This window comes from Narcine bancroftii, chromosome 1 (assembly GCF_036971445.1).
Source record: "Narcine bancroftii isolate sNarBan1 chromosome 1, sNarBan1.hap1, whole genome shotgun sequence".
NCBI classification, from domain to species: Eukaryota; Metazoa; Chordata; class Chondrichthyes; order Torpediniformes; family Narcinidae; genus Narcine; species Narcine bancroftii.
This window is the reverse complement of record NC_091469.1, coordinates 207,508,748-207,797,105: the sequence shown is the minus strand read 5'-3', so window position 1 is coordinate 207,797,105 and position 288,358 is coordinate 207,508,748. Positions and strand designations below refer to the sequence as shown.

The window sequence follows — 288,358 nt, the reverse complement described above, 5'->3', positions numbered from 1 at the left end:
GCTGTCGCTGGTAACGTGGCTCATGGCTTCATCTGCCGCTGCCCCCCGGTAAGTGCTCCAAGGCCACAGACTCCCTTTCTCTCCCCCACACACACGAGTGTCCCTGTGAATTCTCTCCCATGCTCCTCGCGGTGTGTTTCTATGGCCAGTCCAATGAGCTCATGTGGCAAATGCTGCCAATATAAAACGTGCGACTAAGTCAAGCAGCACAGAGGTAGGTGCTCCAGTCCACCTAGTCCTCACTCATTTACCATTCATCCACATTAAGGCGATTTTAGTCAGTTTAAGTTAAAAGACACCTGTACTGAGGTATAGTGAGAAAGTTTGTTTTGTTAATAGTCCAATAGTAAAATCACAGGAGTAAAACAAAAAGGTCTGCAGACACTGTGACTGAAGTAAAAACACAAATGCTGGAGAAATTCAGCTGGTCAAACAGTGTCCTTTATATAGCAAAGGTAAAGATACATCATCGATGTTTTGGGCTTGAATCCTTCATCAAGGTGTGAGCGAAATGTAGGCAGGTGCCTGAACAAAATTTAAAAAAAACAAAAGAAAAAAAACACAGTCTCGAGTACATGTGCTGCAAAGTTTGAACACAGCACAAGCAACATTGTTTAACTAGCGTGAGGTGTGTTCAGGAGTCTGATAACATCAGGAAAGAAATTGCCCTTGAATCTGGTGGTGCAAGATCTCACCTTCAGGAATCCCCTCAGAAGGAGGGTAAAGCAAGTGCAGCCAGGGTAGGAGGAGCCCTTTCATAGGTTCACCCACTTTTTTGAGGAAGAGGGAAATGGAGGGGAGCGGGATTTGTGCAGTGAACTGAGCTCGATCACAACTCTGCAGTTCCTTGCGGTCTTGGGTGGAGCAGTTCCCATCCCACACAGTGAGGCACAGATTACTATTCTCCCCACGTCCCCATCTTAGGTCCCCCCAGGATTCCACCAGTCACCCACACGAGTGACCTGTTAACATGCAAACCCACCCATCTTTAAAATGTGGGAGGACACTGGAACACCCAGATGACAGAGAGCACTTGCAAACTCCACACAGACAGCAGAAGGTATGAGAGAGCAGCTGCATGAGTTGCTCTGCATGTTTGCTAATGCTTAGTATCACCTGAGCCTCACAATGGAGCTGCCTGCCTCCTCCCTGCTCCTCCAAGTCCAGCTCTGACTGAATGCCAGCTCTCTTCTCTCTTGCTCTTTGACAGGGCTACGAGGGAGCCTCTTGTGAGAACCAGATGAGCGTTTGCAAGAATCTGCACTGCCGTAATGGTGGGACGTGTGTGCCAAGCCCAGGGCGAGGGAGCCCAATTTGCCGGCAGCCTGCTGCCAGCCCCTGTGAGTCTAACCCCTGCTACAATGGTGGGACATGTGAGCGGGCCCCCGCTGAGCCTTTCTACCGTTGCCGCTGCCCACCACTCTTCAACGGGCTTCAGTGCTTCATCCTGGACTACGAGTTCAGCGGTGGGCGAGGCCAGGACATTACCCTGCCCCCCAAGGTGGTGGTGGGCTGCGAGAACCCTCAGTGCTCCCTGCTAGCCGCCAACCGGGTGTGCGAAGCTCACTGCAACACACACGCCTGCAACTGGGATGGTGGCGACTGCTCGCTCAACTTCAACGACCCCTGGAAGAATTGCTCGCAAGCCCTGCAGTGCTGGCGCTACTTTGGAGATGGGAAATGTGATGAGCATTGCAACAATGCAGGCTGCCTCTACGATGGGTTCGACTGCCAGAGTGTGGAGTCACAATGCAAGTGAGTCCTGGAGCAGGGTGGCTGAATAGAGGGCTGTAGTTCAGGGTGGGGGGGGGGAGGGGGTGGGGGAGAGAGAAGGGGGAAAGGGGGGAGGGAAAAGGGGAGGGAGGAGAAGGGGAGGGGAGGGAAAGGGGAAAGGGGAAGGGGAAATGGGGAGAGAGGTGGAGGATGAAAGAGAAGGGGAGGGAAAATAGGAAGGGGAAGGAGGGGGAGATGGGGAGGGAGTGGGAGATGGGGAAAGAGAAGAGGGAGGGAGGGAGAGGGGAGGGGGATGGGAGGGAGGGGGAGATGGGGAGGGGGAAGGAGAAGAGGGAGGGAGGGAGGGAGGGAGAGGGAAGGGATAAGGGGAGGGGAGGGAGGGGATGGGGAGGGGAAGGAGAAGAGGGAGAAAGGGAAGGGGCTTGGGGCTTTTCAGGGCTTGGATGTCTCAGTTCTATGAGAAAATGAAGTGAAGGGGGTAGGGATTGTGGGGAAAAGTGACAGGACAAAAGGAACAGGAGAGAAAGAGACAGGGGATGCTGCAAATGCTGGGGGTGGAAAATGGCCAGGAACAGGAACATGAAGATGGAATTGGGGGTGGGGGTGTGGGTGAGTGAAGGGGTGTGAGGTGAGTGAAGGGGTGTGGGTGAGTGGGGGAGGGGTGTGAGAAGATATGAGGGGGGTGTGGGTGAGTAAGGTTTACATTTTGCGACCGGGGACGCATATTTTGACCTGTTGCTTAGATCCATTCACCACATAACACATTATTCCTTCTTTGTACCCTTCTACCTGCCACAGTCCCCTCTACGACCAGTACTGTAAGGATCACTATGGCGACGGACACTGTGACCAGGGGTGCAACAACGTTGAGTGCGAGTGGGATGGTCTGGACTGTGCCAACGACAAGCCGGAGAAGCTGGCAGATGGGACTCTGGTGCTGATCGTTTTGGTGCCCCCAGAGCAGCTGCGGAATGACTCGGTGAGCTTCCTCCGAGAGCTCAGTCGTGTCCTGCACACCAATGTCAAATTTAAGAGGCATCCGGAGGGCGACGAGATGGTCTATCCCTATTTTGGTAATGAGAAGGAACTACACAAGCACCACGTGAAGAGATCGGTGGAAGACATCCGCCGTCATGTCACCGGCATCTTTACCAATGTCAGGCGGTCTCTGTACACCGTGGTGAACCCCAGGGCTCGCAGGGAGTTGGATGAGCAAGAGGTCAAAGGGTAGGTATCAATGCTGGCATTCTCAACGGTTGTTCATCACTCCCTCCCCTCCCCCTTGAACACCCCCTGCCTTCCTTGGCTAAGTGGTCAGCATTCTTCCTCACCTGAATCAGAGGTCATGGGTTCTGAAGTTTCAGGTGGAAAGCTGAGAGTGGGTTGCACTGTTGAAAGATCAGTACCAGGGGTTTATTGACAGCATCTCTTAGCCCAATCTGTCTTTGGGGTGGACTTAAAGGATATAACTTCATTATTTCAATCTTGATTGGGTGATAAGGTTTACTCTAAGGACCACCATTGATGATTTACCTGTTACATTCAGTCCACAGTGCAGAAAAAGCTACTCGGGCCTTCAGGTGTGTGGCTGTGTTTATGCTCCACACAAACCCCTTTGCAACCCTCCCCGTCCTCAACACAATGATCTACTCCTTTCTCAGTGGGTCTTTCCCCTCACTTCTTCCTTAATACAAGACTGCCATTTGTCTTAACTGTGACAGAAACTTCCATGTTCACATTATTCTCAGTGTTAAGTCCAGTAAGACCTTCGTTATCAAGCAACCGGCAAAATAATTGCAGGAAATAAACAGGTAAAAAAATACAGAAGTATAAGATTGCCATGCCTAACCGTTAGTTCGCCAATCCTTAGAGCACACAATTTCAAGCAACCAGAAAATTCATTTATCTGGCATCTACTAATCCCCATAGGTGGCAGATACCAGGGGTTTTACTGTACTTAATCTCGAAGTCCCTGTCATATTTATTAATGACTGTTTATATTTATGGCCTTGAGTTTTGGCACCCCCAGCAAACAAACAAGACCTTTCCTGCATTTACAGGGAGGCCTTGACTTCCAACCTTTGCAAGTTACGTCCACCCGCACATATGACCAAAATTTTATAAAGATCTTTATAAAACTACTGTACAAATATATATTAAAAGTACTGTGTACAGTGGTCCCTGCCCTCGGCAGCAGCCTGTAGTCCGCATTTAAGCTTCGGACATGCAAGGTGGAGCAAATCTGACTTACGACCAATCCTTTAGTCCCCATTACGGTCGTAAGTCGGGGACTACCTGTACACACCTTCCAGAATATTGAAGACACTGTTTGAAATTTTCTTCCAGCATCAAACCCCCTCCAAAAGAACGTATGACACATTTAGTTGTTTCTGAAACATGATGGTGTGTCCCTGGATAACTGAAGGGACAGGTGTGCCAGGAATCCTGTTCTTGGTCCTATGGTGATACCTACTGTGGTGATTGCTTGCCCCAATTCTATTAGCTGCACCTCAACAATTTGAGGTTCAAGGCCCACGCAGAGTGTAGAGGTCAGCAGTGCCTGCTCTCCAAAGGAAAACTGCTTCATTGACTGTAGAATCCTTGAGTTGCTTGAAATGGTGAAAGGCAGTGGATAAATTTGAGATCTTTGTTTTTCTCTTTCCAGATCAATCGTGTACTTGGAGATTGACAACCGGCAATGTTATCAGACTTTCTCAGACTGCTTCACCAGTGCTACAGACGTGGCTGCATTCCTGGGCGCCATGGCCTCCCGTGGCAGTCTGCAGCTCCCCTACAACATAGAGGTCGTGCAGAGTAAGTGGGAGTTCCCCTTCTTCTTTGATGATCACCTCCTCCATCCCAACCTGAAAAGAGTAGTAAGGGAGAGGGACAAGAAAAGTGGTACATTTATCCAACAGTGTAATTAACGACATCTCGAAGGGCATCTCATAACCCGTTATCAGCTGCCAAATCATTAAGGCAAAAGAAAGAATTGATCGGCATGCTTGAGAAGTTGATGTCTTTGTAGTTGGGATCCATCGGTAATTCCTAGGCTTTTCACAGATTAATACCACTGCACTAATTTGATGATCGCTAAATCCTTTCCTTTCACGAGAGGGAGAAGAGTTCGACTTTCTTCAAGTCTAAAGGAAAGAAAACAAACGCTGGGAGCGTTTTGGGATGTTTCTCGCTCTCAATTTTTCTTTGCATTCTGATTATCCGCCGTTTAACTGACCTTGTTTTATAACACAGACTGAATCGTAATTTTTTTGTTTCTTTTGCATATGTATAAAATGTAACGCTCAACAATTTCGATTGTGCTGCTGCTCAAAGGCATGTTTTCTCTCTCTCTCTCTCTCTCTCTCTCTCTCCCACTCCCTTCCCCTCTTCATTCCTCCTGTTCATTGCCTCTGGACCTCTGTCTGTCTGTATCTGTCTCTATCTCTCCACACCTCATCACCTCTTTTATCCTCTCTTTCTTTGCTCCCTGGATCGCACAGTTTGCTAAATTCTATCTTCTACCCTTTCTGCAGGTAAAGATGATCAGAGGCAGCGTGACATTAAACTTTACCCCATGTATGTGGTGGTGACTGTTCTCATCTTCCTTGCATTCATTGGGATGGGAGTGCTGGTATCTCGCAAGAGACATCGGGAGCACGGACAGCTCTGGTTCCCTGAAGGATTCAAGGTCACCGAGTCCAGCAAGAAGAAAAGACGTGAACCAGTGGGCGAGGATTCTGTCGGGTTGAAGTAAGTTGGATCTTTTACCTGTTTGCTGCTGCATCGGTTTTTCTGGTTCCCAGATGTGAAGCCTGATTAAGGAGACTGCCAACTTTCTGTGCATTGGGGATTTTAACATTCAGCAGTAACCTGTTCGTTCTGAACCCATGTAAGTTTTCAGATTTAAAGAGACTCGGTGGGAAGAGGCTGGTCCCATTGATTAGTTAGGGGTCCTTACAAACCATTGTGCACCATTGAATTGACAGATTCTCTTTGTAGCCTCTGCCTCTCCCTAACCTCTAGAGCTCCACTGAATCCCTGATCACAGGCACAGATCAGTTAAATTCTTGGCCCCTTCCTGTGTTTTAGATTGTTTGTAATTCCTATTTACAATGTCCCTTGTCCAAGCATCTTGATGGTTAAAACTACCTGTCTCCCTTTGTATGTGTGTTTGAATGTATCTACCTGCCTCTGTGTCTATGCTTGTCTTGCACTGTCTCCATGCATTATCTGTTTCTGTGTCAATTCCTCTCTCCACATGTCTATCTACCTCCCAGGCAGCCTGCCTGTCTGTCAGTCAGTCTGCCTTCTTGTTGACCAGCTGTGTTAGATTGTCTCTGTGTTTGTCTATCAGTGTATATGTACCAGCCCAACTGCCTCCCTTCTGTCTGCCTGCCTGAGCTTTCTTCTCCTCAGACTATTGCCTTCACTTTTTCTCTTACCCACCCTTTAATTTCTGTACATGTTAATTTTCTCAGTCCTCCATTTCCTTATAACACATACATGCTGGGTATGTGCCACTTGTCCTAGCTCAGTGTCTCTCAGTATCTCTGTTCAGATTTATGTCCAATCCATACTAGTAGCGTACTGTCCCCTTGACCACCTGTCCAACCTGCTGTAAAGCATTAATTAATCTGCTTCCAGGGATTTGTGGTTGCACCATCCATATTGTAGCAACAGGATTTTGCTGCTTTCTCTACGAAACATTTAAATCTTTTTTTTAAATCAAGTTCTACCACTTTCTCAATCCTGGTAACATTCTTTCTATCTAATCTGCCTCCTTCCTTCATAACTTTAATTTTCTCCATTGAACCAACCTCTTAATCTTCTATGGTTTAATGAAGTCAACCACCTCCAATTTATTTCTCAATTTGATACCTGAACTGTACCTCCCACTCTCTCTTTCCATTCGTTCCCCTCTCTCTCCCTTCCCTTCCCTGCCCCTCTCCCCATCCCTCTCTCTTTCTCCCTCTCTCTCTGCATCTCTCCCTTTCTCTCCATCTCTCTCTTTCCCTCCCTCTCTTTACATCCTTTTTCTCTCTTTCTCTTCCTCTTGCTCTAACTTTCTTTTTCTCTCTTTCTTTTTTATTTCTCTCTCCCTTTCTCTCTAAACCTCTCTCCATTTTGCTCTTTTTCCTTCTAACTCTCTCACTCTGTCTGTCTGTCTCTCCTCTTTCTCCCATCTCCTTTTCCCCCTCCAGCCTTTACCATCTGGGAACTACTTTTCGTATTGGGGTGGGGGTGTTTTTACGAAATGGACTGATACATTTCATCCAGTGAGCAAATTGTTTAGGCAGACAGACATCACATCAGGTGACTCTTCTCTGGGATCCCTTCACAGGCCACTGAAGAATGTTTCTGATGGGGCTCTCATGGACGACAATCAGAATGAGCACTGGGGCGACGACAGTGGAATAGACACGAAGAGATTTAAGGTATGGGAGTCCACGTATCAAATATCAAAGAGATCCACGCACATCCTTACTCACTCCTCAGGCCTCAGCCTCCTATCGGGTTTTTATACCTATCCTTGCCATGTACACGAGGATCAAAGAACCATCTTCAAGCTTTGTAAACAGGTGTTTCCAGCTAGATTGTCACTGGTTGCAGAAGGGACATGTGATCCTGAATATTATTCAGGATGCACCTGTTGGGTGGGAGAGGGATGAACCCCTCCCCTCAGGCTCAAACATGGTTCACTCCATCCAGCTGAACCAATTCCTTTGTCGAACTCCCTCTCTCTCTCTTACTCTTGCACACTCACCTCTCCCTGTCACTCTCACTCTCCACCCATCGCGCACCCCCCTCCCCACCCCCCTCACCTTAGGAAGCAGGACTGAGACACTGTGTAACTGAAATAAAGGTAAAAATACAAAGTTGGAGAAATTCAGCTGGTCAAACAGTTTACTTTATGTAGCAAGGATAAAGATACATCACCAATGTTTTGGGCTTGATCCCTTGATCATGGTATGAGCACATTCCTTGATGAAGGGCTCAAACCTGAAATGTTAGTGATCTTTGCCATGAAATGGACACTGTTTGACCTGCTGATTTTCTCCAGCATTGTGTTTTTACTTCATTCATGTTTGCAGCCTTCCGTGTTTTACTGCTTTGTGACTGTGTTGTTCTCCAGCAGTTTGAAGAACAGGCGATCCTGGCCAACCGTGACGACCACACTGACCACAGACAGTGGACCCAGCAGCACCTGGATGCAGCAGATCTCCGACTCCCCAGCATGGCACCAACCCCTCCCCAGGGCGAAATTGAGTCTGATTGCATCGATGTTAATGTCAGAGGCCCAGGTTTGTTACTGGCTCATTTTGTCTGCAATATTTTAAAACACTGAGTCTTAATGAATATTTTAAAAACTGAGCATTATTCGATATTACTCATTTCCAGTAAAACCTCGAGTATCCAGAATTTCAAGCGAACTGCAGCCTCAAGCAACCAGCAAAATAAAATCAAGGAAAATTAAAATAATTAAGAATAAAATAATAGGTAAAAAATACATCTGTTTAAAATAGATGCACTGAGCCGTTAGTTCACCAATCCATCACTTGTGCCCAGGTAGATTTGACGTGGTATGTGTACACTAGATTTGTCTGGTGAGCAGAATTCCGCAGATAATGATGCAGAGGATACATTTTAATTAGGTAAGAGTATGTTTCAAGCAACCAGAAAATACACTTATCTGGCATCTACCAATCCCCAGAGGTGTCGGATACCAGAGATTTTACTGTATATACAGGTTATCGGTATTGCATAAAGGAACCTTGTGCGTTACTAGGTACAATGGTCTGTTCATGGGTGGGGAGTGAGAATGTTTAGCTTAGGGTAGAGTTTGGGTTGGAGCTAGGTGTGAGGAAGGGGGGTTGGAGTGAGGTGGGGAGGGGAGTGAGGGAATGAGATAGGGAGGGGGAAAGGGAGTGAGATGGGCTTGGGGAGGGCGTTAGCTGAGTTGGAGAGGATCTGTTTCTATGGTGGGCTTATTATTGCAAGGTTCTCACCCTCTGCTTTGTGTCCACAGATGGGTTTACTCCCCTCATGATCGCTTCATGCAGTGGGGGTGGCCTGGAGACCGGGAACAGCGAGGAGGAAGTGGACGATGCCTCGGGCAATCTCATCTCTGATTTCATCTACCAGGGTGCCAGCCTCCACAACCAGACGGACCGGACGGGTGAGACTGCCCTTCATCTGGCTGCCCGCTATGCCCGGTCCGACGCTGCCAAGCGTCTCCTCGAATCCAGCGCAGATGCCAACATTCAGGACAACATGGGCAGGACCCCATTGCACGCGGCTGTGGCTGCAGATGCCCAGGGAGTTTTCCAGGTAGGTACCAGGTTTCGGTCAACAGGTTTCCCACAATAAGTGTGAGTTGTAGGCCAGCTATCATCTGACCAATTGTGGAACTGCTCGTCCCTTTACTGTGAGTCAGCTCAAAGGGAAGAATGGCCTCCTCTTGTTGTAATGTGACAGGCTCAGGGGAGTGATCCAGTTCTCCAGTTCCTATGCTAGAGAATTCAGAATCAGAATCAAATCAGAATTTATTGTCATGAATATGTCATGGAATTTGGTGTTTTGCAAACAATCTTATTCTAACCACCTTACAACATTACTATAAAAAAATAAAATTTAGAGTGCACGAAATGTAAAGCAGTGTCATTGATCATTCAGGAATCTGATGGCACCGGGGAAGAAGCTGTCCTTCTGCCGCTGAGTGCTCATCTTTAGGCACCTGTACCTTTTTCCCGATGGAAACAGAATGAAGAGGACCTGGCCTGGGTGGTGGGGTCTTTGAGGATAGAGTCTACATTTTTAGGAGGCCGCCTCATGTCGATGTCCTCAATGGAGTGAAGTCTGGTGCCTGTGATGTTGTAGGCTGAGTTAACAACCCTCTGGAATTATTCATCGTGTCTCCATGCAACCAGTCAGATTGCTCTCCATGGTTCACCTGTAGAAGTTTATGAGAGTCTTTGGTGACATACTGAATCTCCCCAGATACCTCACAGAATATAGCCACTGACACGCCTTCTTTGTGATTGCATCAACGTGGAGGTTCCAGGGCAGGTTCTTGGAGATGTTGACACCCAAGAATTTGAAGTTCTTGACCCTCTCCACCGAGCCCTCGATGAGGACTCAGTCTTGCTCCCCTGACTTGAGGGACATGCTTCGTGGTCTTCTACTATTCTTCTGCCAATGGCTCGAGTCCTAAGTAACTAGAGAGGAACTTGGAGATTGGTGGCCTGCTACAAGGTTCTGAATGTCAACCCCATGTTCCATGACCCATTCCTTCATGTCTCTGGGTGTCTTTCCATCCCTACGAGGAAAAGCTTATGGATGAAAAGCTGAGTTGTACTGCCTGCTCATGGGATTTTGTGACTCCCTTGCTAATATCCCTCTGGTAGGTTGAACGGCCTTCCTCCCTCACTCACCTTGTCAACATCAACATTCCTGATATGTGTTTCCTTGCTCCCCCCCTCTAGATCCTGATTCGGAATCGAGCGACAGATTTGGACGCACGAATGCATGATGGCACTACACCTCTGATCCTGGCAGCCCGCTTGGCTGTGGAGGGAATGGTGGAAGAACTGGTCAATTGCCATGCTGATGTCAATGCAGTAGATGATTTTGGTAAGAGGCTTGTGATGGAGATGAAGGAGAAACCAATGGGTGGAGAAGCAGAGCATTGGAGGAAATGGAAAGGTCTAGAGATGCTTTCTCAACATGTAGTAAAAACATAAAAATGCAGGTGGAACTCAGCAGATAATATAGTGTCCATAGGAGGTAAAGATATATAACCAACATGTAAAGCCTGAGCTCTTCTTCAAGATATGAGCAAAAAGCAGACAGGCCCCTGAATAAAAAGGCTGAGGAAGAATGGACAGGGGGAGGAGCACAGGCCAACAGGCAAAAGGTCATAATTGGACATGGATAAGACAGGTGGGGATTGATAGGGGGAGCATGTGGCTCTGTGAATGCAGAGTTTGAGGAAAGAAGGAAAGTGAAAGAGAGAGATATAGAGGAAAGGAAATAGGGATAGAGGAAGGGGAGAGAAAGGGGTTGGGGGGTGTTAATGGAAACCAGAGAAATCAATATTAATGCAATCCGGTTGGAGGGAGGCTAGATGAAAGATGAGGTGTTGTTCCACCAATTTATGGGTGGTCTCAGTCTGGCAGTGCATGAGACCATGAACAGACATGTCAGCAAGGGAATGAGATGGGAAATTGAAATGAGTGGCCATTGGGAGATCACGCTACTGCAGCTGACAGAGTTGAGGCTCTCAACAAAGTGATCTCCCAGTCAGCGCCCAGTCTCCCTGATGCAAAGGAGACCACAACAGGAGCACCAGATGCAGTAGATGACCCCTGTGGATTCTTAAATGAAGTGTTGCTTCACTTGGAAGAACTGTTCACATTAATGGTGAAGTGAACACAAGTGTAGCATTTGACTCAACATGACCTGATCAAGGCTCACTAGTTGAGGTGAGAGGATGTAGAAGTGGAGGATCAGATGTGGAGGAGGATATTACGACCGGGGTGAGAAGACTGTGCTGGGGTTGAGGACGGAAGCCTGGTTCTCTGGTACTGATGGGTTTTGTGTCTATCTGCAGGAAAGTCTGCCCTACACTGGGCAGCCGCCGTCAACAATGTGGAGGCCACAATGGTTCTGCTAAAAAATGGAGCCAACAAAGATATGCAGGATAACAAGGTGAGGAGATTGGACTGTCTATCCGTGTGGGGATTGGGGAGGCATTGGCCACACAAAGGATGTGGTGACCTCAAGATTCACAACTCAGTCAGTGGCCAAAAGTCCCCATTCAATATTATTAAGGGAATAATGATTCTAGAGGAGATGAAGAGATGTATTTTCACAGAGTGAGCCTTCATCAACTGAAATTTTCTCCCTGAAGGATGGCGAAATTAGACCATAAGAGGAACAGTTTGGCCATTTGGCCTGTCGAGTCTGCTCCACCATTCACTCATGGCTGTTACATTTTTCTCTTTCAACACCATCCTCCTGCCTTTGCCCCATTCCTTTAGTTGGATAAATAATGGAAGTGGGAAACATGGAAGGGTAATGGGGAGGGGAGAGCAGGAGTATTGCATGGTTCTTTGAAAAAGCTACTTTGGGCACGGTGGGTTAAATATGCAGATTGCTTGTGGAAACAAGAATGCATCCTCTTGAGAAAAATCCTAATGCACAATGTGGGCCAAATGTGTTTATCAAATAAAGATAGACACAATTTGATTTAAGGAAGCAGCTAAAACATGGCCAAAAAGAATAGTTAAGCCAGAGGATTGGGAGAATTTTAGAATGCAAAGGATGACCAGAAAATTGGCAAAAAAAATAGAAGTTAAGCAAGCAAGAGATTAAATTACGGAAAATCATTTATAGGAACGTAAAAAGGAAAAAAAGATTGCCAAAGAAAACACAGCTTCCATTTTGGGAAAAAATTGAGATGTTATAATGGGGATAAGGAAATGACAGAGAAACACGGAAGTCTGCAGACACTGTGATTGTAGTAAAAACACACACAGTAAACACTGGAGGAACTCAGCTGGTCTTGCAACGTCACTGGATCAGCTGAGATCCCCCAGCATTTTACTGTGTGTTTTTAAGGAAATGACAGGGATATTTTACCAATTGTTACACCATTGTTTCAGAAGACCAGAAACCAAGGGCCCAATGAGAATGAAAAAAGGCTGTTCAGGAAGAAATAATTCTGGAAAAATTAAGAACCATCTTGATTCACGGACCTAATCATTTAGTTCCTAGAATTTAGAAAGTGGCTGCAGAAATAGTGGATGCATTTGTTTGGATCTTTCAGAATTTCCAAGATTTTAGAAAGGATTATTCTTTCTGAAAGGGAGAAAACGTAACCTTGCTATTTAGGGAGAAGGAAGTGTAAATGGGGAACCATTGTCCGTTGTCTGGGAGAAGGCAAATTTTAAAATTTATTATTAGCAATATGGAAATTCAAAAATATAATATGAATGCGCAGAGTTGAAAGGGAAATAATTTTTGACAGATCTGTTAAGAGGTTTGAGATATGAGGAGTGCAGAAAAAGTAATTTGAAAAGATTTAATATAGTGTCATCAAATAGGTTATTGCACAAAATTAGGGGGTGTGGAATTAGGATAGGTTCAGATAGTGGGAAGAAATGGGACCCTGTCAGTCAGCAGCAAAAGTCATTTATTTACAGTCGAAGTCAATAATTTGGGTTAGGCTCTATCTAATGTTTTTGTTTGTGAAGGACACAAAATTAGAGTGGGACGGTTAGTGTAGTAATTAGTGCAACACTGTTCTGGTGCCAGCGGCTGACGTTCGAATCCAGCACTGTCTGTAAGCAGTTTGTATGTTCTCCCCATCTCTGCATGGGTTTCCTCTGGGTGCTCTGGTTTCCTCCCACCATTCAAAACATACCAGGGATCAAGATTCAAGATTCAATACAATCAGTGTCCAATTACATGAAATTTCCTTGTGCCTGCTGCAAGGCAAACTGATTCACCACCAGGAGGAATTGTCTAAGCGCATCTTACAGCCTGTCTTACTGTCAGAGAGAGAGAGAGAGAGAGAGAGAGAGAGAGAGAGAAGCAAAAGAGAGTCCACCCAGAGTCCCCGAGTGTCCGTCGTTTCGCCTCCAGTTCTTCCGCAGCCCCCACAACCACACAGTAGGTCAATTGGCTGTAATTGGGCGGCACGGGCTCGTGAACTGAAAGGGCCTGTGACGTGCTGGATGTCTAAATTTTAATAATTAAAAATAAGAGAGGAAAGAAAACTGTAACGGGGGTGCAGAGGGACTGCGAGATGATAGGCATCTTAAATTAAGGGATGATTCATGGAGATGAAATAGGAAATGAGGATTAAGTTATTTGTTTAAAAAAAGAAAAGCAGAATCATATTTCAAATGGAGCCAATACTCAGAGGGACCTAATTATCTTTGTAAATGAACCAATGAAAGCTAGAACACTGGTGCAGCAGACAATTAAGATAATAGTGGCAGACCACATCATGAGTATTGTGTAGTTTTGGTTTCCAAATTTAACAAAGGAAATACTTTAGAGCAGTGGTTTTCAAACTGCCCTCCTAAACTCACATATTATATTAAGTATTCCCTATCCCATAAGTGCTCTATGATTAGCAAGGGATTGCTTAAGGTGGTATGTGAATGGAAAGAAAAAGGTTTGAAAACCACTGTTTTCATCGTACCTAGTTGACTTGTTATGTGCACTATTTCATAACTCCAAAGGAAATGGGCCAATTACCATTTTTCTCAAGCAAAATATTTCAGTGACAATTGGGTCTAGGGCAGTGATTCTCAGCCTTCCCTTCCCACTCACATCCCATCTTAAGCATAGGGATTATGGCATAGGGATTGCATAGGGATTGTGAGTTTAGGGGGCAGTTTGAAAACCACTGCTCAAGAGCATTACAATATCGGTTCATTAATTGTAGGAAGGGGAGATTATTCTGGGAGTAGTGAGTAAACCAGACATGAGATTATTAGAGTGAAATACTTGAGGAGGTGGATATGAGAAAGTCATTCCCTGGCTGGAAGGAATTCAGCCTCAACCTAGGTTTGGGGACAATGGATGATGAGGACAGCTTTGGTATGAGGGATCTTCTAGTAAGGTCCAATGAGAAAATCCTTAGAACTAGAACACGGCAGCTCAGTACAGGCCCTTTGGCCTGTTGTGTTGATCAATTTTTTCATAGCAAAAAAAACACATTTCTACTCCATAGGCCTCTATTTTTCATTCAAACATGTGCCTATCTTTTAAATCTCTCTAAATGTTTGACCCACCAACACCATCCCTGGCAAGGCAGATCAGGCACCCACAGCTCTCTGTGTCAAAAACATAATTTTGATATCTCCTCTAAACTTTCCTTCCTTCACTTTGTACAGATGTCCTCTGGTGTTTGCTACTTCTGCCCTGGGAAAAAGGCTCTAGCTGTCTACCTTATCTATGCCTCTCAGAATCTTGTAGACCTCTATTAGTATCCTCTCATCCTCCTTTGCTCCAAAGAGAAATGTGCCATCTCTGCTAACCTTGCCTCATAAGACTTATTTTCCAATCCAGCCAACATCCTAGTAAATCTCCTCTGCACCCTCTCCATAGCTTCCACATCCTTCCTATAATGAGATGACCAGAACTGAACACTATACTCTAAATGAGGTCTCACCAGAGATTTGTGGAGTCACAACATGACCTTTCGACTCTCGATGCAGTTTTAATCTAATTGGAGGCTCAAAGGGTAGAGACCAATCCTTTACTTTCTGATGAAAGATTTAGTTCCTGATATTGGTTCTCTTTATTTTTAGTATTCCCAGATTCTTCTTTGTTCCTCTGTCTTATCCACCACTCTTTCTATCTCTCTTTCAGGAGGAAACACCACTTTTCCTGGCAGCTCGTGAAGGGAGCTATGAGACGGGCAAGCTCCTGCTTGACCACTTTGCGAACCGTGAGATCACTGACCACATGGACCGCCTGCCCCGTGACATTGCTCAGGACCGCATGCATCATGACATTGTGAGGTTGCTAGATGAATACAACCTGGTCAGAAGCCCCCAAGTGCAACTAGGCGGAAATGCCACCAGTCTCTCCCCACCCATCTGCTCACCCAATGGTTATATGGGCAACACCAAGCCATCTGGCCACAGCAAGAAGTTTCGGAAGGGCAACACCAAGGGTGCCAATGGCAAAGAGTCCAAAGAAGCCAAAGTGAAGAGGAAGAAGTCCCAGGATGGGAAGGGCAGCCTGTTGGACAGCTCCTCAGTCTTGTCACCTGTCGATTCCATGGAGTCCTCCCATACCTACCTGTCAGATGTGGCCTCTCCTCCTCTGTTGACGCCACCCTTCCAACCATCACCCTCCATTCAGCTCAACCATTTGCAAGGGTTGGCAGTAGATGGGCACCTCAACCTGGGCCACCTGGGCATGGGCAGGAAGCAAGAAACTCTGGGAGGGACCAACAGGATGGTCTTTGAGTCGGTGGCTCCTCGCCTCTCTCATCTGCCCACTTCCACTGGGCAGACCATCAGCAACACTTCCATGACCATGAACCTAGGAGGGGCTGGTGCTATGAATGGTCAGTGTGATTGGCTGGCACAGATGCAGACAGGAATGGTCCAGAATCCTTACAACCCCATGAGGAACCCAGTTCAGGCCCATGCCAGGGGATTGCAGCAGAGTCAGCATGGAATGATCACCTCTTTGCATAATGGGCTGCCCAACACCTCCTTGTCACAGATTGTAAGTTACCAAGGTCTGACCAACACCACCGCCCTGTCGCAGACTCATCTGATGCAGCAACCGCCTCAGGGCATATCAGCACTCAACACAATGCCCAATGGCAACACTCACTCCATGGGCCAAAGCTACTGTGGGAGTGATTCAAGGCAGGCTGACTTGCCCCAATTGGCAAGCAATGGTCTCTCAGTGCACACTATTTCAGCTCAGGAGACCCAGCTCCTCCAGACCTCGCTGCCATCCTCCCTGAGCCAGTCAATGGCCACCACCCAGTTCTTGACTCCCCCTTCCCAGCATGGCTACTCCTCCCCCATGGACAACACACCCAACCACCAAATGCACCTGGCTGACCACCCTTTCCTGACCCCATCACCTGAGTCCCCTGACCAATGGTCCAGCTCCTCACCCCATTCAAACATGTCTGACTGGTCAGAGGGCATCTCCAGTCCCCCAACAAGCATGCACTCCCAGAAGGGGCTTCTCTCTGATCAGGTCTTCAAGTGAAAAGTCAACACCTCTACCCCACAAACTCATGCTCACCTCCCACCCCTCGGTTCAGGCAGCTCAGCGCCGCAGTGGAAGGCGGCGGAGGTGAGATGCGACAGCGGGGACCTGTCTATGGGACGTCTAATGAACTATCAGTGGAGCTTGTGTGGAGTTAAGCAAGGGATGGAATTTTGTTCTGTGTTCTCCTTTAATTTATTTATGTACCTTCCATTTTTACTGTTTTTTAAAATTTTATTTAATTTTTTTTCAAGAAATTGGCAGTTTATTTCTTTGAAGCTAATTCTTCATCTCAGACACTGACTGATGGTTCAATTGCATTGTTTTTATAGAAACCTGACACCTTTTTTAAAACAGAAAGAATAGCTGTTTTTTATGTTGATTGATAAATATATAAAAAAAAAATAGCATGACATATTTATATATGAGTTCTGAATCTTTGAAGAGTGAAAATAAATCTGTGCACACTCTGGAAGTACTTGCTCACCCCTACAAACATTGACCAGTGCTGGTTCCAAGGGCATGTACATCCTTCACTCACTCTGGGAAAACTTGATCCATTTTTCTCGTGGGTACACAGTGTCTCTTTCACACTTTCTCACAGCTGCTGATTCCTGCATCTGTGCCCACACAGGCTGCCTCCTTCACAGCAATGGCCCTGTGGCTTAAGCACACACTTGGTTCAACATTGCGATGCACTCACACCTACATCCAGGTGTGTTCAGGGAGGGTTAAGTCTGCCCTCTTAGGCATTTGATGGTGTCAATTCCAGGAGCTATCACGTGCGGTGGTAGGGAGCACACTGAGAAGAAATTGCACCATCTTTTGTGCATTTAGCTTTCAGTATTACAGTATTAAGGGGCTGTCATGTCAATGTTTTCTGAGGGCTCCCAACTAATGCTTGTCTCTCATTCCCAAAACTGATTGCAAGAGATTGAACTCTTGCGGTCATTATTTTACCCGAAGAGTTGAGTTCAGTTTTTGTTCTTTGTAACCATATTGTGTAGGTTTATAAATCCTGATTTATTTTAATAATGACACTATGTTTAAAACTAAATGGTGTTTAAATTATTTTGGACAGGCAGGGGTTTCAAGGAAAGGCTCAGAAAGTTAATGGTTTAATGTGCTCTGAGCTAGCGGGCGAGTTCTGCACCCACTTTTAATCTTTCCCCACTTTCACCCCTGCTGGGATCTCCCATCCCCAACTTTCTCTCTATGTGGTTGATGTTTGACCTCGTGCTGAGATGCGCTGATTGTGTGGGCAGTATTTAACATTTCAGGATGGGGGGGGAGGGCACGCGAGGAGGGAATTGAGGGGCGGCTGCCAGGAGTACATGGGAACCCGGTTCTGGAGAGTAGGGGCCCATAATCCATATGTGCTCCTTTCCATAATCGGTAAAAATGTCCTAGTAAAGAGGGATGCTGAGAGGCACCACTCTCCATATTGGACATGTGGGGATTACCTTTAAAAGGAGAATGTGTAATAGGATTATTCCACTGTTCAAGTGAAAGCACCATTTCTGTAAACATTGTAAATAAACAGTGTTTAATAAAAAGATTTTGTTTCAGAAATCTGTATCATGTGAGACATTCAACGTGTCCTTGCCATGTGATGCAGTGTTTTATAGCATTCAAGCTACCCATGTAAAACCCTTTGGTGATTATAACATAACAGCAAGAGGGGCCTAGTTTGAAAATATGTTGTATTTTCTGTTAACTGCTTTTTGTAAACTGTATTTGTAACAATAAAACTATGCCAAGGGCATCTAGAACTGATTAACAACTTGCTCAATTCCATTTCCTGGGTCTTGTCTGAGCTTGATAGTTTCTTGTCTTCGACTTTCATTGAAGAGAAGCAGCCACTTTTTCTATTAAGTGTTTTGTGCAATAGAACATTACGAGGTGATTCACAGACAGATCTATCAATCAGGCAGGATTTGACCACGAGCCAAATCAGGTCAATGAGAAATGGCCAAAAGCTTAAAACAAAAATAACTTGCATTTCTAGACCATTTCATGGCCTCAGTGATACTTTTGAAATATGATTACTTTTCAATGAAAGAAATGAAGACCTCTTAAACAATGATAAGCTAATAACCTAATGGCTATCAGTGTTGGCTGAATAACATTTATAGTCTAGAACAGGGGAAAGATCTTTCCTGCAATAAATCAGAAAAAGGAAACACTCAGCAGGTCAGGCAGCATCTGTGAAGAGAGAAATAGAGTTAACATTTCAGCCCAATGGTCTTTCATCTCATTAGTTCCTGAGGATCTATTGGCCAGATGTGGAGCAATGAAAAATTGGTGATTATGGGGACATGAAGAAGCTAAAAATGAAACAACAAATATCTCTGTGTATTATAGAGCTGGACAATGATAGATTTAAAGCTGAGGGTTGGAATTTTAACAGAGAGCTAATTTAGGTCAACAAGCCCCAAAGTGATGGGTGAACAGGATTTGCTGACCTCATAATGATCCAAAATTTAAAAAAAGTCAAAAGCTCAAAAGTTCAGATTTATTATCAGAGTACATAACTAAACATGACATCACATACAACCCTGAGATTCTTTATCCTGCCGGCGAGGCAGAATTACCACTAATTGGTAGCGCAGAAAATAAACTGTTCTCAAGGTAGAAATGTAAACAAATAAAGATATAAACAAATTGACTGCAATACCGAGAGAAAAATATCAATAAAGTGAAAAGAGTCCTGATTGAGTTTGTCATTGAGGAGTCTGATGGTGGAGGGGTAGCAGCTATTCCTGAACCTGGTGGTGCAAGTCACGGTAGCAGCGAGAACAGCCACGCATCCCCTGGGAGGTGCGGAATCCTTGATGATTGCTGCTGTTCTCTGACAGCAGCGTTCCCTGTAGGTGTTCTTGATGGTGGGAGGATTTTGCCTGTGTTGTTCTGGGCTGTATCCATTACTTTTTGCAGGGCTTTATGCTGAGGGGTATTGGTGTCTCCATGCCAGGCCATGATGCAGTCGGTCAGCACTCTTTCCACCACACTTAAGTAGAAATTTGCTAGGGTTTCTGGTGTCATACCAAACTTCTGCAAACTCCAGAGGAAGTAGAGGTGCTGACATGCTTTCTTGATGATGGCATTAGTGTGTTGGGTCCAGGAAAGGTCCTCCGAGATAGTGACTCCCAAGAATCTTTTTGGGTGACGCGAAGGTTGGAGGAGTTGTTGATGGAGCTGAAGGTTGTACAAGGTTACAAGAGGATATAAACAGGATGCAGAGTTGGGCAGAAAAGATTTCAATCCGGATAAGTGTGAGGTGATGTATTTTGGAAGGACAAACCAGAAGGCTGAGTACAGAGTTAATGGTTGGTTACTTAAGAGTGTGGATGAACAGAGGGACCTTGGAGTTCAAATCCATACATCCCTCAAGGTCACCACACAGGTTAATAGGATAGTTAAGAAGGCCCATGAGATGCTTGGCTTCATTAATAGGAAGATTGAATTCAGTAGAGAGATCATGTTGCAACTTTACAAATCTCTGGTGAGACCACACAGAGAATTGTGTTCATTTCTGGTCACCTCATTATAGGAAGAATGTGGAAGCTATGGAGAGGGTGCAGAGGAGATTTACCAGGATGTTTCCTGGATTGGGAAACAAGTATTATGAGGCAAGGTTAGCAGAGCTGGGACTTTTCACTTTATATAACCAAATAACCATATAACAATTACAGCACGGAAACAGGCCAATTTGGCCCTTCTAGTCCGCACTGATCCAAGTACCCTCCTCTTATCCCACTTACCAGCACTCTGCCCATCTCCCTCCATCCCCCTCCCATCCATATACTTATCCAACTCTTTCTTAAATGACAAAATTGACCCTCCCTCCACCACTTTTCCTGGAAGCCCATTCCACAGTAACCACTCTCTGAGTAAAGAAGTTCCCCCTCATGTTACTCCTAAACCTTTGGCCGTCAACTCTCACCCCTTGACCTCTTGTATCCATCTCTCCTACTCTCAATGGGAAAAGCCTTTCCACATCAACTCTATCTATCCTTCTCATTATCTTAAACACCTCTATCAAATCCCATTTCAGCCTTCTACGTTCCAAGGAATAAAGACCTAATTTGCTCAATCTTTCTTTGTATTCCAGATGCTGAAACCCAGGCAACATTTTTGTAAATTTGCCTCTCTCTATCTTGTTAATATCCTTCCTATAAATCGGTGACCAGAACTGCACACAGTACTCTAAATTTGGTCTCACCAATGCCTTGTACAGTTTCATCATTACTTCCCAACTCCTATATTCTATGCACTGATTTATATAGGAAAGCATACTAAAGGCCTTCTTCACCACCCTATCCACAAGCGCTCCTACCTTCAGGGAACAATGCACCATTATTCCTAGATCTTTCTGCTCCACTGCATTCTTCAATGCCCTCCCATTTACCACACATGTCTTGTTTTGAATATAGAAGAATGAGAGGAGACTTGATAGAGGACAAGATTACGAGAGACATAGATAGGATGGATCAGCAAATACCAGAGGACATATGTACAAAGTGAAGGGAGGGAAGATTAGGGGAGACATCAGAAGTAGATTTTTTACACAGAGAGTTGTGGTGCCTGGAATGCCTTGCTGGGGATGGTGGTGGAGGCTGAAACATTGGGGGCATTTAAGAGATTCTTAGACAGACATATGGATGAAGGAAAAATAGAGGGTTATGGGATAAAGAGGGTTTAGTACTTTTTTTAGGAAGGAATATATGGGTTGGCACAACATTAAGGGCCAAAGGGCCTGTACTGTGCCGTATTGTTTTACGTTCTAACCTAAATCTGCTCACCCTCTCCATTTCTGATCCCCCAGTGATCACTGGATTGTAAACCCCTGGCCTTTCTTTCCTGAAGTAAACAATCAACTCCTTAGTTTTGGCGACATTGAGAGTAAGGTTGTTGTTGGTGCACCATTCAGCCAAGATTTCAATCTTCATCCTATGTGCTGACTCGTCGCCCCTTTTTATACAACCCACTACTGCGGTACCATCAGCAAATTTGTAGAGGGTATTATTGTCGTACTGAGCTACACAGTTGTAGGTGTAAAGTAAGTTGATTGGGGGGGCTAAGAACACAGCCTGGTGGTGCTCCGGTACTGAATGCAGAAGATACAGTGCCCTCCATAATTTTGGGGAAAAACACTTTTTTTCCTTTATTTGCCCCTGTGCACCACAGTTTTACATTTGTAATCAAATAATTCAACATGTAATTAAAGTACACATTCCAGATTTTATTTAAGTTTATATATTTTGGTTTGATGATGTAGAAATTACAGTACTTTTTATACATAGAACCCCAATTTCAGTGCACCATCATGTTTGGGAAATTTGGGTTCACAGGTGTGTGTGAGTACTCAGGTATGTTTAGTTGCTTCATTGGTGCAGGTTGAAGAGAGCTAGGGTTGCTTCTAAGCTTTTGATCACTTTTGGAATCTGTACTTGCCATTTTTCAACATGAGGACCAGAGTTGTGCCAATGAAAGTCAAAGAAGTCGTTACGAGGCCAAAAGACAAGAATAACTTTAGGATGATCAAAATCAACAGTTTGCAATATCATTAAGAAGAATGAGCATGCTGGTGACCTCAGTAATCACAAAGGGACTGGAAGGCCGAGGAAGACGTCCATTACTGATGACAGAAGAATTGTCATCACAATTAGGAAAGATCCTCAAACATCTGTCCAACAGATCGGAAACACTCTTCAAGAGTCAGGTATGGATGTATCAATGACTGCTAGCTGCAGGAGGCTTGACGAGCAGAAATGTAGAGACCACATTGTAAGATGCAAACCACTAGTTAACCACAGAAATAGGATGCCAAGATTACAGTTTGCCAAGAAAATTTGAAAGAGCCTGCAGAATTCTGGAAAAAGGTCAAGTAAGCAGATGAGACCAAGATTAACCTGTATCAGAGTGATGGCAAGAGCAAAATATGGATCCGTAAAGGAACTGTTCGAGATCCAAAGCATACCACCTCATCTGTTGGAGTGTTATTGTCTGAGCATGAGTGGCTGCCACAGGTACCAGTGAACTTATCTTTGTTGTGTATGCACTCACACAATTAAGACTCAGAAACGTAATGGTTTCTCATCCTTTACTTCTATTAGACTAATATGGCTACTGACACATGGGGTTATATATATGGAAGGGTGACATCATGATGTAGGCATCATTATGTCCAGCAGACCGCGGGCTTATACCCAACATTCTTCTCCCCTCCCACCACGCCCCCCCACCCCCACCCTGTGCAGTAAATGCTGACTGGGCTCCTTCGAACTAATAAGATTACATTGGGCCCAAGACTACAAGTGAGAATTAAAATACATCTCATGAGTAATTATGATTATAAAAGGGAAAGTATTTAATAATAATCAGGGCACGAGGTCCTTAAAGCATTCAGGAGGTTTCTTTTTCTTCTGGACCATCTCGGCGTGGTTTGCTGTGCTGGTCTTTGCTCGGGACCTTGTAGATATTTGGGTCGGCAGTCGAGTCGGCGGCCACTACCCGTCTTCATTTCCCTCCTGGCTCTGTTACTGGACTACTCGGCTCCACGACCGTCTCTGACCCCCCCCCCCCCCTCACTCAGTCTGAGGGACAGGCCATGGCAGGTCTGATTTTACCTCCTCCAATTCATGAGGCAGTTCATGGACCTTAGTGTCAGTCAATGCTTGTAATTGGTCAATGTGTCGCTTAAACAATCTGTTCCCCTACCGGAACAGAGTATGAGCAGGGGCTCAATTTTTGTAAGGTTACTCCTGCCACCCATGGGTCTTTATATTGTCTATAATCTTGTACCAGAACTATCCCACCCACTTCCAGTGTTCTAGGTGAGGTCTGTGGCAATGCTATTTTTTGTAATTGGAGACCCAGATCTGGATGAACTGTGGACAGCCTGGTCCACAGTTTGCGGCCAAACATTAGTTCTGCTGGGGTGCGTTTTGTGATAGAAGGCGGCGTGTTTCTGTATTCCATTAGGAAATCTGCGATTTTGTGTGTCCAGGAGGCATTTAGAAGTTTCATGGTTTTCATTGCTTTTTTGAATGTTTGTACAAAATGTTCTGCCTCCTCATTAGTACTTGGGTGATAGGGTGCGGACAAAATATATCTGATATTGTTGTCGCACATAAATTTTTTAATATGCTCTTATGTAAAATGAGGCCCATTTTCCATAACTAATTCATGAGGCAATCCGTAAGTGGCAAAGGTAGCTCATAGACAGTCATTCATGGGATCAACTTTGGAATTTTTCAGCTGTGAAATTACTGTCCATTTGGTGTGTGTGTCCATGGCTATTAGGAAAGTCTCACCCATGAATGGTCCAGTGAGGTCTACATGAATCCCATGCCAGGGTTTGGATGGCCATTTCCATGGGTTAGCTTTGGCTTGTGGCATTTTTGGCTGCATTGACTGACGTACTTTGCATTCTCTTACTGTTGTTTTAATGCCTCTGTCTACGGAGGGGCATCAGACATGCATCCGGGCCAATGCCTTCATTTGTACCATTCCTGGATGGATGTGGTGCAGTTCTGATAACATGGTAGTTTTCCATTTGGCTGGAAAATTTGTACAGGTACCCCATAGTACATATCCTTCTTTGACTGATACTCCATGGCAGCATGTGTGGTAAGGTTTTAGATCTTCTGGGATGACTTCAGATTCGGGCTACCCATTAAAGGTGAAGTATAGGATCTTGCTTAATGTTGCCTCTTTTCAGGTTTCCTTTGTGATCATCTGGGCTGTAATGGGCAGTTGTTGAAATTGTTCTGGGTTGATGTCTGCTGCCTCTACTGTCCATTTAATAATTTCTTCTAATTTTTCTGTCTCAGGTAGTGGGATGCGTGATAAGGCATCTGCATGGCTGTTGATTTTTCCTGGTTTATAGTTATACACCGCTAGTAGCATGGCCCATCTTTGAATTCTGGCCACAGCTAATACTGGTCTACCTTTGTGTGACCCCAGGATTAAACAAAGAGGTTTGTTGTCTGTGATCAGTGTGAATTTTTTCCGTAAATATATTGGTGGAATTCTTTTGCACCAAAAATTCTTGCCATGTTGGGTGCTACCAGTTGCCCCAATAATACAGACAAAGACTGAGGGGAACGATAGGCTTTATTACACTGGAGATTGCTGGCCTGGGTTAAGGCTAGGGAAAATGAGGAGAGGAAGAGGGGACTCGACCTTTATGGCCTGGGTCACATGGGAGGAGCGTAGGAGAGGATGTCATCAGGAAGGCAGGCCAGCCTGTACATACAACCATATCATTACATGCCAATCCTTCATTTTCTAGTTGGGCATTATTGCATTCACTTCTGGTTAATGTTTGAGAAGCATACGCTACTGGTTGCTCACCTTTTTCTGTGATTTGGGATATTACCGCTCCTAGTCCCACTGGTGAAGCATCCACAGCTAGTGTAACTTCTTTACTAGGGTTGTAGTGGATCAGCACCTTATTTGTTGACATATTTCCTTTAATTGATCAACTATGTTTTTCGTTTCTGTGTTCCAATACCATGTTTGATATTTCTTGAGTAATTGGTTCAGTGAGCTGTGTAGTGTAGATATATTAGGGGTATGTTTTTGGTTGTGATTAACAAGTCCTAGGAAGGACTTTAATTCCAATTTGTTGATTGGGTATGGGGCCTTGTAAACAGCTTCTGCTCCTGCTAGATTCATTCACATCCCCTTGTTGTCGATTGTAACCCTAAGATATGTTACTGAAGAGTACATGAAGACACATTTGTCTTTTCATAATCTTATATTAGCCTGTTGTCATCTAGTTTAAATCTTTTCAAGGTTTTTTAAGTGCTCACTGTCCTTTGGCTTGTGGCATTTTTGGCTGCATTGACTGACGTACTTTGCATTCTCTTACTGTTGTTTCAATGCCTCTGTCTATGGAGGGGCATCAGACATGCATCCGGGCCAGTGCCTTCATTTGTACCATTCCTGGATGGATGTGGTGCAGTTCTGATAACATGGTAGTTTTCCATTTGGCTGGAAAATTTGGCTTGTGATGATGATATGTAGTAATTTGTCCATCGTTGTTTGAAGAATCGCAGGAGCTGCTGAAACTCCGTAAGGCCCTTGTGTAGGTAAATAGTCCCAGATGGGGATTGATTGTCACATATTCCCTTGTTTTTTGTCCAATTATTTCTGTTGATATGCTTGTGACTAATCTAGTTTTGTGAATTTAGTGTTTGGAACAATTCTTCTGCCTTGGGCATGGTGTGTTTGGATATTTTGACTGATGGATTAATGGTGATTTTGTAATCGAAGCAAAAGCGAATTTCACCGTTTGCTTTTGTACGGGTTCAATGGGTGCTGCCCAATCGCTGTATTGTATTGGTTCTAATATGCCTTCATGTTTTAGTCTGTTTAATTCAGCCTCAATTTTTCCTTTCATAGCAAATGGGACTGTTCTAGCTTTGAAGAATTTTGGTTCTGCATTATCTTTTAATTGCAGTTTGGCTTGAATATCTTTGATTTTCCACAATTCTTGTTGGAAAACTATTGCGTGGTAGTTGAGGATTTGGTCGAGTTCCAGCTGGGACGTGTCCGTGTGGTTTACATTTAGTATTGAACTGATTTCCAGCCAGTCTAAGGGAATGTGTTGTAGCCGGTTTCTTCCGAAAAGTGCTGGTCCCTGGGTATCTATGATGTAGAGAGGGAGTGTTTTTGGTTGCTGTTGTTTGTATTGTACTTGGATCATACTTTTTCCAAACACTTTGATTCTGTCTCCTGTAACAGATCTTAGAGTTATTGGGAGGTGGGGGGGGGGGTGGCAAGATGGCATAGAAGAAAGACGTGTATTCCACCTCTCCCCAGCTGGATCATTAAATACCCGGTTTTTAAAAAGCATAAAAGTGGTTACAAATAAGATTTACAGTTATTTAAGTAACATTGATTTATGATGGCATCCAATGTGAAAAAATTTAAACCTCAGCTTCAGAAAAAAGCTACCATATAAAAGTGCGGAAGAATTGAGGTCTACCTGCATGGCTGAATCCACGGAGTCGTCGCTGGGAGTCTCCAAGCCTCAGAGGACTCCAGCCCATTCGAGCCTGACTCCGGCGCCGATCCTGCCTCCACAAGATGGTGCTGGCACATTGGCGAGTTCAGCCGTTGTCGACCCGCGTTCACGCGAAGTCGTGCACACAGGCGGCACAGCCAATAAGGGGACCTGTGAACCCGCGACCTCGCTGGGCGGCCCAGTGGTGCGCAGTGTAGTGTCGGAGGACGCTCCTGCGTGTCTAACGGCTTTGCCTGGCCTGCATGGGGCATCGCGGGTCCGAGAACTGCTGGAGAAATTGTGGGCTGTGGGGGAAGCTCGAATGCCGGCGTCCCGAAGAGGTTGGGGTGCCAGCGTTGGGTGTTCAGACCCGCAGCCGTTCAGCCAAGGGACCTACAATGACTGAGGAAGAAGAGGAACTTACCTTATTGGAATTTATCCAGGAGAAGGAGCTTGCAGTCAAAGGAGGTGAATCTCAAAAAGTGGAAGTGGAATCTGGACTGGATTCAGTGTTTACTGTTTTGGGAGGGATTGCTTGTCAAATGCATAATATGTCAAAACAAATATCAACTCAGGTGAATCAAGGATTTATGGAGATGAAAATAAAAATGAATACCTTGTGTGATGAAATGTCAACTGTGAAACAGGAAATGAATGTAGTTAAAAGTGATATTAATAGATGTATAAAATCAGTTGATACTGTGTAAGATAATTTTAAGAAAATTGAAACAGCCTTCTCTGAGTGTCAAATTCAGGTAGAATGTAATAGAGAAAAAAAATAGAAAAAGTGGAAGGTTCTTTTGTAAATTGGGGGATTCAAAAAAGAGATTTAATGAAGAAGATTGATTTGTTGGAAAATCAAAGTCGAAGGAATAATGTGAAAATAGTTCGTCTCCCAGAGGACATTGAAGGTGCTGACCCTATAAAAAATTTTAAGCACTGGATCCCAGAGGTGCTGGGTAAAGAGCTTTTCCCTGAAGGTTTGGAATTGGATAGGGCTCACAGAGCTCTGAGAAGAAAACCACTTCCAGGACAAACACCGAGAGCAGTTTTGATTTGTTGTTTAAAATATCAAGATAGAGAAATGATTTTACATATGGCAGTCCAGAACGCACAGCAGAATCGATCTCCATTAATGGTTCAAAATAACAGAGTGTTTTTTTTATGCTGATTTGAGCCAAGAGGTTATCAGAAGACGATGGGAATTTTATATGGCCAAAGAAGTTTTGTGGCGAAAAGGCTACATGTTTGCTTTTCATTATCCTGCAATTTTGAAGGTTTTCTATGGAAATTTTCAATCTGAGTTTTTTGAGAATGATCATCATGCTTGGGTTTTTGCTAATTCTTTGCCAGAATTGTGAAGAAATGGGTGTTCTCCTCCATTATCTCCTAAGAGGAGGGTAAATGGACATGGGAATGGAAAGAATGGAAAGAAAGAAGAGTTGACACAAAGTCTTCTTGATGTTGAAGATCCGGAGCAGTTGTTGAGCTTGGAATCATTGGGCTGAATATATGGATTATATTCGATTGCATTTGATTAAATAATAAATATGTATCTGGCTGGGGCGGGGGGGGGGGGGGGGTGGATGACACTGAAATCTTTGATTGTCACCTGCTGCTAGTGGGTTTACCACACCCAGATTTTTAGGGTGTTACTACGTTTGGATGTTTTTTTTTGTATTTTTCTGGTTTTTGTAGGGTTTTTTTTTCTTGGAAGAATTATAGAGGGGAGCATTATTTTATAGTGTGTAAATATATTAGTAGTTAAAAAAGATGTCTAAATTGAATTTTGCAACTTTTAATGTTCAGAGGGTAAATAATCCAATTAAGAGAAAGAGAATATTGGCTTATATAAAAAAAATGAAAATTGATATTGCTATTTTACAAGAAACGCATTTGACTGAGAAAGAACATTTGAAATTGAAAAGAGATTGGGTTAGTCACGTTTTTTCTTCTTTTAATTCTAAGGCAAGAGGAGTAGCGATTTTGATTCATAAAAATTTACCATTTGAATTGGAATCTTCAGAGAGGTATGCTGGCAGGGTATTAAGAGTGAATTGTAAAATTTTGGCTGAATCTTGGACTAATATAGATGATGAGTGGTTTATTTCAGAAGCTTTTTTATTGTTAACTCAAACTAATGAAAATGTTTTAGGCTTCTCCCACACAGCCAATGTTTTTGAATATTTTAATATGAGATTTCATATCCAAAGTACAGAGGACCTATGGATAGATGTTAAAATTCTCAAAGATACACTACATTTAAAATCACCATTGCCTGAAGAGAGCGCACATAATCAGTGAACCGGTGCAGACTCAAAAGGCCAACATGGCCTGTTTCTGCTCCGTAAATGGTTATATGGTTATATGGTTATATGGTGGTGATTTTAACTGTGTTCTCAACCCTTTATTGGACATAAATCCAAAAAGTATAAGGAAATCAAAGATGGCAACACAAATTAATGCATTAATGAAAGATTTAAATTTGGTGGATATTTGGAGAAAAGTTAATCCTATAGAGAAAGATTTCTCTTTTTGTTCTTCAAGACATGATTCATTTTCTAGAATTGATTTATTTTTTGTATCAGCACATTTACAAGGTAGAGTATTATGAGATAAATATAACAGTAGAGTTATATCTGATCATTCATTATTACTTTTTTCCTGTGAAAGTTCGGAGGTAGTACATCCGTCGTTTAGATAAAGGTTTAATGCAATGTTATTGAAAAAAAAACAGTTTGTTACTTTTGTTAAAGAGCAGATTTCTTTATTTTTGACTGAAAATGTTAATTCTGTGGATAGTCATATTGTAATATGGGATGCTTTAAAAGCTTATTTGAGAGGGCAGATTATTAGTTATTCTATGAAAGTTAAGAAACAATATATGGCAGAAAGTTTAGAGTTAGAAAATAAGATTGCTGAGTAAGAGAAAGATTTTCAGAAAGGTGTAATCGAAGATTTTTTAAAAATTGCATTAGCGATGTTGAAATTACGTTATAATACTTTACAAACTTACCAGTTTGAGTGCTTAATTAATCGATCTAAACAACATTATTATGAGTTGAGGGAAAGAGCTCATAAGGTACTTGCTTGGCAATTGAAAGCTGAACAAACATCTCAGACTTTTAATCCTGTTAAGAAGAATTCAAAAGTTACTTACAAACCTCAGGAAATCAATGACCAGTTTTATTCATTTTATTTGAAATTATATACTTCTGAGGGGAAACAGGATAATGGTTCTATTAATTCTTACTTATCTAAATTAAAGTTACCAATATTAGATAGAAATGATGTTTAGGAATTGGAATCTCCATTTCCAGATTTTGAACTTAAGGAAGCTATTTAGGAAATGCCTAATGGAAAGTCCGCAGGGGATGATGGATTTCCTGTGGAATTTTATAAACCCTTTTATGATGATTTTTCTAATGAATTTGGAGAAGTGTTGAATCAAGTTACTGAAGATCAGAAGTTGCCAGATTCATGTTCAAGTGCTTTAATAACTGCCATTCCAAAAAACTAGAGATCCATTAAAAATGTCTTCATATAGACCTATCCCTTTATTAAATGTAGATTATAAAATGATAGCAAAAGTATTAGCTAATAGACTTGCTAAATATTTATCCAAATTGGTACATATTGATCAAACAGGTTTTATTAAGAATAGAAATGCATTAGACAATATATTTCGATTAATTACTTTGGTTAATGCGTATCGAAAGCAACCTAATGTCTTCATCCCTGGATCCTCTGGGGTCAGTCAGCAAGGTTTTAAGGAGGTCAAATGTTTTGCTGCCCATTATACTGAGGAAGAGAACACGTTTGCAGTTTACTGGATCTTCCACCATATTGTGGGCTATGCAGTAGTGGTTAAATCATTCTACGTAGTTATCCCAACTTTCTTCTACATCGTTGAATCTCCCAAACTTTCCCTCTGCCATCTTTTTTAAAAATTTTTTATTTTTCACACTATAAATACATACAGGCATTTATCTCTGAATATATAGTCATTTTCTCCCCTTTTCCCCCCTCCCCTCCCTCCCTCCCTCACCCCACCTTCCCATTTATTCAAAGTTCAATCTATAAGATACATTAAACCCGTTAAACAATGTTGTCACTTAATAAAATTAAACAAGAAATTTTTGTCTTTTACTTTTATATACTGAGTCAGTTCATTTCGTTGTCTTCTCCTTCTGTCATTTTAGGTGGTGGAGGTCCGTGGTAGGATTTCTCTATTGTGTTTCATGTATGGTTCCCATATTTGTTCGAATATTGTGATGTTATTTCTTAAATTATATATTATTTTTTCCAATGGAATACATTTATTTATTTCTATGTACTATTGGTATATTCTCAGGTTGTCTTCTAATTTCCAGGTTGACATAATACATTTTTTTGCTACAGCTAGGGCTATCATAATAAATCTTTTTTGTGCTCCATCCAAATCGAGTCCAAATTCTTTATTTTTTATATTCCTTAGAAGGAAGATCTCTGGGTTTTTTGGTATGTTGCTTTTTGTGATTTTATTTAATACCTGGTTCAGATCTTCCCAAAACTTTTCCACTTTCTCACATGCGCAAATTGCATGGACTGTTGTTCCCGTTTCCTTCTTACAACAAAAACATCTGTCTGATACTGTTGGGTCCCATTTATTTAACTTTTGGGGTGTGATGTATAGCCTGTGTAACCAATTATATTGTATCATGCGTAACCTCGTGTTTATTGTATTTCTCATAGTTCCGGAGCATAGCTTTTCCCATGTTTCATTCTTCATCTTTATGTTTAGATCTTGTTCCCATTTTTGTTTAGGTTTACAGTTTGTTTCCTCGTTCTCCTTTTCTTGCAGTTTGATGTACATGTTTGTTATAAATTTTTAAATTATCATTGTGTCTGTAATCACATATTCAAAATTGCTTCCTTCTGGTAACCTCAGACTCTTTCCCAATTTGTCCTTCAAGTAGGTTTTCAGTTGGTGCTTCATTTGTTCAAAATATAATAATTTATTTCCCAAAAAACAATTTTCTATTCTTTTGATCCCTTTTCTCTCCCATTCTCTGAAGGAAAGGTTATCTATTGTGAAGGGGATTAGTTGATTTTGTGTCAATATTAATTTTGGTAGTTGATAATTTATTTTATTCCATTCTACGTGAATCTTCCAAATGTTGAGCAGATGGTGCAATACTGGTGAATTCCTACATTGCAATAATTTTTCATCCCACTTATATAGTATATGTTCAGGTATCTTCTCCCTTATTTTATTTAGCTCTAATCTGGTCCAATCTGGTTTTTCCCTTGTTTGATAAAAATCTGATAGGTATCTTAATTGTGCTGCTCTATAATAATTCTTGAAGTTTGGTAGCCGTAAGCCTCCTTGTTTGTACCATTCTGTTAATTTATCTAGTGCTATCCGTGGTTTCCCCCCTTTCCATAAGAATTTCCTTATTATTTTCTTTAGCTCCTTGAAGAATTTCTCTGTTAGGTGAATTGGTAATGATTGAAATAGGTATTGTATCCTTGGGAAGATGTTCATTTTAATACAGTTTATCCTTCCTATCAGTGTTAGTGGTAAGTCTTTCCAGTGCTCTAAGTCGTCTTGTAATTTTTTCATTAATGGCTGATAATTTAGTTTATATAGATGGCCGAGGTTTTTATTTAGTTGTATACCTAAGTATCGAATTGCTTGTGTTTGCCATCTAAATGGTGATTCTTTCTTAAACTTTGTGAAATCCGCATTATTCATTGGCATTGCTTCACTTTTATTTGCGTTGATCTTGTACCCCGACACTTCTCCATATTCCTTCAATTTCTTATGTAATTCTTTTATTGGTATTTCTGGTTCTGTTAAGTATATTATAAGCCCCACTTAGTTTGAGGCTCACTCAACCAGAGCGGCAGCTACGTCTACTGCTGGTATAGCAGAAGTCCCCATTTGGGATATCATCCGTCAGGCGGGATGGTCAAATGAAAGAACTTTTAACAGGTTTTATAATAAATCTCTGGGAAGAGAGGGGAAAAATTTCATGGCAGGAATCTTGCATCTTGATGCGCTTTTACCTTGATCTTTTGATGGAAATTTGTTGGGGTTGTTAGGTAGTTGTTTTCTACCTTTCTTCTGTTGTTTTCCTTCTCACGGTTGGTGCATGGAGTATGTGTAGGGTTCATTTCGTTCCTCATCACCACTGTTGTGCATGCACTCTCACAATTAAGACTCGAAGATGTAATGCTTTCTCATCCTTTACTTCTGTTAGACTAATGGCGACTGACACACAGGGAAGGGTGACATCATGTCATGGGTCTCATGATGTCCAGCAGAGGGCGGGCTTATACCTAACAATCTTCATTGATGACGTAACTCCTGATAGCAGTAGCAAAATGAATTCTGAAGTGTATAGAAAGATCTTATCTGCTAAAATACGAACAACTACCTCCAAATTCCATGGACGGCGCTTCATCCTACAGCAATGATCCCAAACATACTGCAGCCCCTTTTCCACTGGCACCTTGTCCCAGAATTAAAAAGGAATTAACCAGGGCAAGGTCCAGTGGAAAAGCAAACAATCAGATGGCCAGTGTCAAATTAGATAAAATTATGCTGGGGGTTGACAGGCTCTACTCCTACTCAATATCCCCAGCATCACCTGATGCTGGTGTGCTGATTATACCAGTGGAAAAAGGACAACTTCCATCCATTCCATTCCATTTAAAGGTAGACTATCTGATCCCCAGGGATGAGTTGTGTTCAGTGGAAAAGCAGTCAATGTCCCAGTTAATGGTGGCCCAGTGCGAACAGCACAAACACCTTCCTATCCCAGGGCACTGCACAGCCAATTAACTGGGATGCCAGTTGAAAAAGGGCTCGCTAAACCAACAAAGGAGCCTTTCAAAGCTAAAAACTGGAAAATTCTTGAATTACCAAGTCAGTCACCCGATCTAAATCCAATGGAGTATGCCTTCCATATACTGAAGAGAAAGCTTGAGAGAACAAGCGCCTGAAACAAGCAGGAGCTGAAGATGGCTGCAGGAGAGGCCTGGCAGAGCCTCACCAGAGAAGCACCTGGTGATGTCCATGAATCACAGACTTCAAGCAGTCATTGCATGCAAGGGATATGCCACAAAGTACTGAACATGACCACTTTAATATACATACCATTATTATGTCCTGAATATTATGGTGCCCTGAAAAGTTGGAACTATGTATAAAAAGTACTATGATTTCTACATGCTCAAACCAAAATGTGTACCAATACTGCAACCTTGAATAAATTCTGGAATGTGGACTTTAATCACATGAATGTTTTGATTACAAATGTAAAACTATGAAGCACAGTGGCAAGTAAAGGAAAATGTGTTTTTGTCCAAAACATTATGGAGTGTACTGTATAATGACAATATACAGTACAGTCAAATCCCTATTATCTGGAATTCAAGCAACTGCCAACTTTAAGGAACTGAAAAAGCAGCAGAAAATATCACAGAAAATAAATGAGTAAAAAATATGCAAGTTTAAAATTGGAACATCTTACTATTACTTCTCCATTCACACAACGTACAGTCTCAAGCATCCTGAAAATTCACTTATCTGGTGTGGTAAACCACAGTAATGCTGTGATTGGCTACTGCTGGCTGGACACGTCTCCCAAGATCAATCCTACCCACAACCCCTTGCATGCTCCCCATTCATTCTGCTCAGATCAATCGAGGTGGCAGGTTGCTGCTCTAGTCTATAGTCAATAAAAGCCTATCGGTTTCACAAATCTATCTTTTGTGGTAATTGATGGTGCATCAATTTTATTGACTATAATTTTTCAAGAAAGATGGAGCAATACCTGAAACCCGAGAGACTCAACACAGACCCTCAATTGTCTGACACCCCAAACATGTTCAAACTCTGGCTACACTGCTTTGAGGTCTTCCTAACAGTGACTGCAAATGTTATTAACATAGACAAGGACACACTGAAACTCCTCTTCTCACACGTTGGACCCTTGGCCTTCTCAATGATCCACGACATAGAATCACATACGGAGGGCATGAGTACACTGAAGGGCCAGTACCTCAGAAGGGTGAACGAAGTTTATTCAAGACATCTCCTGGCCACCCAGAGGCAGCGACTCAGTGAGTCAAGTGCCGAGTATGAACAGGCCCTCCAGGTCCTTTGCAGAGCGTGTGATTGCAAAGCCGTGTCGGCCACCCAGAACGAAGAGGACCTCATCTGGGATACCTACATGGCTGGCACCCACTCCGGATACATAAGGCAGAGACGCTTGGAGCAGAAGGTGCTTGACCTGCAAGGGGCAGTTGAATTAACAGAGATACTGGAGGTCGCCCTCCAAAACTCAGACAACTACTTGGCCACCTCGTGGCTGCCGTAGGCGCTGCCATCTTGGGACAGGAGAATCATCCTGTGCCACGAGCGACTGGTTGGAGGCAGATGATCGCCCCAAATGCTGCTTCTGCGGGCAGGGCAAACACTCAAAGAAACACTGCTCTGCCAAGGAGGCAGTATACTCTAGGAGTGAGAAAAGAGGACGTTACACAAAAGTCTGCCAGTCTAAACCTTGGAGTGCTGCATGTGGACAGTTGCCACCCCAGACAGCGTGAATGGTGCCATCTTCTCTGCAGACCAGTGACGCCATGTGCGAGCCACAGGGGCCCCATTTTCGACCATGCGGTCGGCGCCATCCTCTCAGGCCTGGAGCTCCATGGGGCAGTCATCTTAGGACCAAGTACACGAGCAACTTGGGCCCTACTTGGATTCAGACAGCGTCTATACTGGCCTCCATCACCCTCGATCAAGACAGACCACACGAACTTGCCAGATCCATGATGGACATCCAGGTAAATGGGCACGTAACAAACTGTTTATTTGATAGCGGGAGTACTGAAAGCTTCATTCACCCTGATACCACTAAGCACCTATCCCTCGAAGTGCGGCCAGTCAGCCATTAGATCTCACTTGCGTCCAAATCTACAATCTACAAACACTTCAGGCTCCTCGCCATGCCGCAGCTCTGCACCCACTTGCTGCTGGGGCTGGACTTCCAGTGACAACTTAAGAGCGTAACATTACTATAGCCCTTGAAGGGCCCAAGTGGTCCTAGTGAAAAATAGGGAAAAGAACAGAATGGTTATAGACCGATACACATAGCTCAATGCATACCCCCTCCCCCGCATATCCAATATGGTTAACCAGATTGTGCAACATTGGTTATTTTCCACAATCGACCTGAATTGGCCTATCACAAGCTTCCGATCTACCTGGAGGACCGTCAGAATACTGCATTCGAGGCAGATGGTCACCTCTACCACTTCCTCCGAGTACCCTTCAGCATCACAAATGGGGTCTCCATTTTTCAGCAGGAGATGGACTGCATGGTGAACCACTATAAACTGCAGGCCACCTTCCCATACCTCTATAACGTGACTATCTGTGGCCACAACTTGCAGGATCATGATGCCAACGTTCGAAAATTCCTCCGGGTCACGAAGCTCCTGAATTGTACAAGGAGAAATGTGTGTTCCGGACAACTTGAGTACCCATTCTTGACTGCGTGGTCAAAAATGGTGTCAATGACTCCGACCCTAACCACATGCACCTTCTACTGGAGTTACCCTTTCCCCACACCTTCAGATCCTTATAAAGATATCTGGGTTTTTTCTCATACTGCGCTCAGTGGGTCCCCAACTATGCGGACAAGGCTCGACTAATGGTCAAAGCCACATCCTTCCCACTGTCAGCAGAGGCCTATGCAGCTTTCGGTCATACCAAGACAACATTGCCAAGGCGGCAATGCATGCTATAGGTGAATCCATGCCATTCCAGGTGGAGAGCAATGCATCCGACTTCACTCTGGCTGCCACATTCAACCAAGTGGGCAGACCCGTCGCCTTCTTCTCACGCACCTCCAAGGCCAGTCGAAAATGAGGCCCAGGTCAGTGTGGAGGAGGTATGACACTGGAGGCACTACCTTGCTGGCAAACGATTCACTTTCCTCACGGACCAGTGGATGGTTGCCTTCATGTTCAACAACAAGCAGAGGGCAAAATCAAAAATGATAAAATCCTTAGGTGGAGAATTGAATTGTCCACTTATAATTACAATATCCTATACTGTCCCCGCATACTTAAGGAGCCCTCGGACGCTATCTCCCATGGGACGTGCCAGTGTCCAAATGGACAGATTGCAGACCCTCCACAACAACCTCTGCCACCCCAGAGTGACTGGATTCTTCCACTTCATCAAACCCCAAAACCTACCATACTCCATTGAGGAACAGAACAATGAGTCAATGAGATCTGCACCGAGTGCAAGCTGCACTTCAACTGCCATGACAAGGTAGACCTGATCAAAGCTTTTCACCCCTTCCAGCACCTGAGCATCGACTTCAAGGAGCTATTCCCTTCCTCGAATTGGAATGTCTACTTACTCCCATTGACAATGAATACTCACACTTCCCTTTTGTCATCCCCTGCCCGGACATGACCAAATCTACAGTCATCAAGGGCCTCCACAATATCTTCACACTTTTTGGATACCCCTGCTTCATCCACAGCAACCAGGGGACCTCATTCAGGAGCGATGTGCTGCGGTATACCTCCTGGCCAGGGACATCGCCACAAGCAGAACCACCAGCTACAACCCCAGAGGGAATGGACAGGTAGAAAGGGAGAATCCCAAGGTCTGGAAAACCATCCTCCTGGCACTGAGGTTACAGGCTTCCCTGTCTCCCACTGGCAAGAGGTCCTCCCAGACACACTCCACTCCATACAGTCACTCTTATGTACAGCCACTAACAATGCCTCATGAATGCGTTTCCCTTCCCTACGAAGTCTACGTCAGGGACTACACTGCCTGCCTGGCTGATCTTCCCAGGACTGGTCCTGCTTTGGAAGCACACCAGGCAATCTAAGACTGACCCACTGGTCGAGAGGGTCCACCTCCTTCATTAAAACCCCCAGTACACCTTGGTGGCCTTCCCTGATGGGTGGGAGGACCCGTCTCGCTCCGGGATTTGGCACCATCAAGCATTCCACTGACTGTGATCAACCACCAACAGACACTCTCCCCCACTGTTACCTCAGGGGTCCCTGAACATGCTGCTGACCACATTCCATCCCCGGCAACTGTTGTCACCCACAATGCACCAGCACCACACTCCCTCATCCCTTCACCTGTGCCTCCCCCCCCCGGTGAACTGTGACTGGTGACGACAGACCAACCCCCCCCCCCCCCCGCCCCACAGGCTGCTCAGGGTGCCATGGCTGTACCCCAGCCATTACCACATCATTTGACAAACTTAACCTGAAAATATGTGTATATTTGCTTTGTCTTTTTCACCCTGTAGGACTCTTTTTAAAAAGGAGGGGTGAATATGGTAAACTACAATAATGCTGTGATTGGCTCCTGCCGGCTGGACACACCTCCAGAGATCAATCCTACCCACAACCCCTTCCCATTCAATCTGCCAGGCTCAGTCGATGACACTGGCTGCTGCTCCAGTCTATAGTCAATAAAAGTTGAGGTTTCACAACCTCAGTATTTTGTGGTAATTGATGGTACATCATCTGGCATCTACCCTCAACTCTAGGTGCTGGCCACCAAAGGTTTTACTGTATAACCAAATATTTATAACCAAAAGTATGAGCACAAAGGGCTCAGGCCTGAAATGTTGGTTTGTACATCTTTGCCTCCTATGGATGCTAAAGTCGAGTTTATCGTCATCTGATTGTACAAGTACAATTCAACTCTCTGGTCCTCAGTGCAAAACATGCAGACACACAGCCAGACATAACACACATACAGACAAACAATACACATGCAGGTCAAGGGGTTTATCTATAAAAATAAATAAATATTGTTTTGAATGAATGTGAGTCTCAGTTGGTTAGTGTGAGCAGTTCCTTTGGTGGTTCAGCATCTCACTGCCCGTGGGAAGAAGCTGTTCTTCAGCCTGGTGGTGCTGGCTCTGATGCTTTGGTATCTCTTCCCTGATGGGAGCAGCTGAAAGATGCTGTGTGTGGAGTTGAAGAGGTCCTCAATGATTTTGAGTGCCCTCTTCAGACATTGATCCTGGTAGAGCATGTCGATGGGGAGGGGGATGTTCCAATGATCCTTTCTGTCCTTATGGTCTTGTGGATTAACTTCCGATCCATTTCTATGCAGTAACCGTACCACTCTGTGATGCAGCTGGCTAGGACACTCTCATTAAAGCACCTGCAGAAGGTTGACATGATGGTGGCCGATAGCCTTGCCCACTTCAGTCTTCTCAGGAAGTGCAGTCACTGTTGTGCCTTCCTGACAAGTGAGGAGATGATGAGTGCCCACTAGTTAAGTGAACTCCAAGGAACTTTCCGCTCTCCACTCTCTCTTCTACAGAGGCTAGTTGTTCCTGGTCCTCTTGTAGTCCACGATCATCTACTTTATCTTGTCCACATTGAGACTCACATTGTTACTCTCGCATCATTTTATGAGATTTTCCACCTCTTCTCTGTGGTGGAGGAAAATCTCTACAGAACCCTGATTCAAATCTCTACCTGCTGAGTTTCTTCAGAAATGTTGTGTATTTACTACAATCACAGCATCTGCAGCCTTTCTTGTATTACTTCAGGAATGTTTTGCCTGGTATTCCAATACATATGAGTGACTTTGAACCTCAACTTGATCATCTGATCACTGGGCCTTGGCTACTGGTACTCTGGCGCCCTCAGATGGAATTAAGAAGCACTGCGGAACCCAAGTACACACATCTCCTGTAAAAACACAATGCTGGAGAAACTCAGCATACTTTAAAAAGCAAAGATAAAGATAAATAACCAACAATTCGGGCTTGAGCCCTTCATACACATCTCAACCCTGTGTGACACTCCCTCAAAACTCAAGGTGGAGGACTGCATTTACATCAGTGAGAACTATTGCACCAATGTCTCTGTTGTGAAGACCTTCTGCTTAACAGAGACAGAGCACCTCTTGGTGAAATGCAGACCTTTTCATCTTCCTAGGGAAATCTCAGCCACACTGATTGCTGTAATCTATGTTCTGCATTTGGCTAATAAAGGAGCTTTATGATGTCATCTGCAAAATCCAATTTTCCAATCCTGATGGAAGAATGGCTACATCAGCAAATGCATTAAGGGTGTCACCGAGATCAAATGCTTCACAACCAGGACTAACCAGAAACCATAGTTGGCTGCAGAGGTCTGGTCCCTTCTCAGAGTTTGTGATTCGGCCTTCAGGACAGGGAATAGGATGGCACTAAGAATCAGCCAGGGCTAGACACTCTTGTGCAATCCCGAAGGCAAAGCAAGGATATGTTTAGAAGATCCACAGACAGCTGTGTGACATTGGTGACATGATTCACATGTGGCAAGGAATCAAGACTGTTATGGATCACAAGTCAGCCTTGCAAATTAAGGACAATGACACCTTCTATGCACAGTTGGATGAGAACAGGATGATGTGAATGAAAACTCCGTGTCCCACTACTGCAATGGCTGAGCTGAGGACATCCTATCCAAGGTGGCAGGACCAGATCGGGTACTGAAGGACTGTGCAGACCAATTGACAGAAGTCTTCATGCATATCTTCAACACCTCACGGCAGCAGTTCATTGCTCCATAGGGTTCAAGACAACACGATCATCCTGGTACCCAAGAGGGCAACAATAACAGGCCTCAATGACTACTGCCCAGTGGCACTGACCTCCACCATTATGAAATGGTTCAGGTGTCTGGTGATGTTACACACTAAAGCACACCTCCCTGGATCCATTTCAATTTGCCTATAGAAGAAACTTTTCCACAGACAATGCTATAGTCTTTCACTTCACTCCGCCTTGGCTCACCTGGGAAATGAAACCTCATATGCCAGGCTGCTGTTCATTGACCAGCTCAGCATTTAAAACAATCATTCCTCAGAGACTGGTGGACAAGTTGTCCTCGCTAGGACTAGATTCTGGATTTCCTAATAGAAAGACTAGCCGGTCCAGTTCAGTAGCAGAACATTGAGCACTATCACGCTGGGCACTGGCGCACCTCAGGGCTAAGTGCTCAGTCCGTTCATGTTCACACTACTGACCCATGACTACATTGCTAGATCCAGCTCCAACAGTGTCAAGTTTGCAGATTACACCACAGAAGTTGGCTTCATCAGCAACAATGATGAGTCGCACTACAGAGAAAAGGTGGAAAATCTCATGATATGGTGCAAGAGTAACAACCTGAGTTTCAATGTGGGCAAGATGAAAGAGATGATCATGAACTTCAGGAGGACCAGGAGAGAACACCCTCCACTCCACTGTACCTCTGTAGTACAGACAGTGAAGAGCACCAAGTTCCTTGGGGTTCCCTTAACTAGTTACCTATCGTGGGCACTCAATATCTCCTCACTTATCAGGGACAACAGCAACTGCACTTAATGAGAAGACTGAAGTGGGCGAGGCTATCGCCCACTATTATGTCGACCTTCTATAGGAGCTCTATCGAGAGTGTCCTGGCTGGCTGCATCACAGTCTGGTATGGTTGCTGCAGAGAAATGCATCAGAGGTCAATCCACAGGACCATAAGAAGGGCAGAGAGGATCACTGGAGGCTCCCTCCCCCTCATTTACATGATCTACTGAGATTGTTGTGTGAAGAGGGCGTTCAAAATCATTGAGACCCCTTCCACCCTGCACACAGCCTCTTTCAGCTGCTCTTGTCGTGGAAGAGATACAGGAGTATCAGAGCCAGCACCACCAGGCTGAGGAACAGCTTCTTCCCATGGGCAATGAGAATGCTGAATGACCAAAGGAACTGCTCACACTAACCATCCGAGACTCTCATTTATTGTACAAAACAATATTTTGTTATTTTTATAGATATAATACTTGTCTTGCATGTGTATTATTTGTCTGTATGTCTGGTTGTGTGTCTGCATGTTTTTGCACCGAGGGCCAGAGAATACTGTTTCATCAGGTTGTACTTGTACAATCAGATGACAATAAATTTGGCTTGATTTGACTTGTTCATATTTCATTTTACTCTGCCTCTAGTTGGCTGCCTCAATATTTTATTATTTCTGTCTTGAAGTTTGTTTGGGTTCCTTGCTGTTTAGAAACGTTTTAGACAAATGGAGGATCTAACCAACAGAGCAATCAAATCTCTTACAAATTTGATGCAGAAGAAATTGGAGTACACAGAGAAGTCAGGATAATGAAATATTTAATGTCTGCCTTTGAGGATGGAAAAGCAAAAAAGTTATGGACATAACTAAAGGCCCTTTCAGGTGGCCTGAACACCCCAGTGTAAAGCCGCATAATCTCCTCCCTTGCAGCTAAAGACATACTCACCTGAATGTGGCAGAAGCGCCTCCGAGGCGCCAATGCCAACTTTCCCCTGGGAGGGGTAATCGACAGAGCACCGTGCTCCGCTGACGCACCTGAATGTGCCTGGGGGCAGACTGATGACTCCATCAGCCAGCAACCCAACTCCCTGCTGCCTGACAGCCCCCTACCCGCCTTGCTGCCTGACAGCTCCCTGCTCACCCCGCTACCTGACAGCACCCCCACCGCGCTACCTGACAGCCCCCACCCCACTGGGGAGGGTAAGTCAGTGGAGGCCGTCGGGGCAGGGGCAGCCAGTGAGGAAGGCAGGGGCAGGGGCAGCCAGTGGGGAACACAGGGGCAGGGGTGGCCAGCAGGGGATGTTGGGGCAGGGGCAGCTGGCAGGGGATGTCGGGGGTGGTTGGTGCAGGCTGTCACAGCCCGGCTGGCCACTTCTGTACCAGGGCCGCTCTCTGCGGCTCAATATGCGGCATAGCAATTGTGGTCTTCCCTACCCATGATCCCCCACACAGCTAGAACTATTGTGGGAAACACAGTGCAGCTCCACCTGCATGGGGGAATTATGGGTAGGGAAGATGGCCATTGCTATGCCACATATTTATGATGGGTTGTGCTGCAGCACCAGTCACCTCATCTCCATCAGATCTAGAGGCGCTTCTAGGCGCCTCTGGATATGAATAGGTCCTTTCAGGTGGATTAGGCAATGCTGTAAACAGCCTTTTAGGTGAGTCCACAAGTTAAGATCCCCTCCTGTCACTGCCCTCAAGGCAGAGAGTCCACCTGAAAGGGCCTAAAGAGTTACAGACCTAGAGTGAATGAGGAGCAGGTGGAAATTAGCTTAGTGCAGAAACACAAGTTTGAACTTGAACTTGAAACACTATTGAATCAGTTAATGGGACTTAAAGCCAATACATCCCAAGACCTACATCCCACAATTATGGAAGATGTGCCAATGGTGACAGTGGATGTACAGGTAATCATCCAAAATGTCATAGATTGCAGAATGACTCCCATAGATTGGAAGTAAGCAAGTGTAATTCTGCTATTTTAGAAAGGACAGAGAGAGTAAATGGAGAACAACAAACCAGTTTCCCTGATGTCAGTAGAATCTATTATGAAGGCAGAAGTAACGGAGTATAAGAAAATAATAATAATATTGGCAGACTGAACATGGATTTAGATTTCAGATTTATTGTCAGAGTATGTACATGATGTCACAAACAACCGAGGTTCTTTTTCCTGCAAGGAAGACAGAATTACCACTTATTGGTAGTGGAAAAAAAACTGTACTCAATGTTCATGTAAACAAATATAGAAATGTAAACAAACTGTGCAATACAGAGAGGAAAAAAAATCAATAAACTGCAAAAGTAAGATTTCAGATTTATTGTCAGAATACATACATGAAACTATCATCAACCCTGATGATCTTACTAATCCTCATGGATTGTGGTCTGTTGGTGAGGAATCCTTGATTATTGCTGCTTTTCTCCAATGGCAGTGTTCCCTGGAAATGTTCTTGATGGTGAGGAGAGTTTTGCCTGTGATGTTCAGAGCTGTGTCCACTACCTTTTGCAGGGCCTTTTATAAAAGGGAAATAATTTTTTTGAAAATCTATCGATTGCGGCTTTATCAGACAGTATAGCTAGGAAATAACCAATGGCCAATGTCAAATTTGCAGGCATGTGCCAAGATGTAGTTGGAGTGTTTGTTTAGTGAGCAGTCCAGTTAGTCATCCCCCACAGAGCACAGCAAGAAAAACACTGTATAGAAGTTAAGTTATAGAAAGATCAGTTAGTAGAGAGCAACGACAACACAGTAAAAGTAAATTCTGGCCATTTAACCTGTGCTCCCAAATTAACCTACAAACCCTTTACATTTTGAAGGGTGGGAGGAAACCGGTGCACATGAAGGAAACCCATGCAGACACAAGGAGAACATACAGACACCACGGGATTCAAACCTGGGTCGCTGCCACTGGAATATCAATGCAATAACCATTATGCTCGCCATGCCGCCCCCTACGCTAACCGTGCTGCCCTTACTAGTTGTACTAGTGTGGTGTTCATTCAGTAGTCTTTGAATCTGATGGTATAAGATCTCATACTCTTGGATCTTCTTCGCAATGGGAAGAAGGAAGTATGATGAGGGGGAGATGAGTCCTTAAATGTGCCGTCTGTTTTTCCAAGGCAGTGGCAAGATGATGGAGGGGAGGGGGTGAGTGATTTGTGTTATGGTCTAAGCTAAGATCACAACTCTGGGTGTGGTGTATTTGGACTTTCAGTGAAGTTGCAAGAATTTATTTTAAAAACACTGAGCATGTGGGTTTGAGGGCCATATCATTCATGACCTTTCTCATATCTGAAGAGGTGGGTATACTAGGGAACCACAGATACCTGTGGACACAGTGCAATCATGTCGCACCGGTGATGGAGGTTTAATATTTAGATGCAGCTGGAATATTTTGTCCTGGATGATGTTGTGACTATTGAGCTACCCAAGTGGAGGGAATTCCATTCACTCCTGCTTTGTTTTTGAGAGATGCCAGAAAGTCATTGAGGAGACAGGAAGTGATCTTATCTTGTGGTGCTTAGAATTCTAACTGAGAATCTTTTTTTGGCTGCTGTTTGAGATTTTCTGAGAGATTCAAGGCCTGCTGCTTAAGTTCACATTCAACTTTATTTTTATCATACAATTGTATAAGTACAACTGGACAAACGATGTTTTTCAATCCATGATATAAACATAGCACATATATTTACAAGTGAATTATATGATGTAGCGGCCGTGTACCAGGCTGAGCAGAACCATAATACAGACAGCTGAATACCACTTAATGGACCACACGCGACAGATACTGAGTGCTGAGGAATGGCATGTTGATCTGCCGAGTCTCCTGCCAGAAAGCAAGGGACACTCACAAGGCTTCATTTAAACCTGCCGGTCCTGTGGATCGGCAGCCAGCTTGTAGCGACATCCCACCTTGTCCTGTGGAGCCTGTGACATGCAGTATATAAAAGAAGCTTGTAAAGTCTGAATAAATGTCTGGCGTGTGTGTTTGTATTACTTTAGTAGCTCTACCATAGTAGCCACTACAGTTGGTGACCCTGACTACAAGATTCAGCCGAAGCTTGAGTCTACAGTTATAATGGACGCAGCTATGGCAGCAACGACAGCTGCCACCATTGCGGCAGTTAACGCAGTGGGACTTCACCTGCCTTCTTTTTGGACTCCTCAACCTCGGTTATGGCTTATTCAGACTGAAACCCAGTTTCGTCTTCAGGGCATAACGGTGGAGGACACAAAGTTCTGGCATGTCATAGGTGCATTGGATGCTGCTACCACATCTCAAGTAAGTGAATTTATTGTCAATCCCCCGGCAGAAAACCAGTACACCAGGTTCCGCCAATTTCTCCTGGATACGCTGGAATTGACAATACATGAGTGTGGCATGCAGCTTTTGAATATGGAAGACCTGAATGACAGGAATCCATCTGACCTAATGAATGAGATTCTCGCATTAGCATATGGTCATTCTCATTGCCTGCTCTTTGAAACTCTAAGCTCCCAGGTTGTGTCGCCATACTCATCGGTAACATGGATTTCCACCGTTCCCATGACATAGGCTGACAGGCTCTATCGTACTTCAACACAAGAGTCTGCTCAACTACAGCAGATACATTTTGGCAGCAGATACATCTCCCGTGTCCTACAAGCCTCCTGTATCTGCAGTTCAATCAAAGAAGGAGGAATGTGCTGACGGGCGTCAAGATGGTGTTTTTACCATCGCCGTTGGGGAAAAAGTGCCCATAAATGTGTCCAGCCATGTACCTATTACAGGAAAAAGGCGGGGAAACGAAAGAGCTGGCTGCCAGTAGTGGCCTCGGCAGCTGGCCCAAATACCGGCCTATTGTATCTTCAAGATGAGGCTGGTAAGCACAAGTTTCTTGTAGACTCGGGTGCTGAGGTCAGTTTACTCCCGCTGACCTATTTTGAAAGAACGCATAAACAACACACCTGACTCTTCAAGCAGCAAATGGGATTACCATTCCCAGCTTTGGCAGAGGTTGTGTTTACGACTACCAAAGCAGCTTTGGTCAAAGCAGCAATGCTCGCCCATCCTAACCCCGAGGCTACCTTGGGGCTTAGCACTGATGCCTCAAGTACGGCCGTGGGTGCAGTATTTGAGCAGAACCTCAATGGTTCCTTATCTACATGTGTTAGCCCATTTTGTGTACTGACAGGTGATGGGTCATGGCCATGGGTTGAAACTTGTGGTCATAGACCCATGCAGTTCCTTCTCAGAGGTGTCCCTCCCTCTGTCTGGATCTGGTAAGAATATGAATCTATTTCCTCTTGCACATATCCTTGCATGGACCATGTGCCAGAAATGTGATCTCAGATTCCCACTGCAACTCCAGGCTTCAGGACTGGTCGGGTTTTCTCACTCTTTTCATGATACTGTTTCTGTTTTACTTTCCCTTCTACTTAAGCCCATTTGACCTTGTGCGCTCCTTTGGGCCTCAACAGATTTTCATGCATTGGAAGGTCGGTCCATATATGTCGACCCATCAGCATTTGGGCAGGAGAAAGGCCATTCTGTGGTGGCGCACTTCTGTGAATTATTAGACTTGTGTGGAAATCCTCTCTCCATCATGCTCTTTCTTCATGTGGCACTTCACCACCTTGATAGAACTCTCTGCTTGGCCATTAAACTTTGGGTGATGTGACTTCATGTTGAAATCCCCAAGTATTGGCAAAGGACTCAAATTCACTCTTGAAAATTGTGAACCATTGTCTGATATGACTTCACAAGGAACTCCATGCCTCGCAAGCACACTTTTCATGTAAGTGATAACTGCTTTGCTGGATGTTGACTGCAGTGTTGTTACCTCTGGGTAATTGGAAAAATAGTCTGTTCCTACTATATGACTCTTCCCATCACAGTCAAACAAATCTACTCCAACTTTGAAGTACAGCCTTTCTGGGACAGGGTGTGGAGTAAGCAGGACTGACACTACCATAAGGTAGTGCCTCAGGCACAGACCACAGAGGGGTGTAGTCAGAGTGGCCAGATGTCCAGTTTCAGGCCAGACAGTCCGGCTTTGGCATTGAGGCGACCTGGGGTCTGTATGTTTTCCCATGGGCACAAGTGTAGTGGTTCATAGAAACAAAGAAAATAGGTGTAGAAGTAGGCCATTTGGCCCTTCAAGTCTATACTGCCATTCATTATGATCATGGCTGATCAGTATCTGGTTCCTGCCTTCTCCCCATACCCCCTAATCCCCTTGGCCACAAGGGCCAAATCTAACCTACACTTAAATATTGATAGGGAACTGGCCTCAACTACTTCCTGTGGCAAAGAATTCCACACATTTACCACTCTCTGAGAGAATAAATTTTTCCTTATCTCAGTCCTAAAAAACTTCCCCCTTATCCTTAAACTATGGCCCCTGGTTCTGGTTTTTCCCAGCATTGGAAACAACTTTCCTGGGTCTAGTCTGTCTAAACCCTTAAGAATTTTATATAAGATCCCCCCTCAATCTTCTAAATTCCAGAGAATACAAGCCTACTCTATCCAACCTTTCTTCATATGCGAGTCCCTCCATTCCCAGTATCAGCCTCTGCACCCCCTCCAAGGCAAGGATATTCTTCCTCAGATAAGGTGACCAAAACTGCATGCAGTACTCCAGGTGTGGACTCACCAAGGTCCTGTACAGCCGCAGCAGGAAGGCACAACTCCCTACTCCTGTACTCAAATCCTCTCGTTATGAACGCCAACATAACATTCGCCCTCCTCACCGCCTGCTGCACCTGCACGCCCACTTTCAACAAACACCCAAGTCTCGCTGCCTCTCCCCTTTTCCTAAACAGATACCATTTAAATAATAATCCTCTTTCCTGTTCTTACCTCCAAAGTGGATAACCTCGCATTTATCCACATTATACTGCATCTGCCACATTATGGCCCATTTGCCTAACTTGTCCAAATCACCCTGCACTCTCCTAGCATTCTTCACACAGCTAACCCTGCCACCCAACTTCGTATTGTCTGCAAATTTCGAGATACTGTTATCTATTCCCACATCTAAGCCATTGATATATATTGTAAACAACTGCGGCCCCAGCACTGAGCCCTGCAGTACCCCACTAGTCACTGGCTGCCATTCTGAAAAGAACCCATTTATTCCTACTCTTTGCTTCCTGTCCCTCAACCAATTCTCTATCCACCTTAATACCATACCTCCTATACCGTGCTCTTTAAGTTTATACGCTAGTCTTCTGTGCGGAACCTTATTCACTGGTTCTTCCCTATCCTTTCTACTGGTTACATCCTCAAAAAACTCTATTAGATTCATCAGACATGATTTACCCTTCACAAAACCATGCTGACTCTGTGCGATAATACCACTACTTTCCAAATGTACTGCAACTGTTGATGGGGCCAGGTGACTCCCTCCTTCTCCGTGCCCTATACTCCTGCTACATTTTCACTGCTGGAGACTGGCTCTGGTTTGAAATTGCCCCTTGGACAGGAACGCAAACTTGCTCCTCTCCTCAGCCCAGGCAGCTGTTTTGGATCCAACATGGCGGGCTTTCAAGCGCACTGGTTTGAAAACATGGAATGTTTTGAAAATCTTGGCACTCTTTATTTAAGCTGAGCTATCGGACAAGCTCAGCTCAAGTGCGGCTCCGCGTTTACAGAGTGCCCTGACTAATGCGCAGTGATCAAGTAAGACTTTAAATTATTTCTGACTCACTGTTTGAAGAGTCTCCAATTATCGGTTAGATTGCTGGTACACTGCATCAGTGTGGGAGGGCTTAACTTAACCATGACGGAAACTATTGTCTTTTCTTACTTACTCACTCACTTCTGACACCATGTTAAGTTTGTTCCTTGAAGAAGAACAACTTTGCATGGGTTTTAACATTTAAATAACTTTATTTCTTGAGCTGCTTGAATCGACAATGCAACCGACTTCTTTCGTAGTCTACTTTTTTTCTCCGGATCAACCATGTAAATTGCATTCTAGTTCTTTATTATATATGCATAATAACACAAACAGTAGAGTTTTGAAGCAATTTTATGAACAGTTCATCAGTTCTTCAGCAAGCAGTCTCACTTCCCATGGACAGAAGCTGTTCCTCAGCCTGGTAGTACTGGCTCTGATACTTCCTTTATCTCTTTCCCAATGGGAGCTGCCAAAAGATGCTGTATGCAGGGTGGAAAGGGTCCTTAATGGTTTTGCACATCCTCTTCAGAAAATGATCCTGGTAGATCATGTTGATGGGGGAAGGGAGACTCCAGTGATCCTCTCTGCCCCACTTGCGGTCCTGTGGATTGACCTCCGATTCATTTCTCTGCAGCCATATCACACTGTGATGCAGTCACCTAGGACTCTCTCGATCAAGCTCCTATAGAAGGTTGACATAACGGTGGTCATTCACATTGCCCATTTCAGTCTTCTCAGAAAGTACAGTTGCTGTTGTGCCTTCCTGACAAGTGAGGAGATGTTGATGTCCATGATAGACCATTTGTCAGATTATTTCTGTGATGAGAAGAATTGGGAATCAAAGGTGGGAGAACTGACCATCAATTCACAAGTAAGATGAATCAAGCCAATTCATTGAAATTCCATCAGATTTACTCAAATAAAAGAACAGTAGGCCTCAAAGCATTAGTAAAGAGAGAATCAGGGAAAAGTTCTATTTTCTGAGTTTTGAACTTTCCCCTGCTCTGATACAAGACTGACCTGAAAGGCTAACTGTCTCTCTCTCCACAGATGCTGCCTGGACTTCAGAATTTCAGCATCTGCAGGTTTTTATTTTTTCATTCAACTTCCTTCATAACCAGGGAATTATAATCACCTGTAGTGTATGGGTGCAGCTCAAATATCCTTCCTGTAATGAGCTAATATTTATCCTGAAACTACAAACAAAATCCACGTCCACTGTAAAAGGTCTGGCCAGGCTCCATAATCGATATCAATTGATTTTTTTTTTCTTTTGATTTCTTTGGACTTTAGTTTGGATTCTAGTTCTTTGCAACAGAGAACTCTGAGCCTTGCTCAAATCCGGCTTGTAATTAGATTTTACATGTGAAAATCTGATCCAACTGATCTAAACGAAGCAAGAATGTTGGTTACACAAAGGACCAGGTTCTGTGCTTGGGGGAATTTCTTATAGAACAAATGGTCCAAAAGTCAGGACAATCATTTTTAAACTGCACTCTGTCCACAAGCATAATGAAGCAAAATTATATGTGTATATCAACTGCATTAGACGGAGAGTTGTAAGTAATAGGCTTTAATCACCTTAAGACATCAACACATCTCAGATGTTGTTGGCCCGGTTCTAAGGCAGGTACTGAGGGAGGAGCTTGGGCGTAACAGCCTTTATAGGGATTTCCAGGAGGGAGGAATCACAGGTTCAGGGGGTGGACCAGCTCATACAATACATACATACATACAGCGATTGCACCACATTCACCCCTTCTTTTGAAATAAAGTCTGGTGGGGTGATGTGACTCAATGTTCAATACTGGCTCAGCTTGTCTGGGGGTTTCGTCTGTCGCTCCAAATGTCATAAGGTTTGTTGTGGCACGGCTGCTAGTTTCTGGGTGGTGTCTTGCACGACAGTCTATGCCTTCGGTGGCAGAGGGGTGTTAGTAGGACCGTGGGGTTGCACAGTCTGAGGTTGGGGGCGCTGTGTCGGGCACAATTTATGGGGCCAGATGGCCAAGGTTACTGTGAGGGGATGTTGATTGATTGGTTGGGGATCCCCTGCATGTGCCAGGTCTCAGTCCTGTCGCTCATCCTGGCATTCCACATAAGCGTATTGGGAGTTAGTGTGGAGGAGGTGGACCTTCTCGACCAGGGGATCAGTCTTGTGGCATCTGATATGCCACCGGAGCACGATGGGCCCAGGAATCATCAGCCAGGATGGCAGTGTGGTTCCTGATGCTGATTTCCTGGGGAAGGAAAAGAGCTTTTATGCGGTGTCATATTAGTAGTGGTATAGAGGAGCTACCTGGTGACATGGAGCGCTCAGAGAGGACGTCTTACCACCGGGAGATGGGCAGGCCTTTCCACCTGTGGGCTAGGAGGACTGCCTTCCAGATGGTAGTGTTCTCCTTTCTATCTGGCCATTCCCCCGGGGATTATAACCCATGGTCCTGCTTGTGGCTATGCCCTTGGCCAGCAGGTACTGCCACAGCTTCTCACTCATAAACGAGGATCCCCAGTCATTATGGATATAGCAGGGTTATCCAAACAGAGCAAATATGATATGCAGTGCCTTTCCAACTGTGGCTGTGGTCATGTCCATGCAGGGAATGGTAAAGAGAAAGCGGGAGTATTCGTCAACAATATTCAGGAAATAAAGGTTCCTGTTGGTGGATGGAAGGGGGCCCTTGAAATGTATGCTCAGCCACTCGAAGAAACGAGTGGCTTTGATGAGGTGGGTTTTGTCTGGTCGATAAAATTGATTGTCGGGAGACCGGGCAGCTCCATGTCAACTCCCAGATATCCTCAACCGAGTAGGGGAGGTTACGGGATCTAACAAAGAGGTAGAGCCTGGTGACCCTGGGATGGCAGGGGTTGTCGTGGAGGACTTGGAGGCGGTCTAACTGTGCGTTGCCGTATGTCCGCTGGATAGGGCATCATGAGGCTCGTTGAGCTTTCTTGGCCGGTACAAGATCTCGTAGTTGTAGGTGGATAGCTCAATTCTTCACCTCAGGATCTTGTCATTCTTAATTTTTCCACACTGCTTGTTACTGAATATAAATGCGACTGCACATTGGTCAGTCAGCAGGGTGAATGGTTTTCCAGCCAGGTAGTGCCTCTAGTGGCGCAGTTTCCATTATAGCCTGGGCCTCCTTTTTGATGGCTGAGAGCCGAAGTTCTAGGCCTTGGAGGGTTTGCGAAAAGAAAGCTACTGGTCTGGTTCAATGTTGTAGCTAGGGCAAAGTCGGATGCATCATTATCCATCTGGAAGGGGATAGATTCATCCACAGCATGAATCACCACCTTTGCGATATCACCCTTGATGCATGTGAATGCCACTTGGGGTTCCACTGACAGGGAAAAGGTGATAGATTTCACCAGGAGTTGGGCTTTGTGCACGTAATTTGGGAACCACTGAGCGTAATACTGGGTGCCTAAGCACCTTTTCCAAGCATTTAGGGTATGGGTCAATGACAGTTTCAACAAGGGGCACATGTGGTCAGGGTCGGGCCCAATAATGCCATTCTCCACCACACAACCCAGGATGGTCAGCCGTGAAGAAAGAACATGCACTTCTTTTGGTTCTAAGTTAGGTTGAGGTTTCTGGCATCTGGAAAAATTTCTGCAGGTTAGTGTCATGATCTCCTGGTCATGGCCACAGATGGTCACAATGTCCAGGTAAGGAAATAAGGCCTTGAGTCCATAGTCATCCACTATTCGGTCCATCTCCCTCTGGAAGACAGAGACCCCATTGGTGACTCAGAAAGGGACTCAGAGGAAGTGGTAGAGGCAGCCTTCTGCCTCAAAGGCAGTATACAGGCTGTCCTCCAGATGGATCAGTAGTTGGTGGTAGGCCGATTTGAGGTCGGTGGTTGAGAAGACCCAGAAATGGGCAATCTCATTTACCATGTTGGTGATGCGGGAATGTGGGTAGGCATCCAGATGGGTGAAATGGTTATGGTCTGGCTGTGGCCGATGATCATGCAGTGTTGCACTCCGCTCTTAACAATTACCACCTGTGCCCTCCAAGGGCTGGTGCTGGGTTCTATGATCCCCTCTGCCAGAAGCTGTTTAACTTCTGGCTTAATGAAGGCTCTGTCCACGGGGTTGTATGGCCTGCTATTGGTGGTGACCAGCTTGCAGTTTGGGGTGAGGTTCTCGAACTGGGGCAGTGGTGGGGGGTTGGGTGCTTTAAGAATTTGCTGTTGTGGACCTTGAGGGGTGGGTATGGGCCATCAAAATGCATTTGGACATTCTTTAGCTGGCACTGGAAGTACTGTCCCAGTATGACTGGTGTGCAGAGCAGTGGCATGATGGGGAATTAAAAAATTCTTATACTCCGTGCCCCACACAGTCAGTGTCATGGTTCAGCTGCCGTGGATCTCAGCTGAGTGGAATTTGGAGGCCAGGGACACTTTACATTGTGCCAGGGTTAACGCGAGGGAGTTGCGCTGCACTGTGCCTGGATGAATGAAGCTCTTCATGTTCCCTGTGTCAAATAAGCAGTTTATGATGTGACCATTTACCTCAATGTTCATCATGGCCCTGGCCAGTTGATGTGGGCTGTCCTGATCCAGAGTAATTGAGGCCAACGTCTGGTTGCTGTCTAAGTTGCTGCTATTGAGTTGTTTTGGGGGCACGCACCAAGTTGGCTGTTCCTCGGTGCCATAAGTGAAGCTGGAAATGGTGCCGTCCTGGTTTGCTGCCCCCATGGCCCCGCTGAGCCATTTCCTGTGACCAGAGGTGAAGCTGGATGTGGCATGATCAAAGGTGGTGGCGGCTGCCAGACGCACATGGCACTGCTGGAGAAAGGTTGGGACCTACATACCTTCCCATAGTGCCCCTTCTTCCTGCAGATGGAGCATGTAGCCTTTCGGACTGGGCAGTTCTTCTGCAGAAGTAGCACTTCGTGTGCTCAATGGCAGTGGTAGGGACCTGGGATCTCATGTTCCAAGATGGCAGTGCCCGAGCTCCCCACGTGGCAGCCGCATTCCCTGAGGGGAAGACCTCTGCAATCAGCTGCGCTGTCTCAAATGCTTTAGCCAGGTTGATTACATCTTGCAGGCTTCAATCGCCCTTTTCCAGGAGTCTCTGTCTGATGTGATCAGACTTGAACCCAGCCACACATGCATCATGCATCAGACCTTCTAGATGGACAGCAGCAGTGACTTTTTGGCAGTCACAGGCTTGCCCCGGCTACCACAGGACCACATGTACTTATTGAGTGACTCACCAGGTGCTTGTCTACGACTACCCACGAGGAATTCGGCATAGATGATGGTCGTTGTGGTCCGATACGGTTTCTGCAGGAACTCCACTGCGGCTGAGTAAGTAGTGCAGTCCCTTATCATCTGGAAGACTTGGTGGCCGACCCGAGTGAAGAGTAGATCTCATTTGTCTTCCTCATTCTGCATGTAATTGTGTCTCATGAAAGCGATGAGACAGTGCAATCAATGATCGAATTTGACTTTGTCCTCTGGATCATTAGGGTCAGTGCCCAGTTTCTCTACCTGCATTATCTTGTCCATGGCCCAAAAATTTAAGGAGATTAAATTGTAGTGCTATCGATCAACCGCATTTGACAGAGAGTTGTGATTAATAGGCATTAATCACCCTAAGACATCAACACATCTCACATGTTGCTGACCTGGTTCCAAGGCAGGTACTGAGGGAAGAGTTTGGGTGTAACAGCCTTTATAGGGATTTCCAGGAAGGAGGAGTCATAGGTTCAGGGGCAGGCCAGCCCATACAATACATACAGTACAAACAATATAGTGGTTGCACCACAATGTGGCCATTTGGTTTCTGGCATTGATGCTGTTTCTCATAACACTTCTTCCTGCTCACATCCTTTGTGATTATTTATCCTCTACCCCAATATTTGTGGTAAGGCATCAGATGGTCATTAGGTCACAAAGCGAAGCTTATGAACAAGGCAATGTCAATTCTCTCTTTCCCCAATCTATCCCCATTGCCCGGTTAGGTTACTACATACATTTCTTTGATGATCCATAATTTCTCCGTTCTTGTCAGCCACCGGCTCTGGCTCATTACCACTGCTGTGGGGAGATGCTTTTTCACAGTTCTCCTGCATCTCTTGCAGAAAAGCTTACCTTTATGTCCTCTAAACCAGCTGTTTTCAACTGGGGCCCTTTAGCCTCCCGGGGTGGGGGTGGTGGGGGGGGGGGGGCATAAGCACAGACTGTAAAAGCCTTGTTATCTTTTCACCTCATGTCACATAAATATTTTTTTATGCAGTCAGTAGGAGAAAAATATGGAAGAAACCAAAACTTGACAGCTTAACAGGGAAGGAGGGGCATAAATGTTAAGCAGAGTCCTAACTGTGGTTGGCGGTCGCAGGGTGGGGGGGTGGTGGTGGGGTTGTGTATAGCTGAAAAAAGGCTGAGAGTGGCTGCTCCAAACCATTACTGCCAGTGAACAGGAGCAGTTTGTTTTTGGAGTAAAACATGGAAGTCTGCAGAGGCTGATTGTAGTAAAAATACAGAAATGCTGGAGGAACTCTACTGTCAGGGAGACCTCAGCAATCTGGATCAGTAACAGCACTGCCAAGACCATCTCACTAAGCATGAGGTCCCCCAGGGTTGAGTGCTTAGTCCACTGCTGTTTATTCTGCTGAGGCTAAACACAGCTCGAACCACATCAAGTTCACTGACGACATGACTGTGATGGGCCTTATTAGAAAGAATGATGAGTCAGTGTACAGAGATGAGATGCAGTCACTAATGAACTAGTGCAGAGCCAACAACCTGTATCTGAACATTAAAAAACAAAAGAGATGGTTGTCAACTTCAGGAGGGCCCAGGGAGACCAGGTTCCACTGACCATTGATGTCTCCACCATTGAGGTTGTCAGGAATATCACATTCCTTGGAGTTCACCTGGAGGAGAATCTCTGTACCTGCAGGAAGCTGGCCTGGTTCACCTGGCCAGCTTCAATCAGCGACCTGAATAGACCATCTAAGGGGTTTCCTCCATCTGGCCAGCTGTCATTCAGCCGACCTGAATATAAACTTGACTCAGCCCCTCCTGAGCCAGTCACAAGGGGAGCCACCAAGGCATGAAGTGGTATTCAGACTGTTGTACAATTTTTTCTGAGTTTGCGCTTGCTTACTGCCACCTCAGCGCACCGCAGTCCCGTAACACCAGCTCCATAGCCAAGGAAGTCCAGCAGCACCTCTACCTCCTGGAAGGCTGAGGAAAGTCCATCTCCCACCTTCCATCCTCACCACATTCGACAGAGGATGTATCGAGATCATCCTGTGCAACTGCCTGGTTTGGAAGCTGGACCACCTTGGCCCGTAAGACCCTGCAGAGAATAGTGAAGTTCAGGGAAAAGATCACTGGGGGTTCCCTTCCTCCCATGAACAACACTCGATGCAGGTGAAAGGCAATAATTGTGAAGGACTCCACACACCCCTCATGCAAACTGTTTGCCCTCCTGCCATCTGGTAGGATCTACCGCAGCACTCGTGCCCTTACGTCCAGAGTGGGCACCAGTTTTCCCCCCCAAGCCATCAGGCTCCTGAATTCCCAGAACATGCGTGGATAGGGTACTGTTTTATATATATATATATGTGTGTGTGTGTATGTATATATTATATATATATATCTTTTCTTTGGCTTGGCTTCGCAGACGAAGATTTATGGAGGGGGTAAAAAGTTCACGTCAGCTGCAGGCTCGTTTGTGGCTGACAAGTCCGATGCGGGACAGGCAGACACGGTTGCAGCGGTTGCAGGGGAAAATTGGTTGGTTGGGGTTGGGTGTTGGGTTTTTCCTCCTTTGCCTTTTGTCAGTGAGGTGGGCTCTGCGGTCTTCTTCAAAGGAGGTTGCTGCCCGCCAAACTGTGAGGCGCCAAGATGCACGGCTTGAGGCGTTATCAGCCCACTGGCGGTGGTCAATGTGGCAGGCACCAAGAGATTTCTTTAGGCAGTCCTTTATATTATATATATATATAAATGGAAGTTAAAACATTAAAATATACATATTTTAATGTGTTTAACTTCCATTTATGTAAATATGGTCTGTGTGGTCCAATAGAAACGCTCCCTTCTCTTTACTTGTGAGTCTGGCATGAGGCGGTCCCTTTAAGTCTTCGGGCTTCACATCGGCTAATTCCGTCATAGAGATACGAAGCCTACAAGCGCCGGCTTTAACTTTAAACATGGAATGCGTATAAAGCAATGATGGGACAAAGATTAATACTTACACTTATTTACGTGTAGGTTAAAATAAAAATTCTAGAAAGACTGAAGGCCGCCCTCCCCCCCCTCCCCGTACCGGGAAGCGTGACGTCACGGCGCAACGAGCGTGTGACGCAAGGATGTACACGTAGCCGATCGGCGAGCGAAGATGGCGCTGGGCGTCTGGTAACGGAGTGGAGTTGTTCGATCTTCGAATTAGGTGAGGTCATTTCCCTGCTTTGGCTGCACTGGTCTGGGCAAGCGGCGGAGGCGGCAGCGATGAGCCCTGTGATGGGCGTGATGGGGGAGGCCGGCCGGGGGTCCGTTCGCCCCCCCCCCCCCCCCCCCCCGGGCCGTTGTGTGGATGTGGAAGGTGAAAGGCTGGCTTGTTGGAAGTGGTCAACGGGCAGACAGACACAGACTAAGTTGCAAAGCTTTGGGCTCTTTTGCGGCGGTGTGAGTTGGGGGTAAAATACTGGAAATGTTCAAGAGATCGGTTGGCATTTGTGGGGGTAGAAGTCGGGACTTCGAACTGAAACGTTTACTCTATTTCTTTCCCCTTTATTTCAGATCTCTAGTATTTGTAGGCTTTTGTGTTTAGAGTTAAGTTTATTGTTTGAATGCACAAGTTCAACCCTCTCCGGTCCTCGGTGCAAAACACGCAGACACAGACCTATCACGCCTACAGACAAACAATACATGCAGATGAAGTATTCATATGTGCAAATAAATATTGTTTAATGAATATGAGAGTCTCAGTTGGTTAGTGTGGGCAGTTCCTTTGGTGGTTCAGCAGTCTCACTGCCTGCGGGAAGAAGCTGTTCCTCAGCCTGATGGCGCTGGCTCTGATTCTCCTGTATCTCTATCCGTATGGGAACAGCTGAAATACGCTGTTTGGCGTGGAAGGGGTCCTCACTGATTTTATGCACCTTCTTCAGACAACAAACCCGGTAGATCATGTCGATTGATGTGTGGGGATCGTGGAGGGAGACTCCATTGATCCTCTCTGCCACTCTTGTGGTCCTGTGGATTGACCTCCGATCCATTTCTCTGCAGCAACCATACCACATTGTGATGCAGCTGGCCGGGATGCTCTTGATAGAGGTCTTATAGAAGGTTGACATAACGGTGACTGGTAGCTCTGTCCGCTAGTCTTGTCAAGGAGTGTAGTTGCAGTTGTGTCTTCCTGACAAGTGTGGGGATGTTGAGTGTCCACAATAGGTCCCTCATTAAGTAAACTCCAAGGTACTCTCCATTCTCTTTACTATAAGAGTTGTTGATGAGTAGTGGAGGTGGTGGGGGTCATTCCTGGTCCTGAAGTCCACGATCATCTCCTTCGTCTTGTCCACGTTGAGATTCAGGTTGTTACTCTCGCACCCATATCATGAGATATTCCACCTCTTATCTGTCATGTGACTTGTGGCTGATGATGCCAACTAATGTTGCGTCATCTGCAAACTTGATGACGCTATTGTAGCTGGATCTGTTGATGCATTCATGGGTCAGTAGCGTGAACAGGAGTAGGCTGAGCACTGAGCCCTGAGGTGTGCCTGCAATCAGCGTGAAGGTGCTCAACTTTCTACTACTGACCTGGCAGACTGGCCTTTCCATTAGGAAGTCCAGAGTCCAGTTACAGAGAGGGGTGTTGAGTCCCAGCAAGGATAGCTTCTCCATCAGCCTCTGGGAAATGATCATATTAAAGTTCAGCTGAAGTCAATGAACAGCAGCGTAACATATGAGATGTCATTTTCTGGGTGGGTCAGGGCAGAGTGAAGGGACAATGCTATATTGTCTGAAACGTTTCTCTTTGTAGGTTAATTGAAATAGGTCCAGAGGTGCTTGAAGCATTTCTTTATGGTGGAGGTCAGTGCCATGGGGCGATAATCATGGAGGTCTGTTTTTGTCGCCCTTTTGGGTGCAAGGATGATGGTTTTCTGTAGTGTTCAGGAGCTAGAAGCTGGGGCTTGGATTGCTGACTTTAGGCTTGGTTTTGGGGGGATTCAATCCTTTCATTCTTGTTAATTCACTTGATTATTTCTCCCACCGCCCCGGTGCCAATGGCCTGTTCCTTGGGCTCCATTAGAACTCTCTGTACAAAGTTCAAGCTTTTGAACATCGCAGGTATCTAATAACATGAAGGTCAATACATCTTGATTGTCAACTGCAGCATAGCTATTACAGATATTTATGGGTATGGAGTTTGAGGGCTCAAATGCTATTTTGAGTTTCTCGTACAGATACAGAAAGGTAATACTACGTGAAATTGCCTTTAGTCTGTCATAATTCAAGCTAATATGTCGTGTATTTATAGCGGCAGCTAAACGAAGTCGGGAAGAACGAGACCAGTAGTTGGTGGGCTCGTTTGCACTACAGCTGTTTATTGAAATTTACCGTGCTGCACCTTGTAAGGTAAGGTCCCTTGCACTATGTAAATCCCGCCCTTGCGCTGGAAATGACATCATGACCCGGCTGGCGGGAAAGACGGCCCCAGCGCCGTCATCTTGACGTGGCTGCCCCACTGCAATAGTGTATTGTGCCACTGAGTCCTGTGTTGTTTTTGCCTTACGGGGCCTGCCCCTACACATGGCTGGTTGTAGGGCAATCGGCTGGCTGAGGTCGAGATGCACAGGCTTCAGGCAGTCAGCTGTGAACAGTTGTTCCCTACACCCAATGTCTAATATGAACGTGTTGCTGCTCCTGTGGACCATCTTGTAGGGGCCTTCGTAGGGTCGCTGGAGGAGGGGTGGGGGGAGGAGCAGGCACCTTGGCGAACGAACACATACTCAGTTGTCTTTAAGTTTGCAATCACGGAGGTTGGGTGATGTGATGGTGGCCGTGGTGCAAGGGAGCCCAACCTGTCCCTTAGTTTTTGCAGTGCTGCCTCTTCTGTGTCTGCGCCCTTGGTGGTGGGAAGGAATTCTCCGGGGTGGGTCAAAGGGGCTCCGTAAACCAACTCGGCCGAGGAGGCCTGGAGGCCCTCCTTGGGTGCTGTCCAGATGCTAAGGAGCATCCAGGGAAGCTCTTCTACCCAGTTGGGCCCAGTCAGGCAGACCATGAGTGCTGACTTTAGGTAGTGGTGGAAACATTCTACCAGGTCATTGGACTGTGGGTAGTAGGCGGTGGTGTAGTAGAGTTTCGTGCCAAGCTGTGTCCACAAGGCGGAGGTGAATTGTGCCTCCCGTCCGTAGTGAATGGCCCGGTGTCCCGAACTGGGATATCCAGTGTTTGAGCACTGCCATGGCGCAGGAGTCTGCGGACATGTCTTTGAGGGGGTTGGCTTCTGGCCATCTCATGGCTTGGTTGACCACTGTGAGGAGATACCAGGCTTCCCTTGAAACGGGCAGGGGACCGACTATATTGTCATGGCTGTGGTCAAACATTGGCTGGGTGGTTCGAACTGCTGAACGGGAACTTTTGTATGTCTGAGTGCAAGTGCGGGCCCAGTCAGTGACCTGTTTTTGTAAGCCATGTCATACAAACCATGCGGTGACCATGTATGCTGTGGTCTTGATGGATGGGTCATGGAGGGAGTGGAAAACCCGTCGTCTCCATTGATCTGGAATGACTGGTTGGGGCTGGTTGGTGGACACATCGCAGAGCAGGGTGCGGCTGCTGTCTGGCAGAAGGACATCTTCGAAACAAAGGCCGGTAATGGGTGTGTGAAAACCCTAAGTCTCTGCGTCATTTTCTTGCATCCGTGCAAGCTCGGAATAGTGTAGGCCTGGTGCCAATGACTGAATAGCCGGTCTTGAGAGGGCATCAGCAATGACATTTTCACTTTGCCGGAGAGGAGTTGAATGTTGGTGAATTCCGAGACTTATGCCAAGTGGCATTGCTGGCGTGCTGACTAGCGGTCGGAAACCTTTGAAAAGGCGTTGGTGAGGGGTTTGTGATCGATAAAGACGGTGAAAGGCCTATCCTCGAGGAAGTTGCGGAAGTGCCTGACCGCGAAGTAGAGGGCTAGGAGTTCCTGGTCAAAAGCACTGTATTTTTAACGGGGTGGAGGGGGTGCAAATGGCGGCTGAAGAAGGCCAGTGGCCTCTAATGTCCATCGGCCAGCTGTTCAAGTGCACCCCCATCGCTGTGGCTGATGCGTCAACTGTCAGGGAGGTGGGAATGTCCATTCTGGGATGGACCAGTGACATGATGTGGGCTAGGGCCTGCTTGGTCCTTTTGAAAGCTGTGGCTGCCTCTTCTCTGCAGGCCAAGTCCTTCATTTTGGAAGTCATTATGGCAAAGAGGGAGTGCATGATTCGTGCTTCAGCAGGTATAAAGCGGGTGTAAAAATAGACCATGCCGATGAATTCCTGAAGGCCCTTGAGCGTGTTGGGTCTGGCGAATGGCCGAATGGCTTCCACCTTCTCTGGCAATGGTGTTGCTCCGTCCCTGGTGATCCTGTGGCCTAGGAAATCACTCACCTCCTGGCCGAACTGGCACTTTGCTGGATTGTCAGTGAGGCCAAAATCAGCCAGGCAGGAGTAGAATTTGCATTAGTGGGCAATGTGTTCCTGCTGGCGATGAGGATGTTGTCCAGGAAGATCAAAACAAAGTCCAGATCTCTGCCCACCATGTCCATGTGGCGCTGGAAGGTCTGTGCTGCATTTTTAAGTCCGAAAGACTTGCACAGGAACTTAGAGTCTGAAAGGCGTGATGATGGCTGTCTTTCCAATGTCGTCTGAGTGGACAGGGATTTGGTGGTAGCCTCAGACCAAGTCAATTTTGGAGAAAATGGTTGCACTATGTAGGTTGGTCATAAAGTCCTGTATATGGGGGTCTGTGTAGCGGTCTGGGGTAGTTGAATCATTGAGGCACCAGTAGTCCCCCAAGGTCACCAGCCCCCTGTGGCCTTGGGTACAATGTGCAGAGGGGAGGCTCACAGACTGTCAGACCTGTGGACGATCCCCAGCTCCTTGGCCAGCTGCCGCTTGTCTGGGGGAAGGCGTCTGGCTTTTGTGTGGAGGTGGTGCAGATGTGGTGCTGCATACCGTGTCTTGGCATTATGGATGTGAACTGGGGCTTGAGGATGGAGGGAAATTTGGTCAAAATGTGGCTGTACTTGTTGGTGGGGGTGGTGACTGGCCTTTTGCTGGTTCTGTGCGCTAGTGGCAGTGAGCTGGATCATCTTGAATATCTGGGTATGCACCAGGTGTTTAGCATTGAGGTCCACGAGGAGGCTGTGAGCTTGGAGGAAGTATGCGCTGAGGAGAGGCTTCTCCACTGTGGCCAGTGTGAAGACCCAGCAAAAGGTCTCTCCACCGAGGCATACCGGCACTCACTGTGTGCCAAAAGTTTTTATGGCAGTGTTGTTGGCTGCCCACAGAGTGGGCCTGTGTGGTTATGTTTGGGTCTCTCATGGCATCGGTGGAATGACGCTGAGCTCGACGCCCATATTGAAGAGGAACTGGCGGCCCATGGTCTTGTCTTTTACATGTAGTAGGCTGTTTGCGTGGCCAGCCATCAAATCCATTAGTGGCAGCTTACCTGGGTGTTTCCTGGAAAGCGCAAAGCTGCTTGCATTTGTGGGCTTCTGCTCCCCAGCGCTGGTGGTAGAAACACCACTGCGGCTGTGCTGGCTTACGAAGGTGTGGCTGATCCCTGCTTGTTTGGGTCTTGGGCTGCTGCTCTGGGGCCCGCTCAGCTAATTCATGGCAGATTCATTCTCCCTTTTGGTGTGCTAGAGGATGTTTGCCTTTGCTGCGACCCTGCAGGGGTCGCTGAAATCAGCATCTGCTAGCAGCGGCTGGATGTCATCGGGCATCTATTCTAAGAATGCCTGTTCAAACATGAGGCAGGGCTTGTGGCCCTCGGCTAGCGTGAGCATTTTGTCCATGAGGGCAGATGATGTTCTGTCCCTTAGCCCATCCAGGTGCATGAGCCTGGCTACTCTCTCGTATCTGGAGTGCTCATAGGTGCTGATGAGCAGCGTTTTCAATGCAGAGTATTTGCCTTTCTCTGGTGGGTTCTGTCTGAGGTCATCCACTCTGGCTTCAGTTTCTTGGTCCAGGGAGCTGACAACATGGTAGTACTTGGTGGAGTCTGAGGTCATTTGTTTTATTTGGAACTGTGCTTCTGCCTGTCCAAACCAAGTGCGTGGGCAAAGTGTCCAGAAAGTCGTGAGTTTGAGGGTGACTGCATTGACTGCCTCAGCGTCCATACTGTTGAGTCCAGAGACATCTGGACTCGTCGAGGTCACCAATGTTGCGGCAGCTAAACTAAGCCAGGAAGAATGAGACCAGTAGTCAGTGGGCTCGTTTGCACTCCAGCTGTTTATTAAAACTTTCCGCGCTGCACCTTATTCAAGACTGAGAGAAGTTTATTTGGGATGTGGAGCCAAGGAAAGAAAAAGTAGTTGATATCCAATCAACTGATTTAATAGGTCGAGGGGACTGAATGGCTGGTCAATGATTATAATCTGATTACTATGAACCCTGTGTATGTGAAGCAGGGGAAAATATTATTTTAGGTGAAATTTTGATCAGTCATCAGGTGGAATTGGAAGGGAGTGCAATCTCTCAATGCTTTGGTTATGTTAATATGCTTTGCTGACTCCTATTGGATTTAAAAGGGTTTGAGGAACAAAAGAGTTCTGAATTGTAACCCTGGGAATGGCTTTTGGTTAGAGATGGTGCAAGTACACAAAGAAAAGAAGGAGAAAGCCATAAAGCACCATGATCCTGAACTGATGTTCATTAAAGGCTTACCTCAGAGCAGTGCAGCATACTTGTTTAAATGTTTTAATGTATTTTTCACACTCGTGTCATTTCTAAAGAGCCGCCAACTCGGCTCTAACTGTGGACCTTACAGTGGGCACAGCACTTTAAAGGGAGATAATCTCGGCTGCACCATTTCATCGGATGCAAGGATCGACAACGAGATAGACAACAGACTCGCCAAGGCAAATAGCGCCTTTGGAAGACTACACAAAAGAGTCTGGAAAAACAACCAACTGAAAAACCTCACAAAGATTAGCGTATACAGAGCCGGTGTCATACCCACACTCCTGTTCGGCTCCGAATCATGGGTCTTCTACCGGCATCACCTACGGCTCTGAGAACGCTTCCACCAGCGTTGTCTCCGCTCCATCCTCAACATTCATTGGAGCGACTTCATCACCAACATCGAAGTACTCGAGATGGCAGAGGCCGACAGCATCGAATCCACGCTGCTGAAGATCCAACTGCACTGGGTAGGTCACGTCTCCAGAATGGAGGACCATCGCCTTCCCAAGGTCGTGTTATATGGCGAGCTCTCCACTGGCCACTGAGACAAAGGTGCACCAAAGAAGAGGTACAAGGACTGCCTAAAGAAATCTCTTGGTGCCTGCCACATTGACCACCGCCAGTGGGCTGATATCGCCTCAAACTGTGCATCTTGACGCCTCACAGTTCGGCGGGCAGCAACCTCCTTTAAAGAAGACTGCAGAGCCCACCTCACTGACAAAAGACAAAGGAGGAAAAACCCAACACTCAACCCCAACCAACCAATTTTCGCTTGCAACCGCTGCATCCGTGTCTGCCTGTCCCGCATCGGACTTGTCAGCCACAAACGAGCCTGCAGCTGACGTGGACATTACCCCTCCATAAATCTTCGTCTGCGAAGCCAAGCCAAAGAAAAGAGTTATGCATTTAATTCTAAGCATATTAAGTTTGTTTTTGGTCAACTTTGACTATTTTCTTAATCTAGAATTTGGTTTGATATATTCTGAGGCTATAAGCATTGCTGGTAAAGCCAGTTTTGTTTTAAATCATGCTGAAATTGATTTGAAAAAGTTATAGTGATGAGCTGCCTTTTAAAAAGCAGGAGTAGGTTGGCTGGCCAGTCAAGCCTGTATTCAACAAGATCATGGCTGATCTGGTTGTGAATTCAGCTCCACTTGCCCTCTTTTTCTCATAATCCTTTTTACCCTACAATGCAAAAAAATTGTCTATCCTATCTTAAATATATTTAATGAAGTCCCTGCTGCTTCCTTGGGTACAAAATTCTACAGATTTACCAATTCCTGGAAGACGCACTTCCTCCTCGTACTTACCTAAATCTTTTTTTAAATAATTTTTTATTTTTCGCACTGAACCATGTGTACAAATGTTTCTCATTAAATTTACACAGTGGCATTTTCTCTCTTTTTTCCCCCTTTCCCTCCCTCCCCTCTTCCCACCCCCCCCCCTCCAAAACCCATAAATATTCAACATTTACAATACAGTAAAACCATAAAACAATATCTTCACACAAAGGAAAATAAACAAGAAAAATTCATCATCTATTTGTTACACACTGAATCTAGTCGTTTTGTCTTCTTATCATTTTAGGTGATGGAGGTCCAAGGTGAGATCTCTCTTTTATGTTCCATGTATGCTTTCCAAATTTGTTCAAACAATGTGACTTTATTTTTTCCAATGGAATACATTTATTCATTTCCATGCACCATTGCTGTATTCTCATGCTCTCTTCCATTTTCCAAGTTGACATACATTTTTTTTGCTACTGCTAAGGCTATCATAATGAATTTTTTTTGCGCTTTATCCAATTTGAGGCCTAATTCTTTACTACTTAAAAGAAGTACTGTTACTTAAAAGAAAGATCTCTGGATTTTTTGGTATGTTATTTTTTGTAATTTTATTTAATATCTGATTTAGTTCTTCCCAAAACTTATCACTTTCTTACATGCCCAAATTGCATGTATTGTTCCCATTTCCTTCTTACAGTGAAAACATCTATCCGATAATGTTGAATCCCATTCTTTTAATTTTTGAGGAGTGATATATACCCTGTGTAACCAATTATACGGTATCATGCGTAACCTTGTGTTTATTATATTCTTCATAGTTCCAGAACATCACTTTTCCCATTTTTCATTTTTTATCTTTTGTTTAAATCCTTTTTCCACTTCTGTTTAGGTTTATAGTTTATTTAATCATTTTCCTTATCTTGCAGCTTAATGTACATATTCGTTATAAATCTTTTAATTATCATTGTGTCTGCAATCACATATTCAAAGCTGCTTCCTTCTGGTAATCTCTATCGGTTTCCCAATTTATCCTTTAAATAAGCTTTCAGTTGATGATATGGAAACATTGTACCATGAGTTATTCCATATTTGTACTTCAGTTGTTCAAATGTTAATAAATTATTTCCCAAAAAACAATTTTCTATTCTTTTGATTCCTTTTCTCTCCCATCCTCTAAAGCAGGGGTGTCAAACTCAAATTCACGGAGGGCCAAAATTAAAAACTTGGACTAAGTCGTAGGCCAAACTAAATATTTATTGAAAATTTTCAACAACATCTGCATGTTTTCTCTTCTTTCAACATATGTAATGTTAAACTTTTTCTTATTAAAATAAATGTTTAATAATAGTTTTGGTTAAACTCTTTCCAGAAGAAGCATTAACAAATGAGAAATAAAATATTCAATAAGTAATATTTCTCTATAGCCTTTAAGCTCCTTTTAAATGTATTTTTTTTCACAAGCCAACAAGTCAAAAAAATAACAACTTGCTTCAATGAAAATACAATCTTTCAAATATGAACAGTCCAAAGTTAACCAAAGAAAATATTAATCCAAGCTTAGCTTGCTACACTGTGATTTACTCTGATGCACCTGGGTCTAAACCAGATACTTGGCATCTCTTCTTAGATGCAAGTTCATCAAACTCTGGAGTCAGAGTTTGCCTCCCACCTGTCTTGAAAGGTCCTGTTTTCTGTCTTTCGTTTGGCCATTTTCCATAAGGGGTTTATTACACGTGAGTTCGGCGACAGGTCGCAGATGCTAATGAAAGTAAAGAGAGGAGGTGGGGGCGATTAGCGGGCTGACGGGCCGGCGCCAACGCATTTGCAAAGCATTCTGGGATTTGTAGTATTAGCTGTGCATGCGCTATACTGGCGCAGCGGCCAGCGGGCCAGCTCTAATACATATTTGATATGATCTTGCGGGCCAAATATAATTATATCACGGGTCAAATTTGGCCCGCAGGCCTGAGTTTGACATGTGTGCTCTAAAGGAAAGGTTATCTATTGTAAAAGGGATTAGTGGATTTTGCATCAATAATAATTTTGGTAATTCGATTTTTTCCTTTCTAAGTGGATCTTCTTCCATGTATTAAGTAAATGGTGCAATATTGGTGAGCTTTTATATTGCACCAACTTTTCATTGCACTTATAAAATATATGTTCTGGTACCTTCTCCCCTATTTTATCTAGTTCTATCTTAATCCAGTCTGGTTTTTCTCTTGTCTGGTAAAAATCAGATAAGTACCTTAATTGTGCGGCTCTATAATAATTTCTAAAGTTTGGTAACTGCAAACCACCTTGGTTATACCTTTCTGTTAATTTATCTAACGCTACCCTCGGTTTCCTCCCTTTCCACACGAATTTCCTTATTATTCTCTTTAGTTCATTAAAAAAAAATTCTGTTAAGGGAATTGGTAACGTTTGAAATAAGTATTGTATCCTTGGGAAGACATTCATTTTAATGCAATTTACCCTCCCTATCAACGTTAGCGGTAATTCTTTCCAATGTTCTAAGTCTTCCTGCAATTTCTTTATTAGCGGCTGATAATTTAGTTTGTACTAGTGGCTTAAGTTATTATCTAACCTGATCCCTAGGTATCAGATTGCTTATGCTTGCCATTTAAATGGTGATTCTTTTTTAAAATTCTGTATAATCCACATTACTCATTGGCATCACTTCACTTTTATTTGCGTTGATCTTGTACCCCGATATTTCTCCATATTCCTTCAATTTCTTATGTAAAATTCTTTTATTGATATCTCTGGTTCTGTTTGGTATACTATGATATCATCTGCAAATAAGCTGATTTTATACTCCTTCTCCTTTATTTTTATCTCTTTTATTTTATTTTCTATTTTTATCAGTCTGCCAAAGGTTCTATTGCTAAGGGGAACAATGAGGGGGATAATGGACATCCCTGTCTAGTTGACCTACTTAATTTAAATTGATTCGATACATATCCATTTACTGCTACCTTCGCCAACAGTCCATTATACAATGCTTTAATCTAATTTGTATATTTTTCTGGTAGATTGAACTTCTGTAATACTTCAAATAAGTAGTTCCACTTTATTCTGTCAAAGGCTTTTTCTGCGTCTAAAGCAACAGCCACTGTTGGATTCTTATTTCCTTGAACTGCATGAATTAGATTAATAAGTTTACAGACATTATCCACTGTTCGTCTTTTCTTAATAAATCCAGTTTGATCTTGTTTTACTATTTTTGGTACACAATCAGCCAATCTGTTTGTTAATAATTTCGTTATTATCTTATAATCTGAGTCAAGTAGAGATATTGGTCTATATGATGCTGGTGTTAATGGATCCTTCCCTCTCTTTGGTATTACTGTAATTATTGCTGTCTTACATGAATCTGGCAAGTTTTGTGTTTCTTCTACCTGGTTCATTACTTCCAGTAGAGAGGGAATTAATAACTCTTTAAATGTTTTATAAAATTCTATTGGAAATCCATCCTCTCCTGGTGTTTTATTGTTAGGCAGCTTTTTTAATATATCCTGTACTACCTCTATTTCAAATGGTTTTATTAGTTTGTTTTGTTCCTCTTCTTGCAATTTCGGCCATTCAATTTTAGCTAAAAATTCCTCTTTTATCATCTTTCCCCTTGTTCTCAGTTTGGTATAATTGTTCACAAAATTCCTTAAAGTTTTAATTAATTTCTGTTGGGTTATATATAATTTGTTTGTCCTTGATGCCAATACAATTCTTTTAGCTTGTTCTTTTTTAAGTTGCTAGGCTAATATGTGTTTTTTCTCCCAATTCGTAATACTTTTGCTTTGTTTTCATTATGTTCTTCTCCACCTTGTACGTTTGTAATGTTTCGTATTTTATTTTTTTGTCCACCAATTCTCTCCTTTTCGTGATATCATCCCTTTTTACTAGTTCCTTTTCTGTACTCTCTCCCTTTCCAATTGCTCTATTTGCTGATTGTAATCCTTTTCCATCTTAGTTACATAACTTATTATCTGCCCTCATAACTTATTGCGTCCCATAATATAAATTTGTCTTTCACTGATTCTGTGTTTATTTCAAAATATGTTTTAATTTGACATTCAATAAATTCTCTAAATTACTCCTTTTTAAGTAACATGGAGTTTAACCTCCATTGATATGTTCTTGGTGGGATTTCATCCAGGTCTTTTGCTAATAATGGGTGAATGATCTGATAGTAGTCTAGCTTTACACTCAGTTTTCCTAACTCTCCCTTGAATATGGGCCGACAACAAAAACATATTAATCCTTGAGTATGTTTTGTGGCTACTTGAATAATATGAATATTCCTTCTCTCTTGGGTGTTGTCTCTTCCATATATCTATAAGTTTCATTTCCTGCATTGATTTAACCTTAAATTTAGCTACTTTATTCTTTTTGCTTGTCTTGGTTCAGTTTTATCCAACATTGGATCCAAATTAAGATTGAAATCCACTCCTATCAATATATTTTCTTGTGTGTCTGCAATCTTCAAAAAAATATCCTGCGTAAACTTTTGATCCTCCTCGTTAGGCGCATATATATTGAGGAAATTCCAAAATTCTGTGTATATCTGACACTTTATCATTACATACCTCCCTGCTGGATCTATTATTTCCTCCTCTATTTTGATTGGTACATTTTTGTTAACTAATATGGCTACACCTCTAGCTTTTGAATTATAGGATGCTGTCACTACATGTCCTACCCAGTCTGTCTTTAATTTATGTTCCACTTCAATTAGATGCATTTTCTGCACAAATGCTATATCTATTTTTTTCTTCTTCAATAAATTTAATAGCCTCCTCCTTTTAATTTGGGTATGTATTCCATTAACGTTTATAGTCATATAGTTCATCGTGGCCATTTTATATCTTGCTTACACCTCTTTGCCACCTCCATCCCCCTTTTTCCCATTTTCATCTTAGTTTTCCTTTATTAAATTCAATGTACGACCACACATTTAAAACATAAAATACCCCAACAGTTCCCACACCCAATAATACCATAACCCCAAATGCTCCCCCCCTCTCTGAGTTGCCCCTTATCCTTTGCCGGGCAACCACAACTCCCTTTTCCATTTGGGTTGCGATCTTGCTCACAAGCGTCAACTGATTTTGCAGTGACGGTTATTCCCACTCCCCCCAGCCCTCCCCAGAAAATGCTTTTATTTTTAAAACATAACGAAGCTCTCTCTTTTTCCCCCTTACTTCCTTCCTTCCCTTCTCTTTTCCTTCTTTAGTTCTTTACATATACATCTTTTTTACATCTTTATATATACTTTATCGCCGTTCTTCATTCTTGTTATATCTCTTCATCTCTTCTTCTGTCCTGCAAATGTTCTGCGAATTCTTGTGGTTCCTCCGGATCTGAGAACAGTCTGTTTTGCTCTCCGGGTATAAATGTTTTAAGCTCGGCTGGATGTCTTACATGAATTTGTAACCTTTTTTCCATAAAATCTTTTTCGCTGTATTAAACTCATTCCTCCTCTTTAAGAGTTAAAAACTTATGTCTGGGTAAAAAAATATTTTTTGACCTTTGTATTCCAGTGGCTTATTATCTTCTCTAACTTTATTCCTTGCACATTCGAGTATATTTGCTCTTGTCGTATATCTCAAAAATTTTAATAAGATGGATCTTGGTTTTTGATGTGTTTGTGGTTTCGAGCTAATGCTCTGTGTGCCCTTACTATTTCCATTTCTTCCTCCATTTCTGTCATTCCCAGGACCTTCGGAATCCATCCTTTTATAAATTCCTTCATGTCTGTGCCTTCTTCACCCTCCTTCAGGCCCACTATTTTTGTTGTTTCGCCTACTATAATTTTCCAACATATCAATTTTCTGAGATAACTCTTGTGTCTCTTTAATTTTTTTGTCACTTTCTTCCTATTTTTCTCTTTAAGTCATTTACTTCCATTTCTACGGCCATTTCCCGCTCTTCCACATTCTCTACCCTTTTCCCTATTTCTGTCAAGACCAGCTCTAAACTTTGCATTTTATCTTCTGCTCTTTTCATTTTCCTTTTAATTGCACTAAGTTCTAATGATAACCATTCTTTTAGTGATCTCATTTGTTCTTTAAAAAAAGCTTTATCTATATTCTGTCCATCAACTTTACCTTCTATTTTTTTGTGAAGATCTTCATCTTCTTCTTCTTCTGTGTCTGTACCTGTGTTTGTGTCTTCTTCTCTTTGTGTCTGTGTCTTTTTTGTTTTTCCTGATAAGCTGCTTGTATCTCTTTGTCGGGCCTCCTCTTGCTGAGCCTCTAGCTGTTGGTCCTCCCCTCCTGGGCTGCTCGTCTGTTGGGCTTCCTGTTGTTGATCCTCTTGTCGGTCACCCCTCCGTCTTTCTCCCTCGTCTGTTTCCTCGCTCCCTCCTCTGATGCCTTTCACATCCTCCAGCTGAACTCCCTGGTGTCGGGCGTCCCTCAGCTGTTTGTGCTGTGGCTGCCCGCTCCTCTGCTGAGCCCCCCCTCCCGTCGGTGTCCTCTTTTTCCTTCGATTGCGCACTTTTTGGATCAGAGAGCCATTTTTGAAATCCACCGATCGGGAGGTTGCGACTCTGCAGGGCAGGCACTAACCTCGGGGATCAGGTGCTCCTCGCCACCACAGCTCCCTGTTCCTTCGTGCAGGTAAGGCCTTTTTTTCTCCGGCGACTTTTCTACTTTTTTTTTCGGTTGTTTTTACTTTCTCCTTCTTGGGTGCCATCTTCTTTCTCTTCTCTGTAACTTTATCTTCTATTTCTTATATTTTATTTTTGTTGTGCTTTGTCTTTTCCTAACTTTTTTCCTATTTTTCTGGAGAGGGCTGGTTTTCCCAACTGGCCACCACTCCATCACGTGACTCCTCCGTAATTACCTAAATCTTGAGGTTATGTCCCCCAATTCTGATATCACCAACTCGTGGCAATAAGTTTGTGTCTGTGTCTTTTCTGTTTTTCCTGATAAGCTGCTTGTATCTCTTTGTCGGGCCTCCTCTTCCTGGCCCTGTGCTTCTCTCTACTCAGAATCAGAATTTCTTGTTATGAACATGCATCATGAATTTTGTTGTTTTGCAGCATTACAGGTGCAAAATTGTTATAAATCACATTAAAAATAAAATAAATAAATTAGTGCAAATTAAGAAGTAGTGTTTGTGTTCATTGCCCATTCATAAATCTAATGGTAGAGAGGAAGAAGCTGTTTTTGTGCCAATAGGTGTTCGTCTTCAGGCTCCAGTGCCTCTTGCCTGATAGTAGCAATGTGAAGTGGGCATGGCCTGGGTTGTGATCCTTGAGGATAGAGGCTGCTTCTTGGGACACTACCTTTTGTAGATGTCCTTGATGGCGTGAAGACTGATGCTCATGATGGTGTGGCCAAGTTCACAACTCTCTATCTATATGTCTCACTATTTCTTCCTTAATGGTAGCTTTAAGCACTTGCTTAACTGTGGAAGTTAAGCTAACTAGCCTATAATTGCTTGCCTTTTGTTTACATCCTTTTTAAACAGTGGCATAACATTTGCTGTTTTCCAATCTGACGGGACCTGCTCAGAGTCACAAATGCATCTACTATAACCTTTGCCTTTTATTTTAATACCTTGGATGACATTCCATCAAAATCAGAGATTTGTTTACCTAATAATAGTGATTTCACTGAGCTCCTCACCTCCATCAGCATATTAACCATGTCTCACTGTGAAGACTGACAAAAAGACCTCTTCTACCAGCATTACCCATTATCAATTTAACCTTCTCATTTTCCAAGCAACCCATGTTCACATCAGCCACGCTTTCCTGCTTTCTACCTTAATAAAAACTTTAATTATCTGTTTTTATTTTTGATGGGATTTGATGCACAATCTCATAAACGACCTCAAAATCAACCATGTATTCTGATTATGTCATTGACCCCCATCCCCTCCCCCATCACCTTAATTCTTTCTTGCAATTTGAGCTAGCAATCTCTGGAATGCTAACACTAATAGGCTGACCACCAGATGGTTGTTCTTTTAACTGCTTAGTTTTTGATTGGACCAAATTCTTGCAAGGGCAGAAAGGACTTCTGATTTCCATTAGTTCCTCTGTCTCCTTTCCTCCAGCTCTCCACCCCATTCAGAAAGGTATCCCATCTCCCTATCAGCTCAGCTTTTTTCTCTTCTGCCCTCCCACCCATATCCACATGACCTCTTGCCTGTGCCCCGCCACCATTTTATTCAAGCACCTGCTTGCTTTTTGCTCTTTTCTTGATGGAGGGCTCAGGCTTGAAAATGAAGGTTACGTATCTTTATCTTTGCTTCATAAACACCACTGCGTGATTTTCTGAATTTCTCCAGTATTTTTGTGTACACGAGAGGAGTCAAATGTTTGTCTTGAAACATAGAATATTCAAATTTTTTTGGCATTTTGAGAAACTCTTTCCATCAGCAGGAGGTTTATTAACCAGTGGACATAGATTTAGAATAAGTTGCAGAAGGTTTACAGCAGAAATGGCGTTTTCTGTATATTATCTGTGGCCCTCTACTTGAAAGAATGGGAACAGATTTAAAATGGACTCACGGAAGGGTTTTTTTTAGAAATACTTGCAGAGCAACGGCAGAGCATGGGAGTAGGACAAACAGACTATCTCCATGAAAATTGGAAGAATCATGTGAGGCCAAATGAACTCCCATTCTGCATGACTATGCTGCATTGGAAATGAAGAAAAGGCGATCATGTATGCATATTTCAAGAAGGGAATGTTTATTAGTGGATTCAGCCAAGACTTATTTGAATCGAATTGAGAAATGTCAATCAGTTCTAAATGCATCTTTTCTTTTTAATAGTTTATTTAAAAATTCTGACCATAAATTGCAGTCAATTACCAAGTTAGAGTACAACTACAAATGTAAATCCAGTATTTACTCCATGGTGGTTATACCTCAACCCCTACCTCCCCAAGAAAAAGCCCCAAAGATAGATATAGAAAGAAAAGTAAGGAAAAGATAAAGAAAAGAAGGCAGAATGAATTACAGAAAAGTGCCTAACACGCCACGGATCATAAATTCATATTCTATTTAATTTTCTTTGGAGGAGATCAACGCAGGTCTCGAGGGTTAGGAAGAACACAGCTAAAAATGTACTCCTGAGAATTGTAAATATGGATGCCAAACTTGTAAAAATGTGTCATACTTATTTCTTAAGTTATAGGTAATTTTATCAAGGGGAATACAACAATGTATTTCTGCATTCCAATATGCCATACCTAGATATGAATCAGACTGTTCTACATTTTGTAGCCACTGGCAACAGAATTTTAACAAATTCTGTTATATATTTAACATATATTTTATGTTTAGATTGTTTCAATTTAGATCTTATCCCTGTAATATTACTCAGTAAAAATAATTCTGGATTTTGTGGACATTTAATTCCTGTAATCTGTTCTAAGAAATTTCTTGGGCCGACCCAAAGAAGTCTCACTTTAGAACATATCCACATTGAATGTAAAAAAAAAAGTTCCTACTCCTCCGCCACATCCAGAACATCAGTGTGATAAGTCTGAATTTGATTTCTGTGGTGTGAGATATAATTGATGCAAAAAATTATATTGAACTAGTCTGTCTTGTATTTATCATATTATCTCGACATAATTCAGACCAGGTGTGCTCATTGATTCTTACATTTAAGTCTGATTCCCATCTCTGCCGAGACTTATGAACCCCATGTTTGGGGGTTCCCATTTGAAGTAGGAGATACATTGCTGAATTACATTTCTTTGTATTTCCCTTTCGAATCAGAGTCTCCACATCACAACAATAAAAAACATTGTTGGTCCAAATTGATCCCTTAGATACGCTTTTATTTGAAAATAGCAGAAGATTGTGTTGTTAAAAATTCCATACTTATTTTAATTGTCCAAATGACATCAATTGTCCCCACTCATAACCATCTTCAATATATCTAATTCCTTTACAAAAATTTGATTGTCCATTATATGAGGTGCAAGCCTATTAAGAGTCTGGGGAGTTTTGGGAGATAAGCCTCCCCTTGTTCCAATATCACTATTTATTTTATACCAAATATTGATTGTGTTTTTACACAGAGATTTCTCCCTCACCAGTTGGTAATTTCACAACCCATTTAAATATAAAATCCTTTGCCATTCTCTCTTCTGTTTATTTCCAGTTCTATTTTCATCCAGGCAGGTTTATCTCCTTCCTCAAAAAATAAAGTAAGAATTCTCATTTGAGCCATTTGATAATTTTTAAAATTAGGGAGTTCTAAGCCTCCCAATTCATATTTCCATATTAATTTTTCTATGGAGACCCTCAACATCTTAACCTTCCAAAGAAATTTTGACATTTATTTAACTCCTGAAAGAACCTCTGAGATAATGGTATGGGCAGTGATTGAAAGAGATATTTTACTCTTGGAAATATTCATTTTAATACAATTGACTCTTCCCAAAAGGGTCCATCTATTTAAAACTTATTCAATCCTTTTGATTAAAGGTAAATAATTCAATTTGTATAGATTTTTAAAGTTAATATTTGTATATATTCCTATGTATTTTATCCAATTTGCTGGCCATTTAAATGGGGTATCTCTTTGACACTAAATATAGCCTCCTCCTGTAAGAGGCATAATTTCACTCTTATCCCAATTTATTTTATAACTCAAAACTTTCCCATAATCTTCTAATTTTGAGTATAATTTCTGTAATGAGTTTACTGGTTCTGTCAAATATATCAATACGTCATCAGCAAATAGATTAATTTTATATTTCTCTTGGTTAACCCTAAATGCCTTAATGTCTGTCCGGATCTCGACAAATTACTTCTGCAAGAGGTTCTATAGCTAAAATGAATAGAACTGGAGATAGCAGTCATCCTTGACTACTAGATCTTGATAACTGAAAAGATGTAGAAATTTGTCCATTAGTCACCTCCTTAGCTTTTGGTTAATTGAATAATGCCTTGATCCAATTGGTAAAAATTTGATCTAGTCCAAATCTTTCCAGCACTTTAAAGAGAAAATCCCACTCCATTCTATCAAATGCTTTTTCTGCATCTAATGCCACAGTTATACTAATCAGCCTGCTTACATTATCAGCAGATTCTCTTTTTTCACAAAGCTTGTTTGGTCCATGTTTATTAATTTTGGCAAGAATTTTTTCAATCTAGCTTTGGCAATGATCCTATAATCTGAATTTAATAATAAAATGGGTCTATAAGATGATGGTTTCAATGGGTCCCTGTATTTTTTTGGTATCACAGTGATAATTGCCGTCGAAAGTGTTTCTGGGAGGGAAACCATCTTCTCCTGCCTTGCAATGAACTCAATGCTTCCCTAATCTCCTCCTGAGTAAAGGGAGCATTTAGTTCTACCTATTCTTCCAAATCTAACCTTGGAAGTCTTATTTGTGAGAAAAATTCTTCTATTTTATTGGCATCTCCTTGAGATTCTGATTGACATAATTTAGAGTAAAATTGTCTAAAAGCCTCATGGATTTCTTGAGGTTTATAACTGATCACATTCGTATGTGTTTTTATTGGATTAATCATTCTTGCGACCTGTTCTGCTTTCAACTGCCAAGAAAGTGGTTTATGGGCTCTTACACTCAGTTCATAACACTTCTGTTTAGTTCTGGTTATCACTTTTTCCATTCTCTATGTTTGTAATATATTATATTCAAGTTTTTTTATTAATAAGTTGCCTTGTAGTATTTGCACTATGCGAACGTGGAGAAGAACGACACACACACACTCACACACACCAAAGCCTTGGAAAATGAGATTGGTTTATTACTCTGGCCATTGCGCTTATATGGGTACCAGGCACTAACGTCAGGGCCCCGCATCATCAGAGTGCTGGCCTGGGATTGGCCAGCGTTCCTGTCAGAATTCTCCAACTTTTTACCACACAGAGAACACTTGGGACGACGACTGGCATCACCCCAGGTCCATGCGGTCGCCACGTCCGTGTCTTCCTGCACAGGCCGTGCTTTTCTTCAGGCCTTCTCATTTGCAGGTCTTCTTCTAAGTTAATTATTTATTTTTCCAATTTTTGACCTCTTGTATATTCCTTTTCAATCTTAGAAGCATAAATTATAATTTGTCCTCTTAAATATGCTTTCAAAAGCCGCTTTCAGGTGGAATCACGTGGAGAATGCGACTCAGGAGCAGCTGTGGGAGTCTGCGAAGGGACGTTCATGTGGCAGCGCTGAAGGTGGTGTTCTGCCACCTGAAAGGTCTAAAGTGAGGAGAGGGGCAGCAGAGGAAACGCCGGCTCTTGAGTCCGGGCAGGGGCAGCCGGGGGACTGTCAGGCAGCGGGGAGTTGGGTCACCAGCTGACTGTCATCAGCCTGCCCCCTGCTAGGCACCTGAAAGCTGCTAGCAGCTTTGCCTGGTGCTGCTTTCAGGTACAATGGGGGATTCTCGGAGCAGGATATTATACTTACAGGAGAATGGTTAGGTAGATAAACCTCCTGGCCGGGTGCTCCACTTTCAGTTGGGTGGCTTCACAGCTGGGTATTGTGGCCACCTGAAAGTAGCTAAAGCATCCCATATAATAAATTTATCGGTAGTTGGTCTCACAAAATATCTGAATTTGTCTTCTAATAAAATCACAAAAATCTGACCTTCTCAACAGTGACAAGTTAAAATGCCATCTATTGACTGATTTTTTTCCCCCCTTTATTTGGCATCATAAACATCAGTATCAAGAGTGAATGATAAAAATTTTGCTTTATATTTAACTTCTATAATCCTACCTTGTAATTAAGCTGATATTAAAAATGGATCTATCCTGGATTGGGAATCATGTCTATTTGAATAAAAGGAATAATCTTTCTCTTGGATAAATTCTTCTCCAGGCGTCCACTAAATTCAGTTCTCTCATGAATGTGGCTTTTGTCGCTTTTGTCCTCAGTACTGCTCTTATTGATCTAAAACTGGATCCAGACAAAAATTAAATTCTTCTAGTAAAATTTTGTCATAAGCATTTGCTAGATTAAGAAATATTTCTTGAATAAATTTTTCATCATCAATATTTGGTGCATATCCATTAACAAGGGTCCGGGATTCTGAGTATATTTGACAGTGCAGCATAACATACCTACCTGCAGGATCTATTACCACATCTTTTACTCTACATCTTTTGCATGAAAATTGACACTCCTTTTGCTTTTGAAATAAATGAAGAACCAAAGACCTGCTCCACCCAATCTTTTATAAATTTTTGATCTTTTTTTGATGAGCTTCCTGAAGGAAGGTCAAGTCCTCTCCTATTTTTTTTAATATATGACAATGCTCTCTTTCTCTCCCTGTTCCATTAATATTAAAACTTATGTATTTCACTGTGTTAATCATCCCTACAGAGGTATTTCATAACATCTGCATGTTCCCCTTTGCTTCTCTGCACACCTCCTCCAATAAATTGCTCAATCGTTATCTTCCATGATGAGGCACACTTTCCAGCAGGAAGAAAAAAGAGTATTGTTAAAGCAGATATCATTTAGCATACATAATGTACATCAAAATTAACATCCCTCTCTTCTCCCCCCCCCCCCCCAGTGTTGTTATTATAATATAAAACTGGCCCCCTCCATTTTATGGTTTGCAGCAGCTGCCACAAAAATACACGTGGTAAGATAGAAATCTGTCCATCATTATCCCCAATCCCTATGGAATATTCTCCATATAGTAAATGTATCTTGCCTCCTGTTTCTTGACAATTCCTAGGAAATGTAGGATTTGACTAGAGACTGTGATAAGTTTTCTATGAGATATTTAGGATTTAAGATGCTCTGTTGGTTAATTTGTTATCAAGAGGAACTTAGTATTTGGGTGCATTAGCTTTGCGGGGGCAGGAGGAGGAGGGGCAACTGTCCTCCCAAATTCAGACAAATCAGTGGGTAAAATTTGGGCAAAGCAAGAAGAAAAATAAACAAATTAACAATAACGGTGGCCCCACACTCCACCATGACCTGGCCCTGGGCGCTGTGCATCTCCCCTCCAACCTGGAGTCCGAACATAGTTGCTGGAGCAACAGTGCTTATCGTCAATGTTCAGGCTCTGTGATGACAGAGCGCATACGCCAGGGCTGGCTGTCACATGACTGTCATGCGCGTGCATATGTGTGCGGGTGTGGGTGTATGTGGGTGTATATATGGATGTGCTCAATATGCATTTATAACTTGTTGAGCAATGTAATCTATCATTTTCATTGTGCATGCCGTAAATGTACGGTGTATTCATGTTTGTGTATGAAATCATTAAAAATATAAAAATGTTTTCAAAGAATGTGACTCAAATTAAATAAAATGTTTTAAGGTTTATATTCATGTTAGTGAAGTTTGTTCAGTAAGTACAGTATCATGTTTTGTCTTTTAAACTGTTCTTAATGCAGGTGTATTAGTTAGGCATTGTAAATCGCAAGTAAGGAAAATGCACTTGTGGGACAACTACCAATCCCCATAGGTGTCGGAGACCAGGAGTTTTACTGTAGAAGGGTCAATTCCCCAGCAAATTGGATGAGTAAAGATCTTGTACTGTTGTGTTGAAATGTAGTACAAAAATAGTGGAGTTTGTGCTGATCTTTGTGTCTACATCATATCTAGGCATAATGAGAAAAGTACCCTGGTGTGTTTGACAGCCAGTTAACCGGTCATGTATTGTTGTGCAAGTGACACTTGCCACGTCAAGTCTTAAAGCTATTCATCAAATGTTAAAATAATTTTGAGTCTGATGACTCAATTTATTTTAGTGGGAGGCCCCTGATTGCACTTTAATCTGATTCTTCATGGTGTTCTTCTGTATTAATCTGCATTGCATTATCTTTCTTTGTTTTCTTGTACTCGCGCTCCATCTGTGCTGGGGTGAAATCCTGGCTGAGCTCATGATGCAGGATATCCGGGCAAATGATTGTTAAACGGGCCAGGATGGGTGTCGCTCAGTGATAGTGTTTGATGATGTGAATAATTAGCAATTTGTTACAGAGCTGTAATGATGCTTTGACCTTGTGAGAAAAACAGGCCAGAACACAAGACTCTTTTCTTTTTTCTCTCTTACTCGACCTACCTGCATTCCTGAGCCTAGCTCCTTGTATAAAAATGAAATAACATTTGTGAATTTATTTCCAAAGATACAGAAGTTTATAGCCTGTGATAATTTCTTTGCTTGGCTTCGCGGACGAAGATTTATGGAGGGGGTAAAAGTCCACGTCAGCTGCAGGCTCGTTTGTGGCTGACAAGTCCGATGCGGGACAGGCAGACACGGTTGCAGCGGCTGCAGGGGAAAATTGGTGGGTTGGGGTTGGGTGTTGGGTTTTTCCTCCTTTGCCTTTTGTCAGTGAGGTGGGCTCTGCGGTCTTCTTCAAAGGAGGTTGCTGCCCGCCGAACTGTGAGGCGCCAAGATGCACGGTTTGAGGCGATATCAGCCCACTGGCGGTGGTCAATGTGGCAGGCACCAAGAGATTTCTTTAGGCAGTCCTTGTACCTTTTCTTTGGTGCACCTCTGTCACGGTGGCCAGTGGAGAGCTTGCCATATAACACGATCTTAGGTAAACTGTGATAATTTAAACTAGTATTAAATGCCATGCACTGGCAGTACAATTTGGCCTTGATACTAAAGCAATGAAGAGAATGCATAAAAGGTGTTAGAGAATGGTATCTTGACTGGGAGTTTAAAAAAACCAAATATCCATCTGTTCTCTATTTCTATTGCCCTTCCTGGGACTTTGGAGCATATCATTTGGAGTTGGATGTCAGTTGGGGATATCCTCTGACTGGACATAAATATGGAACACCAGGTTCATGATGCTGAATGCATTCAGCACAAAATAATTGTTCACTTTACAAGAACACAAGAATACTTTGGGCTGGAAAAGAATATACTGTGCAGATACTGGAAGGAGAAGCCAGATTTGCAATAAAAAAAAGATCTGCTTAAAGTCATTACATTGGGTATCAGAATTGTTTGTTCATTCTTGAGCGCTGCAGCAGGATGATAGCCGGGATATAAGGGGGAAATGGGATTGCTCTGAGTTGGCATGGGTCAATGACAATCTCTTATTGCCGTGACAGGTGGAGGAGAAACCAGAAGACCTAGATTTATGAGAAGTCATTGGGAGGGGTGAAGAATTTTTAAACACTATCCTATGTAGGAAAGCAGGCTTGTTTATCGTTGATGTCATGGTCTGGAATGCACTGCTAGAAGTAAAAGAACAGACTGATCTTGTTGAATACGATGGATAGCTTGATGAAATGAATGGGATGCTTCTTATCCCATTTTTGATGTTGCTATACGTTTCTCTTGGCTCCAATTTGTGTTGGTGGACGTGAAAGAACAATTGGGCTGTTTTGCTCAATTTTTTAAAGGTTGCAATACAAAATCCAGAGTAGTTTATGGAAGTCATTCTTTAAGTGTCTTTTTATTTCTTATTCTGGATCCTTGGACGGGGGCGAGGATAATGTGGGACAGTGATGGACGTGAATAGATAAATTGGGAGGTTTCCATTGGTAAAATGTTGGATTCCTCTGTGAAGAGTGGAATGTGGTGGGTTACTGTACACGTTACTTTGTAAGTGGTCTGTGCTGAAATCACTTCAAATTATGCAGTCCCAATTTTATTTTGACTATGTGCACTTGTACTACTTTGGAGTAGGTGAAGCTGAGTCTATGGCCAGATCAGCCATGATCTTATTGAATGGTAGAGGCAGAGGCCCTATTCCTATTTATGTTTTTGTGGATTAATTTCTAAACCTGACTTGAATATGCTCATGACTGCTAATGCAATAAAGATGACCTTTTAGACAGCGAAGATCTGCAGCTTGCAGAATAAAACAGTTTATATTGTCATTGCCATATCGTTAATTGGGGAATTGGCAATATTGGCAAAGACATAGCTAGCTCTCTCTTGCGCTTCAAAATAAAGGCAATGGAAATGTGGTTTGCCTTTTCTAAAAGGTAGCAGTTCATACAGGAGTGTATTCCTTTTTTGGCAATACATTGATAATTGTAATGGGAATGTCAGCCTTGCTATGAATTCAAGATGGTTTTTGTACTTGGAGGAAAAGTAGGTGGGTGATGATTGCACAAATGACTGATTGGATCTAACTGATGCATCACCACATATTGTGTTAACTGTCTTGAATGAAGAAAAAGCCTCATAGCCAAGATTCTGATTCTTCATAGATAGTTGACGTGTTATTGACCAAATTGGGGGTGGGAGGAGAGGTTGGGGTGAGGGGGGTGTGATATAATTTTAAGGGAATAGGGAAATTGGCAAAAAAAAAATCAAACTGGAAACAATTAGATTGTCTAGCCTGGAATTCAAATGACTGAGCTGGGTTCTTCATAAACGAGAAGTGGAAGCAATAATTGTTCAAGGAGGACTGTCAGTAAAAGGCCCTTTCATGGAGGCCGGCTATAAGCACGGAGGGAAAACATAAACTTACCTTTTATGGAGCAGCCCTAAAAGGCTGCTTCAGCTTATCATTCATGTTGAGCGCCACCTCGTAGTGCCCTCCGAAACCGATGGAGTTGGGCGACTCGTAGCGCCACCGTCATAAATATGAGGCAGAGCGATGGCTGTTGTCCCTACTGATAATCCCCCACGCAGCTGGAACTGCCCTGTGTTTCCAAGGTCACAGCTGAATGAGGGATTATGGATAGGGAAGATGGCCATTGCTCTGTTGCATTTTGAACCTCAGAACAGTCTGGTGAGGTGCTGGAGCAGTCAGCAGGGCTGTCACGGCCCCCACCCTGACGGGGTCATGGAGGGAGAGGAGGGATGGGTCGCTGGCTGATGGTGTCATCGCCACGACATCAGCCCGCCCCTAACCACCTGATGGCAGTGGCTGTACATTCATGAGAGGTGGCGGAGTCCAGCGCTCTGCTGATAATCCTTCCCTAAAAGGGATTGCAGTCGGCGCCTTGGAGCTGGCCATGGCACGTTCATGGAGGTAATTCTCCCAACATAAGGGCTGAGAATCTCCGCCTTTATGGTCGGGCTTTTTCTCTGCATGAAATGGCCTAAATTTAGAAAAATAAGAAAGGTGCCTTTCATTTATTCTGAGCTGGGTTACCTGTGGGTGGAGGTCATGATGCAGTAAAAGAGGCTTGGTTGTCGATGGTTGGAATACACTCTAGTTCTGGACACTAATCCTGATTACGAAGGAAATGTTAGAACCATAGAACACTATAGCATAGAGATCCTTCTAGTCTCCACTGAATCATTTTTCAGCCTTTCCACTGGCCTGCACCTGGACCATATTCTTCCATACCCCTCCCCCCATGTTCCTGCCCATATTTTTCTTAAAATAGGTGAATTTATTTCTCCAAATGTGATATTATTAAAACCCGAGGTAAAACACGAGAGTCGGCAGATGCTGTGGTCAAAGTAATAATGCTGGAGAAACTCAGCTGGCCAAACAGTATTTTATGTAACAAAGAAAAAGAGAGATAACTAACATTTTGGGTTTGAGCCCTTGATCAAGGTTTGGAAAAATGTCGGCATGTGTCTGAACAAAATTTGGGGGGGATGGTGGCAGGGGAGGAGCACAGTCCCAAAGGCAAGAGGTAATGGGTGGATTGCAGAGGGCACACCAGGAAGCAGAGAGAGGAGGAATGGCTCTGTGAATAGAGAGGGAAGCAGATAGGAGCTGGAGGAAAAACAAAGGGAAGGGAGGGAGAAATGATAGTAGGCTAGCAGAAACCAGAGAAGTCTACGTTAATGCCATCTGGTTGGAGAGTGCCCACTCAGATGCGGCAGAGACAGAAATTGTGAGGAAGGAATAGAATTCTTGCAAGGGATTGGGTGTGAAGAGGTGTAGTCGAGATAGTTGTTTTGTAAAATATGTTGATGACGCTGATGAGCAGAGTTCGGGTGGGGAGGGGGGGTCATGGCCAAATTAGGTTGAGAATGCTGGTACCCAATGACACGAGGAGTAAGGGATGAAGTTGTGCACAATGAGTACAAGCACTTAGGTAAGAGGTTGAGAAGTGGGACCTCAAAGGGAGTAGTATCTGGATTACTCCTGCTGGCACTTGATAGTGAGCTCTGAAATAGGAAGATAGACCAGATGAATTCACGGCTGAAGAGATGGTGCAGGGGTTCAGGTTTTTGGATCATTGAAATCACTTCTAGGGCAGAAGCAACCTGTTCAACGAGGATGGGCTGCTCTTAAATCAGTGAGACCAACATTCTGGCAGGCAGGTTCACTGGTGCTGAACAGTAGGGTTTAACCTAGATTGGCAGGGGATGGGATAGTATGTAGGACAGAGGTAGATGAGACCTTCAAAGTTGGTATGGAGGATGATGAGAGAAAGTTTCGTGAGCAGGAGAAAGGCAGGATAGGCAAAGTTCTCAACGAGTACTTCTCTGTGGAGAAAGATATAAGGACTGGGGAACTTAGAGCAGACAATGAGAGGGCCTTAAGATCAGTCAGTATTACATTTGAGGAGGTGCTGAGGGTCTTGATGTGTATGAAGGTAGACATAGAGAATAAATCTATGGACACCATCGGAAGCTGGAGAGGAAATTGCAGGTGGCTGAGATTTGAGTTGGCATTACGTACAGATGAGGTGCTAAAAGACTGGAAGGTGAGACGTGTTCTTCTGTTCAAGAAGGGCTTCAGGAAAAAAGCCCGAGAACTACAAGCCAGTGAGCCCAACTTTTGTGGATGAGTATTCTGAGAGAGAGAAGCTATACATGCACTTGGATGGACAAAGGTTGGTTAAGGACAGTTAGCGTGATTCTGTCACTGGGAGGTCATGTGACTAAGGAGGGCAGATCTGTAGATGTATTGATGGATTTCAACAAGGCATTCAATCAGGTTATGCGTGGTCGGGTGCTCTGGAAGGTCAGATCACACAGGATCCAAGGTGACAAAGCAAAATGGATAGAAAATTGGCCTTATGGTAGAAAGCAGAGGTGATGGGGGAAGATTGTTTTTCATACTGGAGGCCTGTGGCTAGTGGAGTGTCACAGAGTTCAGTGCTGGACCCATTGCTGTTTGTCATCTATCTCAATGATTCAAATGAAAACATACATTGTGATTAGCAAGTTTACATACGACGCTAAAGTAGACGATACTAAGATAGGTGGAATAGTGGATAATGAAGAAGGTTTTCAAGGATTGCAGAGGGATTTGGGCTGCTTAGAAAAGTGGGCTGAAAATGGCAGATGGAATTTAATGCTGATAAGAGTGAGGTGCTTCATTTTGGTAAGAAGAATCAGAATAGGACATACGTGGTAAATGGGAGAGCATTGATGAATACAGAAGAGCAGAAAGTTCTAGGAGTAACGGTACATCGTTCCCTGAAGGTAGAAACTCACGTGAATAGGGTGGTGAAGAAGGCTTTTAGTATGTATGCTGGCCTTTATCAATCATTGCATGGAATATAGGAGTTGGGAGGTGATGTTGAGATTGTATAAGACGTTGGTGCGGCCTAATTTGGAGTTCTGTGTGCAGTTCTGGTCGCCTAATTATAGGAAGGATATAAACAGAGTGGAGAGAGTGCAGAGAAGATTTACCAGAATGTTACCTGGGTTTAAGCATCTAGAGTATAGGGAGAGATTGGACAGATGAGGTCTTTATTCTTTGGAGCGTAGAAGGTTGAGAGGGGATTTGATAGAAGTATTTAAGATTATGAAAGGGATAGACAGAGTGGATGTGGATAGACTATTTCCGTTAAGAGGAGGAAAGATTAAAACAAGAGGACATGAGTTAAGAATTAAGGGGCAGAGGTTTAGAGGTAACATGAGGGGGAACTTCTTTACTCAGAGTGTGGTAGCTGTGTGGAATGATCTTCCGGGAGAAATAGTGGCGGCGGAGTCAATTGTATTATTTAAGAAAAGGTTGGACAGGTATATGGATGAGAAGAAGATGGAGGGTTATGGGCATTGTGCAGGGAGGTGGGACTAGAAAGGGGTGTTTGGTTCGGTGCGGACTAGAAGGGCCTAATGGCCTGTTTCCGTGCTGTAATTGTTATGTTATATGTTATGTTATGTGTAGACGATTGCCAAAGAAAGCAGCAGGATAGAGTTCAACAGCTTAAGACTATTTGGGCAATCGAGTTCAACAGTTGAAGGCGTTGTAAAAGGACACAACAGACAGCAGTTGATTGGGCAATCGAGATCAACGATTGAAGACCGGGGAGCAGTCCTGTCAGATTGGGCTGAATCAGAGTGATAAAGCTTTGGCTCAACAGGGTTCGGTGAGAACAGGTGAAGAAAGGAGGAATAGTCAGACAAAGTCAGAAAGGGCCACCCTACTTGAGGAACAAAAAGATTCAACAGGTAGGCACAGGTAAGGGCACGTTATTTTATAACAAAATTTTGTTCATCTAGTCATAGACAGTAGGAATGGGAGCCAAGGCAGGTGAATGCTCCTCTTGCAGAATGTAGGTCATCAGGGAAGTCAGCAGTATCCCTAATGACTTCATCTCTGAGAAGTGCATCCAGCTGCAGCTCCTGACAAACCGAGTTAAGGAATTGGAGCTGGAGTTAGGTTACCTCCTGGGAGGCAGAGAGTGCGATAGCCAGGAGTGATAGGGATACTATCACGCAGAGGAGGCAGGAGGAGGGTAGATGGTGACAGGAGATTGAAAGAACAGGGAGTTCACGGCAACCCTGTGGCTGTCCCCCTCAATAATAATATCATTTTGCAAACTGTTGGGGAGAACCTATCAAGGACAAGCTATGGAGATCAGGTCTCTGGCATGGAGTCTGGTCCTTTGGCTAAGAAGAGAAGGGAGGAGAAGAGGTGAGCTGTAATGATTAGGGATTCCACAGTTAAGGTGACAGATAAGAGGTTCTGTGGAAGAGATTGAGTATTCCAGATGCCATGTTGTCTCCCCGGTGCGGTGCCAGTGTCTGAGATACCTCAGAACAAGTTTATGGCCTTTTCAGAAGGGAGGGTGAGCAGCAAGATGTTGTTGTCCATGTAGGGACCAATGATGTGGGTAGCAAGGGTGAGGATGTCCTGCAAGGAGAGTTCAGAGAGTTAGGCACTTGGTTGAAGGACAGGACTTCCAGGGAAGTGATCTCAGGATTGCTACCCATGCCACGTGCTAGTGAGGTTAGAAATAGGAGGTTAATGCAGCTTAACATGTGGCAAAAGACATGGTGTAGGAGGGAGGGCTTTAGGTTTCAGGATCTTTGGGCTTTCACCCAGGGAATGTGGGACCTGTCCAATGGATGGTTTGCATTTGAACTGGAAGGGGACTAATAACCTTGCGGGAAAGTTTGCAAGTGCTGCTCTGGTGGGTTTAAACTAGATTTGCAGGGGGAGGGGAAACCTCCCAGAACTGATGGAGGAATGAAAAATGTTAAAATTGCATGCACTGTTAGAAGTCAACGGGTTGAATGTGGTGGAAATGTTCTCAGGTGCCTCTTTTTCAATGCAAGGAGTATTGTAGGAAAGGCAGATGAGCTTAGAGTGTGGATTGGCTCGTGGAATTATCACATAAGCAAAATTTGGTTGCAAGAGAGGCAGAACTGACAGCTCAATGTTCTGTGCTTCTGTTGCTTGAGACACGATAGAATGAGGGCGATGAAAAGGGGAATCCATTCCTTCCCCTTTCCTCGTCAGGGAAAATATCACAGCCGTGCTCAGGCAGGGCAGACCAGAGGGTTCGTCTACTCGAGCTGAGGAATGGGAAAGGTTGTATTATAGACCACCCAATAGTCAATGAGAGACAGAACAGACAGCTGCAGGAATCAGAAAGTTGTGATGGGTGATTTTAACTTTCCACACATTGACTGAAACTCTCATAATGTAAAAGGGCTGGATGGCTTGGAGTTTGTCACGTGTTCAGAGAGAGTGCAATACTAGATCTCCTATTAGAGACTGAGACAGGGCAGGTGACAGAAGTGTGTGTTGGGGAACACTTTGATCATAATGCCATTAGCTTCGTTAATTATGGAGAAAGATGGGTCTGGGCCTCGGGTTGAGATTCTTAATAGGTGAAAGGCTTATTTTGAGGAAATGAGAGGATCAAGAATGTGTTAATTGGGATTCATTGTTTTTGGGCAAGGATATGTGAGGTAAGTGGAGAACCTTCAAAGGTGAAATTTTGAGTTTGGCAGACGATGTGAAGGAAAATCCTATGGGTTTCTACAGGTCTATAGAGGGCAAAAAGGATAGTAAGGGACAAAATTGGTCCCCTTGAAGATCAGAGTGGTCAGCTTTATATGGAGCTAAAAGAGATAAGAGATCTTACATTTTTAAAAAATCAGTATTCACTCTGGAAAAGGACAGTTGTGGGACGTCAGAAAAACAAACAGTGAGGTCATGGAACCTATACAGATTAGAGGAGGAAGTGTTTGCTGTCTTAAGACAAATAAGGGTGGCTAAATCTCCAGGGCCTATACCTGTTCAACAGGTTGTGGCCTTCTCTACACTGTTGGCTAGAAGAGCTATCCTATTCAAATGGAAAGGCTCTGGACCTCCAACAGTGTTTCAATGATTTTGTCATATTATGTCTTAAGTTTAGAAAATAATAATCATGTATTTGATTCATCAGTGAATTGTGAAGATACATGATGACCTTTTGTCTTATTTTCATATGATGTACATGTTTCTAATATGATTAAATTAATTTACTCTTCCACTTGAGAAATAGTTTTACCTTTATTCTTTTGATTTACGGTAGGAACCAATAACTACAAAATAGATGTAACCTTCAGGATAAGATGCTCAGCTGTTTTTTGTTATTATTAGAGTAGGTTATGTGGGGTTTTTATATAATACTTTTTTTCCCATTTTCACCCATTGCAGTGGAGGGGGATTACATTTATACTGTTTGAAGTTGTATATTATATATAGATAGTGATACTTTATTTTCAGTTTCATTCCTTTTAATTGTTTTTTCTATATAAACCATTAAAAAAGATTGGAAAAAAAATCCCCCAGGGCTTGACAAGATACTCCATCGGACCTTGAGGGAGACTAACGTAGAAATTGCAAGGGCTCTGGGAGAAAGACTTAAAATGTCCATAGCCGCGGGTGTTGTGCTGCTCGAGGATTGGAGGATAAATCGCGTGGTTCCATTGTTTAAAAAAGGCTCCAAAAGTAACCCAACGGTAACCAAGATGTGTATGATCCATGTCATTGATTAAAAAAGGAAAAGGGGAAAAAATCTATAACTAAAACTAATTTCTAACCCCAATCTATGATATGAGCAATGAAAATCAAAGCCAGGAGTCAGCAACTAATTTCAATACTAATAGTTCAAGAAATAGAAAAAAAAATTTTTAACAGAAAAAGCAAAAATAATTGATCTATAAATTTTGAAAATCATTGAAAAAGGAATCCCAGAGAAAAAAAATTCAATACTCATTTTAGTTGAGCACCTAATTTTCTCAAAGGATGCCATCAAATCCGGTACCCATGTACGGGAGGGACAACATCTTTCCATCGCAGCAAAATGAGCCTCTCGCAATCAGGGAAGCAAAAGCAACCACATGGGATTGAGATGGAGTCAAAATTAAGTTCATTAGTCCACTTACTCCAAAAATACCAATAAAAGGGCTCGGAGAAAGGTTTGTATCAAGAATTAAAGATAGTGTACTAAATACCTCTTTCTGATAGCTACAAAAGAGGGACATAACCAGAACATATAAAAGTACCTTGTACCTTCCTGAGTTGTACATTTATCACATATAGTGGATATATTGGGGTAAAATTTAGCTAATTGAACTTTGGAATAGTGACCCCTATGAACTACTTTAAATTTTAATAAGAAATGTCTAGCACAGAGAGAGGATGAATGTACACATTTTTCAAAATAGATTCCCATGTATTTTCAGCAAACAGTTGTTGAAAGTCATGGTCCCAAACTTTCTTAATGCTAGATAAAGAACTATCATTAAATTTTAAAAGTAGTTCATATACTTCCCAAATAAGATTAGAATCTAAATTTTGGGAAAGCCTCAACATTAAAAAGTTTAAGAAGCTCCTAATCTGTAAATAGCAAAAAAATGTCGATGAGCAATTATCTGCCAAATTTAAATTGGCTAAAAAGAAGCAAAGTTTCAGCCTATATACGTTCAAGAAAAAATTAATACCTAACTTAAGCCATTCTCTTGAACCGAGGGTTTAAAAAAAGAATTATGTAAAATTGGACTAATTAATAAAAATCTATAACTAAATGCTTTCTAAATTAGAACCAAATAGGCGAAGTATGTCTAATTACCAAATTATCAGTTAGTTTGGAGAGTGACAAAGGCAAATGTGGTCCCAGTATTGAAATAAGAGTGTCTTTTAATGGATTTCATCTCTATGTCAATCCATCCTAGGCACCTGTGTTAAAGTTGAGCTCGTGTCAAAATGCAAAAAGTACAACCAAGCCACACTGTACAATTCAAACAGACTTTATTCAAATAACGCTAGCAGGAATGAGCAATCTCTAGTGTTGGGTCCCCGATCCAAACACTGGCACCTCCTGGACTACGTCCTGGTGCGAGAAAGAGACAAACGAGATGTGCTCCACACCAGGGTCATGCCCAGCGCGGAATGCCACACTGACCACCGGCTGGTTCGCTGCAAGCTCAACTTCACTTCAAGCCAAAGTCCAGGAACAGTAAAGCCCCCAGAAAGAGGTTCAATGTTGGAAACTTGCAGTCAGACGAAGTGAGAGGAAACTTCCAGGCAAACCTCAAAGCAAAGCTCGAGGATGCAATTCGCCTCATGGACTCGTCCCCTGAAACCCTCTGGGATCAGCTGAAGACTGTGTACTGCAATCCACTGAAGAGATACTGGGCTTTTCCTCCAGGAAAAACAAGGACTGGTTCGACAAAAACAACCAGGAAATCCAGGAGCTGCTGGCAAAGAAGCGAGCTGCCCACCAGGCTCACCTTGCAAAGCCGTCCTGGCCAGAGAAGAAACGAGTCTTCCGTCGCACATGCAGTCATCTTCAGCGCAAACTCCGGGAGATCCAAAATGAGTGGTGGACTAGCCTCGCCAAACGAACCCAGCTCAGCGTGGACATTGGCGACTTCAGGGGTTTTTACGAGGCTCTAAAGGCTGTGTACAGCCCCTCACCCCAAGTCCAAAGCCCGCTGCGCAGCTCAGACGGCAAAATCCTTCTCAGCGACAAGATCTCCATCCTCAACCGATGGTCAGAACACTTCCAATCTCTTTTCAGTGCCAACCGCTCAGTCCAAGAATCCGCCCTGCTCCAGCTCCCTCAACAGCCCTTAAGGCTAGAGCTGGATGAGGTCCTCATCTGGGAAGAGACATATAAGGCAATTGAACAACTGAAAAGTGGCAAAGCAGCAGGTATGGATGGAATCCCCCCAGAGGTCTGGCATGCAAAACTCTGCATGCCAAATTGCATGAGTTTTTCAAGCTCTGCTGGGACCAAGGAAAGCTGCCTCAGGACCTTTGTGATGCCATTATCATCACCCTGTACAAAAACAAAGGCAAGAAATCAGACTGCTCAAACTACAGGGGAATCACGCTGCTCCCCATTGCAGGCAAAATCTTCGCTAGGATTCTCCTAAATAGACTAATACCTAGTGTCACCGAAAATGTTCTCCCAGAATCACAGTGCGGCTTTCGCGCAAACAGAGGAACTACTGACATGGTCTTTGCCCTCAGACAGCTCCAAGAAAAGTGCAGAGAACAAAATAAAGGACTCTACATCACCTTTGTTGACCTCACCAAAGCCTTCGACACCGTGAGTATGAAAGGGCTTTGGCAAATACTAGAGCGCCTCGGATGCCCCCCAAAGTTCCTCAACATGGTTATCCAACTGCACGAAAACCAACAAGGTCGGGTCAGATACAGCAATGAGCTCTCTGAACCCTTCTCCATTAACAATGGCGTGAAGCAAGGCTGCGTTCTCGCACCAACCCTCTTTTCAATCTTCTTCAGCATGATGCTGAACCAAGCCATGAAAGACCTCAACAATGAAGATGCTGTTTACATCCGGTACTGCACGGATGGCAGTCTCTTCAATCTGAGGCGCCTGCAAGCTCACACCAAGACACAAGAGCAACTTGTCTGTGAACTACTCTTTGCAGACGATGCCGCTTTACTTGCCCATTGAGAACCAGCTCTTCAGCGCTTGACGTCCTGTTTTGCGGAAACTGCCAAAATGCTTGGCCTGGAAGTCAGCCTGAAGAAAACTGAGGTCCTCCATCAGCCAGCTCCCCACCATGACTACCAGCCCCCCCACATCTCCATCGGGCACACAAAACTCAAAACGGTCAACCAGTTTACCTATCTCGGCTGCACCATTTCATCGGATGCAAGGATCGACAACGAGATAGACAACAGACTCGCCAAGGCAAATAGCGCCTTTGAAAGACTACAGAAAAGAGTCTGGAAAAACAACCAACTGAAAATCTTCACAAAGATGAGCATATACAGAGCCGTTGTCATTCCCATACTCCTGTTCGGCTCCGAATCATGGGTCCTCTACCGACATCACCTACGGCTCCTAGAACGCTTCCACCAGCGTTGTCTCCGCTCCATCCTCAACATTTATTGGAGCGACTTCATCACCAACATCGAAGTACTCGAGATGGCAGAGGCCGACAGCATCGAATCCACGCTGCTGAAGATCCAGCTGCGTTGGGTGGGTCACGTCTCCAGAATGGAGGACCATCGCCTTCCCAAGATCGTGTTATATGGCGAGCTCTCCACTGGCCACCGAAACAGAGGTGCACCAAAGAAGAGGTACAAGGATTGCCTAAAGAAATCTCTTGGTGCCTGCCACATTGACCACCGGCAGTGGGCTGATATCGCCTCAAACCGTGCATCTTGGCGCCTCACAGTTCGGCAGGCAGCAATCTCCTTTGAAGAAGACCGCAGAGCCCACCTCACTGACAAAAGACAAAGGAGGAAAAACCCAACACCCAACCCCAACCAACCAATTTTCCCCTGCAACCGTGTCTGCCTGTCCTGCCTCGGACTTGTCAGCCACAAACGAGCCTGCAGCTGACGTGGACTTTTACCCCCTCTATAAATCTTCGTCCGCGAAGCCAAGCCAAGAGAGAGAGAACAGGTAATAGTCAGTTAGCACTACTGTGTTAAAGAGATCAGGGAGGCATTAGGATATGGCTCAGTGGAAGAGGTGAGAATTGATTCCTGTCTGGAATGTCCTTGGTGTGTCTCTCCCTCTACCCCCACCCCCCAACCCAAGCTTACTGGCAACGTGTGATGGTTTCTTCATTATAATTCCCATAACTAGATATTCTAGAGCTAATATTCTACACCTGAATATTTATTATGATGTATCCAAATACTGATATATCTAATGTTCGCTGCACATTTCTTTTAATATTTTGAAAGAAATTTTTTTTGAAACGGGCACACCTATTTTTCCATATAAGAGGAAATAATTGAATCTAAGGAATCAAAAAATAATTTAGGAGCAAAAACCTACAAGAATTTAGGCAGGATATTCTTCTTAATATTAACTCTCCCTGTTAATGTCCTCAAACGAGGAGACTATTGAGATAAAGATTTAGTAACATGATTCAATAAAGGAAGAGAAATTTCCTTAAACAAGTTCGTGATCTTTCTGGTAATAGTTATACCTAGAGAATTAAATTGTTTTTATTTTAACAATTTTAAATGGGATAGAGGAATCAAAAAAGTGGGGAAAATCCAAAGGGAATATTTCACTTTTCTGCAAATTCAATTTGAAATGCGAGAATTGACCAAATTGATTGAAAAGTGATAAGATCTTTGGAATTGAATGGATACTTTAGGATTCCTGAGATATTAGCTGATTGCTGGAAAGCCAATAGCCCGTGGCTCCAAAGCCATATTAAATAAAAGTAGACTTGAAGGGCAACCCTGTCTGGTTCCCCAAAGTAGTTTGAGGTTTAGATTTAATTGAATTAGAAATAATTGATGCTGTAGGGGATGAATAGATTAATTTAATCCAATTTTTCTTTGGCTTGGCTTCGCGGACGAAGATTTATGGAGGGGTATGTCCACATCTGCTGCAGGCTCATTGGAGACTGACAAGTCCAATGTGGGACAGGCAGGCACGATTGCAGCGGTTGCAAGTGAAAATTGGTTGGGTGTTGGGTTTTTCCTCCTTTGTCTTTTGTCAGTGAGGTGGGCTCTGTGGTGTTCTTCAAATTAATCCAATTAATACATTGGGAACCTAGGTTGAATTTCTCCAAAACACAAAAAAGTTATCTCCACTCGATCCTATCAAATGCTTTTTCAGCTTCAAGAGAAAGAGGATATACAGAGAACAACATAGTAAGGGAATAAATAATGCCTAAAAGTCGACGAACATTGAATTGTGAATAGCGTCCTTTGATAAATCAAATCTAATCCTCAAAAATAATGAGGCATTATATTTTGTACCCTAAAAGCCAAGATCTTGGATAAAATTTTAGCATCAAAATTTAAAAGAGAAATTAATCTAAGAGGAACAATCTAATGGATCCTTATTCTTTTTAAGAACAAAATAAATAGTAGCTTCATTAAAGGTTTGCTGAAATTGTCCACAATTTAAAGATCTAATAAAAACTGAATCCAAATAAGGTGTCAATAAATAAGAAGAGAACTTCAAAAACTTGGCTGGGACTTTTACCAGACTGTAAAGACTGTAAATAGTGACTGCTATCTCCTGCTGTGAGATCGGCTGCTCCAATTTAACTTTATTATATGAGGAGACTAAAGATATTGTCTGTTTGTCTAAAAAATCTCTATTGAAGTTTGATCTTGAGCAAGAACAGAACTGTATAATTTAGAATAAAACTTTTTTTAAGTATAATTTCAGCATGATTGCTAGTGACTTTTACCATCAACCATGCAGATCTCACCAATAAGCTGTTTAGAAATCTGGCTTTTAATTTGGCTCACTAAAAGTTTGTCAACTGTATCCCCTGGACATAATATTTAAATTGAGATTTTAATAACTGATCTTGTACAGGGTAAGTAATAAATCATGTCTAGTTTTAAGTTCAACCTTCTTGAGCATAAGTTTTAATTTAGCAGCCAAATCATCTTCCTTCTAAAATTAGCCATATAGGAAATAATTTGACTTCTAACAAAAGGCATCCCAGAATATTCAGTCAGAAACTTCTGAAGAGGTATTTTCATTAAAAAAAAACTATTTGATCTTACATAAATTCCAAAAAATCAGAATCAGATAATAAAAGAGGATTAAATCTCCATTGTCTAGTAGTCTTGGGTAAGTCTGGGATATTAAAAGATAAAACCACTGGGGAGTGGTCAGAAAATATTATACTTTCAAAATTACAAGAATCAACAGTTAGGGATTAATTGTTTATCTAAGAGAAAATAATCAATAGGCTTCTTCGGGTGCATTCTCCGCCAAGAATGCGCCTGCAGAAGCAGAAGCGGCCCTTTGAATTGCCGTTCAGGTGACAGCACTAAAGCGCAGCGCTGGCCACCTGAAGGGACAGCTGCACTGGATGCGCCTCTGAGCACATTCCGGCTCTTGTCCCTTCGGGCTGTTAGGTTTGGGATGGCTGGCTGTCAGAGCTGGGACAGCCGACGCAGGCTATCAGCATGGGGGCCTCCCCACACTGACACCGCCCGCTCCCCCAACAGCCCGACACAAGCCCCCACACCCGCACCCCCAACAGCCCGACACGATCCCCCATACCAGCACGGATACCCCATGCACGGGACATCCCCACACTGACAGCCTGTGCCGGCCACTCCACAGCGCAGGGTCCCACATCTGGTTGCTGGGAGAGCTGGGCAACGGTATGGGGAGGTCCCCACACTGACAGCCCGCGCCGGCCACCCCACAGTGCAGGGACCCACATCTGGCTGCTGGGAGAACTGGGCAGCGGTATAGAGAGGTCCCCACATCGACAGCTTGCATTGGCCACCCCACAGCGTGGGGTCCCACATCTGGCTGCTGGGAGAGCTGGGTAGCGGTATGGGGAGGTCCCCACACTGACAGCCCGCGTCGGCCACCCCACAGCGCGAGGACCCACGTCTGGCTGCTGGGAGAGCTGGGCAGCGGTATGGGGAGGTCCCCACACCGACAGCTCGCGTCAGCCACCCCACAGCGTGGGGTCCCACATCTGGCTGCTGGGAGAGCTGGGCAGCGGTATGGGGAGGTCCCCACACTGACAGCCCGCGCCGGCCACCCCACAGCGTGGGGTCCCACATCTGGCTGCTGGGAGAGCAGGGCAGCGGTATGGGGAGGTCCCCACACTGACAGCCCGCACCGGCCACGTCTGGCAGCTGGGAGAGCAGGGCAGTGGTTTGGGGATGTCCCCACACTGACCGCCCGCGCCGGCCGCCCCACAGTGTGGGGACCCACGTTGGGCAGTTGGGAGAGCTGGGTAACGGCATCAGTGTGGGGACATCCTGCGGGGCAGGAACAGGGGCAGCTGGGAGGGGAGCTATCAGGCGCTCGCCAGCTGACTGTCATCCCCTTAGCAGCTGCTTTCTGGCGGCTGCATTCATGTGCAGGGGGTGACCTCACAGCTCTGGCGATTATCCCTCCCGGCGGAGGGTTACGGACTTTGCCTCACAGGTGCCTCCTGTGCTTTCAAGTGGCCTCCCAACAGCTGCTTATTGGCATGATATGTGGTTTTACAAGCGGGGAATTTGGCTACCTGAAAGTGCCTACAATGTGTATATGTATGGTGAACCCTAGAAAAGAAGGAAAACTCTTTATCATCAGGGTTGAAAAATCTCCATGCATTGATAATACCAGATTGTAATATAAAGGAATTAATAAGAACAGTTGATTTATTTAAACTGATGGTTTTGTGAGATGAACGGTTGAGAATTGATTCAAGCCAATAATTTAAGTCGCCACCTATAACCAAAGCATGCATTTAAATCTGGTAGTAAAGAAAAAAGGAAGGTGTTCTAAGAGATCAAATATACAATTATTTGGATAGTGTTACGAGCTCAGGGGACCCCAAAACCCAGCAGCAATAGATATTCACCAAGACAAATGGTTACTTAAACAAAAGTTGCTTTTAATTATCTTTAAACATGAAAACAGCATCACACTTTAACTTATCACTATTGACACCCAATCTCAACCAACCAATTTTCCCCTGCAACCGCTGCAACCATGTCTGGCTGTCCCGCATTGGACTTGTCAGCCACAAACGAGCCTGCAGCTGACGTGGACATTACCCCTCCATAAATCTTCGTCCGCGAAGCCAAGCCAAAGAAGATTGACTTAACCTAACTTCACCCCCTTCTAATTCTAAACGCACGTGTATGCAATGTATGTGCAAGTTCGGAAAAGTTCTTTGATTCACAGTCCAATCTCACTTCTCATTCCTCCAAGTTCACTGGTTGCAGGCAATTCTTTTACTGTGTACAGAATTTAACATTTATAAAGTTCACCAGGCTATGGTGTTTGAAAGGTAAATGGTTACCACTTAAGAAGGTTCTTGTCAGTTTTCAGGGAGAGGAGATTTGTTGTTTGCTGGTCACCCACAACTGTTTCCTTTTTAATCAGCCACGTCAAGAAACTTGCCCCCTCAGGGTTCTCCAGATGATAACCTTTCTTTCAGGTCACCACAGAGTTCCTTTTTGTTTCCCTTATTTCAAATGAAACATTAGACAGCCGCCAGTCCTCTCCTCTTGCATGAACCACAAGGGCTTTGGCCAGGCTGAACTAAGCACTCACAACCTGTCTTCCAAAGGGGGTTTTCCACAAGCTGGAAATGGTAGGGCACTGAAGCATGCAATAGGTCAGAGGGATCTGGGACTATAGATACATAATTCCCTGAAAGTAGCATCACAGGTAGATAGGGTTGCAAAGAGAGCTTTTGGCATATTGGCCTTCATAAAGTACAGGAGTTGGGATGTAATGTTAAAGTTGTATAAGATCTTGGTGAGGCCAAATTTGGAGTATTGTGTGCAGTTCTGGTCACCTAACTACATGAAAGATATCAATAAGATAGAAAGAGTACAGAGAAGATTTACCAGGATGTTGCCCAGACTTCAGGAACTGAGTTACATGGAAAGACTGGGGTGGGGGCGTCTCCCCTCTGAAAATTTATTATTTGGAAATTATCGTTACTTATGTGTAATGACGTATACCAAAAAAGTGCCAGTTTTTGGAGGTTACCTGTGTTCGGAATCCAGGATAAAAGGATAGGCACCTGTATAGGCAATAAACAATAATGGTCCCAGCACTGATCCTGAGGCACACCACTATTCATGGGCCTCCTGTCTGAGAATCAATTTTTTACTACCATTCTGTCTTCTCTCATTCAGCCAATTTTAAATCCAGTTTATGACCTCTCCATGGATACTTAGTGCCTGAACCTTCTGAACTAACCTCCCATGTGGGACCTCGTCAAAAGCCGTACTAAAGTCCATGTAGACCAGTGGTTCTCAACCTTTTTTTTCCCATTCACATACCCTTTTAAGTATTCCCTATGCCATCAGTGCTCTGTAATTAGTAAGGGATTGCTTAAGGTGGTATGTGAGTGGAAAGAAAAAGTTTGAGAACCACTTCTCTATATGTTCCAAGCCACTTCTTGTTTGTTTCCCTTCCTTAGACATTATGCCAGTTTCCGGAGTAAATACTCATGCAAATAAACTGTTTAAGATCTAACCCATCTCAAGAAGTTCCACACAGACTACCACTCTGATATTCTCAGGGACCAATTTTGTCCCTTAGTATGCTTTTACTCATAACATACTTGTAGAAGTTCTTCGTGTTTACCTTCACATTATCTGCCAAACCAACCTCATGTCGTTTTGGCTTCCTGATTTTCCTTTTGAGTATTTTCTTAGATTTTCTATACTCTTTTATGTATCTTTCTCCTTGCTATATAAAATAGCACTGTTTGACTAGCTGGGTTTCTCCACCATTGTGTTTTTTCTTCTTAAAACCTGAATTGTTTTCCCAGGAATTTGGGTGCTAATGGCTGACCCAAGCAAGAGATGTTGAATTTATTGAAAACATTTTCTTCCTTTTGAGGAATCTAAAACTGTGAAAAAATGTTAAAACAGGATTTCGAAGTGTATTTGGCAAAGGGTGATTAGTTGGCCTCACCTTCACAGTTGTGGCCCTAGAGAAATAGGGTGCACATGTTAAGTCACAGATTGACCTTGTGGTGGAAATGACCACCTGTGAAACAAGTCTGCTTTTCCTCTCTTGGTGTTCACATAGGCTGTTGGGTGGATCTTGATCTGTCCAAGTTGGCTATTGCATTTTTCTACATTTCAATTTAAAAATACTTCTGGCTGCAAAACATTTTGAAAGCCTTGAGGTTGTGATTTTTCTTTGTTTCCTTTCACTTTAAATATACAGTAAAACATTCGGAATCCGGCAACTATGGGGATTGGTAGATACCGCATAAGTGAATTTGCTGGTTGCTCGGCATTGCACCTTTTGTGATTGGTGAGCTAACTGGTAGGAGTGGCAATTTAAAATTTTTAGTATTTTTTTTACCTATTTATTTGTTAGTTTCTTGAGGCTGCTGGTTGCTTGAATTTCAGGTAATGGGGATTTTACTGTATCCATTGAAATTTATGCCTAGTTTGAAATTTGTTTTCCACGGTTGCCATTTTTCAAATGAAATTCTTTGTGCCCATTTGGGATAACTGAACATATGAAACTAACTGTCTGTGTTTCTCCCCAAGGCACTGAGGTCAACTGGGAGTCCCACCATCCTCCTGGATATTGAGATTTGACTGGTACTAGCCTTGATGCAATGCAGCCACCACCTTCCAGATCGTCTCCAGGTGTTGCAAATGTTACAGGAGCCCCACCGAGTGTGGGCACTCCCAATGCCTTCCGTCGCAACGCCCCTTTCAGGCGACCAAACACACCACTTACAGGTGCCCCGCTGCCACCAGTCATCGATCCATTTGGGCTCATTCGGCCCACTCGCCCTGGTGATTCAGAGTCACGGAATGGTGCAAACAATGGAAACCCGATGCTCCCTCCACCTCTGCTAGACCAACAGGATGTGAGCTATGTCCCAGCCCGGTGGCCTGCAGGCACTTTGCACAGCCCACAAAGGATATTTCCTGGCCCATCCACCACACCTGGTGAGCGGTCTGAACCGTGTGGTGCCCCAGCACCTACTGCCCCGACATCACGCTTTGGCGATGGCCAGATTTCCCCTGCGTCCCCTTCTGCCGGCACTGACCCCAGGCACAGCCTCCCCCCTGAGCCATCGTACTTTCACACAGGATTAGAGGGCAGTGAGTTGGGACCTCGTCATGGCTCAGCCCCTTCCCAAATAAGGAACTCCCATGGGCAAGAACCACTTCCCTTTGCTTCCAGTGCCCCTGCTTTTCCACCTCAGCTCCAACCAAGCTCTTCCTCCCAGTGGGCGGGGAGCCACGGCAGTCGGCCCCCCTCTGTCCAAAACTACTTTCAGCCCAGTGACCCCCAGACACAGGGTTTTGGCAATTACTGTTCTCCTCAGGCCCAACTTTCTCCTTTTCCATCTCATCAAAACCAGGCAGCAGGCAACTTCTCCCAGCAGCTTGCTGGAGTGGAACACCATGACATTAGTCAGCCAGCTACCTTCCAGCACCCATCCCAGCACCAACAGAATTTCTCAGGCCCTGGCTTTGTCCACCCAGAGGACTGGGCAGCTGGCTTCCCTCGAGAACCATGTCCTCAGCAGACTGTCAGACCTGCCTGCCGTCCTCCTCAATCAGGCCATCCCCCAAGCTCTGACCCAGGTACCGTTTCTATGTTTTTCAAAGGGGGTGAGGTTGAGAATGAAGAAACCCTGGCAAGCGACCTGCAGCATGGAGCTGCTGTTGCACCTGGAGATGCCTTTCAGTTGAGCCACGGGCTTTTCTTCAGTGGCTTGCCTCCACCTGAGCCACGTGCAGGACAGCTAGCAGTGGGTCGGGCATCTAGTGTTGAATCTCAGGACTTTATCCCACAACCACCAACCTCGTATGGTGTTTATAGCCTGATGTCTGGAGACCCTGGTGGGATCAAAAATCCTCTTGTGCCACAGCATGGCAGCGAAGGGGTGACACTGGAAAATGATGAGAATTCTGAATTTGCACAGAACCAGGAAGTCCTGCCCAGTGATCCTGAGAGGATTCCAGTGGGTATTCAGCCCACCCCTGGATTGGCAAACCAGGGTCAGCATGCCACCAAAAGTATTGGTGGACCATCTGCGAATCAGGAGACGCCAGATATGACACCTTACCCTCTTCGATCGGACAGCATCTCTTCAAATCACAGCAGCGCCAGTCACAGCAGTGGATCCAGTCTGCGTCGATCCCAAGCTCCACCAAACACTTTTATCCAGCAAGAGAGGGGGAAGCCACCTACTGATGCCACCTCCAACTTCTTTGAGCAGATAGACACTTCCCCTCTTGGTCGGGACACATCCTATCCTGGCAGGGAGACTGAGAATGCAGGGCGAACTATGTATTATAGCCAGTTGCCGCAGCCCACCAACCCAACACCTCCAAAGCCCATGGTCACATTCCAAGCCAGTGCCAACAGTTCGTTTGAGCCAGTGAGGTCACATGGGCAGTTACCAGTCAAACCTGTTGAAATAGAACAAGCAAATATGGTGATGGAGCTCAACCAGAACACACTCAACGTTGTAGGTCAGCGGCAAGGGGTTGTGGTGTCAGCTATCTCTCCTGGTAACCTAGAAGAACCACCTGACAATTTGGAAAACATCAACATCCCGCAGACTCACTCAAATCTCTATGCGGGCCCGGGAATTCCTGAGAATATGTTGCGATCCATGCCGGAGACATCCGAGAAGAGAACATCTTTGAGAATGCATGCCAGCCGTGCAAAAACAGAGAGCCCAGCTGCCACCCTGTGGGCACAAAACGAGCTGCCGAACTTCAGTGCAGGGATTGTGCTGGCACCAGCTGCTCCAACTGTACCTGCAGCGGCCAAGGAACCTTGTGCTGAGGTTCTCCAACCCCCAGAAGATGGGAGCAAGGAATCAAGTTACCCTGTGCTCACAGGAAACCTGGAGAATCCTCCCCAGGCACCTGATGATGCTGCTCCAAAAGGCCAGGCAAGTTCCAGCTATGCCTCACTGCTGATGCCATCTCTGGCTGCGCCAAATCCACCCATGTTACTTGCTCGGCCTCTTCAAACCAGCTCCTCTACTCCAATGTCCAGCGCTGACTGGCCTCTCCGAGATCGAGGCGATGGCCAAAGTGTTTCCTTTGCAAGCCCTGCACCACCAAACCCTGGCATTGCCACCGCGCTCGGATCACCTTCTGCCCAGACTCCACTCAATCTGGCTGCAGATGGTCACCTTGACCCGAGGTTTGGCAGTGGAGGACCAACAAGGGATACTGCCACCCCTACAAACCCCTCCTCTAGCAGAGTACCTGGCGCTACCATAATTGTCCCGACTTCTGCTCTTCAGCCCCGCAGTGACATCAGTAAGAACGACGCAAGGAATCAAGTTTTTCATCAACCTGACTCATCTGCCAACTGTGAGCTGCGTGATTTCACATTGCGCCACTCTCCATCTAATCAGTCCATCACCAATGCTAATCAATCTGCTTCCCTGCCACTTAATGATACCACACAGCACCTTCCTCCTTGCCAGACGTATGCCCCAGGGCTCTGCATTAATGATAAACCAAGTTTCTATCTGCAGGTCACCAAAGAGGTCCAACAGCAACAACATCCGATGGTCACAATGACAGGACAGCAGGCCGCACCTCCGCCACTCCCGTCCACTACTCCTGACTCCGGTCAGCAACAGCCAGGGTCTTTGCCCACCAATCGTTACCCACATGTCGGCTATGTGACCCAAGGGTCAGTTTCTGTCCAGCCTGCAGCACGGCAGCAATCAGTGGCTGAAGTTCCCGCAACAGCAGCAGGAGCTCCCCAGCTGCCCTCGCATCAAGAGGTGCCACCTCAGCATTCATTCCCCCCAGTCCTTCCACATGTCGCGTATGGTTATTCCTATCCGTATGCATACCAGGATTACAATGTCGATGCTCAGCAGACCTATGCAGTGCCTTACCCATCTTACCCTCCTCTGGATCCCAGAATTGGTCAGCAGATGCCTTTTCCACCAATGACTTCCAGAGGCAACCATCCATACTATCAGGTAACTGAACTCTTGCCTTTTTTTTTCATTGCAGCTCACCACTTTATTCTGCAGCTCAGTAAATTGCTCATAATCAAAAGTTAATGGGAGGCATGGGGCATGTTTGATATTTTTTCTCTGATTCCATCAATCTTCTGCCAAACCCAGTGTACCAAGATTCTTTTTAGAGTTACTGTCTTTCATACCAAGTTTGACAGCTGTTATGAAGCCATATTAGGTTTGCTTCCCTGACCCTTTCCTTCAGTCCTTGCAGCTTAATGAAACTGGAACATTTGACGGTACCTTTGGAAGAATTGAGAGGGCATTTGGAAGGCTCAAGGAAGCAGTTCCAGTGCTTTTGGCCTGGAGCAGAGAAAACATGACTATAAGAAGCTGAACAAAGTATCATCCATGATACACATGGGGTTGTACTCCGAGGCTGTAGTTTGGGCCAGAGGTTATAGAGGGGAGCAAAAGATGGAAAAGGTGAAAATTTTTAATTGGAAAAATCGAGGATTAGTGTGTTTGTCTATGTGTGGACCCATGTAAAAATGGTCTTGAATGAAGATATCTCATCCCTATTTACCATGGAGAAGGTTGTGGAATCTACCGAGTTCAGGGTAGGGAACAGTGATGTCCTGAGGCATATTGACATTCAGAAATGCTTGCTGTTCAAGCACATAAAGTTGGTTGTGTGAAAAGCAAGGGAAGAAAGTGGTGACACTGTATGGTGAAGGTTGATGTTATGCTTGCCTTCATTGGTTAAGGCATTGAGTGCAGGAGTTCTGATGTGGTAATGCAGCTGTACTAGATATTGGTGAGACTGCACCTGAGATATTACAATGCTCTCCATAATGTTTAGGACAAAGACACATTTTTCCTTTATTTGACCCTGTACTCCACAGGGACAGTTACCCCATTTCAGGGCACCATAATATTTGGGACATTTGTCTTCACAGATGTTTTTGATTTCTCGGGTAAGTTTAATTGCTTCATTGGTGCAGGTATAAGAGAGCTAGGCTTGCTTCTAGGCTATTGATCACCTATGGAACCTATAGTTACCATTTTTCAACAAAAGGACCAAAGTTGTGCCAATCAAAGTCAAAGAAACCATAATGAGGATGAAAAACAAGAATAAAACAGCAAGAGACTTTGCCAAAACCATAGGATTACCAAATACAACTGTTGTTGAACATCATTAAGAAAAGAGCATACCGGTGAGCTCAGTAATCGGAAAGGAGCTGTAGGCCATGGAAGGCCTCCACTGCTGATGACAGAAGAATTCTCATCATAATGAAGAAAAAAAAATCTCCAAATGCATGTCCAGCAGTTCAGAAACTCTTTTCAAGGCCAGGTGTGGATTTTTCAATGACTACAGTCTGCAGAAGACTTCAAGAACAGAAATACAGATGCTACATGCAAGATGCAAATCTTTAGTTAGCTGCATAAACAGGATGCCCAGATTATAGTTTGCCAAGAAGTATTTGAAAGAGCTTGCAGAATCTTGTATAAAGGTCTTGTGGACAGATAAGACCCAGATTAAACTGTATCAGAGTGATGGCAAGAACCAAGTGTGGAGATGTAAAAGGATGCCCAAGATCCAAAGGATACTAGCTCATCTGTGAAACATGCTGGTTGGAGTGTTATGCCCTGGGCATGTGTGACTGTCACTGGTACCTGTGAATTTATCTTCATTGATGTTGTAACAGCTGATAGCAGTGGCAAAACAAAAAAAGCAGGTATATAGAAACATATCTGCTTAAGTTTAAGTTAATGCCTTCAAACTCGTTGGATGACGCTTCATCCTACAGCAAGACAGTGATCTCAAACGTACTGCTAAAGCAACAAAGGAGCTTTTCAAAGTTTAAAAACTGGAAAATTTTTGAATGGCCAAGTCACTCACCCGATCTATATCCAATTGAATAAGCCTTCCCATATACTGAAGAGAAAAAGCAAGGGAACAATCCCCCTGAAACAAGCAGGAGCTGAAGATGGCTGCAGTGGAGGCCTGGCCCTATGAATCATCGACCTCAAGCAGTCATTGCAAAGGATATACAACAAAGTACAAAACCTGACCACTTTAATATACATACCATTGCTATGACCCAAATATTATGGTGCCCTGAAATGAGGGGGTTATGTATAAAAAATGCTGTGATTTCTTCATGTTCAAAGCAAAAATGTAGACAGGTGCTCCCCTACTTACGTTGGTCTGACTTACGATTCTTTGAAGTTACGGTGGTTCAAATTCATACTTTCAATTTCTGATACCAATCTGATCCTGTGCTTGCGATATGCTTTAGCATCCCCACCTTTCTCACCATCCAGCAATTGATTTTAGTTCAATGCTACAAACATTCCTCACACCCAGTGAGCTTTCAGCTGTGTACGTTAATGGTTTATTCTGTGTGGAATAAATTTAATTTTTAAAAAAGTAGATGCGGTATTCTTATTTGACTTGCGTTTTTTTTAACTTACGATGGGGTTGCATTCGAGCAACCCCATCGTACATTAAGAAGCACCTGTACAAATAACCTCCAATAAAATCTGGAATGTGCACTTCAATCACATATAAATTGCTTGATTACAAATTTAGAACTGTGGAGCACAGGACAAATGTAAAAATGTTTGTTTGACCCAAACATTATGCAGGGCACTCTATGTACAGTGGTCACAGTGCCTTGGGAAGGTTATCATTTGTACTCAAGAGGTTGCAGAAAAGATTCATAAGGATGCTGAAAATGGATATAATTTTGAGTTGCAAGGAGAGACTGGATAGGCTGGGAGCGTTCTTTGAGTGAACAAGGCTGAGATGTGACCTTGTATAGGTTTATAAAATAGTGACAGGGATAGGGTAGATAATCAGTTTCCCCTGGGTAGGGGAGTGTAAAACCTTGGAGCACAAGTTAAAAGTGAGAGAGAAGAAGAGTATAAAGGGATCTGAGGGGCATGTTTTTCAAAGGGTGTGGCAAGGGCTGCATAGCAGGTGAATTACTGTCAGTGCAAAAGTGGCATAGGAAGGCATAGTGCAAATGTGGTTTGAAGTTCATCTTTGGGTCAAATATGAAAAAGAGTGGAAAAAAGTCTTGCTTGATTTCAAATATTTCAAAGGGAGAAAGACGGTTTGCTATTGAAAGAGTTTGAAGAGCAATGGTTACAGATTTATTTCATTGAAGAAAATTTCTTTGTCGGATAAGCTTACAAATAATTTGGAGACTGGAATATTCTTGAGGTAAAACTTCATGCAAATGGAAGCAGAAAAGATTCATAAGGATGCAGAGGGCATGTATGTAGATCAGCAAAAGACAGAAACAGCAGGAGTATGGTGAGAAGGACTGAGTGGGGACTATAAGAAAAACCATCAGAGCTTATGACTGGGGGGGGGGGGGGGGGTGCGGAATGATCCCATTTGGTTAAATTGTTCATTCGTCAATTCAGTCTGGAGGAGGCCAGAAAACCAAACCTCCTGAAATAATCATATCTATCCAGCATCAACGTTATACAGTAAAATCCGCATTCTCCAGAATTCAAGCAGTTGGCAACCTCCAGCATCTGGCAAAAAAAAAGCACAAAATAAATTGGTAAAAATTGTTAGCCGAAACACCTTTACAGCGCCAGCGATCGGGGTTTGTGTCCCATGCTGTCTGTAAGGAGTTTCTATTTTTTAGTGAGTGGTTAGTTTGTGAGTGTATTGCACCCTGTTCCACCCCCAGAGTTCACAATATTTCCAGACAACTTGGCACCCTTATAGTCCCAACTATAAACAAAGTTAATGCTTTGGAAGAACAAAAGGAACAATGATTGTTCATTCAAGAAAAAGACCCGATGGGACATTTGTAGATTATATGATTATCTCATGTTTTGGGAAATTGAAACTGAAAATCAGTATTAATCCACAAGTCATTTGATTGAGACACTTAAAGAGGCAAGATTAATTAATAAATAACCAGAGATCTGCAAGAGACAGAAATGAATCAACTTTGTGTGAAATGGACACTTCTGCTGGGTCTCCTTGTCAGGGGAAAATAGTGATCTACTGCAATGATCATTATTTATTGACCTGTATAAGGGTAAAGAAACCAAGATCATTCTTGTATTTGGATCATGACCATTCTAAAGGTTATTTTGTCTGACCCCTTGCCTTTGTCTTTAAAATGATTTCAAACATGTTTCGTTTCCCCTTGCAAGCAAGAGGGGAGTTGTGACCATCATTCGTATGAAACAACATTTCTTGGGAAGAAACTCAATAAGGATTTGTGAGTTTTGAGCTGTTTGATCAGGCAGTATCTCACCTACTTTGTAATTACTTCTGAACAACAGTTTAAAAGTTTTGAGTTCGAACACAAGATTTCTGAGACTGAGCTTTGGGAATTGACTTACTTGAATTGTGCCTAAACTGTAATGGTGTGGGTATTTTACTTGCGTGCAGACACACACATGCATTTCTGACCACATTGTACACCCATTCATCGGAAGTCACCACTTTCAGGAAAGAAGAAAGGTAATAGATGGGAAATTAACCTTTTAAAAGTTTGAATCCAGTTAATGATGAGAAATACAGAAAATTTTCATGTGTATACCGCCCATATTTTAAAATATTGATGTGTTATGGAAAAAAGATGTTAGCAAGTTGCACATAAAAGTTCTAGCAGAGAACTAAGAAAAGCCTTAGCTGTTTTGTTGAAGTTGGTTGAAAGATCAGTCTTTGCAGAATGACACAACTGATAGAAAATAGTTTGGTTTCATTACCTTTGATAGATTGGCACGACCCAGGTGTTGATTTGTGCTTGTTTCTTCAGGATGATCCATACAGGCGTTACAATGTCCGATATGACAGATATGATGCCAATAGTGCAGGATACAAGGATCCAGAGAGAGAGAGGAGCAGTCGACCCAGCTCCAGAGCGAGTCAGTCTTCTGACAGGCCACCATCTAGGTATGCTATTGTTGCTTCGTAAAGAGGAACCTTTATTATTCCTGCTTGGAGTTGTTTTTGCATCAGATGATGCATCATTTCGAGATGAATATAAAATTATTTTGTGTGTTTTTAAACTTTGCTTCTCCCCTGAAAATTGGAATGGCCCTTTCCTCACCAGAAAGGAAATTAATATTGACAGACTAATAGTATATGACCCTTGTGGACCATTGTAACTGAGTACACAGCAGGTTTTGTATGACATCCACATTGGTTATTTTTGGTACCTTGCATGATTTCTACTGCCGAGAAGGATAAGGGCAGTAGATAGAGATCACCTCTAAATCACCAAATACTGTCATTCTTTATTGCTTTCTCTAACCCTGGCATTCTCCCCTTAACTGCTTTGTGATTGAATCCTCAGCATAAATTGCAATGATTAGGTGAGGCAACTGAACAATAAAAACAAGATGAATATTTTGTTAGTTTCCTAAACAATAATTGGGTTTTCTGGCGGGGTGGGGGGGGGGGGAATAAATATGGTAGTCCTAGCTATGAAGCCCACAAGCTCAGTTGAAATAACTGTCTGAAGTACTTTTGATTCTGGTTACTATAGCAATGTCCCTTTCTGGTACTTTTCTGCGCATGCTTGCTAATATTTTTGGGACTAGAATCCACCCAACAATGTTGTTATAGCTCAGATAAGGAATGCAGCATGAAGCCATAGTTGAAGTTGCATTTTCTCTTTCCCCTCATTTACACTGCCATACTTTTGGGATGGTTCACAAAATATTTGCTTAACTCCACTGTAGTGACTATTTTCCTTTATAATCGCTTGCTGGAATTAGAATGTTGTTGTTGTCTATGACTCAATCATCCAAATCCCTTCTAAAGTTGAGTTGAGTTTTCCATGGTTTATTAAATATCATTATCAGTTGCTATACATTTTTACAAGCCATTAAAGTTTGTTAGATGATTAAATAATGGATAAACAATTAATAAAAGTTGTTGGAACATTCTAAATTTCTTACCATTTTGGAGATCAAAGAAAACTAACTAACTGGCCTGGTTACCTCTCTTGAAGGCAAGCTATAACCTTTAAAATGGCTGTTGCCAGGAGATGTTATGAAATATATTAAACAATCGCTTGACAGCCACAAGATAGAATTTGCTTGCAAGAAATACATTTTAACTCTAATTATCAGCCCCTAATTATTATGTCTAAAAAATAATAAATTACCATCATAAATAAAAATAATCAAATTAGTATACATTTCGGCTAAATTTCAAAAGAAAGTGAAAATAAATTATCAAAGTTTTCTGCTTCTTGTAAAAGACAGATTTTAGTAATTGGACTGTTCAAAAAGCCAGTTTTAGTCTTGATCCAAACTTGATGTACAAGTCCTTTTTTTTTGTCCTGAATGGTATCAACAATCTTCCCCATCAACCAGGAATTTCAAGAGACATTCATTCCCTTTTTCAGACTTGAAATTTCATCTACAAATCTCTTTCTCTGACAAAAGCAGATTATCTTCATTTTAGCATTAATCATTTCTTTAAATGTGAGACCTCCCTCTTCTTGAGTCTCAAGATCACCTGTTTCTTTTTGTGGAAGATCCTTTTGATGGATGTTATCTGATTGAAATTGAGCAGGAACATTGTTTGTTTGTTCTTTCCGCTATGATTCAGAAGCCATCTTTTAAATCTAAGTATCCATGCTGTTGCCCTTTTCAAACGATTCCAGGATGAGAAGTAATGGTTTAAGTAGGTAACTGAATCTATTTGTTCAGACATTATCTAAACAGCATTTGCAATCTTACTCCTGATTTCAGTGTCTTCTGGTAACATTTCTTATAATTTATCTCGAATTTGAGGCCACTACTTTTAAACAGAGGCCTGTTTGCCCACATTCCTTTCTTTAGGAAAAAAATTACTTTCAAACCTTGGGAAGCCAAATTGGCAGAATTGTTAACTGGGTTATAAACATGTCTCCACTGTATTGAATGTCAGACTTTATCAATTTCAGTGATTCTGTTAGCCATGAAAGTTCAAAACCTTGTGGCTTTATTGTTGATGTATTTGAGCACAGAGGTGCTACCAGTCAAAAATGGAGTCTTTTAATTCCATCTGCAACTAATTTTTTCAACCTTGTGTCCATTCTGTTTACTCCTTTCAATGGAGCAACTCTGGCCTTTCTTATTGCAAATCCACAATATATCTGATCCTTGTTATCATGCAGTAATAGGTAACTAACATTTCCATAAACGTCTTCAACGTGCATCAGCAAAATTACGCAATTGAGCAAATGTCAGATTTCCAAAGTTTGTGGATTTGAAGCATCTGTCAATCTTGAAGTCTTCCAGCTTACGAAGATCTTGAATCTAACATGTCCAGTCTTGTACAATGGATTCTGGTATCTCATCATTCTAAATAATCTTTTTCCTACACAAATCTTGTAGGATTTTCTTGGCAATCAGGACAATTGATGCTTAGAGGATCATGTATCGAACTGACTGTTGATAAAATCCCCATTTTTGTGAAAGGTCAGTTCTTCAAAATGGTTTTGAACTTAAAAACGTCAGACTGAACACACCATTGCACACCTCACACCCTCTCCACAGGAAGGTGGTCATGGTCTAAGTCCAAATTTTTCATTTCCTTTGCCCTCTCTGTTTCAGGTATGGCAGCCAATACCTGTCACTATTATTTGTCTATTTGGTAAGTAGAAAGCCTCCTTTGTTGCAGATCGCTCTTAATTCAAGATGAAGAGCTATTGCTTCTTTAACTGTAGCTGCACCAGTCATCCACATAGAAGTTATTCCTGATGGTGCTATTGTCCTCAGCACACTTCTTAAGGGCAAAATTCGCACAACTTGGTGATGAAGTCGCTCCAAATAGATGCCCTGTCATTCTGCATTCCACCACGTTCTGACTAGTCTCTATTAGGCCTCCAAAAGAATTGAAACAAGTCCCGGTTTTTATTCGGTACTTTTATTGCTACAGTATCTGCAGTGATGATGACAGGTTCTTTACAGAATCTAGTTAGGACTCCCATCAATGCACTGCTCAAATCAGGACCCTGTAAGAATTGAGAATTTAGTAAAACTCCCCGAAAGGTCGCTCTACAGTCAAACACCACATGAAGTTTTTATTTCTGTGGATGCAAAACCCCACAGTGTGGTAAGTACCACTTTTTGCCATCATTGCGTTCCAAGATATCAACTGGTACTTTCTCTGCATATCCTTTGGATATCATATCAGACACGCATTTGCTCTAGTCTGAATGAAAGAAAGAATCTTTTAACTTTTTAAATTCAGTGTATGTTGTTCGATGAAGCTTCTATTATCAGGCATGCATAATTCCCTTTCATTTAAAGGTAATCTAATGCATTAATAACCATTAACTAGCTTGACAGATTTTGAAACCGATTCCAAGATTCTTGGTCGTCCCTGATGCACTCAGGAAAGTCATTCTTGACCTAATGCTCCTGCTTAACAATCGTTATTTTGTTGACACTTATAGCTGTTACAGTATATTATATTTTTAATAAAGTTACTTTAGGGGTTGGAGCAAGGAAAGACACACAGATAACGATGTTCTTAACTGATGGAAAGGTACCTACGTTCAAAGCCATAAAACTACTGTTATTGTTCAACTGAAATACTGAAACAATTAATATTTACTAAGGATGACATCTGTTCAAACAGTGGGCTATCTGCCAGATGACTCATGTTTTTGGGAAATTGAAACTAAAAGCCAGTATTGATGAAGCAAGTCATGTGATTAAGACACTTCAAAAAGCAGCATTTTAGTGTCATCTGGAGGCAGAATTCGAGTGGCTTTGGGAGAGATGGTCAGTTCTGCTACTGCTGCTTGTCATCGGAGAGCAGTGATCTGCTGTGGCCATTGTAATGGTCACTTTTGTCTGACTTGTATCTGGGTTTAAAAAAATGCAAGATCATTCTTGTAGTTGGATCATGACCATTTTGATGGTTATTTCGTCTGACCCTTGTCTGACTTGAAAGCATCATGGAGGTCACAAGTCTTGTAACCCTTACATGAAAGAGAGGAGCTGTGACAAATCATTTGTATGAAGGAACATTTCTCTGAGAGCAATTCAACAAGAATTCCTGAGTTTTGAGAAACCTGATGATTTGGTGTCTCAACTACTTCATAATTACTTCTGAACAACAGTTTAAAAGTTCTAAGTTTCAACACAGGATTTTTAAGACTGAACTATGAATCAACTTTTCAGAATTGTACCCAAGCTGTAATGGTTTAGGTGATATATACACACACACACACACACACACACACACACACACACACACACACACACACACACACACACACACACACACACACACACACACACGTATACATTTGCGCATACTTGGGTTAAGTTTAAATTTAAGTAAGATTATATATTATTAATAGATATTAATAAAAATTGTTTTGAAGATATCATTGTCTTGGTGAATTTCTATTGCTGCTCATCTTTGATGTAACATAGCCGATTGTTTTTTGAACCTCTTCTTTCTCCTAATGGTCCATTTATCATCCAAACAACCATAGTTTTGACCATTGTAAGGTAAAACATCATGAGATGGGAATGTGTAAGGAGTTACCCTGTACAGGGCTGTAACAAGATGTGAATGCATCCTTGTACTTACAAGATAAGAGAGACATTGATGGATTGAGAGGCAGGAAGCTAGCAGGGAAAGGATAGCAACAGTTTTAGTCATTGGACAAGTAATGATATGATGATGTTCTAAGCACGTATCCAAGGGTATAAAAAATCACCATTTTGCTGATAACGGCAGAATGCATTCTCCGACTAACATCGTTAGTCGCAAGTGTTACAATCCGGTAATAAAGAACAAAGAACCCTGATTTCGACTCAGTCTGGTGTTTGTCTCACTCATTCATGAACAAAGCAGACCTAACACCATGTAAGGTCCTTCTCCCACACTCCTTGTATCTAATGTTTCCAGAGCTTTTGGTACACCTTAACCAATCAGAAACTTAATCTCAGAGTTGATTTTGCATAAATGAATGAACAGTGGATGGATTTGAAAAATGTTTAATGTCATTTTGATGTGGGATGTTTCGTTTATGCACAGGTATGGTCTTCTAAGTGTATATGCCTGGGAGTTCACAAAAATCATTACTATCCAATCCAGCAATCTCTAGGCCCAAAACAATTTTGGTTTCAATATGTTTAACTTGACCTCTAGTTCTCAATAGAATTTTTGGCCACCTTCCTTGAAGATTAATCTTATTAGCCCCACGGTGCAAAATGACGCAGTGCTTCCTGGGTCAAGAAATGCGTAAGTTTGCACTATTGCACTTCCTTTCTTGGCCTGACTTGTAAAATGTATTATCAAAAGTTTGCAGTTGTTTTCTCTGGCCCCTGTAAGACCATTTGTTAATATCGAAACTTCAGCACTGTTTTCAACTGCTTTTTTTTTGTCATTTGTTCCTTTTCTATTTTCTTCTTTTCCTGGAAGACGTGTAGCATTTTGGGATGCTTTTGGCTACATATGTCACAGCTGAGTTGCTTTTTGCAGTTTTTGCTAATGTGCCCTTAACACAGACACCCAAAACATATTCCATTTTCCTTCAAAAAAGCTATTTTCTTTCCATGTGTCTTTTTTTTTCTCCATCTGCGCACACTTTTCCAGATTATGTTTGTCATTACAGAACAAACATTTCTTCACTGCAGGCAAAGTTTCATTTTCCTTCATTTATCCTGTACTGCCAGACCCACGCTCCTGTTCGGCTCTGAATCATGGGTCCTCTACCGGCATCACCTATGGCTCCTAGAACGCTTCCATCAGCGCTGTCTCCGCTCCAACCTCAACATTCATTGGAATGACTTCATCACCAACATCGAAGTACTCAAGCTGGCAGAATCTGCAAGCATCGAATCCACGCTGCTGAAGACCCAACTGCGCTGGGTGGGTCACATCTACAGAATGGAGGACCATCGCCTTCCCAAGATCATGTTATATGGCGAGCTCTCCACTGGCCACCGAGACAGAGGTGCACCAAAGAAGAGGTACGAGGACTGCTTAAAGAAATCTCTTGGTGCCTGCCACATTGACCACCGCCAGTGGGCTGATATCGCCTCCAACCGTGCATCTTGGCGCCTCACAGTTCGGCGGGCTGCAACCTCCTTTGAAGAAGACCGCAGAGCCCACCTCACTGACAAAAGACAAAGGAGGAAAAACCCAACACCCAACCCCAACCCACCAATTTTCCCTTGCAACCGCTGCAACCGTGCCTGCCTGTCCCGCATCGGACTTGTCAGTCACCAACGAGCCTGCAGCAGATGTGGACATACCCCTCCATAAATTTTCGTCCGCGAAGCCAAGCCAAAGAAGAAGAAGACTGCCAGTGAGGTGGCAAATGTACATTTTAAAAATTTTGGTTGTGCTATAGTGTTCTATAGTTCTAACTTTACTTATTGTTTGAGTGCCTTTGCTATTTCCGTACACTGGATCTGTGACAATGTCTGCTTGTACTTCAATGAATTCCACCAAGTCCTTAAAAGTAGCTGTAACATTGCATCTTTTCTGGTATTTAACAACTGAACTTCTCCATAGTTCTTTCATCCGATAGGGTAATTTATCTATAATGATTGACATATTAGTAGATATGTCAAGCTCTTGTAGATGGCTTGTAGATGTGACATTGCAACATCCTCTTAGAAAGAGGGCATAAGCTTGTAAACTTTTTTGTCATCCGGTCTTATTGACAACCATAAAAGAGCCTTCAGTACATAAGCTGTAGAAATTTTATGCTTGTTGACAAAATGCGTCTTTATTAAAAACTTAGCCTTTTGTTATCCTTCTTTCGAGGCCATATGATGGCAACTCGTTACCAAATTCATGTGGTTATCCACTCATGAACTGCTCCAAATAACATCGACAATCCTCCAAGCTTTGGCTCTTAATTTCAATACAGCGTTCAAAGTTTTTCATAAACGCTTGGAATTGAAATGGGTCACCATCAAATACTGAAATCTTTCTCTTGGGCAGAGAAGAGAGAGACTAACTACATTAATGATGCAGCCATTTTATCTTGTCATGCCTGGACGCAAGTTACTTTGTTCGCTCGGATTTCTGTTACCTGATGGTAGCAGCATGTATGAGATTTGGCACCACCGTGCCTTAATCTGACCAGTTTGGGACCATGCAAGTCTTATACCTCTTAACACTGACTTGTCTTTGCTATTAAATATTTCCTTTTTCTGTTGTCTTTTCTCAAAAGGTGACTCCAAAATGTTAAGCTTTAGTTAATTTACTTCGAGCACCAGTTACTTCAGCCTTCTAGTGCCCTCGACCTGGCCTGATAAACAGCAATTTTTTTGTCCAGTTTCAGTTGCTCCTTTTGCCTTCTGAGTTGCTTCCTTAGCTGGTCCTCTTTCCTCTTTAGCTGCTCCTCAGCTATCTGCCACTGCTTCTCCTGCTCTTCCTCTTTTTCTCTGAGGCAAATTTAACTTGAAGCATTTTCTTTTCTGCTTCAAGAGCTGCCATGTCTGCCTGAACCTTTACACGTGTAGCTGCAGTACTTGAAACATTGGGGCTTGTTCTGGAATTCCTCTTGCTTCTCCTGCTTCCTGTATTTGACACACGTCATCCTATATGTCAGATGTTGCTTTAATATCTGACTTTGTCTCCATTTTGGGTTGCTGGTCTTCCTCACCACCATCTTGTGTCACACCTTCAAACACTTCCAAATGTCTGATCTTAGATTCTGTAGATCATTTTTGCATTACTTCTGTGGGATTTGTACTCCCAACAGCCGTAACCTTCTGCTTTTCTATTGCCTCATTCAGTTTTGCTTGAAGAGTAGCTTTGTTTCCACTTGTATCTAATTACCACCTTTGTAATTCCTCTGAAATCTGTGACTTTCATCTTCTCAACACGTAGCTCCATAAGAGCAGTAGCTTCAGCAGCAGTTGACATTCCAATTCAATGAACTCATTCACTTAGACATCAAACATGCACAGTAACTCCAAAACCAAATCAGTCCTCAAATGGTAAGCAGCAGTTTCTCCAAACTGTGCTCTAACTTTCAATAAGCACACAGAAGGAATCCTTTCGTCAGGCTTACCACCTCTTCAATGGCCTTGGTGATGGATGCTGTTGACAATCGTGCCTCAAGCTTGAAATGCTCTAAACAGAGCTCAATTGATCCAATCCGAATTCCAAATCCAACTTCCAACTTTCTATTGTTTTAAATTCTGTCTTTTATTGACTAAAAATTGTAGCAACTATTTTCCTTTATGATCATTTGCTGGAATTAGAATTTTGTTGTCCATGACTCATTCAAACAAATCCATACTAAAGTTGAGTTGTGTTTTCTCACAGTTTATTAAACGATATCAGTTGCTATATATTGTTACAAGCCATTAAACTTTGTTAGATGGGGGGGCGTGGCAAGATGGTGTAGAGTCTAGACGTGCAACCTCGACATCTCTGGCCAGACTTTTAAATACCCGTTTTTTAACCCTTTGTTTCCAAGTATAAATTTTTTAAATTTTAGTTTAAAGTATTAAGGAATTATTATGGCCACTAATGATAAAAAGACTAAATCTCAAAGTCAAAAGAAAATACATTTTCGAAGTGCTGAAGATTTGGGGCCTAGACGACTTGAAGCAGCCCCAGGCTTAATTTCTTCATTGCCTAAATCCCAAGGATCGCCTGTGGAGGCTGTAAAGGAAATGCATCAGGCAGCATTACAATCTGAAAAAGTCATTTTTCTTCACGAATGGATGAGAAGACAACAAGATGCGGGGGGAGACCAGCGGCGACTCCCTGAAGAAGTTGGGATGCCGTCGCTGGGACTCCAGACCCACAGTAAATCTTTTAAAATGCCTTTTGTTGAATTGCAGCAGGAGCTGCAGTTACCTTGTTCTGCCACTATGTCAGAGAGAGCAGAGCTGAACTTTACTGAATCACAATTGAAGGCAGCTATTCAAGCTGTTATAAAACCTGGAATGGATTTGTTGACATCTCAAATGAATGAAATGGTTCAAATGAATGCTGGTATGAAGAATTAAAAAACATTCAGACTGCTTTTTTGGACTGTAAACAACGTGACTTCTAACACAGAAAAAGTATTAAAGGTGGAAAAATCAGTCATAGAATTAGGAGAACGTGAGAAGGAGCTAGAAAGAAAAATAGATTATTTGGAAAATCAAAGCAGAAGGAATAATGTGAAAATTGTTGGTTTGCAGGAAGGTATAGAAAGACAAGATCTTCTTCATTTTTTTAAAGACTGGATTCCGCAAATATTAGGGCAAGAATTTTTCTCTGGGGGATTGGCACTGGAAAGAGCCCATCGAGCTTTGAAAAGAACACCCTCAGCTGGTCAACCACCGAGACCGATAGTAATTCGATGTTTGAGTTATTTGGATAGAGAAGCAATACTTCGACTTGCAGTACAAAATGGGAGACAACGACAAACCCCATTATTGATTCAGAATAGCAGAGTCTTTTTTTATCCTGATCTGAGTCAAGAGGTCATTCAAAGTCGACGTCAATTCAATCCAGTTAAAGAAGTTTTGTGGCGTAAAGATTATAAGTCTACTTTTCGTTACCCTGCAGTGTTGAAGGTGTTTTATGGAGACTATCAATTTCGGTGTTTTGAAATGGATCGTGAAGCAATGATTTTTGCTGATTCATTGCCAGATATAAGAGGAAAAAGACGTAATCCACCATTATCTTCTGAAGAAAATTCTGGTTGTTCTGGAAACGGAAGAAATGGCAAAAATGGGAATGGAAAGAGTCTACCTCCTTCTGAAATGGGATCTTCGAGATTGGAATCTTCTGGATGAAAAGAAGAATTTTTTTAAATGTTATTTTTTCTTTTGTTATGAGATTTTGATGTTACTGACTGGTTGGGGAGGGAGAGATGTGCACTAAGTTCTTTACTAGTCATCAGCCACTGGTGGGTGACCCACACCCAATTTTTGTTTAGGGGATTACTACCTTTTGGTAGTTTTTTTTCTTTATTTTTTTTTAGTTTTTAATTTGTGATTTTTTTTAATTGGAGGGCCTATATACATTGATTTGAGTTTCTATATAAAGATATTATTGGTATTTAGTAATAATAGTAGATGTGTCAAAGTTGAGTATAATAATCAACTTATTTCTTTTTCAATACATAATTATCAAAGTTTATTGCATTGGAGATTTAAATGTGTGAAAAATTTGGGAGATTGTTTTAAAGAGGGTAAGTTTTTATCTTTTAATTAGATGAGGGAAGATTTTGGTATTGATATGAATTCTTTATTTCTTTATTATCAAATTCGATCTTTGGTAATATGTATGTTTGGTAGAGATATGATTTTACCTAAAATGACTAAATTTGAGACTTTTCTTATGAAAGTACCAGAGAAGGTGTATATTTTATTTGTGTATCAAATATTACAGGATGGTATGGATAAAAAGGGTTGGGATAAATCTGAAGTTAAATGGGAAGCGGATATTGGTTTTATTTTTTCTGAAGAGGATGGTTAGATATCTTTTATGATAGTGTAACTAGATTGATAAATGCACGTGATGCAATGATTAATTATGGGTCATGTATACATATACAATCTTTTTGGAAGAAAATTCAATCGTTTTTAGAATATCTGTATAAGATTAAAATAGTTTTAGATCCAACAGTATTTTTATTGGGTAGTTTGCAACTTTTGAAAGGTTTGTAAGTTTTGAAAGTTCCAGCTTGCTTTTGTATATTTAGCTTTATCCGTAACGAAAAAATGTATTGCTAGTACATGGAAAGATACAAATATGATTGATATAAGTAGATGGCATAATGAGATGAAATATTGTTTAATAATGGAAAAAATTATGTATGTTTCGCATGATAATTATAATTTTTTAATTAATATGTGGCTGTTATACTCAGAATATTTACATTTCAATTTATATTGATTAGATTTTAATATGTATATTTATTTTTTTTTTAATATTCTTTTTTACTTTTTTATGGCTCAGTTGGCTGAAGGGGGGGTACTTTTTTCTTTTTTTCTATATATATATAGAAAAAAATGTTCATCTTTAATTTCTGTATACGTCATATTTGTTTTGTGAACGAATAAATAAAGTTTATAAAAAAATCTTTGTTAGATGGTGATTAATAATTAATAAAAGTTGTTGGCACATTCTAGATTTCGACCATTCTGTAGAACAAAGAAAACTAACTAATCTGATTATCTCTCTCAAAGGCAAACTATAACCTTCAAAATGGCTGTTTGCCAGAAGATGGCATTAAATTTATTAAACAGTCACTTGAAAGCCACAAAATAGAATTTGCTTGCAAGAAATACATTTTAGCCCTGACACCCACTGTGACTATCTCCAAGCCTTATGGTCTTCAAGCTTGTCCAATCAGAACCCACTTTGAATGGGTTGCTTGATGGTGATGGGGACAGGTGCACACACACACACACACACACACACACACACACACACACACACACACACACACACACACACACACACACACACACTTTCTTTTTTGCTAGTTCCTTCAAGATTTCTTCAAGTCTTCCTTCAAAAATCTAAGAGCATGTATTAGGGTTAGGAAATTAATGTTTCAGCAGTCCTTTAGTGCTGGCTGTCTTAAAAATGTATTCCTGTTGATTTGGTCGGCTGCAGTAGAACTGTGCCAACCACTTGTCCAGTAAACTCTGACACAAAACATTCAATTTGGCTGTGAGCACCATCATATCTGGGGACTTGGGTCACCTTTCCCCCATTCTACCTTTTGAAAAGAGCGCCGCTTTTTACTTAAGGGTCGTAGATTATTGGAAACCTGCCTTTCTGCCTACCAAGTCTGCACTGACCATTAATCTCATTTTATTCTCCCAACTTTTGTTCTTTTCCCTCAAGAAACAACGCTCTTGAAAGGAGTTGACTCATTCAAAATGAAATTGGGATATTTCTTTAAAAATCAAAAAAATCTGCATATTACTGAAAATAAATGATGGAAATGCTCAGCAGTTCTGGTCGCATATGTGGGAAGAGATCCTTTGTCAGAACAATTGTTTACCTTTCTCTTGCTCCACCCTCTGCTATTTGCTGTATTCATCTATAACACTCTCATACCTATTTATCTTTTTTAAAACACTACTACAGTAGATCATTTTGAATTTTTGTCTGGTTTATCTTTGGGCAGTGGGTTTTCCATTTCTCTTTCCCCTTGCACAGCACTCAATTTGTTAAGCTGTATGAATCTATGACAGTGAGCTGGTGTCTCAGCACCCTCATGTCGGCTGAAACAGTTGCTCCAGCCATTGTACTCAATATGGACTGGCAGCATATAAACTTAAAGTAAAATTTTTTCAATGTTTGCTGATCTGTTCAGGCAAGGGTACACTGAAGAGCTCTATGGAGGAAGAAGTGTACGAGAAGGCCACACTGGTTACTATGCAGATTATTACAGTGGCCAATATCAGTATCGAGGTAAGAAAAGACCCCTGCTGAGTTTTGTGGAAATGTTTCTTTTGTTGTCCATAAGATAGTGAAGTAGAAATTTTTTAAAAAGATATTGGTGTGATTTAGGTGTGATTATGGTTAAACCTAGAGATCATAGTTTTTGTAGTCAACTGGATCGTGTCCCTGAGAAAGTTCCAGTCCTTTGAATTATTTGATGTCTACCTGAACAGAGCCTGAATTTTTAGTGTTTTTAAAGAATGGTATGTTAGCACCATCAATATTATTTCAGTGCCATTGTGAAATTGAAGGCAATTCAGGAGAAACTCATGATGGCACTACAAAAAAAAAAAATTTAAGGGAAGACTGATAAAGAGCAGAAAAGGCTCCACTGATAAATGAGGAAAGCTGGTGGGAGGCTTGAGAGGAGCACTACTGCTCAAAGGCCACTTCAGGCTAAATGGCCTGTCCCGTGGCTAATATACTATGTAATCCTGCACATTGTGCATATGATTGCTGGTACCTCTGGCTCAAGAAGGAATGTCACAATCTCACTGAGGTGAGAGAACTTGTTTTCCACAGTTTGCATTGAGAACTGTTCCCTTGTGAGCTCATCATGTTTCTGATGTTTCAAGTCTTTTGTCTTGATTTGTTAACAATTCCTTTCTCCTTAAGGGTTTGTACTAAAAATAATGGAGTTGTTTAAAGTGAAGTTTAGATTAAATTTGGGCATACAGCATGGAAAAAGTTGCCCACGGGTCCCTTTTAAATCTTTCCTCTCACCTTAAATCTATGCTCTGTATTTTTAGATTCCCTACCCCGAGGAAAAGACTACCACTGTTTACTTTATCAAAGCAAACTTCCATAAGGTCCCTCCTTGGCTTCCGCACAAAATACCCCATCCTCTCCAGCCTCTCTTAACTGCAGCCTGCTGGTCCAGATAACATTCCTATAATCTTTTTCAACTTAATTACACCTTTCCCACAATGGGTGTCCAGAGCTGTGCACAATACTCCAAATGTGGTCTCACCAGCATCTTGCAGTCCTTTGAATCTGTCCTGTCATTCATCACAATTGTGGCTCAGCTCTGTTTCTACACAATCCTCACATCCATTGATTCCTTCAATGCCTGGAAATGTATCAGTCTGAGGTACAGCACAGTAACAGACCCTTCCATCCCACAAGTCCATGCTGCTGAAATACCCCAATTATCCTGCAATCCCCATACGTTTTGAAGGGTAGAGGAATCCAGAGCACCTGGAGGAAACCCACACAGACACAGGGAAGTACAAAAAAAACCCTCACAGACTGCACCAGATTTGAACCCACTATAAAAGTGTTGTGCTAACCGCTACACTAACCATGCTATCCCTCATATCTAAGCCATTAGTTAAATGATAAAATTTAAACCAAAAAATGGTCATTGTTATTTGTGTAAAATGGCATTGTGCACATTGGCAGCCACATTTCCTCTGTAGCAGCAGTAACAATGCTACAAGAATCATTTTGAGATGTTTCAAGATAGTAATGTGTTCTAATTTCCATTTTCTCCTTTCCATTTTTCTTCAAAATGAACTTTGTACTATGTTTTCATAACTGTTTTGTTATTAGACCCAGCTCACTGGGAGAAGTATGACCTGGCTTCCTATAATCCTTGGTACAGAGACTATAGAGATTATGACCGCCCATACTGGTATTATGGACCCTATCAAGCACGTGATTCTTATTACCGGGAGCCCTACGGAGACAGGTGAGTTTGAGATTTCTATCACTAACCGTGTTTCTGCCCTGCTACTCTGGAGAGAGATGAACAGTTAACGTTTTGGTTACCTCCAGCTTCTCATCATTTTTAAAATATTGCAGCATCTGTGATTTCTTGTCTTCGATTTCTAGTCCAGACCTAACTTCGTATGCCATCAATCAGAAATCATGTTTGTGCACTTCACATCATTGTCACTTGTATAGTGGAGTGATGGCAGTGGTTTCTGTAAGGACCAACTTCCTTTAAGTAGAACATGAATGTATGCACACTTGTTTAATAGGAGAAATGGATATGAGGAACTCTGGAAATATGACCCTCGATATGACAGCAGTTTTGATGAAAGTAATCGACGAGACGCATACACTGATGAATTTGATCGGCGCAGTACACACAGTGAACATTCTGCTCACAGTGTGCTGAGCTCTCACAGTGTGAGGAGTCGGCGCAGCAGCTTCAGCTCCCAATCTCAGCAGGTGAGTTGAGTGGTTCAAGCGAGTAGTATGGGGCAAGACAATCTGCTGGGGGAACTGAAGACGATTACTCAATGACACAAGGACAGCTCCCCCTCTGCCATCAGATTTTTGTATGGATAATGAACCACATCCCTACCTAACTTGATTTTATTTTCTTGGATGATTTATTTAAAAAAAAAATTATAGCGATGTTTGCACTGTATTGGTGCTGCAGAACGATACACTTGGTGATGAGTTTGTGACAATAAATTCTGAGGCTGAGGCTGAGAAGCGTCAGTAGGAGAATAAAGAATTGTCAGGCCCTGATGAAGGGTTTTAGCTCGCAACGTTGACCATTCACTTCCACGAATGTGGTTTGCCTGCTGAGTTCCTCCGACAGATTGCTGCAGTGTCATGTGGGGCTTCTGCTCCAACAAAACATGGATAAATGTCCCCCATTACAAATCTCTGAGAAAGTGATAGACCAAATACTGCTAATCATATTTGGTTAAGGTTTGAGATAAATGTTGCTTTTGTTTTTTCTGCAGTTTTATTTTTCCCCCCCTCCTCTTCCCCCCCCCCCCCAACTTCCCGATAGTGACAGAGCTATATGCAGGCTGTGTTTTTTTTCCCTCATGAATATGCATTAATTGAACTGAAAATCATTTAAACTAAAATTTTTGCATTTGATTCAGATCATTTATATCAGTGATAATTTCTGCATTCACAGATATGCTGTAATCATGCCTCTGTGCCAATGATTGCACTATTTTGTCCTGTACCAGGACAATAGAGTTGCAGCATGTGTTTGATCGGATTATTTTCATTACGAATCTGGGCAGAAGACTTTATTGTGGATTTGTATGAAAATATTGCATTACTGTAAAATGGATCATTTATCCTCACTCCCTAACCAGATTATTTTCTGCAGAGCCAGGTTTACAGGAGTCAAAAGGACTTGACTGTCCCTTATGAACAGCCAAGTCATTCAACCATCTCTGCTGATTACACATATGGGCAATACTCCGAAAACACTGCACCGCCCAATTACGTAGATTATCAGTATGGATATCCAGCGGAAACAGGATGGCAGCCTGTGGAAAGAGGTACATTCATCCACGCATTTACCAAATCTATATGCTGTCATCTTAAAATTTAGCTTGGAAGGCGGTAGTGTTGTACAGTAAAATCACTGTTATCTGGAATTCAAGCAACAGGCAAAAATAATGGTAGAAAATAAATAGGTAAACAATGCAAAAGTTAAAATTGCCACCTCTGGTGGTTAGTTCGACAATCCACGCAACACTCGAGAAGTTTCTGGTTGTTTGAGATTATCTGGTATCTATCAATCCCCATAAGTGCTGGATACTTTTTTTTTCCTGTATCTAGAACAAAAATCTTTGGGTAAAGGATGGAATGAAATTGAGAGGTGGAGAGTGTTTCTTGTGGGGAAAAAAAAATAGAAAACCTGGGAATGTTGTTGGGTTGATGGAATTTGGGAGTGAATTGTGGGGTAGTATATAATCAAGGTATAAGGAGTGATTAATGGGAATACGTGCCGATAAGCCAATGTTTGTCTAAACTAATAATTTTCATTAAAACTTTTTTTTCCTCACCAGCTCCACCAAGACCTGTGACCCCGGAGAAATTTACAGTTCCTCATCTTTGTGTCCGGTTTAGTCCTGGAGGACAGTTGCTTAAAGTGTTGAGCAACCTCCCTTCAGAAGGACAGCCTGCTTTGGTTGAAATACATAGCCTGGAGGTACTGTGAAAAGTATGGATTGTACTCAGGAAGGTTCCTCTTACAATGTTCATAATTTTTGATTTGGCCTATTACTACTACTCCAACCTCTATCCAAGTCAGCCAGCTATTTGGCCCGAAATATAAATGGCACACCATTGTGCTAACTGACAAGCAAAGAAATGTTGGTATTGAAAATCAGAACTCGAAACAGAAAATGCTGGAGATGTTTAGCAAATCATGGAGCATCTGAGAAGAGAGGAAAATGAATGCTTATTCATCATAGCTGCTTTGTCTGGAGTATTCCCTCTCAGGGAGCACCCACAATGCATCTCATCTCCCTTTCTCATCATCCCTGCAACTTCAAAAAAGAAGCTTGTTTTTATTTCAGTTCCGATGAAGGATTGTTGACCTGAAATATTAAACTTGCTCCTCACAGGCAGTTTGCTTTGAGTATCTTCAACAATGAGTTATTAATGACAATGCTGGGATTGCACATGGAAGCTAAAAGTACAGATGTAAAGGCACTGGTTTCTGCCATTGAATTTTCATCTGTTTCATAAATAGTAGATTTGATCAGTGTGCAGTTGATGAACAGGTGGGCTGTAGAGGGCAGTGAGGAAGGACATGCCCTACCTGTGCCTCGTCTCTCCATGTTATGGTTTTGACGCAATATAATAAAGATTTGGGGAAATAATTGGTCATCCATCACCTATTGCGGAGGTAGGATGCTAATGTGATTATTCTAAATGTTTTGTATTGTATGTGGAATTTTGAGATCTCGGGAGACAAGCTTTCCACCAACATTTACTATAAACCCTCCAACTCCCACAACTACCTGGACTACACTTCCTCACACTCTGTCCTCTGCAAGGATTCCATCCCTGCTCTTAATTTCTCTGCCTCTGCCACATCTGTTCCCAAGATGAGGTCTTCCAGTCCAGATCCTCCAAAATGTCTGCCTTCTTCCACAAACATGGCTTCCCCTCCAATATCAACTCAGCTCTCATCCACATCTCATCCATTTCCTGCTCATCTGGTCTGGTCCCCTCTGGCCCCAACCAACATAGAGTCTCCTTCACCTACCACCCCACCAGCCACAGCATCCAACACATCATCTGCTGGAATTTCCGGCATTTACTACAGGATCCCCACCAGACACATTTTTCCTTCTCCCCTCTTGGCCTTCTGCAAAGACTGCTTCCTCTCCGATTCCCTCATGCACATCTCCCCCCCCCCCCCCCCCCACCCATCGCCCTCACGGCATCTTCCCCTGTGGCTGCAGGAGGTGCAACGCTTGTGCCCACACCTCCTCTCTCACCATGGTCCAGGGCCCCAAACAGGCCTTTTAAGTGAAGCAACACTTCACTTGTACATCCAGAGGACTTATTTACTGCATCCAGTGCTCCCTTTGTGGCCTTCTGTACATCGGAGAGACTGGTCGCAGATTGGGAGATCACTTCACTGAGCACCTCTGCAACCATAACATCAGTGACCCCGCCCCAGTAGCCAACCATTTCAATTCCAAGTCACACTACTAGACTCACAAATCTGTTCATGGCCTTATGTACTGACCCACCCTGACCACCTGCAGATTGGAGGAACAAACACCTTATTTTCCATCTGGGTGCTCTCCAGCCAGATGGCACAAACATTGACTTTTCTGCTTTCTACTAAACCTGCTCGCTTTTTCTTTCCCCTCCCCCTTTCTTGTCTTTCCATTTCTCCCCCTCCCTTCTCCATTACCCACTCAGCCAACCCTCCTCCCCCTCATTGCTGCTGTCCTCTCCCTCCTTTCTCCACCTATCATCTGCCTTTCCCACCCCCCACTCTTTTGTTTGGATACCTGCTGCCATTTTCTCATATCTTGATGAAGGGTTCAAGTCTGAAATGTCAGTTATGTATTTTTTTTTTACCTTTGTTGTATAAAGGACACTGTTTGACCTGCTGAGCTTCTCCAGCATTTTGTATTTTTACTTTGAGATCAAAGCTCCTGGCTGTTTTTTTTACTGAAAGTGAAGATTTAAATCTCAGTAGGAAGTGGTTAACAATTGGAAGCAAATCCTGGAAATTCTCAGCATGGTAAAGAGATTGTTTTATTTCCAAACCAAACATTTAATGTTAATCTCTGAATCTGAAGGAAAAGGAGCAGTTTTCCATGGACGTTGAAAAGTACGTTCCTGTAGAAGGAGGTCCCTCTGGCCAGACCATCCTGTCCTGACTTAACTGAAGAGGATTATTGGGAGGAAATCCAAAATCTTCATGATCCTGGAAGATCAAATTATAATTCCATATTATTAAAAAATTTGAATCTTGAATGTTGTTGACTTTTGTTGTCTTGCTTCCAGATGGTCCTACAGCACATGCCTGAACAAGAAGAATTGAAAAACTTCCCAGGACCATTAGCAAAGTAAGTCCCTTAACTCCACAACTCTAATGAGATTCTTGTGTGCACTTGTTCTAATAGGGCCAATAATTTGTGAAAATAGAATGTAGTTTAAAACATAGTTTTTAATAATTTGTTCAATGGGTGTGGGTTCACGGGCTGAGCCTGCATTTAATTGTCCATTCCTATTTATCCTTGAAAGTGGTGGTGAGCTGCAACCTTAAACCTCTGCAGTCCTTGTGGTGGGTAATGACACAATGCTGTCCTGGAGGAAGTTGCAGGATTTTGACCTAGGAGCAATGAAGGAATTATATCTGAAACCATATGCAGGCCAACCCTGGGTTACAAACATTCGACTAATTCCCCTCCCCCCGAATATATGCTCCACTATAATAATGAAATTGAAGTGTTTTTCAAACTTGCGATATTAGTTTTTTTTCTCCATTTTTGGTCATTCTCATCAGTCTTGTGTGCTTTTCATGCCTTTCATTGCAATGCTATGGAGGTGTGGTTAAATTATAAAATGTTTTTTCTGTTATTTCTGACATTGGAGCAAATAGACTTGTGTATGTCAGTAAGAATGGAACCCATTTGTACCTGAAGATGACCTGATCTGGTAAAAGTGCTCAAGGAGATGTTAGTTTGTCATTAAAATCTCACCAAGTTCTCTGATGTCTTTATGGGTATGAAGCCTGCTTTCTTACTAACGTTATGCCGATGTAATTTCACATTAATGTAGTCAGCTATTCAAAATAATGTGGCCCTTCAAGTAACTCTTCAGACCTATAAGCTTCCAGTCTGTTTGTCTCCAATAAGCAGATCTTAATGGATGCAACCTCAGAACTAAAGTATTTTGAGATATGGAAGAGATACAATATAAATACAGATCCTTTATCTGGACATCTAAAATCCGGAAAGCTCTAAAATCCAGAAAGCTTAAAAATCCGGCAAGTGGGGAGAGAGGCGGCAGCGTGAGTCGGAAAGGGGTGGGGGGAGACTGCAGGGCGACTGGAAGGGCGTCGGGGTGGATATGGCAGCACAATTCGGGTGGGCTTAAATCTGGCTTTCCGAAATCCAGAAAAATCTGAAATTCGGAATACAAGGTTCCGGATAAAGGATCGTGTAGCTGTATAAGACTTTGTTGTCATACTTAAGTTGACGAATGCAATTTATTTATTTTTTAAAAAACTATCTATGCAAGAATAACTTCCTCTAGTTTGTACGATTAATTCATATGACATTGATTCACCTTTGCAATTCGTAACTGAGGAATAACTTGATCCTCAGTCTTTTCCTCTTTTTCCCTTTCCTAAAAATTCTACCACTCGTAGTCTAAAAGTCACTATTGCTCCTGCCCTATCCCAAATTGTCATTTCAACCTTCCCACCTAATAATTTAAACCTCTTTGGGGTAAGGTGCTTTTTAAATTTGCTTCTTAATGGACTAAGCTTACTGTTGATCTTTTGCCATTTGTTATGAATACCTCATCAGGGCGGGTATTTCTGAAAATTTCTCTTAATTTGATATGTTAAAGATTAATATCAATATGGTAAACTTTTCATGTCCCGTTTACAATGCTGATAACGATAATGCTGAGATACTTGTGACTGGAAATGATGTTCTGAAGATGGGATTAAGTTCAGATGATGTCATGCTCCTGCCCTATATTTTTCTCAAATAACCTTTCACCTTTTTAATACCTTGAATGCAGCCAGAACTGTGGCTGTAGCTAAATAACAATATGTGTATTATTCTTAATGATTTTATACTTGATACACTGGATTTGGAGATGTACATGCCTCCCTTCTAATTCCCATCTCTAATTTGCTATTGCCTTCAACTTAAGTGCTGTCGGCAGAGACTTTTTTTTTAAACACAACTTTGTACCTTCATCCCATAGATTATGAAAAGATGGACCCCAATACAAATCTCTGGAGAACATATCAGGCCACATCCAAATAAAAATCTGTTTGCTTTATCCACTGTAGATTTGCTTCCACCTTCAATCTACATCTCAATGTTTGCTATATGTTTGTTTACTCCCTGTACTGTAATTGGTTTAGAACATGGATCATTACACCACAGAACAGGCCCTTCAGCCCATGATGTTGTGCTGACCCATATTTACCAACCAAAAAAAAACCCTCCCTATGTTGTAACCCTTTATTTTTCTTTCAGCCATGTCCCTAAGACACTTTTAAATGCCCCGATAGTTCCAATGTCCACCTCTACCCCTGGCAATGCATTCCAGTCACCTACAACTATGTGGGGGTGGGTGTACCCCTAATATCTTCCCTAAACTTTTGTCCTTTCACTCTGTATAGATATCCTCTGGTGTTTGCCACTTCTGCCCTGGGGAAAAAGGTGCTGACTGTTTACCTTATCGATGCCTCTCAATATTATAGACCTCTATTAAGTCACCTCTCATCCTTCTTTGCTCTAAAGAGAGAAACCCTAGCTTTGCTAACCTTGCCTCATAAGACTTATTTTCCAATCCAGGCAATATCCTGATAAATCTCCTCTGCACCCTCTCCAGAGTTTCCACATCTTTCCTGTGAGGAGGGGAATACCGTATTCTCAGTGATCTCACCAGAGATTTATAGAGCTGCAGCATTATCTCCCAACTCCATCCCCCAACTACGATATCCAGCATATCATAGACCTTCTTGTCTGTTGTATCAACTTGTGTGGTGTCCTTGAGAGACCTATGGACTTGGACCTCACCCTCCCACCCCACCCCCCCAATACTTCCACAATGAAGTATCCTACCATTAACCATGTACTCTGGCTTGTAGTTGATGCTTTGTTGATATTTACCAAAATTCCACCAAAATTATCTTCATCTGGGCTGATCCCAGCAGATTGGAACATGGCAAGTGTCTTCCCACTATTCAAAAAGGATGTAGGCAAAAGGCTGGGAAGTATAGGCCAGTTAGATTAACATCTGTTGTTGGGAGAATGCTTGAAGTTACCATTAAAGAAGAAATAGCAAGACATCTGGAGTGAAGTGGATCCATTCGGCAGATTCAGCATGGATTCAGTATATTCAGTTTGATAAACTTACTGGAGTTTTTTGAGGATATAACAAGTGCACTAGATAGAGGGGAGCAGATCGTTAGTGTTTATCTGGATTTCCAGAAGGCGTTCAATAAGGTGCCGCATAAAAGACGTAAAAGTACATAAAGGATGCATAGAGTTGGGGATGATGTATTAGCATGGATAGAGGAATGGTGATACAAGAGAGTTGGGATACAGAGGTGTTTTACTGGTTGGCAATCTGTGGTGAGCAGGGTGCCGCAGGGATTGGTGCTGGGCCCACAACTGTTCAATGTACATACATTAACAATCTGGAAGGGGGATGGAATGTCATCTGCCTCTGTTTGTTGATGACACTAAATTGAGTGGAAAAGCAAATTGTACAGAGTATACAGGAAATCTGCAGAGAGATGTAGATTGGTTAAGTGAGTGAGCAATGGTCTGACAGATAGAGTACATTTTGGAAGGAAAATCAGATTATTATTTAAATGGCATGCTGCTGTGGAGAAAGATGGGAGTGCTTGTATATAAATCGCAAAAGGTTGGTTGCAGGTGCAGCAGGTTATCAAGAAGGTAAATGGAATGTTGGCTTACATTGCTGGAGGGATTGAATTTAGGAGCAGGGAGGTTATGCTGTGCAAGGTGCTGGTGAGGTCACATCTGGAATACTGCCTATGGAAGAATGGAAGAATGTACTGGCTTTGGAGGTGGTGCAGAGCAGGTTCACTCAGTGGATTCCGGAGATGAGGGGGTTAGCCTCTGAGGAGAGATTAAGTCATCTGGGACTGTGCTCACTGGAGTTTAGAAGAATGACAGGGGATCTTGTAGAAATGTCTAAAGTTACGAAAGGCATAGATAAGATAGAGGTAGGTCAGTTGTTTGCATTGGTGGGGGAGTCTAGAACTTGGGAACATACTCAATTGGGCATGTGAGGCATGACCTTCCCCTCAAAGCCATGCTGACTATCCCAAAGAAGACTACTCTAAATGTTCGTAAATCCTGTCCAATAGTTTGCCCACCACTGGTGCAAGACATGATGGTCTATAATTCCCTGGATTCTCCCTATTTAAAAAAAAACAAGGGGCCCACATTTGCCATTCTCCAGTCCTCCAGCACCTCCCCTATGGTCAAGGAGAATGCAAAGATCCAGCAATCTCTTCTCTCCCTTCCCAGAGCAACAATGTCTCGTCCACTCCCGGGGTCATAAATTCTAATGTTTTTAAGATCCATCCAGCACTTCCTCTTTCTTAATTTCAACATAGTTCAGCACATGAGCTCACCTTGACCAAGCCCTTTTCTCTGATGAATTCTGAAGCAAAGTATTCATTTAGGACCTCTCCAACCTCCTCTGCCTTCATCCTTTCTCCTTAAATGACCCTATCATCATTTTCGTCCTCCTTCTGTTCTTCACATAGCAGAGATCACCATAAGGTTTTCCTTATTCCCACTTGCCAAGGCCTTCTCATTCCCCTTTGTGCTCTCCTAAGTCCTTTCTTAAGTTCCTTCTTGGCTACCATATAATTCTCATGAACTCTTCCTGTTTTTTGCTTCCTTCTGTGATGTGTGTCATTTGAGGTTCCAATGTGATTTTTTTTAAGGGAAGAGACACATAAAATTGATGTTATCAACTTTGCTCAAAATGAAGCCACGGAAAGCTTAAGAAATGATGAGCTTCTGGATAAGGAGTCTGCCAACTTGTTGTGGGAGTTGATTGTCCTGCTTTGCAGGCAAAATGGGGTGAGTTTCTATATTTATTAACTTTCCAGAATTGCTGCCACTCTTCCGAAAGTGCTCCATTTTTTGTATTTGTGCTTTTATGCTTATTAAACGATGAGCTTGGTATTAATATTTTATATTAGAAAGCTACTGTTATATCATCCTCCTAATTGATGGGGCTAAAAATTGTATCTCTTTCTTCAGTTAATGCACCATGCATGAATGAATAGCCCCTTTTCCACTGGCACCTTGTCCCAGGAATTAACTGGGGCAGGGTTCTATAAAAAAAGAACATTTTCTGAACACAGGTGTCATATGATGTAATTTCATGCCGGGGATGAATCCCCTCTACCCCATCTTATATCCCCAGCATTTGCTGACACCAGTGTGCTGATAAAGCCAGTGGAAAAGGGACAGCAGAAAGTCACCCATTTTCCAGTTGAAGGTAGAACAATCCGATTCCCAGGGATGAGTGTGTTCAGTGGAAAAGCAATTAGTGTCCCAATTCAGGGTGGCCCAGTGGAAACGAAACAAAGGGTGTCCTATCCAGGACACTGCACAGACAATTAACTGGGATGCCACTGGAAAAGGGGCTAATGACTATGGTGTTCAAAGGCTATGCAACAATGCACAAGAATAAACTGTTTCTTTGCACTTGTATATTCACAGTAATTAGGGGGTGTACCTCAAGACTAAATGTAATAGATTTAAAGGTGCTTTTTGAAAGGGATGATCCTCCTGTGGATTTTGCTTGCTTTGCCTTAATCTCGAGACTAGGGATTTGTCAGTCAGTCTAGATCATTGGAGTGATAGAGGCTGCGAAAGAACTCTCTCAATTTACCTGTCAAATCCAGCCTACAGTTAAATTTGGTGAAGTGTGCACAGACCTAAGATACTGCAAAATTTTAAATTATTGCTCGAGCAATATTCTCAGCTGAGACTGGCCTGAAGATTATGGGTTTGAACTCCGCTTCAGTGACTTGAGCCCCATTATTTAGTCCACGCACCCTATTATGTTTTTGGATGTGTTGCCTTAAAGTTCTAAAGGATCTAAAGTTCAATCTGCTATAAGGTGGATGAACCCATGTAGGATATACAAGAGGAAATGGCTGGCTCAAGTGTTTCACCTGAAATCAGGGAAACAAAAAGGAACTCTGTAGTGACTTGCAGAAGAAGAGGTTATCATTTGGAAAACCCTGATGGAGCAAATTTCTTTGGCAAGTTGCTAATCGGAGGGAATCAGTTTGTGTCCAATGAGCAACCAGCAAGAACCTCCTGAGCGTTAACCAATTACTTTTAAACACCAGAGCTTGGTGAAATTCATAAATGTTAAATTCAGTGCACAGTATAAGAATTGCCTGATACTGGTGAACTTGGAGGAGTGAAAAGTGAGATTGGACTGTGAAGCAAATAACTTTTCTGAACTTGAACACATTACGTGCACATGTGCTTAGATTTAGAAGGGGGTAAGCTAGGTTAAGTTGATAGGAATAAGTTAGTTTGATCTTCTTTATGTTAAAATAAAATTAAAAACTACTTTTAAGTAACCATTTGTCTTGGTGAATTTCTATTGCTGCTGGGTTTTGGGGTCCTCTGGGCCCGTAACAATATTCATACCTCAATCAACATGACTGAAGCAGATCATCTTGTCCAGTGCATAGAATCTTACTATCATAAAATCGGGATGTCATCAATTTTGAATTTCTTTTAAATAAGTGCATAGTTTATATCCATTTCCCCTCTACTCCTTGACATGTTAATACTAAATGCTTGCTGGGTGTAGTTAAACATTTGTGTGTCTCTTAAGAGTGAGCTGAAAAAAATATACTTTTTGCATGTATGAGATTAAGCTCATAAGTTTATTGATATTAATGTGTATTACAGACAGTGATTGGTACAGATATAGCAGAACTCCTGCTGCGGGAGCACCGATCTGTCTGGCTTCCTGGCAAATCGCCTAATGAAGCCAATTTGATTGACTTCAACAATGACCTGGTTCCACGTGCAGAAGACGAAACCTGTGCATCTCTCTTCACTGACAGCTTACTTGATGGCAATGCATCAGCGCATATGAGCAAGGACACAGAGCGTTTCCGGGAGTTGTTGCTCTTTGGTCGTAAGAAGGTAACTCTCTGATTCAGATATTCAACCCTCCTTGTTGGGATGCTACTTGTTCCAATGTAAGTATAGGAGGAAGGGAAGATTAGGGAACATAGCACCTTTGGGAATTTTTAAAATTTAATTTAAAAAAAAGTTTAGATATACAGCACGATTACAATTCAGCCCTACAAATCCATGCTGCCATACACCCCATTAACCTACACCCTGGTTATGTTTTTGAACAGTGGGAGGAAACCGGAGCTCCCGGCGAAAACCCATGCAGACACGGGGACAAAGTACAAATTCCTTACAGGACGGGTTTCAAACCCCGGTCTGATACCATTCGCTGGCTCTGTAAAGGTGTTGTGCTAACAGCTACTCCAACAGTGATTAGAATCAGGATTTATTTTCATGAAATTCGATATTTTGCGGCAGTATCATAGAGCAAACATTCATATTGTAACCATCGTACAACATTACTATAAAATAAAAATAATAGAGCACGAAAAGTAAGGCAGTGTCTTTGGTTCATTGATTATTCAGAAATCTGATGGCAGCGGGGAAGAAATTGTCCTTGTGCTGCTGAGTGCTCGTCTATTTCCCCGATGGTAGCAGAGAGAAGAGATCATGGCCTGGATGGTGAGGGTCTTTGAGAATAGAATGTGCTTTTTTAAGACACCGTCCCATGTCGATGTCCTCGATGGAGTGAAGTCTGGTGCCTGTGATGTTGCAGGCTGAGTTAACAATCCTCTGGAGTTTATTCTTGTCCTGAGAGTTGGCGACTCCTTACCAGACAGTGAGGCAACCAGCCAGAATGCTCTTCATGTTTACAAAGAGTCTTCAGTGACATACCGAATCTCTTCAGACATCTCACAAAGAATAGCCACCGGTGAGCTTTCTTCATGATTGAATCAACATGGAGGCTCCGGGACAGATCCTCAGAGATGTTGACACCCGGGAATTTGAAGTTGTTGACCGTCTCCACTACTGAGCCCTCGATGAGGATTGGGTTACGTTCTCCTGTTTTCCTCCTGAAGTCCACAATCACCTCTTTGGTTTTGTTGACATTGAGTGCAAGGTTGAGCTGATCTATCTCTCTCCTGTAGGCCTCCTCATTACCATTTGTGATTGTGGTGTCATTGGTAAATATCTAGATGGCACTGGAATTGTGCCTGGCCACACAGTGGTGGCTGTATAACAAGTAGAGCAGTGGGCTAAGTACACATCCTTGGGGTGCGCCTGTGTTGATGATCAGTGAGGAGGAGATGTTGTTTCCAATTCATACCCACTGTGGTCTTCTGCTGAGAAAGTAAAGGTTCCAGTTGCAGAGCGGGGTACAAAGGCCTAGAGTTTGTAGCTTCTTGACCAGCACTGAGAGAATAAAGGTATTGAAGGCCGAGCTGTAGTCTATGAAGAGCAGCTATATGTAAGAATTGCTGTTTTTGAGGTGATCTGGACCTGAGTGGAAAGCCAATGATATTGGATCTTCTGTGGAGCGATTGTAATGATGGGCAAATTGCAACAGACCCAGATCTTTGTTGAGGTACGTGTTAATTCTGGCCATGACCAGCCTCTCAAAGCATTTCATTACTGTAGAAGTTAGTACTACTGGGAGGTAGTTGTTGAGGCAGCTCACTCTTCTCTTGGGGACCGGGATGATTGATTGTCCTTTTGAAGCAGGTGGGAACCTCTGACTGGAGCAGTGAGAGGTTGAAAATGTCCATGAACACTCCGGCTGGTTGGTTAGCACTGATTTTCAGTCCCCTACCTGGTACGCCATCAGGGCCTGATGCCTTGCAAGGGTTCACCCTCTTGAGTGATATTCTGACATCACCCTTAGAGACAGATATCACAGGGTCATCATCTTTTTCAGGAATTCTAGTAGGCACTGTTTGGTTCTTCTCAAAGCGAGCATAGAAAGTGTTCAGCTCATCAGGTAATAAAGCATCACAGCCATCGATCGTGTTCACCCTCTCTTTGTAGGCTTTAATGTCCTGCTCTACCTGCCACAGCTGGTGTGTATCTGTCTCTGCCTTTAGCTTCCTCCAGAATTGCCACTTTGCTTCAGAGATAGCCTTCTGCAGGTCATACCTGGACTTCTTGAAATGCTGTCTATCCCCAGTATTAAGTGCCCATTTTCTCACCCTCATCAGGTTGCGAATTCTCTGATTCATCCAGGGCTTCTCATTGGGGAACACCCAGTGTTTGAGCATGGGTTCACACACATCCACATAGATCTTGATGAAGTTGGTGACTGCTGTGCATATTTATTCAGGCCTATGGATGAGTTCTTGAATATGTTCCATCCCACCAATTCAAAGCAGTCCTGTAGATACTCCTCTGCCTCCCTCGACCACATCTTCGCTGTCTGCACCATTGGTGGTGTGGTCGTGTGCATCTACTTCTACCCTGGGAGTAGAAGTATAGCCAGGTGATCAGACTTGACCAAGTGCAGTTGTAGATGGTCCCACGATGATTGAGAAGGCATCTGGACATGCTGTCTCATGGCTGTTTATCACAGTGCTCAGTCCCTCCAACCTGACGTTAGCCTGGGGCTGAATGTACACTGCGACCAGGATGATGGTGATGAACTCCCTCAGCAGGAAGAATGGGTGACACTTGATCAACAGATATTCCAGATTGGGGGAGCAGGACTGGGACATAACCGTCACGTCCGTGGACCACAATGAATTGATGATGATACAAACGCTGCCTCCCACGGTTTTTCTGGATGCTGAAGTTCATTCAGCATAATGGAGGGTGTAGCCCTTGGGTGGCAGCGCCATGTCTGGAATGTCTGCGTTTAGCCATGTTTCTGTAAAGCACATCACACAGCACTCCTTGATGACTCTGATGTTAAAGTCTGGCTTGGAGTTCAGCAAGTTCATTCTCCAAGGACTGTACATTGGCCAGGAGGATGGTGGTAGGGAGCGGAAGCCTCAGGTCCCAGTGTCTCAGCTTGACTTGTAGCCTCCCCCCCCCCCCCCCCCCCCCCCGCCATGTCCGCATCCACATGGTCAGGTCTTCTTTACCAGGCCCATGGGTCTACTGTTGATAGTTCCCACAGTGTTTACATGGTCTGTGTGTTGTCCCTTAAATCACCTGTGATGTTTAATTGTGCTGAGCATCTGCATTTTGCGACTCCCACCAAGTTTAAATGGGCCGATCACTAGCTGTTTAAAACTCCTGCGGTGTTGTACTTGCCCGAGCTCCGGCTATTTAAAGGTCCCATGGCCTGTCGAAGACTGCTGATTCTGAGGTCTGCCAGTGATCTTAGAACACCCATATTAATGGACAATTTGATTTTTGTGTTTCTGGTTTTTTGTTTAATTTTTAGAAGTTCTGAGTGGGAATATTTGATTATTCCTATCAGAACGGCTCACAAAGAGGCGCCATCTTGATCGGTATAGACAGCAGAACTCTTGCTGTGGGAGCACCGATCCTGGCAAGTTGTTGACTGAGGTGTCGTTACAGGATGCCCTGGAATCTGCAATGAAGCATGGTTTGTGGGGTCACGCTCTGTTACTCGCCAGCAAAATGGACAGTTGGATGCATGCAAAGGTCATGAACAGGTAGGGGATCCATTTAACATTGTACAAAGTTGTCTTTTGTGTTTGCATGAATAGAATTATGTACATAAACTGCTTTGTGTGAAGATTTTCACGTTAAACATCTGGATTGTTTGTCAACTAGCTTTGTAACTTTAATATTAATAATCTGAGAATTGATGGGTGTTAATGTTATTAATTTATTTAGACATTGCATCACATAAAAATAAGAAATACTCATTGTTTTATTTACTGGAACGACAGTAATTTAAAATATAGAACAAAAATCTTTACTAAATACATTACTTCGTAGAATGCAATTGTACTTGTATTATGTTAAAGCATGCCAGTACATTTTTATTGGCCATGAGAGAAAGGCTGTGCCAAAAATTTCTTGAAACATTTTCAAGTTTACATTTGTACAAGCTTTCAGTGGGCACATACTTTCTTTCAAACACATTAATACTATTTGCCTCAATCATATCCTTGTAGAAACAAGGGGGAAAAAGTTGCACGATGCAAGATTTTTGCACACACTGACGACTAAAAGTTAGAGGGAACATTGGTCCACAGATCAGAATGGGTTCCCTCAGTTGCAGTTAATAAGATATAAATCACCTTGAAGTCCAAAGAAATGTTTATTGACCCCAAAACAAGTTGGGGCTTTTGTCCATAGTTTATGCCCTACAGAATCTAAAACCTGAATCAACTAAAAATAGATTTACATGTTCCCTTTGTCCCAATTAATTCAGATTACAGTATTTTGTTATATCTTGATGTCTGAAGTCCATCAAAAGCCTTTTCATGGGGATTTAAACAATTGCATCTGATGATCTTTGCTAAAATCTTAAAAAATTCCTAGTCAGAGATGACAATGATCAATTCTTGGGTTTTGCAATTCACACTGAGCTTCTCCCTTTTCTGTCTGGTGCTGTGTGACTTTTCAACCAAACAGAATAAACCAATAATAAAATCTTTGTCTAAAACTGAAGGCTGATAAAAGTGCTGACAGATTCACTGAAAGAATAGGTTGATATTTTCTCAGTTGTATCTTGGTTGAGGCCATAAAGAAAATGATGGCATTTGATGGGTAAGTCTAGCAGTGTTTCCACTTCTATGGAGGATAAAAACAGGGCAGGATTTAAAAAAAAAATCCGCTGAGGAACTTAAGAGAAACCAGTGTGGTGATGATTTGAAATGAGTTTCTACAAGGATATGATTGGAGGCAAATAGTATTAATCTGTTTGAAAGAAAAGCTCAATAAATACATGAAAAGCAATGGAATAGGTTAAGACCAGTGTTCTTACAATGTAAAAATCTGTGTTCTGGTTGCCTGTCGCTAGTCGAGTTGTGGAGGAATGAGTACCTTGGGGCATGCAGATGTAATTTAGTCCCCTTTATATAAATTGTAAAGCAAAGATCTTCAGATGCTGGAGATTGGACATTAAAGCAGTCCTTGAAATAGCAGGTTGGGCATGGAGAGAAAGGAAAACATGGGTTTCATGATCCTTCAGAAATGGAAAAATAACAAAACGTATTGTTTGCAAAAAAGAAGAGTGGAGAGAACAAAGGTAATATCTATAAGGTGGATATCAAGATGGTTCAGGCACACAATGCTTTTGATGCAGTTTAGTTATTAGTAGTAACTAGTATGAGAGCAGTCTGAGGGGTATAAAAGCACCTTTTAATATACAGAAAACAGCAGTAGCTAGCAATCTGGAACTATATCCAGTAGGTAGTTGGCTTCAGTCTCCTGCACCTTCTCTTTGATATGAGCTCCTCCTCTTTAATCCATGCAACTATTGCCATTTCTTTGGGCCATTGTCTTCATCCTACAAGTATATTTTTTTCTTTGGTTCCAGAATTCCTGTTCCTTCTGATCTGTTAATCTCTAGATCAGCCATTCTCAACCTTATGTGGTTATTTTGATTTCGGTCCATGGCATCCCTTAAATACGCCGTGGTGCCCAAAGTGTCCCCATTGAGAATTGATCGAGAGCAGCCATCGATTTACTTGACGTTAACTGTCTCAATCACCCTTTCTTGCTCTAACCTACATCTCTGATTCTGCAGCATCCTGCAAACAAAGAATCAACTTCAACATTGTTATTAAACCTACTGGCAAAGAAAGGTATTGTTGTGATATGGCATCTTGATTTCTACCTTGAAGAGGTCAAACAATGTATCTCAGATTCCTCTTTCTTCTGGATTCATGAAGTATCAGGCTAATGTCCTCATTTCCTTTTGGAGATTTAAAGGCCCTTGACAGTCGACAAACTTGTTTGCCAACCCTGCAAAATCAACTTCTTTCCCATTCCCATTTCCAAGGTCCATATAGCCGAATGTCTGGAAGACCCAATACTTCCTCTTCACAAACATTAACAGATTTCTCAAGCATGTATGCTCTATTTTAAGTACATCTGTTTTGATACCTCTTCCTGGCAAGAATAAAGGTTTTCCCATCATCTGCCTCCACATTAATTGGAGTATCTTCCATAATTTTATCACATTCAATGAAATTCCGGCACCAAGCACATTTTTCCCCTAACCTCTCTGATCATCACACTGAAGAGACCATTTCTTCAACTCTCACGTATGCTTTTCCTTATGTATCAGTCACTTCTCCTGTCCCCAATGCTATTTTTCTATGCAGCTACAGGAGATGCAATATCTTGCCCTTTTACCTCTTTTATTTCTTACTTTAAGCATATCCACTTGCCCGTGACTATTAGAATGTGAACCAAGTAATTATAATGTGACAAGCCTGCAAAAGCAGTTCTGTAAATGATGTAGAAATTTAAAATGTTGTGTAAGGTGGCAGAACTGAGCCATGCTTATATAAGTAATATTTTTAAAACTTTGAGCTAGTTATAGCTACCTCTTTTTAGTCTTTGTCAAGTATCCTTCAGCAAACCCCAGGTTGCTTGGAAACTGGTAAATGAAAAACTGTTTCATGTGCATTCCTTCCATTTTTGCCTTCTACTCCCTTCCCTCACCCCAAGTTTGCTTTCACTCAGTCACTGGGGCGGCAAGACTCCATGGTGCATGGGATTGGCTTGATGCTAAATCAGCTTCCCCAGAGTCTTAGTAAGTCAATGCATGCTGTACATTAATTATTAAACTGCAAGATCTGGTCTGAATAGACTACATGCCCTAGTGGATTTCTCAGCATTATGGCAACTATTTTCCAATGAAGAGGTAGAATCTTCGAAGTGTGAACCATAGAATGCTACAGTGCAGAAAACAGGCCATTCGGCCCTTCTGGTCTGTGCCAACCATCATCTCACTAGTCCCTTTTGACCTACTCCCATTCCATAACCCTCCAGCTCTCTCCCATCCATGTATCTATCCAATTTACTCTTAAAACACAAGATCGACCCTGCATTCACTACGTCAGATGGCAGCTCTTTCCACACTCCCACCACTCTCTGAGTGAAGTACTTTCCCCTAATGTTCCCCCAAAACCTTTTCCTTTTCAATTTAAAACTCTCGTATTTATCTCTCCTAATCTAAATGGAAAAAGCCTATTCACATCCACTCGATCTACACCTCCCATAATCTTGTAAACCTCTATCGAATCTCCCCTCCTTCTTCTTTGCTCCAAGGAATAAAGTCCTAACCTGTTTAATCTTTCCCTGTAACTCAATTCCTGAAGACCAATAACATTCTAATAAATCTTTTCTGCACTCTTTCAATCTTATTGCTATCCTTCTTGTAGTTAGGTACCCTAAATTGCACACAATATTCCAAATTTGGACTCACCAATGATTTAAACAACTTCAACATAACATCCCAACACCTACACTCAATACTTTGATTTATTAAGGGAACAATGTATCTGTATTCCCAGATCTCTCTGCTCTTCCACACTCCTCAGTGCCCTATCATTTACTGTGAGTCCTACCTTGGTTTGAAAACCAAAATGCATCACCTCACATTTGTCTGCATTAAATTCCATCTGCCATTTTTTTGGCCCTTCTCCCAGTTGGTCCAGATCCTTCTGCAAGCTTTGAAAATCTTCCTTGCTGTCCACAACTCCTCCCATCTTTGTCATCAGCAAACTTGTTGATTCAATTCAGTGCATTGTTATCTACATCACACATGTCAAATTCTGGCCTGCGGGCCAAATTTGGCCCGCAATATAATTATATTTGGCCCGCAAGATCATTTCAAAAATGTATTAGAGGTGGCCCGCCCTGCAGCGAGAGCCGATGCTGTTTTTTGGTAATGTCACCCCCACCATCCTCCCCCTTCATTGCACATCCTTCCCCATTGTAACATGAGAAATTGTAACACGAGAAGTCTGTCGATGTCATCAGCCGGCAAGCCAGTTGGAAGGCTCCCCGCACAACCAGTCACTTCTCCCACCTGTCGAGCGGTGCGGCGGATGGGCGAGCGCCTGTGATTTCCTGTCGGCGCGACGGGCATGGCAGGCTGCGCACGGCCCCCGGGCAGCGCGAGCCCCGCGCGACTGGCACCGGACGGCCCTTCCACAGCGCGAGCGCACTTCTCCCGGTCGCCACGGCCTTCAGCGCTTGCACCCGCGCGGACCCCAGGGACGGCTGGTTCGGCCCTGCACGTGAAGAGAGAGATGGTGGCTGTCCGCAAAGGCTGATCGGCAGCGCGCTGGGCCTGAGTGGGTGGGTAAGCAGGGGTGGGCAGAGAGTGTAGGTGAGGAGTAATGGGCAGGGGAAGCTATGGTGGTGCGAGGGGCAGTTAGAGGGAGGGATGAGTAGAAGGAGGGGTGGATAGGGAAGAGGTAAAAGGGAAGGGGCAGGGCGAGTAGGGGAGGGGTGATTAGAGGGTGAGAGACGGGTAGGAACAGGTTGAGGGGAGAGGCAGTAGAGGGGCGTGTATAGGATGGGGTGGGTAGAGGCAGAGCGAGTGGAGTGAGGGGTGAGTAGAGGTTGGGTAAAGGACTGGTCAGGTAGAGGGATGGTGGGTCGAGGGTGAATAGAGGCCTAGAGCCTGAGGAGTGAGCAGGAAATGCTGAGTCCTGATGCAGGCCAAAATGGACACAGCCTATGAATGCTGACTACATCTCCACAGGGACCAAATATGTTTCCCTCAGGTCAAGCAAAGGGTGAACTTGAGCTACCTACTCCTGACCTGTAACATTATCCTCCTAAAGTTATATCCTAAAGTTTAACATTACGTATGTTGAAAGAAGAGAAAACATGCAGATGTTGTTGAAAATTTTCAATAAATATTTAGTTTGGCCCTCGACTTAGTCCAAGTTTTTAATTTTGGCCCTCCGTGAATTTGAGTTTGACACCCCTGATCTACATAATATATAACAAACAACAATGGTCCCACACAGATCACTGGGACACACCACTAATCACAGGCCTCCAGTCTGAGAAGCAACCAGCCACTACCACTCTGTTTTCTCCCAATTTCGAATCCACTTTACAACCACTCCATGGTTACCTAGTGTCATAACCTTCTGAACTAACCTCCCATATGGGACCCTGTCAAAGGCTTAAAACTCTGTGTAAACAAAAGAATAATTTCTGAAAATCTAGTCCAGTGGTTCTCAACCTTTTTCTTTCCACTCACATACCACTTTAAGTAATTCCTATGCCATCAGTGCTCTGTGATTAGTAAGGATTGCTTAAGGTGGGATGTGAGTGGGAAGGGAAGGTTAAGAATCACTGCTCAAGACCCAATTGTTACTGAAATATTTTGCTTGAGAAAAATTGTCATTGGCTAATTTCCTTTGGAGTTCTGAAACTGTGCACAAAACGAGTCAATTAGGTACAATTAAAACAGTGGTTTTCACACTTTTTCTTTCCACCCACATACCACCTTAAGCAATCCCTTACTAATCACAGAGCACCAATGGCAGAGGGAATACTTAAAGTGGTATGTGAGTGGAAAGAAAAAGGTTGAGAACCACTGCTCTAGTCAGTTAGGCTTGATGGTGGCCCATGAAGATGAATCATCTATTGATGCTCCTTATCTGGGTTAAATTTAGTCAATTTACTGAAGATGTATTGCAAAGTGCGATTGTGTAATTTAAGTGGGTGGGTGAAGGAACAGAATAGTGCCCTTTAGTGACTGCTACCTTCCAGGAGAAGAGGGAGAGCCAGAAATGAATTGCCCCAGAAATTAGGGGTAATCATAATAAAGCCCAAATGCTTTACTGTTATTAAATCTTATACTGCTCAATATATAGTCTGATATGTATTTTTTTTTGTATATAGGTTTGCTAATAGCCTCCCCATTAATGATCCTCTGCAGACAGTGTACCAGTTGATGTCGGGCCGAATGCCAGCAGCTGCCACTGTGAGTCTAATTTATACAAACAAACCTGATTTTTCTTTAAAAAGAAACTTGCTCTTCACTGACTTATCTAATGACTTCTTAGGGCAATATTCCATTGACTACATCTGAAGAAATTCATCTATTACCTCCTAACTCTTCCTCCTTTAAACTTTTATTAATTCTTTGCTGGATAGTCCACCCTGATTAGAATCGCCCCATTTGTTGTAGGGCTGCAGTCCAAGGTTCAGACCAGGCAATTCTGCAGGAAACTAGAAATTTAGGACAAGAGTTTTCCTTTAAGGATGACAATCATTTCACTTTTGGAAGAAAATATTATAAATGTATGCATTTGAGCACATCAAGATTTTCACCTGTTTGAGAATCCTCCAGGATTTTGTTTTAAACCTGTCGGGTGGAGTTTAGATTCTCTGGATTATTTTAACTACATAAATTTAGTACAATTTCTCTTGTCACATTAGCCCTGCTGCAAAATGCATGTATATCAGGCAGCTATGTTTCTGAAGGGTGGCACAGTTGGCGTAGCAATTGGTGCAACGCCGTTCCAGCGCCAGCGATCGGGGCCAGACCTGTGTTTGAATCCCACGCTGTCTAAGGAGTTTGTCCGTGTGGGTTTTCTCCGGGGGCTCCAGTTTCCTCCCATCATTCAAAAACGTACCACGGGGTGTAGGTTAATGGGGTGTAAATTAGGCAGCACTAATTTGTAGGGCGAAATTGGCCTATTATATAGTGCTGTATGTTTAATTTAAAAAAAAAGAACCATGTTGATGTTTCTGGTGATCAAGTCGTCAGTCACCATACTTGAGCTCAGTGTGACATACCAAGGTCTGCTTCAAAAAAATAGTATCATGGAAAGTCCTAGCTTGTCACAACGAATAATACTAAGAACTGTCTTCAAAGAAACCATTGTTGTCCCTCTGTACTACTCAACCCACTTCTCTGGTCTTAGTTCTTAACTGTATTCCTGTTTGGAGGCTTGGTACATAACTAGGAATCTTGTTGTATTGTTAAGAGATTTCTTTCCTTTAACCTGTCTCTCTGTTGCACATTTTTCATATTTCAGTGTTGTGGAGATGAGAAATGGGGAGACTGGCGACCCCACCTTGCTATGGTGCTCTCTAACCTTTCCAATGGACCAGACTTGGACAGGAGAACAATCTCGACCATGGGTGACACGCTTGGTATGTTCCAGTTACACTAATTTCTTACCATGGTTTATTCTCCTTCTGAGATGTTTTCCCCTTTTCATGGGAACCTCTTTATTACTCTCCAAAAATGTGGTGCATTCCAGTGATTGGGGTGGTATGAATGGAATAGCGGTTAGCACAACATCTTTACAGCGTCAGTGATCGGGACTGGGATTTGAATCCTGAACTGTCTGTAAGGAGTTTGTACGTTCTCTCCGTGTCTGCTTGTACTTTACCTGGGGGCTCCAGTTTCCTCCCAACATTCGAAACGTACTGGGGGTGTAGGTTAATTGGGTGGCACGGTCTCATTGGCCGAAATGGCCTGTTAACGTGCTGTATGTCTAAAAGCTTCGTAGTTTTGATGTGTACAGTACTATTTAAGTCAGGCAAAGATGGGTGGAGACTTTCAATTTTTGTGAAAGTCTAATCATGTTTATTGGAAGTGTGCAAATTAACTTGAACAGCATCTTGTGTTCCAACTGGATAGTCTACATCAGCCTTTCTCAATATGGGCCCTATGGCACCCCTTCCTCCTGGGCCACAGCACATCTAAGTGAAAGTGTTTTCTTTTGACCTCACATAGCATAAATATTTATTTGTTTTTTTATCTAGTAGGTAGGAGAGAAGTACAGAAGAAACCAAAATTTGACTTCTGCTCAGGGAAAGGGACCCATAAACTTTGACCAGAGTCCTGGTGGGGCACAGAGGTGAAAAAACTTTGAGAATGGCTGGTCGACATTGAATTTTCCAATGTCACGGTAGCCCCCAGTTGTCCTTTATCTGTTCATAGCCATTGGATTTTAACTCTCTTTCCCTACCCATTCAGAGGTCTCTTCCCCTACCTGTTTCCACAATCACCTCTCCAACATTCATTTGTCCAGTATCTTATAACCTCTTTGCTCCTCCTCTACCCCCCTCTTTTATGCTTGTAATTTCTTATCACCATGTTCTTGAGTAAGGATTCTGGTTCAAAATGCTGTCTGTCCATTTCTCACCATCGATGCCGCCCGGACTTGCTGAGTCTCTTCAACTTTTTTGTGTGACTATACATTCATCCATTGTGCTCATTCAATTCATAATGACATTCTATTGTCATTTATCCTTTAAGCCTGTTCTGCCATTCAATTAGCTTCATCACTGATCAATACATTTTAGGGGTTTATAGTCTGAAGGTGATGTAATCAAATTAAAGCATTCAATAATATTGTCGGGTAACAGCATTTCATTCAAGATGTAGCACAAATCTGGAGTCTTCCCCCATTGAGAGTCGGAGAGATGGATACAAGAGGTCATGGGTTGAGAGTTGAAGGGCAAAGGTTTAGGAGTAACATGAGGGGGAACTTTGTTACTCAGAGAGTGGTTACTCTGTGGAATGGGCTTCCGGGGAAGGTGGTGGAGGCAGGGTCAATTTTGTCATTTAAGAAAGAGTTGGATGAGTATATGGATGGGAGGGGGATGGAGGGATATGGGCAGGGTGCTGGTAGGTAGGATTAGAGGAGGGTACTTGGATCAGTGCGGACTTGAAGGGCCAAATTGGCCTGTTTCTGTGCTGTAATTGTTATATGGTTATATAAGGTAGTAATGGTATAAATAAATTTCAAGAGATTTTTTATGGGTATAGGTGTTAAAGATTGTTGAACTAAGAAGGCCAAATATAAAGATGTTGACCATGTTCATTAGAATGGGAGGCAAGTTTAAGGTGCTAAATGAAAGTATGAAGAAAATATTTAACAGCAGGATTCCTTCTTCTTGTAGCTGCCAAGGGGCTATTAGATGCATCCCATTTCTGTTACTTGATGGCACAGGTTGGATTTGGAGTATATACAAGAAAAAGCACAAAACTTGTTCTGATTGGTTCAAATCACAGGTAAGCTGGTGTAATGTTATCTAAATAAGATGCAACTCATTAATTACATCCTTGACATCCCAAACTACTTCCCAGGCAATTAATTGGTTTTGAAATGAGGTTTCTCTGAAGAATGTATTAGTTAATGTCTGCATTCCGAACCTTGCAAAAAAAATGTAGAGATTATTGGGCGGCACAGTTCATGTAGTAGTTAGTGCCATGCCTTTACAGGCCCAGTGATCAGGACAAGGGTTCAAATCCTGTTCTGTTTGTAAGGAGTTCGTACTGTTATGAGCCCAGAGGACTCCAAAACCCAACAGCAATAGAAATTTACCAAGACGGTGGTTACTTAAACAAAAGTTGCTTTTAGATTTCTTTAAACATAACAGAATTGATCTTTGACTTATTACTATTAACAACTCCCTTCAAATTGTAAGCGCACGTGTTTGTAATGTGTATATGCTCAGGAAAGTTCTTTGTTTCACATTCCAATCATTCACCTTTCACTTTTCCAAGTTCACCGGTATCAGGCAATTCTCATACTGTGCACAGAATTTAACATTTATGAATCTTCACCAGGCTCTGGTGATTAAAAGGTCAATAGTTACCGCTCAGGAAGGTTCTTGTGGTTTTGGAGAGAAATTCATTGCTTGTTGGACACACACAATCTGATTTCCTCCGATCACTCACTTCAGTGTCTTGCCGAAGAAACTTGTCCCATCTGGGTTTTCCAAATGATACCCTCTTCTTCCAGGTCACCATAGAGTTCCTCTTGTTTCCCTTATTTCAGGAGAAACAATCAAGCCAGCCATTTCCTCTCGTAAGGACTACAAGGGTTTTTCAACAGGCTGAACTCAGAACTCACATCCTTCTTCAAAATGAGGTTTTTCAACAAGCCTACCAGCTTGCCATTTTGCAGCTTCAACTGCTACTGTAGAATTGACTTCTCTCTCTCTAATAGGGAAATTATCTGTCTTTTTTTCTCTCTCTGCTTGTAAAAACTATTGGCTCCAAACCCAGTCTTTGAAAGATCTTATCAATATTTCTGAGCCTGGACTTTATTGCCCATACACAATTAAGCATTCTTCATTGCTTAATCAAAGCCAACCAGAGCCTCAACGTCTAGCTTCAGCAAAGCTCTTGCATTTTAAATGAGATGTCTTTTGTGAAGTGTTATTCTATTTGTGAAGTGTAACGTCCATTAAACCTCCACAATCTATCTCTTTTAAAAACATATTTATCTATAACTATTCTTACATTCCCCGTAACGACATTGACAAGAAAAGGGAGGAGGTAATTGAAAGGGGTTACAGTGAGCTGGGATGAAAGCTGAAAGACAAGAACGCTAGGATGGTGATCTCGGGATTACTACCTGTTCCAAATGCAAGTGATGAAAAGAATGTAAGGATAAGGAGGTGCTGGTGTACAAGGCAAGGATTTGGCTTCTTGGATCATTGGGATATCTTTTGGGGAAGGCATGATCTTTACAAGAGGGACGGGTTGCACCTAAATCCAAAAGGTGTCAACATTTTGGCAATTATGTTTGGTACAGCAGTGGGGCAAAGTTTAAACTAATTTGGCAGGGGTATGGGAACCAGAGTGATAGGGAAAAGGGTAAGGAAGATAAAGTAATGGATAGGAAAAGTAATGTTGGGAGGAGAAAGTAAAAAATCAGATGGTGCAGTGAGTTTTCGGGTCAATGATAGTGTTAAGAAAATTACAAAGAAAAATAGTGGGCAGAAAAATCAAAAGAAAAGGTTACAGAAGTCACTAGATATTAAAAGGACAAAGAGCATAAGGGCACTTTATCTGAATGCCCACAGTATTAGAAATAAGGTAAGTGAACTTGAGGCGCAAATCAGTGCCCATGCCTATGATTTGGTAGCCATCACAGAAACATGGCTACAAGGTGACCCTAAATGGGAATTAAACTTTCAAGGGTATCAGGTGGTGCAAAGAGATAGATGGGATGGTAAGGGAGGTGGAGTTGCACTCTTAATCAAAGATGAGCTCCAGGCAGTAGTGAGGAATGATATAAGATCTAAAGAGCATAATGTTGAGTCCATTTGGGTAGAGATAAAGAATAACAAAGGGAAAAAATTATTGATGGGTGTTATCTATCACCCACCAAATAACAATAGTTTAGTGGCACAGGAAATAAATAGAGAGATAAGTGAGGCATGTAATAATGATACGGCAGTAGTCATGGGGGACTTTAACTTCCACATAGATTGGGAAAATCAAGTTGGTCATGAGAGTCTAGAAGAGGACTTCATAGAATGCATCGGTGATAGCTTTCTTGAGCAGCATGTTAAGGAACCCACAAGAGAAAATGCTCTCCTGGATCTAGTGTTGTGCAATGAGATAGGTAGAGTAAATAATGTAATAGTCAGAGACCATCTGGGAAATAGTGATCATAGTATGATTGAATTTCTCATTCAGATGGAAGGGGAAATAGTTAAACAGGGGTGACTACCATAGGATGAGGGAGGAATTGGGCAGAGTGGACTGGGAGCACAGGTTAATTGATGAAACAGTTGAGGAACAGTGGAAGATTTTCAAAGAAATATTTTGTAATGTTCAACAAAAATATATTCCGGTCAGGAAAAAGGGCAGCAAGGGAGGGAAAAATCAACTGTGGTTAACAAAGGAAATAAAGGAGAGTATAAAATTGAAGGCGCAGATGTACAAAGCTGCAAAGAGCAGTGGGAAACTGGAAGATTGGGAAAACTTTAAGAGACAACAAGGGGTAACAAAGCGGGTAATAAGAAATGGGAAAAAGGATTATGAAAGTAAATTGGCAAAAAATATAAAAACAGAAAGCAAAAAATTTTATAAATATATAAAACGGAAGAGGGTGGCCAGAGTTAACATAGGACCCTTGGAGGATGAGAAAGGAAAACTGGTAGCAAAAAATGAGGAAATGGCCGAGGCGTTAAACAAATATTTTGTGTCAGTCTTCACGGTGGAAGACACGTCCAGCATGCCCAAGTGCGGAGTTAAGGATGCGAATGTTGGGGAGGGCCTTGATAAAATAGTTGTTACAAAGGAAGTAGTGATGGAGAAACTAATGGGACTAAAGCCAGACAAATCACCTGGTCCTGATGATATGCATCCAAGGGTTCTGAAGGAAATGGCAGAAGTTATAGTTGATGCATTGGTGGTCATATACCAAAATTCCTTGGATTCTGGGCAGGTCCCGGCAGACTGGAAGAGAGCAAATGTCACGCCACTTTTTAAGAAGGGATATAGGCAGAAGACTGGAAATTATCGGCCAATTAGCTTGACTTCTGTAGTTGGAAAAATGCTTGAAGCCGTCATTAAAGATGAAATAGTGAAACTTGGAACGTAAGGGTTCAATCAGGCAAACGCAGCATGGTTTTAGAAAGGGAAGATCTTGTTTGACAAACTTGTTAGGATTATTTGAGGATGTAATGGGTGCGGTGGATAGAGGGGAACAGGTTGATGTTGTATATTTGGATTTCCAGAAAGCGTTTGATAAGGTGCCGCACAAGAGACTTCTCAGTAAGTTACAGGAAAGTGGAGCCCGGGGAAGTATATTGGCCTGGATTGAAAATTGGTTGTCTGACAGGAGGCAGAGAGTCAGGATAAATGGGAGTTTTTCAGGTTGTCAGAGAGTGGTAAGTGGGGTGCCGCAGGGGTCAGTGTTAGGCCCACAACTGTTCATCATTTACATTGATGACTTGGAGGAGGGGACAAAATGTGGTGTAGCCAAGTTTGCGGATGACACCAAATTGAGTGGAAGAGCAAATTGTAATGAGGATGTGGAGAGTCTGCAGAGGGATATAGTTAAGCTGGATGAGTGGGCAAATGTCTGGCAGATGGAGTACAATGTTAGTAAGTGTGAGGTTATTCATTTTGGCAAGAAAAATAAAAGAGCTGAATATTATTTAAAGGGTGAAAAACTACAGCATGCTTTTGTGCAGAGGGACTTGGGAGTGCTTGTGCATGAATCGCAAAAAGTTAGATTGCAGGTGCAGCAGGTTATTAAGAAGGCAAATGGAATGTTGGCCTTCATCGCTAGAGGAATTGAATTCAGGAGTAGGGAGGTAATGTTGCAACTGTATAAGGTACTGGTGAGACCGCACCTGGAGTATTGTGTCCAGTTCTGGTCTCCATATTTGAGGAAGGATATACACTGGCTTTGGAGACGGTTCAGAGGAGGTTTACTAGGTTGATCCCTGGGATGAAGGGGTTGACTTATGATGAAAGATTAAATCGTCTAGGATTGTATTCGCTTGAGTTCAGAAGAATGAGAGGAGATCTTATAGAAATATATAGGATTATGAAGGGTATGGATAGGATAGATGTAGGAAGGTTTTTTGAGCTGGCCGGGGAAACTAAAACGAGAGGACACAGTCTCAAGATTCGGGGGAGTAGATTTAGGACAGAGATGAGGAAAAATAGTTTTTCCCAGAGAGTAGTGAATGTTTGGAATTCTCTAACCAGGGAAGTGGTTGAGGATGCCTCATTAAACATATTTAAAATTCGGTTAGATAAATTTTTACATGATAGAGGAATTAGGGGATATGGGAAGAAGGCAGGTAGGTGGAGTTAGGTCATAAGTTAGATCAGCCATGATCGTATTGAATGGCGGAGCAGGCACGATGGGCTATTTTTGGCCTACTTCTGTTCATACTTCTATGTTCCTATGTAACAGTACCTTCTCCTCATGTCTGCATGGGTTTCCTCTGGGTGGCTCTGGTTTTCTACCATCGTTCAAAAGGTACCGGGTTGGTGGGTTAATTGGGTGTAAATTGGACAGAACAGACTCGTGGGCCAAAATGGCTTTTTCCTGCTGTATGTCTAAATGTTTGTAAATGTGTGTTTTTGTGCCTTTTTAAGAAATGCCAAACAGCAGACTTGGAACAGTTCCCTTCTCCTTCTCTATGGGGTTGTGTTTTTGAATTATATTTTATATCCACAATGAACCAGGAATCTTCTAATTTGGAAAAGCCGATGTTCCAAAATATGTCAATTTTGGACAGTGTGAATGAAAGATATCAAGAATTTGGGAATTGTTGGCACACCAATATATTTGACACAAAAATAGTTTGACAACAGAACCATTCTGAAGAGGGGTGCTATGCTTCCTGATCTCATATTGGCTTTTGCTTTGGCTAGGCTTGTTTGGCTATAATCCCATCTTCAACACTTTGCTTTCTACTGTCTCTGGAATTATGAGGCCATAAACATCATTTCCTTTCAAGAATTTAGCTTTTGACAAATAAGTAATGCATTGCATTCATTGAGTTATATCCTGGTTAGTTGGTAGCTTATTGGAGTTAGAACACTACAGCATAGTACAAGTCCTTCAGCCCTCGATGTGTTAACCCATATATATTCCTTTTTTTAAAAAAGTAATAAACCCTCCCTACTTAACCCTCTTTTTCTTCCATCCATGTGCCTAAGAGTCTCTTAAATGCCCCTAATATTTTTAGCCTCCACCACCATCCCTTGCAAGGCATTCCAGGCACCCACAACTCACTGCACAAAAAAAAATCTTACCCCAATGTCTTCCCTAAACTTCCCTCCCTTCATTTTATACATACACATATGTTCTCTGATGTTCGCTACTCCTGCCTTGGGAAACAGGTGCTGGCTGTCTACCCTATCTATGCCTCTCATAATCTTGTAGACCTTAAAGTCTACTCTCATCCTTCTACACTCCAAGAAAAAAGATCCAGCTCTGCTAACCTTGCCTCACAAATTTATTTTCCAATCCAGGCAACATCCTGGTAAATCTCCTCTGCACCCTCTCTGAGGCTTCCACATCCTTCCTTTAATGAGGTAACCAAAACTGAACACAATATTCTAAGTGTGGTCTCACCAGAGATTTATAGAGTTGCAACATGACCTCTTAACTCTTGAACCCTATCCTATCAACTGGTGTGGCGACCTTGAGAGATGTATGGATTTGGACCCCAAGGTCCCTCTGTTTATCCACACTCTGAAATGACCGACCATTAATCCAGTACTCAGCCTTCTGGTTTGTCCTTCCAAAATGCATCACCTCACAGTTATCCAGATTGAAATCCATCTGCCACTTTTCATCCTGTCTATACCCCTTTGTACCCTACGTCAACCTTCTGGACCATCCACAACTCCTCCAACTTTCATATTATCCTCAAACTTAGTGACCCATCTTTCCGCCTCTTCATCCAGGTCATTTATAAACATCAGCCACAGCAGAGATCCCAGAACAGATCTCTCCAGCCCCTCTACTAGTCACCGACCTCCAGGCAGAATACTTTCCTTCCACTACTACTCTCTGATTTCTTCCTGCAAACCAATTTTTTATCCCCACAGCCAGGGTTCCACTGATCCTGTACCTCATGACTTTCTGGATGATGTCTCATGAGGGACCTTGTCAAATACCTTACTAAAATCCATAGAGATTACATCTACTGCCCTACTATTTCTTCTATCACCTCAAAAAAAACTCAGACTCATGAGGTATGACCTTCCGTTCACAAAGCCATGCTGTCTATCCCTGAGTAGACTACTTTTCCAAATGCCCATAAATCCTTTCTTTATGAATCCTCTCCATTGGTTTACACACCGCAGAAGTAAGACTCACTAGTCTATAATTCACAGGATTCTCCCTATTTTTTTAAAACAAGGGACTACATTTGCCATTCTCCAATCCTCTGGCACCTTCCCTGTGGCATAAGAGGATTCAAAGATCTTAGCTACTGCCCCAGCTATCTCTTCTTTCACTTCCCATAGCAGACTGAAGTATATCACGTCTGACCCTGGGGACATAAATCTCAATTTTTAAGAAGATCCAACCCTTCCATTTTATCTCCACATTGTCCAGCACACAGGCCTGTTCAATTCTGACCTCATCATGATCAAGGTCCTTTTCTTTTATGAATACTGACGCAAAGTATTCATTTAGGACCTCCCAAACCTCCTCTGCCTCCAGACACGTTGTCTGCTTTAGCAATCCCACCTTCATTCTCGACATCCTTCTATTCTTCCCATATATATAGAAGGCCTTGGGGTTCTCCTTAATTCTACACACCAAGGCCTTATCATGCCCCCTTTGAGCTCTCCTTAGTCCTTTTTAAAGTCCTTCCTGGCTACCATATACTTCTCATGAGCCCTTCATGTTTCCTCCTTCCTATATCTAATGTATGCTGCTTTCTTCCTCTTGACTAGTTGCCTCACCTGTTCCCTTTTTTCTAACAAAGTATATATCTGGTTGCATCTTGTGCATGTCCGAGCCACTAATCCAATGAAGTGTTATTTTAAGTGTCTTCACTTTTAATTTGGGAGATGTGACAGCCAAATTGCATAAAGCAAAGAAACAATAATTTACTTTTCATGAGGTGTTGAAGAAAAAATATTGGTCATGACATTGATATGGATTATATTTCATAATAAATATAAATATGTCTTTAAAAGAGATTGTGGGGGTTTAGTTTAGGTCACTTCACAAACAGTAACACTTCACAAAAGACATCATTTAAAATGCAAGAGCTTTGGCATGCAGGCACCAGTGGCTTTGCAAAAGGCAATGGAACTGCTTTGAAAGGAATTTCAAAAGCAGGTACAAATGAATAATCTCCACACTCAGAGGCCGATAAGATCTTTCAAAAAATGGAGTTGTGGTTTTTACAAACAGAGAGAGGAAAAACAGATGGGGGATTTATCTTAGAGAGAGAGAGAACTGACTTCTACAGTGGCTTTTGGAGGCTGCAGCATGGCAGCTTGTTGAAAAACTCCATTTTAAAGACTGGTTGTGAGTTCTGAGTTCAGCCTGTTCAATACCCTTGTAGTCCTTACAAGAGGAAATGGCTGACTAGAGTGTTTCTCCTGAAATAAGGGAAACAAGAGGAACTCTGGAAGAAGAGGTTATCACTTGGAAAACCCATGGTGGGGCAAGTTTCTTCGGCAAGACATTGAAGTGAGTGATCGGAGGAAATCAGTTTGTGTGTGTCCAACGAGCAACAAATCTCTCTCTAACCCGGGCAGAACCTTTCTGAGCAGTAACCATTTACCTTTAAGCACCAGAGCCTGGTGAAAATTCATAAATGTTAAATTCTGTGCACTGTGTAAGAATTGCCTGATACCGGTGAACTTGGAGGAGTGAGAAGTGAGATTGGACTGTAAATCAAAGAACTTTTGTTGAACTTGTATACACATAACATAATGTGCTCTTAGAATTAGAAGAGGGTTAAGTTAATAGTAATAAGTTAAAGTTTGATCCTGTTTTTATGTTAAAAGAAAATTAAAAGCAACTTTTGTTTAAGTAACCATTTGTCTTGGTGAATTTCTATTGCTGCTGGGTTTTGGGGTCCTCTGGGCTCGTAACAACATTGATTTCTCATGCTACTGCTCAAAATAGTTCTGAGAACAGACTGGACCTCAGTTTATCTTTTTTTTTAAAAAGTGACCTTTCCCAATGGAGCTCCTTCAGAGCAGATGCAAGGCTCTCCACTCAACAAATCCAAGACTATTGGCTTGGATTTTGAGCATGTTTCCATGTTGGATGTTAACGAGTCCTGGTAAAGACAGGCATAAACCTTTGTTGGTTTACATTTTAAATTCCCTCTCCTAAAGAACAAAATAACTCGTGTTTTATTTTTGCAAAGCTAATTTTGTTTTGAACTTCTTTTCAGTTGGTCATTCCAGAAATTTGCTTCAAATGAAGCCATCCAGCGCACAGAAGCATACGAGTATTCGCAGGCTTTGGGCGGTCAAACCTGCTTCTTACCCAACTTTCAGGTCTGAAACAAGAAGTAAAATTTATAATTGCTCTTACCACAGCCCTTCCTCATTGCCACCCTCCCATTCTCCCCCCCCCCCCCTACAAAAGCTTCTGTGTGTTTGAATCTGACATTTTTGCTGTGTTTTTAATTACAATTTCTTAGGTGTTCAAATTCATTTATGCATGTCGACTGGCTGAGATGGGATTGACGGCACAAGCCTTTCACTACTGTGAAGTCATCGCAAGGACTGTCTTCAGGAATCCAGCCTATTATTCACCTGTGTTGTTGCGACAGCTCATTGAGGTACTGACTGATATTGCAGATATTTCTGCAGTAAGAAATATGAGTGAAACTTTCCTGAGAAGCGCAAATATAAATGAGGCAAATAGAACGGATGGATTTAAGGGGAAGATGTATAGAACATAGATGACTACAGAACCTGGCCCTTGAAGTTATGCTGATCCATATATTGCTTAAAATAAAAACTAAACTCTTCCTACCCCATAGCCCTCTTTTTCTTTCCATCCATGCGTCTGTCTAAGAGTCTCTTAAATGCCCCCAATGTCTCAGCCTCCATCACCATCCCTGGCAAGGCATTCCAGGCACCCACAACTCTCTGGGTATATTAAAATAGTTCTGAGAACAGACTGGACCTCAGTTTATCTTTTTTTTTAAAAAGTGACCTTTCCCAATGGAGCTCCTTCAGAGCAGATGCAAGGCTCTCCACTCAACAAATCTAAGACTATTGGCTTGGATTTTGAGCATGTTTCCATGTTGGATGTTAACGAGTCCTGGTAAAGACTCCCCTAAACTTCCCTTTCTTCACTTTATACACATGTACTCTGGTGTTTGCTATTTCTAACTTGAGAAAAAGGTGCTGACTGTCCAGTCTATCTATGATTATCAGAATCTTGTAGACATCTATTAAATCTCCTCTCATCCTTCTATGCTCCAAAGAGAAAAGTCCCAGCTCTGCTAACCGTTGCCTCATAAGACTTGTTTCCAAATCCAGGCAACATCCTAGTAATTCTTCTCTTCACCCTCTCCATAACTTCCACATCCTTCATATAATGAACTGAACACAATGCTCCAAGTGTGACCTCACCAGAGATTTATAGAGTTGCAACATAACCTCTTAACTCTTCACTTGATCTTAGCCAAAAGGAAGAGAAGTGATGATGACCTCTTAACTCTTGAACTCAATTCCCCCTGTTAATGAAGCCCAACATCCCATAGGCCACCTTAACTATCTTATCAACCTACACGGTGACCTTGAGGGATGTATGGATTTGAACCCCAAGGTCCCTCTGTTCATCCTCACTCTTAAGAACCGACCAGAAACCCTGTACTCAGCCTTCTGGTTTGTCCTTCCAAAAACATCACCTCACACTTAAACTCCATCTGCCACTTTTCTGCCCAAATCTGCCTTCTGTTTATATCCTTTCATAACCTGTGGCCACCTTCAGCACCATCTGCAACTCCTCCAACCTTCATAACATCCACAAACTTACTGACCCATCCTTCTGCTTTTTCAGAAGTAAAACACGAAAATAAGTAGGCACCGTAATTGAAGTCAAAACACAACACTAGAGAAACTCATCAGGTCAAACAGTGTCCTTTATTCAGCAAATGTAAAAATACATAACCGATGTTTCGGGCGTAGGCCCTTCATCAAGGCATGGAAAAATATCGCCAGGCATTCAATATACCCTTTTATTAGGATGCTGGCTGACATTTTTCCATATCTTGATGAAGGGCTCAAGCCCAAAGCATCGCTTTTGTAATTTTACCTTTGCTATATAAAGGAAATTGTTTCTCCAGCATTGTTTTTACTTCTAGGTCATTTATAATCACAGAATATAGGTCTCAGAACAGATCCATGTGGCACTCCACTAGTCACTTATTTCCAGACAGAATACTTTCTTTCCACTACTACTCTGTGCTTTCTACATGCAAGCCAATTTTTATCCACACATCCAAGGGTTCATGACTTTCTGAATGAGTCTCTCATGGGGGACCTTGTCATATGCTTGCTAAAATCCATATAGATCACATCTACTGCCCTACTCTCATCAATTTCCTTTCTTCCCTCCTCAAAACCTCAATTAGACTCGTGAGGCATGACATTCCCTTCACAAAGCCATGCTGACTATCTTTTTCAATCTTTTTATTATTATTATAATTTATAAACACATACAGTTCAAAGAGATATAAAAAATACATAGTAAGTAATGAATTAATACAGAGATATTAAACAATAATATTACAGAATAAAAATATATCATAAAAAAAAAATTAGATCAGTTTAGGGTGTGAACTATCTCTTAAAAAAAAAGATATAATTAATAACAATATATGAAAAAAGAGAAAAAAAAAACCCAAAAAAGAAGAAAAAACAAATCTGAATTAAAAAAAACTTTAAAAAAAACTTAAAAACAAAACCTACAGATATAGCTAAACCACGCCGATCACTCCGATCTCATCTTACAGCCCAATTATCATACATAATCATAGAAAGAAAACAGAGCCAGATCAACTCACCACAAATGAAAATATTGAATAAATGGTCGCCAGGTTAACTCAAACTTAGAAGGGGATTCATAGACAGAGTTTCTAATTTTCTCTAAATTTAAACATAGTATAGTTTGGGTAAACCATTGGAAAACAGTGGGAGGATTAACCTCTTTCCAATTCAATAGTATAGATCTTCTAGCCATTAGTGTAAGAAAAGCAATCATACGATCCGCAGGAAGAGATAAATAAGTCAAATCTATCATAGGTAATCCAAAAATTGCAGTAATGGGATGTGGTTGTAAATCAATATTCAAAACAGTAGATATAATGGAAAAAATTTCCTTCCAATAATTCTGTAAAGAGGGACAGGACCAAAACATATGTGTAAGGGAAGCTATTTCCAATTGACATTTATCACATATAGGATCGATATGAGAATAAAAGCGATGGAGTTTATCTTTAGACATATGAGCTCTATGAACAACTTTAAACTGTATTAGTGAATGTTTTGCACATAGCGAAGAAGAGTTTACCAGTCGCAGAATTTTATTCCAATTTTCATTGGAAATATGAAGGTTGAGTTCTTTTTCCCAATCATTTTTAAACTTTTCAAAAGTCCCAGAATTTATTTTTGTAATTATATTATATAATTTAGATATCACACCTTTTGGAGGGAATTTTGAATATAGTATATCCTCTAAAACAGTCGTAGTCTCCCAATTGGGAAAAGAGGGTAAAGTCGAAACTAAGAAACTCCTAATCTGCAAATATCGAAAGAAATGAGATCGAGGTAAATCATATTTCATGGATAATTGTTCAAATGACATGAAAGAGTTATCCAAGAATAAATCCGAAAAGCATGTTATACCTTTAACTTTCCAGAGTAAATAAGCTTGATCAATTAGAGAGGGATGAAAAAGGAAATTTAGTACAGTAGGAGTTTCCAAGATAAAATGACTTAGGCCAAAAAATCTCCGGAATTGAAACCATATACGTAGTGTATGTTTAGCCATTGGATTATCAATTTGTTTATATAATTTAGTAAGAGTAAAAGGGAGAGCAGCTCCCAAAATAGAGCTAATTGAAAAATTTTGTATTGGTTTAATTTCTAAATTTACCCAATGGGGATTTAGAGATAATTCTGAATAATTCAACCAATACCTTAAGTAACTAATATTAATACCCCATAATAAATTCTAAAGTTGGGTAATGCCAACCCTTCCTCTAGTTTAGATTTCTGTAAATATTTTTTCCCCAATCTAGGATTCTTGTTTTGCCAGATATACGAGGACAATTTAGAATCGACCTTATCAAAAAAAGATTTAGGAACAAAAATAGGTATAGCTTGGAATATATATAAAAATTTAGGTAAGATCATCATCTTAATAGCATTAATTCGGACTATCATGGATAGGGATAATGGTGACCAATTGGTAAGTAAACTGCCGATCAGGTCCAATAGAGGGAAAAAATTAGTCCTAAACAAATCTTTATGTTTTTTAGTAATCTTAATCCCTAAATATATAAAATGGTCTCTAGCTATTTTAAAAGGCAAACTATCATAAATAGGAACCCATCCATTGAAAGGGAATAATTCACTTTTATTTAAGTTCAGTTTATATCCCGAAAAATTACTAAATTGGGCTAATAAAGATAAAACTGCAGGAATAGAATTTTCAGGATTGGAAATATATAACAATAAATCATCTGCATATAGTGATACTTTATGAATATCCCTGCAACGAATAATACCAGTAATATTGGGTGCTTCTCTGATAGCAATTGCCAAAGGTTCTAAAGCTAAGTTAAATAATAAAGGGCTAAGGGGGCACCCTTGCCTGGTGCCCCGAAATAATCGAAAATATGGCGATCTTTGGGTATTAGTAAAAACCGAGGCAACTGGGGAATTATAAAGAAGTTTAATCCAAGATATAAATATCGGACTAAAATTAAATTTTTCAAGAACTGTAAATAAATAAGGCCATTCTACTCTATCGAAGGCCTTCTCAGCATCTAGTGAAATAACACATTCTGAAGACTTATGTGAAGGAGTGTAAATAATATTCATCAATCTTCTAATATTAAAGGAGGAATAACGATTTTTAGCCATGCTGACTATCATTGAGTAGGTGTACTTCTCCAAATGCTCATAGATGCTATTCTTAAGACTCCTCTCCATTAGTTTTCACACCCACTTTTTTGAAAATTTTATTTAAAGATGTTTTTTCCACACATGAATAGCCAAATGCAAAATACAGAGGACATCTGGACAAAGTGAAGGGAGGGAAGTTTAGGGAAGACATAAGGGGTAAGTTTTTTTTTCCACAGAGAGTTGTGGTGCCTGCAATGCCTTGCTGGGGATGGTGGTGGAAGCTGAAACCTTGGGGGCATTTAAAAGACTCTTAGACATACCCATGGATGAAAGATAAATAGAGGGTTATAGGATAGGGAGGGTTTAGTACTTTTTTTTTATGGGTGGGCACAGCATCGAGGGCAGAAGGCCCTGTACTGTGCTGTATTGTTCTTTGTTCTAAAGGAATTATGAAAATTAGCAATACTGTTTGCAGTGCAGCATTGCAGCCTGTCATTGCTGGTGGTCAGCATGCATGGTATTTGTTGAGTGCCCGAGGTGAAAAGTGGGGAAGTTAAGCAAAGGTTTACCATCTGCAGTTAGATATAAGGCTGAAAATATTATTGTTAGATGAGGGCTTGGTACTGTGAGTCATAGAGACTTGCAGCACGGAAATTCACCCTTTGGCTTTGAGTTCGTGTTGATCGTCAGTGACCCTTTTATATTCTATATTAATTCAGTTTTGTCTTTTCCCACAATTCCATCAACTCCCACTAGATTGTACTATTGTACTATTCATCCACACGTGGCCATTTAACTGACCGTCAGTGTGTATTTGGTATGTGGGAGGAAACCACAACACACAGAGGAGAGCCATGCAGGAATATGGAAACCGTGTAAACTTCGGACAGGCAACACCGGCAATCCAGATTGAGCCATGCTGTCTGGTGCTGTGTGTTTTCTAGTTGCACCGGTGTCTCTCTCCTTGGACATTCGGAGGTTTCTTGCCTATGCTAGATTGACTCTTTCAATCTTGTGGCAAAGGTTCTGACAGGAGATGTCAAACTGGTAGTGGGGCGGGAGGTGCCATTTTTATTCGCTCTCATTATGCTGCTTGATTCACTGGTCAGTCAGATTGGAGGAGGCTGGCAACTCTGTGTGAAGTGAGGTGCATATTCTGCCAACAAATGTGAGTAGGATCAAGAATATGCTGATGAACTGAAGGAGATTTTTATTCTGCAGTTTCCCACCTTGGTCTCTGCTCCTGCAATGGCTTTGGGAAATTTGGTCTGTAAATGTTTGAGGATGAGCAAAAGGTTGGTGGGTTTGCTGTCTCCGTCAAAGCTGAGTGAGCTGGCTTGGCAGGTAATCAGATGATATGATTAGGGTTGGCCTTTTCCCCCCGTGGTCATGTCATCATCAATCATGGCCCAGCTCTTGGGAAATGATGTCCAGGGTTGCTGGTGATCCTCGATTTTTTTTTTCCATATGAGGAGTGTCCATGTGACGGAGGAAAGAGATTAAATGAAAGATGGTGTGTAAAGAAAGTTGATCAATGGCCGAGCACTTTCATTCTATTCGCATCAGTGACAGGGATCTCTCAGTGGCCACCTATTTTAATTCTGTGGCCCACTCCCATGCTGACATGTCTGTCATGGGCTCATGTACTGTCATACCAAGACTACCATCAATTGGAGGAGCAACACTTAATTTGCCACCTGGGCACTCTTCAAGCGGTTGACATTAACATTGACTTCTCTGATTTCTGCTAGCCTACTCCACATCTCCCTCTTTTTCTATTCCCTCTGTATTTCCTCCCGCTCTCCATCTCCTCCCCTCTCCATCCACAGAGCCATCTGTCTTGGGTAAACTTATACCTCTCATTTTGTTCATTTTAGATTGGTCACAGTGTTTTAGCTACCGAAAGAAAATAGACACACACACCGAGAGCAGTTCAGTTTATACAAATGTTTATTACTAATTCAAAAGCTGATTTCACACTACAATATGCAAGCCCTTCCCAACTATACTTATCAACGCTTGGACTGGTCCCAACTGCCGAAGCGAGGCAACAACTGCACACTTGTAGTAGGTTGTCAGGGCGCTGGTAGCAGCTTCTCCACCTCCCCCGACCGGGACGTTGCTCGGACTCTGGCTGTTCTTCCTTCTTGACAAGGGGTGTTCCCACCCCTCGGAGAGTCTAAACTTCAGCAGCAGGACCACAGACTTTTATACCCCAAAAACAATTAATCATGCACCCACTCCCTCTAACATTTGTCAGTCAAAATCAAAGCTGAGCATACTATTCTACAATTTAGAAGATTAATTATTATGGAGCAGGATGCTATGATATCCTGGTTTATCTCGTAGATACAAGGACTCATTAAAACTTCTTGAGCAAGACAGGTTGTGACCAATACGTCAATTTCAGAGTGTCGTATTTGACAGCTGCTTTCCCTGGGCCTCACGGTGGAATTCCATTTCAAAGTGTATCTTCAGATAAGTCCCCATGGCTGAGTTTAATTACATCTGCTAGTTCTGAAAGTTAGGTGACCTGCGTGTGGACCCAGTGTCGTCAGTTCCACATAAGCAAAAAGCATCTGAGTACATGGTTTTAATCCTCCATTACATTCCACCCCTTGGTCACAATCTGTCATTTGCGAGGCCTAACCAGTATTTGAGTACAGAGGGAGCGAAAAAAGAGAAATCAAAACAACAATTACAAAGATAAGCAATGACGCGAGCAACCAACGGAGGATAGTGTGGCCCACTCCCCCAAATGTAGCAGTTAGCCATGAGAAAGGATTCCAACCAAGGCTCAAATTATCCTTGTTGGCCACAATACCCAGATACTGGAGCTCACGAACAGATTTTGAAACATGCTGAACAATAACATATTTATATAAGCTGCACTTGAGGCTGGTGACCGAGGACTTCCTTGGTGTAATGCATCGGACCGTGTTTCCCACGGGGAACTCCCTTGGAACGTCCTCGACATTACAAATCCAATTGCTGGCATCAAAGCAGCTGTTAAGCCAGATCACCAGGAGTGTAAAATGGAGAACCTGGAACAAAGAAGCCTGACACATGTCACTCACGATACCATAAGCGTTCAGTGTTTAAACAGACTAAATCATCCTGTCCCTCAATAGCTACCCACCGAGCGTTACCCTGGGCAGGTGTCACTATTTCCCCTTTTACAGGAGGGCCACTACCTGGTGGTGCCACCCATACCTTTTGTCCAACATTCTCTAGTTCGGGGATGGGGGGCAATGACTGTTTTTCCTCTGGAATAGGCTGTAATTCAGGAGCGTGAAGAAGTCGGTGGAAAGGTGTACCTCCTTTTAAAGGGCGATGATTCAAATTGTCGACTGCCTGCTGCAGCACATGGCACCATCCCTTCTGGGTCCCCAGTGATGTTAACAAATGAATTTGTTCCTTCAGTAAGCCGTTCATTTGTTCAACTAACCCGGCAGCCTGCGGGTAATAAGGAATATGGTGGACCCATAAAATACCGTTGTCATTTGCCCAATCACAGATTGCTTTCCCGGAGAAGTGCGAGCCATTATCAGAGTGAATCTCCTCTGGAACATCATAACGATAAATCAAATGGTTTTGTCCTTGGATAGTGCTAGCTTGGTCAGCCGTCTTGGTGGGAAAAGTAAAAACCAGGCCCGAAAAGGTGTCAACCATTACTAGGACGTAATATTTACCCATGCAGTCTAGCATGGGGCCTATGTAATCAATTTGCCAGACCGCAGCTGAGTGAGCACCCCATTTTATTCGGCCATGCGGACCAGGTGGAACGGTATGGAACTTCACAAGCTGACATTCTGGGCATGTACATATGACCATGCGGACATCATCCTTATGGATGGATAAAGCATGTGTATGGGACCACATAGCTGATCCCTTCTCCCCCAAATGACCACTCTGTTCATGTGCCCATCGAGCCAGGGGGACGGTATCAGCACAGCTGATAGTGGCAAGCTGATCTGCTACTGCATTATGTTGAGCCATGTTAGTCGCCATATTGGTATGGGCATCAACGTGATAAACGGTTATCTCATGATGGTGGGAAGCATCCCACAACAGCTGCCACAACTCTTTGCCCCATACTGGGCGGTCATGTATCATCCAGTTGTTCTTTTGCAAATCAGGCATCCATACCACAAGTCCATTAGCCAAAGCCCAGGAATCAGTAAACAGGCGAAGAGGGTGATCATGGGGATCTAGTGGTAAAGTGACTGCCTTCAACTCAGCATACTGACTGGAGCCACCATCCCCCTCCTCCGATAACTGAGTTCCTGACCTAGGATGGTAAGCCACCTGTTCGTGTATGCGGCCCACCCCTTCAGGCCCTCTGGTCGCACGACTCTGAATATACCACTTCCATTTAACAATAGAAGACTGCTGAGCCCGCCGGATCTTTAGATTAGCATCATTAGCCAGGACCCAATTCATTATAGGAAGTGCAGGTCGCAATTGAACATCTGCATCACCTGTCATTCTTTCAGTCTCTAGCAGGGCCCAGTAACAGGCTAGTAACTGTTGTTCAAAAACAGTATAAAACGAGTGGCAGCCTCAGGCATGGTACGTGACCAGAATCCCAGTGGGACTCGGCGACCCTCTTGTTTCTGCCAGAGGCTCCAGGAGGCCACATCATCAATATAATGGTGAATTGAGAGGGAAGGCGATACTGGAAGGTGGGTGAAGGTATACTGGCGCCCCTTCCAGGTAAAGGCGAACTGATCCTGTGAGTCCTCAGTTATAAGAATACTGAAGAAGGCGTTAGCGAGATCAATGACAGCACACCATGTTCCTGAGTTCCCAGTAGCAATGTTTTCAATAAGGGTGACAATGTCCGGAACTGCTGAAGCAAGTGGTGGGGCATGTTTGTTCAAAAAACGATAATCAACTGTCATTCTCCAGGAGCCGTCCGGCTTCTGGACCGGCCAAACAGGGCTATTAAAGGGCGACGTTGCGGGCCTCACTACCCCTTCTTCTTGCAGAGCATCGATGGCGGCAGTAATCTCTTCCTGCCCCCCAGGGAGATGATATTGTGGAATGCACACTGGTTTCATGGGGGCTGGCACCATCACAGGATCCCACTTAGCCTGACCCACTACTAGTTTTTTTGTAATAGTTCGAATTCCAAATTCAAATCCCCCTTGGCTAGTATTAAGGGCCATACCGGCCAACATATTAATACCCAGGATACACTCGTCAGTAGCAGCCACCAGGGCATGTAACCAGACAGGGGAAGGGCTATCACCCACCATGGCACAGACTTTTATTTCCTTTGCCAGGGTGACCGCTCCTCCCAACCCCTCTATTCGAAAGGCCGGTCCAGTCCAGAGGTCTGGATTACCAGGAATCACCGAGTGCTCTGCACCGGTGTCGACCAAAGCCAAGTATTGGCGATCATTACCCCCACCCCAGTGGATTGTTAACGGTATGTAGGGCCGCGGATCCCCGTGTGTGCGCCGTGTCTCGATGGAGTAGACACGGGAATCCTGCCCACACCTTCAGGCTTCAGAAGGGTTCGGGGGCTTCCAGGACCACATGCTATTGTTATCTTTAAGAGCCTGTTTAACCCATTGTTTTACCTCATCATGAGTAACTGGAGCAGGAGAAGCCAGCTCGATAGAAGCAGCAGTGGGAGCAGAAAGCACAGCTGGGCCAGGAGGACTCAGCAGCTGGGGATGATGTTCCCCTGCTTTTTGCCTAAATCGATCTCCAATGGCAGCCAGCTCTTTTACAGAGAAATCACGGATCATTGACTCCTTCCGACCCCTGTTCCCACTTTGGCTCACAGGGTCCTCCACCCAGTCTAGGGGAGGAGGTGGAGGCCATCCAACAGAGGGAGTAGGCCATAGAGCATAAGCAGGGGTTTGGGTATTTTCCCCTGGGTCCACATGGGAAACCGGGGTATCTATCCCTTCCATCTCTACCCTTACATCATCCCCCCTTCTGTCTGTTTGGGAAATCTGCTGCCTTATAGGGCGGGCATGAACAGCAGATGGAGAGGGTAGTATGTTAGACACATGCTGAGGAGTATCTGCATTATTACCATTGTCATTCCAGATATTCCCATCCCAATCCTCAATTACATCAGGATCGTCACCATTCCTTATCATGGCATGAATACGATATGGATCGGGTTCTACTCCATGCCTTTCCTTATCTGCACAGAGCTGCTGCCGGAGTTTAATATTACGGCAAATCATTTGGACATGCTTATCTTCCCATTCTTTGGCTCTGTCCTGACTGGTACGAACAATCTCGCTCATCATGGAACAGCATTGTCGCAGGACTTCTAGCTCCTCCTCTAATTGCTTTCTTTTGCACTGAGATTCTACTTCTCTTTGAATTAATTCTGCTTCACGCTGAACGGAGTGGCGTAATGCTGTGGCCAGCAACCAAAAACCATTCGTCAGCATTCCCTTTTTATCAGGAAATTTACTTTCTCGAAGGAGAGTGGCAACCCGCTCTTGATGGTGCACTTGATGAGTCTAACTTCTCATCCCAACTAATGGGTGGTCCCAACAAAGACAGGGTATTGGCCAACATGCCAAACCCATCGTCTTTGGAAGTCCATCCAGGAATCAAGAACTGCTCAGGGCTCACCTCTTTCTTTCGGCGAAACATCTTGAGACCAACCCTGCTCGCAGCGCCAATTGTCTTGGGTAAACTTATACCTCTCATTTTGTTCATTTTAGATTGGTCACAGTGTTTTAGCTACCGAAAGAAAATAGACACACACACCGAGAGCAGTTCAGTTTATACAAATGTTTATTACTAATTCAAAAGCTGATTTCACACTACAATATGCAAGCCCTTCCCAACTATACTTATCAACGCTTGGACTGGTCCCAACTGCCGAAGCGAGGCAACAACTGCACACTTGTAGTAGGTTGTCAGGGCGCTGGTAGCAGCTTCTCCACCTCCCCCGACTGGGACGTTGCTCGGACTCTGGCTGTTCTTCCTTCTTGACAAGGGGTGTTCCCACCCCTCGGAGAGTCTAAACTTCAGCAGCAGGACCACAGACCTTTATACCCCAAAAACAATTAATCATGCACCCACTCCCTCTAACATTTGTCAGTCAAAATCAAAGCTGAGCATACTATTCTACAATTTAGAAGATTAATTATTATGGAGCAGGATGCTATGATATCCTGGTTTATCTCGTAGATACAAGGACTCATTAAAACTTCTTGAGCAAGACAGGTTGTGACCAATACGTCAATTTCAGAGTGTCGTATTTGACAGCTGCTTTCCCTGGGCCTCACGGTGGAATTCCATTTCAAAGTGTATCTTCAGATAAGTCCCCATGGCTGAGTTTAATTACATCTGCTAGTTCTGAAAGTTAGGTGACCTGCGTGTGGACCCAGTGTCGTCAGTTCCACATAAGCAAAAAGCATCTGAGTACATGGTTTTAATCCTCCATTACACCATCCCTCCTCCCCCTTTCTGCTGGTGTGTCCTCACTCCCTTTTCCACAATTGCCTCCTGCCTGTAGCCCGTGCTCATCCCCCTGTCCCTCCTTCCCCCCCCCCTACCATTTTGTTCAGGTGCCAGCTGACATTTTTCCATATCTTGAAGGGCTCAAGCCCAAAAAGTTAGTTATATATCTTTATCCTTGCTACATAAAATGTGCTGTTTGACCTGCCGAGTTTCTCCGGCTTTGTTTTTACTTCAATCATGGTTTCGCAGATTTTCGTCATTCACAATGGCAAGTTGATGTAAATCATTTATGCTACAGGTTCCTAACCTTTTATCCGGGATTCCGAACACCAGCAACCTCCAAGAACCAGCACTTTTTTAAGTAGATGACATTTGCACATAAGTAACATTAATTTCCTGTCATAAATTATTGGTTTTCAGAGGGAAACCATCCCCCCCCCCCCCCCCCCCCCGAATCCCTGTCATCTGGTCCCCATGTAAGCCCTCTCTTACCTTTAGTGGAAAGGTGACTCTCAGACCCCAGCACCCAGTGAGAGAGAAGCAGACGATAGCTGGCTCAATGCAGGAGCAATGACTGCCTTCCTTACTCACAATCCCCCACACAGCTGGAACCACTCTGGTGCTGGCTATCCTGTGTGTCGCTCTGTAAACACCGGGCTCAGCAGGACTGCAACCTGCTGCCACGTTGGGAATTAGATGGGGTGGAGGAGGGGGGTGTAACGGTCGGCGCTGCACTGGCAGGATGTGCCTGAGGGTTTGACAAGCTGGTGGAGCGCCTGAAAGCCACCAGCGCTCAGCTCCATTGCCCTGAAAGCCCGCTCCTCCTGTAGCTCTGCACCTCATGTCCAGCCTTCTGCCCCGCTTGGCTGGCAGCTCCGAGCAGCTGATACTGGCCACCTTTGTGGCCAAGCTCCTGGACCCCCTCGTCACCTCTGACCTCCACCCTACCGACACATTTTGCTTCCCAACCTGGACAAGCGATCGAGATTAAGAATTTTCAACGTATTGTGGAAAATGATAAAACTGTGTCCTGGAAACTGAAAACTCTAAAATGTGCTAATGGAACAGGAAAGTGTGCAGATGCTCTGATTGCAGTAAAAAAAAAAGACCAAAATGCTGGAGGAACTCAGCCAGTCTTTCAGCATCCATAAAAGACAAATATGTATTGTTGATGTTTCAGGCCTGAGCCCTTCTTCAAGGAATAAACAGAATGAACCAAAACCATGAAATCTCAATACAGATAATGCAGGCTGGGGTGGAATCCAGACCAACAAAAGGTGTTAATTGGGAATGATAAGGGGAGAAGTGAGAATTTATCATGACTGAGCAAAAGGAGACAGGAAAGGGAGAGACGAAAATTTGGCAAAGGCTGACAAGGTAAGAAGTGAAGGGGAAGGGGGGTGGTTTAATGAAAGCCAGAAAAGTTCATATTGATGCCGTCCAGTTGGGGGGTGCCCAGTCGGAAGATGAGATGTTGTTCCTCCAATTTGCGGGTGTTCTCAGTCTGGCAGTGAATGAGAGCAAGGACAGACATGTCAAGCAAGGAAATGGGATGGGGAATTCAAATGGATGGCCACTGGGAGATCTCCACTATTGAGGCGAACATGTGTTGCAGTTTTTAGATTTGGATGGTACATTTTAGAATGTCAATGACGGAGCAAGTGAGGAAAACACTTACTAAAATGGTCCAGGATGGAAGATGTGAGGACAATCTAGTACAAGAGTAACTTGCTTTTTAAGCAGAGACATTTAGGGAATAGCAATTTGTTTCCTCCCAATTACCTTTCAAAATACTTAATTTGGAAGACTGCAGTTTATTGAAAATTCAGAATCAAAATTTATTGTCATGAACCTGCCACAACTTTCGTTGTTTTGCAGCAGTATCACAGTGAAAACATTTATAAACAACCTTATAAAGTAAATAAAAATCGTGAAAGAAAAAGTCAAATTAAGGCAGTGTTTTTGGTTTATTCAGGAATCTGATGACAGGTGAAGTTGTCCTTGTGACGCTGAGTGGTCATCTTCAGGCACCTATACCTTTTTTTCTGATGGTGGCAGAGTGAAGAGGGCATGGCCTAGGTGATGGAGGTCCTTGAGGATAGAGGCTGCTTTCATAAGACACCGCCTCATGTAGATGTCCTCGATGGAGTGAAGTTTGGTGCCTGTAATGTCGCAGGCAGAGTTAAAACCCTGTTTTTTCTTGTCCTGAGCATGGCACCTCCGTACCAAACGATGATGCAATCAGCCAGAAGGCTCTCCACAGTTTACCTGTAAAAGTTTTCGAGAGTCTTCAGTGATGTACTGAATCTCCTCAAACTCCTCACAAAGTATAGCTGCTGGCGAGCCTTCTTTGTTTTTTTTTAAACTTTAAGATTTTATAACATGAATAAAATAGAAGATTACATTTTTAAAAAAAATAAGATAATAAAATTACAGTACCACATCGGTAAACTAAATAAACTAACCCAATAATTATTACACAACATTAATAACCTAACTTAAAATTAGTCTAACCCCCCCCCCAAAATAAAGAGTGAAGAGTTAATAAAGTGAACAATATTATATATAAGAAAAAAAAGCCCACTTACAAAAAAAAAGATAAAACATAACAAGTAAAGATACTAACAAAAAAAAGTTATCAATACTAAAATATCACACTTAAAAACATATTTAAAGCAAACTTAAATGCATATATTTAACAAACGGAGTCCACTTTAACCTATAAAAAGACATCCTATCCTGAATTGAAAAAGATATCCTTTCCATGGTCAAACAGGATTTCATCTCCAAATGCCACCTATCTAAAGTTAATATATTTCTGTCTTTCCAAGTAAGTGCTATACATTTCTTGGCCACAGCTAAAGCTAAATAGATAAAGGAAATCTGATAATCCTTTAAACCTAAATCAATTAGTGATTGCATATTCCCTAATAAAAATATATCAGGATCTAATACAAGACAGATATTATATAAACTATTAGGTATAGATTGAATACCTTTCCAAAAATGTTGCAATCGATCATAAAGCCAGACAGTGTGCAAAAAAGTATTGATGTATAAAATTATAATTAATCATCGCTAATCTAACATTAATTAATTTCCGAATACTATTCTGGCAAATTTCCATCCAGGCTTCTTCAGCTATTGTAAAACCTAAATCTTTTTCCCTTTTCAACTTATCTTTATCCCAGTCGTTTTTACTTTCTCAGTTTCTTGTAAAATACAATACAAATCAGATATATATCCCTTTTTTGGTATTGAAAGTACATATTCCTCAAAATTAGAATCAGGCAGTAAGATCATATGACGACCGCATATCTGTTTTACAAAAGATCTTAATTGATAATACACAAATACAGAATTTCCACTAATACCAAATTTTCTTTGTAATTCATCAAATGAACAAAAACATCCCTCAGAAAAACCATCAGATAAGTTTTTTATTCCCTTCCTTTCCCATTGTTTCAAGGTGATATTGGAGACTGTAAAAGGAACGTTGATTATTATATAATGGCAATTGTCCAGACCATTTATTTTTGAGCCCCAATTTGTTAAGTTTACTTGTCCATAGATTCAATAAATGCTTCAATATTGGTACATCATAAGTTCGTAATAAATTTTTATTCCATCGAAACAAAAACTCATGAGATTTTTCTAAAATAACCGCCATTTCTACCTTTGCCCAACTAGGCAGATCATCCATATTCATTAATGCACTAAGAAATTTAAATTGAGCTGCTTCATAATAATGCTGAAAATTCGGTTAACCTCCAAATTGGAAATCCCACATCAACTTTCTCATCGCTACCCTCGAAAATTTTCCCTTCCATAAGAAGTCTCTAATTGCTTTATATAAATCCTTAAAAAAACTTTTGTTTAAAAAAAATAGGGAATTGATTGAAACAAATATTGTATTCGAGGAAAGATATTCATTTTTATAGTATTAATCCTCCCTAATAAACCCAAAGGTAAATCCTTCCACCTAATCAAATCTAATTTAATCCTTTTTATTAAAGGAAGATAATTAATTGAATATAAATCTTGAAATTCCGTATTAACATTAATTCCTAAATATTTAATTTGTGTAGTCCACTTCAAATTGGTAATACTTTTAGATATTGAATAATCATCTTTACAAATTGATATAATTTCACTTTTGGCCCAATTTACTTTATAACCAGATAATTGACCATAGTTTTCTAAACATTTTTGAATTGCTGTTAAAGAAATACCCGGATCCACCAAATATAATAAAACATCATCAGCAAATAAATTAATCTTATATTCCTCATTCAAAACTCTCATACCTTTAACATTTTTGTTTTGGCGTATTAATTGTGCCAAAGGTTCAATAACTATAGCGAATAAAGCAGGTGACAATGGGCATCCTTGTCTAGTAGACCTTGTTAAATTAAAAGATTCTGAAATCCGCCCATTGACAGCAATTCTAGCCTTCGGACTATTATCCAATAAATGAAGAACCAAAACCAAATTTCTCAAGTACTTTAAACAAAAACTTCCATTCCACTTTATCAAAAGCCTTCTCTGCATCCAGTGAAACCACTATTGGATAATTCATCTGAGATTTAGATTTGTTTATCAAAGTTATTAAACGCAAAATGTTATCTGATGCATATCTATTTTTTATAAATCCCGTTTGGTCACTATGTATTATTTTAGGCAAATATTGAGCTAATCGATTAGCCATAACTTTAGCTACAATTTTATAATCCACATTTAACAGCGATATTGGTCTAAAGAAGAAACCTGTAAAGGTTCTTTATCTTTTTTTGGTATAACTGTAATTATTGCATTAGAGCAAGACTCAGGTAATTGAAAAGTATTATAAATTTGTTGTAATACATCCTTATAAATAAGAGATATATCTCTTATATCAGCATAAAAAGTTTTATAAAACTCTATAGAAAACCCATCTTCACCAGGTGCCTTTCCATTTGGCATATCTCTTATCGCCATTTCTATTTCATTTTCTGTGAAGGATTTATCTAACTCTTGTCTGTCTTCTTGATTCAATTGTGGCAATTTAATATTTTTCAAAAAAGAATCTATAACATCTTCAGTTACATCTTTACATTCCGAAGTATATAATTTTTTATAGAAATTAAAAAATTCCTCATTAATTTCCTTTTGGCTAAAAGTAATACCCGATTTCTTTCTAATTGCTGGTATAATCCTACATAATTGTTCCTTTTTTAACTGCCATGACAAAACTTTGAGCTTTCTCACCCCATTCATAAAACTTATGTTTAGTTCAGTTCATTAAACATTCAAACCGATAAGTTTGTAATTCATTATATTTAAATTTTAAATTAGTTAACCGATTCTTTTGCATTTCAGTAGCACTTTTTTGAAATTCTTTTTCAGTAGCAGTTATCTTTTTCTCTAAATCTTCAATCTCTTTAAGTCTCTCTCTCTTTACTTTAGAAGCATAACTGATAATTTGACCTCGTAAAAAAGCTTTCATTGCATCCCATAAAACAAAATGACTAGAAACAGAATTAGTATTATTACTAATAAAAACTTAAACTTGTTCTTTTAAATAACTAATAAATTCTGGTTTTTGTAATAACATAGTATTAAATCTCTATCTTGGAGCTCTCTGAACATCTTGTGAACTCTGATATTCTAATAATAATAAAGAATGGTCCGAAACCAATCTTGCCTTATAATCCACCGATACAACCCTATCCTGCAAATGTGTTGAAATTAAAAAATAATCAATTCTAGAAAAAGAATTATGGCGCGAAGAATAAAAAGAAAAATCTCTCTGTAGGATTCTTTGGCTTGGCTTCGCGGATGAAGATTTATGAGGGGGTAAAAAGTCCACGTCAGCTGCAGGCTCGTTTGTGGCTGACAAGTCCGATGCGGGACAGGCAGACACGATTGCAGCGGTTGCAAGGGAAAATTGGTTGGTTGGGGTTAGGTGTTGGGTTTTTCCTCCTTTGCCTTTTGTCAGTGAGGTGGGCTCTGCAGTCTTCTTCAAAGGAGGTTTCTGCCCGCCAAACTGTGAGGCGCCAAGATGCACGGTTTGAGGCGTTATCAGCCCACTGGCGGTGGTCAATGTGGCAGGCACCAAGAGATTTCTTTAGGCAGTCCTTGTACCTTTTCTTTGGTGCACCTCTGTCACGGTGGCCAGTGGAGAGCTCGCCATATAACACGATCTTGGGAAGGCGATGGTCCTCCATTCTGGAGACGTGACCCATCCAGCGCAGCTGGGTCTTCAGCAGCGTGGACTCGATGCTGTCGACCTCTGCCATCTCGAGTACTTCGACGTTAGGGGTGTAAGCGCTCCAATGGATGTTGAGGATGGAGCGGAGACAACGCTGGTGGAAGCGTTCTAGGAGCCGTAGGTGGTGCCGGTAGAGGACCCATGATTCGGAGCCGAACAGGAGTGTGGGTATGACAACGGCTCTGTATACGCTTATCTTTGTGAGGTTTTTCAGTTGGTTGTTTTTCCAGACTCTTTTGTGTAGTCTTCCAAAGGCGCTATTTGCCTTGGCGAGTCTGTTGTCTATCTCATTAAATCTTTGCCAAATATCAACTAAATTCAAATCTGACATCATATTAGTTACTTGAACTGCCATCTTAGATTTCTTAATTACTCTTGGATACTTGTCCAATAAAGGCTCCAATACCACGTTTAAATCTCCCCCAATTATCACATTAGAATTTGATTGTCCAAGTAATAAAGACATATCCACAACAAAAGCTGTATCCTCAACATTCGGAGCATAAACATCAAGCAAAGTCCAAGCTTCATTAAAAATTGTACAGTTCAATTTTAATAATCTTCCACCATTTTTCTCTTCATTGCGAGCCTTCTTTGTGATTGCCTCGACATAGAGGCTCCAGAACAAATCCTTGGAGATGTTGACACCCAGGAATTGGAAGTTCTTGAACCTTCCCACTGCTGACCCCTTGATGAAGACTGGTTCATGTTCTGATTTCCTTCTGTAGTCCACCATCATGTCCTTGATTTTGTTAACTTTGAGTTCAAGGTTGATGTCATGACTCCACTTAACTTGGTGATCTATCTCCCTCCTGTGTGCTTCCTCATGGCCGTCTGTGATTCTGCCAACAACTGTGGTGTCCTGCAAATTTGCAGATAGCTTTGGAATTGTGCCAAGCCATACTGTCATGGGTGTAGAGTGAGAAGAGTAGTGGGCTAAGCACACATCCTTGAGGTGCACTTGTATTGATTGTCAGTGAGGAGGAAATGTTTGCAATTTGTACTGACTGTGGTCTTCCATCAAGGATCCAGTTGCAGAGCAGAGTGCAGAGGCCCAGGGTTTGGAGTTTGTTTACCACCATTGAGGGAATAATGGTGTTGAAGGCTGATCTGTTGTTGATGAAGAGCAGCCATATGTATGGGTTGCTGTTTGCTTGGTGATTCAGAACTGAGTGGGAGCCAGTGATATTGTGTCTGCTGTAGAGCAATTGTGACAGTAGGTGAATTGCAGTGGGCCCAGACTTTTACTTAGGTACGTGTTAATTCTGCCCATGAACAACCTCTTAAAGCTTTACATCACAGAAGATGAGAGTGCTATTGGGCATTAGTCATTTTTAATTTTTTTAAATTTTTCACACTATGAACCATATTAATCAAAAAACACAAAAACATTTCCCTCTTGAATATACACAGTGTCATTTTCTCCCCTTTTCCCCCCTCCCTTCCCTCCTTCCTTCCCACCCCCCTCCAAACCCATTAAACGTTCAACATAAACAATACAATAAAACCATCAAATAATGTTATCACACAATGAAAATAAACAAGAACATTGTGTCATCTACTTTTACACACTGGATTAAGTCATTTTGTCTTCTTATCATTTTAGGGGGTGGAGGTCCGAGGCAAGCCCTTTCTGTTATGTTCCATGTACGGTTCCCAAATTTGTTCGAATAATGCGACTTTATTTTTTAAATAATATATTATTTTTTCCAATGGAATACATTTATTCATTTCCATGTACCATTGCTGTACTCTCAGGCTCTCTTCTGATTTCCAAGTTGACATTATACATTTTTTTGCTTCAGCTAAGGCTATCATAATAAATATTTTTTGTGCTTCATCCAGTTTGAGGCCTAATTCTTTACTTCTTATATTACTTAGAAGAAAGATCTTTGGATTTTTTGGTATGTTGCTTTTTGTGATTTTATTTAATATCTGATTTAGATCTTCCCAAAACTTTTCCACTTTCTCACATGCCCAAATTGCATGTATTGTTGTTCCTGTTTCCTTCTTACAGCGAAAACATCTATCTGATACTGTTGGATCCCATTTTTTTTTTAACTTTTGGGGTGTGAAATATAACCTGTGTAACCAATTATACTGTATCATGCGTAACCTCGTGTATTATATTTCTCATAGTTCCAGAGCAGGGCATTAGTCATTAAGGCAGTTCACTCTGCTCTTGGGCTGATTAATACCCTTTTGAAGCAAGTGGGAACCTCCATCGAGAGCAGTGAGATATTGAAAATGTCTAGTTGGTTGGCATAAATTTTCATTACCTTGCCAGGTATGCCATTGGGTCTTGATGCCTTGCGAGGATTTACCCTTTTGAATATTATTCTGACGTTGGCCTCAGAAATGTATATCACAGGGTCTTCAGTCTTTATAGAAATTCTCATAGGCACTGTTGAATTCTTCTTTAAAAAGCAGGCAATTATGGTGTTTGGCCTCACTTTATAGGCTGTAGTGACTTGCTTTGCCTGCTAAAGCTGGCGTGTATCTTTCTCTGGCTTCCTCCGGAATTGCTTTGTTGCTGAGATAGCCTTGCACAGGTCATACCTGGACCTTTGGTTGAGGTTTAGATCACCATCCTTAAACATCCTTGACCTTTTCCTCAGCTGGTGGCGAATCTTCTGATTCCATCCAAGGCTTCTGTTTGGAGAACTCCTGTGATGAGTGTGTGGGCACACACTTGTATTTGCAGGTCTTGATAAAGGCAATGATGCATATTGATATTCAGGTCAAAGGATGAGTCCTTTCACCAATTCAAAGCAATCTTGCAGGATTGCTTCCACCTTCCTCGACCATACTTTCACTTTCTTCACTGTTGGTGCTGTAGTCTTCGCTTGTACAGCCAGGTGATCAGACATGCTGAAGTGTGGTCGTTGGATGGCTCAGTAAGCATTCTTCATGGTGGTGTAGCAGTGGTCGAGTGTGTTGGTTCCCCATGTCTCTCATGTGATGTGTTGGTGTTTGTGTCGGTCTTCTTCAGGTTGGCCTGATTGAAGTCCACTACAGTGATAGGGAAGGCAACAGGGTGTGCTGTCTTGTGGCTGCTAAGCACAGAGCTCATTTCCTTCATTGGTGGCCTGACGTTAGTCTGTGGTGGAATGTACCCTGTGACTAGAATGATGATGGTGAACTCCCTCGACAGGTAGAATTGTTGGCACGATCTCCAGTTGTTCGAGATCAAGGGAGCAAGACTAGAACACAACTGTGATGTTGAGGCACCACGAAGAATTGATGATGACACAAATGTCTCCTACCCTGGTTTTTCCTGATACACGTGTTCAGTCAATGCGGTGGAGGGCGTATTGCTGTATTCATAATATCCTTGTTTAGGCTTGTTTCTGAAGCACATCACACAGCACGCCCTGATGTCCCTCTGATGTTGTAATCTGGTTCTGAGTTAGAACCATATAGAACACTACAGCACAGAAAACAGGTTGTCTGTGCCCTAAACATATCGCTAGTCCCACTGACCTGCACCCATTCCATAACCCTCCAGACTTCTCCTATCTATGTCTCTATCCAGTTTATTTTTAAAACTTGAGAATGAGCCAGTATTTACCACGTCAGATGGCAACTCGTTCCACACTCCCATCACTGAGTGAAAATGTTCCCCCTCAACCTTCCCCTTTCACCCTATGTGCATGTCCTCTTGTATTTATCTCCTAATCTAAGTGGAAAGAGCCTTCTCACATTTGCTCTGTCTACACCTCAATTTTGTAAACCTCTATCAAATCTCCCCCATCCTTCTACACTCCAAGGAATAAAGTCCTAATCTGTCTAATCTTTCCCTGTATCTCGTGAAGACCCGGCAATATACTAGTAAATCTTCTCTGCGCTTTTTCAATTTTACTGATATCCTTCCTGTAGTTTGATGACGTGAACTGCACATACTACTCCAAATTTGGCTTCACCAATGTCTTGTGCAACCTCACCATAACAGGGAATTATATATCTGTATTCCCTTTATTCCTCTGTACTCCTCAGTGGCCTATCATTTACCTTGGTTTGTCCTTCCAAAATGCAAAACCTCACACTTGTCTACATTAAATTCCTTCTGCCATTTTCTGGCCCATTTTTTCCAGTTGGTCCAGATCCCTCTACAAGCTTTCCTCAACAAATCTAATTTTCTACATCATCATCCAGATCATTGATATAGGTAACAAACAGCAATGGTCCCTGACTGATCCCTGAGGCACACCACTCGTCACAGGCCTCCAGTCTGAGAAGCAACCATCCAGTACCACTCTCTGTCTTGTCCCATTCAACCAATTTCAAAACCAGTTTAAGACCTCTCCATGGATACCTAGTGTCTGAACCTTCTGAACTAACCTCCCATGTGGGTCGTTGTCAAAGGCCTTAATAAAGTCCATGTGTCAAGATCCACATCCTTTCCTTCATCTACTTTCTTGATAACCTCCTCGAAAAACTCCAAGATGTGTTTAAACACAACCTACTGTGTACAAAACCATGCCGACTATCCTTAATGAGCCTTTGGATACCCAATCTCTAAGACTACCCTCCAATAATTTACATACTACTGACATCAGGCTCACTGACCTGCAATTTCCTGATTTACTTTTGGAGCCTTTTTTTTTAAACAATTGAACAATGTGAGCTGCCCTCCAATTCTCTGGCACCTCACCCGTGGATAAGGATGTTATAAATATTTCTGTCAGGGCCCCTGCAATTTCTACACTCATCTCTCTCAAGGTCCGAGGGGGATTTGTTTACCTTTATTTGCTGTAAGGCAGTAAGCACCTCCTCCTCTTTAATCTCTATTTGTTCTATGCCACTACTGCTTGTTTCCCTTTCTTCTTTATACACTGTACCAGTTTCCTGAGTAAATACTGATGCAAAAAAACTGTTCAGAATCTCCCAATTACATGAGACTCCACACATAGTTGACCACTCTGATCTTTTAGGGGACCAATTTTGTCCATTATTATACTTTTACTTAACATACTTTTAGGACCCCTTCGTTTACTTCACATTATCTGCCAAAGTAACCTCATGTCTTCTTTTGCCTTCCTGATTTCCTTAAGTATTTTCTTACATTTTCTATTCTCTTCAAGAAGCTTATTTGCCAGTTGTCGCTATACACCTCTCTCTTAACCAGATCGACAATATCCCTTGAAAACCAAGGTTCCTGATGGCTGTAAACTTTGTTTTTAATCCTGCAGGAATATGCAAACTGCACTCTTCAAATTTCACCCTTGAAGTCCTTCCACTCACTGAACACATCCTTGCCAGAAAATAACTTATCCCAATCCACTCTTCCTAGATCCTTTCTCATTTCCACAAAATTGGCATTTCTCCCATTTAGAATCTCAATTCAAGGACCAGACCTGTCCTTTTCCATAAATGAATCTAATGACATTATAGTCACTGGACCTAAAATGTTCACCTACATGTACTTCTGTCATCTGACCTGTCTGGTTCCCTAATAGGAGATCAAGTATTGCATCCTCTCCTGTTGGTACTGTTAGGTCTGCTTTGTTCATGAATGAGTGAGTCAAACACCAGACTGAGTCGAAATCAAGGTTCTTTGTTCTTTATTGCCGGATTGTAACACTTGCAACTAACAGTGTTAGTTGGAGAAGGCTCATTCTGCCGTTATCAGCAAGTGGTGTTTTTTTTTTAATACCTCAGGATACGTACTTAGTAAATTATCATACCATTATATTGTCCAATGAACAAACTGTTGCTATCCTTCTCTGTTAGTCTCCTGCACATCATTCTTGTTAGTGCAAAGCTTATCTTGAGTGTACAAGGTCACATCTGCATTCTGTTACTCCTTAGTACTGGGTGACTCCTTCTCCGGTCCCATCTCATGATGTTTTTACCTTACAGTACCTCTATGTATTGATATAAAAAAACTTTCCTGAACACATTTGACAAACTCCAATCATCCTGCCCTTTTACAGTATGGGAGTCCCAGTCAATATGTGGAAAGATAAAATCTACTATCACATCTTTCTGTTTCTTGCATCAGTCTGCTACCTCCGTACAGATTTGCTCCTCCAATTCTCTCTAACTATTGGCGGCCAATAATGCACCCCTATCAGTTTGGTCATACCTTTCCCGTTTCTCAACTCCACCCATTTGGCATCTGTAGATGAGCCCTCTGTGCTGTTCTGTCAAAGCACAGCTGTGATATCTTCCCTGACTAGTGATGCTGCTCTTCTACCTTTCATCCCTTCCCTTCTATCACATTTGAAAAAATGGAACCCTGGAACAAGTTGCCAGTCCTGCCCTTCCTGCAACCAAGTCTCACTAATAACAATAATGTCATAATTCCATGTGCCAATCCACATTCTAAGTTTGTCTGTCATTCCGACAATACTCCTTGCATTGAAATAAATACACCTGAGAAAATTTCTTTTGCTTACAAACCTTTGATTTTTGTCTCTACATGCAATCTTTGCATGACCTTTATCCTTTTCTACCTCAGTATCTAACACTCTGGTTTACATCCTCCTGCAAATCTAGTTTAAACCCACCGGAACACCAGTAGCAAACCTGCCCGCAGGGATATTTGTCCCTCCTCCAGTTCATCGAGTTTGTACGTTGGCCAGGAGGATGGTGAGGACTGGGGGCCTCAGGGCCTAGCTTGACTTGTAGCACCAACCCGCCCTCCCCCATTTCGTAGTGGTCGGGTCTTTTTTAAATGACCCTTGGGACAGCTGCTCATAACTCCCATGGTGTTGCATTGGCCTGTGCACTGGCTCTTTAAATCACCCACAGCATTTAAAATACCTGTGCATTGGCTTCTCGCAAGTCCCGCAGAGTTTAAATGGCCTGTTCACTGGCTGTTTAAAACTCCCACAGTATTTAACTTGCCTGTGTGTCAGCTGTTTCCGCAGCCTGACAGAGTCTGCCGTTTCTGTCAATTTCAAGGTCTGCTTGCATTCTTAAGACTTCATTATTCACAGGTATGTTCTTTTCTATGATTATGGGTTTGAGTTTTATGACTTTGTGATAATTCCTGTCTGAGCTTCCCACAAAGAGTTGCCATTGTAAGATGCAGTTTTGAAAGAAGATGCTTTGAATTGAAAGGCTTGATGGTTGACCAGAGGTACAAATTTAAAAACTAGATTTATTTCCAGAGTTAGAAGTTCACAATGTGTGGTTGAAGCAGATTAAGTGGTCATTTTCACAAAGGCATTGGGTATATACATTAACAGGAGAAATTTGGAACTCTGTAGGAAAAGAATAAGAGCATTAAGGTATGAGAATATCTCCCAAGTACATGACATGAGCTGTGGTTTACAGGCCTCATTTGGGCTGTGTGGTTTCACATCCATTATGTAACAAACTAGTTTTCCGTACTCAATGTAGCCTCCACATGACTCCAGCTGAAATATGGTTGGACTTTACATTCTCCAGATCAGTTCAATGAGATGTAGTTTGAGTTGGGCAGTATTTGCTACCTTGTCATCGGGCAGAAACCTTGGCATTTATCTAACCGGATTAGATCTAAATCATGATTATGTGAATGTACTTTACTGTTCTTAATATTCTCTCACTACTGTGCCGCCTTCCCTGTGCTTGAACAGATTTCTTCTCAGCTACGATTCTGTGACCCTCAGTCCAAGGAACAATCAGAACAGGAGTTGCAAGTAGAGCCAGATTGGATTCAACAGCTCCGACAGATGGAAATGCAGGTAAAGGTGAGATTCCATCTTTGTGAATAGCTAACATCTTGTCACGCTCTTCCATTCCCCATGACAGTTCCTTCACTTAACCTACACTCCATCTGTGTTTTTTCTCTTCAGGATGGTGGTTTCATTTATGGATCAGGTAGAGCCACTCCCCAGCCATTTTGCTCGAGCACTCCTAGTTCGGAATGTGACCAGGTAAACCATGCTGAAGAACTCCTTTCAGGCCCCCAGGAGGATGTTGCAAGAATGGAGAATCCACTGATGCCGGATGCAGGATTGGCAGAGGGACCCGGAGTTCAACTCATTCCACCAGGTATCTGAAAAGTATGTTGCAGTTGCGTACTTGCCTTCGTCGGGAGCGACGCCGTCCACCGCTGATGATGTAAGTGATGTGACGTGCAGGAGTAATAGCGCAGATGTGCTGGTGTGTTAAGCGTCAGTCAACTTGTGATGAAACTCAGATGTGCGGGGGAGAGTGAGAGTATCAGGCAGTGAGCCAATTAGGTCAGAGGAGTTGGACTGGATGGTGTTTGGGGGAGTTGAAGAATGCAATGTTGCATTTAGTGAATAACAAAGTCAACTTCATGGCAGGTTGTTGGATTAAGGGGAAAAACCTGCTTGCTGTGTCAACGCTCTAAAGTATCCAGACATCGAATTCCAAGCTGAGGGATTTTGTATTTTAGATTCCCATTTCCAGCATGTGCACCTAGACTTTGTAGGCCCACTTTTGCCATCTTGGGGATGTACTTATCTGCTCACAGGTGAAGAGTGGTCTACCAGGTGGCAGAAGGCAATTCTTATCACTGACATCTCTGCAGAGACTGTTGCTAGGGCTTTCGTGAATCATTGGATTCCATCTTTCGGTGTTCTGGTCACTATTACAATGGATCAAGGGTCTCAGTTCGATTGGTGTTGTTCCGAGCTCTCACTGATCTTCTAGACACTACCTGCATTCACACTATGGCTTACCATGCACAAACCATTGGCCTCGTTGAGCGTTTCCATCAACAATTGAATGCAGCATTAACAGCAGGGAGTGGATGCATCTATGTAGAGTGAACCTATGGTTCTCCTTGGGGTATGTACCGCTGTTAAGGCAGATCTTGGATGTTCAGCGGCAGAGCTAGTATATGGTACTACGTTAACCTTGCCATGCGATTTTGTGAATCCGAGTCTAAGCATAATGCTCTATGATCCAGCTAGTTATGCTAATCATCTTTGTGAAAACATGAGATTACTCCAACCTACTCCAATGGAGCAGGTGTCACCTGCAGTGTGTATGTTTAATGATTTACAACACTGTACTCGTGTGTTCCTCTGGCTCGATGCTGTTTGCAAGCCACTTCAGACAGTTTATGATGGTCCTTTTCGGGTCTTGCGATGCCACCCGAAGACAGGAATGGAAAAGCTGACACAGTTTCTATCGACAGGTTGAAGCTGGCGTATACTGACAGTCCATGTTCTGTGTGGGAGCCAGAGTCAGAGGACCAGTGGCACCCTTGGCAGTCGGACTGTGCATTTCCTGTCTTGCACTATTATGAGGTTGGGCCGAAATCTCAACCCGCCAGACAGTAGCGACACAGTTCCAATCAGTCGCCACCTTGCATGGCTCAGAAGCTGGGGGAGGTCTGTCACGATTGCTTACTTACCTTCATCCGGAGCAGTTCCAACTGCCACTGATGACATAAGCATTGCAACGTGCAGGGGTAATAACGCGCATGCACGAGTATGTTAAGCGTCAGTGTATGGGTGATGAATCTCAGATGCAGGAGGAGGAGAGTGAGTGTGTCAGGATTTCCTGTGTGGCATTGAGCCAACGGGAAGGTCAGAGGGGTTTGACTGGGTGGTGTTTGGGGAGTTGAAGAATACAACGTTGTGTTTAGTGAATAATAATAAAAAAAATGTCGACCGTGGTGTGTTGAAAGAAACGAGTGGGTGTATTCTTTATTTGTTTGTAGCCTGTGGTAAATCAGAGCTGTTACTTGTGCAAAGCACTGGTCATATTTTTGAACTCCATCTTTGTTGCCTCGAATCATATTGATCCATTTTCAGAAAATACTGGCATTAAAGATTTTAAAAAAAGCTACTGCCCACCCTCATTTCACACTGTCAGAATGTCTTTGTCTTTCTGACATTTCATTCAAATACTTTTGTACTGTTTAGTTGAACTGTAATTTGCAGTTATTATCACACCCTTGTTTAAAGAAATGTCAGATACATAACCAACATTTCTGGGTTAAGCTCTTCATCAAGGTATGAACAAAATATAGGCAGGCACTCGAATTGGGCGTCTTAACTATATTTTGCTCATACCTTGTTGAAGGGTTCAAGCCAGAAATGTTGGTTATGTACCTTTATCTTTGCAGTATGAAGTACATTGTCTGACCTGGTGAGTTTCTCCAGCATTGTGTTTTTATTTCAACCACAATGTCTGCAGACTTTCGTGCTTTACTCTAAAAGAAATATCAGTTGGGCTTGTAAGTCGACCTCAAATCTGTGGCTCGAACTGAAGAAAATGGAAATGTTCGGCAGGTCATGACACATCGATGGAAAAGAGAGATGGATGATGTTTGAGATGAGTGACCTTCCATTTAGAACAACTTGTTTTGATTTAAGGTTATTGATAAGGAATATTCATTGTTCCACAAATACTGCCAGGCCAGATGTATGTACTTCTTTCTTTCCATTGTCTTTGTCTTTGCTGCTGGTTTATGACACTTTGTGTTAAAAAATTCTTTGCACCCTATCACCCTCAATCTCCATTCCCTTTTTACTCTGATTGAATCTGAATGGCACCTTGCCTTAACAGTGCTTTAAATTAAATGCTTTCATCCTGACTTATAAAATTGCTGTTTGGTCATTGCTCTTTCCAGTTAGTCATTGGTTAATGAGGATCTCAATTACCTCAGTTGGGATGCTACTAAGTAAATCATAAACTTATGACTAGACACTTAGTTTGTGATTTCTTTGGCGTGATGTAGGGATGAATTTTAAATTTGTGTTCATTGGTAAAAGGGAGAGAAGAAAGGAAGTTTTTGACTTGCTTCCATCCACAAATCAAAAATCTTTCCATTTACATTTAATACTAAGGAAGTGAGGCCACTGAAGTGTTTGTCCACAAATTGAATGCTAAAGAGGGGAATATTTTTAACCCTTTGGTTATTTTTAACCTTTCATAATATATACTCCAGACTGTGTCCATGGGTAAATTATAGTACAAATACCAGTGCAAACCAGCTGATGGCTGGGCATAAAACCAGTCCTGGAAAACAGCAACAGGGAGTATATGCACTTCTTCCTGAAAACAGGGGCATGGAGTGTGCACTTTTTGGTAGTCTCTGAAAACCAGGATATGGAGTACATGTGCTTGTTTGTAGTCCCTGAAAACTGGGTCACAAAGTCCAAAGGGTTAATGTATGCCATGTGATTGGTTAGGTGTGATAAGTCCATTATGACAAAGGGTTCATATAACTTTTACTCATGTTTACTCTAAACATAGGAAGCTGTTCAGGCCACTGAGTATTTCAACCCGGAACAATCCCATCTTCTTTTTCTTTGCTGAGAGTCTCCTATACCCACCAATTCCATGCTGATTCTCCTACCACCCATCTGCAAAAGTCAGTTACAGGAGCCAAGTAATTTACCAACCTGTGCATCTGGGTTGTTGGAAGAAATTAGTGCATCATGGGGAAAGCCATGAGCTCACAGGGAGATGGTACAAGCTTCACAAAGAGACCACTGGAGGCCGGGTTGTTGGAGGGGAGGAGCACCATGTCTCCCTGTGGTTGTCCAGCCATTGTTTTCCATTCTATTCCAAACATTGCATCCTTTTTTCAGTGGTCAGTCATCAATATGAGGTATTGTCATTATTCTTGCTATACCTTGGTTTGGATTATTATATCCCACTCTTTCATTTTATTTTCCAATGACCTCCTTGAGATCGTTGTGGAAAGAACTTCACAATGTCGACTGCAATAACATTTGTGAAACTCAGCATTGGAATAAGATATTCTTCAGGTGTAATATTGCTTGGTGAAAAGATGAGAATAGCTTCTCTCCTCCTCCCCCCCCCCCCCCCCCCCCCCACCCCAGCAGAGTCTGAGTCATTTGAATAAGTAATTTCTGAGATGGATGGATTTTTATTTGGCAAAGTTTAGTAAGATTTACAAAAGCAATGTGGGAAGTCAAGATGAATATCAGCCATACACTACATTGACATATTGCTGTTCCTGTGTTACAGCCTCTAAACTGAATAATCTGCCAATTCCCAGTTTGCTGCTATTTGCTTTGTCTTGCAGCTCCTCGTGCTGTACTGGATGGAAGGACAATGGCAGCCCCACCCTCACAGTCAATGTCGGATGGTGCTGTTCCCCTGTATTCACCTACTCAGAGTTCACCTGGCTTTCCAGGACAATCACCCAATTCTGCTTTCAGACAACCTTGCGATTTGTCTAAAGCCCCCTTCTCTGCGGGACTACCTGCACCTCCATCAGGACCCACGGTAGAAACTCTGCCAACTGTGCAGGAGCAATGGGGACATGAGAATGCAGGTTAGTTCAAAATGACAGCATTGTGCGTGTGGTATAGATATTGGAGCAGGTAATAGAACATTTTTTTTTAATTTTGAAACTGAGTTTGGAGTTCATTAATTTGCCAGTACTCAGTTACATGGTGTACTTGTAGCAACTTTCACAATCTCGGACCTAAATCATTTCCACCTAACTACTCAGAATAAGTTATAATGCAGTGGGGTGCATCATCCAATTTGGGGAAAGGTCCCATAAACAATCCTGTGATAACAATTTAATTAACTAGGAAAGCAATGAGTAGCTTGGAGAATTTAAATCCCAGTATTAGATTGGAATTTTTATAGTTTACTTTTATCGCATTGCTAATGGTAAGTGGGAAAGTTTTTAAATTGCTTGTGTCCTTCAGGGAAGCAAATTTTCTATCCTCATTATTCTATTTGTGTTTCCACATCAATCAATATGGTTAATCCATAACTGCCAGTGGCATTTTGGAAATTGACAATAAATTCTGTCTACATCTCAGTGTGCAGTTGAGGAACGAAAGGCTATTAACCAGGTGAAGAAGAAATCCACTTTTTAAGATTTTTCAAATTGGGATTGATTTGGGAATGGATTAATTTTGAGACGAGAACAGCATGGGAGCAAGCGAGCAAAAGCTCTCTTGATTTCTGTGGTAATCAAAGAAAACATAAATCCTTGTAGAGTAAAATTTCTATCTACTTAGTAATTTTCTTTTTCTCAGGCTCTCCAGAATTTAAATCTGTTAATCACCAAATATCGCAGAAGAAGCACAGCTTTGGAGAAGCTGGGCAACTGGATTTCTATGATCAAATGGCCAAAATGGTAAGGCAGCAAGGTTCTCATTCCAGAATTGTTATTAGTTCAGTATGTAGTGGGCAAACGTACTGCCTTGGTCTCATCCTGTCACTGGCTGGTGTGGGACTGAATGATGCTTAAACCCTCCCTTGTTCTCCAGGTAGAAGATCTCCTGAACTGATTTTGTCAGGGTATTCTTTATTTAGGTTGAGATCTACATTGTGTTTTAAGACCCTTTGCATTTGTGGAGAGGCAGGAAATAGCATTTGTGTCACCCATGAAGAATTTCTCTTATTCTTGCTGAAATGTTCTTCCTCCATTGTTCAAAAGGAGATCTTTGGCTTCCACGAGGAGCATGATGTGTTGTCATTTTGCAGTTTTTGGGGTGTAGATCAGTATTCTATACTCTGCCTTGGAGGAGAGCCAACTATTCTTAATTTTGTGCAAGTTTCATGTGCATTAATAGACCCTTTTGGATGATGTCCTTTTCCCCAACCTGTATCAACAAGTCCGCTTGATCTTGGTGCAATAATCCCGGAGACCATTGGGGCGTCTAGGATACAATGCAGCGGAGTATACCCTGGAGCCCAAACCTCTAAGCATCCAATTTATTAGCATAATTTATCTTATTGAAAATTACACTATTTTAAATTGGGATTTTTTTCTGATTTTCCACAGGACTACACTATGGATGAGGGGAGACCTCATGGACTCTGTCCAATTCTATTATTTTCTAAGGGTCCTAATCCTGCTTCTCTAATAATAGATGCAGATTTTTCCTCCTTATTAAATGCTGGGACTATCTGATTTGTAGTTTACTATTTCATCTCACTTTTTTTGCAAAATACATTCATTGTTTCATTGATAAGAACTGTCCAAAAATCACTTATGCCCTATCTCCATAGCCTTGTCTTTCAAAGCTTTGAGCGATATGAACATGGAATTCACTACCATAGGGATTAGTAGAAAAAAAATTATAAATACTATTCTAAAAGAGGTGACCACAAGGAGGAAGGAAATATAAATGACTCTGGAATTGTATGAGGGAAGGCAGGAAGTGGAGGAGTGTAAACTCAGCACTATTTGGACTGGATCTTTTTCTGTGCTCTGTCATGTGGAACCTGCTCCCATCTCTTCGAAAGAAAGTGAGATTTGCTCACAGCTATCCTGTACCTTACCTAGATATCATTTAACATGGAAGCACATCAGTAAATATTTGACCAAATGCATGATGCCCACAAAGTCACAGTCCTGGTCAAAACATGAAGGGCATCTAATTGTGAAAATAAACTTGTTTAACTATCCATGTAGCAATGAAAGGTTAACAACACTGCACGTTTGTGTCTGAAGCAGGCCCCAGGAAGAAGATCAAGGTCAGCATCTCAGTCATCTTTGCACATGGTACGCAATTTCTCAATGTTAAGGTTCTGGTGCTTCCATTTAAGATCGGTGCGCATTTGGTGAAGGTTCTCTCTGCCTTGGCCTCTCTTGTGCTCTGCCTTGTACACACACTTTCTTTCTCTTTTGTGTGTTTATAATCATTCTTTGCCATCTATTCCTCAATATTTGCAGCCACATCGTTCATTCTTCCTTGGCTGACCAATTTTGCTCGTATATCCAATCACTAGGCCAGTTTAAATCCCAGTATTTTTGGCACATTAATTGCAAATGAGAGAAAATACAGCTGGGTATGTGTGCTAAGCCTTCTATTGAGTGAACTTGTCCCATTTTCATGCCACACTGTGGTAACATCAGTACCTCTCCTTGGGTGGATTACTCTAATATCACCAAACAGTGCAAGATTCCCACAGATTCACCTTCCCTGTGAGGCTTCAAAAAATATTTAACGTAGTCAATGAAAGGTAACTTTTTTTGGAGCAGTGGGAGGCTGGTGTCAGTAAAACTGGTTGTGGCCTTTAAATAATTGTCCCACACTGACTGTAAGCAACTGATCCATGCCAACTGGGATTATTCCATCACTTCCACCAACAATCTTGGTGGCTTTGGAGTTTAATATGAAATTGTTGTGTTTGTGCTATCTGATAACTAAGTACACCTTTCAGTTTGCTACCCCTTTTCAAGTGGGGACACTGCATTTCTAACCTCCTGATGCACTCATTTTCGACACTACAGGGAATGATAATGGAGTTTTTGCCAAAACTTGTTCTCTCAAGGATCTCTAAACCTAGATGTTGGGGAGGAAAGTGATAATGCAAAACTTGGGAACAAAGTCCAAAGTTGTCTCTAATATTGCTGCATAAATGCAAAAAAATCCTGCATATTTATAAGCTGCTATTTGTCTTTTATCCTTGTGGATTAACTTTGTACAATGGAGTCATTGTATTTTGTCAAAATACACGAAGGCATTTAGCCTTTTCCACCTTTCATTAAACCTATATCTTAGTTCCATTTATCAACCATAATTTTGTAATCCAGAATAACCACTCCTTTCCTTGTCAAAAATCTATCATTCTAGTTTTCAGTTAATCCCCATAACTTTCTCAAGGATATAGAAGTGCAATGGAATGATTTGAATACAGGTGGAGGCTGGTCACTGAAGCATCACTCTAGCTTGCATTCAATTTAGGTTGCCTCCTGGTTTGCTGATGGAGTTTGGTGAGTTTGGCTCCTGGTTTGCTGATGGCTGCTAAGAATTTGGGTTCCAAACATCCTTTGCTGTTTTGATGCTGGTTTGTCTTGTTTCAGCCATATGGGAGACGCTCACGAACAACCTCGGAGTCATCTAACCATAGCATGGGTCGAGAGAGGCATCGCTCAGCAGCTAACCAGTCAACACTTCTGCCTCAGCCAGAGGAACTTGCCAGCACAACACTGAAGAAAGAACCAAAACAGGAGCAACCTGAGAGCAAAAAAGCCAAGGTAAAAAAGCCAGTGAATTATAGTTTCCCCACTCCAGACAGATGATTACATTGAAGAAGGACTCAAAGGCTCAAAATATTAGTTGTATCCCTTTGCTTTCAATGGGCGCTGCATGACCGACTGAGTTTCTCCAGCACTTGTGTATTGTACAGTAAAACCCATGGTATCCAGAATTCAAGCAACCAGTAAAAAGAATTGAGGAAAATACATTTTTTAAATTAATATAAATAAGAATAAAATAATAGGTTAAAAAATGCAAGTTTAAAATTGTAAAAATGAATGTTCTCTGAAGAAAAACATAAACCTTTGGTGAAGATTGGAGCAAATATTCAGCCAGTGGAGAAATTCAGGCATGTTTACTTGACTGTTACTGAGACTGCTGCCACTCCTTCCAGGATGGGCACTTGAAAATGTTTTCATTTTAAAATGACGCTGGTTTTGTTTTTCTATCTCAGGGTGGTTGGCTTAGCTGGTTACGGCCTGGCAGGAAGAACGAAGCCCACTTACCAGATGACAAAAATAAATCGGTGAGTGGTTGTCCAGCCAGTGAGGATGGGGAGAGATGGGTGATAATTCTTCTAATGTCTTCAAGAAGAGGTTCTAATATTCTGGCCTAGGCTACAGTTGCAAGCTTGGGGATTGAGCTTGGGTGAGGAAAGGGCATTTAGCAATTAGGGAACGACCCCTGAGGAAGTTACGCTGTGGGAGTTGGTAAGTGGCTTCACTCTTAGAGCAGCCGGCAAAAGGAGATGGGGAGGAGTGGGGACAGAAAGGGTTTTGGAATTGAGAGGGCAAGGGAGGGGGGGTGTGTGAGTCAGACAGACTGAGTGAAGGAGGGAGGTGAGAGGTACAGGTACACAATCCTTTATCCAAACATCTAAAATCCAGAAAGCTCCAAACACCGGCAAGTGAGGAGAGAGACAGCAGCGCAAGTCGGGCGGGCAAGGGGGAAAGACCGGCAGCGCGAGTCGGACGGGCGAGGTGGGGAGACCAGCAGCGCGACTGGGTGGGGGTGGATACGGCAGCACAATTCGGGTGGGCTAAAATCTGGCTTTCCAAAATCCAGAAAAATCCAAAATTTGGAACTCAAGGATCAATGAGTAGTGGGAGATGAAGGCAGTCAGAGGCAAGGTGAGGGAGATGAGTGAGTAGGAGGAGAGAAAGGAGCTGGCGGGGAATTGAGAATTGTAAGATTGTCTATTCATTCAGTGGTGGTTAGAGTGAATGTATGTTTGTGCAAGTGAAAGTGCGTGATTGTCCATTCTGAGGGACTGTCTTGGTACATGATCTTTAGGATGGAAGTGGATTCTGTGAGGGAACACTAATCATGATGGTGTCTTTGTAATTTTGTGTTTTTTTTGCCCCCAGAATATCTTTTTTGCTTAGAATGGCTGCATTAGTGTTGGGCATGGACAGATTTGGATGATTGCAATTTTTAACCTTTAAACTGACAGCATGGCCTCTGGGTGTGACATACACGAGAGAGAGAAATCATTCACTCAGTACCTCAGTGAGCTTTGGTGTGGAGAAATAAAAGCTTGAGAACTAAGCTTTTTGTCTTTGGTCTTGTGCATAGATTGTGTGGGATGAGAAGAGGCAGCGATGGGTGAACTTGAACGAACCAGAGGAGGAGGTAAGCATGTGACAATTGGCTGGATGCTTTTGTTCAGTTTTGGGGTATGGGCATTTGCTAATCCCCTGCAAAGGTGGTGGTGAGCAACTACCTTGAGCTTCTGGAAGTACTTCTATTCAACAGGCCAATTCAGCATGCAGTTAAGACTTGACCACTGTTGTATTTAATGAAATCATACATGTGATCACAGTTGGCAATATTCCCTGGAGACATGAGTAAACCAAATGGGTTTTTAATGATACAATTTAAACTGAATTCACTCTGCTTGTGATGTGAATAAAAATTGAAATCTTTTAAATGTTATTATCATGAGTAATCTGAAGTGTGATCATTAATATTCATTCCCACTGGGCAGAAATCGCATGAAGAGCTTTCAGTTGTGCCACTGTCTGCTGAGTGAACAGATGTTCACCCTGGTGTCAGTCGGTCATATTACTATTGGTCTCTTCGTTAATTGGACCAGGAAAGAGGAAAATCCAATTGGGGTCTGCTTCTGGTTGATATTTATTGGTGACAGTTGAGAACAAGATGCAAGAAGGCTGTAAATTGCACAGTTTACGTACCTGAGAGTCATCTGTGTTTGGGGTAGCGTAAGTAGGACGGAGAAGTTGGAGGAGATGTGTTCTGAGAACCAACTAAATGTGATGGGTAGTTGCAATGATAGCTGTTTGTGTGCATGACCTACTGGCTTTGGAAGTGGTGCAGAAGAAATTCACCAGGTTGGTTCTAGAAATGAAGGTGCTATCTTGTGAGGAGAGATTGCGTAGCCTGATATTATATCTTTGGAGTATATAAGGATGAGGGGCGGAATCTTATATACATATACAATTCTGAAAGGGATATATAAATTGAAGCAGGGAGGTTGTTTCCACTAGCAGGTCAGACTAGAACTGGGAGACGTGGCCTCAAAATTCAGGGGAGGAGATTTAAGACACATAGGTGGAACTGATTTTCCCAGAGAGTAGTGAATAGGTTGAATTTTTGCCCAAGGCTGTGTCATTTAATGTATTTAAGATGTAGATTTTTGAAGAATAGGTTTATGGGGAACGAGTGGGTGAGAATGGAGTGTTACGTCACAGACCAAAAGCAATAGAAATTAGCCAAGACGGTGTTATTTTTATTATTCATTACTAATAATATACCACCTTAATCTAACTTATCTAAACTTCACCACCCAACCATGCACGAAATAGACTTGAATGTATGTGATACCCAAAACCATGACAGCTTAGACACAATTCTGGAAAGTCATTCCAAAGTTAGACTTAGACATCCACTGTTGACACGAAGACTCTTAAACTGATGTAAAGAAGTAATTGCAAACGAGGTGGAAGAGACTGCTGAAAAGTCACAAATCCTGGTCGAGTTGCTTCCAGAGCAAATGTCCTTTCAGACGAATGGTTATCATAACTTCCCTATCGTGGTGGATCCAAAACGTATGACTTCCATGAAGCTGCTAGAAACCCTGGAAAGTGTCAATCAAAATAGCCAGCGCAATGGTCACAATCCAATGAAGCAAGTCTACTGTTTCCTTACCTAAACACAGGTCAAACAAAATGACCTTTCCTCTGCTCATGGTGGGATTCAATAATTCTGCTTCAAAATGACCTTTCCTTTGGTCAGAGTGGGGTTCAATAATTCCCCTTCAAAATTACCTTTCCTTTGGTCACAGTGGGGTTCAATAATTACCCTTCAAAATGAGCTTTCCTTTGGTCACAGTGGGGTTCAATAATTCTCCTTCAAAATGACCTCTCCTTTTGACACAGTGGGATTCAATAATTCCCCTTCAAAAATTACCTTTGGTCACAGAGGTGTTCAATAATTCCCCTTCAAAATGGCCTTTCCTTTGGTCACAATGGGATTCAATAATTCTCCTTCGAAATGACCTCTCCTTTTGACACGGTGGGATTCAATAATTCCCCTTCAAAATGACCTTTCCTTTGGTCACAATGGGGTTCAATAATTCCCCTTCAAAATGACCTTTCCTTTAGTTGCATTGGGGATCAAAAACTCTCCTGTCAGGGAGAAACAAACTAATTGTCCATTTTGACACAGAGCTGCTCCAGTTCCTTCAGATGGTGCCCAATATTGTTCCTTTAACAATGGCAGCTGATCACAATTGTGCCTCTCATGCGGCTCTTCCCACCTGTGTCCCTGGAAAAGCAACACATTTCCTCTTCTCTTCAAAAGTAGCCAAGTTGGTGCATACTGCATGAGTTGTTTTCACCTCCAGTCTCTCCAAAGCTGTGCAGGATTGCAGCTTGATTTGCTTTCTCTTAAAATGACAGTCACATAAAATTAAATGGCACCTCGTAACAGGAGGAGCAGCTTCAATGTTTCAGATGGCCAATCCCATCTCCTATCTCTCATGTTCTTTGACGAGGAAGAAAGGTGCAATACACAAGTGCTGGAGAAACGTTGCAGGTCACTCAGCATCTCTTGGAAATAAATGATAACTGGTGTTTCATGCTTGAGCATCAAGGTATGAGGGGAAAAGTGGGATGGGGGCAAGAAGTTAAGTGTAGATATGGGAGGGCGGGTATAAGAGTAAAATGCTGAGAAGTGATTGAGGAAGAGAGGTGGTTGCTTTGCACGACAAGAACAAGATGTGTGCTATTTGGGATCAGTCATAAGGCCCATCTACACTTGAGTGTTCAATGTGTTTCTTTGATTTGTGCATCTCCATATTGCACATTTTGTAAAAGTTGATCGCAAGTTGGATGTCAAATAGCAGCAGATCTGAGCTTTCACTCCGCTGCTCTGCACAGCAACAGATCCACTTAACACTGATTACGTTTTTTATTTTGTTAATCTATCGTAAATCACAAATTTATTAAATTATTTTTTGATTTTAAAATTTAGTTTTTAAATATCAATGTACAATAAAACCTCTGGTATCCAGCACCTATGGGGATTGGGAGATGCTGGATAATTGAATTTTATGGTTGCTTGAGACTGCATGTTGCGTGATTTGCGAACCAATGGTGAGGTGCACCAAATTTAAACCTGTATTTTTAACCTGTTTTTTTTGCCATTTGTTTGAATTCTGGATAATAGAGGTTTTACTCTATATCAGATTCATTTGAAACTGTTTCAACAGCATTTCAAAGTCCATCTGTACAATACTGGAATGGGGCTACAAGTTCGAACATCAGCTGCCTGCCCCACTCCCAGAAGAACTGGGGTTTAGTTGAGCCATGTGGCCTAGCCGAGAATGGGAGAGCTAATTTAAACAATGTTTCCCCATCTGAAGTGTGGTGAGTTGGCATTTGCCCAATGATTGACATAACATTGCTTGTACTTCTGCAGAGCAAGCCTCTCCCACCACCGCCGAGCCTGCCCGTCGTTACCCATTCTTCAGGTTCCACTCCCTCATCCACCCTCACGGGTAGCCCTCCATCTGTCAACATGTTCTCCAGGAAAGCAGGTGAGATTTTGGATGAAGACCTGTTTTCCATTGTCTTCCTTTGGTAGACTCGATTAATTGCTTGACTCTTGTTTCTAGAATATAACATTTCTTCAGGTGTTGAACACACTTAAAGTAATTTTGAAGTGTATTCATTGTTGTATTGTCAAAAAACTGGCAGGCAATTTTGTCTAGACTGAGTCCCTGGTGGAAGATTAGGGTTTTGGACAGGATACAGGGAGAGATGACAAAGATTTAGGTTTTTAATCCTTTTAGAAAATGTTCCCATTCAGAGAATTATCTCAGTCCTGCTACATTAATTTTGTTTTCTTCCCTCTGTCCCTGTCCCAAAAATAGGTACAAAAGCTCGTTATGTGGATGTACTTAATCCCAGTGGAGTCCGGCCAAATGGGGGTGTCCCTCCTCCAGTTGACCTTTTTGCCCCTCTAGCACCGATGCCTATCCCCAGCAATCTGTTTGTGCCGATGCCAGGTATGATCCATTTCTACTTGCATGTAACTGTTAGGGTATCTTGTCTCCAATCTCAGGCATCCCTTCGCTGCCCTGAAATAGTGGACTTTCCCAGCGAATGCTTGCATCTTTCCAAAAAGCAGATGATTTACAGTTAGTCAAATATTTAGAAATGCAGGGATTGTTTGGCTTCAGTATTTTTTTGAGTTAAATACAGTAAAGCAAGATTTCACATATTAAATTTTGATCTATTTTTAATGGTTAAACGTTAAGTATTGGTCTAGAGTGAGAACTTTTCCTGCATTAGAATAAAAAGGTATTGTGGTAGATTTTACATCTGTTCGACAAAGTCCACTGTTTTGTATTTATCCCCCAGTGCTGCGTTACCTCGGTACTGAATTATCAACTTGAATCCCCAAGACAAGAATAGTACCCACACCTGCAATTGAGAAAAGTAGGAGAGGTTGCTTTGAAAGTGCTTTTTAATTGTAAAATCTAAGTGTATCCAATGTGGAAAATCTCTGGGCTTTAAAGGTGAAATTTGGAGCTTCCACCTTGTTATTGACGCTCTTGTATCCAGGTTTTAGGATGCACTTGAAACTGTCTGGGCCACTGCTGCTTGTCATACCTAAACTCATGCCCCTGTTTGTCATGTGTTGTAGCTGAGGGAGCTCTATCTCCTGAAGGAAAGCCAGCAGAAACTTCACAGCCTGTGGAACAGATCAACTCTGAGGCAAATTCACAAGCCCAGGTACTGCTTTGCTCTTCATTCAATGTGCAGCTCAGCTCATCTGGTTCTGCTACAAGTGCACTTTCACAGATCCCTCAGCATATTCTTCCATTCCTTTCACCCTCATATTTATCAAGGTTCCCCTTAAATGCATATGTGCTGTTTGCCTTGGCTCCCTGTTCCACATTCTTCCTTCTCTCTGGGTAAAAATGCTGTCCAAATTATTTATTGGTGATTAAGACCAAATCCAACTTGTGCTTGTCACAGAGAGTGGAAATGTGTCATAACTCTCTTCATAATTTTAAAAATCTTATTTTCTTACTGTGAAAAGTAAAATTCTGTAAAAATTCCTGTTGTTGCGATGCAAAGTGTTTTTTTAATGCTCACTGTTTTGTAGGGCCCTCCTCCTGCACAAGGAACTGTTCAGTTTTACAATCCTGCTCAGTTTGTCCAAGTAAGTAGTTTGATTTTAGATAAAAACAAGTTGTGCTTTAGCACCTCAGCCATGTTGGTCCAGAAATGAATGTGTGTTTTGGATTCCTGCAAACCATTCCATTGCAAGCATTTAATGTTCAGTTTCAAGAGAGCTTTGCATTTGAATTACAGTAAAACCCCTGGTATCTGACACCCATGGAGATTAGGAGATGACGGAAAATTGGATTATATGGTTGCTTGAGGCTTCCTCTTACAATGTCCTAATTAATACATCTGCATTAAGAATGCAGATGTAAAAGACAAAAATACAATCTGTACTTACACGGAACAAACTTCACTTAGATGAATATGTTATGGGCCCAGAGGACCCCAAATCCCAGCAGCAATAGAAATTCACCAAGACGAATGGTAACTTAAACAAAAGTGGTTTTTAATTTCCTTTAAACATTAAAACAGGATCAAACTTTCACTTATTGCTATTAACCTAACTTAACCCCCTTTTAATTCTAAGCGCTCATGTATGTACTGTGTATAAGTTCAGAAAAGTTCTTTGCTTCACAGTCCAATCTCACTTCTCACTCCTTCAAGTTCACCAGTATCAGGCAATTCTTATACTGTGCACAGAATTGAACATGTATGAATTTTCACCAAGCTCTGGTGCTTAAATGATTACTGCTCAGGAAGGTTTGTGTTGGTTTCAAAGAGAGATTCGGCGCTCGTTGGACACACAAACTGATTTACTTCCATCAGTCACTTCAGTGTCTTGCAGAAGAAATTTGCCCCATCAGGGTTTTCCAAGTGATAACCTCTTCTTCCAGGTGAAACACTCTAGCCAGCCATTTCCTCTTGTATGAGGAAACCTAACCCTAACCCTTAACCCTAACCACAAGAGTTTTCAACAGGCTGAACTCAGAACTCGCAACCCATCTTCAAAATGGGGTTTAAACAAGCTGCCTTCTTCCAAAGTCAAACTGAATTTTCTCTCTCTTAAAGAAAACCTGTTTTGTCTTTGTTGTCTCTCTGCTTGCCAAACCACACGACCTTCTTAGTACAGCAAACCTCAACCAGACAGATTGCAGCACTAGACCCAATCTTCTGAGCCTGCTCATCTGTTGCTTTCAAAACAATAATCCATTTACACTACTTTTGAAATTCTTTAGCAAAGCTATCTCATTGTTTTATTGTCGTTGCAAAGGCTCTTGGTGCCTACATGACTGGCTTCAGTCAAGCTCTTGCATTTTAAATGAGATCTGTTTTGTGAAGTGACCTACACTTTAAACCGCATAATCTATCTCCTTTAAAAACATATCTATATACAATATAAAATATAATATATCTATCACAAATGTATAAAATTTAAAGCATTTTAACTTTATTTTCAGTCATATTCTTTGAAAACATGTTACCATCGCTGTATCTGCAAGTTTCTCCCCCTGCACAGAGCCTCTTCAAAGATGAACAATAACATTATAATTAAACCTTCTTCCCCCAACTTTACAGATAAAGCCTCTAACTGGGGTGACTCTTACTAAGTAAGGATAAGGAGGCACTTTAAGAGAGTCACCCCCACAGCGAACAGTAGCAACCAGCTCTTCATCCTGGGTGAACCCATTGCTGTTTTACATAACTTTATTCAAACAGCTGCTATGAGCAAAGCTCGACCAAGGCCCTCTGTCGGCTGAATAATTGCTCCCATCTTCACCAGAGGTTTAAGTGTTATTTCAGAGAACATTTACAGTTTTAAACATTCCTGTTTTTACCTGTTATTTTATTCTTATTTATTTTAACTTTTAAAATTTATTTTCCTTTTATTTGCTGGTTAATTAAATTCCATACACCAGGGGTTTTACTGCTTAACTTTTCCTTATAAAAGTCAATCATCCTACCTTGGCCAAAAGACCCATCAAGGCTTTTTCCACCTTATATCCTTTGTAGACAAAGACCTTTTTGTTTTGAATATTTTATTTTTGATTTTTTTTTTCAAAACTGTACATAATAAAATCTTCAATAGCACAATACATTAAACTTTTCTAATGAACAACAGAATCAAAAAGTTCCCTCCCTCCCCCCTTCCATGCATAGAGATCCACAATGACAATTTCTGGGGTTTTTGGGGAGGGTTCTGGATAAAAGATATCTTAATTAAATTGTTAAATCTTTACCTTGTGTTGTCTCCAGATAAATTTTTTTCTCTGTCCACCCTTTTCAGGCCCTTTCATAATTATCCACCTCATTTCTTTGTTGCATTGGCTGTATTTGATGAGTCAATGAGAAGGAGCTTTGCTTTGCTTTGAACCTGTGATGTTTCTGTCCAGGGAATATTTGAAAAAATACAGTGTGATGACACCCTCCATCTCTTGTTACTAATTGATAATTTTACCTCTGATTTCCAGCCCACAGCCAGCACGACAGCTGCTAGACCAGGACGGTTTGGGCAAAGAAAATATCCAACGTTAAAATAAAAAAAAATGTTGATCAAACCCTGAAATAAGTAATATTGTGGTCTGGATATTTGCAAATACAAGTGATTAAACCAGAATGATGTACATTTGAAATCATTAAATTGTGAATGCTCCGGACTGAACAGTTTTTCAGCTACAAATCTCTCAAAAGGTGCCAAGGGACTGAAAATGAAGCTGAACAAAATACAACACATCTTCCAGATATACCCAGTTAAATAAAACCAAGCCCAGAATGGGGGTGAGGGGAGAGGATGCTGCAGCCACAAGGCTTATAGTCACATCACATTGTGATTTTAAAACTTGTATCTTTTGAATGTGACCATGTCTACCATGTAGTCAAATTGGCTTAAACTGATGTTGGCAGACCCAGAATAGCCCAGCTCAAAATTCTAGCTGTAACATTGGTTTTGAATGAGCAAAGTGTATTTGGAAAGTTTTTTTTTTGAAGGGTGAAGGTATCCCCATGAAAGGGTTATTGAATAGAAATGATAAAGGATTGTCTCTGACCATTTGTATTTAGTTAATATATAAGGCTGTTGTAAAGGAGTACTGTATAGCCAGATCCACATGTTGTACATGATACTTTAAAATATCTGGAGTACTGTGTGAATAAATTTTAGCAGATGTAATATAGAAGTTCTCTATCTCTCTCTCTTATTCTGGAAGATGACATGACAGGGCATGGGAGGGGGTGGTTAGAAATGTTGTACTCTGAGACGCCTGGAGGAGGGTCCTCAAAATATCAGCACCTCAAATTCAACAGTATTCTGTAAGTGATGTGTCTCTATGTCAGGCAGTGATAGATAAAATCACCATGAAAATGCAGTGCAACTTTGGAATCATGATGTACAGAATGAAATCAGCTGATTTAATGCCCTTCAATGTGATTTACCCACCTGACTACCCAAATCCACTGTGTTTTACTGTATACCAATCTATTTTTTTTTCTTTGATTCCAAAGAATTGGTTCCTCTTGTGAAGACTGCACAATAACTAAATTCAGAGGCTTTCTTACCTAAGGAGTTTATTTTCTTATGTTTTAAGGATGCATACTGTAAAATGAAATAAAATATTTTGCGTTCTGGAACACTTTGAACTGTTTGCCGGGACTGTATTTTGTTATAAGACTTCTTTAAATGCAGTGGCCCTGGGAATAGGAAAACAAATACACCCTATCTTCCATCTGTTAACCTGCTAACTTGGATCAAGTCAGGGAGAAAATTTGAGTCTGATTCACTAGCATCAGGCGATTCAGCAATGAGAAACCATGATTCAAAAATATTTCATAAGGTCTGATTGGGAATTTTGGTGCTGTATGCTTGACAAAAGTGGAATAAAGGGGGGCATTGAATGAGAACCGATATAAAGGAGCAAATATTAGTCATTGTGCTCCTAATGCTGAACTATTCTGAGCAGTAGAATTTGTTTGATGGTTCTAGACTGAACAATTAAAACTTCAGATGCTAGAAATATGAAAATGCGGGAAATACTCATCAGGTCAAGCAGCATCTTGGATAGAAAGGTTGCAACATGCCCAGATGCATAAGATGAAGAAACGGCACCTTGTTTTCCATCTGGCCATGCAGCAGGCTTCCAGACAACATCAAATTCTTCTGCTTTCTCTGTCGGTATTAAAACTAGCTGGTCCGACTGTCTTCTCTCCTGAGCAGGTCCCACTGCCTACCAATTTGCAGCAATCTTTGCCGATAAGATTGAATCCATCCACTCTCCATCACCAGATCTGCAACCAATGAACTGGATTTCCCTCTTTTCTCATTCTGGCAAAGGATCGATTTCTCACTTGACCTGGTAATTCTGCCATTTTCTGTTTCAATTAAGACCTTTCTGGACAACAGCATCTCCCTCAAACAGTCCAATCAATCTAATTTCCCCAAGTTATTTCATTTTAATCTATTTCTGTGTGGTTGCTGCTCCGAGCACCCATCGACTCTAGTGGTCATTTAAAATAGCCATTTAATCTACCACTTTTGGGATATGGTAGGAAACCACAGTGTCCACAGGAAGCACGTGGCAAGATGGCGTAGGGAACAGACGTGCAGGAGCGGGAGCATGGCGTTGGTGTTACCCAGAAACCCTCACGTCCTAGAATGGACCGTATGGATGAATGGGAATCCAACGCGCAGGCGCCGAGACCCGAAAGTGGTGGATGGGAGGGGAAGATGCGCATGCGCCGAGAGGATCAGCGACCCGAGGACAGGCAGCAGGGAGGTGAGCTGTGCGGTTTGTGGGATTAAGCGGGCCTGAGGTCCGGCCTGTGATGCAGCACTCGGGGAAAGCACCGCGGAGCCCTGGCCAGTCCCGGTTCCCCCTTCCCCTCCCCGGCCGCGCTGGGAGGTGAGGATTTTCCTGCGTCTGACGCCCGGTTTAGGGGCTGAGGCAGGGGCGCATACGCATTGCTGGGTGTCGTGAGTGATGGACCGGTTTCCAGTTCATGGGAATTGTGGGTAAAAAGGCAGCCATGATTCATAGTACTGGGGCTTAGAAAACACAGGTTGGAGAGACCAGGAAAGAGTTTAGATGCTGGAATCTGGAATAATCACCCCCCCCCCCCCCCACCACCCCCAACGGGGGAAGCTCTTGGCATCTGTGGAGGCAAAACTTTCAATGGAGACCCACAGGAGACTTCAGATTCTGGAATGTGAACTGGGGGAACTCAACAGTTCAAGAGGTAAAACAACAATCTATACACACTGTTTGAAGTAAAAACACACAGCTAGAGAAACTGAGCAGATCAAACGGTGCAACTTGTATAGCAAAGGTAAAAATACATAACTGACTTTTGAGCTCTACAGGGTATGGAAAAATATCGTCAGGTGTCTGAACAAAAGAGTAGGGTGGGGGGAAGTGTGGTCACAAAGGCAGGTGGTAATAGGTGGAGAAGGGAGGGAGGGCACAGCAGCAAGCAAAAGGAGGAGGGATGGCTGAGTGCAGGGGGAAGAAGAGAACAGGTTTGCAGAAATCAGGAAAGTTGATGTTAATGTCATCTGGCTGGAGAGTGCCCAGATGGAAAATCAGGTGTTGTTCCTCCAGTTTACGGCTGGTCTTGTTGGGATAGTACACAAGGCCATGGACAGACATGTGAGTAAAGACACAGAACTGAAATGGTTGGCTGCTGGGAAGTGTCTGTCACTGGTACTTAATATGGTGAGGTTGGTATTGTTGTGGAGGGCAGAGTGTTCAGAGGAAGTATGATTTGAATATGAGAGGGGAGAGGTAAAGTTGAGACGGTTGATCCGGAGTGGGCAGATGGTCAGATGAGGTGATCAAGCAGCAGCAGAAGGAGAAAAAGGATGGTTCCAGTTTCCAGCACAAGGTCCTCATCAACACTGAGGAAAGTTAGTACAGAAGCAGTGTAACTTGGGCTGGGTGTGGAGTGAGACAGGGGGCTTCCTCGCAGGATTGGTAAACCAGGCAGAGGTGACATATCATGGCCAGAGACAGATGTCAGACCAAGGGAGAGGAAGCAATAAAATCAGATTGGACAAGTAGGGGAAACGAGGGTAGAGTGCGAAGACGAGTTCACTTTTGGTTGCCTCATTAGAGGAAGGACGTAGATGCTTTGGAGAAGGTGCAGATGAGATTGACCAGGATGTGACCTGGATTGGAAACCATGTCATTGGAAGTGAGCTTGACAGAGATGCCATGATGAAGGATGAGAGGGATACAAGATTATGAGGGACTTGGACAGAGTGGACACCCAGTATGTTTTTCCTGTGGTGACAATAGCAAATATCAGATGACATTGGTTTAAGGTGAGTGGAGGAAAGTTAAGGGGAGACTCGGTGCTGGGAATGCTTTGCTCTGGATCGTCATTGAAGCTGGTACAATAGGGACGTTAAAAAGATGTAAGAAAATAATAGAGGGTTACAGGTATGAGGGAGGGAAAAATTCAGATTGTTGTGGAATAGGTTAGCACCATATTATGGGCAGAAGGGCCTGTACTGTGTGTAATGTTCTATGTCTCAGTTGATGTTTCTAGTTAATGCACTACATCAGGAGTGAGAGGGAATAAGAAAGATTGCCAAAATATAGCTGAGTGTGGGGGGAAGGGGGGGGGGGGGCGTGGAGTGGAGAGAGAGAGAGAGACTCTTGTTGTGGTTACTGAAACAGCCCTTCCAGAGGATGTAGAAGTGTACACTGGTGAAACCAAGCATAGGATAGAGCTCTGTTTGCAATATCCACCTTGAGTTTCTGGTTTCTTGAATATTTTAATTCTTATTCCCACTCCCCCACCAACTTATCTGTCCTTAGCTTTCTCCATTGCCTTTGAGAGGTTTACATGAATTGGAAGAACTGGGCAAACACAGTGAATGGTGGGGATCTGCTGTAGAAAAGAGATGTCTAGGAATATAGGCACAGACTACACTGAAAGTGGGGTCACAGGTAGATAGGGTTGTAAATCAAAGTATTGAGTATAGGAGTTGGGATGTTATGGTGAGGCACAAGACATTGGTGAGATCACATTTGGAGTATTGCATTCAGTTTTGGTTATCTACAGGAAAGATATCCATAAGATTGAAAGAGTGCACATAAGATTAAACAGGAGTGTCAGAGAATGAGGAATGATTTGATAGAGGGATGCAAAGTTATGAGGGGTAGAAATAGAATAAATGCAAGATGGCTTTTCCCATTGAGGGTCGGTGAGACCAGAACTGGAGGACATGGGTTAAGGGTGAAAGGCAAATGTTTAAAGGAAACAATGGGGCGAAATTCTTGCAGAGAGAGAGGTGAGAGCGTGGAATTAGCTACCAGCTAAAGTGGTAAATGTGGGCTTGATTTTGATACTTAAGACAAGGATGGATAGTTACGTGAATGGGAGGGGTATGGAGGGTTTAAGCTTCCGGTTTTCTGTCTGATAGGCTCATAATTCCCCTCAAACATTTTTCTAACTTGTCTTTTCCTATCTTGCTCCAATGCTACCGTAAAGGAGATAGAATTAAGACCACTATTCTCCCACTAATAGATCTGACACTTGACCAGTTCATTTCTCAATACCAAATTCGGCGCTGACTGTAAGGAATTTGTCCATTCTCCCCGTGTCTGCGTGGGTTGCCTACAGGTGCTCAGGTTTCCTCCCACCCTTCGAAACGTCCTGGGGATTGTAGGTTAGTTGGGTGCAATTGTGCTGCACAGACACATGGGCCGAAAGGGGTTGTTACCGTGCTGTATGTTTAAATGATAGCAGGGAGAGGTTTAATGAAGCATTGGTGAAAGCACTGCCTTGGGCTCCATATCCAAGGAAGGGTGTGTTGGTTAGTATTGGAGAGGGCCCAGAGGATGTTTACAAGGATGATCCCTGGAGTTACGGATTTTCATAGAAAGAGAATTCAAGGCTCTGGGATTGTGCTCGCGAGGGTTTAGAAGAATGAGGGCGGGGGTCTCATTGAAATCCATGGAATACCGAAAGACCTGGATATAGTGGATGTGGAGAAAATATTCTCTGTGGTGGGGGAATCTGCGACCAGAGGAAACAGGGGAATTACTATTAAAGGGGCAGAGCATAAATTAGCCTGTTATGCCGATGACATTTTAATATATTTAGGGCAACCAACATACACTTTACTTAAATTGATGCAATCCTTTGAACCATATGGTCAATTAACAGGATACAAGGTTAACATAAAGAAAACCCAATTATTATTCTCATATAACTCTAGTCCACCAAGAAAGTGGATATCTTTGGGCATGGCATAAGGTCTGTTAAATATTTGGGCATCATTATGCCAAAAAACCTGACAAATTAATAGAATGCAATTATTTGCCTATATATAAAAAAATTAAGATATTATAAGATGGAACTTAATTCATTCTTTTAATCTCAGTTCAAGGATTGAATCCATTAAAATAGATATATTGCCCAGACTATTATATCTTTTTCAGACCCTACCAATAGAGATTAAACAAAATTGATTCAATGAATGGGATAAAATATTATCAAGATATATATGTCAAGGTAAAAGGCTAAGTCATAAATGGTGTGTGTATATGAGTTGGATTTCATGCCGAATAAAGTGGATATGAGATTTAAGGGCTGGACAGCTATAGGAATAACAGTTCTTTGTAATATAATGAAAGAAGGAAGACTATTCAGTTTTTGAGATGCTTGAAGAGAAACACTTATTAGAAAAACAAGACGTATTGGTATTTGCAGATGCCACATTATGTTAATAGGAGATTTAAAAAACATAACTAAGACAAGTACATGTTCAATAGAACTATTTAGAAAAATGTATAATTTAGATAATGGTAGTAAAGTCATTTCAAGTCTTATCAAATCTTAAAACACACTAGAGCTCATATATTAAAAGAATGAAAAAAGGAAGGAGGGAGAACTCTACCTGAGGAAGAATGGACAATAATATGGAGGTATTCATGGAAGTGACCAGTTCACAGAAATGGAGGGAGTTTGGGTGGAAAAACCTGACAAGATATTTTTTACACCCTCTCAGAAATCCCACTGTGACAGTAACCTCCCTGATTGCTGGAAAAATCGTGAAAATCCAAATGCAAACCATAACCATATTTTTTGGGACTGCCCTGTAATCAAAGATTCCACAAGACATTTTTAAATGTGAAATACCCTTTGAAAGTAAGACCATACATTTTGGGCATAAGAATGGTTGAAAAGAGATAAATATTTAACGAATATACTGCTGGTGGCTGGTTAAAAGACTTTTTACCCAGAAACAGTTATCACAGGGGAGCCTAATCTTAAATGCATGGATAGGAAATTATAAAGGACATTTATAAAATGGAGAAGGTAACAGCATCTGTTCGTCGTAAGTTGGAACAATTTCAGTCATACTGGGGGAAAATGGTTTAATTACAGTTTGACCTTATTCTTACAAATCAATGATTATGTTGTTAACAAAAATCCCTCCCTACTTGTATATAGTTTTCTCTTTTTCCTACTCTATAAGTGTATACCTCAGATAAATTTGTGGAAAATCATGTCAAATATGAATACATGATATATATGTATAATATCTGAGCCTCATTTTATGGAAATGTTTGTTTAAACTTTAAAAAAAATTTAAAAAAGAATTCTGAAAGGCCTGAATATAATGGACGTGGAGAGAATGGGGGAGTCTGCGACCAGAGGACACAGCCTTGGAATACAGAGAGGAGGAATTTCTTCCCCCAAGGGTTGGGGGGGAGAAGGCCGGAGAATGGGGTTGAAAAGGAGAAAAGATCAGCCATAATGGAATGGCAGGGCAATTTGATGGGCTGAATGGCATTAAGTCATTACAGGCAGCATCCGTGAACTTTGCAGTATCGGGAGAGGTTTCGTCATCTGGATTTTAAATCAGCCTGTGTGTAAGGCAACCCCAGCACCTAGTGCCCAGCCATCACTCTCCCCGCCTGTATTTCCAAGGTGGGGTTTGTTCGCCGCCCTTGAAGCACCCGATCAATGGCTTCTCCAACCACAATTCCCTACACTTGCCAAAGGGCTCTGCAGCTGCCATTCTGAACACCACGCATGTGCCTTCCAGCGAAGTTGAAGATGCATTCTGGGTAAGGCGCTTGCCAGAGACCAAAAGTGATTCATTGCCGGGATCAGAGCATTGCACTGGGTCCTGGAATGGAGGGCTCCCATGGTTTTGGGGCTTGAACGCCCGGCTAGAGGACACTTCTCCTTGGGTCCCAGCCTCGGTGTTGATTTAAGCCACTGATCAGCTGTCTGGGACTTCCATCGGGCTGAGCACGCACTGTGCTCCCCAGATTGGGACTGCATTGATTTATACCTTGGTTACGCCATCTCATCCCCACAGTGATGAACCTGCTTCAGTGCTCCGTCTGCGGGAAGAACTTTAAAAGACCGAGTGACTTAATGAAACACCAACGGGTCCACACTGGGGAGAGGCCATTCACCTGCCCTAAGTGCAACAAGGGGTTCACCCAGACCTCCCACTTGCTGAGGCACCAGCGTGGACACACAGGGGAGAGGCCATTTACCTGCCATGTGTGTGGCAAGGGCTTCACCCAGACCTCCGACCTCCTGACCCACCAGCGGGTCCACACTGGGGAGAAGCCGTTCACCTGCCCCGAGTGTGGGAAGGCCTTCACCCAGACCTCTAGTCTGCGTATGCACCTGCTGGTCCATACTGATGAATGGCCGTTCGTCTGCTCCGAGTGTGAGAAGGGCTTCACCAGCAAGTCCAACCTTGAGAATCACCGGCGGATGCACACCGGTGAGAGGCCTTTCACCTGCCCTGAGTGCGGGAAGGGCTTTACTAGGTCATACAACCTGCTGATCCACCAGCGGGTCCACAATGGGGAGAGGCCATTCACTTGCCCCAAGTGTGGCAAAGGCTTCAGCCAGTCCTCCCGCCTGCTGACCCACCAGCGAGACCACACTGGGGAAAAGCCATTCACTTGCCCCAAATGTGAGAAGGGTTTCACCGACAGGTCCAACCTTGAGATACACCAGCGGCTCCACACTGGGGAGAGGCCATTCGTCTGCCCCGAGTGTGGCAAGGGCTTCACCAAGACCTCCCACCTGCTGACCCACCAGCGGGTCCACAGCAGGGAGAGGCCATTCACCTGCCCCGAGTGCGGTAAAGGCTTCAGCCAGTCCTCCAACTTGCGGAAGCATCAGCGGATCCACACCAGGGAGAGGCCCTTCAGCTGTGGCAAGAGCTTCAACAAGTCAACCGGGCTTTTAAATCATCAACATGTCCACAAGTGAGCTGGATTCTTTTACTCATCCGACCCTACACCTCTGTTATTCTAACCAGGGTTGGACTGTGTCCACCATCCCATCCCCGTCCAACTGATCTTAACGGCCTCTGTAACTGTCCTGCAGATTAATGTACTTGGCACATGCCAAATAAATGACCTGGACCTCAAACATCTGGCATGTTGTCTTGAATAGCGAGGACTGGACTTGGGCTTTAATTAGGATTATTTGAATAGTCTTTCTGCTATTGAACCACAGAACAGCACAGAAACAGGTCACTTGGCCCTTCTATTCTGTGCTGAACTATTATTCTGCCCGGAGGGGGCTGGGGGGAGTCAGAATTAGGGAGCCTGGCCATTCGGGGAGCAGTACCGAGGAGGTGGGGGCGGGGGTGGTGGTGTAAGAGTCTGGAAGCCTTTGCCACAAGTGGAAATGGGTGTTTCGTAAACTGTCATTTGGAAACTCAAGAAGATTGAATGTTTTCCAAATCTAGGGGTATGGGGCGCGGGTGGGCATTCGGAGTTGGGTCATGGATCAGCCTCGATGGGTCATAATGTTGTGCAATGCAGAAAACAGGTCCTTCGGCCCAGCTTGTTCATACTGCCCCACTTGGCCCACATCTTGTTGCACCCTTCAGATCCATGTTTCTGATATACGTCTTTTAAGTTTACCCGCTTCTATGACTTCCTCTGGCAGCTCATTCTACGTATCCACCACCCCCTGTGTAAAGTTAAATAGGGGAGTCTGCAGACGCTGGTACTGTAGACTGTAGACCGATACTGGATTAACTCAGCAGGTCACTCAGGGTATCCAACGTTTTGGACCTGGGCCCTTCATTGAGGCCTGAGCAAAAATCAGGCAGTCACCTGAATAAGAAAGAAGAGAGGAGGGAGGAAGAGATAGGTGGAGGAAACATGCCAACAGGAGAGCAGTCATAGGTGGATACAGGTGGGCGGGAAGAAGAGAAAAAAAACTGAGGCCTGACAGGGGTAGTTCTCTGGAAAGGAGAATTGGGAGCTGGAGGAAAGGAAACTGGGAATAGGGAAAGAGAGAGGGACTCAGGGGAAGGGTTTAATGGAAACTGGAGAAGTCAGTGTTAATCCCATCTGGTTGGAAAGTGTCCAGGTAACCTCGGTTTGACAGTGCACAAGGCTATGGACAGACATGTGACTGTTGGAATGGGGCCTAGAAATGAAATGGTTGCTGACTGGGAGGAATTTATTATTTACAGCAGACAGAATGAAGATGCTGAACAAAATAATCATCCAGTCTCTGATATAGAGTCCACATCGGGAACAATATATCTCTGAGTCACGGTGTGCCCCCCACCCCCCCCCCCCCCGACCATGGATCTGTTGTGAATCTTTCCCCTCTTGCCTTCAATCACCACCCTCCAGTTTTAGATTCCCCTACCCTGGGGAAAAGATGATGACTGATGACCTTCTCCATGCCCTTGGTGATTTTATACATCTCCACAAGGTCCTGCCTCCCTCAGTCTCCTCTGCTCTAACCTCTCCTCACAATTCACAAGAAATGTTAAATCTTTTTTTTTACTTTGGCTCATTCAGCCTCATTTGAAGCAATTCCTCCACAGTTCCGCAATTTTCCATTGCATTTCCTTTGGAACGCAAGAGGGGCGCACAGTGGGCGTAGTGGTTAGCCCAATGCCTTTACAGCACCAGCGATTGGGACCAGGGTTTGAATCCCGTGCTATCTGTAAGGAGTGTGTACGTTCTTCCCGTGTCTGTGGGTTTTCCCCGGGGGCTTCAGTTTCCTCCCACTGTTCAAAACATACTGGGATATGGGTTAATAGGGTGTCAATTGGGCAGTACACAGGCTCATGGACTGAAAGGCCTGTATGTCTAAATTTAAAAAATACATTTTAAAATTGGAGTCTGTGTGCATCTCCCTTTGCTGCAGCTACTCCTAGACTGATGCCACTCACTGCATGCAAAGGATTCTCATTCCAGCCCCAATCATTTTGCAGCCAACTCTTTTGGTTCTTCTCCCTTGCATCAAATGGGAATTTCTCTGCAAGGTCCACGTCCTACAACAGGATTGCACCACCAGATACACCTTTCCCCTCCCCGTTCTGCAGGGACTGCTTCCTCTGCAACTCCCTTGCCCGCTCGTCCCTTCCTTGAGAGCCGCCCCTGTGACTCTACCAAATTCTACACCCACATCTGGCTCGCCACTGAAACAATCGTCACTACACTCGTGATTCTGCAAAGCCTCATCCACTGCATCCGGTGTTTACGCTGGGGCCTCTACACTGGGGAGACTGGACGCAGCCTGGGAAATTGCTTTGTTGAGCACCTTCCCTCTGCCTGCTGCAACAGCAAGGACCTACCATGTCAATTCCATACACCATTTCCACACTGACCTGTCCATCCATGGCCTCATTTACTGCCATACTGAGGCTGCCCACAAATGGGAGAAACAACACTTTAGACACTGCCTCGACAGTCTCCAACCAGACAGTATGAATGTCGATTTCTCCAATTTCCTTTAACACCCTCTCCCAGATTCTCTCTTCCCCATCCCTCTGGCTCTCTTCCAGCTCACTACCCCCATCCTGTCTGATCAGAGAGCTGCATTTCTGTTTTACGGCTGCAGTATAAAGTCCACCATGTGGTCCAACTTGATCTCTTTTTTTCCCATCGAGAAGATCCCTGGGTTCCACTCTAGATTGGAGTGGAAGATGCTGGAAGATCATTTGTGAGGGGTCCGCTCCAGGTTGTGGACCGTGGGTGATGCCGTAGGAGGTAAAGATATATTCCTGACATTTCGGGCCTGAGTCCTGTGTTTTTACTACAATTACAGCATCTGCAGACTTTTGTGTTTCATTTGTGTTCCTTTACTGATTGACGTGTAGTACCTGCTTGTTGTACAGGAGGTGAAGGGTATTGTTCGTTTGACCCTTGCTTCGCAATTGGGAGGTGTGATTATTTGTGATTAACGAGTATCCGATTTGTGTGTGTCTGTATGTGTGTTCCCCGTTGTAAATTCTATAGTTTATTGCTTCTTAAACCCTTCCAACATATTCCCACCTTCACACCCCTCTGTCCTCTTCCCCATCACTTCTTAGCTTTCTGCCCTTCCACTCGAATCCACCTGTTAACCTGTTACCCCTCCCCCTCATTTTCCATTGCCCCACACACCCTCTTACTTGCTTTACCATCTCTCTGGTCCCTTTCCTTCTCTCTCCCCACCCTCCAGCCTCCTTCCCTGTCTGTCACCCAGACCTTCCTCCAACTCCCCACCCCCTGCCCTTCCTCCAATCAGAATGCACCTTTCTCAGCCCTCTGTCCCTTTACTCCCTCTAGACTCTTTTGCTTCTTTCTCCTGCCACCTGTCACCTGCCAGTCCATGTATCTTCCCCACCCAGCCCAATTCTCGGGTGAAAGGTTCCTGCTCAAGACGTCGACTGTCAATTTTGTTCCATAGATCCTGCCCGATCCACTGAGCTCCTCCAGCACTCTATGCTCTGCTCCAGCTTTCCAGCATTTGTGGACTTCTCGTTTGACTCCCTTCACTACTGGTCCCCTGTGTTGTTTTGAACATCTTCAATCAGCGGGTGGTCCCAAGTTCACCCATGTGAGTCCACAGCTCTTGCTTGAAATCTCATCCAGAGAAAGTCCACCTCTGATGCTCCACCTTCCCCTCATCCCTCTTGCTAGATTCCCATGTCTAAGTTTCGGGAATTGGAAAGAACGTCCAAACCTTGGACCCCACAGGTGTGAGTGCAGGCACTGAGTTCAAGTTCAATATCACCGGACTATGCGTACAATCAGATGAAGCAGAAACTTATTAATAAACATCAATATAATACATAACAAACTTAGAATGGAGAAAATAATAATGTTTGCTGCCAATGTTTGATCTATTTGACAGAGCCAAAATTTAATAAATTATGTAAATTATACTTAAGATTGGAGGAATATTGGAAAGTGCCAACAAGACACCCATTTTAAATGGCTGATGAATGAAATAAAATATTTAGGGATATGTGTAGATAATAATTAATTTCTATGAATTGAATTATTTACCTTAAGAAAATAGGAGATTTGAATAAGTGGATGATTCTGCCTATAACATTATTGGATGGTGTTAATTGTGTTAAAATGTATATATTCCCTAGAGTACAATACTTATTTCAAATATTACCAATAATGTTACCAATGTAGTGCGTGCTTCAGCAGGGCGTGAAAGCAAGGCACTGATATGAGGTGAGTACAGTTGATACTAACTTTATCAATGGTTCGCCCTGCCTTATTTAGGCCCGCTGGGCCCGATTGTTACGCCGCTTCCGACAGAAATTATATCACCAGCTTTCAGGCCGTGGATAGGCCAGCGTTCCCGCCAGTGCTCACTGTGAGGCCAGCAGATCGTGAAGAAATCTGATTTAGTTGGTATGCCACATTCGGATGCCATCTTGTGTGTCGGGGTGCCCTGGACCGCCACACGACCCATCGCCCCCTCGCCCCCGAAACAGCAATCCAGACTCTGTCCTTGGTTTTGTGCGGCCTGCCTCTGCGGCATGAGAATGGCGGGTTGATCGGCTGGCTAGTGTCCCAATGTGCTGGTCAATAGTAAATGTTTCCTCCTTGCCGCTGATGTCCAGCACACATGTAATCCCGTTATGCCTGACCACCCGGTATGACCCCTTGATCCGCTACTGCACCACTTGCCACACGAAAACATGTACAGCAGCTTCTTGGGTCCCTGGGGATGAATGTCCTGGGTTGGCCCATGCGCTGAGGGCTGTGTCAGGGCCAGAGTGTTGAATCATTCTCTCTTGAGGGCTGCTGCTGGTGTTCTGTCTGTTTCTCTGGTGGTAGCCAAGAAGTTCCCAAAGATAACCAGGGGCACTCCATACACCATTTCAGCTGCTGAGGCATTGAAATCCTTGGGTGTGGTCCAGATTCCCAGGAGGACCCACCGCGATTCATCGACCCAGTTCGGATCGTTGAGTCAGGCCATCAGCGCCGCTTTGAGGTGCCTGTGGAACCTCTCCACCAACCCATTGGCCTGGGGATGGTATTGCCATGGTGTGGTGGAGTTGGGTTCCCAGGAGGCTGGCTAAGGCCGTCCTTAGCCCTGAGGTGAATTGTGCACCCCTGTCTGATGTCAGGTGCTCCAGGACTCTGTGTTTATTAGGGCTCTGGCTCAGGTCTCTGTTGAAATTTCTATCCGCGAGAATGCATCCGGCCACCTTGTGAGACGGTCCATCATCGTCAACAGGTACCATGCCCTCTTGACACCGGCAGGGGACTCACAATTTCTATGTGCACATGGCTGAATCTCCTTCATGCTGGTTCGAATGTTTGGGAGTGGTGGGCGCACCTTAACATGTGTCTGTACCTTTGATATTTTGCAATGTGTGCAAGTTCTGGCCCATTGTCTGACCTGCTTGCAGGGGCTATGCCAGACAAACCTGCTGGCTACCATCTTGACAGTGGTTCTGATGGCTGGATGTGCACTACATCAAACACCGGTCATCTCCATGCCGCCGGGATGATGGGACGAGTCTTGATGGTCAAAAAGTTGCAAAGGAGGGTCTGGTCGCTGGGGCTGATGCAGATGTCCTTCAGTTTGCATCTTGTCACTGCCGTCCTGTATGTGGTGATGCTGGGGTCCATCTGTTGTGCCTGGGTTAGGGCTGTGTAATCGATTCCTTGGACAGTTGTCCGGGACAGTTTGTCGGCCACCACATTGGTCTTCCTAGCTATGTGCTCTATATCTCTGGTAAACTCGGATATGTAGGGTAGGTGCCTCTGTTGCCTGGCTGACCATGGGTCTGACACTTTATTGAAGGCGAAAGTCAATGGCTTGTGATCTGTGAAGATCTTGAATTGCCTCCCCTCCAGGAAATATTTAAAATGTCAGCCCGCTAAGTAGAATGCCAGGAGCTTGCGATTGAAGCACTGTATTTGAACTAGGGGGGCCGGAGGTGCCTGCTGAAGAAAGCCAGGGGTTTCCATTGCCCCTGACCCATTGCTCAAATATACCCCTAACTGTTGTGTTGGATGCATCCACCATGAGGGTAGTCAGGGCATCTGTCCTCTGATGTGCCAGGAAGGTTGCATTGGTCTTTTGCCTTCTGGAAGCCTCCTTGTTCCACTCGACCTTTTTGCTTTCCCGCCATGAGTGAGAATAATGGGTGCATGATGCGGGTTGCCGCCGGTATGAAGCAGTGGTAGAAATTAATCATACTGGCAAACTCCTGGAGGCTTTTCACTGTATGTGGCTTGGTGAAACACCTGATGGCCTCTACCTTTTTTGGGCAGAGGTATTGTCCCATGTATATTCATTCCGTGGCCCAGGAATTCTATAGTTCCTCACCCAAAATGGCATTTCGCCGTGGTCAGGCCAAACTCTGAGGCGGGTGCATAACGCTTATGTAGGCCACATGTTCTTGGTAGTTATGGCTAGCTATCAGAATGTCGTCCAAGTAAATGAGTGCAAACTTGAGATCCTGGCCAATTGCGTCCGTCAACTTCTGAAATGTCTGAGCCACATTTTTAAGCCTGTAGGGCATCCTCAGGAACTCAAACAAATCGAAGGGTGTGATGATGGCCTCCGAGTGGACTGGCATTTGGTGATAGCCCCTGATGAGGTCGACATTGGAGAATATCTGTGCCCCCGTAAGTTTGCAGGGATATCCTGTATGTGGGGCACCGGATACCTGTCTGATGTGGTGGCCTCGTTGAGGCGGCGATAATCCCCACACGGTCTCCATCCCTCCATTCTCATCCCCTGGGGGGGATGCCCAGGGACTGTCAGACTGTCACACTATTCCCAGCTTTTCCATCTTCCAGAACTCCTCCTTAGCAGGATTGAGTTTCTCAGTGGGGGGGAGGCAGCGTACCTTGGCATGTAGAGGGGACCCTTAGTGAGGATGTGGTGCCGTACCCTGTGTTTTGGTTCTGTTGAGGTAAATTGTGGTACCATATTGGAGGGGAATTCCACCAGGGTATGTACGAACTCATTCTCATCGGAGGTGACGGAATGTAGGTGGGGGGCAGGTAGTTTTCCCTCCCCTGGGGATAGGTCTGGAAAGTCTTGGCATGCACTAATTGCTGCCCTTTTAGGTCCACCAACAATGAGCCCTGAGAAAGTCTGCCCCCAGTAGTGGTTGTTGCACTGTTGCCAGGGTGAACGTCCATGTGAACTGGCTGTTCTCAAAGCAAAGCGGGATGGTGTGGGTGCCAAAGGTTTGGAAGTTGGAATTGTTTGCGGCCCTAAGGGCTGGGCCTGGTTTTCCATGCGGGTGTCACGAGCTGAGGGTGGAAGGACACTGAACTCTGACCCAATGTTGACTAGGAACTGTTGCCCTGATAGGAAGTCCCACATGTGGAGAATGCTGACTCATTGGCCAGCCGCCACAGCCACTAGCGACAGTCAGCCATGGCATTTTCCTGAAACATGCAAGGAGGGTGGCATCAACGGGCCTCCGAACCCCACCATTGGTGATAGAAACAGTACTGCTCACTGGGGGAGTGGGGGGGTCTGTTGACCTGCTGGTCATCTGTGGCGATCTCGTTGTCCACTGTGCTTGAGTACTTGCAACTTGGTTTACCACAATGCTAGAATCTCTCTTCACTCCCCAGAGGATGTTTGCTCAAGCCACAACCTTCCTGGGGTCGCTGAAGTTCTCAGCAAACAGCAGTCAGATATCCTCCAGTAGTCACTCCAGGAAGATCTGCTCGAAGATCTGCTTGTGGCCGTTGGTTAATGCTGATATGTCATTCATGAGAATGGAAGGGACCCAGTCCCCCAAACCATCCATGTGCAGCAGTCGGGCCGTGTGCTCGCATTTCGAAAGCATTGCGAGTTAATAGATCTTTGATAGCCACATATTTGCCCTGCTTTGGAGGTTGCCGGAGGAGATCAACGACCCTGGTAGTTGTGCCCTGGTCGAGCGAATTCACTGCATGATAATACCTCGTGGTGTCGGCTGTGATCTGTCGAATCTGGAACTGGGCCTCTGTCCGCTCAAACCATACCAGTGGCTGCGAAGTTCAGAACGTCAGCAGTTTCAGTGAAATTGCATGGAGTGTTGCTTGTTCCTCCATCGTTGGGTCCAAAACACTGTATGGACCAGTTAGGGTCAGGGTCACCAGTGTAGCGCGTGCTATGGCAGAGCGTGAAAGCAATACACTGACACGAGGTGAGTAGTTGATACTACCTATATTGATGGTTTGCCCTGCCTTATAAAAGCCTGCTGAGGCCTGGTGGTTATGCCTCTTCCAACGGAAATGACGGCATTCCCGTCGATGCTCGCTGTTTCCCGTCATGCGGCCAGAAGCTCATGGAGAAAGCCAATTTAGTTGGCATGGCCCTTGCAGGATAGCCACGTTTGAACACCATTTTGCGTGTCGGGACGCCGTGGGTCACCACATGATAAAAGTTTTTTCCAAAAGTTAAACAAATATATGAACTTTTCTTTGGAAGGATAAGATGACAAGAGTTTCTTTAGATAAACTGACTTGGAAGTTTGAGTTAAGAGGATTACAGTTACCAAACGTTAAGAACTATTTTAAAGGGCAGCTCAAATGAAGTTTCTCTCTTCATTTTTTGATGAGGGAGAAAATAGAAATTGATAAATGGGAGAAAGATTATCAGAAGACTTTTATATAAATGGGAATCAAAATTAATATCTAGAGAGAGGGAAGGACCTTTGTTGAGACATTTAATTAATATCTGGAATAAGGTAAACAATGACACTGGAATGAGGGGGCTGTCCTGCCTAAAATGCCTTTGATACACAATTGACTTATTCCATTCTCAATGGATAATCAATTTTTAAACATTTGGTCTCAGAAAGGAATTAGATATATAGAAGATTGTTATGAAGGAATAAATTTAATGTAATTTGAGCAATTAAAAAATAAATATGGGATACAAAGTAATACTTTTCTGTTATTATCAATTAAGGGTTTATTTAAGAGATAAATTGGGTCTAACAATGCTATTACTGAGATGTGGAAATGCTGATTTGCAATAGACATTATAAAGAAATTTATTTCAGACGGGGTCTCCTAAACAGGAGATACATAGATTCAGACAACGATTGGAGATACATTATATCTTATGCCGCAGAAGTAAAATGGATTGAAATCAGATTTATTAGACCAGTGTTTTAGATGAGGCCAGGAGATAGGTACTTTTTATTACATTCTACTCGGTCCTGCCCTAAAGGGAGGCCCTTTTGGATAAATTTGGCAACTTTTTTAGAACAGGTTACAGGAATTAAATTTCCACAAAACCCAATGTTACTATGTTATTTTTATTAGGTAATTTTGAAGGGATTAGACCAAAATTGAAATTATCTATGTATTAAAAAGAATTTGTAAAGATTACCTTGGCAGTAGCAAGAAAATGTATAACAGTAACCTGGAAATGGACACCCACCTGATATGTAGCGATGAAAAGCAGTGAGACATATCTGCGTTCCTTTTGAGAAAATCACTTATAATCTGAGAAATATATTTTTGAAAATTTGGCATCATATTGAGTGAATTAATATCTGTGTTTCCTTAAACTTTGAACCTCGTTAACCTCCTTGGATGTATTAACAGATAGAAATGGTTAGAGCCGTGTGGTGAGGGGTGTCCCTCTGGCAGCCAGGTTTCTTGTTTTTCTTCCTTTTCTCTTTTTTTCTATGCTTTTCTTCTTTATTTATTTTCTTGGGTTTTGTTAAAGGTTGGGGTTTATACCATCATGTATAATGAACTCTTAATATTTATTGTATTTTACATTTGGCTATAATAAAAAATCAGATGAATCCGTGTTTATCTACGCACGCACGTGCACACACACACACACGCTCGTGTACGCACGCAATGCCTGTGACCAGTAGTTTGCCTCAGGGGTCAGTGCTGGGCCCATTGTTTGTTATCGATGTCAAAGTTCACATTTATTGTCAGAGTACATACATGACATCACATACAACCCTGAGATTCTTTTTCCTGCAGGCCAGGCAGAATTTCTACTTATCGATAGTGCAAAGAACTGTACTCTAGATTTCTCTTGTCTATATATTTTTTCTTAACAACCTGACAGTGCAATACAGAAAAAAAGTATTCAGTATTAAATAATGTGCAAGATAAGAGTTCTTAAATGAGTCTCTGAGTTTGTTGATGGTGGAGGGGTAGCAGCTGTTCCTGAACCTGGTGGTGTGAGTCTTGTGGCACCTGTACCTCTTTCCTGATGACACCAGTGAGAACAGAGCATGAGCTGGGTGGTGCGGATCCTTGATTGCTGCTCCTCCAACGGCGGTGGTCCCTGTGGATTTTTTCAATCTATTTCAATGATCTGGCTTATAATGTGGTAAATGCGATCAGCTAGTTTGCAGATGATGGAAAGATTGATAGTGCAGTAGATGGCAAGGTAGGTTTTTAAAAGCTTGCAGTGAGATCCAGACCAGCTGGAAAAATTAGGTGGCACGGTTTGTGTAGTGGTTAACGGAACACTGTTACAGCATCAACAATCGGGACTGGGGTTTGAATCCCGCACTGCAAGGAGTTTGTATGTTCTCCTCGTGTCTGAGTGGGTTTTTCCCAAGGGCTTCGTTTTCCTCCCACTGTTCTAAATGTACCAGGGTGTAAATTGGGCAGCACTGACTCGTGGGCTGAAATGTCTAAACTTATACATTTTAAAAAGATGAAATTTAATGCAAACAAGTGTCAGCTGTTGCACTTTAGAAGGTCTAACTAAGGAAAGACTTGCACAATGAATGGTAGGGCTCTGAGGGGTGCAGTAGAACAGGAATCTGGGAATTCATAACTCCAAAGGAAATGGCCCACTGACAATTTTTCTTAGGCAAAATATTTCAGTCACAATTGGGTCTGGAGCAGTGATTCTCAATCTTCCCTTCCCACTCACATACCACCTTAAGACAGAACACTTATGGCATAGGGATTACTTAAAGTGGTATGCGAGTGGAAAGAAAAAGGTTGAGAACCACTGGTATAAAAGACTGGGAAAATCTAATGCAGTGGGCTTCACACAGTTCAAACATGGGAACTGAGAGGAATGAGCACTAATGCTAATTCTGTGATCATACTGGGTAAAGAAGAACAACCTAGCACTTACATTGTATTAGGTATTATAAATAATCTTAGATAACCATATAACAGTACGGAAACAGGCCACATTGGCCCTTCTAGTCCGCACAGATTTACGTGAAACCTCACTAGTTCCACCTAACCACTCCCATGCCCATAACCCTCCAACCCCCTCACATCCATGTACTCATTTAACCTCCTCTTAAATGACAGAATTGACCCTGCCGCAACTAACTCTTCCAGTAGATCATTCCACTCGGCCACCACTCTGTGTGAAGAAGCATCTTCTTATGACACTCCTAAGGTTTTGCCCCTTAACCCTTAACATGACCCCTTGTTCCAATCTCCCTACCCTCAGAGGAAACAGCCTATTCACATCTACTCTATTCTCTTCATAATTTTAAATACCTCTATCAAATAGCCTCTCAACCTTCTACTCTCCAATGAATAAAGTCCCAGTCTGTAATGAAAAGGGGTTAATCAGCGATCTTGTTGTACGAGGCCCTTTGGGTAGGAGCGATCACAATATGATTGAATTCTCACTCGACATGGAGAGTGAAGAAATTAAAACTGAGACTAAGGTCCTGAATTTAACTAAAAGGAATTATGATGGTATGAGACAGGAGTTGAGTAAGATTGATTGGGTGGTGTTTATGGGGGGAGGGGGGGTTGACGGTGGGTAGACAATGGAAAGCATTTAAAGATCTAATGGAAGAATTTCAGAAATCGTTTATACCGGTTTGGCATAAAAATAAACCAAAAAAGGTGACTCAATCGTGGATAACAAGGGAAATTAGAGACAGCATTAGGTCCAAAGAGAGAGCGTTTCAATTGGCCAAAAAAAGTACCAAATCAGAAGACTAGGAACAGTTCAAAGATGCAGCAAAGGAGGTCAAAGGGATTAATCAAGAGGGCAAAAATAAATTGCGAAAGTAAGCTTGCGGCAAATATAAAAACCAGCTGCAAAAGCTTTTATAGATGTGTCGAGGAAAAGATTGGTGAAATCCAGAGTAGGTCCCTTGCAGTCAGAATCTGGGGAATATATAATGGGGAATAAGGAAATGGCAGACCAATTAAATTCTTACTTTAGTTCTGTTTTCACAAGAGAGGATACAAATAACCTCCCAAGGATGTTGGGAAACATAGAGACTAATGCAAGGGAGGAGCTGAAAGAAATCAGTATCTCTAAGGACATGGTCTTGGGGAAATTGAAGGCTGATAAATCCCAGGGGCCTGATAATCTACTTCCTAGGGTAATTAAAGAAGTGGACATTCAGATAGCAGATGCTTTAAGAATTATTTTCCAGAACTCGATAGACTCAGGATCAGTATCCATGGATTGGAGGGTAGCTAATGTTACCCCACTATTTAAAAAGGTGGGTAGAGAAAAACCGGGAAATTATACGCCGGTGAGCCTTACATCAGTAGTGGGCAAAATGATGGAATCCATTATTAAGGATGTAATAGCGGAGCATATGACGAGCAGGGAAGGGATCAGACAGAGTCAACATGGATTTACAAAAGGTAAATCGTGCTTGACAAATCTATTGGAATTCTTTGAGATGGTGACAGGTAAAATAGATGGGGGAGAGCCAGTGGATGTGGTGTACCTGGATTTCCAAAAGGCCTTTGATAAGGTCCCAATAAACGACTGGCATGCAAAATCAAGGCTCATGGGATTGGGGGCAAGGTATTGATGTGGATTGAGAACTGGCTGGCAGAGAGTTGGGATAAACGGCTCATGTTCTGAGTGCAGGCGGTGACCAGTGGGTTGCACAGGGATCTGTACTGGGACCCCAGCTGTTCACAATTTACATTAATGATCTAGATGAGGGGATTGGATGTAATATCTCCAAATTTGCAGACAACAGTAAGCTGGGAGGGGTTGTGTGCACTGAAGAGGGGGTCAGGAAGCTCCAGCGTGATTTGGGGGACTGGGCAGATACATGGAAAATGCACTACAATGTGGATAAATGTGAGGTTATCCACTTTGGTAATACAAACCGGAGGGCAGATTACTATTTGAATGGCAGTAGATTGGGAGATGGGGAAGTACAGAGACCTGGTTCTTGTGCACCAGTCACTGAAGGCAAGCATGCAGGTACAGCAGGTGGTTAAAAAGGCAAATGGTATGTTGGCCTTCATATCAAGAGGATTTGAGTATAGGAATAAGGATACCTTACTGCAGCTGTACAGAGCCTTGGTGAGACCACACCTGGAGTATTGTGTGCAGTTTTGGTCACCTTATCTAAGGAAGGATGTTCTTGCAATGGAGGGAGTGCAGAGGCGATTCACCAGGCTGATACCTGGAATGGCAGGAATAACTTATGAGGAAAGATTGCGCAATTTGGGATTGTACTCGCTGGAGTTCAGAAGATTGAGAGGGGATCTCATAGAGACATAAAATTCTGGCAGGACTGGACAGAATGGATGCGGAAGGGATGTTTCCAATGGTGGCGGAGTCCAGAACCCGGGACCATGGTTCGAGGATAACAGGCAAACCATTTAGAACCGAAATGAGGAGGAATTTCTTTACCCAGAGGGTGGTGAATCTGTGGAATTCATTGCCACCGAGAGCAGTTAGAGGCAGGTTCATTGAATATATTTAAGAGGGAATTAGATATATTTATTCAGTATAAGGGAATTAGGGGTTATGGAAAGAAGGAGGGGACGGGGTACTAAACTTTAAGATCAGCCATGATCTCATTGAATGGCGGAGCAGGCTCGAAGGGCTGAATGACCTACTCCTCCTATCTTCTGTGTTTCTATGTTTACTCAATCTTTCTCCGTATTCAATATACTGCAATCCAGGCAGCATTTTTGTAAACCTTCTTTGCACCCTCTCTACCTTATTTATATCCATTTTATAATTTGGAGACCAGAACTGCACACAATACTCCAAACTTAGCCTCACCAATGCCTTAAGCAGTCTCAACATCACCTCCCAGCTCCTATATTCTATGCTATGATTTATAAAGGCCAGCATACCAAAGCCTTCTTCACCACCCTATTTACATGGGAATCCATCTTCAAGAAACACTGAACCATTATTCCAAGATCCCTCTGTTCCTCTGCATTCCTCAATGCCCTCCCCTTCACTGCATATGTCCTATTTTGTTTATTCTTCCCAAAATGAAGCACCTCACACTTATCCACATTAAACTCCAACTGCCACCTTTCAGCCCACCTTTCCAAACAGACCAAATCCATGAAAATCCTCCTCACTATCCATTTTTGTATTTTCTGCATACTTACTCACCCAATTTACCACTCTGTCATCCAAATCATTAATATAAATGACGAACAACAAAGGACCCAACGATGATCCCTGAGGCACTCCGCTCGTCACCGGCCTCCATCCTGACAGACAATTGTCTACCATGACTCTCTGGTATCTATCTTCCAGCCACATTTGAACCCATCTGACTATCTCCAGTTTAATCCCTAAAGACTGAACCTTCCTCACTAATCTTTCATGCGGAACCTTATCAAAAGCCTTACTAAAATCCAAATAGACCATATCAACTGCTCTACCTTCAGCAACCTTTCTGGTCACCTCTTCAAAAAATTCAACAAAATTCGTCAAGCACAACCTTCCCTTCACAAACCCATGTTGGGTGTCCCTGATCAATCCCTGCATCCAGATATTTATACATATTATCCTTAAGAATTCCTTTCATTAGTTTCCCCACCACTGATATCAAACTTACTGGCCGATAATTGCTTGGCCTACACCTTGCGCCCTTTTTAAACAATGGAACCATGTATGCAACCCGCCATTGCCGCGGGACCACTCCCTCCTCCAGTGACTGTTGAAAAATCACTTTCAGAGCCTCCGCTATTTCCTCCCTGACCTCCCTTAAGGTCCTGGGAAAAATCCCCTCTTTATTAATCCCTATCTTTTCCATAACTAACCCTTTTGCCTCACTTATCCTACACAATTCAATATCTCTTTCCTTCGAGAACACCGACAAGAAGAATGTATTCAATATCTCCCCCATCTCATATGGTTCCTCACACATTCCTCCGCTCTGATTTTCCAGTGGGTCTATTCTGTCCTTAACTTTTTACTGTTCACATATTTGTAAAATCCATTCGGATTTGCTTTCACCCTATTTGCTATAGCCCCCTCGAATCTTCTTTTTGCCTTTCTAATTTCCCTCTTAAGGTTTTTTCTACAATCTATGTATCGTTCAAACATCTCATCAATCCTTTGCTTCTTGTATTTAACATACGCCTCACTCTTATCCAGAACCAACTTCCTAATCTCTGTAGAAAACAATGGCTCCCCTGAACATTTGGCCTTGCCTTTTGTCCTGACAGGAACATAAAGATTCTGCCCTCTCAAAATCTCACCTTTAAATGCTCTCCAATTCTCCTCTATGTCCATTCCAGAAAAAAAGGATCAGCCCAAACTACACCCTGCAAATCCCTTCTAATTTCTTCGAATCTGGCTTTCCTCCACTCAAAGACCTTCATCTTCAGACCAGACCTATCCCTTTCCATAATTAAGCTGAAACTAATGGTCCTAGAACGCTTCCACCTGCGTTGTCTCCGCTCCATCCTCAACATTCATTGGAGCGCTTTCATCCCTAACATAGAAGTACTCGAGATGGCAGAGGTCGACAGCATCGAGTCCACGCTGCTGAAGATCCAGCTGCGCTGGGTGGGTCACGTCTCCAGAATGGAGGACCATCGCCTTCCCAAGATCGTGTTATATGGCGAGCTCTCCACTGGCCACCGTGACAGAGGTGCACCAAAGAAAAGGTACAAGGACTGCCTAAAGAAATCTCTTGGTGCCTGCCACATTGACCACCGCCAGTGGGCTGATATCGCCTCAAACCGTGCATCTTGGCACCTCACAGTTCGGCGGGCAGCAACCTCCTTTGAAGAAGACCGCAGAGCCCACCTCACTGACAAAAGGCAAAGGAGGAAAAACCCAACACCCAACCCCAACCAACCAATTTTCCCCTGCAGCCGCTGCAACCGTGTCTGCCTGTCCCGCATCGGACTTGACAGCCACAAACGAGCCTGCAGCTGACGTGGACATTTACCCCCTCCATAAATCTTCGTCCGCAAAGCCAAGCCAAAGAAAGAAGAAGAATGGTACCATGATCACTGGATCCGAAGTGCTCCCCAATGCACACCTCTGTCATCTGCCCTATTTCATTCCCCAACAGTAGATCTCACACTGCCCCCTCTCTAGTGGGTACCTCAACATATTGATTCAAAAAGCAATCCTGCACGCATTTTACAAACTAAATTAAAATCCCCAACTAACACCACCCTGTGCTAACTGCACATCTCAGCTATTTCCCTACATATTTGCTCTTCTAGTTCCCTCTCCTCATTTGATGGTCTATAATACACCCCAATGGTCGTTACCTCACCTCTTTTATTTTTTTAATTCCACCCACACCGACTCCCTTGATGAACCCTCCAATCCATCACACCTCAGTACCGCTGTAATATCTCCCTTGACCCACCCCTCCAATTCTATTACACCTAAAGCAGCAAAATCCCAGAATATTTAACTGCCAGTCACAACCTTCTTTCAACCACGTCTCACTAATTGCCACCACATCATACTGGCAAGTGTCTGTCCACACCTTCAGCTCATCCACCTTCCTTACAACACTCCTTGCTTTGAAGTAAATGCATCTCAGAGACTTCCCGCATCTTACCTTCTGCCTAGCCCCTCTCTACATTCACACTATTATTTGTTACCATACTCCCTTCCCCAACATAGCATCTATCCCTTTCCTCAATCAACTGCTATTCCACCCCTAAATTCTGTGAATAAGCCCTTTCTCTTCGCCCACAATACCTTTCTCTGCTGTCCTTCCTTACATGGACCCCTTCCCCCAACCAAACTAGTTTAAAGCCCCTGTCAGGAGACTGGTCCCTCTGGGATTCAGATGTAATCCATCCTTACAGTACAGGTCCCACCTCCCCCAAAATAGGTCCCAGTTATTCAAGAACTTGAATCCCTGACTTCTACTCCACCCCTTTAGCCAAGCATTCAAACTCCACCTAATATCATGTGGCACAGGAAGTAATCCAGTGATTACTCCCTTTACTGTCCTTCTTCTGAGCTCCCTACCTAACTCCCTATAGTCATCCTACCAACATAGTACCATAGTACCAACATGTACCATGACCTCCGGTTCATTACCCTTCCCTTTTAGGATGTCTTGGACATGCAGAGTCACCTTGAGATGATTTAAAGCAAATGTATGCACTGACAGGCCCACTGACCATGCGCAAATATCTCTATCGGCCCCTCTGTGACAGCCCCACTGTGACAGGCCCACCGGCCCCTCTGTGATAGCCCCACTGGCTGTGTGCTGACAGCTCCCCCAGTCGTGTGCTGACAGCTCCACCAGCCCTCTCTCTGACAGCTCTACTGATATTACAACTACCACACTGACGCACGCACACAGGTACTGAAGTCACTAATGGTATCCGGTAGAGCCAGTTGCCTGTTCACAATGCAGTAAAGTCAAATCCGAGTTAACTTGTCCGGGGTCTAATATAATCCCCTACCAAGTATCAGAGACCAGATGATTTTATCACCCCCCCTCCACCCCAGTACAGTTGGGAGCATTGATCACACTGGCATGTGACCCGCTAAATTCCCAGTGAATTGCTTGGTTCAACCCACATTATTTAGCAGTTTGAAAGGGGCAATCTCATTCTTCATCAGTCCAAAGAGAAAAGCCCTAGTTCTGTCAAGCTTGCTTCAAATGATATGTTCCAAATCCAGGCAACACCCTGGTAAACCTCCCCTCCACCCTCTGCAAAACTTCCACATCCTTCCTGTAATGAGGCGAGTTTATTGTGATCTACATTGCTGTTGATCAGCACATGAGTTCAGTGTGATCTAGGGTATGGCTTGCCCCGGCGGCCCCGATCCGGGCAGGAGCAAGGGGGAGACGGCGGCCCCAGTCCGGGCACAGGGAGAGCAGCAGCGGCCCCGGCCCCGGTCCGGGCGAAGGGTAAACGGCGGCGGCCCCGATACGGGCAGGAGCAAGGGGGAGACGGCGGCCCCAGTCCGGGCACAGGGAGAGCAGCAGCGGCCCCGGCCCCGGTCCGGGCGAAGGGTAGACGGCGGCGGCCCCGATACGGGCTGGAGCAAGGGGGAGACGGCGGCCCCGGCCTCGGTCGAGTGAGGCAGGCGGAGGCCCCGGTCCGGGCAGGGAGTGGGAGGCGGTGGCCCCAGTCCAGGCACAGGGTGAACTGCGGCGGCCCCGGTCCGGGCAGTATGGACCGACCTAGGAGGGGAGGCAGGCCCCTCCAGCCCGGGTAAGAAACCTGCATAGGAGAAGGCCACTCCGATATAAAACCTACGACCCAAGGACCTCGCTGCCACGTCCCAGCTTGCTTGGCCACGGCACACGAACCATGGGTGTAAAGGGTGGGGCCAGTACTGCGCGCACTGCACTCCACCTAAAAGCTCCTTTGCGCAGGCCCGAGGACAGGTCCACGTCCTCCCCCTCAACGTCCTCCCCCTCCACGTCCTCCCCCTCCACGTCCTCCCCCTCCACGTCCTCCCCCTCAAAAGATGCTCACAAACTCAAGCTAGCATGCTGGAACATCAGAACCATGCTAGACAAGACTGACAGCCACCGACCTGAACGTCGGTCTGCCCTCATTGCACATGAACTCCTCAGACTTGACATCGACATAGCCGCTCTCAGTGAAGTCCGCCTGGCAGATGTAGGCAGCCTCCAAGAACGCGGCGCGGGCTACACACTCTACTGGTCTGGCAAGCCTTCGGATGAACGACGCCTATCTGGTGTAGGCTTCATGGTCAAGAGCTTCATTGCCTCCAAACTCGAAAACCTTCCGACAGGCCTCTCGGACCGAATCATGTCCATGCGACTCCCACTTCAAAACAAGCGTCACATCACCCTCATCAGTGTCTATGCTCCAACCCTCCAGGCGGAACCAGCAGAAAAGAACAAGTTCTACACCGACCTGCGCAACCTCATCCAACGTACCCCTACAGCCGACAAGGTTGTCATCCTGGGCGACTTCAACGCTCGTGTCGGCAAAGACTCAGAAACCTGGCCAGGAATCCTGGGCAAGCATGGCGTCGGCAAGTGCAACGACAATGGGCGCCTCCTGTTGGAGCTCTGCGCAGAACAGCGGCTTGTCATTACAAACACCCTTTTTCAGCAGAGGGACAGCCTTAAGACCACCTGGATGCATCCCCGATCCAAACACTGGCACCTCCTGGACTACATCCTGGTGCGAGAAAGTGACAAACAAGATGTGCTCCACACCAGGGTCATGCCTAGCGCGGAATGCCACACTGACCACCGGCTGGTTCGCTGCAAGCTCAACCTTCACTTCAAGCCAAAGCCCAGGAACAATAAAGCCCCCAGAAAGAGGTTCAATGTTGGAAAACTGCAGTCAGACGAAGCGAGAGGAAACTTCCAGGCAAACCTCAAAGCAAAGCTCGACGTTGCAACCCGCCTCACGGACCCGTCCCCTGAAACCCTCTGGGATCAGTTGAAGGCTACCATACTGCAATCCACTGAAGAGGTACTGGGCTTCTCCTCCAGGAAAAACAAGGACTGGTTTGACGAAAACAGCCAGGAAATCCAGGAGCTGCTGGCAAAGAAGCGAGCTGCCCACCAGGCTCACCTTACAAAGCCGTCCTGTCCAGAGAAGAAACAAGCCTTCCGTCGCGCATGCAGCCATCTTCAGCGCAAACTCCGGGAGATCCAAAATGAGTGGTGGACTAGCCTCGCCAAACGAACACAGCTCAGCGCGGACATTGGCGACTTCAGGGGTTTCTACGAGGCTCTAAAGGCTGTGTACGGCCCCTCACCCCAAGTCCAAAGCCCGCTGCGCAGCTCAGACGGCAAAGTCCTCCTCAGCGACAAGATCTCCATCCTCAACCGATGGTCAGAACACTTCCAATCTCTTTTCAGTACCAACCGCTCAGTCCAAGATTCCGCCCTGCTCCAGCTCCCTCAACAGCCCCTAAGGCTAGAGCTGGATGAGGTTCCCACCCTGGATGAGACATATAAGGCAATCGAACAACTGAAAAGTGGCAAAGCAGCAGGTATGGATGGAATCCCCCCAGAAGTCTGGAAGGCTGGCGGCAAAACTCTGCATGCCAAACTGCATGAGTTTTTCAAGCTTTGTTGGGACCAAGGTAAACTGCCTCAGGATCTTCGTGATGCCACCATCATCACCCTGTACAAAAACAAAGGCGAGAAATCAGACTGCTCAAACTACAGGGGAATCACGTTGCTCTCCATTGCAGGCAAAATCTTCGCTAGGATTCTACTAAATAGAATAATACCTAGTGTCGCTGAGAATATTCTCCCAGAATCACAGTGCGGCTTTCGCGCAAACAGAGGAACCACTGACATGGTCTTTGCCCTCAGACAGCTCCAAGAAAAGTGCAGAGAACAAAACAAAGGACTCTACATCACCTTTGTTGACCTCACCAAAGCCTTCGACACCGTGAGCAGGAAAGGGCTTTGGCAAATACTAGAGCGCATCGGATGTCCCCCAAAGTTCCTCAACATGATTATCCAACTGCACGAAAACCAACAAGGTCGGGTCAGATACAGCAATGAGCTCTCTGAACCCTTCTCCATTAACAATGGCGTGAAGCAAGGCTGTGTTCTCGCACCAACCCTCTTTTCAATCTTCTTCAGCATGATGCTGAACCAAGCCATGAAAGACCCCAACAATGAAGACGCTGTTTACATCCGGTACCGCACGGATGGCAGTCTCTTCAATCTGAGGCGCCTGCAAGCTCACACCAAGACACAAGAGAAACTTGTCCGTGAACTACTCTTTGCAGATGATGCCGCTTTAGTTGCCCATTCAGAGCCAGCTCTTCAGCGCTTGACGTCCTGCTTTGCGGAAACTGCCAAAATGTTTGGCCTGGAAGTCAGCCTGAAGAAAACTGAGGTCCTCCATCAGCCAGCTCCCCACCATGACTACCAGCCCCCCCACATCTCCATCGGGCACACAAAACTCAAAACGGTCAACCAGTTTACCTATCTCGGCTGCACCATTTCATCAGATGCAAGGATCGACAATGAGATAGACAACAGACTCGCCAAGGCAAATAGCGCCTTTGGAAGACTACACAAAAGAGTCTGGAAAAACAACCAACTGAAAAACCTCACAAAGATAAGCGTATACAGAGCCGTTGTCATACCCACACTCCTGTTCGGCTCCGAATCATGGGTCCTCTACCGGCACCACCTACGGCTCCTAGAACGCTTCCACCAGCGTTGTCTCCGCTCCATCCTCAACATCCATTGGAGCGCTCACACCCCTAACGTCGAGGTACTCGAGATGGCAGAGGTCGACAGCATCGAGTCCACGCTGCTGAAGATCCAGCTGCGCTGGATGGGGCACGTCTCCAGAATGGAGGACCATCGCCTTCCCAAGATCGTATTATATGGCGAGCTCTCCACTGGCCACCGTGACAGAGGTGCACCAAAGAAAAGGTACAAGGACTGCCTAAAGAAATCTCTTGGTGCCTGCCACATTGACCACCGCCAGTGGGCTGATAACGCCTCAAACCGTGCATCTTGGCGCCTCACAGTTTGGCGGGCAGCAGCCTCCTTTGAAGAAGACCGCAGAGCCCACCTCACTGACAAAAGGCAAAGGAGGAAAAACCCAACACCCAACCCCAACCAACCAATTTTCCCCTGCAACCGCTGCAATCGTGTCTGCCTGTCCCGCATCGGACTGGTCAGCCACAAACGAGCCTGCAGCTGACGTGGACTTTTTACCCCCTCCATAAATCTTCGTCCGCGAAGCCAAGCCAAAGAAAGACATTGCACCAAAATTCTCACTTGCTGCTGCCCAACAGGAACTAAAATAAGCAGTGATAATAGCATTGCGTTAATGAATTAAAAGGCAGGAATTAGAAATATAACTAATACATATTCACAGTGATTGTTATGCAGAAACAAAAGTGATTTGGGAACACTGCACCATCCTTCTGTGGTGCCAGAGGGGTATCTGGTTCCTGTAATAAAGGCGGGTTCAATAACCTGAGAGCTGTTGCTGGATACTTTCCCCATCATGTCCCTGGGCCTGAAAAGAATGTAAACTACTTTAAAAATAATTAAAATGTAGTTTCCATTGCCCTTGCTTGTTTACCACCATTCCTTTTACTCTTGTTTTCCCATCTACCGCAGCCAATTCTGGCCTCTTGCTTCAATTGTTAGATTTAAGACCATGACTAAACTAAATCCCTCCCACAACACAGCCACTATTCCCTCAGAAAATCCAGAAACATCAGGTCATCCACAAACCAAATCAGTTATGGGTTCTTCAGGAGTACCAAACTAATTCTGTGATCCACGAATCCCTCTTCCATCATTCTTTTTAGTTTGGTCAGCTGATATGTATAGTCCAGTGAAATGGGTGTGAGTGTTTGTCATAAACATTGTACAATGTTCATATGCACTAAAATTCTCCCTTGTGGCAGCCAAAGAGGGACGTTGTAAAATAAAACTATAAACAGGTGGATGCAAGCACCTCTTTCCCAGGGTAAGGTCAGCACACACCAAAGGACATCTGTTCAAAAGGAAGGAAAGTTTTGGGGAGAATTGTGGGTGCCTGGAATGCATTGCCAAGGATGATGGTGGAGGCTGAAAAAATAGGGGCATATAAGACATGGGTTGAAGAAACATAGAGGGTTACAGGGTAGGGAGGGTTTAATACTTTTTAAAGGAATGTATGGGTCAGTAAAACATCGAGAGCTGAAGGGCCTGTACTATGCTATCTTCTTTCTTTGGCTTGGCTTCGCGGACGAAGATTTATGGAGGGGGTAAAAGTCCACGTCAGATGCAGGCTCGTTTGTGGCTGACAAGTCCGATGCGGGACAGGCAGACACGGTTGCAGCGGCTGCAGGGGAAAATTGGTTGGTTGGGGTTGGGTGTTGGGTTTTTCTATGTTCTATGCACATATGTGTTGGAGAAACTCAGTCGGTCACGGATCATCCATGGGAAGTAAAGGATAACCTGTAGCGGCAGCAACACTGCTACTGAAAGAACACAGAACCAGATGGGTTGAGTTCAGTGAGCAGAATTGATTTATTGCAGGCTGCTGGGCTGGACTTATACTCCCAGCCTGGACCTGGCTGAGAATCGCACTGGGGGGTGCTGACATCTCCTGGGCATCACATGGTTCCCCAGTGCGGGCTTCTGAGCCCTGTGCTGAGAAGAAGGGGAAACCCCCGACGGCGCCATTTTGGCCAGCTGCCCCGGCGTGTGGATTACAAGCGGGGCTAGTTCGTCTGCCTACTGGTGTGCTACCACACAGCCTCCCCCCCCTCCCCCCCAGAACTGGCGCCAATGTCCTTTTGAGCAGGGCGGCCTCACTTCTTGGGCTACGCCACTATCATTGTTTCGGTGGAGTCGAGGTGCGCTGGCTTCAGCCTGTCCACAGTAAACAGTTCCCGCCTGCCGCCGACGTCCAGCATGAATGTAGACCCTGAACGCTGGACAACCTTGTACGGCCCCTTATAAGGTCTCTGCAGAGGTGCCGTGGGTGGGCCCCCCAAATAAAAACGTACTCTGCGGAAAGCAGCTTGCTGGGGACGTGAGATAGCCATGTGCCATGTCTGAGCGGCGGTGGGGGTGCGAAGGAGTCCAAGCAGGCCCGGAGGTGGTGAAGCAGCTCGTGCGACGACTGCTGAGGGTTGTGAGATGCGTTGATGAACTCACCAGGAAGTGCCAGCGGTGCGCCGTAGACCAGCTCAGCTGATGACGCCTGCAGATCCTCCTTGGGTGTGGAGCGGATGCCCAGGAGCACCCAAGGCAGTTCATCAACCCAGTCAGGATTGGTGAGGCGGGTCATCAGTGCCGACTTAAGGTGGCGGTGCAGATGCTCGACCAGCCCATTGGCCTGCGGATGATAGGCCATGGTGCGGTGTAGCTCAATCCCCAACCTGTTGGCGAGCTGTGCCCAGAGCACAGAGCTGAACTGGGCACCCTGATTGCTGGTGAGGTGATTCGGAACACCAAACCGGGCAACACAACTGCAACAGCGCTCGGGAGGGAGTCCATGGAGGCGTCTGGCATTGGGATTGCCTTGGGCCAACAAGTGGTGTAGTCCACCACCGTGAGCAGGTAATGGTTGCCCAGGGAAATGAGTAAAGGCCCGACTATGTCTTTTTTTAAAAACTTTATTTATTCATTCAAAAAACAAATAATATATGACATATACAGCAATTAAACATGAACATATTTTTATATAAAAAAGAAAAGAAAAGATTCCCCCCCCCCCCTTCAGCCAACTGTCCTAAGGAGAGCCATAAAAAAAGAAAAAAGAAAGAATATTAAAAAAGTTAAATATACATATTAAAATCTAACAATATAATTTGAAATTTAAATATTTCGAGTATAACAACCACTTATTATAATTATCATGCGAAACATATGTAATTTTTTCCATTATTAAACAATATTTCATCTCATTATGCCATCTATTAATATCAATCATATTTGTATCTTTCCACATACTAGCAATACATTTTTTTGCTACGGATAAAGCTAAATATACAAAAACAAGCTGGAACGTATCTAATCCCTAGTCTTTCAGAGGTTACAAACTACCCAATAAAAATACTGTTGGATCTAAAACTATTTTAATCTTATACAGATATTCTAAAAACGATTGAATTTTCTTCCAAAAAATTTGTATATGTATACATGACCAAACAGCATGAAAAAAAGTTCCAACTGTATCACCACACCGAAAACACAAATCTGATTCATTAAAACCATATTTTTTAATTTTTCAGGTGTCAAATATAATTGATGTAAAAAAATTGTAATTAATCATTGCATAATGTGCATTTATCAATCTAGTTAGACTATCATAACAAATATCTAACCAATCCTCTTCAGAAAAAGTAAAACCAATATCTGCTTCCCATTTAATTTTAGATCTATCCCAACCCTTTTTATCCATACCATCCTGTAATATTTGATGTTTCTTGTAAAGAGGCAATATCAATTTTTATTTTCTTAATATATGCCAAGACTCGTTTACATTTAATCGAACTATTTAATCCTCGAACATTAAAAGTAGCAAGCCTCAACTTTGACATATCTACTATTATTACTAAATACCAATAATATCTTTATATAGAAACTCAAATCAACATATATGGGCCCTCCAATAAAAAAAATCACAAATTAAAAACTAAGAAAAAAGTTAAAAAAATTAAAAGAAAAATTAAAAAATCCACCCCCCCAAAAAAAACTACCAAAAGGTAGTAATCCCCTAAACAAAAATTAGGTGTAGATCACCCACCCGTGGCTGATGGCTATAAAAAACTTAGTGCAAATCTCCCCCTCCCCAGCCAAACAATCAGTAACATCCAAGTATCATAATAACAAAAGAAAAAATAAAATAAGAAAATTCTTCTTTTCATCCAAAGGACTCCAGTCTCAAAGATCCCATTTTAGAAGGAGTTGGACTCTTTCCATTCCTATTTTTCCCATTTCTGCCATTTCTTCCGTTTCCAGAACTACCAACTTTTTCTTTAGGAGATAATGGTCGTTGTCCTCTTATATCTGGCAATGGATCAGCAAAAATCATTGCTTCACGATCCATTTCAAAACACTGAAATTGATAGTCTCCATAAAACACCTTCAACACTGCAGGGTAACGAAAAGTAGACTTATAACCTTTACGCCACAAAACTTCTTTAACTGGATTGAATTGACATCGACTTTGAATGACATCTTGACTCAGATCAGGATAAAGAAAAAGACTACTATTCTGAATCAATAATGGGGTTGTCTCGCATTTTGAAGTATTGCTTCTCTATTCAAACAACTCAGACATTGAATTATTACCGGTCTCGGGGGTTGACCAGCTGAGGGAATTCTTCTTAAAGCTCTATGGGCTCTTTCCAGTGCCAATCCCCCAGAGAAAAATTCTTGCCATAATATTTGCGGAATCCAGTCTTTAAAGAAACGAAGAGGGTCTTGTCCTTCTATACCTTCTGGCAAGCCAACAATTTTCACATTATTCCTTCTGCTTTGATTTTCCAAATAATCTATTTTTCTTTCTAGCTCCTTCTCACGTTCTCCTAATTCTATGACTGATTTTTCCACCTTCAACATTTTTTCTGTGTTAGAAGTCACTTGTTTACAGTCCAAAAAAGAAGTCTGAAATTTTTTAAATTCTTCAAAAGATGCATCCACACGTGTCTTAACCATATTTAATTCTGAACTTATACCAGCATTCATTTGAACCATCTCATTCATTAGAGATGACAACATTGGTTGAATAACTGCATTTAATTGCATATATTGTGAATCCGTAAATCTCAGCTCTGCTCTCTCTGACATAGTGGCAGGACAAGGTAACTGCAGATCCTGCTGCAATTCAACAAAAGGCATTTAAAAAAATTTACTGCGGGTCTGGACTCCCAGCGACGGCATCCCGACTTCTTCAGGGAGTCGCCGCTGGTCTCCCCCCGCATCTTGTTGTCTTCTCATCCATTCATGAAGAAAAACGACTTCTTCAGATTGTAATGCTGCCTGATGCATTTCCTTTTCAGCCTCCACAAGCGATCCTTGGGATTTAGGCAATGAAGAAATTGAGCCTGGGGCTGCATCAAGTCGTCTAGGCCCCAAATCTTCAGCACTTCGAAAATGTATTTTCTTTTGAACTTGAGATTTAGTTTTTTTTTTCCATTAGTGGCCATAATAATTCCTTAATACTTTAAACTAAAATTTAAAAAATTTAAACTTGGAAACAAAGGGTTAAAAAACGGGTATTTAAAAGTCTGGCCAGAGAGGTTTAGATTGCACGTCTAGACGCCCCCCAGGGCCTGACTATGTCCATGTGAATGTGGCTGAACTGTTCCCGGATGTGCTCGAACTCTTGCACGGGCGCCCTGATGTGTCTGTTTACCTTGGACATTTGGCAATGGGTGCATGTTCTGGCCCAGCCTGCGATCTGCTTCCACAGCCTGTGCCAGACGAACCGCTCTGCCACCATCTGGACCGTGGACCTGATGGATGGGTGCGAAAGGTCGTGGATGTGATGGAAGACTTGCCTGCACCATTGCTGGGGAACCACTGGCCGCGAGGTGGCCATGGAGACCTCGCACAGGACGGTGCTTCCACTGCTCGAAGTTGGGAGGTCTCGGAACCGCAGGCCTGTGATAGTAGTTCTGAAGGTTCGCGTCTTCTCGTCGGACTTCTGGTCTCGGGCGAGCTGGTCAAAGTTGAGGCTGGGCATCAGCGCACAGATGGCCGGTCACGAGAGCGCATCGGCGACCACGTTGTCCTTCCCCACCTTGGGCCGAATGTTGGTGGTAAACCCCAACATGAAGGAGAAGTGACACTGCTGGCGGGCTGACCAGGGGTCCTTTGCCATTGCGAGTGCCTGGGTGAGGGGTTTGTGGTCAGTGAAGATGGTAAAATAGCGGAAATGCTGCATCCCCAGGTACATGCCCAGTAACTCGTGGTCAAAAGCACTATACTTGCACTCTGGTGGGCGGAGAAGCCGGCTGAAGAGTGCCAGTGGCTTCTATTGTCCATTCACCTGCTGCTCCAGGATGGCGCCGACGGCTGTGGCAGAGGCATCGATGGAGAGAGCCATATGCAGGTTGGTGTGCGGGTGGGTGAACATGGTAGCCTTCGTGAGGGCATCTTTGGTGGCCTTGAATGCACTGCAGGCCTCTGGGGTCCAGGTGAGTGATTTGTGCTTGGCTGCAATGAGGGCGAATAGAGGCTGCATGATGCACACAGCTCCCGGGATGAATCGGTTGTAGAAGTTAACTATACCCACAAACTCCTGCAGCCCCTTGAGATTGTCCGGTCGTGGGAACTCCTTGATAGTGGCGATCTTCGTAGCGGTGGGCGTGGCTCCCTCAGCCATGATGGTATGGCCCAGGAACTGCATGGACTCTTTCCCAAACTGGCACTTGGCTGGGTTGATGGTGAGGCTGAAGTCAGCCAACTGGGAGAAGAGGGTGCGCAGGTGGGCCTTGTGTTGCTCCCGATCCCTGCTGGCAACCAGAATGTCATCTAAGTAAATGAAGACGAAATCCAGGTCCCTGCCCACTGAGTCCATGAGGGGCTGGAAAGTCTGAGCAGCGTTCTTGAGCCTGAACAGCATGTGAAGGAATTTGAACAAGCTGAAGGGGGTGATGATGGCCGTCTTGGGTATGTCCTCAGGGCGCACCGGGATTTGGTAATACCCGTGCACCAAGTCAACCTTGGAGAAAACCCTCGCATCATGCAGGTTGGCCGTAAAGTCCTGCATGAGAGGGATGGGGTAATGGTCAGGAACTGTCACCTCATTGAGCCATTAATAGTCTCTGCAGGGGTGCCAGCTTCCGGAGGCTTTCGGGACCAAGTGGAGCGGCGAGGCCTACGGGCTGTTGGACCGCCGAATGATCCCCTGCTCCAACAGATGCGACCTGGAGCTTGTCAGGCAGGAGCCAGCGTGCCTTGGCGTGAACCGGTGGGCTCTGCGTGGGGATGTGGTGGAACACCCCATGGTGTGGTGAGGCAGAGAACTGTGGCTTGAGGAGGGTCAGAAACTCATCCAGGATTCGCTGGAACTCATCTCTGGGCGTGCTGATTGTGACCATTTGCAGCTGCTCTGTGCAGGAGGCGTCGAGGCGAATGACATGGAAAGTACAGGTGCCCACCAGGCACCTACCCCGAATGTCACCAGAAGCCCGTGGGCGAGGAGGACATCAGTACCCAGGATGGTGGTCGGAAGGGACAAGACAGTGAACCTCCACGAGAACTTGCGTCGGCCGATCTGGAAGTGGACTGTCTTGTCTCCATACATCCAGATCTCTGTTACATTGGCCGCACGGAGGGGAGGTCCTCGAGGTTGGTTCCTGGACTTGATGGCTGTGGCCGGGATGACGCTGATCTGGACCCCAGTGTCGATGAGGAACTGCCAGCGGCTGACTGAGTCCCACAGGTAGATGAGGCTGTGTCCTTGGCCAGCTGCCACAGCCATTAACAGTGGCCGGCCTGGTCGTTTCCCTGGAACGAGCCTTGGCTCCTCACAACTGGTGGTAGAAGCAGAGGCCTGGAGTGGATGCCATGCCCCTGGTTATGCTCTTGGCGGCTCCTGCAGGGGCTGGATGCTCTACTGCTGTGCTAGGGGCGGGCTTGGTGTAGTCATGCCTGTGCCTCGTGACCTGCTGGACCGACGAGCCCTCTGGGAATCACTCAAGCCATAGCTCTTGGGGTTTCTGAGCGACCTTCCTCAGGTTGGTAAAGCTCTCTTTGGCCAGTAACGGCCGGATGTCCTCGGGCAGATGGTCGAGGAAAATGTGCTCAAAGTGTGGGCAGTTGGTGTGATCACTCATGAACATGAGCATCTTGTCCATCAGCTCCATCGGGGACCTGTCCCCTAGGGCATCGAGGTGCAGCATCCAAGCGGCACGCCTGCGCCTGGATAGTCCGAGTGATCTGGTGACCACTCGCTTAATTGTCTCGTATTTGTCTTCGGTGGTTGGGTGCTGAATGGGGTGCAGCATGCGTTTGGCGGTGGCCTGGTCCAGGGCAGCGACCACATGGTAGAATTTTGTCATGTCGGATAAAATCTGGCGGAGGTGAAACTGAGCTTCTGCGTGGCCGAACCAGGTCTCCAGCTCCTGAACCCAGAATTCAGGCAGCTTGACGGCTATAGCACTGATCCCAGCTTCACTCATGATGGCTTCAAAGTCATTTGAACCAGTTGGGGTCACCAATTGTAGCGGCAACTACACTGCTACTGAAAGAACACACAACCAGACGGGTTGAGCTCAGTGAGCAGAACTGATTTATTGCAGGCTTCTGGGCTACACCCAGCCTGGACCTGACTGAGAACCACGCTGGGGAGCGCTGACATCATCCGGGCATCACATGTACCCCAGCGCTGGCTTCTGAACCCTGTGCTGAGAAGGGGAAACCCCCGACGGCGCCATTTTGGCTGGTTGCCCCGCCGCATGGATTACAAGCGGGGCTGGTTCGCTTGCCTAATGGTGTGCCGCAACAAACCAACGTTTCAGGTCTGAGCCATTCATCAGGTATACAGGATATATTTCAGGCAGGAAACTGCGTGAATCTGGAGGTTCTCAAGCTCGTGGATTTTCTTGATAGAAAGGGGGAGTAGAGAGTGTGAACTGGGTAGGTGGGGTTCTCCAAGACAGCTGGAGGTGTGCACAGAGCTGATGGAGGGAGGGGGAGCTTATGCAATGGTCTGAGCAGTGTTCACCATTCCCTGCATTCAGAATCAGAATCAGAATTTGTCATGAACAGGTTGTGAAATCCTGACTTTTACGGCCACATCATGGTGCAAACCATCTTACAACATTACTGTAAAAGAATTTTAAAAAGTGCATGAAAAGTAAGGCAGTGTCTGCGATGTTTCTTCTATTACAATAAAGAAATTTGGTTTATTTTAAAACAAGAAGATTTGTTAACTAAGCAACCAGCAGTAAAAACATAACACAAGCATGCAGACCTCATGGGAAGGCATCCATCTTGAATCTACTAAGGATGCAACAACATTCGCAAGGTGCAACATTCCCCAGATGCTATGCACTCCATCTCTGACTCCTCCTGGTGGATGCACTCTATCACTACATCCCCTTTCCTTGAGATGTTTAATCAAACATGACATATCAATACAGTATTCTTTCAATTTAAAGTTCAACAGAAATATTACATGAGCATCAGCAGCACAAACCTTTCAGTGTGCAGTTCTTTTTGTTCAAAGATTCAGTCTGTCAGGTGCTTTGATAACTTGTGTGGATGTTTTTTTTTGCAAATTTTATTTATCACTTGTCAATACCAATCAATTATTCAATTATATATAGACAAAACAATATTAATCAATACAAGATTATACAATTTTTTAAAACATTTTTTCCCCCCAAATCCCCCTCCCCTCCCCCAGGGAGGAAAAGGGAAAAAAAGAAGAAAGCAACAGGACTATATATTAATCATTAATCATATTCTCTTGATATAACTATAGTATCTCCTGATTATTGATTGTGAGGAGTGGGTGATATGGATGGGTTTTTATTAACAAATTCCATATATGGTTCCCAAATCTTATAAAAATTCCCAATCTGATTCCTTAAACTATAAGTATTTTTTTCTAATGGAATACAGATTTGTATTTCAGTTTTCCATCTCTCCATCATTATAAAATGCCCTGTTTTCTATGTCACTGCCAAACATTTTTTGCTACTGCTATTGCTATATTAAGAATTGTTCTTTATATTTATCCAACTTCAATTTCATATCTTCGTCATATACATCACCAAGTAAAAATATTCTTGGACCCTGTTGTATTTTTATCTTCATAATTTCTCCTAATAATATGTGTAAATCTTTCCAAATTTTTTCCACTTTAACACAGGGCCAAACTGAATATGCAAAGGTCCTTACTTCCTTATTACACCTCAAACATTTATCAGAATAATTTGAGTTTAGTCCTTTTAATTTATATGGAGTATAGTGTAATTGATGTAGAAAATTACACTGTTCCATTTGATACCTAACATTAATTGTATTTGTAACACTCTCTTGGCAACCTTGACCAAACATCTTGAATTTGTATATTTAAATCTTTTTCTAATCTTTGTTTTGATTTATATAGTTCTTTTTCCCATAGAATGTTGTAATTTTATATACATATTTGTAATAAATTTCTCAATAAATATATCTAATTAAATATTCAAATCTACTTTGTTCCTGCAGTCTTAAACTCGCACCTAATTTCTCTTAGATATATTTTAAATAGTGTGAAAATATATAAATATGTGTGGGATATTATGGGTAGGGAAGACTACCATTGCTATATATTAAATAGTGTGAAAAATTGTATTATTTGGTATTTCGTAGTTCTCTTTCATTTGTTCAAAAGTCTTAAAAAAGGAACTTGAAAAGAATCTTTCATTCTCTGTAATCTTTACTAAACCAAATATCAAAAAAAAGGACTATTCAAAGTAAAAGGAAGAAAATGATTTTGTTTTAACAACATCTTTGGTATTTGATCATTTTTAATTCCTCTTTCCATATGAATTCCATTCCAATCCTTAAGCAAATGATTTAATATTGGTACTTCAGTTTTCTTTTTCAATAACTATTCCATTTATACAAAAAATACACTTGATTTCTCTTATTTTATTCATTTCAATATGAACCCACACTGCTTTTTACTTGTGTAGATCTTCTTAACACAGGTGCTTGTGTTGGTTCTGCTGGTCCAATACTGTCTAATACAGGTGGTGTTTCCTCTGGTTCTGTGCAGCCTGAATCCTCTGCAGCATCTCTGGCATTTTCAGCAGGCTCCTTCGATTCCTCCTCAGTATTTGACCTCCTCGGGTCTGGCAATGTAGGATCTTGGATTTACTTCTCCCAGAACAGTAACCTTTTTGTCGCAAGTGTTGCCAACTCTGTGTCTCACTAGACCCTTTCAAATTGTCATGTACAATGCACGGTTAGTGATCCAGGTACATGGTGATTTGAAAGGGTCTAACCAGGTCAACCTGGTCAGAACCCAATCAGGTCCCTTACCTTCCTCAGAGGTGGTCAGGGAACCTACTAAAACTTGCCTGGATCTCCTGCTCTGGCAGTTTAAAAGGAAAATGGCCAACCTGGTTATTCTGGTGACATCAGCACTTGTGCATTTGTGTCACATGGAAACCCCTGGCTGAGATGCCACTGCCATGATTGGGGGAGAGAGGTTGCTGCCATGGTGGGAGAAGGGAGGGGCCATGATCGGGGAGAGAGAGTGAGGGGGGGTCGTGATGTATGATGTACCACTGCTGCAAACACTGCTCTGGTTTATGGAGACAGCTGAATGCAGGAGCAATGGCCGTCTTCCCTACCCATAATCCCACATGCAGATGGAACAACTCTGCGTTTCCCACAACAGTTCCAGCTGCGTGGGATATTATGGGTAGGGTAGACTACCATTGCTATGCTGCCCCCACCCCCCCCAACATCCCCACCGGCCACCCCTGCCTCAACATCCCCCGCCGGCCACCCCTGCCTCGGCAGCCTTTGTAGACTTCCCCTGCCCTGACAGCCCCTGAGGACCTCCCCTCCCCAGTAGGGTGGGGGCTGTCAGGTAGCTTGGCGGGGGGCTGTCAGGTAGTGGGGTGGAGGCTGTCAGATAGCAGAATGGGGGGCTGTCAGGTAGCAGGGAGTTGCTGCCTGACAGACTCCCGACCCGCAACCTGCTATTTCATGACTAGATGATATATTTGGAAATTTACAATCTATTAGGTTTGTAGATTGATATAGCTTTTTAGAATTGCTGACAAAGTCCTGAAAAATTCAAGTAATGTTTTCTCTGTTGCACTTAAATCACATCTCCACTTTGATCCAAAGCCCCAATGTGGAAATTGGGACCAGTTGGAAGAAACGACGGCGTCCTCTACGCATCGGGAGATGCAAGATGACGCTGACGTCTTTGGCCTGATGGCATGCCAGGAGGAGCGCGAGCGCGATGTCTGATGCGTACCAGGTTTGATCAAGGGTCACAGGGGGTGGGCAACCAATCTGCGGCCAGGGGAGCACCTGCATGCAGTGGTGTCTGGAGATGCTCGCCTCTGTGCTGCCGATATTCTGGGCATGTGCGGAAGTTCGCGCATATGTGAGATTCTGGAATGGGCCCTAACTGCGGGATTACCCGACACGCATCATACCAGAGAAGTCGGCACGGCCTGTAGTAGGGCTCCCAGATATGAAGTGGAAGAAGAAGAAGAAGATAACCCAGAAAAATAAAAAGAATTGTTGGCTGCAGCCAGACTTATTGAAGGTAGGCCCAAGGCTTTAAGAAAATCTATTTCTCCAGTGAAAGCTGTTGTTTCCTCAAAGACATCTCCAGTTTTAAAGGCCCCTGTCGCAGGGATGGAAGTTAATTTTTTGTTTGAGGAACTTATTAAATAATATGAAAACATGTCTTATATGACTCAAGGTTTTGAAACTTTAAATGATCAATTTACTGGTATGAAGGAAAAAATGACTGGCATGTGCTAAGAAATCACATCTATTAAAGTTGATATTAATAACTCTTTAACAGCAATGGACATTGTACAAGATAAATTTAAGAAGATAGAAGAAGCCTTTATTAACTGTAGGGACCATGTGGACCATTATGCGGAGAGAATGGATCACATTGAGGATTCATTTACAGGATGGGATGTTCAGAAGAGGAACTTTTTACAAAAAATTGATTCATTGGAAAATCAAAGTCGTCATAATAATATTAAGATAGTTGGTTTGCCGGAAGATATTGAAGGGTCAGATACTGTAAAACCTTTTTGGAAATGGATTTCAGAGATGTTGGGAGTTGAATTTTTTCCAGATGGATTGGAATTAGATCGAGCTCATAGAGCGTTAAGGAGAAAACCTTTTCCGGGTCAATTACCGAGAGCAGTTCTTTTAAGATGTTTACTATATCAGGATAGAGAATTGATTTTGTAGCTTGCAGTTCAGAAGGCTCTCCTTGATCAGAGCTCTGTGATGGTACAAGGCAATAGGGTATTTTTCTATGGAGATTTAGTCAGGAGATTATTAAGAGATGGAAAGTTTAATTCGGTTAAAGCAATGTTGTGGAAGAAAGGGTATAAATTTATCTTTTGGTATCTGGCGGTATTTAAGGTGTCTATTGGGCCAAATCAATCTCAATGTTTTGAGAGTCCTTACAGTGCATTGACTTTTGCTAATTCCATGGCAGATTTGAAGAAATCGATGGAGAAAATGCATGAAATTTAGATTGGAAATGGGAACGGGAAAAAGAAGTTGGAATCAGAATCGCTGATTGATGTTGAAGATGAAGCTCAAATTGAATGTGGAGTGGAATCACTGGGATGAATTATAAGGGATGAACATATTTTAATGAGGTTCGGTTGGGGGAGGTGGTTGACTCTGCTGCTTCTAAAGTCATCTGCCACTTGGGGTACCGACCGCACCTGGTCGGCAGGGGGGTGGGGGTACTACTTTTATAGTAGTAGGGGTATTTTTCTGTTTTTTTTTACTGAAGGGTTTTTTTATTTAAGTGTAATTGCTGTGTGAAGTGACAATCCTAGGAGGGAATTAAGTTATGGCTAATTTAAATTTTGTTAAAGGGCTTAACAACCCAATTAAAAAGAAGAAAATATTGGCATATATAAAGATAATGAAGGTTCAAATTGCAAGAAACTCATTTGGCTGAGAAAGAACATATGAAACTGAAAAGAGACTGGGTAGGACATGTTTTTGCATCTTCATTTAATTCTAAAGCAAGGGGCATTGCTATTTTAATTCATAAGAAGATACTGTTTCAGCTGGAATCACTCTGCCACATTGGGCAGAGTACTTTTGGTGAACTGTAAAATTTTTGCTGAAGCATGGACTTTGATGAATGTTTATGCACCAATGAGGACGACGAAGAATTTATTTCTGAAACTTTTTTGAATTTGGGTCAAACTGATGGAGATATTTTGGTTGGTGGTGTGTTGGATCCACTATTGGATAAATTTCCAAAAACTATAAAAAGAACTAAAATGGCCAAATGGATGTTAGATTTAATGAAAGACTTGAATTTGGTGGAAATTTGGAGGAAATTAAATCTGATGGAAAAAGACTTTTCTTTTTATTCATCCAGACATGATACTTTTTCTAGAATCGATTTTTGCTTAGTGTCAGTAGTTACAAGGTAGATTTATACAAACAGAATATAAGAGTAGGATTCGTCTGACCATTCTTTATTGTTAAGTACATGTTCAGGTTTGGATGATGTAGAGACTCCTTATCGATGGAGATTTAATGGGATGTTATTGAAACAAACAAAGTTTATAAGTTATATTAAAGACCATATTCAGTCCTTTTTGCAAATTAATACAAATTCAGTACAGAGTAAATTTGTTTTGAGGGATGCTTTAAAAACTTATTTATGATGTTTGATAATTTCCATAAATACTCATGTATAATGCGACCCCCTCCCCCTTTTTTGAGGGGGAAAAGGGAGAAAAATTTTACCACCGATTATAATACGACCCCCCTTTTTATTGGCCCAAAATCATCATGGAAGTGCCACTTTGACAGGTTGTGGAAGAAAAGTGGTGTGTGCTGAATGAAGTGACAGAATTATCATAGTAAACATAATTAATTTATTGTTCAAAATATATAAGTATATTTTTATATAAAAAATATAAAAAGAAAAACTTTATTTATTTTAAAATCCATCAAAATCAGACTCATTGTCATCAGATGCTCCAAAAAGCATTTCCCATTCTTCTCCGTTGATCTTCTCATCTGTGGCCAGGCCTGTTGTGTCTGTTATTTCATCTTCAGATTCATGTTCCTAGTCTGAAGTAGTGGTGGTACTTGCATCGGCCCCTAAAACATCATCTTCAGCCCCATCCATTTTGTGCTGATTCCTGTCTATAAAAAACTCAGGGAGACCATATAACTTGGAAGTGAATCCCAGGCCTACTTCACCCAGGAAACAACAGTGGTTTCTTGTGTTTTTCCCCTTCTGTTTTCTCCACTTGGTCTGAGGCCATCTAGGAAATCCATTCTTTTCTAACATGGTCCTTAAATGGCTTATTAAGCACGACATCAAGGGGTTGCAGTACACTTGTCAAGCCACCAGGAATAACAGCTTGGTGTGTCTTGAATCACTTGAGCTGCTTCTTTATTGGTTCTGTCAGATGGGCTTGAAACTGGTCCCACACTAACATAAGGCGGTTTCTTTAAAAGAGATCCAGGTCTTCTACTGCACACCTTCTCCAACCACAGTTTGACGTCCTCTTCATCCATCCACCCTTTGGGATGGCAGTGTACAAGAGTGCCTGGTGAGAACTTTTCTCCTTTTGCGATGGTCTTACGCTTAAAGATCACCATTGGCCGTAACTTGGACCCATCAGCTGAGCAGCACAAAACTACGGTGAAATGGGTCCTTTCATGACCTGTTGTCCTTACATAAATGGTCTTACTACCCACTTTGTCAATAGTTCTGTTACCAGGCATATCAAAACACAAGGGAATTTCACCCATATTGCTGATATTATTCATATCAAAGTCATGCTCCGACCTTGACTTAATCACAAAATCTTGAAAACGAATTATCTTGTCATCTAAGTCACTGGGAAGCTTCTGTGATATCTTGGTTCTCTGTCGTGTGGCCTCTTCATAAACCTCTGACACCAACCATTTGACACCTTGAATATGCCACTCACTTCATATTTGTGATCTTTCTGCAGTTTCCCAGCTTGAAGCTGGATATGGAAACAGGTGACAATGTAGCCATCCTTTCTCCACCTTTCTACCCGGTCAACCAGTGCTTTCTCCAGATCTGTATACAGAGCCTGCTTTCCCCTACGAGCACATTTGGTCATGGGCAATTCGGCTATCTCTGATTTCTGCTTGCTCCAAAGCCTGACGTTACTCTCAGCAACGCCAAATTCTCTGGAGGCTGCACAGTTGTTATTGCTTTCTGCGTACTTGATCACTCTCTGCTTAAATGATGCATCATAAGCACTTAATTTTCTCTTCATTCCAGGAGAAAACATCATGGATAGAAATTAGAACCACAGCAAAATACGCGTATCTAGAATAACTGTTATTTTCCCATTTAACGTCCATTTATATTAGTAATCGGTATCTTTTTAAAAAAATCTTGGTTTCATGTGACTATGTACCACCAATGTAAACAAAATCACGTGGTAAATCAGTCAATTTAGGCGACTCCTGATAATCTTACTTATCGTTAAACCTGGCAGAATTTAAAAAAAAAAATTTACTCCTGTGTATAATGCGACCCCACCCCTCGTTTGAGCTCAAATTTCGGTACAAAATTTTTTGCATTATACTCAAATATTTTTGGTAGTTATTCTATAAGAATTAAGAAACAATACTTGGCAGAGAGTCAAAATCTAGAGAAAGAAAATAACAAAAAGGAATTACAGCGAAACTCGACAGAGGATAAAAAGGCTTCTTTGATGAAGTTGAAATTACGTTATAAAACAATGCAAACATAAATATGAAAAGTTAATACAGCGATCTAAACAGCATTATTATGAGTTAGGAGAAAGAACACATAAGGTTTTAGCTTGGCAATTAAAGACCGAACAGATGTCAAGGATAATAAACGCTATGACATAATACAGGAGTTACTTTTAAACCTCAGGAAATTAATGATGAATTTTGTTCATTTTACTGGAATTTATACATTTCTGGAAGTATGTCAGGATAAGGACCGTGCTGAGTCTTTTTTAGCTGGTTTGGATTTACTGGTTCTGGAAGATAAGGATAGGATATAATTGGAAGTTCCTTTTACTGATTTAGAAATTAAACAAGCTATATTGAATATACCAAATGGAAAGTTGCCTGGAGAAGATGGGTTTACCGTGGAACTTTACAAAGAATTTTATGAGGTTTTGTCTCCTATTTTTAATGGATGTTCTTAAACAAGCTAAAGAAGAACAAGCATTTCCAGAATCATTATTTCTAGAGCTATAATTAGTTATTCCAAAAAAAGAAAGACCCATTGAAAGTTGCATCATATCGACCAATACCTTTATCAAATGTAGACTCTAAGATAGTAGCAAAGGTATTGGCAAACAGACTTGCGAATTATTTACCACATTTAATACATGTTGATCAAACAGGCTCTATTAAGAATAGATTTTCTTCTGATAATATTGTTAGATTGTTGACATTGATTAATGCGTTAAGACATTGTTTGAATCAGTCAATGATAGTGGCATTAGATGTGGAAAAACGTTTGATCGAGTTGAGTGGTATTTTTTAATTAAAGTACTTGAAAGATTTAAGTCGGACCATTTTTTACCGGTTGGATTAAAGCTTTGTATAAAAATCCTTCAGCCAGGGTGGTGACAAATGGACACATTTAGATACGTTTACTTTGACATGATTTACTAGGCAAGGTTGCCCTTTGTTACCAGCCTTGTTTGCGTTGGTTATAGAACCGTTAGCCTAAGCTATAAGACAAAATTATAAAATTAATGGGATTAAAATAAATGAAGAGGAATATGATTAATTTGTTTGCAGATGATGTATTAATATATTTAACAAATTCTCAACAATCGTTAAGACATATGCAAAATTGTTTAGTACAATATGGAGAAATGTCTTGTTATAAGGTTAACTGGGATAAGAGTGAAATATTACCGATTACGGAGGAGGATTATACTGATTGTAAACAGATTACACAGCTTAGATGGACTAAGAAAATCAAATATTTAGGGGTAATGGTTGATGAGGATTATCAACATTTGTATAAATTATGTTTCTTTATTAACAAAAATTAAAGCTGATTTGAATAAATGGAAAGATTTTCCTTTGACATTAATGGGACGTGTAAACTGTGTCAAAATGAATATTTTTCCTCGATTTCAATATTTTTTTCATTCAATTCCATGTTCACTTCCAAAGATATTTTTTAAAGAGTTAAATTCAACAATAAGAATATTTTTATGGAAAGGTAAGTTGGCTAGAGTATCGTTGCAAAAATTGACATGGAAATATACATTAGGGGGACTTCAATTACCTAATTTTCAGAATTATTATGAAGCAGCCCAGTTAAAATTTATTATTAGGATGTTTGATGTTAATCAACCTCCTAGCTGGGCTAAAGTGAATTAGCGTAGTTCTCTGATTCTATTATACATCAATTTATATTTAGATGGACTCCTCATTTTTTGCAACATTACAATGTGCCAGTATTACAACATTTATGTAATATTTGGTATAAAAGAAATCTTATTATAGGAACTGGAGATAAGGTTTCATTACAAATTCCACTTTATCAAAATAGATTAATATCCTTTTCAATGAATAATCAGTATTTAAAGATCTGGCAGTTGAAAGGTATTAAAGTGTTGGTGGATTGTTTTGAAGGGATATTTCTTTCCTTTGATAGGCTTAGGGCAAAATTTGAGGTACCATTAAATTCTTTGTTTGCATATTTTCAAGTGCGTGCTTTAGTAGTGAAAAATTTTGGGCGGGAATTGAAGTCGTCTGAGTTAACTAAATTTGAAAATTTAATTGTACATGGGGCAAAAAAGGGATTTATTTCAGAAATGTATTCTTAGTTACAAGAGAAAATGGTTAAACTAAATTTAGATAAATTAAAGATTAAATGGGAGAAATATCTATTTTTAGAATTAACCCAAGAAGAATGGACTACTCTGTGTGAAAGTAGTGTGACTAAATTGATTATTGTGTGATATAATTTGGTGAATTATAATTTTCTTACATCAGTTGTATTTAACGCCAGAAAAGTTAAAAAGATATGGATTTAGTAATTTGGATTTGTTTATGTTGTGGGACTCAAATTGGTACTTTTATTCATTCTGTCTGGTTATGTGATAAAGTTAAGTCTTTTTGGATAAAAATTAAAGAGTTTTTGGAGGATTTATTTTAAGACTACTTTAATGCTAGATCCACTGCCTTTTTAAATGGAGTATAATATAACTTTAATAATGGGTCTAAGAATGAATAAATCTCAAATTGAGTTTTTCCGGTTAGCATTAGCAGTGGCTAGGAAATGTATTGCAATTATGTGGGAAAAATGATGTGGATTTGAATATGAATCATTGGTAAAGTGAATTGAAATCTTGTATTTGTTTGGAAAAGATAGCATATAATTGACATAATTATTCTTTCTATGTGAAGATGTGGTCTCCATATCTGAAATATATGGGTTTGGAAGCTTAATAGTTATAACCTTTTGTGTTTTAAAAAAAATGTAAAGGTTTGACACATTCTGCAGCAATAAATATTTTTTTTCTCCCTTGGTAGAGGGAGTTTTTGGGGTGGGATTTAGAAGGGAGGTGGGGATGGGTTTGGAGATATATAGATTTTTTTTCTTTGGGGGGGTTGGTTTGTTTTGTTTATTATGTATTCTTTATATAACTCAGAAAGTTTTAAAAAAAGTAATCTCCACTGCAACAAGTCACAAAGGTCCAGTAATTGTCACGAGATTAAACTATTCCCATGTTCGGTGAGTCAGCTGAAAGTGATTTTAGATCTCCTGATAATGACACTGTTAACAGCAGCTGGTTAACTTGTGTATCAGCGGGGACTGGGGTCGCGGGCTGATCAGCCCGCTCCCAGGCAGCCGCTTACAGCAGCTGCACATTAGGTCCTTTGGCAGAGCCCAGCACTCCACCGATTATCCCTCCCGGAGGAGGGTTGGTGTCGGTGCCTCGGAGGTGCTCTCGGCGCATTCAGGTGACTATGTCTTTAGCTGCATGGGGGGAGATTATGCGGCTTTACAAGGGGGTGTTCAGGCCACCTGAAAGGGCCTAATGTCGAAAATCATACTCTTCTGCAAAGTTATGGAATTCTCTTCAAATGTGGCATGGCCCATTGTCACTGTAGACAATTTGAGGAATTCTGTGTCTTGCAAAAATCGATTTTATATATTGGATCACACAAGAGGCAGACATGCTAGGAAGCAGTGCAATCTCTGGAGATTTCGATAGATAATCAATTACCAGCAGGTAATTCTTTCCATCCATGTGGAACAGATTAATCCCAACTTTGTGCCATGGTTCTCTGGTACGTCAGTAATGATCAAGGGTTCCTTTGTCTGCTTTTCATGATGTTTCAAACAGGTCTCACAACTTGAAACCATCTGTCAACATCAGCATTTATCCCTGGCCAATAAACAGCAGTTCTGGCCCTCCTCTTGCATTTTTCCATTCTAAGGTGCCCCTCATGAACCATTTTCAGCATCTCTTGTCGCAGTAATTGAGGAATGACAATTCTGCTCTATCTGAGTAGAAGCCCATTGACAACACTCAGCTCAGCTCTGATGTTATAGTATGACTGACATTCACTTCTAGGACGTTCTTCATTCAGAGTCTTGATGACCTTCTGTAGAACTGTGACCTTTTCTGTTTCAGTTGCGATCTGCTTGGATTTCATGACAGATATGGGAAGAGATTCAGTGATCAGGTTCATGTTGAGTTTCAGATCTGTCTCTATGGAACTCTCATTGTGTGCTTCACTTTGCATTGTTACCCAGGATAACGCATCACAATAAGTTTCCATGGTGTGCACAGCAATTCAAAGTCATAATATTGTAGCTTCATAATCAGTCTTTGGATTCTTGGCAATATTCACTGAGATTTTTCTTGAGTATTGCTATTAATGGTTTGTTGTCTCTCCCTGCCATGGATGTTGGTAGACCATACACATAACTGGAATTTCTCAAGTCCTTAGACCAGACCTAGACACTCTTTCTCGATCTGTCCATATCAACATTCAGATGTTGTCATTGTCCTTGATGTGCATGCTACTGGCCTCCAATCTTCTCCCACAGCCTGAAGTAGAACAGCACTTATTCCATCTTTTGAAGTGTCCGTGGATATTTTCATCTTTCTGGATGCATCAAAGACTGTCAAAACTACTGGTTCTGTGGTTAGAATGGTCTTCAGTCATCCTCATTCTTCCTAATGGTGGTCTGTCCACTTGAATGTAACAACTCCCTCAAGTACATTGTTTTGGAAGACAGGTTTGGTCTGATTTACCAATGAAATCGATTATTCCCATCACTCTCAATTGGTCCTTTGCAATTAAAATGAGGAAGAGGTGTTGAAAAACAATAAGGAGCTAAGTTTACTTGTTTGACTACATGACCAATTCACATTGGAGAAGCATCATTGCTTGATACAGACTCTTTACCATGTTCTTCAACATTTTATAGCAGATATGGTTAAGTAAAAGAATTATATTATGATAATGGGTCTAACTTTATTAGGAGCTCAACTAGTGTTACGAAAAGCAATTCAAAATTGGAATCAGCATCAAATTCATGATGCATTATTTCAGAAATAAATTAATTGGATATTTAACCCACCCACAGGATCACATCATAGGAAAAGAATGATTAGATCAATCAGAAAAATTCTTAATTCCATCTTGAATAATCAAATATGGTAAAACCTTGTTAGAGCTCGGTAGTTGGGGTCCAAGATTTCATACTGCATTACAGCTGAGTCGTGGAACAGATGCGTATATGTCAGAGTGCGGGGCTGCCAGTGCAGGATGTCAGGGCTGGGACGACGGGCATGAGTCTTTGGGGCAGGGGCTACTGGCGTGGGACGTCAGGGCATGGGCATCCTGCACCGGCTGCCCTTGCCCTGAAGTCTCAAGCCGGCAGCCCCTGTCCCGTAGTGCTGCACCGGCCACCCCTGCCCTGTAGTCCCATGCTGGCTGCCCCTGCCCTGTAGTCCTGTGCCAGCCGCCCCAGCCCCAACATCCCACGCTGGAAGCCCCTGCCCCAAAGTCCCATGCCAGAAGCCCTTGCCCTGAAGTCCCGCACTGGGGGGGCTGTCAGGTGCGGGGAGGGGGTTGTCAGGTGCGGGAAGTTGCATTGCCAACTGATTGTCATCACCCCACCCCTTAGCAATTTGGGGTCCACAGACACCCGCGCTATAAGCGATTCCGCGGGTTAACGAATCACCTTCTAACGAGGTTTCATTATACTCAATGATGACAATCTTCAGACAGTATTGTGCGAAATTGAAGCTATTTTAAATAGTCGTCCAATAAAAATTTCTGTCAATTCAAATGACATCGAGGCATTTACATCAAATTATCTCTTACTTTTTTAAATATTTTATTTATTCAACATTATATAATGTCAAAAATTAAGAACATTTTAACATAGTTACATAATAGAATATTAACAAATAAATGTTGAAACTAAAGTACTAAAATCTAAAAAAACTACAAACTACAAAAAATCCCTAATAATCCGACCCACCCCCCCCCAGCTAATCTGATCCCAAAACTAATATATTGTGGTGGCTCACCACTAGGCAGGCGAACCGGCCCCGCTTGTAAACCATGTGGCAGGGCAGCTGGCCAAAATGGCGCCGTAGGGGGTGTTCCCTTCCTCCCAACACAGGGCTCAGAAGCACGCGCTGGGGGACCACGTGATGCCTGGCTGATGTCAACACCCTCCAGCGCGGTTCTCAGCCAGGTCCGGGCTGGGAGTGCTTACTGGATCCCCTGGACTATCCAGATACCAGTGTGCCACTCGGATGGCTGCACTTCGACACCCTGTGGGACAGGTCCCCGATGGAGTTGATGGATGAGATGCTCATGCTCATGGGTGAGCACACCAACTGCCCAGTCTTCGAGTGCATTTTTCTCGACCATATGCCCGGGGACATCTGGCTGCTGCTGGTCCAGGAGAGCTTCCCAGACCCAAGGAAGGTCACCTTGAAGGCCCAAGAGCAATGGCTCGCAAGATTCCCCGAGGGCTCAGCGGTCCAGCATGTCACAAGGCATGGGCATGACCATGCCAAGCCCACCCCTAGTGCTGAGGTAGAGCATCCAGCCCCCGCAGAGGCCCCCAAGAGCATAACCAAGGCCACAGCATCTGCTCCAGGCCTCTGCTTCTACCATCAGCGCTGGGAAGCCAAGGTTCGGAAGTGTCATCAGCCCTGCTCGTTCCAGGGAAATGACCAGGCCAGCCGCTGTTAAAGGCTGTGGCGGCTGGCCAAGGACACAGCCTCTTCTACCTGCAGGACTCAGTCAGGGGCCGGCGGTTCCTCATTGACATTGAAGCCCAGATCAGCATCATCCCGGTCACGGCTATCGAGTCCAGGAACTGACCTCGTGGACCTCCCTTCCGTGTGGCCAAAGCAACAGAAATCCAGACGTATGGACACAAGCCAGTCCATTTCCAGATCGGGCAACAAAATTTCGCGTGGAGTTTCACCGTCTCGTCCCTCCCGACTACCATCCTGGGTGCAGACTTCCTCCTCGCACACGGGCTTCTGGTGGACATTCGACGTAGGTGCCTGGTGGATGCCCGTACCTTCCAGGCCATTCACCTTGACATCCCCCGCTCAGAGCAACCGCAGATGGCCATGATCAGCACGTCCAGAGACGAGTTCCAGCGAATCCTGGACAAGTTTCCGACATTCCTCAAGCCACAGTTCTCCGCTGCCTCACCACACCATGGGGTGTTCCACCACATCCCCACCCATGGCCTACCGATTCACGACAAGGCACGCCAGCTCCCGCTTGACAAGCTCCAGGTGGCAAAAGAGGAGTTTTTGCATCTGTTGGAGCTGGGGATCATTCAGCGGTCCAACAGCCCATGGGCCTCGCTGCTCCACCTAGTCCTGAAAGCCTCCGACAGCTGATGTCCCTGCAGAGACTATCGATGGCTCAATGAGGCAACAGTTCCTGATTGTTACCCCATCCCTCACATCCAAGACTTTACAGCCAACCTGCACAGTGCGAGGGTTTTCTCCAAGGTTGACCTGGTGTGCAGATATCACCAGATCCTGGTGCACCCTGAGGACATACCCAAGACGGCCATCATCACCCCCTTTGGCTTGTTCGAATTCCTGCGCATGCCATTCGGGCTCAAGAACGCCGCTCAGACCTTCCAGCGCGTCATGGACTCTGTGAGCAGGGACTTGGATTTTGTCTTTATTTATCTGGACAACATCCTCATCACCAGCAAGGACCAGCTGCAACACAAGGCCCACCTACGCGTCCTTTTCTCTCGGCTGGCCGATTTCAGCCTTACCATCAACCCAGCCAAGTGCCAGTTTGGGAAAGAGTCCATGCAGTCCATGGCTGAAGGAGCCACACCCGCCGTTGCGAAGGTCGCTGCTCTCAGGGAGTTCCCACGCCTGGACAGCCTCAAGGGGCTGCAGGAGTTCGCGGGTATGGTCAACTTCTACAACCGCTTCATCCCGGGAGTTGCGCGTATTATGCAGCCGCTATTCGCCCTTATCGCAGCCAAGCACAAAACGCTCGCTTGGAACCCAGAAGCCTGCACCACATTCGAGGCCACAAGGACACCCTCGCGAAGGCCACCATGCTCACCCACCCGCACACCGACCTGCATACGGCACTGTCTGTCAATGCCTCTGCCACAGCCGTCAGTGCTGTCCTGGAGCAGCAGGTGAATCGACATTGGAAGCCACTGGCATTCTTCAGCTGCCTGCTCCACCTGCCGGAACGCAAGTAGAGTGCCTTCGACTGCGAGTTACTGGCGATGTACCTGGCAGTGCAGCTTTTCCACTATTTTTTGGAGGAGAGGACTTTTATCATCTTCACTGACCACAAACCCCTCACCCAGGCACTCGCAGTGGCAAAGGATCCCTGGTCGGCTTGCCAGTAGCATCACCTCTCCTTTGTGTCGGAGTTTACCACTGACATTCGGTACAAGGCGGGGAAGGACAAAGTGATTGCTGATGCACTCTCGCGACCGGCCATCTGCACACTGACGCCCAGCCTTAACTTCGACCAGTTCGCCCAGGACCAAAATTATTCACCAAAATTATTTTAAAAATCCTGTATAAATTTATACAGTGCATAAATATTTAATGGAGTCCATTCTTCAGAAAATAGTAGACAATTTACTATAAGATACCTTCCTGCCAGATCTGTAATTCCATCTTGAATTTTAACTGGTAAATTTTTCTTAAATAAAATTACCACTCCCCTAGCTTTAGAATTAAATGTAGACAAAGCTACTTGACCTACCCAATCCTTTTCAATTTTAAATGTTCACTTTCATTTCAATGACTCTCTTGTAAAAAGATATTTATACTCCCTAATTTCGTAATATGTGCTAATACCTTCTTTCTTTTTGTGGATCCGCTAAACTTAATATCTTAACTGTTTTAGTGATTATTTCCCAAGTTATTAACATGCAGTCCTATCCAGGAGGAAGAATTCCCATACATTAGATTGGTCTGAAGTGTCATCACCTGCAATCCAAAAACACTGAACTTATTCAAAATTAAAGTATTATATAAAATTGTTAAATTGAAAAACAAAAATATAAAAAACCCTCCCTCCCCAAAATTCAAGAAAAAGCAGCATTGCCACTCTCCATTTTATGGGCACAAAAACAACCCCCGACTCCTGGGGGAAAAGAAAAAAGTGATTAAAAAAAAAAGGAAAACACATTCCCCATTTTAATGAATCATTTCAGTAAATCCTCCTGTGGGCAGATCTTCAACAAAATCTTCAGCCAGAATATAACGGTTGTTCTGCTGATCTGGAATGAAAACTCTCAAAGTTGCTGGATATTACAATACAAATCATATAAGGCCTTCTTAATCAGATTAAACTCTTCCCTCTTCTTCAAAAGAGCTTGACTCAGATCTGGATTTAAAAAATCTTATCACCTTCGTAATTCAAAGGTCCATGTTCTTTAGCTCTTCTCATTCTCATTCTTTTCTCTATCTTGATCATTTAAAAATCTGATCAATAAGATTCAGTCCCAGCTTCAGTTAGAGAGCTCTATGGGCTCTCTCAATCTGAATTTTCTCTTCAAAAATTTTCTCGCCCAAAGATTTGCGGTATCCAATCTTGAAAAAAGTGAATTACATCATGACCTTCTTTATTCTCAGAAGTTCCAACAATTTTGAGATTATTCCTTCTACTATAATTTTCCAAGATATCAACCTTCTCCAGCAATTTTTCATTCATAGAAATCAAGACAGTAACAGAGTCCTCATTAACAATTGTTCTTTCTGCAATATGTTGAACCTCTTCACGATCATCCTGAATTCTTTCTTCCACTTTATCAACCCTTTGTGAAACACTATTTATTAATTTAGTTAAATCAATTTTAACTTATTGCATTTCTCCAGTTAAAAATTTAAAATTATTCTCCATTGCATTGCAGGATTATCAGTTTTGGCTTCAATTTTATCCATTTTTTTCTTAAAAAGAACTTTGCCTTGCCTTTAAATTCTTCTTTTGTAGTTGTATCTTCATCTTTACTTGTAAAATCACTGGAATCTTCTTCCATTATCAGGTAAGTCTTCTTCTTCTTGCAGACCTGGAGTGCTGGATTGGCCCTCTGAGAGGGGTGAAGATTTTTCCCTTTAATTTTTTTCATGCACAGTGTGGAAGTAGTTTTTGGGATGGTGCCATCTTTGTGGAGAACTGTAGGTATGACTCCGTGAGATGGTCCCTCTCCAGGGCTGTCTCTAGCGGGTTGAGGAAGAACTCCGACGGCTGGCTTCATTGAAGAGGTAGGCCCAGGTTCTTTTTCTCTCTTCGGTTAACGTTTTTCCTTCAGTGTAGTTTTCAGTGTTTTTTCTTTTTTTGGTGACATTGTAGTTAAAGTTATTGCTAGTTTAAAAAGACTTTAAATTAACTTTAATAATAAAAACTTAACTTAATTAACAAATTGTAGGGACCACTGCATTCCCTACACCATCATGTTTCTTCCCCCATCTTCTACTTCTTAAATCTAAAACTTTGATGGGGTCAATTTCAAAAAGAAGATATCGATGCAAGATGCAAATGGACACAAGCGCAATTTATTGCAGATTTATTTTGAAAAAGATGGATTAATGAATATATTTCATTATTACAAGAACGGCAAAAATGTTCTAAAGCTAAAGACAATTTTGTATGTAGAGATATTGTAATTATATGGATGATTCTGCAGCAAGAAATTCTTGGTTGCTGGGGTAAATTGAGGATACAGTTACAGACAAGAAAGGATTTGTTCGGCAAGTGCAGATTAAAACCAAGACTGGTTACTTAAATAGACCTATTACTAAAATCTGTCTTTTACAAGAAGCTGAAAGTTTTGATTTCTAATCTTATACTTACTATATTTACTTTGTGCATCTGTAATAGTAATTATTATATATTAGCCATTAATGCCTTTATAATAATTAAGGGCTGGAATGTAAAGGTTAGAACCTTGTGTTTTTGATTCTTAGTTAATTTTGTACCTGTCTCTTTAAGAGAACTATTGTTTGTAGTGTTACCATAGTGACTATGATGTAATATGTTGTAATATCCACCCAGGCCAAGTGCTTGCTCCTTTGGCTCCAATTGTGAAGGAAGTGTGAGCACAAAGACATTTTCTAAGATTTTGTCTCTCCTTAAGTTTTTATATCTCTAGGTTTTGGTGTGTTTCTGAGTGTGTGTCTGTATGTGTATTTTTATTTCTATATATTTTTGTATCTTTATACAGTAAATGCTTTGTTATTCACCATTATGAAAGTCTTGTTGCAAAGCTATGCAAAGTATTTATCCATTCTATCAACAAATTAAAACTACATATAGTAACAGCCACAGAGTATGATTTGTTGGATTAAAGAGATCGAAATTTGGGATATTGCAGTTCACGCTTTGGAAGATACTTTTCTGAAATTAGGATATATTAGAATAAGGAAAGTGTCATCTACACCCTTTACTTTTTCAGTTCAGTAGTGAGTGAGACCTGTATCTGTATGTATCTTTGTGCACTAGCGTATTGATTGGGGATGGGTCCACAGGCGCCAGCCTGAGGGGGTTGCCAAAATCTGGAAAAAAATAAGAACCTCTGAAAGTAAAGCACGAAGTTAGGTCAGTTTTGATGCACTCTCTGTGATTAAAAAATATCAGAATCCGCAGGGTCAGTTTTCTTACTTTGATTCGATAATTACTTTTATTACATTATTCAGTTCTAAGACAATAAAATATTGATTAATCTGTTTCATGAGCTCGCACTGTTTTATTAATCTTTTTCAGGGAGCTCACACTGTGGAATATTCAAAATGAGCAGACCAAGCAAGCAAAATGTTCGTCATTATTCAGTGGAGTTCTTGAAGTTTAGGTTTATACCTGCTGTACACGATGAACGTGCACCGATTTGCCTATTATACCAAAAGACTTTGACTAATGAATCGTCTTGAAGCTCCTTTGAGGGTAAAACATCCTAACCATGTCAATTCAAAGTTGGAATATTTTAAATCACTGAAAGAGAAGTTTGAAAATAGATCAAAAATCACTTTGTTATTTCTCTATGCAAACTACAGCCCTGAATCGTACCCTTGAAGCGAGCTGTGAAATTTCTCTACTGATAGCAAAATATGGGAAGAATCATACAATTGGGGAGTAACTGATTAAACCTGCTATATCATTGTTTCTCAAAATACTTCTGCAAAAGGATGACAAAGATGTCCGAGCAATTCCATTGAATAATAGTACTGTCTGCAACTGAATAGATGACATGGGTCAAGATGTTGAAAAACAGCTTATTGAGAATTGAAATCATGAAATTCCTCAATACCATATGGGACAATGAAGCTCTGTTATTGGCTTACGTGAGATATATTTGATCAGGAAGAGTTTCAAAAAGAGTTTTGTGAATCATTAGAAACAAGCAGTACTGGAGTTGATATCTACAGCAAGCTGAAAAATGATGTGGATGAAAATGAAATACCAGAAGGAAACATTATATCTTGTGCTGCAGATGGTGCACCTGCTATGATGGGTAAAAAAATATCAAGATGTTTAAAATTAATGAAGGATGAAAATCCACTCATGTTGGTTGATCATTATGTTTTCCACCAAGAAAACGTAGTTGCCAATAAAGTTTCCCCTGTTCTACATGAGATACTTCATTCTATGATCAAGTGTATCAATGCCAAATGTGAATGTCTGTTTAAACAGCTTTGAGTTAATAAAAATGCAGAACATGTGAGATTATTGCTTCACACTGAATTAAGGTGGTTGTCAAAGGGAAACTGCTTCAAAAGGTTTCTGGAACTGTTTGAGTTTTTGAAGGACAAACCTGAAATGAACCTCTTGCTAACAACAGACGGCAAAGCTTATGTGAGTTACTTGGTGGACATTTTTGTACATTGAACAAGCAAATCCAAGTAGTAAATATGACACTAGTTGATGCAAAAGCAAAGATATTTGGATTCATGACACTGTGAGAGTTATTCCAAAGGAATATTTCTGCAAGAAATTTCAGTCAATTCTATTGGTGAATAAGTGTGGGTAACTAATGCTGCTACAAATGTCATTGTTGACCTTTTGAAAACGTTGCTTACCGAATTCAATGATAGATTTTCAGATTTAAAGGCAATGGATTTTCCCTCTTGGTTAACTCAGCCATTGTTGGTGGACTAGGTTGAAGTTCTAGTGTAATGCCAAGAGGAGTTATCTGAGTTGCAACATGATGAATCTGTAAGAACTCTGTTCAAAGTGAAAGGAACAATGATGCGGCTGTCTAACAAGATTGAAAAGAAATACCCAAACTCGACTATTTTAACAATGGAATGAATGATACATTTTTCATCTTCTTATTTGGTAGAATGTAGCTGCAGTGCTGTTAGTGATTTACTACAAGTTAAGAAAATCTGACTGGAAACTACAAAACGTGGAGATTTAAGGTTGAAACTAACCTAATTAGCCCCTCAAAACAAAATAATCTGCAGCCAGCGTCAGGGGCAAGATTCCCACTGAAGTGACAAGAATTGTTGAATGTGTGTGTGAGATGGTGGACATATTGAAGTCGTAATTGAATATGAAATATGTGTTCCAGTGTATTGTGACATATTATGTTACATTTTATATTATGTATAGATATGTTTTTGGAAAATAGTTTGTAGGGTTTTTAGTTAAGTCGCACACAGATACAAACTCTTCAAAAGAGACAGGCTCTTAGTGTCTTTGCAAAATCTTTGGCGAATGCCTATAGAGACTTCACAAGTAGGTGTTAATTGGACATGCTAGGGAATCATGGATTATTGTTTTGGAAAGAAACAGATGAATGGACTCAGAAGATTGGGTCCAGTGCCGCCGCAGTCTGTCTGAGTGCAGTTTGCTGTTCCAAGAGGGTCATGTGGTTTTCTCTGAGAGAGAGAGAGAGAGAAAGAATCAGAGAGAGAGAGAGAGAGAGAGAGAGAAAGAATTCAGTTCTACAGTTCAGCAGCAGCAGCTGGGACTGGAACAGGACAAGTGGCTTTTTGAATCTTGCTTGAAACCCCACTTTGCAAACGGGTTGTGAGTTCTGAGTTCAGCCTGTTCAAAGCCAATGTGGTCCATACAGGAGGAGATGGCTGGCTCTGTAGTGTTTTGCATGAGATAAGGAAAAGAGAAAAAGAACTCTGTGGTAACCTGAAAGAAAGAGGATATCATCTGGATAACCCTGATGGGGCAAGTTTCTTCGGCAAGACACTGAAATGGCTGATCAGAAGGAATCAGTTGTAGGTGTTCAACAAGCAACAAACTTCTCTCTGAAAACCAACAAGAACCTTCCTAAGCGGTAACCATTTACCTTTCAAGCACCAAAGCCTGGTGAAATTCATAAATGTTAAATTTTCTGCACAGTATAACAATTGCCTGATACCAGTGAACTTGGAGGAGTGAGAAGTGAGATTGGACTGTGAATCAAATAACTTTTCTAAACTTACACACATTACATACACGTGCACTTAGAATTAGAAGGGGGTTAAGTTAATAATAATAAGTTAGAGTTTGATCATGTTTTCACGTTTAAAGATAATTAAATCAACTTTTAAGTAACCATTTGTTTTGGTGAATTTCTATTGCTGCTGGGTTTTGGGGCCTCTTCCTGACCTTAAATGCAGTGAATGATTTAATTTAAACTTCTTTTGAATATATAACTTTTTTCTGCTAATGGTGAAGCATATGTGTTTTGAAAAATAAAAATGGGACCTAGGGCGAAAAAGGTTGAGAACCACTATGCTTAAGTAATCTAGCCTCATTTTCCAAAACCTGTCTGATCATATTAATTAATTTAGGGAACAAACTATTCATTCCATTTGCCAAAATGTTTGCTACTATTTTATAATCTACATTTAATTATGAAATAGGTCTGTACGATAAAGGTTTCAAAGGGTTTCTGTCTTTTTCAGAAATCACAGTAATTATTGCCATCAAAAATGATTCAGAATATGGGAATTAATAAACCCTTAAATTCTTTTTAAAACTCAGATGGGAAACCATCTTCTCCTTGAAATCTATTACTATGTTGCAGTCACACTGTGTCGTGATGAGAGAAAGAAGTCGTCTTACTCGAATACCATCCATTTAGAAAAGCTTCATTGGTTTTTAATGCAGGAGTTTTTAAATTCCGCTCCCGGGAAACCTCAAGCACAATGGGGAGAAGTGACATCATCTTCCAGCCTGCTGTTTGTCCCACAGTCAGCGTCCTCCCGACAGCTGATGCTTGCGGTGCACTTGCGACTTTTGGAGCCAGTTCGGCGTGCACCTAGGTGAGTTGCCACAATGTAGAGTTTGCTGCCTCAGTAAACGGTGCATCAAGTTCAGGTTCAGTTTGTTCTTCTAAACTTAACCTAGGCAATATTATCTGTGATAAATAATCATTTATTTTAGTTTCATCTCCTAAAGATTCCAAAGTATATAATTACATATAAAATTTCCTAAAAGATTCATTTACTTGAGGTTTATATGTAATTATTGCATTAATTATTCTTGAAGCTTTCTCCACTTTTAATTGCCAAGCCAAAACTTTATGCGATCTCTTACCCAATTCATATCTTTGCCTCGTCCCATAAAGGACTTTCTCAGCCCTATAAGTTAGCAATGAATTGTAATGAAGCTTATCATTAATCAATTTATCTTCAGAAACCAACTTTTGAAGGTCCTTTTCCAAAACTATAATTTATTTTTCTAAATGAAAAAATTTGGTGTAAAACCTATAATTTGCCCTTGCAAATATGCTTTTAAAGTATCCCCATTGTATTGAGAAAGGTTGTGGCTGTCATGTGACAGCCCTACCCCCTACCTAGTTGGGGACACACCAGCTGCCAATCAAGTTTTGGTTCCACCCCACCCATTAGTACACACCTTGCTGTCTTATCCATGTCAATTACCTGGACAGCACTCTCCAGTCTGCATGTACTTGTCCTTGGGCCATTGGCTGTTGTAATTGGATTAATCCTCCTGGTATTGAGTCGTTGGTCCCTGGAAATGATCTAGGATTGTCCCTCCAGCACTATAAAGGTGCCATATGCTCTTTGTTCTCTCTTTTTTGCCAGCTTGGGTCCATCCTACTTCCCTCCAGGCCCAGAGGTGGAAACAGAGATGTGTAAAGAAGGTGGTGGAAACAAAGGGGTGGAATCTGAAGGGTGCAACAGAGGGGTGTAATCAGAGGGGTTGAATATGAGGGGTGGAATTGGAGGGGAACAAAACAAGGCTTGGAAGAGGCATGGAAACAGTGTGAAATGCAGAGCTATTGAAACAGAGGCTGAAAATGGAGTGGTGTAAAAAGTGACATGGAAACAGAGGGATCGAAACAGCTGGGTGGAAACAACTGGGAGGAAATAGAGATGTGGAATGAGAGGGTTGGAAAGAGCAGGATGGAAACAGAGGTGAGGAGACATGGGGTGCAAGAGAGCAGTGTAATATGACGGGTAGAATAAGAGGGGTGAAATATGAGGTGTTGAAACAGCTGGGTGGATACAGAGAGGTAGAAACAGATGGGTGAAAACAGAGGGGGCTACTGAGGAGTGAAACAGCATGGAAACAGCAGGGTGGAAACAGGTAAATACAGAGGCTTGTAAAGATAGGGGTAGAAACAGGGTGGTAGAAACTGAGGGTGGAAACAACGGGTTGAAGAAAGAAGGATGGAATAAGCAGGGTGGAAACAAGCATGGAAACATGGGTGGAAACAGAAGAATGGAAACAGAGGGGTGGAAACAGAGGGGTAGAAACATTGAGGTGGAAACAGAAGAGTGGAAACAGAGAGCTGAAAACAGAAGCATGGAAATTGGTGGAAACGTGGAAACAGAGGGGTGGAAACAAGCATAGAAACTGAGGGGTGGAAACAGAAATGTGGAAATGGGGTGGAAATGGAAGCATGGAAATGGGTGGAAACAGAAGTGTGGAAACAGAAGCGTGGAAACAGAGGGTTGGAAATAAGCATGGAAACAGGTGTAGAAACAGAAGCGTGGAACCAGGGGAGGAAACAAAGAGGTGGAAACACGGGTGGAAACAGAAGCATGGAAACACAGGAGTGGAAACATTGGGGTGGAAACAGAAGCATAGAAACGGGGTGGAAACAGAGGGGGCTACTGAAGAGTGAAACAGGGTGTGGAAACAGTAGGGTGGAAATGGGTAAATACAGAGGCTTGTCAAGATAGGGGTAGAAACAGGGTGGTAGAAACCGAGGGTGGAAACAACAGGTTGAAGAAAGAAGGATGGAATAAGCAAGGTAGAAACAGAGGGGTGGAAACAGAAGCATGGAAACATCGGGGTGGAAACAGAGCCATGGAAACAGAGGGGTGGAAACACAGGGGTGGAAACACGGATGGAAACAGAGGGATGAAATATGAAGTGCGTAAACAGATAGGTGGACACAGCCTTTCTTCATCTGTAAGTCCACCCATCCCTGGTATCAATCTAGTGAATTATCTTTGCACTCCCTCTATGGCAAGGATGCCTTTCCTCAGATAAGGAAACCAAAACTGTACACAATACTTTAGGTGTGGTCTCACCAAGACCCTGTCCAGCTGCAGTACAACCTTTCTGCTCCTGTACTCGAATCCTTTGTTATGAATGCCAACATGCCATTCGTTTTCCTCACTACCTGCTGTACCTGCATGCCCACTTTCAATGATTGGTGCATAGCAACACCCAGGTCTCACTGCATCTCCCCTTTTCCTAATTAGACACCATTTAGGTAATAATCTTCTCTCCTGTTCTTGCCTCCAAAGTGGATAACTTCACATTTATCCACATTCTATTGCATCTGCCATGCCTTGGCCCACTTACCTAACTTGTCCAAGTCACCCTACATCCTCTTAGCATCCTCTGTACAGCTAACCCTGCCACCCAGCTTCAAGTTGTCTGCAAATTTGGAGATGCTCCTTTAAATTCCCTCATCTAAGTCATTGATATATATATTGTAAATAACTGTGGTCTCAGCACTGAGCCATGGGGTACCCCACTATTCACTGCCTGCCATTCTGTAAAGAACCCGTTTACTCCTACTCTTACTGTCTGTCAACTAATTCTCTATCCAACTCACTACCATCCCTCCTATACCGTGTGCTTTAACTTTGTACACTAATCTCCTGTGCGGGACCTTATCAAAAGCCTTCTGAAAGTCCATATATACCACATCCACTGGTTCCCCCTTATCTACTCTACTAGTTACATCCTCAAAAGAATTCTATAAGATCTGTCAGACATGATTTTCCCCTCATAAAACCATGCTGATTCAGTCCAATGATACCACTACTTTCCAAATGTCCTGCAATCGCATCTTTAATAAATGATTCTGGCATTTTCCACACAACCAATGTCAGGCTAGCTGGTCTATAGTTTCCCATTTTCTCTCTCCCTTCTTAAAAAGTGGGGTTATATTTTCCACCCTCCAGTCTTCAGGAATTAATCCAGATTAATTCTGGATGGAGAAATGTCTCTGAGCTTAATGGCCTGGCTTCGCCCTCTGGTCCCTGAACTATGAACATGTGTGTCATATCCATCAATGCCTTTGCCATCATTCATTTTCACATCACACTACAGTCCTCTATTCATACTGACTGAATATAATTTTCCTATCCACTGACTATAGCCCCCAATGGAATGTATGATTTATCAGAAACAGATGGAATCGAGAGATCCCGATTTTGCAACAAAATCTGACTCATTCTTTTATTTCCTTTTGCATTTCACACTGTCCTCCTACTCTTGAGCAATAAATTAATTTGCAGAGTTTAGAGACAGACTGCATTTTGGCATGTTATTTTATGATTCAATAAAGCAAAATTTTACTTTGAAAATTAAAGAATCACTGAGGCTTGACATCTGTTTCTTACTCCACGGATACTGCTTGACCCTTGAGTAATTTAGCAATTTCTATTCTTATTTCAATTTTCCTTCACTGATACTATTCCTGGCAGGTTTAACTAAGCTCACTAACAATGGCATCTCCTCTAGTTTCCCATTTCTTTTACATTTTTTCAGTTTCTAATTTAGCTTAGCAGAAACTACACACTTTGCTTTTCACAAGCTAGAGATGAGTTATTCTCAAATTGTCATTCTCTGCAACTTTCCTCAATCAATGTTTTTTTCTCTCTGATTTTAATCTACACAGATAACATAAGCAAGTAAACAAGTATTGTGACATTGTTTATTCAGGTGACATGAGTTTAAGCTGAACCAACCACAACAGGTTAATCTTGCTGCAGATCACACTCCATAAAAAGTTGCTTGCTTATGTTTTTTTTGTTTCAAAGGTGATTTGGTTGGCTTATCTGATGAAGCTTATTTATGCTGTTTTCCAAAATTTTGAGTTTGTTTGTAAATGGGGTTATCTAGCATACCTTAGTTTTAGTGAAATTAAGCAGTGTTGCATGTTGATGGTTTTACAACTGCAGAGCTGCCTGCTGATTCTCTGACCAATGCAGCGGTTATCATCAGTAACATAATGTGTGACCCCAGCCCAAACATTGCATGGAGAACTCTTGCATGTCACGTTTCATGGAGCAGAGCCTTGGGAATAACTGAAACACGCTTCATACAACATCACACTGAGATGCATTCATTTGCAACACAATGTTCAGGTTCTGGTATTCAGCCAACATTTACTTGAGTGAGAGTAATGTGCTGTCCATGACATTTGGCACTGATTTAAATGTTAATGTGATCAGTTCACCAGCACCACTTAAACTAGGAACTTGCAGAATTTATGAATTTTCCAATTAAGCCTGAGGAATTCCAGATCATGAGTTGAGTCATGGAGTTGCGCCTTTGGGCACAGATGCAATTAAATTGCTTGAAATCTCACTGTTTATTGTTCGTACAGATATCCTTCAGGCTGTCTTTCATGGTCATTTACCTGTTTATAAATTTAATTTTTGCTGTACTGAACCTGCATAATAAAATGTATTCCAGATATCTTTGTCCTTCCATTAGAAGATGTTAAACTGGTGAAGCTTTATTAATACAGCTAAGGTTTATGGCAGAGTCAAGTCACCTTTATTTTTTGTTCATAACATGCTCGCACGGTAAAAATGAGATAGCATTTCTTCAGGACCATGGAGCATATTTACATAAATAGAAGTTAAACATATAAAATATTAAATATTAAGATGTATACTATAAGATTCCCCTGTACCAAGGTACTCTATGCACATATGTTCTGGGAATTCAGGACTCTGATGGGTTGGGGGATAAAGCTGCTGCCCAATCTGGATGCAGCAACCTGAGTGCTACAGTACCTCCTACCAGATGGCAGAAGAGATGACAGTTTGCATGAGGAAGGTTTGGAGTCCTTCACAATGTCTATTAGATTACACATCTATTTTAATGTACATCATTTTCTACTTTGCAAAAATATCATCAGATCAGACAAATACCCTTCGATATTGAATTGTATCAGTTTTTTGCTTGATTTGGAATCATACTCTTCTGTCTGAATGCACTGTCAACCTGACAGTGTCTGGTTGTCATCAGTGATGTTGCTACCCTTTCTATTGAACAATGCATTTTCTCAGACCAGCTCTGACCCCTGCACAAGTTAGTACAAAGCCTAATCTACAACCCCAGTTATTCATTTCACTTGGACCTTGGTCTCAGCCCAGTTCAAGAGAAGCCATTCTAATGCCACTGCTCCTTCTTTCCCTGGTACTAATGCCACTGTCAGAACCAAATCCCCTTTCTCCCACCCCAATCTTGGAGCCACACATTCAGTTCTCTGATCTTACTTTCCCTTTGCCAATTGAGCAGTATTTCTGAGGTCTATGGAGCATGTGATCATGAGTAAAACTGAGGTTAAGAAAAACTTATGAATCTGTGACACTTGCGGGAGCTTCTTAAATAACTTAGAGATGCAAGAATCAAATAAAAGAAGATATTTCACTGATGTCTTCCACCATCTCAGGGAACTGTTCACACACACTCATATACAGTGGTGCACTACAGTTAAACTACAGTGAGAAGGGTGTATTCTTACGCAGTTACAAAATAGTTCACATTATCCTGACTATATAATAGAACTAATGGCAAAACACTTCTATGGTTGGTATTGTAACACTTCAGGAATTGTGCCCTTGTTTGAAATCAATTATTGTGGCCACAGAATCTCCAGCAGTACCTGGCCATTAATATGGTTTCTCCCCAAGCTGAGTGGCGAAAGAGAGATCACGCTGACGATTCATGCCCATTGTTCTGTTGAAAACATTAATTGTTTCTTTCTCCACATATCCACCATGGCCTGCTGAAGATTTCTAGTACTTTTTAATTTCTTTATATTTTTATTTTAAATTTAAATTTAGACGTTCAAAAAAATGTATTGGGTATAATTGAGTGGCATGGGGGTCATACCCTGAAAGGGCATGTTACTGTGCTGAACTTTTAAAGAATTTAATTTAAAGCATACAACATGATAACAGAAACTTTCAGCTCATGAACCTGTGCCACCCAATTACATCCAATTAATCTACAATCCCCAGTACATTTTGAAAGGTGGGAGGAAACCAGAGCACCTGGAGGAAACCCACACAGACACAGGGAGAATATTAAAAACTCCTTACAGCAGCGCCAGATTTGAACTTGGGTCACTGGCGTTGTAACAGGGTTGCACTAACAATGGTGCCCCTACACTAACTCTGCTGTGTTTTTTGTATTAGTTGAGTCTCTGAAGCTTCATGCAGTTAAATATTGGGGACCTTAAAGACTTTGTCTCGGTTTTCACCCACGATTAGTTTTCCCAATTAGCATTTTCCATTGCCTTGCACTTTCCCCGCCCATGCATGCCTCTCACCACTGTCATTCTGTTTTTAAGTAATTTAGGGCATCAAAACTCTGATACCTTCACTTGCATTAAATCACCTTTAACCCTCACTTCTGTGTTTGCTGAACTGATTTGTCCCCAGCTTGAAACAATCTTCATCTACAATTCTTTACTGCTTTAACATTCTGCATTGCCTTGCCTGCTCTCCTCTGTAACCTGCACAGGACCAGTTTTGTCAAGATGCCTGTGCTTGTCTAACTCAGGTCTCCCCTGCGCCCCAAGATCTAACCAGCCCCCACCCCCATCTCCCTCACTCGCTATTGTCCACAAACTTCGGCAGGTCTCCATCCCTTGGCTGGCCATGCCTTCGACAAAGGAAGCAAAGATAATGCCTTCAGGATTCCCATCATTTCTGTTCAGCTCCTGAAATTTGTTTTTTTTTAAATGTCAGGATGAGCCAAAAGTTCAGATTGTTGAGGTCTTGTGTTTTTGAAGATTTCCTTTCATCCTATCCAGTTTCTCAATGATGGCTCTGGGTGTCACCATTTGTGAAGTGGACAGCTCCTGTTGGTTCTCTTTGCTGGCTTGCCATCCAAGTTCACCTCCACCTCACCTTCACAGTGTAGGTTAACACCAATGGGAATCCCAGTCTCCTTCCTTGCAGATTGAGGGCTCCCCCTGTAGATCAAGCTGATTTTCCAAATACTCCACCCACTACTGATGAACAGTGTTCCTTAAAATATTGACACATAAATTACTGGACCAAATTTATCTTTTTATTATTATAGAATAATTTCAAATGTATGAACATGTACTCATTTAGAGATAACATTGATTGAAAACTAACCAGTAAAAGACAGAAGGACAACATTACATTTGACAAAATTAAATCATAACTCACTCATTGGAGTGTAACTCAGAATATCTAATGTGCTAGTGTAGCATAATGTTGTTTTAAAACATTGGCTGAAACAGTCTGTTGAACCAGACAGAATACATTTAAAAGACACATTAGAATGGATGTGTGTTGACACTTTATCCAGAAGCACCCCTCCCTGAATACAGAGGAGGGCTGGACATCTGGAAAACATTTGGTAGAACAGCCTTGTTCAAAAAAAGCAGCCATTGCTGTTCAACACTAGTTGTTGAAAAATCTCTGGAATCAATAATTAAATATTTGGAGAAATATTTAATAAGGTAGAGACAGCAGGGTTTTGTAAAAGGCAAATTTATGGGACTAATCTGGTTGAATTATTTTTTAGAGGTAACAGTTAGGGCTCAAACCTTCAGGAAAGATGGTGAGGGTTCAGTGGAGACTTTCTAGACTGTTACATGGGATGAGTTTATTAGCTCAACTGGATTGGAGAATCTCGATGTCAAGGGGAGATTGGGACCCTGTATTGAGACTATATAAACTGGACACAGAGTCAATGATTTGGACAAAAGATACTAGGTGGATGGCTTTACCAGAGGAGGGAATTCACAGTGGGTAGGAAAGATGACTGAATCAATCAGGGTATTCAGAGGGCAACTGGACAACACTGGAGAGAGATGAACTTATAGGCATGTGGAGTGAGAAGAAGGGAATGGGGTTAATGGGATTGCTCCATCAGAACCAATATTGACTTGATGGGCTGAATGACCTCTTCTTGTGCTGTAATAATTCTTTGTATCTATGGTAAATAACAGCTGGCTTATAATGGAGGAGAATGCTCAAGCAAGAATGCACCAAAATAGGTTTCGAATTCATTGATTGAAACATTTTTGATTAAATTTTTAGCAACTTCAACATAAATATGGTCATCAGCATAAAGCTTGAACACTCCAGCCTGATATATAGAAATCTTTAGAAATTGATCAGTCTTGGCTGGAAGCCTGCCGTAACTCTTCAGCAACTTTTCTGAGGCTGGATAATGCTTGGTCCTCTTTGAAACAGAGACATACAACTGGTGAGGATGAGTGAAGCAGTTATGATGACAATTGTAGGTCACCTGAACATAAATGAAGTAGACACCACTGGTGGGAATGAGCAGGTAGCCAGATTTGTTCCACTTCAAGCCATCCATGTTGAAGGCATGTCCACGAGAGGCCTCAAAGAGCAGATTGGAGGAATTGTGGAAAACTGTCAGAGGAAGACATGGATGATTGACTTGAATTTAGGGCAATTAAATACTAAATTTATCAGTCAAATAAGCTGATTGCTTCAGTCTATTTCCAAAGTTTGCAAAGATAGCCATCCAGTTTATACAGTTGGGTGCAGAAGAGAAAGGTCGAAGAACAAACATCCTCTGTAGGATCAAGTTCATGTTATGTAGTGCTCTTTGCAATATAGCCGATAGGTCAGAACAGGTAAGGAATTCATGAATATCAGCCATATCATCTACTTCAAAAAGACTGCAGCATGACACATTTGCACCGATAAAAAATGTAAACGTGTCACATGTCTACATAGAAGAAAATGCAATGGAACTTGAGATAGGATTTCAGCCCATTTCTTACACTGACAAGTAACAATCTGCCCCATTGCAGACCAACATTTTTTTTGCATGAATGAAAAATATATACAAAATGATGAGGGGTATAAATGGATAAGCTTTTCCCATTGAAGTCAGGTGAAATTTTAACAAGAGGATATGGTTTAAAGGTGAAAGGTGAAATATTTAAAGGGAATATTAGGGGGAAATATTTCACGCCGAGAGTGGTACATGACAGTGACACTGTCCAGAGGAAAACTGTTCATCTACAAAAGTCGATTTAGTGGGGCATTAATTTGGCTTTTGTCTTTCAAAGTGAGTGAAGCATGGTGTCCTGGACAGAAGTTGGGTATGGGTGTGTCTGCGTCCCACCCACTGAGTCCCAAAGGGTTCTATGGCAGTAACTGTCACCTGACCAATAAACACTCAAGCAATAAGGTTAATGCCAATCTAAAACTCACCTGGAATGGCAGTTAAATGAGCAATTGGATTCAACTCCAGACTCTTAATTAAACTTCTTCCATTTGGCTGAAAATCTGAAAATATTGATATTAGGATAAGTGAATGAACGTCACAAACCCAAGTTTGCTGTAAAGTGAAAAAGTTTCAACACTACATAACTCAATTCCTGTCTTTCAATTAAAATGCTCTCTTATATGAGTGTTAAAAAAAACCTAAAATATATTGTGTTTCCACTGCCCTTGATCACTGGATCCATTGCTACCTTGTGCTGAACATAATGCACTTGGTGGAGTAACCATTATTTAACAGTGATGTGAGTTCAACTGAATATCTGTATGAATGACTCCCAGAGACCTCCATGATCATCAGGTAGCTGGCCACTGTAAATTACCCTGGTGTTTGGGTAAGGCGGTAGAATCTGAGTGGAGTTTAATGTGGGTTAATGAAATGTGTAGGATTGATGTAAATGAGAAATTTGATGGCCTTTGTGTTTTGATGGGCCAAAGGGTCTGTTTCTTTGCTGTCTGAGACATTGTATGTTCATTTTTTATGTTTGCTGCTAGCGACTGTGTTTTGATGATTTTGATTATTTTGTATGTGCGTATACAGAGCCATTGTCAAACCCACACTCCTGTTCGGCTCCGAATCATGGGCCCTCTACCGGCATCACCTACAGCTTCTAGAATGCTTCCACCAGCGTTGTCTCCGCTCCATTCTCAACATTCATTGGAGCGACTTCATCACCAACATCGAAGTACTCGAGATGGCAGAGGCCAACAGGATCGAATCCACGCTGCTGAAGATCCAACTGCGCTGGGTAGGTCACATCTCCAGAATGGAGGACCATCGCCTTCCCAAGATCGTGTTATATGGCGAGCTCTCCACTGGCCACTGAGACAGAGGTGCACCAAAGAAGAGGTACAAGGACTGCCTAAAGAAATCTCTTAGTGCCTGCCACATTGACCACCGCCAGTGGGCTGATATTGCCTCAAACTGTGCATCTTGGCGCCTTACAGTTCAGCGGGCAGCAACCTCCTTTGAAGAAGACCACAGAGCCCACCTCACTGACAAAAGACAAAGGAGGAAAAACCCAACACCCAACCCCAACACCCAACCCCAACCCACCAATTTTCCCTTGCAACCGCTGCAACCGTGTCTGCCTGTCCCGCATCAGACTTGTCAGCCACAAATGAGCCTGCAGCTGATGTGGACATTACCCCTCCATAAATCTTCGTCCGCGAAGCCAAGCCAAAGAGAGAAAGAATGCACTGAATCATATACTGCCAACTGGACAATGAAACTTAGATAAGGTATATTTGTGTGGTTAAGGATGAATTATTTATCCCACTTTAGGATTCCTCTCTTTATATCTGCTCTCTTTGAAGGAAAGGTGTGCAGTACTCTGAGTGAGCTTGGTCCCTTGATTAGTTCCAATCACTTCCAGCTGTCAGTAAAGGAGCTACACCATGCAGTAAAGAAGTAATGATCCAAGTTAATGGTGTAACTGATTTTACTTGGGTGACAATTACAATTAGTCTTTTGTTAATGCGGATATCCAGAGATTCTGGATTGAAGAAGGATGAGAGGATGAGATCCACAAGATTCTGAGAGGCTTCGATAAATAGGCAGCCAGTGCCTTTTTCCCAGGGCGGGAATAGCAAACATCAGAGATCATCTCTACAAAGTGAAAAGAGGAAAGTTTATGGGAGACATCAGGTGTATGTTATTCTACAGAGAGTTGAGGGTCCTGGAATGCCTTGCCAGGGGTGGTAGTGGAACCTGAAACATTAAGGGAATATAAGATACTCTTAGATGGGCACATGGATGAAAGAAAAATAGAGAGATATGAGGTAGGAAGGGTTTAGTTTTTCTTCTGGTGGGTTGGCATAACATCTAGGGCCAAAGGGCCAGTGTAGTATTGTAGTGTTCTTTATTCTATTACTTCAAATTAAGAATCCTGTGACCTGGCAACTGTGGGACAAACAGATTGTTGTAAACACCCATTTGATTCACCCACATGGTTGGGGAAGGAAATCCTAAAACTCCCTTGCCTTTTTGGGATCCGCAGTGATTCCTGACTGCTCAGCGCACCATCCCAATTCAACAGCACTGAGGTTCAAGGGAAAATGGTGACCCGTGCATCCCTGAATACATATTCAATTTATCTAAAATACAGCATGACTCAGAGAGGAAGATAAAATAATTCACTTACTGGAAATAGAGACATTCTTCATCTCGCTTAACACTTGATTACTTATGTCCTTCAAAACCAAAGAAAATGTTGTTTTTAACAAAAGAACTAATTATTTTTTTCACAGTTTAATTTCCCAGAATTGATTTGGTAAAGATGATTTTTTTAAACTTTTGATTTTAAATTCAATCAAATTTTCAAAATATATTTGTAAAAAATCTTATATATATATTATATATATATATATATATATATATATATATATTGACAATTTATATTAACTAAGGCAGTTAATATATTCATATCTGTGGCATCTTCAGTGACCAAACACTGGACAATTTGTACCTCTGTTTGGGTAAGTTTTGTCTGAGTATGTTTATGGTCAGTGAGAGTGTTAGACAATGCAGAGAATGGTTAGAATGAGTTACAAAAACTGAAAGATCACTGCCCCATATAGAGTTAAACTTTTGAAGAGGTTGCAGATAATCAGCACCCTGAAAGCTGTCAAGGGAAAGGTATATCTGAAAATGTCCCCTGGCTAGGGCAGAATCCTCCCTTTCTATACGTATTCTGTAACCCATTAGATTGAGCTGATTGCATCACTAGTTGAGCATATTTCACCAAACCATCATAATAAGCCGTTTATGTTTCCGATCAGATTTTCACTCAGCCCTGTTAACTTGGTCTCCTTGCAGAGAGAATCCAAAGATGTGCTTCACCAGTTGAGCTTGCAAGAAGAAACTGTTCTTGTAGTGCCCTGTCGTGCAGGAGGGAGGATGAAAACACACAAGGAGTCTTCAGCTCTTATTTCAAACATTAAATATAAGGACCTGCCACATGCTCTACCAATACAATTAGAAGCTTGAAGATCTGCAAAGTGTCCCTACCTTTTTGAGCACATTGATGGAGAAAAAGAGGAGGCCACACATGCCTGCAATTGTCACCCACTGTAGAATGAAGAAGATGAGATAAACTGAGCTGCAGTTGTGTCTTGCAGCTGAACAGTACTCAGAAGTCATGAATATTGCATCCTCTGGATCTGCACAGGTGGACTTCTGCATCTTGAATCACAGTCACTTGCCTTGAGACTTTTTTTGACGACTCTCTCGTGACCCTTATAAACATTAACTTGTGTATGACGTCCTGGAATGCTCCAACCAAGACCTTACCTTCATTGTATGCGTTACATTTCATTAGATGAGAAGATTAGATTATCTGAAAAGATGAACCAATCATAATTGCAGTCACTGTGGTTCCACTCTGCATACAGGGAGTATAAATTTTCCCACCTTCAACACTTGGTAAGGTTTTGTGCTACTGACCTTGATTTTAATTATGTGATGTTTCAGGTCTTCCTCGCTGCTAAAAAGCATAAGAACATATGAAATAGAACCAGAAGTAGGCTATTCTGTTACTCCAATGTGGTCTGCCATCCAAGTATCTTCCCTCTACATCAGTGAGATCACACACAGACTAGGCAATCATTTTGTCAAGCACCTGTGCCTTTTCCATAATGCTCATCTGGAGATACCTGTTGCAGCCATGGTGGCACCTTTTCCCATTCCCACATTGACCTATCTTGTCCTTAGTTCCTTGACTACAGAGTGAGGCCCAACGCAAACTAGAAGCAAGTCATATTCCACCTAGGTAGTCTACAACCCAACCAAATGTACATCAGGTTCTCCAGTTTCAGGTAACTTGTCTAATCTCTGTTCCTTTCTTGCTCCTTCTGATCTACCTTTTAATCAAACCTCTGCCCAGTTTCTTTCCCCTCCCCCACTTACTCTACTTGTCTATCACTCACACATCGTCCCACAGGTTACCCTTTCATTTTCCCCCATTTTCCATTCCCTCCCTTATCTAGTTTCACTTATTACCTTCCTTTCTTAGCTATTTCTATCATCTGCAACCCTTTATCTCCACTCATCACTTCCCTTTGTTGCTATCTCTACCCTTCCCTCCCTCTGCTCTTCTCAGTTGAAAGCTGTTGATGTCTATTTTATTCCAAAGGTGCTGCCTGGCCTGCTGAGTTCTTCCAGTAGCTCATTTTTAAGCTCTGGATTCCAGCACTGCAATCTCTCATGTCTCCATTAATATCATGGTCGACTTTCCAACCCACTGTCATAATCTTGCACTGTCCCCAGACCGCTCCATTCTCAGAAATCCATCCACCTCTGTTTTGAGTGACCATATTGCTGGAAAAATGGGTCATTTTCACAAGTCTTAAAATGCTTCTAACTTTTTGACACAAATTACACTGGACAACAACTTTTTTCAAAAGATTTGCTTCCTGAAAATAAAAATTGGGGATTATGATAGACAATTTAAAGCTAAACACAAAGATAATTTCAGATTTGCTGCATCATGTAGAAAGTTGGAGAAACATTAAATTAACTTTTATTGAATTTAGCATGTTTAATCACATAATGATACTGACATGTTGCATTAGTTCAACTGATGAAAAATTGTTTTGACGCTGATTTTCATTTGTACTCAGCATCTTGTGTCACTAACCAACAACAGTCGGACATCATTGATGGATTCCAGTTGCCCTAATGCCACTTTTCCATGGTCACAATGTCCTAGTGAAACCTTTCGCCCTGTTCGTCACTGACTGCACCGAGATCAGTCAGAGAAGAAGTTGAAGTGTGAATTTTCAATTACATATTGCAATTCATGGGGTTTTTTTTGGCTTGAAGTAGACAAAATATGTCAGAAAATCACAAAAAAGGTTATATCTAAAAAACGGTACGTGATATGAAAGTTTTAAGGCGATTTTCGTGATCAGCAGCCCAGAATCCATAAAATCCACCCAAAAGTCTTTAGGAAGCAAAATTTTCATTGTCCAGTGTTATTAATCCAGTCGAGCAACCTCAAATTATCTGGTGTCTCAATGTACAGAGGTAGAGACAGGAAAAAAATGGTCGGAGATTTCACAATTGCTGTTTATTTTTAGTTCAATCAAATGATTGATTGACATGTCCATGAGCTCCAAAGCTTAGGTCATGGAGAAAATTAACAAGGCAAACAGAGCAAATGACAGTTGCCAGATTGTTAACGCAGCTGAGAACTGGGGTGATTAGTGTCAGAGGGTCACAGGACTATACAGCTAATTACATGGAAACCAGTCCTCCAGCCCAACTCCTTCATGCTGACTACATTGTGAATTTGTTCATCTCATTTGCCTTCATTCCACCTCTTTTGTATCTGTGTATCTGTCTTAATGTCTATGAAATATTGCAATTGCTCCGCCTCGGCCACTTCCTCTAGCAGCCTATTACCAACGAGAGGATATGGATTAAGAGTGAAAGGGGAAACATTAAAACCATATATTCAGAAATAAAAATGGCAGGTAGTGTTAAAGTCTGAAATATTCATTGTCTTTCCAGCATTATTTGTAAAGAAAACATGATTTGAATTTTGGATGTTTTCATTAATAATTGTATTCATGTCCTAAAGATAAGATAGCAATAATTATAACATTTCTTTATCCATCTCATGCAGATGAAAAAAGTGATCACACGCGGTGCATTCTGGAAGAGAAGCTGGATGTGACGTCACCCTGGCACACAGAACATAGGACATTAAACACAGAACATAGGACATTAAACACAGTGCATGGAACATAGAATGGAAAAGATCACACATTAGCCTTCTCTTTTATTGTGAGATGAGTAATTCTGATCAGATGGAAGGATGCTGTCCCGCCCACTCATAATCAATGTTATGATGTCATATTTAACTTTGGAGAAAATAAGATGTTCAACAAGTGCTTACATTTATTTTTTTCTAACCTTTGGGCTCCTTTTTGAAATACTGTAAATATTCGTGTATAATGCGACCCCTCCATTTTTTGAGGGGAGAAAGGGGGAAAAATTTTACCCCTGTGTATAATACGAACCCCCCTCACCCGCCTGAATTGCACTCACCCCTCTCTGCTCGCCTGCCTGCCCGGCCTCCTGAATTGTGCTCGCGTCTCTCCGCTCACCCGGCCGGCTGCCTGAGTCATGCTGCCAACTACTGCTTGCCCAGCCGGCCGCACGAGTCACACTGCCAACTACCGCTCACCCACTCGCCCGGCTGGCCGCCCGAGTCACGCTGCCGACTACCGCTCACCCACTCGCCCGGCTGGCCGCCCGAGTCACGCTGCCGACTACCGCTCACCCACTCGCCCGGCTGGCCGCCCGAGTCACGCTGCCGACTACCGCACACCCACTCGCCCGGCTGGCCGCCCGAGTCACGCTGCCGACTACCGCTCACCCACTCGCCCGGCTGGCCGCCCGAGTCACGCTGCCGACTACCGCTCACCCACTCGCCCGGCTGGCCGCCCGAGTCACGCTGCCGACTACCGCTCACCCACTCGCCCGGCTGGCCGCCCGAGTCACGCTGCCGACTACCGCTCACCCACTCGCCCGGCTGGCCGCCCGAGTCACGCTGCCGACTACCGCTCACCCACTCGCCCGGCTGGCCGCCCGAGTCACGCTGCTGACTACCGCTTGCCAGCAGAAATTTTTTTTTAACTCTCGTATATAATGCGACCCTCCCCTATTTTTGAGGGGAAAAAGGGGAATTTTTTTTGCATTATACACGAATATTTTCGGTACTTTCATAACCTTTAATGGGAATGATAATTATGTAACTTGTGATTCTGGTGGATTTGCATTTCTTTTTATTTTTACAAGTAGTGTACTTTTTCTTTATATTGTCATGCAATTTTGGAATGGTTTCAGGCTTGGATTATATAATCAGATTTCTATTTTTTTCTCTCTCTTTTCATTATTTTTCTTTTTTTCAAGATATCCTTGAATCAATAATACTGTATATGGTTAAAAAAATTCTGTTAATGGGTTTGCTGACTTTGTTACAGCTGTATCAATGTTGTGCATCAATCTTCTTTATATATGTAGGTATTATTATAAAATCTTAATAAAAATATTGAAAGAGAAAAGAGGAGCATAGAATGGAACACAACACATAGAACACAGGATATAGAACATGGAACATAATTTTTTTTTCCATTTTATATTACGACAAGTAAAGGGGGGGTTTAACTACAGATCATATCACAGAATAACAGGATCATATCAGAGTATAAAATATCTTATATAAGGGATTTTATGTCTATTATTTGTATAATTTTTGTATTCAATATTATTTTGGACATGAGTTATGATGTAATTGTTTAATAATTATAATTATAGAATTTGATGTCTTGAACAAAATAAGTCAAGTAATAATTATGGTTATGTTTCAAATTTACAATTGATATGTGATATGTATATATGTATATCTTCTTTGGCTTGGCTTCGCGGACGAAGATTTATGGAGGGGGTAAAAAGTCCACGTCAGCTGCAGGCTCGTTTGTGGCTGACAAGTCCGATGCGGGACAGGCAGACACGGTTGCAGCGGTTGCAGGGGAAAATGGGTTGGTTGGGGTTGGGTGTTGGGTTTTTCCTCCTTTGCCTTTTGTCAGTGAGGTGGGCTCTGCGGTCTTCTTCAAAGGAGGTTGCTGCCCGCCAAACTGTGAGGCGCCAAGATGCACGGTTTGAGGCGTTATCAGCCCACTGGCGGTGGTCAATGTGGCAGGCACCAAGAGATTTCTTTAGGCAGTCCTTGTACCTTTTCTTTGGTGCACCTCTGTCACGGTGGCCAGTGGAGAGCTCGCCATATAACACGATCTTGGGAAGGCGATGGTCCTCCATTCTGGAGACGTGACCCATGATATGCATATATGTATGATATGATTTATGTTATCATTAGTTTACCTTAAGAGTTTTTGTTAAATTCAATATAAAAAATATTTTTAAAAAAGAACATGGAACATAGAACACAGCACAGGAACAGGTCCTTCAGCTCTCCATGCCTGCACCAAACGATGCTAAATTAAATTTAGTCTCTTCAGCTAGCAGGTGACTGATATTGTTCTCTTCTCTGTATATTTATGTGTTTATCCAGAAGCATTGTAAACACTATGAGTATATCTGCTTCCACCACTACTCCTGGTAGCCCAGGAACCCACCACCCCCTGTTTAAATTTTTAAATTTTATCTACATGGTAGAATTCTGGCCACTTTAAACTGTACTGCCCAATTACACCCAAATTAACCTGCAACCTGTATGTCTTGGAAGATGGGAGAAAGCTGGTGTGCCTGGAGGAAACCCATGCAGATGTGGGAAGAATGTACAAACTCCTTACAGACAGCGCCGCACAAATATTTGCCCCACATATCTGCTTTAAATGATCTCTGTCATCCTGAATGCATGGAGTGGTGGAAATGAATACCTTAGTAGTGCTTAAGATGGTTTTGGATAGACATATAAATGTCCTCTTGTATGTGATGCTTTTACCCTGGAGAAAACCTTCTGACTACCCAGTCTATGATTTTATAAATTTCTAACAAGTCTCCCCTCAGCTTCCAACACTCCAAACACAACAACCCAAGTTTGTCCTATCTTTCCCCTCAGTACATTCCCTTTAATCCAGGCAAGATCCTGGGTAATGGGAGGACTCTGAGCAGTGTGGCCAAACTTGGGGTCCATGTCCACAGGACACTCAAAGCTGCTGCATAGTGTTGTTAACAAGGTGAATGGTGTGATGGCTTTCATTAACTGTGGGATCGAGTTCAAGAGCTGTGAGGTGATGTAACAATATAAACATAATGCTGGAGAAACTCAGCAGGTCAAACAGGGTACTTTATATAGCAAAGATAAAGGTACATCACCAACGTTTCGGGCTCAAGCCCTTCATCAAGGTATGAGCAGAAGGTAGACAGGTGCCCCAACAAAATGGTGGGGGGTAGGGGGAGGAGCACAGCCCCACAGACAGAAGGTAATAGACGCACAAGGAAGAGAGGGCACACCAGCAAACAAGGAGAGGGGGGGGATGGCTCTGTGAAAGGGGAAGAGGGGAAAGGAGGTGGAGAGCTGGAAGAAAGAAGACTAAGGGAAGAGAGGGAGAATGGGGAGTAGGCTAGCAGAAACCGGAGCAGTCGATGTTAATGCTACCCAGTTGGAGAATGTCCAGATGGAAAATTAGGTGTTGCTCCACCAATTTATGTGTGGTCTTGTTTTGACAGTACATGAGGCTACAGACAGACAAGTCAGTGTGGGAGTGGGTTTAGAAAAGACATGTGGCCACTGGGAGATCCCTGTCACTGATATGAACAGAGCGAAGGTGCTCAGGGAAGCGATCACCCAGTCTTCTATATAAAGTGCACTGTTTGACCTTCTGAGCTTCTCCAGCACTGTGTTTTTACTTCAATCATAGTATCTACAGACTTCCATGCTTTATTCTTAGATAATGTAAAACAGTAGTTCTCAACCTTTTTCTTTCCACTCACATACCACTTTTAATATTCCCTATCCCATCAGTGCTCTGAGATTAGTAAGGGATTACTTAAGGTGGTGTGTGAGTGGAAAGAAAAAGGTTTGAAAACCACTGTTTTAATTGTACCTAATTGACTCGTTATGTTCACGGTTTCAGAACTCCAAAGGAAATGGGCCAATGACCATTTTTCTCAAGCAAAATATTTCAGTAACAATTGGGTCTAGAGCAGTGATTCTCAACCTTCCCTTCCCACTCACATCCCACCTTAAGCAATCCTTTACTAATCACAGAGCACTTGTGGCATAGGGAATACTTCAAATGGTATGTGAGTGGAAAGAAAAAGGTTGAGAACCACTGATATAAAAGATTTATAAGACCTTTGTTAGATCCCACATGGAATATGTGTTCAGTTCTGGTCACCAAATTGCAGCCAATTTGTAGATGCTGCAGAGAGGGTGTAGAGGAGATTTACAAGGATGTTGTCTGGATTGAAGAGCATGCCTTTTGAGGATAGGTTGAGTGAACTTATTCTTTTCTCCTTGGATGATGAGGCGTGACCTAAAAGAGGTGTACACGATGATGAGAGGCGCTGATCATGTGGAAAGCCAGAGATTTTTGTTCCTGGAGGTGAAAGGACTAAAACCAGAAGGCGTAGCTGGGGATTAAGTACAAGGGGATGTAAGAGGGGAGTTCTTCACACAGAGAGAAATGGATGGGTGCAATATGCTGCTGGTAATGGTGGTGGACGGAGGTACAAAAGGGTTTAATTAGACATTCATGATGGTAACCATGAACCCTTGCTACCCAATTGACCTACGCCTCCGAAATGTTTTTTTTAATATTTTTTTGTTTGATACTGCTGGCTTCCCTGATGACCTACATTTTGCAAGTGGGGCATTCCCCTGCCTTGGCACTGTCTATGACTAGAGGAACAAAATATATGATATCTAAAAAACCTGCCCTTACCTGTGCCTACCTTGCTAAATCCTTTTTGTTCCTCAAATAGGGTGGCCCTTTCTGACTTCAACATCGACTGTTCCTCACCCCTTACCTGTTCTTGGCAAAGTCTTACCACTTTGACTCAGCACACTCCGACGATGTCTGCTCCCCCCCAACCTTTGTCTTCAACTTGATTGCCCAATAAACTGCTATCTGCTATTCTGGGAGAAAGATTTTCTAAGATCCCTTTTCCCCCTCATCTTGAACAAATCCCTTCTGCTATTCAGGAGAAAGCTTCGACATTGTCTGCCTTTATTTGTACACAGGAGGGGTGTCCATCCCTGATTGGCCCTGTGAGAAGGAGGAATTTTGGAGTACATTCAGGAAGGCCCTGCTCTGGAGGACATCTGTGTGGAGACAAGCAGGAGATGGTAACTCCATAACCTCTGATTTTGTAAAGGAAATGACAAGCCAGTCTGATACAGAAGGTGCACTGAACAAGGTTCACAAAAGGCCTGGATGCCCTGTTCTTCTTTGGCTTGGCTTCACGGACGAAGATTTATGGAGGGGGTAAAAGTCCACGTCTGCTGCAGGCTCGTTTGTGGCTGACAAGTCCGATGCGGGACAGGCAGACACGGTTGCAGCGGCTGCAGGGGAAAATTGGTTGGTTGGGGTTGGGTGTTGGGTTTTTCCTCCTTTGCCTTTTTTCAGTGAGGTGGGCTCTGCGGTCTTCTTCAAAGGAGGTTGCTGCCCGCCAAACTGTGAGGCACCAAGATGCACGGTTTGAGGCGATATCAGCCCACTGGCGGTGGTCAATGTGGCAGGCACCAAGAGATTTCTTTAGGCAGTCCTTGTACCTTTTCTTTGGTGCACCTCTGTCACAGTGGCCAGTGGAGAGCTCGTAAATAATTGCAAACACTCTCCACAGAAGAAGACAAACTTTCAGAAGGGTGGGTTCCAAGGAAAAGGAAACACAGCTGTATAGAAAGTAGTTTGGTTGCTGGAGAAATGCTGTGTGAGGACTGTGGATGAAAGATGGTGAGGCAGAAATGAGGGCCAGGGGTAAGAGGAGAGGTGCAGAATATAAATAAAGTGCAGTCAAGAGCTTGTCTTGTGAAGACAAGCTATGGTTCAGAGGGAAGCAAGCCATTTGAGCAGCTGTGCAGAATGCCTCAACACTGGAACAAATTCAACAGGGATGGGAAAAGTGGCAGAGCTGTGACAGAGAAATCAGGGTCAAGATCCTAATATGATTCCGTCAGCCTTTGCTTGATTAGTCTGTGTCCCATCCCTCCTGATTTGCCCACCACCCCACGCATGTGTGTGAGGAGGCTTTAAAATATGGTCTGTGCAGGGGGAAGTATATAATTGGCCAAATAATTGCAAACTAGGAAGAGTGGTAGAGTTATAAAGGCAAGTAGTAGAAAGTAGAATGGTATAAGCAGAAGTGAATGGGAGAGCAGTTCCAGAAACTGCAAAAAGAAACCACAAATGAGTGCTGCAGCAGCTATGGTTAGAGACTGAGAGTGATGTTGGAGTCCCAGTGTCAGTACTAGCTCATAAAAGCAATGCAAAGACCTTATCAACAAAACCATCATCCTTTGCAACAAGGGAGTCTAAGCAATAGAAAGAAATATGCCCGAGGAAGTCACTGAGCTGAACACTGGAACACATCTTGAGGATTGGGTCATATTCAGATTGCAAGGAGACTTACAGAGATGAGATTAAAACATTCCCTCCATCTTTTTACTCAGGCTCCTGTCTGCTTTTTGCTCACACCTTGATGAAGGGTCCAGGCCTGAAACATTGGTTATACCCCTTTGCTTCCAATATGCGCAGCATGACCTGCTGAGTTTCTCCCAGCACTTTTGTTTATGGCACATATAGAGATGAGGCACAGGACTGAAATCAGATATGGGCAAAAGATTGTGGGAAAAGAGAGGCTGTGTTAGCTAGGGGTGCAGATTCCTTGAGTAGGGGATGACTGCAGTGAGGGGCAGTGTCTCTGTGGAGCATGCAAGATGTTTGCAACAGAGGTATTTTGAATGAAACACTTTGAATGGAATGATGGAACTATCATAATATCAAAGAGTAGTCGTCCCTCAGAATTCTCACACAGGTGAGAATCCCAGGGCAGTGTGCTGACCATCCACACAGAACAATGTACCAAGCAGCACTAGAAACCCACCATCCAGGTTCAGTAGTTGTGATAGCTAGCTGAATCCATTCAGCTCCAAGTGGTGTCTTTTACAGGAGAAGTGGTCAATTGAAAGCTCAAAGGAAATTAGTGGAAGGAGTAGGGGCTCTGATCTCCTTCAGACAGCAAGGATTGATGGGAATTAATGAAAGGCTTTGGATTTGACTTCCCTAAAACCCTGGGTGAGAGATCAAGCAATGTGAGAAGCCCAGCTCCAAACCCACAGCCTCCTTTGTGTGAAGGCCTGCTTTGTCCCTAGACCCATAATATTGGGTGATCCAGGAGTCATCTTGCATTCAGCGCATTAAGAGGCAACCCAATGTTTGGTTCCATTCTGGAAGCTTAGACTTTGGTATGGGCTCCTGTAAATGATGGCTGGGGTGGTGTGGGGGGGGGGTGGGGTGCAGATTCCTGGGGTAGGGGATGACTGCAGTGAGGAGCAGTGGCTCTGTGGAGTATGAATCTCTGCATAACACTGTCCATGGTCAAACACAGCCACCCATCATCAGCCTGCCTCACCCATGGGTGGGGTTTGGCATCCAGGACCAGAATTGCTCAAAGATGTCCTCCTTGGAGAGTAAGGTAGTAAGTTTGGGAGGTGGTGTGCCAAGATGAATAACTGTGGTCACTGTACATTGGTGGTGGAGTGAGGGAGTGCTTGGAAGGATGGGTGAGATGCTGCTTGAGCATTGAGCTTCTTGCAGGTTGTTGGAGCTGCACACACTCAGGCAAGTGGAGAGAGTTCCATCACACTTCTGACTCATGCGTTGCAGATGGGGGAAGGCCTTGAGTCATCAGGAGGGGTTAGACAGCACAAAATCCCCATCCTCAGATTCATCCTTACCTCCATTTCAGTTGCTTGTAGTCAATGGTGACCCTAGGTCATTGATGATGATGCTGCATTGGCATTGACAAAGGTCAATGAAGAGGATCTTGATTTGACAATTTGCTATTTTCTAAGGATGCCCGAATTCAGTGGTGGGAGGGGGTTGGGGTTTGGAGGAAGGACATTTTATCCCAGATGTAACCTAAACTTCAGAGTCTGGAGTCACCAAGATTCAGGTCTTGGCCTTGCCAATCACCTACCCAGCACATATGATTCTCTTGGAGCATGAGGTATCAGCCCATGCATTATCTGCCTTGCTAAGTCATGCTCATAATCTGTGTGAGGCTCACATGGTGAAGTAGTGAACTGGATTCGACAATGGCTGGACGGGAGAAGCCAGAGTAGTGGTGGATGATTGCTTCTCAGACTGGAGGCCTCTGACTAGTGGTGTACCTTCGGGGTCAGTACTGAGACAATTATTGTTTGTCATCAAAATCACTGTGATGTGGTAAATTGGATCAGCAAGTTTTCAGATGACACTAAAATTGGAGGTGTTGTGAACTGTGAAGAAAGTTTTCAAAGCTTGCAGAGGGATCTGGACCAGCAGGAAAAATAAGCTGAAAAATGGCAGATGGAAATTAATGCAGACAAGCACTTTGGAAGGACAAACCAAGAAAGGGCATACACGGCAAATGGCAGGGCACTGAAGAGTGCAGTAGAACAGAGGCATCTGGGAATACAGATACATAATTTCCTGAAAGGGGCATCACAGGTGGATAGGGTTGTAAAGAGAACTTTTGGCATATCTCCCTTTATAAATCATGACACTGAATATAGGAGCTTGGATGTTATAGTAAAGTTGTATAAGACATTGTGTGACTAAATTTGGAGTATTGTGTGCAGTTTTGGTCAACTAAGTATAGGAAAGATATCAATAAGATAGAAAGAATGCAATGAAGATTTACTAGGATGCTGCCGGGACTTCAAAAAATGATTTACAGGGAAAGGTTAAAAAGGTTAGGACTTTATTCCCTGGATCATAGAAAAATGAGGGGAGATTTAAGATGGGTATTTAAAGTAATGAGAGGTGTAGACAGAGTAAATGTAGATAACGCTTTTTCCACTGAAGGTAGGTGAGATACAAACCAGAGGACATGTGTTAAGAATGAAAGGGGAAAAGTTTAGTAGGAATGTGAGGGGAACTTCTTCACACAGAGAGTGATGGCAGTATGAAATGAACTGCCAGCTGAGGTGGTGAATGCTCAATTTTAACATTTAAGAATAATTTGGACAGGTACATGAGAGGGTATAGAGGGCTATGGACTGGTCAGTGGGATTAGGCCAAAAAATGGGCTTGCACAGACTAGAAAGGCCAAAGGGACCTTTTTCTGTCTCTGTTTCTATGGAAAGGAGATAAACAGCACTGGAAAATTTAACATGATCATTTTTATCACCAAAATAAAAACTGCTATCAGCTGGTAGAGAGAGGATATACACCATGCTTTTGTCTTCATGTTTGCAGTCTAAGTTCTTATGACCTGATATAGCAGTAGATGAAACCTTGTAGAAATGTTTGGTTTCTGCAGATAATGCACCAAAACAAATCTTGGTTATGATTGTAACTTCTCGACCATGTACAATTTAACACAGTCACTTTCTTAACAGTTTGGAAGGAACTTGAACGTGTACTTTCTTCTAGAATTGCTGGTGTCAGAATTTGTAGAATTTGAGTTAGAGTTGGCGAGGGGGTTTCTTCAGCACTGAATTCCCCCACTGAAGCCAAAAACAAAGATAGGAAACCAAGATCTGATTCTTAGTGATAAGACCTGGAAAGATGACACGTTAGAAATCACTCAGACCATGTCCTGGGCTGCACTGTCTCACTATCATCCTGACCATTTCTCCTTATAACTGGAATAAAGAAATCAGGTAATCAGCCTATCAAAAACATGATTTTAGATCAAACGATCTTTTTATTGGCCTTTCACTTTGCCAATACATTGTGAAAAAATGGCTCCAGCCACCCAATATATGTTTTGTTTCATATTTCTTTTACGAATTCATGAAAACCCTTTCAAATGCAGCTATAAAACCCTTTCAAATGTAGCTATAAAATACATGCAGATAAGTCAGAAGTACTCTATTCTTGTTCCATTTGGGAGGAGTGGAAGGAGATTTCTGTTCTACAGGTTCTCCCTGACTTACAACCGTAATTGGGAGGGAAGGATCAGTTGTATCTCGAAATGGGCGTAAGTCGGAATTTTGCCTGTGCGCATGGAGTACCAAAGTCTAAAGCAAAATTTTTAAATCAAATCTTTTTTTTTCATCGTAGATTTGAATTAGCAACTTAAAGCTTCCTGAATCTTTCTACATTCTGGTCCATGCTTTACTTGTTAGTCGGCATCCCATGGTCCGCAGGCTTGATGCGGCCATCTTGATTCCATATACACACAGGAATCAAAATGGCCGCGCCCAGCCTACAGACATTAGGATGCCAATTAACAAGGTAAGTACAGTTCTTACATGCCTGTATCCCTGTTAAAGTTTGTCAAATACAACATTATCTGTGTAAATTATATATTTTTGCTTAATTAAAAAAAAATTCGGTCGTATGTGCGAATGGCCCATAAACTTTGAACAGAGTCCTAATGGTTTGGGGGGGGGTTGTGGGGGGAAGAATAGCTGATAAAAGGTTGAGAATGGCTGTTTGAAAGTCGTGAACAATGTTACAAAAATCCAGTATTTTTCTTTTAAATATGGAAGTGCTAAATGATAACCCCTCACTTAAAACACTTTACTAGAAACACCTAGATGTGTTTAAGGAGCGACAAGGAATTTACCAAGAGTGATGAAATTGTGATCTGGAATGAGTACATCTATTAAGGACATTATTGTATTCTGAGGCTGTGCCTTCTGATCCCAGACCCCCACCAAAGGAAACATTCTCTCCATCTCCACTCTGTTCGATCCTTCCAGTATTTGATAGGTTTTAATGAGATTCCCCCTCCCCCCACCCCCACATCCTTCTAAACTCCAATGACTACAGTCCCAGAGCTGTCAAGTATTCCTCAGATGATAACCCTTTCATTCCAGGGATCATTCTTGTGAACCTCCTGGATCCTATCTAACACCAACACATCCTTCCTTAGATAAGGAGCCCAAAACTCAATACTTAAAGATCAAGTTTATTGTCAGAGTACATACATAACATCACATATAACGCTGAGATTTTTTTTTCCTGAGGGCCAAGCAGAATTTCTATTTATCAGTAGTGAAAAATGTACTCAAGAAAACTCTTAAACAATGCTAAAAATTCCAGTATTTTTCCTTTAAATATGGAAGTGCTAAATGATAACCCTTCACTTAAAACACTTTATTAGCAACTCCTAGATGTGCTTAAGGAGTGATATGGAATTTACCAAGAGTGACAGGGATTGGCTGAGCGTGATGAAGCTGTGATCAGAAATGAATGCAACCATCAAGGACAAAAGAAAGAAATGTAAAGAAATAAAGAAATGTAAACAAACTGACTTTGCAAATACAGAACAAAATAAATATTCAGTTGTAGCGACTACTTCGGTAGAGCTACTAAATCAACGTACATACACATGGTTAGTCAACCAAAGACTGTTTATGCTTCTTTTATATCCCTCCCATCTCAGGCTCCATAGGACGGGGGTGGTGATGCCACTAAGTGTTTACCACCAATCCGTGGGCCTGGCAGGTTTAAAGTACACATGCCCCATGCCTCCCGCCAGACAAGCTCCAACAAGCCAAGGCCAAGTTCACCGCCATGGAGGAGTTGGGAATCGCCCACTGTTCCAAAGGCCTGTGGGCCTCCCCGCTTCACATGGTGCAGACAAGCTAAGGCATTTGGTGTCCATGTGGTGACTATGGACGTCTAATCGAGGCGACGGTCTTGGACAGGTACCCCATCATCCACATGTTCAGGATTTTATCATGAGACTATGGGGTATTCTCCACGATATTTCTTGTGAAGTGGTTCCACTAAATACCAGTACACCCCAGCAACGTCCAGAAGACGGCCATCATCACACCCTTCAGCCTCTGAATTCCTAAGAGTGCCTTTTGGACTCAAAAAAATGTCACTCAAACATTCCAGCGGCTAATAAATATGCTCGGCAGGGATCTCAACTTCATCTTCGTTTACCTAGATGAAATCCTCATCGCCAGCCCTGGCACCAGCACTCACAGGATGCACCTCACCTGTCTGTTCATAGTGAACCCAGCCAAGTGCCAGTTCAGCCTACAAACAATAGACTTCCTGGGGCACCACATCACCCCAGAGGGTGCCACGCCACTACCCCACAAGGTGGAGGCCATCTAGAACTTCCCAAAGCCAAGCAAGACCAAAGGACTACATAAGTTCCTGGGGATGGTCAACTTCTACCATCGCTTCCTCCTGGGAGCGGCTGCCCTCATGCAGACCCTGGTCAGCCTCGTCAAACTCAGCGACAAGAAACTGCAATGGACGCCGGAGGCCATGGAGGCTTTCCATGCCAACAAGTCAACACTGACGAAGGCCACAGTACTGACACACCCAGATCCCACCTCCCCCTGGCTCTCACAAAGGACACTTTAGATAGAACGGTGTGCACGGTGCTAGAGCAATGGGTCGATGATCACTGGCGATCCCTCGCCTTCTTCAGTAAACACTCCGAACACAAGAGCTCAAGTATAGCGCGTTTGACTATGAACAGCTGGCCTTGTTCCTGGCGATATGGCACTTCCGCTACATGCTAGAGGGGTGAGTGTTCACTGCCTACACAGACTACAAACCATTGACTTAAGCGCCGAGCAAGGTCTCGGACCTGTGGTTGGCGAGACAACAACAGCACCTCTCCTACGTATCGGAATTCACCATGGATATTCGCCATGTCACCGGCAAAGCCAATGTGCTGTCCTGGCCCATGGTCACCACAACCTGCGGCGGGCTCAACGTCGCCCAGCTCACCAAGAACTAGAGGGAGGACACAGACGTTCAGGCATATCGCACGGCCATCACCAGCCTGAAGGTCAGAGGTTTCTGCCCCACACCAGGAGAACCAACCCTGCTGTGCAACATCTTCACTGGGTCCCCAAGGCCGATCCTACCTGCAACCTGGCAATGGTGGGTTTTCGACAGATCCACCGCTTATTACACTCCTCCATAAGGTCCATGGTCCGCCTGCTCTCGGTCAAGTTTGTATGGGATGGACTCCGCTGAGATTTTACCCTGTGGGCTCGAACCTGCTTACAGTGCGCCAGTGCACCAAAGTGCACTGGCACACTAAGGCCCCCTTACGCAGGTTCAAACATGTCAGCCCCCTTCCAGTGAGCCAAGGTATGAGGTACCTGTTCACAACCATCGACAGATTCACCCGCTGGCCATAGGCGATATCCATGGCTGAATGTTACACAGAGACATGTGCCTGGGCTTCCCTCACCACCT

General features: G+C 42.8%; 4 protein-coding genes across 18 annotated transcripts in view; 3 read left to right on the top strand and 1 right to left on the bottom strand.

Annotated features, from left to right (window-relative positions):
• Positions 1-18,274, top strand: part of notch1b (notch receptor 1b) — a 122,202-nt gene extending 103,928 nt beyond the window's left edge. For 2 of the 3 annotated variants that reach the window (XM_069889833.1, XM_069889814.1), the window contains exons 24-34: positions 1-48; positions 1,211-1,755; positions 2,533-2,961; positions 4,400-4,548; positions 5,268-5,484; positions 7,076-7,169; positions 7,868-8,036; positions 8,762-9,063; positions 10,218-10,365; positions 11,345-11,442; positions 15,121-18,274. The exon at positions 1-48 is cut by the window's left edge and continues 65 nt beyond it. In XM_069889833.1, the coding sequence (XP_069745934.1) occupies positions 1-48; positions 1,211-1,755; positions 2,533-2,961; positions 4,400-4,548; positions 5,268-5,484; positions 7,076-7,169; positions 7,868-8,036; positions 8,762-9,063; positions 10,218-10,365; positions 11,345-11,442; positions 15,121-16,491 (3,570 nt within the window). In that variant the 3' untranslated portion in view covers positions 16,492-18,274. The remainder of the gene's footprint in view (positions 49-1,210; positions 1,756-2,532; positions 2,962-4,399; positions 4,549-5,267; positions 5,485-7,075; positions 7,170-7,867; positions 8,037-8,761; positions 9,064-10,217; positions 10,366-11,344; positions 11,443-15,120) is intronic. The other variant, XM_069889823.1, reaches the window with a different exon arrangement.
• Positions 18,275-56,885: 38,611 nt separating this feature from the next.
• sec16a (SEC16 homolog A, endoplasmic reticulum export factor) lies at positions 56,886-199,300 on the top strand. 6 transcript variants are annotated; one of them, XM_069889803.1, is made up of 31 exons: positions 56,886-56,971; positions 99,288-101,665; positions 102,263-102,721; positions 107,500-107,636; positions 120,004-120,101; positions 121,683-121,821; positions 122,114-122,306; positions 123,217-123,391; positions 123,905-124,047; positions 126,375-126,436; positions 131,047-131,185; positions 133,049-133,288; positions 136,739-136,836; positions 143,018-143,099; positions 144,160-144,277; positions 146,039-146,150; positions 154,778-154,883; positions 155,030-155,170; positions 180,738-180,851; positions 180,957-181,155; positions 185,141-185,392; positions 186,114-186,214; positions 187,538-187,588; positions 188,894-189,067; positions 189,523-189,594; positions 190,644-190,700; positions 194,010-194,127; positions 194,464-194,598; positions 195,240-195,328; positions 195,705-195,761; positions 198,136-199,300. In XM_069889803.1, exons 2-31 carry the CDS (start codon positions 99,359-99,361, stop codon positions 198,202-198,204), a joined length of 6,237 nt encoding a protein of 2,078 aa, XP_069745904.1. In that variant the 5' UTR covers positions 56,886-56,971; positions 99,288-99,358; the 3' UTR covers positions 198,205-199,300. The 6 variants fall into 6 exon arrangements, with proteins under 6 accessions (XP_069745904.1, XP_069745873.1, XP_069745866.1 ...); XM_069889772.1 differs by having other exon boundaries at positions 99,288-102,721; positions 180,738-180,845; XM_069889765.1 differs by having other exon boundaries at positions 99,288-102,721; positions 187,541-187,588.
• A 1,069-nt stretch (positions 199,301-200,369) lies between these two features.
• LOC138738787 (zinc finger protein 774-like) lies at positions 200,370-257,363 on the top strand. 8 transcript variants are annotated; one of them, XR_011341770.1, is made up of 4 exons: positions 200,397-200,433; positions 209,574-209,670; positions 210,353-210,502; positions 256,503-257,363. XR_011341770.1 is itself a non-coding variant. In XM_069889725.1 (2 exons), exon 2 carries the CDS (start codon positions 206,000-206,002, stop codon positions 206,912-206,914), a length of 915 nt encoding a protein of 304 aa, XP_069745826.1. In that variant the 5' UTR covers positions 200,398-200,433; positions 205,477-205,999; the 3' UTR covers positions 206,915-207,076. The 8 variants fall into 8 exon arrangements, 3 of the variants coding, with proteins under 3 accessions (XP_069745826.1, XP_069745818.1, XP_069745825.1); XR_011341773.1 differs by lacking the exon at positions 210,353-210,502; XR_011341769.1 differs by lacking the exons at positions 209,574-209,670; positions 210,353-210,502 and having other exon boundaries at positions 200,370-200,433.
• Positions 257,364-268,084: 10,721 nt separating this feature from the next.
• LOC138753701 (lymphotoxin-alpha-like) lies at positions 268,085-272,678 on the bottom strand. The gene is made up of 4 exons (XM_069917065.1): positions 272,505-272,678; positions 271,639-271,687; positions 269,426-269,500; positions 268,085-268,612 (listed from the first exon to the last, which is right to left on the bottom strand). Exons 1-4 carry the CDS (start codon positions 272,676-272,678, stop codon positions 268,185-268,187), a joined length of 726 nt encoding a protein of 241 aa, XP_069773166.1. The 3' UTR covers positions 268,085-268,184.
• Positions 272,679-288,358: the final 15,680 nt, after the last annotated feature.

Bases quoted from the DNA above. Each gene is read 5' to 3' on its own strand.
- sec16a (XM_069889755.1), top strand. From the start codon at position 99,359: ATGCAGCCACCACCTTCCAGATCGTCTCCAGGTGTTGCAAATGTTACA. The intron at 185,393-186,113 runs GTTAGTTCAAAA...TCTTTTTCTCAG, and splicing joins ATGGGGACATGAGAATGCAG to GCTCTCCAGAATTTAAATCT. The intron at 187,589-188,893 runs GTACGCAATTTC...GTCTTGTTTCAG, and splicing joins CTCAGTCATCTTTGCACATG to CCATATGGGAGACGCTCACG.
- LOC138738787 (XM_069889725.1), top strand. From the start codon at position 206,000: ATGAACCTGCTTCAGTGCTCCGTCTGCGGGAAGAACTTTAAAAGACCG.
- LOC138753701 (XM_069917065.1), bottom strand. From the start codon at position 272,678: ATGCAGAAGTCCACCTGTGCAGATCCAGAGGATGCAATATTCATGACT. The intron at 271,688-272,504 runs GTAGGGACACTT...TTGGTTTTGAAG, and splicing joins CCATCAATGTGCTCAAAAAG to GACATAAGTAATCAAGTGTT. The intron at 268,613-269,425 runs GTGAGTTTTAGA...TTCCTCTGACAG, and splicing joins TCATTTAACTGCCATTCCAG to TTTTCCACAATTCCTCCAAT.